Source organism: Bombina bombina, chromosome 1 (genome assembly GCF_027579735.1).
Source record: "Bombina bombina isolate aBomBom1 chromosome 1, aBomBom1.pri, whole genome shotgun sequence".
Taxonomy (NCBI): Eukaryota; Metazoa; Chordata; class Amphibia; order Anura; family Bombinatoridae; genus Bombina; species Bombina bombina.
In genome coordinates, this window is record NC_069499.1 from 1,406,332,286 (window position 1) to 1,406,620,643 (window position 288,358).

The window sequence follows — 288,358 nt, forward strand, 5'->3', positions numbered from 1 at the left end:
GCTGCTTAGGCTTTCAGTGAGACACACACTTCTGATAACTGCCAGAGACTGCAAGCTGGAAACTGAAGTCGCAGAGATCTTTGCTGCTGGCTCTGCCTTCAAGGACATCACCAGCTGCTGTAACAGGAGAGACCTCTGCTCCCAGTTCTGCCCTGGCCATGAGAACATCACCAGCCGTCTTGTGTTCTGGCTGTGAGGGGGACAAATTACAGCTATGGTGCCAGCTGAATTACAGCGGTTAGCTCTACAGTTGGGCGGCCAGCAGGGGGTGACCAAATCAGTACAAATAGTAAATTATGGACAGAGTGCCAAAGTCTGTGACTGTCCTGTAAAATTTGGGACGGATGGTCACCTTATAAAATCATTAAAATGTACTTATACCTTTCAAATTTAAAGAGACAGTAAAGTCAAAATTAAACTTTCACGATTCAGATAGAACATGTGATTTAAAACAACTTTACAATTTACTTCTGTTATGAAATTTGCTTTGTTTTGCTGGTATCCACTGATGAAGAGAATACTTTAGAAGGTCCAGGAGCAGCAATGCACTACTGAAAGCTAGCTAGTGACTGGTGGCTGCACATGTATGCCTCTTGTCATTTGCTCACCCAACCTGTTTAGCTAGCTCACAGTGGTGCTTACTGCCATTGAATCTAGCTAGGTTTACACACTTTACAATCTCTTTATAGGGGCAGTCTAGTCCAAAACAAACTTTTATTATTTAGATAGGGCATGTAATTTTAAACAATTTGCAAATTTACATCTATCGCCAATTTTGCTTTGTTCTCTTGGTATTTTTAGAAACCTAGGAGGTTCATATGCTAATTTCTAAGCCCTTGAAGGCCGCCTCTCATCTCAGGGCATTTTGAGAGTTTTTCACCACTAGAGGATGTTAGTTCATGTGTTTCCTATAGATAACACTGTGCTCATGCACGTGGAGTTCCTAGGAGCCCGCACTGATTGGCTAAAATGCAAGTCTGTCAAAAGTACTGAAATAAGGGGCAGTTTGCAGAAGCTTAGATACAAGATAACCACAGAGGTAAAAAGTGTATTATTATAACTGTGTTGGTTATGCAAAACTAGGGATTATCTATCTTTTAAAAGATGTGTAGACTGTCCCTTTAAGCAGTTATTATCACAAGTTAAAGTGCAATTAAAGATCCCATAAATTGCTTGGTTTATTTTCCACCCCAGTAAGGGCTTGTGTTGGGTCTTAAAAAGTTTACCAATATTTTTTCCCTTTTGTTTATACCTATATTTCTCAATCAGAAACAGATTCAATGTGCCACATTCCCTAGGTCAACAGTGTAATGAGAAGAAATGAGTGTTCCGATTATACGATCTGTATTATCAACATGAGTTCAACATGGGTATATGAGTACTGCAAAAAAAAAATTGTAGTAGACACTGGTATCCAGCTTTTCAAATAATGATAAGGTTGTTATTTGTTTCTTTGTTTTGTGTTTATTTATGTTTTGTTTAACTTTCAGAACCATTGAGAACATTATATTAATCAAAGAAAAAATACTATATATATATATATATATATATATATCAGCAAATTCCATTTTAGACATGGTTGTCAACAGTTCCTGGATTTTGTTTTATGTCCCTGGATTTTTTTGTCCTTGGAAATGTCTCCACAAGATATTTGGAGGGCTGCAGCTGAGCTGGGGCATGTGTGACACAGGTTAATGGAGAGGAGTTCCTGTGAGGCTGTGCGTGCGTGATCACTCAGAGCAGGTCAAGGCAGGGACTCCTTGCTGCACCTTCTCTAAATAATCAATGTTTAAACTGCCACAAATTAGAAGAAAAACACTTACAAACAGCTCCTCAACACTAGGTAAGGAGCTGTGCTAATATGTTGTAAGAGGGAGGGATTACTTGGCTACTACTGTAGATAATTTATTGTTTGCATTTTTCCATTATTTAGTCTGACAGTGCGCTGTATCGTCTAAAGCTTACTGATTTTAATATGAGTTTTAAACATACACCACTTCCTACACACAGTGCAAAAATAGGAAAATTGCTGTCAGACTAAATAATGAAAAAAAAAAAAAAATTCCCCCCAACAGCTCACCCAGTCCGGTGATGTGCATAATCACACAGTAAGATCAGCTGCACTGACAGTGTTTGCTGTGCCTCTTTTCCTGTTTATAGTATTTTGACACACTGCAGCCTAGTTTCTTCCCTGCACCTCTGCCCTCAGAGTGTCTTTAGGAGTCTAGGATAACTAGCTAGGAAGCATTGCTGCTAACTATTAGGACAGTGGATCTAAGGTAGTTTGTGTCACTTCAGTTCTGGGTGTCTTTAAACACTGAGCCCTGCCTAATTTTGATGCAGTGTTGTAACAATAAGCATATGCAAAGAATGTGTTCCATACACTGTTATTGTCAGTGTTATGGGGTAGGTGTTGGTGCTGTAATCTGTATAATAAGCTATGAATAAGTCTAAATTATACTATTACTATTAAATGGGTGTGATTTGATCGCAGAACTGAGTGGGCGGAGCAGTTGAACAGTAGGTCATCAATACTTGGCATCATGCTTGCTTGCTTTGCTACAAAGTGTCCATGGAATTTTTTTTTTTTAAATGTTGGGAATTATGTACATATAGAACTGAAGACGTGCATTGGGCTTGCTTTTTCGCAGATCCCACATGGGATACTTTGTAACTGGCTGTAATGCCCGGTGGAGGCATTCTTGGTCAGGAAAATACACGCCTGTTAGAAGCAATGCTTGAAATGTATGTGAACCTTGGGGAAGTAAAATCTCTACAAGTTCAGACCAATCCCTGCTCCCCCATGGAGATCCTGTATGATTTGAGTTGCGTGTTATTATAGCCATATAAGCAATGTTTCCCTGCCAGGTGACACCCATCTCTTGGTTACAACATTGTGCTATACAATGTGCTGGAGCCCTTTCTGACAGCTAATGGGCTAAAACGGACAGACATCTTAGTATAGGAACGTGTCATTAAAGTGATAGTAAATAAAGTAATAGGAACGTCTACTTTTGCAGTCTCTATGCCAGTATCAGAAATATATTGCTATATTTTTGTGGAAAAGTATAGCACATTTGGTAAATTATTGCTGATTCATTGTAAAAGGGATACTGAACCCCGTTTTTTTCTTTCATGATTCAGATAGAGCAGTGTTTCACACTGTTTTCTCTAAGGGAGCCACAATGCCAAGAGGCAGCAAAAAGGAGAGCAGCATTTACCACACATCCCTGTAGCCTACCTGTTTAGCTAATTTCTTGTCAGAGAAAACATATAATGTAAGCATATAATGCAGATAACATGGGAAAGGATATTTTAGAACTGTTTATTTTGATTTTGAAAAAGTGCACAGCTGGTCCATGGGAGCAAAAAAAACTAATACAAATTAAAACACTATTTTAAATTAAAAGTAAAAAACATGGCTTTAATGTCCCTTTAATAGTGAGAAGGGTGGAAGAGTTCATTCATCTCTTTCACTGTCTTCATGTTGTATTTGTGGCTTGCAATCCTTGTGAGTCAAACAAGATGGGAACTGGTCTGTTTCTCCGTTTCCTCTTTATAATGTTCATGGTAGAGAATATTGACTCACAAGTATTCGTGGTCACACAAAAATTACATCATTTTTTTTTAACCAATGGCTTCAAGGTGGGAAGTCCAATTCAGAAACTACATTCCAGAAGTGGCCCACTCCTACTCCAAGTTTTGCTTTCAGTATGTCTTTTGCCTGCAACTCAACAATTTCACTTTCGAGAGCAGCATAGTTAGGACAGAGTTGTATTAAAACGGGAGTCAGTAAGGACACAGGGACATAAAAGGGGTTGTCAATAAAGCTGAAAATCTTAGCGTAGTCCATAACAACTCTTAACCTGGATTCCAATTCTCCCCTCAGTTCTTCCAACACTTTGACAAATTCACTGAGGCTAAAGTGTTGCTGTAGTGAAGAGTCATTTGTTGTAACAGCTTGCAATCTTGGGAAGTGAACAAAATCTTTGTCAGGTAAATATAGTGTAGTTATTTTGTTCTTTAATTATTTTATTGCATTAAATATGTTACCTGGGAGCTTCTCTCTTCCTTAAAGCACCAAGTTTAGTGTGTTCAGGTGACGTGATATCAATTGGAAGGTCCAAATATATAATCCATTCTGGGTCTTCTAATTCTGGCACATTTTACACTTGCTGTTAAAGTGAAGTTCAATTTTACCTCACTGCTCATCACTCCTTTAAACAGTAACCTCTCAATAGCACAGTCGCTAAGTTAGATTTAAAAAAAAATGTATGAATTACGTGAAAATTGAATATAAATAATACCGATGTTTCTGACTGATACTCCTCCCCCGGTCCACTTCCTTATTTGTCTGCAATGACGTATCTAGCGTAAGAAGAAGCTGAAATAGTCTCTTCAAAGCTCGTGCACAACAAGGGCTTCGATATGCGCATGCGCATTATATATTCATTTGCGCATGCGTTTAAAATTTCAGTCCGTCGCTTATTTCTTTCAGGAGCATTGTTATATTGTATTTGTATCAGATTCCGCAATCCTGGCTAATACGCATGCGCTAAGCGTGAACGAGCATTGCGATTAGGACGACACGCAGTAATACGCATGCGCAATAGTGGGTGATGACGATGGTGAAAAGGGGCAGGACGCCACGGGGGAAGTAAAGTAATTGGTCATGAATGTGGGAAAAACTGTCAATCAAAAACGGATAAATGTCGGGCGGACAATTGCAGCAATACCGACGGTAAATATAGATTAAAAATTCAAACGACAAGCTTAGTTTTATGAAAAATGATGAATGAACATGATAATATTTTCGAAAGTAAATGTGTAAAATGTTAACTAGAGAGGCGAACTTGAACTTCACTTTAAGGAATTCACATATTTTGGGAAGTAAACTCAAAAAGCGCTCATGAATTCTGTCACAAGATAACATTCTCATCTCATTATGCATCGCTATACTCTGTCTCATTGTCCTCAAGCAACTGCCAAAACTGTTGTATGGTTCAGTGCTTTTGAGACAATAAAATTGACCACAAGCACAACCAGTTGCATATCATTTTTTCACTTTGTTGTTTTTGAGTTTTGAAATGAGTGCCTCTTGGTGTATGATGCAATTAAATATTTGGCACCTCTTCTCTTTTCCTCATAAAACCAATACGTTCCATCTCTTTGCCTTGTATGCTGGGAGTCAGTACATACACTTACAAGACCTGACCAACTCAGTTTGCATTCAGAATGTCCTCTCCTCTAGTTTTACCAAGGAGTGCCAGTAGTAGTAGTAGTAACAGCATTGTTTCTCTAAATGAATCTTCTTTTGGGAACATAACCTAAGCACACAGTTGAGCAACATCACTCATGTCTGAGCTTTCGTCCACTGCAATGCTGAAACACAACGCTAAAGACAAATCTGCTATTAACTGGCTACTAAAATCTTCACCAATGTCTTCTCTCATATTATATACAAATAAACCGGGTGAGTCTCAAGGCATATTGTAGTGTAAACATCTTTCAGCTTTATTTGAAAACAATTTTCATTTTCTGGATAAATAGATTCATTCTCTTTAAAAACAGAAGAATTTCATAAGATCAGCTGGAGCAGTACTGTTTTACGCGTTTCGGCTTGGTATCAGCCTTACTCATAGACATATGTCAGCCTTACTCATATGTCTATGAGTAAGGCTGATACCAAGCCGAAACGCGTAAGACAGTACTGCTCCAGCTGATCTTATGAAATTCTTCTGTTTTTAAAGAGAATGAATCTATTTATCCAGAAAATGAAAATTGTTTTCAAATAAAGCTGAAAGATTTTTACACTACAATATGCCTTGAGACTCACCCGGCTTATTTGTATATAATATCGGTGAAGCTTACCGGGTTGGATTCTCGGCATACAGGAGGTCACAACAGCGTCAGGGGCTACAGTTACGTAGCAGGGGATCCCATTGGTTGAACGGCTCGACACAGACCGGAAGTATACAACACGGAGGTTCATCTTAGCTGTGCAACATCGCAACAGACGCCGAAGGCATTAAAAAGTTCCCACGGAGGAGCAAGGCCCTTTGAGAGACAGGGGTAAGCGAGTGATCAGATGGAGAGATCAAAAACAGCCTGGTGAGTTGTAAGTCTTTTCCGTTTTTTGAACCGCTACCACGTATGCTCTACCCGTAAACGTGACTGTTGACAAGGTTTGAAGTCCTGTTATTTCTGACAGTCTACTGATATTTATTCGATGTTGTTACACTATATCCGTCTATATTGATATTTCTACATACAACCTGTACCGGGATCCCCTCCCCATATACCTTGAGCCTCACTTGGAAGAACACCTACATTTGTTTATTGAATGTCTTTTCTCAGTCTCATTATTGTTGAATCAGAGAGCTGCTGTCCTTTAATTTCCTTATAATGGCATTTTTGTTAGTGAACTCTGCATACAATATTTCTACTGTAGCCAAGAAACAGTTTTTCACTATCTCTGCATCAGAAAATGGTTTATTCCCCCTACCTAAAATCTATGCAATCTCAAATGATGCCACAGTTAAACGTTCCAGCCCTGCACCTCTACCCATTGGGGTAGATTTAATAATGGGCGAGCAGACGTGATCGCTGTAGTGAATCATCTCCGCTCTTACCTCGCTAAATGACAGCATACGCTGTCGGCATTTAACATTGCACAAGCATTTCTGGTGAAATGCTTGTGCAATGCCCTCCCCCCCAATCGGCCGCTAGCAGGGGCAATCATCCCGATTGTATCAAATCGTAATGATTTCAGTCCGCCACCTAAAAGTTGGCGGACCAATTAAGGAGCAGCGGTCTTATGACCGCTGCTTCTTAACTTCCGTTTCAGGAGGACCTGAAACGATGGGGCTCCGAAGCAGCATCCACTGCTTTATAAATGGAGCCCATAGTGTCTGGATGTATTTCTGCTGTGTGAGGAATGCCCCTGAAGATGTTCACTCAGTATCTTTTTACTCGTCCCAGTTCAATCTCTACCGGGCGAGCATACATTTTGAGCCCTATTTATATATGTATAAGCAAAGCACGTTATATTTACCTACCTCTTTACTTTCCTCAATGGATTCTATACTGCTTCATTGCCTACTTCTTCACCTGCTGCCCTTCCCGTGCTAAACTCTACTCTAAATAAATAGCACACAGTAGCGATCAGGGCCGGACTGGCCTAGCTGCATATGCTGAGAGATTTCTGTATTGGGGGCGTGTCATTCAATTTCCCTGCAGAGCAGAGCTATTTGCAAGCGCATTCAGGGCTGGGCAGATGCCTCCGCCATGAGACAAATAGTCTCAAGCTGATCAATTGTCAGACTTGCTACAGGAGAGGTACAAACAGCCATATGCCACCTCTCCTGTAGCAAGTCTGGCACATGATCAGCTCAGCTTGAGACTATTTTGCTGTCACACAGTCTTTAGAGGTTACGTTTGCTCCCTGAAGTTGGATAGAGTCCTGTTAGTATGCTACCTATGGTTACAGACCCAGTACTGGGGGAAGTCAGTGAAAGCCCTTATCATGTGTGCGCAAAGCTGCTTAGTGGTGGCAAAACCAAATGCGTGTTTGTGCATCATCAGATCAGGCCAATGAAACTTTAAGGCTTACCCTTTTGGTTGTGCAAATTCACATTTCGTTTTGGCACCACTAAGTTGATGATCAGCTAGCTTGCTTGTCTTATCGTAGTGGGCCAGGCCCACCCACTGGCACAGCTGTCTGACGATCATTTGATGAGGGTAGGGACCGGCACTTACTAGAGCTACCCACCCAAAAGGAAAAAAAACTGTGATGGAGTGGCTCCTGCTGCAGCGGGCCTCTGTAATTTATTTTTTCCTCACTGGCTTCACGTGAGCCGCTAGGGAAGGCTCAGTGAGCCACATAATGATTAACCAGGAGATAGAACATACAATTTTTATCAACTATCTAATTTACTCCTATTATAAATTTTTCTTCGTTCTCTTGGTATCTTTATTTGAAAAAGCATGAATGGAGCCGGCCCATCTTTGGTTCAGCACCTGGTTAGCGCTTGCTGATTGGTGGCTAAATGTAACCATTAAAGGGACACTGAACCCAATTTTTTTCTTTCATTTCTTGCATTTCAAATAAAGATACCAAGAGAATAAAGAAAATTTGATAATAGGAGTAAATTAGAAAGTTGCTTAAAATGTCATGCTCTATCTGAATCACAAAAGTAAAAATGTGGGTTCAGTGTCCCTTTAATCAACAAGTGCTATCCAGGGTTCTGAACCAAAAATGGGCCAGCTTGTAAGCTTTACATTCCTGAAATTATCAGATACCAAGAGAATGAAGAAAAAATAATAATAGTAGTAAATTTGAAAGTTGCTTAAAGGAACACTAAACCCAAAAATTTTCTTTCATGATTCAAGTAGAGAATACAATTTTAAACATCATTCCAATTTACTTCTATTATCTAATTTGCTTCATGTTTTAGATATCTTTTGTTTAAGAAATAGCAATGCACATGGAAGAGCCAATCGCACAAGGCACCTATGTGCAGCTACCAATCAGCAGCTTCTGAGCCTATCTAGATATGCTTCTCAGCAAAGGATATCAAGAGAATGAAGCAAAATAGATAATTGAAGTAAATTAGAAAGTTGTTTAACCCTTTGAGTGCTAAGCACTTTCCCACCTGGGTGCTAAGCACATTTGAGGGTTTTTTAATTTGACATTTTTAATTTTTGTTTGTTTTTTTAACTTTTTTCCTTTTATTTTCAGATCCAAGCTTTATACCATTGGAAAGGTTAGGCGATTACCTTTCCAATGGTGGGTCTTGGGGGTCTGTAGCTGCTTAGATGCCTGAGATACAGGCTTCTAAGCAGCATGCCCCCTTTCCCTATATTGTCCATTGTTTTTTTACATAAAGTTGCGCGGTGACGTCATCACGTCATTACGCGTGACGTCACCACGCAAAACGGGAAGCCCCGGCGATGCCCGTCACTCTACAGGCACGATCGCCGGAGTAGGAGCGAGTGGGAGCCCCCAGATCTTTCTCAAGGTGGGAGAGTGCTAGCGACGGCTCTGAGCCGTCGTTAGCACCTGAGTGAGAAACTCTGCGACGGCTCAGAGAGCGTCGTTAGCACTCAAGGGGTTAACATTGCATGCTCTTTCTAAATCATGAGAGAGAAAAAATTGGGTTTTGTGTACCTTTAACATTGCATGCTCTGAATCATGAAAGAAAAAATGTGTTCAGTATCACTTTAATATAGGCATTGGCCAGTGACTACAAACTGTAGGTCCCTTCAGCTTTGCAGTGAGACGAGAGCGCAACTCTATTGACAGCCGTAGTCAACTGCACAGTGTAACTATTGTTTTTGTTTTAATGTGCTTCATTTAAAGAAGTGTAAAAGGTTTTACATTTGCACTGCATTGCCTTCTGCTATAGCAAATAATTAGCTTGTGCCCTGTTGCAGTAAAAGACGTCCTCATACAGTATCATTGTAATTTTGCTTCTTTGTTCTAAAAAAAAAGCAGGGTGGATAAAAATCAAAGATTTTTAAAAAAAAAAAAAAAAAAAAAAAATCAGATTTTTTTTATTTAAATCGGATTGGGACAAGCTCTGTCTCCAGCTAATTTTTTGGCAAATATTGTCAATATCCAGTATCAGGGTCAAAACTTAAGTGCTGAAGAAGAGGAGTTAGCTATGACATGGGTATCCAGCAATCATCCATCTGTAATGCCAACTATAATAAACTTCAAAGCTAAGGGGGAACCATTCAAGAAATATAAGTTTGCTGAAGATATTTTAAAGAAAGTCACACCAGTGAACTGGTGGAAGTTAAAGGGACACTGTACCCAAAAATTTTCTTTTGTAATTCAGAAAGAGCATGCAATTTTAAGCAACTTTCTAATTTACTCCTATTATCAATTTTTCTTCGTTCTCTTGCTATCATTATTTGAAAAAGAAGGCATCTAAGCTTTTTTTTGGTTTTAGTACTCTGGACAGCACTTTTTTTATTGGTGGATGAATTTATCCACCAATCAGCAAGGACAACCCAGGTTGTTCACCAAAAATGGGCCGGCATCTAAACTTACATTCTTGCATTTCAAATAAAGATCCCAAGAGAAAGAAGAAAATTTGATAATAGGAGTAAATTAGAAAGTTGCTTAAAATTTCATGCTCAATCTGAATCAAGAAAGAAAATGTTTGGGTACAGTGTCCCTTTAAGCACTTGGATTTAGAGACTGTTCAAGTAATGATTTCCCTTTTAACAGCAGTAGCTTCTTCTGCAGGCGTTGAAAGAATATTCTCTTCCTTTGGACTCATTCATTCTAAATTGAGAAATCGTTTGGGACCCGATAAAGCAGGAAAGCTTGTTTTTCTTTTCCAGATTATGAACAAAGAAGAAGCTGAAGATGACGAGTGAGCTACAGAGGACAGTATTTAAGTTTTTCATGTGTAGGCTGGGCTGACAGTCTAAGTTTCTTAAAATAATCTTGTTTAGCCAAATTAGTTAACAAACATGGATGTTTGTTTAAGCAAATAGCATATGCTGTAATGTTATTGTTTCAGTTGAATAAATTATTTAAATTGTTATTATTAATAAGGTAATGATTATTTTTCTCCTTCCTAAGTATAACAGAAAAGTTGTACAAATATGAATTACATTGATTAACCTATTAAACTGGGAATAAAAAACTAATATGAAAAGTTGTTATTCTAAAAATCTTCATCTACTTGCATATTAAAGTTATACCAGCAAGAATTAGTCTTTATGTAGAAAACTATGATTTAAAGGGACAGTCAAGTCCAAAGAAAACTTTCATTTATCAAATAGGGCATGTCATTTTAAACAACTTTCCAATTTACTTTCATCAACAATTTTGCTTTGTTCGTATTCTAGTTGAAAGCAAACCTAGGAAGGCTCATATGATAATTTTTAAGCCCTGGAAGGCCGCCTCTTTTTTATTAGCTTTTCACAGCAGGGGAGAGCTAGTTCATGTCAGCCATATAGATAACCTTGTAATCACGCCCGTGGCTAGTGGCAGACACTGCACTAATTTGCTAAAATGCAAGTCAATAGATAATTACTAAAAGTCATGTGATTAGGGATGGTCAGAAGATGCTTAGATACAAGTTAGTCACAGAAGTAAAAAGTGTATTAATATAACAGTGTTGGTTTTGCAAACAAATGGGTAATAAAGGGATTATCTATCTTTTTAAACAACAAAAATTCTGGTGTTGACTGTCCCTTTAAATCAAGCCTTACTGACTAGTGATTTTAATCGTGAATTAAATCAGTTTGATTTAAATCAAATCCACCCTGAAAAAAAGTCAATATAAATAGAATAAATACGTACATGCAAACAGATTATGTAACCATTGGTGTTTTGGTTCAGAAATCTACTTCATAATTTATGCAGTAGATATCATGAAGGAGCAAGCATCACACTTCAAGCAATGTCTCTAATAGTCGTGCATTTTCCTGACAAAGAACACCTCCACTGGCGTTACAGCCAATCACCAAGTATCCCATGTGGGACTGGGACCTGCAAAAATGCATTGGGCTCACACAAAGAAAAACTGAAACAATGAGCATTTTGTTTGTTTTAAATGAGAAAATAGACAGAGAAAGAAACAGCATCACACAACATTTTTACAGTGAGGATGTGGGCATGCAAGAGTAATCCCTTAATTGGTTTCCTATGAACTGTGCTAACAACTATTGACTTTGATCTGTCACCAAAAAGAGTCAACAAAGAATACCAAGAAAACAAAGCAACTTTGATGATAAAAGTAAATTGAAACGTTGTTTGAAATTGCATGGCCTATTTGAATCCCTGCCTCAATGCTTCTTCAGTGTAATTAAAGTAAATGTAAATTTTGATGAATCTTATTAAAAACATGGGCACTTTCATTCATCAAAATTTAAATTTCACTGCTTTTTTTAAAATACTTACCTTTTCTTTCTGCAAGCCGCTCCAGCGCTTCCTCCAACCATCGCAAGCCTCTGCCGACGTCAGAAATGACGATTCCGGCTTTCCACCAATCACAGCGTTGCTTTAGGCAATGATTCCCCGGGGGGGGGGGAAGCCGTGATTGGAGGATGCCGGAGTCATCATTCCATACGTAAGAAGAGGCTTGCGACGGGCTGGAGAAGCGCTGGAGGTAAGTATTTATGAATAGGATTATTAAAAACTGGACACTCATTCCTCAAACTTTACATTCACTTTAAGTACCACAGCAACCCCTTGTCTACCTGATAAATTACAGTTAATTATTTATAAACTTTTAAATGGCAGGCAATTAATAATAAATTATGATCGCACCTTAATAGGTGCTCTGGTAAATCAGTTTATGCTTCCATAACCATTTTATGGAAATGTTCCAACTGGAGGCCTACAACTTTTATCCCATTATTGACAGAGCATTAGGACTCCGGGCCACATCTCCTATAAGGTGTCAAGCTGAGCATGTGCAGTTTTCAGAGACATCAGTGGAAGTGTGCAGTCACTAGAGGCAGGTGAGGCAGGGCTTCACCTCTCATATTGCAAAAATATTTTTTTTTATTGGTTTTAAAAAAAAAAATAAAAAAAAAAAAATATTGCAATTTTTTTTTTTTACAGCATTTTTTTTTTCACAGCTACAGTACATGTTGTGCGATGGAGAGGCACAAGCAGGTCTGCCCTCCATTACACAACATGCTGCACCTACTGGATGAAAGTGGTTAAGATCATTGCATGGCCCATAAGTGCTTATTTGAGGCAGTCCTCTTTGGGGCTGAACCAATCCAGTGAGAGGCATCAGTCAAGGGAACTTAGGGTTGGGGCTGGATATTAAATCATATAAAACAAAACAAAAACGGAAAAAAACTACTTTAATTTATATTGTTGCTGCCCTGATTAGCGGTCAGCTTTGATTCAATAAAAAAGAGAGTTCTGTACTCCCCCTCCAAGTGCAGTGGAATGTTCCACTGTCACTTCCTTACAGAGCAGGAAGAGATGCAGAGAGAGCAGTGTTTTAGCCACATTTTATTGAAGTTCTGCAACCTTAGATTTTGCTGAAAGGGATTCTGTTAATGAAAATGATAATTTAATGAATGTGGTTTAGTGTTTTTTGTTTTTTTTACTCTTTTACAGCAGTTTAAGGATCGTTTTTGTATTTTGTTTACTCAAACTTTACACCCACTACCTAAGCAGCTTGCCTCTGTACTGCACAATAGTTTATAACCTCACTCTTTCTGAACTCTCTGTAGCTCTGCAACTGTGTGTCTTACTATTATGCTGTTTGTATGGATGAGTTGTTATTTCACAAGAGTAAGCTAGACCAAATGCATGGTAATGTAAAATGAAACCAAGCAGTTTAGAATGAGTTATAGCAAATATTCTCCATGGCTCCTGTAGCTATAGTATTTCTTTTAAACCAGTGATTCCTTAGGTGTATGTTGGACAACCCTAATGTAGACAACAAATAATAATGTATTAATGCTCCCATTCATATGTGCTGTTCTGTTTCAGATATTTAAAATAGATTGTAGACTATTAGCACTTGATAGTCACTTAAAATATTACTTAAGCATTCAGTGGTGCCTCCCCCATTTCAGTGTTCCCTCTCCCCCCTCTGTGTCTCTCTCCCCTCTGTGTCTCTCTCCCCTCTGTGTCTCTCTCCCCTCTGTGTCTCTCTCCCCTCTGTGTCTCTCTCCCCTCTGTCTCTCTCTCCCCTCTGTCTCTCTCTCCCCTCTGTCTCTCTCTCCCCTCTGTCTCTCTCTCCCCTCTGTCTCTCTCTCCCCTCTGTCTCTCTCTCCCCTCTGTCTCTCTCTCCCCTCTGTCTCTCTCTCTCCCCTGTCTCTCTTTCTCCCCCCCCTCTGTCTCTCTCTTTCTCCCCCCCTCTGTCTCTCTCCCTCCCTCTCTCTCCCCCCCTCTGTCTCTCTCTCTCCCCCTCTGTCTCTCTCTCCCCCCCCGTCTCTCTCTCTCCTGCCCTTCTGTCTCTCTCTCTCCCCCCCTCTGTCTTTCTCTCTCTCTCTCTCCCCCCCTCTGTCTCTCCCCCCCCCCCTCTGTCTCTCTCTTCCCCCCTCTGTCTCTCTCTCCCCCCTTCTGTCTCTCTCTCCCCCCTTCTGTCTATCTCTCCCCCTCTGTGTCTCTCCCTCCCCCTCTGTGTGTCTCTCTCTCCCCTCTGTGTCTCTCTCTCTCTCCCCTCTGTGTCTCTCTCTCTCTCCCCTCTGTGTCTCTCTCTCTCTCCCCTCTGTGTCTCTCTCTCTCTCCCCTCTGTGTCTCTCTCTCTCTCCCCTCTGTGTCTCTCTCTCTCTCTCCCCTCTGTGTCTCTCTCTCTCTCCCCTCTGTGTCTCTCTCTCTCTCCCCTCTGTCTCTCTCTCTCCCCTCTGTGTCTCTCTCTCTCTCTCCTCTGTGTCTCTCTCTCTCCCCTCTGTGTCTCTCTCTCTCCCCTCTGTGTGTGTCTCTCTCTATCATCTCTCTCCCACTCCCTCTGTCTCTCCTTATGTGTCGTTCTCCCCCATGGTCTCTTCCTCCCCCTCTGACTCTCTCATCCCTTATGTGTCTCTCTAACCCTCTGTGTGATTGTGTCTCTCTCTCTTTCTTTCTAACCCTCTGTGTCTCTCTCCCTCCCTCTTCCCCCAAGTGCTTTTCTGTGTTTCGGTCTACCTTTTATTTATTTAATTAATGAATTGGTAGTGCCATCTGAGGAGGTGGCTATATTTAAAGGGGTGGGGTCAAACGCCCCACCATCTTTAAATTTCACCAGCTGCCACTGGATCAAGACATTTTTACATTTACTGAATAATGAAGGAATCCATAAGCATAATTTACAGCATTTAAGTAAAAAGTATGTTTTAAACATATTTTAATGGGCCTGGATTTCTAGATCTCATAATCAGAGCAAGCATTTTGTTATCTGGCAAGAGTTTCTGTTACAATCCTTTAGACTAAAATCAGATGTTTACTAAGTTGACCAGTTTTCCAAGACACCATTCAAAGGGACATGAAACCCATATGTTTTCTTTCATGATTTAGAAAGATTTTCTTCATTCTTTTGATATCCTTTGTTGAAAATCCTATCTAAATATGCTCAATAGCTGCTGATAGATGGCTGCACATAGATACCTCATGCGATTGGCTCACCCATGTGCATTGCTATTTCTTCAACAAAGGATATCTAAAGAATGAAGGCGTATCCTAGCCACTGCCTCACCAGCCTCTGACGTCACCGCACATCACGGTGGAGACACCACTGGATCAAGGCTAGAAATGGCACATCACAATTTTCTGGCTTTACAAAAGTAAAAAAAAAAACAAAAAAAAACTAATTAAAAGTAATCTCCAGTGCAGCAATGCACTACTGGGAGACAGCCAACACATTTGGTGAGCCATTAGCCAATGATAAGGGGCAAATGTGTGTAGCCACCAATCACCAGTTAGCTCCCAGTAGTGAAGGATATGTACAAAGTATTCTCAACAAAGGATACCAACAAAACAAAGTAACAGACGTGAATTTAAAAGTAGCCTAAATTGGCACGCTCGGTCTGAATCATTTAAAAAAAAAAAAAAAACTATATTTGATAGTTTTGTTGACTATATTTTAAGTGACAGGCATATTGGTATTACCACACAACTGCAATATCAGGTTAACTTACAACGAATAAACACAATACCCCCTAATATGATGGGGGTATTCCCCTATTTTGCCGTTTTTATGCTTCAGCTAATTAGAGGTATTTTCGAAAGCGTATAATCTGTTTTTAAAATATTTTTTACGAAGCACAACACAGAAAATGCACTGAAAACGTTATATAAGTAAAAAAAAGCTGAGTGGCATTGTGGTTTATAAATGTCTCCCATGAAACTAGTTATCCTATCCACCGAAGTCTTATCATACCATAGAAAGCAGAAGCTGGTCTAGACAGGCTTCCTTCATCTTTCAACTTTTTGTCTATGGTGGTGTTAGTACTTCCGGTAACATGGCGCTACCCATTGAGTTCTGCATGGTTCGATTGATCAGGTTATAGTTAATGTGTTTAATTTTAGTTTAGTGTTTATTTGTGGACGGCAGCAACTCAGATTTTGTTTTGTTTTTTAAATACCGCAACTGCTCTGTCGGGTAAGTCTAAATCGCACTTCTTTTTTGTGCTTAGCTGTCAGTGTGCATCTTAGATTCATTTGTTTCTTCCATTAAATAAAATGCTTCAATATAACCTACTTACTTTAGAAATTAATGAGCATTCAATGCTAGGTGTTTGATAAAAAAGGTTCGAGATGTGTACGGGATAATAAAATATAATACTGTAAGTGGTTACATTTTCATTTAGCCTGTATATAGCTAGGAATACAAACAAACATTGTTTTCCAGGAATTTTCTTTTATGTTTTTAACATTTGAAATTATTACTTAGCAGTTAGGTTGCCATTTACATCAATGCTTTGGAAATAATGCTCCATAATGAATAATCATTGTACAGTTGTAACCACTTTGGACTGGTAACATTTGATATATATACAATGTGTTGAACTTTTAAAATAAATCATCTGTGTAGCAGATTTATTAATTTCTCTTTCTAAATAACCTTATTGGATTCATGATCTTGTAGTAGATTGTTAGCTCTGTTTAGGAGTGACACTTGTCTCACACACATTAAAGAGTTTGCTTTTTTTTTTTTTTTTTACAAACTCTTGGGCATAATGAAACTCCATTTTATTTTAAAAGACCACTGACAGATAACATTGTATAGTCAATGACCACTTAAAGGGACATAACCCCAAATGTTTTTCTTTCATGATTTAGAGAGCATGCAATTTTAAACAACTTAATAATTTACTACCATTATCTAATTTGCTGCGTTCTCTTGCTATACTTTGTTGAGAAGCATATCTAGCTAGGCTTAGGTGTAGCAATGCCCCACTGTGAGCTAGCTGCTAATTGGTGGCTGCACATATATGCCTGTTGTAAATGGCTTGTCCGATGTGTATAGCTAGCAAATTTTATTTGTTTGGTACTTTTTGTTGGAATCATGAACTCGAGTCTAATAAACAAGTATTGGAGACCTTTTGAAACGGGGAAATGAATAAAGGGAAAACTGTAGGTACAAATGTTGAAAAAAAAATTGAAAACATATATTTTTTTTTTTTTTTAAATAATAAGTTTGCACCTTTATTTAAACTTTGCTTTTTGATTATTAGTATTGTGTTCTTGCTTTATTATTTCTTTTTCTATATAGCTGTATTTTTTTTTATTTATTTAAATAAATATGCATTTCAGCAGCAGAAGCCATTATTTAGTAAGGTAAATATGTATTTTTTCCTTCCTTCCTTCCTTCCTTCCTTCCTTCCATTTTTTTTTTTTTCTCTTCTTCTCTTAGTGTAACCTATAAATACGTATTTATAAAGCCCAGCTTGTTGAATTGTGCTTGTGTGGTTCTGATTGCAGGTGGGGCTAGATCACTGACATTCATAGTGAAGTGTTATAGTCCAAACACCTCATCATGAGTGATCCATCTGTCACAAAGAGCAAAGGCCTGATCTTTGCTGAACAGCAGATGCAGAGACATGGCTGGAGTGAAGGTGAGTGGTGAACTAATTGTGGAATAATCTTTTCACTTTATTAGCATATTATACTCAATTATTACTTTATGAGAAGCGGATAAAGACATAGAGATGGTGGATTTGCAACAAGGGAAATGTTCACCCAATGATATTAACTTAACTAACAGTAGTAGTTTTGTCTTTATGAAAGAGAAGCAACTGTTTGTTAACATTCATCAAGGACTTCTAAGATAAGTAATAAATGAGACTGATGCATGAAAGCTACTCGACTTTATTTTCAGGCTGACTTAAATCCACAACTCTCCTCAACATTAGAAAATTAACCTAAACCTTTTTCTTTTAAAACATTAAAGCACCATTAAAAACTGTAGAATGTCATAACCGACAGATGAATACTAAAAATACAATACAAAAACATCTACTCTATGGTGGCACTTTTACACCTTTCTGCTTATACCAGATTTTTTTTTCACTGAGTAGTCTCAAAGCAATCTTAAAGTTACATGGATTATTTTTAACAATAGTTCTATTAACTGATTCAACTAGACACAATACTAATACAAAGGGTTTAAAGCTGTCATCTGTCAGTTTTTTGTTGTTGTTGTTTTTAATACTTTTAGATTTTATAGATAATACACTTGTACACATACAAGTCAATGTTCAGATCTTGGCATAAACAACAGCATGTGCAATTAAACAATTATACTATATTGCATTAACATCCTATAAATTCAAATAAGTGATTGCTTTCTATCTAAGAGGAAACCACAATACATGCAATCACTGGTAAAATAAAAGTGCTACGTAGAGGTTCTATCAACATATTGGACAACCCCTACCCAAAAAAAGAAAAGGTATTGAGGTGTGAAAATGGTACATTTGCAGATGGCACCTACTCACAAAACATTGAACATGGTAGACATAAGATACTTTATTATCTAAGGAAGCACTTAACTGTCTACCGTCATAGATGTCCCATGTAACACTGGGTATTGCAACCCAAAAACAATGGGGGGGGGTTGTAAAAAACAACCAGTAGTTTCGGGGGTTTCTCCAGGTAATGTAATATCGAGCAGAAGTGTCAGATTATACTGGCTAACGTATTTTGTATATACAAATATATCTATGTAACCAAGTATCCCAGATATCTCAATACGTCTCCATCTTATTTTGCGACTTATACAATTGTTTCTCCATTGTGGCCATATAGTCTACTATAGCATACGCCTTGGATATAGGTGGGGGGGGGGTCAGTCCTTTTCCAATCTCGAGCAATGGATAACTTTGTGGCAGCTAGGATATATATCAATCTCCCCGACCTGTCAGGGAACGCGTCATCAATAATGTGGAGTAGAGCACATGCAGGGGACAGAGTCTGTGTAATGTTACATCTGTCAGTTTCTTGTTATCTCTATAAACTTTGAGTCAAGAGTCTGTTCATACAGACTATTAAAACACTATAATCAATATAATTCTAGAGGTGCCAGAATCAATTACATTTGTCTATTAGAATAAATAGTTAAAGGGACACTGAACCCAAATTTTTTTCTTTCGTGATTCAGATTGAGCATGAAATTTTAAGCAACTTTCTAATTTACTCCTATTATCAAATTTTCTTTATTTGAAATGCAAGAATGTAAGTTTAGGTGCCAGCCCATTTTTGGTGAACAACCTCGATTGTCCTTGCTGATTGGTGGATAAATACATCCACCAATAAAAAAGTGCTGTCCAGAGTACTGAGCCAAAAAGCTGCTTAGATGCCTTCTTTTTTAACCCCTTAACGACCGACGACGTATGCCATACGTCCTCAAAAAAAAAAGCACTTAACGACCGAGGACGTATGGCATACGTCGTCGGTTTAACAGAGCACTGGAAGCGATTGGAATCGCTTCCAGCTGCTCTAACAGTATTGCAGGCTTGCCTTGAGGTCTAGGCATCCTGCAATACTGTTCCCGAGTGCCGGGACCGGATTGATCACTCCCCCATGAGTGATCACTTCCGGTTTCGCTCCACGTGGAGCCCGGCAGTGTTTCAGAGCATCGGAAGCGATCGGACACGCTTCCGATGCTCTGATTGTGTGCTAAGTGCCTCGGTGGGTCGAGGCACTTAGTTAGTTATAAAATAAAAGTAATAATAAAAAAATAAAAAAACGTATATTAAAAAAAAAAGCCCTAAATAGCCCTCCCCCTTCACTAGGCATCCAAGATGGCGATGCCCAGTGCATCATGGGGCCTCTGGGGGTGTCCCTAGCCTGCCTCATCATAGGGGCAAGCTAGGGTCACCCAATCTGAGCCTCCCACCCTAAAAAAAAAAATAATAATAAAATACCCCATTTGTCTGATCATGTCAATATTTGTAAATATTGACTATGATCAGTGTGGATCTCCCTCCCTCTCCTCACTTGCCATTTTGTTGGAGAGAGAGAGAGACCTGTATTTAGCAGAGAGAGAGATTTATTTCTTTTATTTGTTAAAAAATATAGAACCAAAGGCTCTTTTCAGAGCCATTAACCCCTAGCTTGCCAGTGATCACTATATATCACTGGCAGTAACATAGGTGCACTTTTTTTTTGCTGCATTTTGCTGTCTGTGCATTTTTTTAGGGGTTAATTTTGTTGTTGTAATTTTTTAAAAACCCAAAGGCTCTTTTCAGAAACATTTAGTTAATTTAATTTTCAGAGCCATTAACCCCTAGCTTGCCAGTGATCACTATATATCACTGGCAGTAGCATAGGTGCACTTTTTTTTTGCTGCATTTTGCTGTCTGTGCATTTTTTTAGGGGTTAATTTTGTTGTTGTAATTTTTTAAAAACCCAAAGGCTCTTTTCAGAAACATTTAGTTAATTTAATTTAATTTTCAGAGCCATTAACCCCTAGCTTGCCAGTGATCGCTATAAATCACTGGCAGTTGCATAGCTGTACTTTTTTGCTGTCTGTGCATTTTTTTTAGGGGTTAATTTTGTTGTTGTAATTTTTTAAAAACCCAAAGGCTCTTTTCAGAAACATTTAGTTAATTTAATTTAATTTTCAGAGCCATTAACCCCTAGCTTGCCAGTGATCGCTATAAATCACTGGCAGTTGCATAGCTGTACTTTTTTGCTGTCTGTGCATTTTTTTAGGGGTTAATTTTGTTGTTGTAATTTTTTAAAAACCCAAAGGCTCTTTTCAGAAACATTTAGTTAATTTAATTTAATTTTCAGAGCCATTAACCCCTAGCTTGCCAGTGATCGCTATAAATCACTGGCAGTAGCATAGCTGTACTTTTTTGCTAGTTAATTTAGTTAATTAATTTAGTTAATTTAATTTAATTTTCAGAGCCATTAACCCCTAGCTTGCCAGTGATCGCTATAAATCACTGGCAGTTGCATAGCTGTACTTTTTTGCTGTCTGTGCATTTTTTTAGGGGTTAACCCCTTAACGACTGAGGACGTGCAGGGTACGTCCTCAGAAAAAAGGCAGTTAATGCCTGAGAACGTACCCTGCACGTCCTCAGTGTGGAAAGCAGCTGGAAGCGATCCTACTCGCTTCCAGCTGCTTTCCGGTTATTGCAGTGATGCCTCGATATGGAGGCATCCTGCAATAACGTTTTTAAGTAATCCGGTGCAGAGAGAGCCACTCTGTGGCCCTCTCTGCACCGGAGATCGGTGGCTACCTGCGTTGGTGGGTGGGAGCCGGACCGGGAGGCGGGTGGCGGCCATCGATGGCCATGTGGATGTGAAGGGGGGCGGGATCGTGGGCGGGGGTGGCTGGGGGCGCGCACGGGCGCGCGCGCGTGCACGGGAGGGTGGGGGCGGGCGCGTGCACGGGGAGGGAGCGGGTGGGAACCGCTACACTACAGAAAATGGGAAATAAAAAATATATCAAAAAGGTCAAACAAAAATGTCAAACAATAAGCAAGGTGGTGGGGGTTAGTCTGTGGGGGGTGGGGGGGTGGGGAAGCTACACTACAGAAAAAAAAACAAAAAAAACAAAAAAAAAGCATTTTTTTATTGTAAACTGGGTACTGGCAGACAGCTGCCAGTACCCAAGATGGCCCCCAATAAGGCAGAGGGGAGGGTTAGAGAGCGGTTTTGGGGGGGATCAGGGAGGTTGGGGGCTAAGGGGGGGATCCTACACAGTAGCATATGTAAATATGCTAAAAAAAAAATTCATTTTTTTTTTAAAAACCCTTTTATTTTAGTACTGGCAGACTTTCTGCCAGTACTTAAGATGGCGGGGACAATTGTGGGGTGGGGGAGGGAAGGGAGCTGTTTGGGAGGGATCAGGGGGTGGGATGTGTCAGATGGGAGGCTGATCTCTACACTAAAGCTAAAATTAACCCTGCAAGCTCACTACAAACTCCCTAATTAACCCTTTCACTGCTAGCCATAATACACGTGTGAGGCGCAACAGGATTTAGTGGCCTTCTAATTACCAGAAAGCAACGCCAAAGTCATATATGTCTGCTATTTCTGAACAAAGGGGATCCCAGACAAGCATTTACAACCATTTGTGCCATAATTGCACAAGCTGTTTGTAAATGATTTCAGTGAGAAACCTAAAATTGTGAAAAATTTTACGTTTTTTTTAATTTGATCGCATTTGGCGGTGAAATGGTGGCATGAAATATACCAAAATGTGCCTAGATCAATACTTGGGGTTGTCTACTACACTACACTAAAGCTAAAATTAACCCTACAAGCTCCCTAAAAGCTCCCTAATTAACCCCTTAACTGCTGGGCATGATACACTTGTGGTGCGCAGTGGCATTTAGCGGCCTTCTAATTACCAAAAAGCAACGCCAAAGCCATATATGTGTGCTATTTCTGAACAAAGGGGATCCCAGAGAAGAATTTACAACCATTTATGCCATAATTGCACAAGCTGTTTGTAAATGATTTCAGTGAGAAACCTAAAGTTTGTGAAAAAATTTGTGAAAAAGTGAACAATTTTTTGTATTTGATCGCATTTGGCGGTGAAATGGTGGTATGAAATATACCAAAATTGGCCTAGATCAATACTTTGGGATGTCTACAAAAAAAAAATATATACATGTCAAGGGATATTCAGGGATTCCTGAAAGATATCAGTGTTCTAATGTAACTAGCGCTAATTTTGGAAAAAAATGGTTTGGAAATAGCAAAGTGCTACTTATATTTATGGCCCTATAACTTGCAAAAAAAGCAAAGAACATGTAAACATTGGGTATTTCTAAACTCAGGACAAAATTTAGAAACTATTTAGCATGGGTGTTTTTTGGTGGTTTTAGATATGTAACAGATTTTGGGGGTCAAAGTTAGAAAAAGTGTGTTTTTTTCCATTTTTCCTCATATTTTATCATTTTTTTTATAGTAAATTATAAGATATGATGAAAATAATGGTATCTTTAGAAAGTCCATTTAATGGCGAGAAAAACGGTATATAATATGTGTGGGTACAGTAAATGAGTAAGAAGAAAATTACAGCTAAACACAAACACCGCAAAAATGTAAAAATAGCCTTGGTCCCAAACGGACAGAAAATGGAAAAGTGCTCTGGTCACTAAGGGGTTAATTTTGTTGTTGTATTTTTTTAAAAACCCAAAGGCTCTTTTCAGAAACATTTAGTTAATTTAATTTAATTTTCAGAGCCATTAACCTCTAGCTTGCCAGTGATCGCTATAAATCACTGGCAGTAGCATAGCTGTACATTTTTGCTAGTTAATTTAGTTACTTAATTTAGTTAATTTAATTTTTTTTAGTAATTGTTTTCTGTGACAGATACAAAAATGTCACAGAAAAGATATAGTGCTGAGGAGGCGTATGCCATCCTTGCGTCAGAGTCAGATGCCTCTATTTCTGACTCAGACCCCAATTTTGACCCTGCCATGTGCTCAGATACATCACTAGATGCAGTCTCAACTGATAGTGATGTATCTGTGGCTGCTAGCCCCCCTGCCAGCCCCCCTGCTAGCCCCCCTGCCAGAAGGAGGCGTGTTGCTGCCATTGCTGCTGAAGAGTGGGTAACGCCTCATCTCCAGAGGCCAGATATCCCACCCTTCATAGCAAATGCTGGCATAAATATAGATGTGGCAGGTTTTAGCCCCCAGCAGTTTCTGGAAGTGTTTCTGGGCGATGATATATTGGGGAACATTGTCGCCCAAACTAATTTATATGCCCATCAGTTCCGTGCTGCAAAGCCTGGAACATATTTAGCAAAGCAGCAATGGGCCCCCATCAATGTGCCAGAATTCAAAAAATTCTGGGCATTGACTATGCTGATGGGCATCATAAAGAAACCCTCCATTCGCTCCTACTGGAGTACTAGCCCCATCTGCTCTACCCCCATTTTCTCCCAGACTATGTCGAGGAAGAGGTATGAAATGATTCTGCATTTCATGCACTTCAGCGACAACAGCCTGTGCCCCCCTAGGGAGCATCCCCAATTTGACAGGCTGTATAAAATCCGCCCCCTGATAACCCACTTTTCTGCCAGGTTTGCAGAGGCTTATACACCTGGAAGGAATATATGCGTTGATGAATCCCTAATGAAGTATAAGGGAAGGCTGGGATTCAAGCAGTATATTCCTTCCAAACGCTCCAGATATGGGGTAAAGGTGTATAAGCTCTGTGACAGCGAGACTGGGTATACTCAGGCCTTCCGGGTGTATGAGGGAAAGGATAGCCACCTTGACCCTCCAGGTTGCCCAGAACATATGGGAACCACTGGCAAGATTGTCTGGGACCTGATATTACCCCTAATGAACAAAGGGTATCACTTGTACTTAGACAATTTTTATACAAGTGTCCTTTTGTTCAAGCTACTGTATTGCTTTGATACAGTAGCTTGCGGTACAATTAAAAAGAACCGCGCAGGTTTCCCAGGACAGCTTGTACGCACCCGGCTACGAAGGGGGGAGACCTCAGCTCTGCGCCAAGAGGAGCTGTTGGCACTGAAGTACAGAGACAAGAAGGATGTATACCTTCTTACCACCATCCACACAGAGAGGACGGTGGCGGTTTCTGTACGTGGCAGAGCTGAGATCATAAGGAAGCCAGTGTGCATCAAGTCTTATAACCGGCATATGGGTGGGGTTGATCTGGCTGATCAGCTGCTGCAGCCCTACCTAATTATGCGGAAGACAAGGGCCTGGTACAAAAAGGTTGCAATTTACCTAATGCAGATTGCAACCCACAACGCTTTTTTGTTGTTCAAAAAAGCAAACCCCAGAGTTAAAAAGACTTTTTTACAGTTTCAGCTCCAGATTATTACGGGGATTTTGTACCATGATGCACCTGCTCCCCGGGCGGTGATGGGAGAGAGCAGAGTTGGGGCTACCCATTTTATTTTTAAAATCCCCCCTACTGCCACAAAGCAGAAACCACAAAAAAAATGCAGAGTCTGTACCAAGAGGGGGAAGAGAAGGGACACCATATATTACTGTCCTGATTGCCCTGGACAGCCTGCACTCTGCATTGGGGACTGCTTCAAGCGGTACCATACAATGGTCAATTTTTAAAAAAATAAATACATTTGCTGTTACATATATATATATATATATATATATATATATATATATTTTTTTTTTTTTTTGGTTATGTTTACAGTTAGATGTTTTTTTGTTTTTTTTTACTTTTACTGTGCCAGATTTTTACATTTCACTACTCTATTTTTTTTCTAAAATTGGGCCTGTTTTTTTTTAACCAAAACCCCTGTCAAACCTATGCATGGGGGACATAGGTGTTCTCAGGGTGCCTTGCAGAAAACAACCTGAAGTATGTTTTTGTAATAACTTACAACAGTCTCTCCTAAATTATAGTCAAAAAGCAATGTGTCTGTAAAAATGAAAATTGAAAAATTACCACCATACACTTTCTCCAATTTTTTGGGCTAAAACGGTTGCTTCAAAGGCATCAAAGCACACCATATACAATACCTTGGGGTGTCAACATTTAAAAAATATACACTTTGAATGCAATAAATAAAAGTGGGGTATGCGATAGGCCCCAAACTAAAGATAGGCCTATCAGAAGAAATACTCTCATTTTTAATAACTAAAATCACAAGTCATAAAATTGTAACATAACCTTCCCAAAATCCTGGCAAACCTATGCATGGGGGGCATAGGTGTACTCAGGGTGCCTTGCAGAAAACAACCTGAAGTAATTCTTTTGCAATAACTTACAACAATCTCTCCTAAATCATAGTCAAAAAGCAATGTGTCTGTAAAAATGAAAATTGAAAAATTACCACCATATACTTTCTCCAATTTTTTGGGCTAAAACGGTTGCTTCAAAGGCATTAAAGCACACCATATACAATACCTTGGGGTGTCAACATTTAAAAAATATACACTTTGAATGCAATAAATAAAAGTGGGGTATGTGATAGGCCCCAAACTAAAGATAGGCCTATCAGAAGAAATACTCTCATTTTTAATAACTAAAATCATGTAACATAACCTTCCCAAAATCCTGGCAAACCTATGCATGGGGGGCATAGGTGTACTCAGGGTGCCTTGCAGAAAACAACCTGAAGTATTCTTTTGCAATAACTTACAACAGTCTCTCCTAAATCATAGTAAAAAAGCAATGTGTCTGTAAAAATGAAAATTGAAAAATTACCACCATATACTTTCTCCAATTTTTTGGGCTAAAACGGTTGCATCAAAGTCATCAAACCACTCCATGTATAATACCTTGGGGGGTCAACTTTTTAAATATAATCACATTTATGGAAAACAAATAAATTGGGGTATGTTAAAAGACCCCCAAAAAAGACAATAGGCAAAGAAAATATGTTAAATGTGAAAAAAAAATCACAAACACATGTCAGACATTTGGCATTGCACCGCCCAAACAAGCCACCAAACCTATGCATAGGTGTTATCACTGAACTCAGGAGATGTTGGTGACCACATATTGGTGTCTTCTTTGGTAGTAACACATAACAGGAGCTGTGAATCCATGTCTAAAGTACAATGTATGTGAAAAATAACACAAAGAAATGAATGCCCAATAGTTTGACAAAGACTAGTGGTTGAATTAGTGTATGGAAAGTGTTAAAACACCTGCATTTGAAATACCCTAGGATGTCTACTTTTCAAAAATATATGGTTTTATGGGGGTAAATTACATTGGCCGGCTTCAGAAATGTCTTAAATAGAACATGGGTGCATGGGATGTGAAAAGGGGAAGTGTAAAAAATGGAATGCGCTTCCTAAAAATAAGGCCTTCTAGCCCCCAGAGAACCCAACACACCTATACATGGGTGGTATCACTGTACTCAGGAGATGTTGTTGAACACATATTGAGGTGTTTTTTGGCAGTAACACATAACAGGAACTGGGAATCCATGCCTAAAGTACAATGTGTGTGAAAAATAACACAAAAAAATGACTACCCAAAAGTTTGACAAAGACTGGTGGTTAAATAAGTTCATGGAAAGTGTGAAAATACCAGCATTTCAAATACCCTAGGGGGTCTACTTCTCAAAAATATATGGTTTGATGGGGGTAAATTCCATTGACCAGCTTCAGAAATGTCCCAAATAGGACATGGGTGCATGATGACCGATGTGAAAATTCCAAGTTGAAAAACTGGAATGCGCTTCCTAAAATTAAGGCCTTTTAGCCCCCAGAGAACCCGACACACCTATACATGGGTGGTATCACTGTACTTAGGAGATGTTGTTGAACACATATTGAGGGGTTTTTTGGTAGTAACACATAACAGGAACTGAGAATCCATGCCTAAAGTACAATGTGTGTGAAAAATAACACAAAATAATGACTACCCAAAAGTTTGACAAAGACTGGTGGTTGAATTAGTGCATGGAAAGTGTTAAAATACAAGCATTTGAAATACCCTAGGGTGTCAACTTTTCAAAAATATATGGTTTGATGGGGGTAAATTCCATTGACCAGCTTCAGAAATGTCCCAAATAGGACATGGGTGCATGATGACCGATGTGAAAATTCCAAGTTGAAAAACTGGAATGCGCTTCCTAAAATTAAGGCCTTTTAGCCCCCAGAGAACCCGACACACCTATACATGGGTGGTATCACTGTACTCAGGAGATGTTGTTAAACACATATTGAGGTTTTTTTTGGTAGTAACACATAACAGGAACTGAGAATCCATGCCTAAAGTACAATGTGTGTGAAAAATAACACAAAATAATGACTACCCAAAAGTTTGACAAAGACTGGTGGTTGAATTAGTGCATGGAAAGTGTTAAAATACAAGCATTTGAAATACCCTAGGGTGTCTACTTTTCAAAAATATATGGTTTGATGGGGGTAAATTCCATTGACCAGCTTCAGAAATGTCCCAAATAGGACATGGGTGCATGATGACCGATGTGAAAATTTCAAGTTGAAAAACTGGAATGCGCTCCCTAAAAATAAGAGCTTTTAGCCCCCCGAGAACCCGACACACCTATACATGGGTGGTATCACTGTACCCAGGAGATGCTGCTGAAGACATATGAGGGTGTTATTTGGCAGTAACCCTTAATATTATCAGTAAATGTATTCTTAAATTGCTATTTTGTCAAAAAATCAAATTATTTTTTTTCCCCCCCAAACTTTGGCATAGATTGGTGGTAAAATGGTTGCATGAAAAAAGTCAAAATACCCCAAGTTTAATACCTTGGGTTGTCTTCTTTTAAAAAATATATACATTTGAAGGGTTATTCAGGGATTCATGACAGATATTGGTGTTACAATGTAACTATCGCCAATTTTGAAAAAACATGGTTTTGAAATAGCAAAGTGCTACTTGTACTTATTGCCCTATAACTTGCAAAAAAAGCAAAGACCATGTAAACATTGGGTATTTATAAACTCAGGACAAAATTTAGAAACTGTTTAGCATTGGTATTTTATGGTGGTTGTAGATGTGTAAGAAATTTTGGGGCTCAAAGTTAGAAAAAGTGCATTTTTTTTCATTTTTTTCCTCATATTTTATATTTTTTTTTATAGTAAATTATAAGATATGATGAAAATAATCATATCTTTAGAAAGTCCATTTAATGGCGAGAAAAACAGTATATAATATGTGTGGGTACAGTAAATGAGTAAGAGGAAAATTACAGTTAAACACAAACATCGCAGAAATGCAAAAATAGCCTTGGTCCCAGATGGTCAACAAATTGAAAAGTGGTCTGGTCACTAAGGGGTTAAATAAAGATAGCAAGAGAACGAAGAAAAATTGATAATAGGAGTAAATAAGAAAGTTGATTAAAATTGCATGCTCTATCTGAATCGTGAAATAAAAAAAAAGGGTTCAGTGTCCCTTTAAGTAGGTTTGTATTGCCTGTAAATTAATATTATAATGTTTTTTTTTTCTGTTTTTTTTAAGGGACATTAAAGTGTGAAAATGACATGTTCCTGTTTGAACATGTACTTTTTACACTAGTGATGCTTTAATGCTATGTGTTTAATCCACTGTACAGGAGTTCATCACATAGTTTTAAAGTCTTATGCTGCTGGTCCAATCAACAGCACTTGTCACACAGTTTGGGTGTGCGGCAATTTGCAATTGGGGCCAACGGTGCTGTGTGTGGCCCCAAGCAGGACTTTACCTATGTGCATGTACCTTTATCACTATAAAGACCCTTTAAATATGCTGTTCTGATTAGTACTAAATGGAGACTTGTGTAGCACAAAGACAATTTACATTAAAGTTTATTCAGAGAGCTGTCAACTCTTTTTGAGGTCTGTTTTTCAGATTACGCTATGGATAAGGAAAGTTACACTATAAAGTTAAAAATTGAATGATATTTTCTTCTGTAATAACCCAGTCCCCTAAAGTTTGCAAAAAGTTAACATTTATCATATCTAACACATAATGTAGTAACTTCATTTTAAAGGCACTAAAGAGTTCATGTTTTTGTAACATCATTTAACTACTTCATTATTTAGATATGAAAGTCTTTCTTTCTTTATTCAGGCAGAGCATACTGTTTTTAAAAAAGGATTCCAATTTACTTCTAGTACCAAGTTTACTTTGTTCTAATTATATCGTTTGTTGAAGAGCACACCTAGGTAAGTACATGCATGTATCTGCACTGTATGGCTTTTAATATAACCGTTTTGAGAAATAGATTGCAGCAGTATTTTTACAATGTATAACATTAAAGGGACATAATACTCATATGCTTAATCACTTGAAACTGATGCAGTATAACTGTAAAAAGCTGACGGGAAAATATCACCTGAGCATCTCTATGTAAAAAAGGAAGATATTTTACCTCACAATCTCCTCAGCTCAGCAGAGTAGGTTCTGTGTAAAAAGTTATACTCAGCTGCAGGTAAAAAAAAATGAAGAAATGAACAGCAGCCAATCAGCATCAGCAGTGCTGAGGTCATGAACTCTTACTGTGATCTCATGAGATTTGACTTAACTCTCATGAGATTTCATAGTAAGCTTCCTTTACCTGATTGGTGAAATAATATGAGAGTGCACGATGCTAGTCCCTTCAGATGTCCCAGGACAAACACACAAAAATGCTGCTTAGAAATCCTTTACAATGGGAGGTGGCTACTGAGGAACTTTTGAGGTAAAATATCTTTCTTTTTTACATAGAGATGTTCAGGTGATATTTTCTAATCAGCTTTTTACAGCTATGCTGCATCACTTTCAAGTGTTTAAACATTTTGGTATTATGGCCCTTTAAGTGTTCTTGTAAAACTGCTGTCATATAGTGCACCAGACACATGCACGCTCCTGAGACTACCTAGCTGCTTTTTAATAAAGAATACCACAAGAATAAAGTCAATTTGATAAGTTTATTAAATTCTAAAAGGTGTTTTTTTTGTTTGTTTTTTAATTGATAATTGTATCTGAATCATGAAAGGAAAAAAATGGTTTCATGCCCCTTTAATTAACTATATTCAGCTTCTAAGTACTGAATAATCTTTTTGTTATTTAAAGCTGCATAAAACAATTTGAACATTTTAACTATTCAGATAAATTATTAAATGTAAGAACATTGTTTTAATTGAGTATAACATTATCTATCTATGTATACATACATTTTTCCTCTGTCAGTATTTAAATGTTGCTCTTTTTTGTTCTAGGAAAAGGTCTTGGGAAAAACGAAAATGGGATTTCACAAGCTATAAAAGTAAAAGTGAAATGTGACACTGCTGGGGTAAGAAAGCCAACAAAAACTACACACACTTTAGATCCTGATTCTCTTTATAATATTGCCAGTTGTATAGCTAACAGACTTCAATATTATTTGAGATTTGACAGCAGAGTGAATATGGCTAGCTACCAACACTGGGTCTTAATATCAAGTTAGATAAATTCTGATTACTCTTAACCTCTGCAGGTGGGACACAATTCTGCAGAGCAGTTTACCTTTCACTGGTGGGATCATGTCTTTAATAAAACTGCGTCTAGCATCAGTATTCAAGCAGATAAGGTGAGTGATGATTAACTGCATTGAGTTTTGACTGTTCAATGGTCAATTTAAATGTTTTTCTTTGATTGAGGCAAAACACTTTGAATGTTTTAATATACCAACTTTAAAAAAAAATGTTATTGGATACAGGTGTTTTCTGTAATTCCTGTCATGGGGTTTCTTTGTGAAATAAAATTACCTGTAACAAAAAAAATTAAGTATATATTTTTGAAGTAATTTTTATGAATAATGAAACAATGTTGCAATATATTTGCATTGTTTATTTTGCCCCCCCCCCCCCTTCATGTAATTTAGCTCTGAAAAGCAAGTTCTACTTCTAAGAACATAAGTACCCTGCTAACTCTACTACATATCTCTTTCACTAAATGGTTTAACTGATAACAGCTGCAAAATAGAGTATAAAAAACAAAAGGAACCCAGCAAACAACAGAGAGCCTAATTCGGCCAGGTGCACGTCGGTCCGGCTAGCGACCGCTAGCCCCAATGTAGAATACAATGAAATAGTTCCACAGCACCTTTCAATATAAAATGTCCTTTATTAGCAACTCATGGACAGAATATTATGCAACGTTTCAGGAACACGGTCCCTTAATCATGCATACAACATAGCACACCTGTATCTTTACTTAAAGGTGTATCCAGCCAATCACTGGCCACCTCTAAAGACACATCCTACTTCACAATTTTTCTGCAGAAGTTGTGTTAACACTGCCATCTAGAGGATATGACTAATTTTAACTAGAACAATTCATACTTAGACATTAAGGGTACTATCAGTAATGTGTCGGTACACAAAAAAAAATAAAAAATATAAAAACATTTGAATTCATACAAATATATACAAAAATTAATTAATACACATATTAAGAGGCTGCCTTTTTTTTAAACAAATCCCAATGATTATTATTTATGTATATATCTAGAGGAAGACTGACAGGTCCAATTCTCTATTTAGTCCATTAGGATACATTGAGTCCAGTTTATGGATCCAATATGCTTCCTTTTGTTTAAGACTACGTTCCCTGTCTCCTACCCCCCTAGGTATATCAACATGATCAATGATCTGCCATCTAATTTGATTAATTTGATGTCCACTTTCCAAAAAATGACATGCCACAGGAGCTTGAAGGTCACCTGTTCTAATATTAGATTTATGCTGATTGAGTCTTTCTCTCATCTTACGGGTTGTTTCCCCTATGTAAATTTTTGAACAAGGACATTTTATCATGTATATTACAAAAGAAGAATTACAAGTGTAATGTGATTTTATTTAAATTTATGTCCACTTCTAGGGTGTACAAATTCACTGCCTTTAATTATAGAATGGCAACTGCCACGGTTTAGACATGGGAAACATCCTGTTTTCTTTTCAGTGATGTATCTAGTTCTACTAATATATTTAGAACCCATGTCAGACTGTACCAAGATGTCACTCAAAATTTTAACTCTCCGATGATTGGATTTTTTTGCAATATGTCTCTGTGCCTATTACATGTTTGAATTATATGCCAATGCTTCCTGATAATTTTGGATATTTTTGTGCTCTGATCATTGAATTGTGAAATAAAAACAAGCCTAATTTTTTTATCTTTCTTTTTATCATCTTTTGTCTTTAATTCTCTTTTAATATTTAGGGTTTCCTTTACCACCAACTCCTCAGGGTACCCTCTTTCCAGGAATTTCTCTCCCATTTCCTTGAGTCTTACATCTCTAAGGGAATTATCACTGACAATTTTATTAACCCTCATTAACTGACTCCTTGGAAGAGAATCTTTTAACTTTTGATTATGGAAACTGTCATCTAAATAGGATTGTTATCTAGGACCTGGTATGTGTTGGGGTCACTCAGTTGGTTATTAATTTCCTGAATATAGTAGTTTTTTTCCAAAAGGAAATAAGGAGAATACTCAATAATGCTATGAATAAAGGTATAATTGACAAAAAGATGTGTGATTATCTATACAATGAACACCCAAGGACACCAGTGTTCTATACAGTGCCCAAAGTACATAAAAATTTGAAAGAACCACCTGGGCGCCCCATAGTGTCTAATGTTGAATCGGTATTTACTAATATAGCTAAATTTTTGGCTAGGGTATTACAACCATATATAGAGAGAATGACATTAGACACGGGGACTTTATACAAAAATTATCAACATTGGAATTTAAAAATACTAAGTATATTCTGTTTAGTTTAGATGTCAAAAGCTTGTACACCTCTATAAAACACGAAAGTGGTATAGGGGCGATCTGTCATCTACTGTCTAATAGTAATGAATATAATGTGGCACAAGTCAATTTTTTGGAAGAATTATTGAGGATCGTACTTTATTACAACTATTTCCTATTTAGAGACACATGGTATATACAAAAGAAGGGGACGGCCATGGGGTCTAACGTTTCCCCATCATGTGCCAACTTATACATGAGTCATTTTGAAGAAAAAAATGTATATAATAACCCTCTGTTTTTACAGTATGGAGCCACATGGTGGCGTTATATTGACGATGTGTTTGGCATATGGTGGGGCAATGAAGACTCATTAAAACAATTTGTCAGCCAGTTCAATTTGGAGGTCAATGGCCTTGAATTCACATTAGTAGCTAGTGAGGAGAAAATGGGATTTTTGGACACTGTCATATATAAGGAAGGTTCAAAGCTAAAAATTGATCTTCATCTCAAAAAGACGGATCGAAACACATTGCTTGGATATGACAGTTTCCATAAACAAAAGTTAAAAGATTCTCTTCCAAGGAGCCAGTTAATGAGGGTTAATAAAATTGTCAGTGATAATTCCCTTAGAGATGTAAGATTTAAGGAAATGGGAGACAAATTCCAGGAAAGAGGGTACCCTGAGGAGTTGGTGGTAAAGGAAACCCTAAATATTAAGAGAATTAACCTCTTAAGGACATATGACGGAATTTTTCCGTCATAAAACAATTGATCAAACTGAAAGCTGTGTCCTTAAAGGGTTAAAGACAAAAGATGATAAAAAGAAAGATAATAACAAGCCTATTTTTTATTTCACAATTCAATGATCAGAGCACAAAAATATCCAAAATTATCAGGAAGCATTAGCATATAATTCAAACATGTAATAAGCACATAGACATATTGCAAAAACATCCAATCATGGCTCATCAGAGAATTAAAAACTTGAGTGACATCTTGGTACAGTCTGACATGGGTTCTAAATATATTAGTAGAACTAGATACATCACTGAAAAGAACACAGGATGTTTCCCATGTCTAAACTGTGGCAGTTGCCATTCTATAATTAAAGGCAGTGAATTTGTACACCCTAGAAGTGGACATAAATTTAAATAAAATCACATTACACTTGTAATTCTACTTTTGTAATATACATGATAAAATGTCCTTGTTCAAAAATTTACATAGGGGAAACGACCCGTAAGATGAGAGAGACTCAATCAGCATAAATCTAATATTAGAACAGGTGACCTTCAAGATCCTGTGGCATGTCATTTTTTGGAAAGTGGACATCAAATTAATCAAATTAGATGGCAGATCATTGATCATGTTGATATAACTGGGGGGGGGGGGGGGGGCAGGGAACGTAGTCTTAAACAAAAGGAAGCATATTGGATCCATAAACTGGACTCAATGTATCCTAATGGACTAAATAGAGAATTGGACCTGTCAGTCTTCCTCTAGATATATACATAAATAATAATCATTGGGATTTGTTTAAAAAAAGGCAGCCTCTTAATATGTGTATTAATGAATTTTTGTATATATTTGTATGAATTCAAATGTTTTTATATTATTAATTTTTTTGTGTACCGACACATTATAGATAGTACCCTTAATGTCTAAGTATGAATTGTTCTAGTTAAAATTAGTCATATCCTCTAGATGGCAGTGTTAACACAACTTCTGCAGAAAAATTGTGAAGTAGGATGTGTCTTTAGAGGTGGCCAGTGATTGGCTGGATACACCTTTAAGTAAAGATACAGGTGTGCTATGTTGTATGCATGATTAAAGGGACAGTTTACTCAAAAAATTTCTCCCCTTTAATTTGTTCCCAATGATCCACTTTACCTGCTGGAGTGTATTAAATTGTTTACAAGTAGCTCCTTTACCCTTATATTGGCATTTGAAATTGTTGATTTAGCATGTGGTATCCCCACCTATTCTGAAAGTTTGTGGCCGCGCGTACCAGCTATAGATAAGCTTTGTAAACACAGCCAGCAGAAGAAATTACACTCCCAGTGCGATATAGCAGAGATAAGGTAATAAAATGTTGATTTTCCATTGTTCTCTCAAAGTACTGGTGATTGTTTTAAGGACAGATATAAGATAAAGAAGCAGGTATATTTGCACAATGTGATACAGTAATGAGATCAGATTATACCTACAAGCTCAACCCATTTTATTAGGTTGTGGCTTCAAAACACAAAATCAGAGCTTTAATATACACAAATAAGCCTTAAAAAGCAAATTTTCATACATTTTTTACTCTGCAGTTGGTAAAAAAAGCAATTGTAAACACATTAAGGGAAAAACTATTTTATAGTATACTGTCCCTTTTAAGGGACTGCGTTCCCGAAAACGTTGCATAATATTTTGTCCATGAGTTGCTAATAAAGGACATTTTATATTGAAAGGTGCTGTGGAACTATTTCATTGTATTCTGCAAAATAAAGTATGTTATACTAACTCTATGACCATGGCTAGCCTTGTCTGCAGATTAAAACCCAGATTGGCTCCTCCAAATAAGGCAAATGGTGGGTGTATTTTGGCTCTTGAAATATATTTGCAGTAAGAACGATGTTAAAGGGACGGTCAACACCAGAATTTTTGTTTTTTTAAAAGATAGATAATCCCTTAATTACCAATTCCCCAGTTTTGCATAACCAACACAGTTATCATTATACATGTTTTACCTCTGTAATTACCTTGTATCTAAGCCTCAGCAGACTGCCCCCTTATTTCAGTTCTGTCTCCATAGTAAATTCACGTGCTTGAGCTCAATGTTATCTATATGAAACACGTGAACTAATGCTCTCTAGTGGTGAAAAACTATCAAAATGCATTTAGATTAGAGGCGGCCTTCAAGGTCTAAGAAATTAGCATATAAACCTCCTAGGTTTAGCTTTCAACTAAGAATACCAAGAGAACAAAGCAAAATTGGTGATAAAAGTAAATTGGAAAGTTGATTAAAATTACATGCCCTATTTGAAACATGAAAGTTTTTTTTTTGGACTTGACTGTCCCTTTAATTTGTTTTAAAAAAAACTATAAGACTTGGCTGATATGTTATTCTTTAGAAACATGACAGAAACGTCTTGTAATTATAAGGTGTTTACTATCTCTTTAAAAAAGCACATGATTGTACTGATGGTATATAAGGTATGTTTGAAAGGTAAAGATGGGATGCATTTTTTTTTTTTTTGGAGAGGTTTTTCAGCATCAATAGAGAGGAGAAAGGAAGGGTCATAATAAAGTGTAGAGTATTCTATGTGGTCAAGGATTTCTATGTGTCCTTTGTCTCTCTCTGTGGCACACACTTTGCTTGGTGTTGATGGATTAGGGTAGGAAGGAGAGCAGTGAGATGGTTGGGCAATACCTTTGCAAACAAAAAAGTGTCATTGTTGATTCAGGACATGGGTATAACTAGCTTTTTTTTTTCTTTCCTTTTTTTTTATCAGAAATATTGGAAAATTGAGATTGCTATAATTGCCATGAGAGAGAGGTCATATTTGTGAAAATTTAATTTTCTTGTATAATACTAGATAATGTGTTGAAGAATAGTGAACAAGACCAACATATCCCTATAAGCAATAGGTAGAACAACAACAAAATATATATATATATATATATATATATATATATATATATATATATATATATATATTTATTTATTTATATTTTTTCTTTCTAGATTTTGTACATTAAAGTATAACCTCACTGTTTTTTAAACACTTTTTGAATTGTTAGGATGGTGTTCAAGTGAAGAAGTTGGCAGAGGATGACTGCATTGTGACCAATAAGAAACCAAGGAAAGGACTTTATAACCCTAACATGTTATACGGGCGCTTTATTAAGGTAAACTCTGTTGTTACAACTCTCCTGCATTGCTGGGCACTGTCAGTGTGATGAATACTACATTTTGCGTACATTATGCATAATCCCACAGAGAATGCCAGCCATGCTTGCCTTTGTCATTGTCCACCAATAAAGCAGCAGTTATTATCAACTAGTGCGCAATCTGTCTTTAAGAAAATGCTCTTCCTAATCCAGCTTCACTTTAACCTTTTGATGCAAATATATTTTAAATATGTTTCAACTGTGCCTTGTAAGCATTTTAGAAACACATATTAGTTTACTGTCCATTTTAAAGGGATGTTTTACTGTAAAATGATTTCCCTTAATGTGTTTCCAATGACTTATTATATCAGCAGCAGTGTATAAAATGTATGATAAATTGCTTATTTGTGTTTATTTTTGTATGTGAAATAGCTGGTTTGATCTTTGAAACCACAACCCATTAGAATGGGTTGAGCTTGCAGGGAAATCAGATTTCCTTATTTCATTACTCTCTGTACACACACATTTCTTTGTATTATCTCTGTCTGTATACCAAAGTCCAATATTTAGGGCCTGATATTCAAAACCTCGCCGCTCAGGTGAGATGATATAAGAAGACTTGTCGATATGGCGAAAATTTAGAAACACAAATATTTTATTTTGAGAAATTTGTTTGTGCTATGTAGTGTTCTTTATGTTAAACAGAGACTCCTACATTACAATACAAGGTCTAAAATAAAAACCCTGAAGATTTGTGTGATTTCTCAGGGGAGGTTATCAATATCATGCACTTGGAGAGAACAATTAAAAATAAAACATTTTTATTACTGATTTCTACTACCTCCCACTGAGAGTGTAATTTCTTCTGGCAATGTTTTTCTATAGCCTATACTTAAAGTGATTATAAAGTTTAATAAATAAGTGCCCGGTATCTAAAAATAATCTTAAAATCAGGGGCACTTTTATTCATTAAACTCAACAAAGATGCTTATTTTTTTAAAATACTTATCTTTGCATTATGGTAAGCATAATGCAGATCCTCCGACTGCTGCTTTCTTTAGCAGATTGATGACTAACCTGGTTTCCTCCAATCGTTGTGTGTCCCCTTTGGCTTCCAGCTTGTGAGGCACGCAATGATTGAAGGAAGCCGGATTGTCATCGATATGCTAATGAAAGCAGGAGCTGCGGGTGGAGGATCAGCGTTATGTTTACCATAATGCAAAGGTAAGTATTTTTAAAAATAAGCGTTGTAAAGTTTAATGAATGAAAGTGCCCCTGTTTCTCTTGTTAAGTGAGTTCAGTCCACGGGTCATCCATTACTTATGGGATATATTCTCCTTCCCAACAGGAAGTTGCAAGAGGATCACCCAAGCAGAGCTGCTATATAGCTCCTCCCCTCACATGTCATATCCAGTCATTCTCTTGCAACCCTCAACAAAGAAGGAGGTCGCGAGAGGAGTCGGAGTTTTTACTTAATTATTCTTCAATCAAAAGTTTGTTATTTTAAATGGCACCGGAGTGTGCTGTTTTTTCTATCTCAGGCAGTATTTGGAAGAAGAAACTGCCTGCGTTTTCTATGATCTTAGCAGGCGTAACTAAGATCCACTGGCTGTTCTCGACATTCTGAGGAGTGGGGTAACTTCAGACAATGGGAATAGCATGCGGGGTCCCCCGCAAATGAGGTATGTGCAGTACAATATTTTCTGGGAATGGAATTGACTAAGAAAACACTGCTGTTACCCGTATGATGTAAGTACAGCCTTAAATGCAGTAGTAGTGACTGGTATCAGGCTGATAAATGTATGCACAGTAGAGTTATTTTCTAGGGACTAGAATTTGACTGAGAAAATACTGTTAATACTGAAATAATGCTTAAGCCTTATCTGCAGTGGAAGCGACTGGTAGCAGGCTTAGTGATAACTTTGCATGACATTAAAAGAAGTTTGTGTTTAAAACGTTTACTGGCATGTTATTCGTTTTGTGAGGTACTTTGGTGATAAATCCTTTTGGGCATGATTTTTTTCCACATGGCTAACATATATTTCTGCATAGAAACCGTTATATCAGGTCTCCCACTGTTGTGAATGACTGGGAGGGGCCTTTTTTAGCGCCTTGTTGCGCAGTTAAAATTCTAGCACAGTCTTCCTGCTTCTTCCTCCTTGATCCAGGACGTCTCTAGAGAGCTCAGGGGTCTTCAAAATTCGTTTTTGAGGGAGGTAATCAGTCACAGCAGACCTGTGACAGTGTGTTTGACTGTGATAAAAGCGTTAAATCTTAATTTGATATCCGTTTTTGGGTACTGAGGGGTTAATCATCCTTTTGCTAATGGGTGCAATCCTCTGCTAATTAATACATTTCAAGAATTGTTGACTATAACTGAATTAGTTCTTTGTTATTCAACTGTGTTTTTTAAAAGCGCTGCAGCGTTTTTTATATTGCTTGTAAACTTATTGAAAGTAATTTCCAAGCTTGCAAGCTTCATTGCTAGTCTGTTTAAACATGTCTGATACAGAGGAATCTGCTTGTTCATTATGTTTAAAAGCCGATGTGGAGCCCAATAGAAATATGTGTACCAATTGTATTGATATTACTTTGAATAAAAGTCAATCTGTACCGATAAAGAAATTATCACCAGACAACGAGGGGGAAGTTATGCCGTCTAACTCTCCTCACGTGTCAGTACCTTCGTCTCCCGCTCGGGAGGTGCGTGAGATTGAGGCGCCAAGTACATCAAGGCCCTTACAAATCACTTTACATGATATGGCTAATGTTATGAAAGAAGTATTATACAATATGCCCGAGTTAAGAGGCAAGCGCGACAGCTCTGGGTTAAGGACAGAGCGCGCCGATGACACGAGAGCCATGTCTGATACTGCGTCACAATTTGCAGAACATGAGGACGGAGAGCTTCATTCTGTGGGTGACGGTTCTGATTCGGGGAGACCGGATTCAGAAATTTTAAATTTAAGCTTGAGGTGGAGGATAGCTGTGCTTTCTCAGATCCAATGGATAAAAAATTAGAGGGTTACCTTAAGAAAATGTTTGTTCAACAAGGTTTTATATTACAGCCTCTTGCATGCATTGCGCCTGTCACTGCTGCAGCGGCATTCTGGTTTGAGTCTCTGGAGGAGGCGATTCGCACAGCACCATTGGATGAGTCTTTGAGCAAGATTAGAACCCTTAAGCTGGCTAATGCGTTTGTTTCGGATGCCGTAGTGCATTTAACCAAACTTACGGCTAAGAATTCCGGATTCGCCATACAGGCGCGCAGAGCGCTATGGCTTAAATCCTGGTCAGCAGATGTAACTTCTAAGTCTAAACTACTGAACATTCCTTTCAAAGGGCAGACCTTATTCGGGCCCGGCTTGAAGGAAATTATTGCTGACATTACTGGAGGTAAGGGCCACACCCTTCCTCAGGACAGGGCCAAATCAAAGGCCAAACAGTCTAATTTTCGTGCCTTTCGTAATTTCAAGGCAGGAGCAGCATCAACTTCCTCCGCTCCAAAACAGGAAGGAACTACTGCTCGTTACAGACAGGGTTGGAAAGGCAACCAGTCATGGAACAAGGGCAAGCAGGCCAGAAAGCCTACTTCCGCCCCTAAGACAGCATGAAGACAGGGCCCCCTTTACGGAGACGGATCTAGTGGGGGGCAGACTTTCTCTCTTCGCCCAGGCTTGGGCAAGAGATGTACAGGATCCCTGGACGTTGGAGATTATATCTCAGGGATACCTTCTGGATTTCAAAACTTCTCCTCCACAAGGGAGGTTTCATCTGTCAAGGTTATCAACAAACCTAGTAAAGAAAGAGGCATTTCTACAATGTGTACAAGACCTCTTAGTGATGGGAGTGATCCACCCAGTTCCGCGAACGGAACAGGGGCAAGGGTTTTATTCAAATCTGTTTGTGGTTCCCAAAAAAGAGGGAACCTTCATACCAATCTTAGACTTAAAAATCTTAAACAAGTTCCTAAGGGTTCCATCGTTCAAGATGGAAACCATTCGGACCATCCTACCCATGATCCAAGAGGGTCAATATATGACCACAGTGGACTTAAAGGATGCCTACCTTCACATACCGATTCACAAAGATCATTATCGGTACCTAAGATTTGCCTTTCTAGACAGGCATTACCAGTTTGTAGCTCTTCCCTTCGGGTTAGCTACGGCCCCGAGAATTTTTACAAAGGTTCTGGGCTCACTTCTGGCGGTACTAAGACCACGAGGCATAGCGGTGGCTCCGTACCTAGACGACATTCTGATACAAGTGTCAAGTTTTCAAAATGCAAAGTCTCATACAGAGATAGTTCTAGCATTTCTGAGGTCGCATGGGTGGAAAGTGAACGTGGAAAAGAGTTCTCTGTTACCACTCACAAGGGTCCCTTTTTCTAGGGACTCTTATAGATTCTGTAGAGATGAAAATTTACCTGACGGAGTCCAGGTTATCAAAGATTCTCAATGCTTGCCGTGTCCTTCATTCCAAGCCCATCAGTAGCTCAGTGCATGGAAGTAATCGGCTTAATGGTCGCGGCAATGGACATAGTGCCATTTGCGCGCCTACATCTCAGACCGCTGCAACTATGCATGCTAAGTCAATGGAACGGGGATTACTCAGATCTGTCCCCTTTGCTAAATCTGGACCAGGAGACCAGAGATTCTCTTCTCTGGTGGTTGTCACGGGTTCATCTGTCCAAAGGAATGACTTTTCGCAGACCAGATTGGACGATTGTAACAACAGATGCCAGCCTACTAGGCTGGGGAGCAGTCTGGAACTCCCTGAAGGCTCAGGGATCGTGGACTCAGGAGGAGAAACTCCTCCCGATAAACATTCTAGAATTAAGAGCAATATTCAATGCTCTTCTAGCTTGGCCTCAGTTAGCAACACTGAGGTTCATCAGATTTCAGTCGGACAACATCACGACTGTGGCTTACATCAATCATCAAGGGGGAACCAGGAGTTCCCTAGCGATGTTGGAAGTCTCGAAGATAATTCGCTGGGCAGAGTCTCACTCTTGCCACCTGTCAGCGATCTACATCCCAGGCGTGGAGAACTGGGAGGCGGATTTTCTAAGTCGCCAGGCGTTTCATCCGGGGGAGTGGGAACTTCACCCGGAGGTATTTGCTCAACTGATTTGTCGTTGGGGCAAACCGGATCTGGATCTCATGGCATCTCGCAAGAACGCCAAGCTTCCTTGTTACGGATCCAGGTCCAGGGACCCGAGAGCCGTGCTGGTAGATGCACTAGCAGCCCCTTGGGTTTTCAACATAGCTTATGTGTTTCCACCTTTTCTGTTGCTACCTCGACTGATTGCCAGGATCAAACAGGAGAGAGCATCGGTGATTCTGATAGCGCCTGCGTGGCCACGCAGGACCTGGTATGCAGACCTAGTGGACATGTCGTCCTGTCCACCATGGTCTCTATCCCTGAGTCAGGACCTTCTAATTCAGGGTCCTTTCAACCATCCAATCCTAATTTCTCTGAGGCTGACTGCTTGGAAATTGAACGCTTGATTCTATCAAAGCGTGGGTTTTCGGATTCGGTTATTGATACATTAATACAGGCTCGGAAACCTGTTACCAGAAAAATTTACCACAAGATATGGCGTAAATATTTATATTGGTGTGAATCCAAGAGTTACTCATGGAGTAAGGTTAGGATTCCTAGGATATTGTCTTTTCTACAAGAGGGTTTAGAAAAGGGCTTATCCGCTAGTTCACTAAAGGGACAGATTTCTGCTCTGTCTATTCTTTTACACAAGCGTCTGGCAGAGAATCCAGACGTCCAGGCTTTTTGTCAGGCTTTCGCTAGGATTAAGCCTGTGTTTAAAGCTGTTGCTCCTCCGTGGAGCTTAAACTTGGTTCTTAAAGTTCTTCAGGGTGTTCCGTTTGAACCCCTTCATTCCATTGATATTAAGCTTTTATCTTGGAAAGTTCTGTTTTTGATGGCTATTTCCTCGGCTCGAAGAGTCTCTGAGTTATCTGCCTTACATTGTGATTCTCCTTATCTGATCTTTCATTCAGACAAGGTAGTCCTGCTTACTAAACCTGGGTTTTTACCTAAGGTTGTTTCTAACAGGAATATCAATCAAGAGATTGTTGTTCCATCATTATGTCCTAATCCTTCTTCAAAGAAGGAATGTCTTTTGCATAATCTAGACGTGGTCCGTGCCCTGAAGTTCTATTTACAGGCAACTAAAGATTTTCGGCAAACTTCTTCTCTGTTTGTCGTTTACTCTGGACAGAGGAGAGGTCAAAAGGCTTCAGCTACCTCTCTCTCTTTTTGGCTTTGTAGCATAATACGTTTAGCTTATGAGACTGCTGGACAGCAGCCTCCTGAAAGAATTACAGCTCATTCCACTAGAGCTGTGGCTTCCACCTGGGCCTTTAAGAATGAGGCCTCTGTTGAACAGATTTGCAAGGCTGCAACTTGGTCTTCACTTCATACTTTTTCCAAATTTGACACTTTTGCTTCTTCGGAGGCTGTTTTTGGGAGAAAGGTTCTACAGGCAGTGGTTCCTTCTGTGTAATGTTCCTGCCTTGTCCCTCCCATCATCCGTGTACTTTAGCTTTGGTATTGGTATCCCATAAGTAATGGATGACCCGTGGACTGAACACACTTAACAAGAGAAAACATAATTTATGCTTACCTGATAAATTTATTTCTCTTGTAGTGTGTTCAGTCCACGGCCCGCCCTGTCTTTTTTTGAGGCAGGTTCTAAATTTTAAATTATAACTCCAGTCACCACTGCACCCTATAGTTTCTCCTTTCTCGTCTTGTTTTGGTCGAATGACTGGATATGACATGTGAGGGGAGGAGCTATATAGCAGCTCTGCTTGGGTGATCCTCTTGCAACTTCCTGTTGGAAGGAGAATATATCCCATAAGTAATGGATGACCCGTGGACTGAACTCACTACAAGAGAAATAAATTTATCAGGTAAGCATAAATTATGTTTTTTTTTAAGATTACTTTTAGTTACCGGGCACTTATTCATTAAACTTTACAATCACTTTAAGTATAGAAATTTTCAGGATAGGAATGGATACTACAGGCAAATGCAGCTATTTCACATCCCCATATAAAGGTAAAGGAGATATTTTGTAAATCATTTAATACACTCCAGCAGGTAAAATGGTTTATTGTTAACACATTAAAGGGGGTAAAATTAAGGTTAACTGTCCCTTTTTAAGAGTGCAATGTAAGATGTGAAATATCTATGCCTTCCTGTCTATGAGAAATCAGTGTGTTTTAACAGTGACTTCGTTTTCCCACATTCGTAGATGACTACTTTTGCACTTTAAAATTACACTGTAGGTTTTGTATGAAGTTTTGCTAGTCCCAAACTCCTTAGAGAGGCCGAAATGCAAATTCTGTAAGCTACAAATGCTGTAAATCAAATAGCTGTTTCAGGCAATTTGCCACATTTAAAAAAATAAATAAAATTGATTACTGATTATGCTTTTTGGCCTCATGGGAGCTTGGCACAAAACAGAATTTTTACACAAAAACTGTGTTTTTAAGCAGTAGAAGTAATCATTAGAACATATATGTTTTTATCCAAGTATGTATTCAGATTGCAGTGTTAAAGTGAAGGTCAATTTTGACAAATTAGTACCAGGTTTTTAATAATCCTATTAAACACAAGGGCACTTTAATTAATCAAAATCAAAAAATTTCAAGCGTTTTCTTAAAAAATTTATCTTTTAATCCTGAGAGCCTCTGCAGCGCGTCCTCTGCCCATTGCAAGTCCTCTTTGTGGATCCAAAATGACGAATCCGGCTTCATCCAATCACAGCATTCCCTCAGGCCATGACCCCCCCTGGGAGAACGCCGTGATTAGAGGAAGCCGGATTCGTCATTTCTGACGTAAGCAGACGCTTCCAACGGCTGATGGAATCGATGGAGCAGCTTTCCGGATTAAAAGGTAAGTTTTTGAAGAAAATGCTTGAAATGTCAATTTTGATGAATTAAAGTGCCCTTGTTTTTAATATTATTAAAAACCGGGCACTGATTCGTCAAAATTGACCTTCACTTTAAAGCTCTTGGCATGCATTTGTAATGCAACATTAAAGGGACACTGAACCCAATTTTGATTCAGATAGAGCATGCAATTTTAAGCAACTTTCTTATTTACTCCTATTATCAATTTTTCTTTGTTCTCTTTCTATCTTTATTTGAAAAAGAAGGCATCTAAGCTAAGGAGCCAGACAATTTTTGGTTCAGGCCACTGGACAGCATTTGTTTAATGGTGGGTGAATTTATCCACCAATCAGCAAGAACAACCAAGGTTGTTCACCAAAAATGGGCCGGCATCTAAATTTACATTCTTTCTTTTCAAATAAAGATACCAAGAGAATGAAGAAAATTTGATAATAGGAGTAAATCAGAAAGTTGCTAAAAATTGCAAGCTCTATCTGAATCACGAAAGAAAAAAGTTGGGTTCAGTGTCCCTTTAAACACATTGCCATAGAGAAATATCTTGTGGTCTATAGATCATTTTTATCTGCATGTCAGCTTGCTTTGAATAGGCATTTAGAAAAATAAATACATTTGTAAAATCTAGCAAAACTTCATAGATATCTTTGCTTTACATGAAGTGGTCGTAACCAAGAATAGTCATTATTAGAGAGTGCTAAACATTGTGATGACCCTAGCATGTGTCACTCTTAAGCTTGTGGTATTATAGTACATGTTGTGGTTGTCGCTTCTGTTTGAAATCTGGTAACTGCTTGCTGTGTCTTTTTTATTTTAAATAACAAAATTAGCTATACACAACGGCATTTCATTTTTTGCATTCCTTATTTTTATGAGTATCTCAACAAAGGGCTACTTCTTATTTAAATTGAAGCAATATTTAAAGTATTCCAATTCCAGAATGCTGAGCCTGCATGCTCTTATGTTTTACAGTCTGCAACTCTCTTATCCGGTGGCGAAAAGCCAGTGGAACAATCCTCCTCTTCAGAAAGCAGTGACTCCAGTGAAGATGAGGATGAAAAGTTGGATTTGTCTTCTGCCACTAAGTAAGTTAGCTTTGTGGTTTTGTTTTTTTCCTGCACTTAAATATCTTAAATTTCAGCAGCCAAGAAAAAAATCAGAGCAAGTAATTTTAATCAAATCCAATTTATTTCTGTTATAACGGGAACAGCAATGCACTACTGGGAGCTAGCTACTGATTGGTGGATGCTCACCTATGCCTCTTGTCAATAGCTTAGCTAGCTCCCAGTAGTGCTTTGCTGCTTTAGCAAAGGATACTGAGAGAATGAAGCCAACTATAACCAATGTAAACGGAAAAGTTAAAAATTGTATGATCTAACGAAATGAGAATATGGGGTTTAATGTTAAAATTTGTAATTTTCAGGTTTGCATTTTATAATAAGTTCATACATTATGATTTATTTTTTATTTTATTTACTGAGATATTTCACACGAGAGTTAAGATTGTAGCTATTCTTCTACTGCCATCTGTTTTATTTATGTCTAGTAAGGTTCAGCGGTATGTTTTCTGTCTTTTACAAGTGTTTGCTCTTCTGTAGGAAATGTAACTCCTTCATGCCGTTAGGACGTTCCATTCCGTCCTCACAGCGATGGGTTTTAACCGTGTTAGGACGGTATGGAATGTCCTACCATATAAGGCTTCCTGCAGTGTAGTCAGTCCCCTATGATCCGATCCCGGCCTTGCGATCAAGTTATTATATTTTTAATTTATAGTGTTTACATCTGAACTTTGTTCCGATGTGAACACTATTTTTCCACCACAAATGAGTTAAATGCTTTCTTTAGAAATACAAAACTGAGGGGACCTGTTTGATAAAGTTTTTTAAGTTCATCATTTACCCCAATTTATATGTTTTTGTTGTTTGGAATTACAGAACAGCATAGCATCAGTGGAGGCTCCTCTATAGGTGAACCCCTAAAAAGAGAGGGGGAAAAAACAACCTTTTTGGCTGAATAAATATAAGTTTTCCAATAGCTCCCTATTGCTGAAATTATATTTATTCAGCTAAAAAGAGGTTCGGTCCAATTTTGTAAAAAAAAAAATGCTGTTTTTACTCCTATCTATTGCACCACACGTGCGATAGATAGAAGTATAGGCTTCAAGCTCTTTGCACTTATTTCTAAGTGCCTGCAGCGCCCCCTCCCAACCCAGCCCCTTACCTTGTTAATCGCACAGTTCTGACTGTGCGAGTGAGAGCCATGTGAGTAAGTGATGACGGCATGCGGGAGGAGCCTTGTCAGCGTGAGCAGTGCACACAAGCCTTTTGAAAAGGCGCAGCAGAGAAATATATAATGGTGGCAGTCTGGGAGAGAGCTTTCACATTAGTAAGTATAACACCGTTTTATATATATATATATATATATATATATATATATATATATATATATATATATATATATATATATATATATATATATATAATATATATATATATATATATAGATATATATAGATATATATATATTTATATATATATATATATAACAGTCACAGGAGATCATGGCTCAAAGGGTGAAGGGGGAGAGCGGAGGAGCAGAGCTACACCTATTGGATTAAAAATGGTTCCCTGTGGCAAGCTGCAAAATGAATGCTTCAAAGCCCTCATCTCACCATGTGCTCGAGTCTCTGCAACATTACTCTTGTTACCCAGTTCAGCTCTACTCTGCTCTCTCCCTTCATTGCTTATTTCGTCTTGAGCAAGTTGTGAAGGGGGAGGTTAGAGTAGAGCTGAACCGGAGAGCAAGATTAATGCTGCAGAGCGAGAAGAGAACGGGTAGGAGCCGGAGGGATGCAATACAGGATAGCAATGAAGCAAGGTGAAAGGTGACCACAAGGTTTGTTTATTGTTAAATGACTCCTGTTCCATCTAGGTTCTGTAGGTGTATAGGTGGGGGCAATAGCATCAATATGATGGGCAAATAACATTATTTTAATATACACTAATGCTGCTTAGTAGCTTTATGCTGTGTGAGTTAGTTCAGGGTGCATATCATCTTGACAGGCAGCATTTAGACAACAGCTACATAACTCACACAGCATAACGCTTCCTATCTGTGTGCTTTGATATGCAGCTCTCTGCAGACTAATACATTCCAGGGGAAGGGGGGTTAGAGCCCTTTCTGGCTGCCTTGTTTAACTATTCCTGATCAGGAACAAAATTGTTTCTGTTTTAGTACATTTAATTTGAGCAGAACTGCAGAAGCAAAACCATTTCCCTATGGAAGCACTTTCTGACTCATGTTTGGCAATGAGTTTCATAATGGGGTTATAAAAAGTGTTTCAGGATATACCTTTTTATAATTTTTGCAGCTTTTTTTTTTTAAATTGGCTCTATGCACTCTGCTTCACAAAGGGAATCAGCCATAATGCATTGTGGCACAAGGCATGTGTGAATGAATTGAGAGCATAAATCTGTAGATTTATAAGGTACATGTAATTGTATGAAATGGGTAGTAAATTCTACATATTTCTCCCTTCCTTTTTTGTTGAAGAATACATGTAGATTGCCCTCCTCATTTTTAGTTTGGCTGGTTACTTAAAAACAGTGCCTTCACTTTTGATTTTTATACCTATACTTGATTAGAGCTGATGTGAAACTACCTGTTTTCCTCTCTCCAGGCTTACAGATGATGATCTGATAAGGGTTTGTGGAGGCCGAACTGCACATAAGTAAGTCTTTTCTTCAGTATATGATTATTTTTTTAGTATTATTATTAAACGGATATTAACCCCTTAAAGTATTTCCCGTGCGGTAAATACGGCTTGGCGCCCATGGGAGCTGGATTTACTGCACTGCTATTGGTTAAGAGGTGAAAACGTCACCTCTTAGCCAAAAATTTTTAGCCGTGCTCTGCTGTAGGAGCTAAGAGCGGCGATCAATTGAATCAAATAAAGGAGCTTTCTACATGAAGTATCTTATACTTCATGAATGAAAGTGCCCTTTATTTGTTTCAATAATAAATCCTAGCGTTTGTAAAATGCTAAGATTTACTTTCACTTTAAGCCATTTGGTTGTATGTACTACGTCAGAGTGCTTTGCCCAGAATACCCTGTTGACATAGTACCTATGCCCAACCTTTTGGCTCGTGCTGCCGCCCCAAAGTCAGCTTTGAGGGCGTAAAATGCAGTCTAAGGCAGAAGGCATCTTCCTTCATATGATAAGGAAGAACTGATCATTCTTCCTTTTACCATAGGAAGGCAGATCGCCGTGTATGGTGTGGGAGGGAAGGAGGAAGGCGGGTGGACAGAACATCATCGTGGGAGGAAGGGGAGAGTTCTCTATGGTACAGAATTTTTTTGGGGGGGAGGGATAATTGCTACCAAATAACTTGAGGGGGAATAGCTACACTACAGAACGAATTTTTATTAAAAGAGAGAAAAATACTTGAAACGGTTTACTGGTAGACAGCTGCCAGTACCTAATATGGCTGCTACAAGTTAGATGGGGGAGGGTTAGAGAGTTGCTTGCAAGGGATCAGGGAGCTTGAAGGGTTAAGGAGGGATCCGTACAATAACAAAGAACAAAAAGCCTTAAAACTGCATACTGGCAAATTGTACCTAAGATGGTGGTGATCAGTGGGGGGGCGAGGGAGGGAAGAGAGCTGTTTGGGAGGGATCAGGTAGGTATCGGGGTGGAAGGGTAATCTCTACCCTACAGCTAAAATCAACCTTACATGCTACCCGATTAACCCCTTCATTGCCAGGAATATTAGAAATGTGGTCCGCAGCTGAAATTAGCAGGCTTCTAAATATCAAAAAAATAATGGCAAAGCCATGCATGCCTGCTATTTCTGAACAAAGGGGATCCCAGAGAAGGTTTTACAACCATTTGTGTTATGACTGCTCAAGCAGTATGTAAATTCAGTAAGAAACCCTTAACCTTTTCACGCTGTTATGCCGTTCTATTCCGTCATAATTACACTGGGCTTTAGTGCCGTTATGACGAAATAGAACGTCATAACCGTTGGCTGTCCTAAAGCCAACTGCGCTTCTGATGATGTGATATACAATCCTACCAGGAGGGGCAAAGTTTCCCAAACCTCAAAATGCCTATAATTACACCCCACACCACACCCACAATTCAGTTTTACAAACTTTGCCTACTATGGAGGTGGTGAAGTAAGTTTGTGCTAAGATTTCTACGTTGATATGCGCTTCTCAGCATTTTGAAGCCCGATTCCTCTCAGATTACAGTGAATGTCAGAGGGATGTGAGTATCACCTATTGAATGCAATGGTCTTCCTCGTGGGAGATCTATTTCATAGTTCTCTGTTATCGGTCGTAGAGATTCATGTCCTACCTCCCTTATTCAGATCAACGATATACTCTCAATCCATTACCTCTACTGATAGCCAAACCAGTACTGAAACAGTTATCTGCTATATGTGGATGGGTGTCATTTGGTAAGTATGTTTTCATTACTTAAGACACTCTCAGCTATGGTTTGGCACTTTATGCATTAATATATATATATGTATTGTACTTATATTTGCCATGAGTCAGGTTTATGTATATTTCCTTTTGCAGACTATCATTTTCATATTTGGGAAAAAACATATTTAGGAAAATATTTTTCTTACCTGGGGTATAGTCTTTTTTTTTTTTTTTTCAATTGACTGCTTTTTCATTTAATTTCGCAGGCAAAATTAGGCTTGCGAGGACTCAAAAAACCAAAGTTTATTGCGTCATTTTTCGCGTTCTGAATTTTTTTGGGCGCGAAGGTACGTCTGATGACGCAAATTCGTCATTTCCGGGGTCTTAGTTGACACAGAGTTCCTTGCACAAGGTTGCGTCTTCAATGACACAAGTGTGTCATTTCCGGATGATCCCTTCTTCAAGGTTTAGAAAATCATATCCTTTGCCAGCAGTTAGATTGGAGTTTTGGGAAAAGATTCTCAAAGTTGATGGGGCTATTTGTACTCTTGCTAAACGTACTACTATTCCTATGGAAGATAGTACTTCTTTTAAAGACCCTTTAGATAGGAAACTTGAATCTTATCTAAGGAAAGCTCTTTTATATTCTGGCTATCTTCTCAGGCCTGCCATTTCTATGGCTGATGTTGCAGCTGCATCAACTTTTTGGTTGGAAAATATGGCGCAACAGGAAATGGATCTTAATTTGTCTAGCATTGTTAGCTTGCTTCAACATGCTAATCATTTTATCTGTGATGCCATTTTTGATATCATCAAAATTGATGTTAAATCTATGTCTTTAGCTATTTTAGCTAGAAGATCTTTTGTGGCTCAAATATTGGAATGCTGACATGGTATCCAAGTCTAGATTACTATCTCTTCCTTTCCAAGGTAATAAGTTATTTCAGTTGGATTTGATTACTTCAACTGTCACTGGGGGGAAGGGAGTTTTTTTGCCTCAGGATAAAAGACTTAAGGGTAAATCTAAAGCTTCTAACCGTTTTCGTTCCTTTCGACAAAATAAGGAACAGAAACTAATCCTTCCCCCAAAGAATCTGGTTCTAATTGGAAACCTTCTTCAAGTTGGAGTAAATACAAACCTTTTAAGAAACCAAAGCCAGCCCCCAAGTCTGCATGAAGGTGCGGCCCTCATTCCAGCTCAGCTGGTAGGGGGCAGATTAAGATTCTTCCAAAACATTTGGGCAGATTCTGTCCAAAATCAATGGATTCAGAGTATTGTCTCTCCAGGGTACCGACTAGGATTCAGAGTAAGACCTCCTGTGAGAAGATTTTTTTTTCTCTCACGCATCCCAGCAAATCAAGTAAAGGCTCAGGCTTTTCTGAAGTGTGTTTCAGACCTGGAGCTTTCAGGGGTAATCATACCAGTTCCGTTTCAGGAACAGGGTCTGGAGTTTTATTCAAATCTATTCATTGTCCCAAAGAAAGCAAATTCATTCAGGCCAGTTCTGGATCTGAAAATTTTGATTCGTTATGTAAGAGTGTCAACTTTCAAAATGGTGACTATAAGGACTATTCTGCCTTTTGTTCAGCAAGGGCATTATATGTCCACGATAGACTTACAGGATGCATATCTTCATATTCCGACTCATCCAGACCACTATCAGTTTCTGAGATTCTCTTTTCTAGACAAGAATTTCCAATTTGTCGCTCTTCCATTTGGCCTAGCGACAGCTCCAAGAATCTTTTCAAAGGTTCTCTGTGCCCTACTCTCTGTAATCGGAGAACGGGGTATTGCGGTGTTTCCTTATTTGGACGATATCTTGGTACTAGCTCAGTCTTTACATTCTGCAGAATCTCACACAAATCAACTAGTGTTGTTTCTTCAAAGACATGCTTGGAGGATCAATTTACCAAAAAGTTCTTTGATTCCTCAGACAAGGGTCACCTTTTTAGGTTTCCACATAGATTCAGTGTCCATGATTCTGTCGCTAACAGACAAGAGACGATTAAAATTGGTTTTGGCTTGTCAGAACCTTCAGTCTCAATCATTCCCTTCAGTAGCATGGAAGTTTTAGGTCTCATGACTGCAGCATTGGACGCGATCCCCATTGCTCGTTTTCATATGAGACCTCTGCAGCTTTGTATGCTGAACCAGTGGTGCAGAGAATATACAAGGATATCACAATTAATATCCTTAAATCCCAATGTTCGACTTTCTCTGACTTGGTGGTTAGATCACCAGCGTATAGTTCAAGGGGCCTCTCTTGTTCGTCAAACATGGACTGTGATCACAACAGATGCAAGTCTTTCAGGTTGGGGAGCTGTCTGGGGATCTCTGACAGCACAAGGGGTTTGGAAATCTCAAGAGGTGAGGTTACCAATCAATATTTTAGAACTCTGTGCTATTTTAAGGTTTGGCCTCTGTTGAATAGAGAACCGTTCATTTGTTTTCAGACAGACAATATCACAACTGTGGAATATGTCAATCTTCAGGGTGGGACTCTCAGTCCCCAAGCTATGAAAGAAGTATCTTGGATACTTGCTTGGGCGGAATCCAGCTCCTGTCTAATTTCTGCGGTTCATATCCCAGGTATAGACAATTGGGAAGCGGATTATCTCAGCCGTCAGACTTTACATCCGGGGGAGTGGTCGCTCCATCCAGATTTGTTTTCTCAGATTGTTCAGATGTGGGGTCTTCCAGAAATAGAACTGGTGGCTTCCCATCTAAACAAGAAATTACCCAGGTACCTGTCCAGGTCCAGGGATCCTCAGACGGAAGTGGTGGATGCGTTAACAGTTCCTTGGTGTTACCAACCTGCTTATATTTTTCCGCCTTTAGTTCTTCGAAGAGTGATCTCCAAAATCATCATGGAACAGTCGTTTGTGTTGCTGGTAGCTCTAGCATGGCCTCACAGGTTTTCGTATGTGGATCTTGTTCGGATGTCCAGTTGCCAACCTTGGTCACTTCCATTAAGGCCAGACCTTTTGTCTTAAGGTCCGTTTTTTCCATCAGGCTCTCAAATCATTAAATTTGAAGGTATGGAAATTGAACGCCTAGTGCTTAGTCATAGAGGTTTCTCTGACTCTGTGATTAATACTATGTTACAGGCTCGTAAATCTGTTTCTAGGAAGATTTATTATCGAGTTTGGAAGACTTATATTTCATGGTGTTCTTCTCATAAATTCTCCTGGCATTCTTTTAGAATTCCTAGAATTTTACAGTTTCTTCAGGATGGTTTGGATAAGGGTTTGTCTGCAAGTTCCTTGAAGGGACAAATCTCTGCTCTTTCTGTTTTATTTCACAGAAAGATTGCTAAGCTTCCTGATATTCACTGTTTTGTACAGGCTTTGGTCCATATCAAGCCTGTCATTAAATCAATTTTTCCTCCTTGGAGTCTTAATTTGGTTTTGAAGGGTTTACAGGCTCCTCTGTTTGAGCCTATGCATTCTTTGGACATTAAACTACTTTCTTGGAAAGTGTTGTTCCTTTTGGCCATCTCTTCTGCTAGAAGAGTTTCCGAATTATCTGCTCTTTCTTGTGAATCTCCTTTTTCTGATTTTTCCATTAGGATAAGGCAGTTTTGCGGACTTCATTTAAATTTCTACCTAAGGTTGTGGATTCTAACAACATTAATAGAGAAATTGTTGTCCCTTCTTTGTGTCCTAATCCTAAGAATTCTTTGGAGATCTTTACATTCTTTGGATGTGGTAAGAGCATTGAAATATTATGTTGAAGCTACTAAAGATTTCAGGAAGACTTCTAGTCTATTTGTTATCTTTTCTGGTTCTAGGAAAGGTCAGAAGGCTTCTGCCATTTCCTTGGCATCTTGGTTAAAGCTTTTGATTCATCAAGCTTATTTGGAGTCGGGCCAGGCCCCGCCTCAGAGAATTATAGCTCATTCTACTAGATCAGTCTCCACTTTGTGGGCTTTTAAGAATGAAGCTCCAGTTGATCAGATTTGCAAAGCAGTAACTTGGTGGTCTTTTGCATACATTTACTAAATTCTACCGTTTTGATGTATTTGCTTCTTCGGAAGCAGTTTTTGGTAGAAAAGTTTTTCAGGCAGCTGTTTCAGTTTGATTCCTCTGCTTATGTTCAAGTTTTTTTTCTTTTCATTATGAGAATAAATTTATATTTTGGGTTGTGGGTTAATTTTTTTCAGCGGAAAATGGCTGTTATTATTTTATCCCTCCCTCTCTAGTGACTCTTCTGTGGAGTTCCACATTTTGGGTATTACTATCCCATACGTCACTAGCTCATGGACTCTTGCCATTTACATAAAAGAAAACATAATTCATGTAACTTACCTGATAAATTAATTTCTTTCATATTGTCAAGAATCCATGAGACCCACCCTTTTTATGGTGGTTATGATTTTTTGTATAAAGCACAATTATTTCCAAATTCCTTTGTTGATGCTTTCTACTCCTTTCTTTATCACCCCACTACTTGGCTATTCGTTAAACTGAATTGTGGGTGTGGTGAGGGGTGTATTTATAGGCATTTTGAGGTTTGGGAAACTTTGCCCCTCCTGGTAGGATTGTATATCCCATACGTCACTAGCTCATGGACTCTTGCCAATATGAAAGAAATGAATTTATCAGGTAAGTTCTTACATAAATTATGTTTTTTCATTCTCTCAAAGTGGTGATTGGTTTATTAAGTGGTGATTGGTGATTTATGGACATATATAAGATAAAGAAGCAGGTATATGTACACAATGTGATAAAGTAATGAGATCTGATTATACGTACAAGTTCAACCCATTTTATTAGGTTGTGGCTTCAAAACACAAGTCATATACACAAATAAGCCTTAAAAAACAAATCTCTTACATTTTATACTCTGCAGCTGGTAAAAAAAAGTTATTGGAAACACATTAAGGGAAAAACTATTTTATAGTATACTGTCCCTTTAAGTATAAGCCACTGCTTAGTGCTTGTTTTATTAATGAATTAATTTAAAAATAACAGTATGTAGTCTGAGTTTGGTTATTTAAGTAATTACAACAAAAAATAATTTTGTTTTCAGAGGAGCTCGCCATGGACTGACAATGAGCGCAAAGCTCTCTCGACTTCAAGAACAGGAAAGAGAGTTCATGGAGAAGTATGGAAAGAAGGAACAAAAGAGCAAAAGTTTAGAATCAAATGATGAACAATCAGCTGTAGCAGAAGACTGTGATACTGGGAAAAAGCATAAAAAGAAGAAAAAACAAAAACATGACTTGGATACTGAAGAAACACTTTTCCAGGAGCCTCCGATATCTAAGAAGAAGAAAAAGAGCAAAAAAGAGAAAGTTGTGGAAGAAGGGGAAGGAATTGTAGTGACTGAATGTGATGAGCAGATGCCAGATCAGGAAGATATGAAAAGCTCAAAGAAGAAAAAGAAAAGAAAGCAAAGGGCACCTTCCCCATCTCCAGAAGAGCAGGTGGATCATTCTGTAGATAGTGCGGAAAACTGTGTAAAGGCTAAGAAGAAGAAACATTGCAAAGCAGAATAACTTATTTCCAAGAAGTTGTGGGAACTTGTGTTTTTTCTATTTATATCTAGTGTAGCAATAACATAGACTCTTAAAGGGAAAATACAGCCAACATTGGAATCCACATGGCTTTATTTTAGTTTTGAATAGAAGCATTTTTGTAATATACATGTAATAGCAAAAATGCTTCTAATAAAAGCTGTAGCTGTATTAAAGCCGTATTTAAGTATAAACTGTGCACCAGCATTTTAAACACAGTACTTGCTCATAGAGCCTAAGGTGCTTGTACCATCTGGTAATGACTCAATTTGTTAATTGCTGACATGATACAAGCCCCACTGGTGCTCTGAGCAGCTGCAGTATTTAAAATGCTGGTGCGCTGAGAATATCTAGCCTCACATGCACGTACAATGAAAAATGTTAGCACTAAAACAGTGATAAGTTTTAATAGAAGCATTTTTGCCAATACATGAATCATGCAAATGTATTTTCTATTCAAATATGTAATCTATGTGCATTTAAATTTTTACCGGAATCTCCCTTTAAATAAATACCATATTAAGGTCCTCAGATTATTATTCAGTGATACTCTGAAAAACTTTTGATGATGTTAATATAATAAATATATATATATATATATATATAGCCTTGTCCTTTACAATTATCATAAATTGTTTTAGTTCTTGCTCTTTTTTATGTGCAACATCCACCTGAGTAAGATAAAGTCAGACAAGTATTATTATACTTTATTATGTGCCAACATGTTCCGCAGCACTGTCCATGGGTACAATTAAAGGGACAGTACACTGTAAAATTATTTTTTCCTTAATGTATTTTCACTGACTTGTTATACTAGCTGCATAAGAGACAAGACAACATTTGACAAATAAGTAAAGGAGACATATTGGGCCCTATTCCTGTGCGAGCTTACAATCTGGGAGGGTGAAAAATAGGAGATGAGGACGGCAAGGGTGAGAATGATGTTTAAAAAAAAAAAAAAAAAGGGCTGATTAGATGGGTGCAATTCATTTGCTACTGAGTTGGGTGGTAGGCTTACCTGAAAGACATTTTTGTCTTTAGGAAGCATTTAATAGAAGGCAGATTAGGTGATAGACTGACAGCAAGAGGAAGTGGGTTGGTGCCACATAGAGTCTTACAATCTAGTATGGGAAGAGTTGATAGAAGATGCAAGGAGCGGGTCATTGTTGGATCTTATGGGGCAGGCTGGAGTATATTTGTTGATAAGTGAGGACAGGTAGTGGGAGCGACAAGTTTTTCAAAATACAAAAAAAAATACATAAAGATATTTTTATACAAATTTACAATTTTATATATGTGTGATTGACTGGAAAACGTACCTCTGTCTTCTTTTTTTGAGCATTATTTTTGCCTACACTTTAGCCATTATCACTGTTTATGCAAATGAAGTAAGTGTGATAGAACAGACATGCTCATTGTCAACACCACCAACTTGCTTAGTTTTTAATCTTTGTTGCAAGCTTTTACATGAAACCCAAATTTATTTATTTTTCATGAGTCAGGACAGGATTTAACGCTGTATTAAGAGTGAATATTGGGGGAAAGGATATTAAGTTGAAACATTTGAGCCATTAATATTACTTCCATATTTACTTATGCCGGATGGCTAGCACGATATTGGCTAAGAGGGGAAAACTAACCTCATTGAGATAATATTGTTTTGCTGTGGGTGACCGGAGGTGCTCAGTTCGGCATAAACGTGCTGCAAATAAAGGAACTTTAAGCATGAAGTTTTTATACTTTATGACAAAGTCCCCTTTATTAGTAGCATTAGTAAATCATAGTGTTTTAAAAACGCTAGGATTTACCATCACTTTAAGAATGTGCCTAAAGAATGTATCCATTTTATATTCAGTTCATGTCAATATGTAAAAAAAAAATCTGCTCACAGTAAATTAGAACATTTTTAATAAAAATACATTGAAAATTAATAATGTTGCAGGCATCCATAGCAAAAATTGATTTATACTACCTAAAGAATAAAGCAACCCCAGATGATGCTGCTGGTGAAAAGTGTGTTAGAATCTTCCTTTTAAATGCCATTACTCACACATTTAGCCATAAATTAGCAAGCGCAGCCAAAAATGGGCCAGCTCCCAAGCTTTGCATTCCTGCTTTTCAAATAAAGACAGCAAAAGAACAAAAAATTGATAATAGATGTAAAGTAGAAAGTTGCTTAAAATTTGCATGCTCTATTTGGAAAATTGAACTGATGATCCAGCCGCCAAGTCAGAGACTGACTTGATTTGAGATTCAGAAAAATCTTTTAAGACAGCTGAGTATGATCCCTGCACCATTGACAAAGCATACAATGCTGTAGGGCTGTCAAAAATAATCGTTTTGACGATGCATCGCGATGCGGTATAAAACGATTCTGCATCGATGCAGTGAGGCGCGAGAATCGATTCACGTGACCCCGCCTCCAGGACAAGTAACAGAAAGTGCGCGGTACAGAGTTTTGACGTCACTGACGTCACGTCACCCAATAAAGCAACATGGGCGCTCCATGGGCGGTCTCTGGAAGTGCCGAAGTTACGCAGTAGGAGAAGGACTGTTGCCTGAGAGATTGATGATGACGATTCCAACTCAGGGCTCCATGTACTAAGCAGTCAATTCATCCGTCATTGTAGACGCGGATAAACTCGCCGTTACTCGCCGCGGGCGAAATGGTGTCCGCTGTCGCTATGTACTAATATTCCCCCAATAAATAGACAAGTCTAGCCCGCCGCGAGCAGTTGCGGATTGTTGATAAATTTGACGCCTCGCTCGCCGCGACTAAGCTGATGTACTTAACTTTCAGTTGAATTGTCTGGCCAATTATTAACACGTGACATGCAAGGTGTCACGAACATCATAGTAGTCGCGGGAATAGAATTTTGCTCCTATAAAAGTTCAACTTATCTAAACAACTTTATTATTGTTCAAAATTTTTTGAAGAGTGATAACAGAGCGTTATTTTTGTAATATTTATTTACAATTTGGATATGGCTTCATCTGGATCTGATAATATATAAAAATAATTATAAAGATTGACAACTATACAATACAAATTTAAATAGATTACTCTTTAATTACAGTCGACAAATTGGGCGCAATTTATGTACATGGAAATGAGAGACAAATTAGACGCCAGTTATGCTGTAAGTACAATGCTGATATTACTGCCTTTTATATATGTCTAGACTGGCGTCTAGATTGACTTTCCTATTGTTTTGTACCTTGCCCGCCACCTAAAAGGTGGCGAGGCAAAAATAACGAGGTGGGAGCGGAAATTGTAGCGAGCGGACAAATAGATTTTTTAGTACATTCGTTTTTGGCGAGTTGGTGGTCAAATGTGTCTAATTACAGTGAAAAATGGAGCGGTAGCGAGGTTTGGCGGATAAGTACGCTCGCAATTTTAAAGATGCGAGTTTTAACATAATTGACGGCTTTGTACATATCAGTTTGCAAATTTTTACGCGAGATTTGTTGCGGGTAGCTCGCTGACTGCTTAGTACATGGAGCCCTCAGAGTATACACGGCAGTATACAGTTACACGGCGGGCTCATTTTTATTTTGTGGGAGACAGAGACAGAGGAGGAAACCTATGGTGAGAAACTAATAACTTTAAAAGCTTATTTATTTACCAAAACGTTGTACATTTTGCCAATGCCATTGCCATGCCATAATTTGAATTGCCTATGCCATTGCCTACTTGCCTAGTAATTACTAATTAGCTTACTGAAAGAGCACAATAAGGGGTACACAACAATAAGGGGTACAATTAAATTATTAATTATCAAATCAATATTATTTACTTAACGCTACTACTACTGACTGACTGAGGCTCAGGCTGCTGCATAATTGCAAATTGCTGTATTATTGAATATTGCCTATATAAAATTTATTATAAATAATAAATAGTATACGATTGTCTATTACTCTCTAATCTATCTATGTTTTTCACATGGATGCCGGTCTGTGGCCCCTCTACAATACTACAATCAATAATCTTGTAGATGTTTTTCACATGGATGCCTTGCCTGGTCTGAAGTGCAAATATTTTAAATAATATATACTTATATTATATATATAATAATAGTATACTATTTATTTAATATAATAAATTTTATATATGCAATTTAATATGCAATGCAAATGCATGTGCTGAGTGGTGAGTGCTCTCTTAAAAGATGCCACATGCCAATCCGAAGAACCCAATCCCTGTTTTATAAGTTATTTAACAAGGCTAAAAGCTGCATTTTTAAACATACTAAACTAAAGGCCATAAAACCCAATTTTTGATTCAAGAAAGTGCATGCAATTTGAAACAACTTTCCCTATCATATCATTTGCTTATCCTTTGTTGAAATGCATCGCCTCCTCCTTGTGCCGTGCACTAATGTGTGTTGCGCATTGCTATTTTATCAACAAATGATATCTGAGAAGTATTAAGCAAATTAAATAATAGAAGTTAGTTATGTTGTTTATTTAAAATTGTATTCTCTATCTGAATCATGAAAGTAAATGTTTGTGTTTCATTGCACCTTTAAGTGTGTAATATATTACAGTAACTTACAGTGTCAGTGACTGATGTCCCCTGCAATGCAATTCGTTTTAAAAATTATGTTGGCAAAATGTATGGCAAGTAGTTGAAGTTACTAGTTACATTTGCGGCTTGACATTTTGACAACTTGAACTTAGTGGGGGTTTTTTAACACTGACAGAGTTCGAAGTTGACAACAACATCATCCGTCACATATGTACATGTCATGCTAAAATGACAGAGGGAGACAAAAAAGATAGATAAAAAATGCACCTAGCATTTTAAAAGCAAGCATCTGGGCACATTTTGGTTTTTATGAACATACTGGAAAGCACGAATTGGACAAGACACACGCGGTTTGTAAAGCCTGTCACACAAAAATTAAATACCTAGGGAATACTACTAACTTGAGAAATCACGTTAGACGTTTTCACTCTGAGATGCTAACCCCTGCCGCTGCCGCCAGTGCCACTGCCAAGGAAATAACATGACTAGCTGAAGCTCATCAGCCAAGAATTGATGCAATGCTGTCAACTTTGCCGCCCAACTCTGAAAAAAGGGAAGAGAATAACCAAAGCTGTGGCAACTTTCATAGCAAAGGACCTACGGCCTTACTCTGTTGTGGAAAACCTTGGGTTTCGCAACCTGTTGAAGACGCTAGAGCCACGTTATAAGATCCCGTCATGCAATCACTTAACAGAAAACGTTATACCTGCACTCTACCACGAAACAAAAGCTCAGGTAATTGCATCAATGAGCCAAGCCAGTCGAGTCGCATTAACGTGTGATTCATGGACTTCAGTCACGACGGAGTCTTATGGTCTTATGTAACAGTAACTGCACATTACGTTAGCAAGGACTGGAAGATCTTGTCGCATGTGCTGCAAACGAAAGCAGTTTATGAGTCTCACACGGGTTCTCATCTGGCGGAGCTACTGTCTCGTGTCGTGGAAGAATGGCAGCTGTCCGATAAATCTGTAGTGCTTGTGACCGACAATGCGTCGAACATGATTGTTGCTGCTCAAGTTGGAAAATTCCCTCATGAAAAATGCTTCGCCCATACACTGAATCTCGCATCCCAGCGGGCGCTGAAAGTGGCCACGCTCTCCAGGCTTTTAGGCAGAGTGCGACGAATATCAACATTTTTTCACCGCAGCACTACAGCAAACCACTGTCTGAAAGAAAAACAGAAATGTCTTGGCCTGAAGAATCATAAGCTGATAACTGATGTGACAACAAGGTGGAACAGCTCATATGACATGGTCGAGAGGTTCCTAGAACAGCAACCTGCAATCTGTGCCACATTGTTGTCTCCAGAAGTCAGAAAAAGTGAGTCAGATTTCTGCACTCTCAGCGAAACAGATGTGTCAAATGCAGAGGATGCTGTGAGTGCATTAAAGCCAATGAAAGATGCAACCACACTGATGTCAGAAGAGCGCAATCCAACTGTTTCTCTCATTGCCCCTCTAAATGCCCAACTGCTCCAGAACATGACAGACACCATGGGAGACACACCCATGATCCATGAGATCAAGAATGCCATCAAAACAGATCTCCTGAAGAGGTACAGCAGTGAGGCAGAGAAGAAGATACTTTATACAGCCTCTGCCCTGGATCCTCGTTTTAAGGGACTGCCTTTTATTCTCACAGAGGAGGAGAGATTGGAGATATACAGAGGAGTGACTGAGGAGGCTGCATCTTTGGAGGTAATTTTAATTGCATCATGTTTCTTGAAAAATGTATAAATTGAAAACAAACATAAAACATACCATCCATAACAAAATAGGCTTAGCTAGCTAGCAGTAGCTTGCTTAGTAGCTAGTTTAATGAGTACAAGGTTTATTATACAAGTCAGTTAGAAAACGCCACATTCAGTCAACTTTCCTCCTCCTCCGTCCACTCCCGAGTCCTAATAGATGTGAGCTGTTACTGTCTCTCTGAGCACACACATAGCATTAGCTGGCTGGCTGCTCAAGGTAATAATGAATGCTATTTTTTCTATTCTTTTGTTCAAACACAGATTGAGTGTACTAGTACAGTTACATCTAGGAGGACAAACGTGGATGAAGTGCCACTGCCTGAGGGGAAAGAAACTCTGGAAGAAGAATCACCCATCGAGGAGGATAACCCTTCTCCTCCCAAAAGAAAGTCAACATCGCTGCTCATGATTTTGCTGGGACAGTCTTTCACTGACACTGAAGGTACAATAGAACCCAAGACCCCCTATGCCAAGGCTGAAGAGGAAATAGAGAAATATTGTAAAGCCCCATCTCTGCCTCTCACTGAAGACCCTTTGAACTGGTGGCATGTACATGAGGTCATATTTCCCCCCCTCTCTCATTTGTCAAAGCGATACTTGTGTATCCCAGGTACAAGCATGTCTGCAGAGCGGGTTTTTTCCACTGCAGGAGATGTGGTAACGGCAAAAAGAAGCACTCTCAAACCAGAGCATGTGGATCAACTAGAGTTCTTACAGAAAAACCTACATATTCCATAATTATGAGTAGTGATTCAGGTTTATATTAATATTTAATGTTTTCTGGCACATCCAGAAGAAAGTGCTGTGTGCCCCACTGCCCAGTGCAGACTACTGTTAAGTTATTTTATATTTGTTACTGTTATATAGCTTATAGTTTTTGAAAAATGAAGCTTAAAACCTTGAGTAAATCTTTGTTGGATCACAAAATATACTAGTACACTACACGACTGACTGTGAGTGAGTGCCAGTTTGAATGTTGTTTGTATGTATTTATCTATGAGTGTGTGTGAGACTGAGTGCCTTAACTGCCTTTGAATGTTCTTGTTTGTATGTGTGTCTGTCTAAGTGTCTATGTGTGAGTGTGACTGTGACTGTGGCTGACTGGCTGTGGTGCCTTTGAATGTTTTTGTTTGTGTGTGTCCCACTGTGTCTCTAGTGTCTGTCTAGTGACTGTCTAACTGTCTATGAGTGTGCAGAGAGTGAGACTGAAGCCAAACCACTATATTAGGGGAAGGAAAAGCCTTGCGTAAATCTTTATTGGATCACAAATATACTGTACCCTACAGACAGTACAGCAGCACACACACACACACACACACAACAGCACAATACAAAAATAAAGCACACACACCTCAGGTGAGTGACGTGCCACCCTTTCTTCACCATGATTTACTCCTTGATGTCTGTGTGCTTTTTTATGTATTGTTTGTGTTTGACTGTGACTGCTGTGTACTGTGTTCAGTGACAGACTCAGTCACTGTTCACTGTGTTCAGTTGTGTGTAGTACTGCTTTAACAGTAACTAATAACTAATTATATTTGTGATCCCATAAAGATAATATAATCAATCATCAAGAAGAAACTGTAGTTATAGTAGTTCAGTTCAATGCTACTTGTTTTAAATGTCTCTCTAGTACTACTGTAAGTCTGTAACTGTGTAAACTAATTGTATATGTCACAATCACATGTGTGTGTTGTGTGCACACTCTGTGCTGTGTGTTGTGTTCCAGATTCACGTGATGTTTGTTTGCCACAAATTGACAGTCATGAAGGCACAGTGGAGTGCACCTGTAATTTTGTACCGTATATAAGGTATTTATGTTTTGTTTTCTGAAGAGGACAATTTTCACACAAATAAGGTATTATGGTGGTAACTTAAGCTTAACCTATTTTGGTTTTAATTTAATGTCTATTATTATATTATTATTACTAAGTAAGTAAAGAAAGACATTAAATTAAAACCAACATAGGTTAGACATTTATTTGTTTACAAAGAGAGAAGCGCTCTACCAGGAACGAACAACAGCTCAGTGGCTTGTTCTATGGCGATTTACCACCCGGAAGCAGCCTCTTTTAGACCAGTGTGCTTTTCACAGAAGAAAACGTTCCTGAAGTATATCAGTCTGATCCCGCCAAGTAAGGTCAGTCCAGCCCCGAAATACCAGGCAATTCTCCTCTGAACAAGGAACATGACAACCCCAGACGATCGTTTCGGCCTCGTCAGTGAGGTGCAGCCACATTCCTCTAAGTACACTGGGCAAGGAGTCCACGTCTGGTTTCCCCCATCACCCATAGGGAGACTTCCCCAGGGTCATAATAATTTGCATACAAAGAGAGAAGCGCTCTACCAGGAACGAACAACAGCTCAGTGGCTTGTTCTATGGCGATTTACCACCCGGAAGCAGCCTCTTTTAGACCAGTGTGCTTTTCACAGAAGAAAACGTTCCTGAAGTATATCAGTCTGATCCCGCCAAGTAAGGTCAGTCCAGCCCCGAAATACCAGGCAATTCTCCTCTGAACAAGGAACATGACAACCCCAGACGATCGTTTCGGCCTCCTATGGGCCTCGTCAGTGAGGTGCAGCCACATTCCTCTAAGCACACTGGGCAAGGAGTCCACGTCTGGTTTCCCCCATCACCCATAGGGAGACTTCCCCAGGGTCATAATAATTTGCATACAAAGAGAGAAGCGCTCTACCAGGAACGAACAACAGCTCAGTGGCTTGTTCTATGGCGATTTACCACCCGGAAGCAGCCTCTTTTAGACCAGTGTGCTTTTCACAGAAGAAAACGTTCCTGAAGTATATCAGTCTGATCCCGCCAAGTAAGGTCAGTCCAGCCCCGAAATACCAGGCAATTCTCCTCTGAACAAGGAACATGACAACCCCAGACGATCGTTTCGGCCTCCTATGGGCCTCGTCAGTGAGGTGCAGCCACATTCCTCTAAGCACACTGGGCAAGGAGTCCACGTCTGGTTTCCCCCATCACCCATAGGGAGACTTCCCCAGGGTCATAATAATTTGCATACAAAGAGAGAAGCGATCTACCAGGAACGAACAACAGCTCAGTGGCTTGTTCTATGGCGATTTACCACCCGGAAGCAGCCTCTTTTAGACCAGTGTGCTTTTCACAGAAGAAAACTTTCCTGAAGTATATCAGTCTGATCCTGCCAAGTAAGGTCAGTCCAGCCCCGAAATACCAGGCAATTCTCCTCTGAACAAGGAACATACAATACCCCCCCCCAACATTACAACCCACCACCCACATACCCCTAATCTAACCCAAACCCCCCTTAAATAAACCTAACACTAAGCCCCTGAAGATCATCCTACCTTGTCTTCACCTCACCAGGTAGCACCGATCCGTCCTGGCTCCAAAATCTTCATCCAACCCAAGCGGGGGTTGGCGATCCATCATCCGGTGGCTGAAGAGGTCCAGAAGAGGCTCCAAAGTCTTCATCCTATCCGGGAAGAAGAGGCGATCCGGACCGGCAACCATCTTGATCCAAGCGGCATCTTCTATCTTCATCCGATGACGACCGGCTCCATCCTGAAGACCTCCACCGCGGACCCATCTTCTTCCGGCGACGTCCAACTGCAGAATGACGGTTCCTTTAAGGGACGTCATCCAAGATGGTGTCCCTCGAATTCCGATTGGCTGATAGGATTCTATCAGCCAATCGGAATTAAGGTAGGAATATTCTGATTGGCTGATGGAATCAGCCAATCAGAATCAAGTTCAATCCGATTGGCTGATCCAATCAGCCAATCAGATTGAGCTTGCATTCTATTGGCTGATCGGAACAGCCAATAGAATGCGAGCTCAATCTGATTGGCTGATTGGATCAGCCAATAGGATTGAACTTGATTCTGATTGGCTGATTCCATCAGCCAATCAGAATATTCCTACCTTAATTCCGATTGGCTGATAGAATCCTATCAGCCAATCGGAATTCGAGGGACGCCATCTTGGATGACGTCCCTTAAAGGAACCGTCATTCTGCAGTTGGACGTCGCCGGAAGAAGATGGGTCCGCGGTGGAGGTCTTCAGGATTAGGGGTTAATCCATTTATTAGAATAGCGGTGAGCTCCGGTCGGCAGAATAGGGGTTAATAATTGAAGTTCGGTGTCGGCGATGTTAGGGAGGGCAGATTAGGGGTTAATACTATTTATTATAGGGTTAGTGAGGTGGATTAGGGGTTAATAACTTTTTTATAGTAGCGCTCAGGTCCGCTCGGCAGATTAGGGGTTAATTATTGTAGGTAGCTGGCTGCGATGTTGTGGGGGGCAGGTTAGGGGTTAATAAATATAATATAGGGTTGGCAGGTGTTAGGGGCAGCAGATTAGGGGTACATAAGGATAATGTAAGTAGCGGCGGTTTACGGAGCGGAAGATTAGGGGTTAAAAATAAAATGCAGGTGTCAGCGATAGCGGGGGCGGCAGATTAGGGGTTAATAAGTGTAAGGTTAGGGTTGTTTAGACTCGGGGTACATGTTAGGGTGTTAAGTGCAGACGTAGAAGTGTTTCCCCATAGCAAACAATGGGGCTGCGTTAGGAGCTGAACGCGGCTTTTTTGCAGGTGTTAGGTTTTTTTTCAGCTCAAACAGCCCCATTGTTTCCTATGGGGGAATCGTGCACGAGCACGTTTTTGAGGCTGGCCGCTTGCGTAAGCAACTCTGGTATTGAGAGTTGAAGCTGCGTTAAAAATGCTCTACGCTCCTTTTTTGGAGCCTAACGCTGACATTATATGGACTCTCAATACCAGAGTTATTTTTATGGTGCGGCCAGAAAAAAAGCCGGCGTTAGATTTTCGGGTCGTTACCGACAAAACTCCAAATCTAGCCGTTAGTTTGTAGGGAAAACCTGAACTCGACTCCTCACCTGAAATTCTCTGCCACATCCAAACTGTTGAGTGAATCAAACGTCTGTTAGATCAGCCAATTTTGACCACAAATTCACTCACTGCGCATGCGCTCCACCGCAGGTAGCAAATCTAGACAACGGAACTGCTTGTTAATCAGACATATATAAGCTGCCCTGTAATTCCCCCATCTTCACTATTTATTTATTTTTGCCTTCGTCTGGGGGTTCAAGGGGCACACACCGCCAATTCTCTGGTATCTACCCCAAGTGACACTCTTGGGAATGAGGTTTACAAGTGCAGCGTATATATGTCTTATTATCAACGCAGTCCCGTGTGGCGATTGGAATGCAGTGATGCGGTGGAGTGCATGCGCAGTGAGTGAATTTGTGGTCAGACAGCTGATTCCACGTCACCAGAAGTGACATGATTGGCTAATCTGATGAATTGGCTGATCTGTCAGAACACTGGCTCAAAATATACAATTACATATTATATTTTTAATAGGACCAACATCATTGTATAATTTGTGGGAAACATATATTCCATTGTACACAATACCCTTAATAATATGTGTATTATATTAGTAATATGTGTCTGAAGAATAGTATCTGGAAATAGAGAAACCCATTAGGGCCAGGGGTATTCCCTGCCCCATGAATAGCAGCAGAGATTTATGTAGCGCTGATTGGAGCATTTAATAAATGTATCATCTAAAAGTTTAGGAAGTCTTATTGATTGTAACAGAGGTGAAACTAGAACTCACAGGGCCCCAGGGCAATGTCTGTGGCAGGGCCCCCCTCAGCACCCTTCCTAACAGCACCCTTCCCAAAGCTTAGCCTATGAGCAATGACCTTTTAAATAAAAAATGTATGCATTAATTAAAAGGATATTAAGATTAAAGTAGAATAAAGGTGTGTAAAATTCACACAAATTGCATGTTTTTGCACAGCACCTAGAGATTTCTCACTGGCTGATTTCCTATAAGAAAACAGTGCAAACATAAAAAACAGCCATTTTTTCAAAAATGAAAAACTATAATACAAAAACAATTCTTTCTTTTACATGAATAAAGAATAATAGATTAATACTAATGTCCCTATAACAGGCAGATATTTTATGTATACAGAAATGCATACAGTAATTATGTTGTTTTACATGAAAAAAGAATAAAGGTAATGTAAACACCTTGAGGTTTTAATATGAATTGTTTAGTTATTCATAGTAAAATACATTTGCAATATATCTTTGTATTAGTTTTTTCCCTTTTTCATGTAATTTAGCTCTGGAAATTATGTTCTTTTTTAATTTTCAGACCTGGAAAAGTACCCTGTTGACTTTAAGGCTAGCTCTGCTACATATCTTTCAATAACTGGCTTTATCAGATAGGAACTGCAAAACAATGCATTTCATGCTAACAAAATGACCATGGCTAGCCTCCAAATAAAGCAAATTGTAAGTAAAGTTTGGCGAAATTAAATTGCAGCAAACAAGATTCTAATTTGCTTTTAAAAAATTAGATTTGGCTGTTATTCTATAAAATATCCTAAACTAAAAAAACCCTATCCTAAAAAAAATGCCCTGATAGGACATAAAAGATTTAGCTATTTAGCCAAAAACTAAAAGCGCCCCAAAAAATAAACCCTAACACTAAACCCCAAAGTTTCTACTCCCCAACTTAAATCCAGCTCCTATGGGGCAGCTGCGGGTCCAAGGCGTTGCACCTCAGGGGCAGTCCTCTTCTTCCATCCGATGCGTCTACTTCTATCTTCAGTCTTCCAACCAATGTCTTCTTCCATCTTCCATCCGGAGTGTTCTTCGTGCTGTGAATAGATAAGAATTGTAAAGGCACCCCTATATAAGGGGGAACATTGCATTCAAGCTTCAGTGTGCTGCAGTCACAGACTGGAAACTTTTTTCTTTATTAACAAGATGTAAACTTTATTAACAAAATGCAAGATTTCACTTTATGTTTCATTCCTATGAGGAATAAACAGTAACTGCAGTAAATAACCACTAGATGTCTTTAATATGATAACCATATAATAGACAGTACAGAAAAGGGTTAATGGCCCTTTCGGCATGGCTTATAATTTATAGAAGAAAATATCCTGTCATGTAGATCACAACTTGCCTGATTCTTATTTCTCCAAAATAAAAAGGAAAAATATATCCCTAAAACCTATATGTTGCCTCTCTTACATGAAAAAAATATGTTATTTTGTGTACATGATTATACTAAAGTACATCTCCTAAAGATTAAATAGAAAAGCTTTCTGTTGCCATGGAAATACCTGTTCTATTTTCTCCAAATCCTTTTCTATGCAGAAAAATAATAGTATAATTATAGATATTAACCCTTCCCTGGTATGTAAAAAACAAATGTATTTAGAGCATGTGAATAAAAATAAAAATATTAAAGTTGATGAAATATAAAGCATGGAAAACATTAAAAACACTTGGAAGTGTAAAACAAAAATGGTCTGACGCGTTTCTTCAGAAACCCTTCCTTGGCATGTTTTTTAAACTCATCTAGTAGCGTGGCAGTTAAACTAATAACACAAATTTATTGAAATTCCCATGCACGATGTTAAAAGCAAATGTTTTTCTTTGTTTTTGTCAGCACATCCCTCTAGGCTTCTTAGCAACAGAATGTCCTGAAACATAAAAGTAATCAGTTGTCCTGGGACAAAATAAAATAGACTGATATACTTCAGGAAAGTTTTCTTCTGTGAAAAGCACACTGGTCTAAAAGAGGCTGCTTCCGGGTGGTAAATCGCCATAGAACAAGCCACTGAGCTGTTGTTCGTTCCTGGTAGATCGCTTCTCTCTTTGTATGCAAATTATTATGACCCTGGGGAAGTCTCCCTATGGGTGATGGGGGAAACCAGACGTGGACTCCTTGCCCAGTGTGCTTAGAGGAATGTGGCTGCACCTCACTGACGAGGCCCATAGGAGGCCGAAACGATCGTCTGGGGTTGTCATGTTCCTTGTTCAGAGGAGAATTGCCTGGTATTTCGGGGCTGGACTGACCTTACTTAGCGGGATCAGACTGATATACTTCAGGAAAGTTTTCTTCTGTGAAAAGCACACTGGTCTAAAAGAGGCTGCTTCCGGGTGGTAAATCGCCATAGAACAAGCCACTGAGCTGTTGTTCGTTCCTGGTAGAGCGCTTCTCTCTTTGTATGCAAATTATTATGACCCTGGGGAAGTCTCCCTATGGGTGATGGGGGAAACCAGACGTGGACTCCTTGCCCAGTGTGCTTAGAGGAATGTGGCTGCACCTCACTGACGAGGCCCATAGGAGGCCGAAACGATCGTCTGGGGTTGTCATGTTCCTTGTTCAGAGGAGAATTGCCTGGTATTTCGGGGCTGGACTGACCTTACTTGGCGGGATCAGACTGATATACTTCAGGAAAGTTTTCTTCTGTGAAAAGCACACTGGTCTAAAAGAGGCTGCTTCCGGGTGGTAAATCGCCATAGAACAAGCCACTGAGCTGTTGTTCGTTCCTGGTAGAGCGCTTCTCTCTTTGTATGCAAATTATTATGACCCTGGGGAAGTCTCCCTATGGGTGATGGGGGAAACCAGACGTGGACTCCTTGCCCAGTGTGCTTAGAGGAATGTGGCTGCACCTCACTGACGAGGCCCATAGGAGGCCGAAACGATCGTCTGGGGTTGTCATGTTCCTTGTTCAGAGGAGAATTGCCTGGTATTTCGGGGCTGGACTGACCTTACTTGGCGGGATCAGACTGATATACTTCAGGAAAGTTTTCTTCTGTGAAAAGCACACTGGTCTAAAAGAGGCTGCTTCCGGGTGGTAAATCGCCATAGAACAAGCCACTGAGCTGTTGTTCGTTCCTGGTAGAGCGCTTCTCTCTTTGTATGCAAATTATTATGACCCTGGGGAAGTCTCCCTATGGGTGATGGGGGAAACCAGACGTGGACTCCTTGCCCAGTGTGCTTAGAGGAACGTGGCTGCACCTCACTGACGAGGCCCATAGGAGGCCGAAACGATCGTCTGGGGTTGTCATGTTCCTTGTTCAGAGGAGAATTGCCTGGTATTTCGGGGCTGGACTGACCTTACTTGGCGGGATCAGACTGATATACTTCAGGAAAGTTTTCTTCTGTGAAAAGCACACTGGTCTAAAAGAGGCTGCTTCCGGGTGGTAAATCGCCATAGAACAAGCCACTGAGCTGTTGTTCGTTCCTGGTAGAGCGCTTCTCTCTTTGTATGCAAATTATTATGACCCTGGGGAAGTCTCCCTATGGGTGATGGGGGAAACCAGACGTGGACTCCTTGCCCAGTGTGCTTAGAGGAATGTGGCTGCACCTCACTGACGAGGCCCATAGGAGGCCGAAACGATCGTCTGGGGTTGTCATGTTCCTTGTTCAGAGGAGAATTGCCTGGTATTTCGGGGCTGGACTGACCTTACTTGGCGGGATCAGACTGATATACTTCAGGAAAGTTTTCTTCTGTGAAAAGCACACTGGTCTAAAAGAGGCTGCTTCCGGGTGGTAAATCGCCATAGAACAAGCCACTGAGCTGTTGTTCTTTCCTGGTAGAGCGCTTCTCTCTTTGTATGCAAATTATTATGACCCTGGGGAAGTCTCCCTATGGGTGATGGGGGAAACCAGACGTGGACTCCTTGCCCAGTGTGCTTAGAGGAATGTGGCTGCACCTCACTGACGAGGCCCATAGGAGGCCGAAACGATCGTCTGGGGTTGTCATGTTCCTTGTTCAGAGGAGAATTGCCTGGTATTTCGGGGCTGGACTGACCTTACTTGGCGGGATTAGACTGATATACTTCAGGAAAGTTTTCTTCTGTGAAAAGCACACTGGTCTAAAAGAGGCTGCTTCCGGGTGGTAAATCGCCATAGAACAAGCCACTGAGCTGTTGTTCGTTCCTGGTAGAGCGCTTCTCTCTTTGTATGCAAATTATTATGACCCTGGGGAAGTCTCCCTATGGGTGATGGGGGAAACCAGACGTGGACTCCTTGCCCAGTGTGCTTAGAGGAATGTGGCTGCACCTCACTGACGAGGCCCATAGGAGGCCGAAACGATCGTCTGGGGTTGTCATGTTCCTTGTTCAGAGGAGAATTGCCTGGTATTTCGGGGCTGGACTGACCTTACTTGGCGGGATCAGACTGATATACTTCAGGAAAGTTTTCTTCTGTGAAAAGCACACTGGTCTAAAAGAGGCTGCTTCCGGGTGGTAAATCGCCATAGAACAAGCCACTGAGCTGTTGTTTGTTCCTGGTAGAGCGCTTCTCTCTTTGTATGCAAATTATTATGACCCTGGGGAAGTCTCCCTATGGGTGATGGGGGAAACCAGACGTGGACTCCTTGCCCAGTGTGCTTAGAGGAATGTGGCTGCACCTCACTGACGAGGCCCATAGGAGGCCGAAACGATCGTCTGGGGTTGTCATGTTCCTTGTTCAGAGGAGAATTGCCGGTATTTCGGGGCTGGACTGACCTTACTTGGCGGGATCAGACTGATATACTTCAGGAAAGTTTTCTTCTGTGAAAAGCACACTGGTCTAAAAGAGGCTGCTTCCGGGTGGTAAATCGCCATAGAACAAGCCACTGAGCTGTTGTTCGTTCCTGGTAGAGCGCTTCTCTCTTTGTATGCAAATTATTATGACCCTGGGGAAGTCTCCCTATGGGTGATGGGGGAAACCAGACGTGGACTCCTTGCCCAGTGTGCTTAGAGGAATGTGGCTGCACCTCACTGACGAGGCCCATAGGAGGCCGAAACGATCGTCTGGGGTTGTCATGTTCCTTGTTCAGAGGAGAATTGCCTGGTATTTCGGGGCTGGACTGACCTTACTTGGCGGGATCAGACTGATATACTTCAGGAAAGTTTTCTTCTGTGAAAAGCACACTGGTCTAAAAGAGGCTGCTTCCGGGTGGTAAATCGCCATAGAACAAGCCACTGAGCTGTTGTTCGTTCCTGGTAGAGCGCTTCTCTCTTTGTATGCAAATTATTATGACCCTGGGGAAGTCTCCCTATGGGTGATGGGGGAAACCAGACGTGGACTCCTTGCCCAGTGTGCTTAGAGGAATGTGGCTGCACCTCACTGACGAGGCCCATAGGAGGCCGAAACGATCGTCTGGGGTTGTCATGTTCCTTGTTCAGAGGAGAATTGCCTGGTATTTCGGGGCTGGACTGACCTTACTTGGCGGGATCAGACTGATATACTTCAGGAAAGTTTTCTTCTGTGAAAAGCACACTGGTCTAAAAGAGGCTGCTTCCGGGTGGTAAATCGCCATAGAACAAGCCACTGAGCTGTTGTTCGTTCCTGGTAGAGCGCTTCTCTCTTTGTATGCAAATTATTATGACCCTGGGGAAGTCTCCCTATGGGTGATGGGGGAAACCAGACGTGGACTCCTTGCCCAGTGTGCTTAGAGGAATGTGGCTGCACCTCACTGACGAGGCCCATAGGAGGCCGAAACGATCGTCTGGGGTTGTCATGTTCCTTGTTCAGAGGAGAATTGCCTGGTATTTCGGGGCTGGACTGACCTTACTTGGCGGGATCAGACTGATATACTTCAGGAAAGTTTTCTTCTGTGAAAAGCACACTGGTCTAAAAGAGGCTGCTTCCGGGTGGTAAATCGCCATAGAACAAGCCACTGAGCTGTTGTTCGTTCCTGGTAGAGCGCTTCTCTCTTTGTATGCAAATTATTATGACCCTGGGGAAGTCTCCCTATGGGTGATGGGGGAAACCAGACGTGGACTCCTTGCCCAGTGTGCTTAGAGGAATGTGGCTGCACCTCACTGACGAGGCCCATAGGAGGCCGAAACGATCGTCTGGGGTTGTCATGTTCCTTGTTCAGAGGAGAATTGCCTGGTATTTCGGGGCTGGACTGACCTTACTTGGCGGGATCAGACTGATATACTTCAGGAAAGTTTTCTTCTGTGAAAAGCACACTGGTCTAAAAGAGGCTGCTTCCGGGTGGTAAATCGCCATAGAACAAGCCACTGAGCTGTTGTTCGTTCCTGGTAGAGCGCTTCTCTCTTTGTATGCAAATTATTATGACCCTGGGGAAGTCTCCCTATGGGTGATGGGGGAAACCAGACGTGGACTCCTTGCCCAGTGTGCTTAGAGGAATGTGGCTGCACCTCACTGACGAGGCCCATAGGAGGCCGAAACGATCGTCTGGGGTTGTCATGTTCCTTGTTCAGAGGAGAATTGCCTGGTATTTCGGGGCTGGACTGACCTTACTTGGCGGGATCAGACTGATATACTTCAGGAAAGTTTTCTTCTGTGAAAAGCACACTGGTCTAAAAGAGGCTGCTTCCGGGTGGTAAATCGCCATAGAACAAGCCACTGAGCTGTTGTTCGTTCCTGGTAGAGCGCTTCTCTCTTTGTATGCAAATTATTATGACCCTGGGGAAGTCTCCCTATGGGTGATGGGGGAAACCAGACGTGGACTCCTTGCCCAGTGTGCTTAGAGGAATGTGGCTGCACCTCACTGACGAGGCCCATAGGAGGCCGAAACGATCGTCTGGGGTTGTCATGTTCCTTGTTCAGAGGAGAATTGCCTGGTATTTCGGGGCTGGACTGACCTTACTTGGCGGGATCAGACTGATATACTTCAGGAAAGTTTTCTTCTGTGAAAAGCACACTGGTCTAAAAGAGGCTGCTTCCGGGTGGTAAATCGCCATAGAACAAGCCACTGAGCTGTTGTTCGTTCCTGGTAGAGCGCTTCTCTCTTTGTATGCAAATTATTATGACCCTGGGGAAGTCTCCCTATGGGTGATGGGGGAAACCAGACGTGGACTCCTTGCCCAGTGTGCTTAGAGGAATGTGGCTGCACCTCACTGACGAGGCCCATAGGAGGCCGAAACGATCGTCTGGGGTTGTCATGTTCCTTGTTCAGAGGAGAATTGCCTGGTATTTCGGGGCTGGACTGACCTTACTTGGCGGGATCAGACTGATATACTTCAGGAAAGTTTTCTTCTGTGAAAAGCACACTGGTCTAAAAGAGGCTGCTTCCGGGTGGTAAATCGCCATAGAACAAGCCACTGAGCTGTTGTTCGTTCCTGGTAGAGCGCTTCTCTCTTTGTATGCAAATTATTATGACCCTGGGGAAGTCTCCCTATGGGTGATGGGGGAAACCAGACGTGGACTCCTTGCCCAGTGTGCTTAGAGGAATGTGGCTGCACCTCACTGACGAGGCCCATAGGAGGCCGAAACGATCGTCTGGGGTTGTCATGTTCCTTGTTCAGAGGAGAATTGCCTGGTATTTCGGGGCTGGACTGACCTTACTTGGCGGGATCAGACTGATATACTTCAGGAAAGTTTTCTTCTGTGAAAAGCACACTGGTCTAAAAGAGGCTGCTTCCGGGTGGTAAATCGCCATAGAACAAGCCACTGAGCTGTTGTTCGTTCCTGGTAGAGCGCTTCTCTCTTTGTATGCAAATTATTATGACCCTGGGGAAGTCTCCCTATGGGTGATGGGGGAAACCAGACGTGGACTCCTTGCCCAGTGTGCTTAGAGGAATGTGGCTGCACCTCACTGACGAGGCCCATAGGAGGCCGAAACGATCGTCTGGGGTTGTCATGTTCCTTGTTCAGAGGAGAATTGCCTGGTATTTCGGGGCTGGACTGACCTTACTTGGCGGGATCAGACTAATATACTTCAGGAAAGTTTTCTTCTGTGAAAAGCACACTGGTCTAAAAGAGGCTGCTTCCGGGTGGTAAATCGCCATAGAACAAGCCACTGAGCTGTTGTTCGTTCCTGGTAGAGCGCTTCTCTCTTTGTATGTAGACATTTATTTGTTGTTCATGTTTCTAATCTTTACAAGTGTATATTGTACTTACTATATATAAAATATACATTTAAATATTTTCTTTTATTGAAGAAGTACACTGCAAGTGCGAGCACTACACTTTTTACACTACGTACTCTGTAACTACAGTTTGATGCCATAATATTGTTTCCAAACCAATACAACAATTGCCATTTAGTATTTACTGTTCTATACACTGTTGTTGTTTGCTGTGTTCAGACTTTTTTTGTCCTTTTTTGAGCTAATAAAATAAAAAAAGTTTATTTCAATATTTTGACTGCTTGAATTTTTTTTTCTGAAAAATTTAAAAAATGGGCAAAAATAGTGCAGTAATCGTGATGCATCGCGATGCATCGTAGAATCGAATCGTATCGAATCTTTACGATGATAATCGGAATCGAATCGTGAGACAGGTGAAGATGCGCAGCTCTACAATGCTGAAGAGGTCTCATGTGAAATCGAGCAAATGGAATTGCATCTGAAGCTGCAATCATAAGACCCAATACATCTATACAAAGAGCAACAGAGGGAAATAAGGGACTGAAGGCTCAGACAGGTTGACAATTTTAGCCTGCTCTGATCTGTTCGAAAGACTCATGGAGACTGAACCTATTTGAAACTCCAGAAAAGAAAACCTTGTCTGAGGCACCAAAGAACTCTGGAAAATTGATCTTCTAACTGTCCTGTTGAAGAAACAGTCTATTGGTGTGAGATTCTGCTAAAAGAAAAGATGGAGCTTGAACTAAGATAGCTGGCCTTAAAGGGATAGTCAATTAAAAAAAAACTTTCATGATTTAAATAGAGAATGTAATTTTAAACAACTTCCCTAATTACTCTTGTCACCAATTTTGCTTTGTTCTCTTGGTATTCTTAGTTGAAAGCTAAACCTAGGAGGTTCATATGCTAATTACTTAGACCTTGAAGATTGCCTCTAATCTGAATGCATTTGACCACTAGAGGCTGTTAGTTCATGTGTTTCATATACATAACATTGAGGTCATGCATGTGAAGTGACCTAGGAGTGAGCACTGATCGGCTAAAATGCAAGTCTGTCAAAAGAACTGAAATAAGGGGGCAGTTTCCAGAGGCTTAGAAACAAGTTAATCACAAAGGTAAAAAGTATATTAATATAACGGTATTAGTTATGCAAAACTGGGGAATGGAATGGGTAATAAAGGGATTATCTTTCCTTTTTAAACAACAACAATTTTGGTGTTGACTGTCCCTTTAACAAATAACCTGCTTGCAGAAAGGTCCTTCTATGAAAGAATTTTAACTTCCTATCTAAAGGGTCCTTAAAAGAAGTACTCTTCCAAAGGAATAGAAGTATGCTTATCCAGAGTAGAAATGGTCCCATCTTTAGGGACAGTCTCCCACAGGTCAATATTGGAGGCAGATAAGGGATATAGCTTCTTAAACCATGCAGAAGGATTAAAATAATTACCTGCTTAGATTATTCCTTAGAAAATATTTCAGAAACCGCATCTGGATAGGAAATACCTCAGTGGTTTTAGCTACAGTTTTAAAGACTGTTTTAAACGGTTAAAAGGATTATTTTCAGAAGTCTTGGTCTTTAACCACTAAAGTAAGCAAAACCATAGATTTGATGAGATCTTTCACACCTGGAGCAAAATCCGTATGAGTGGCCCTCTAACTTTTTCATATGAGTGTAAAGGGTTTATCGCAGATATTTGAGCTAATAAAGGATTGTTGTATAGATATGATGGAATGTTTTTATCGAAGAATGTGTGTTAATCGGTTCAAAGGTGCTACTTGCTTTGAATTGTTTTGGGGTCTGATCCCCTTTATCTTTAAAGAAGTCTTTAAGCTTCAACTGCCGTTGAAATCTACCCATATCTACCATCAAATCAAACAGATCAAAGTGGGGAGTGGGTACAAAGGACAATCCTCTATTAAGGACTCTTATTTCGTCACCCGTAAGAGGGCGTCTACTCAGATTATAAATTATTGTGTCTTTTTCTGACGTGACTGTTTTTTTCGTTTTGCCCCGCCCCCTCCTGAGACTACCGCCTCGGGGCCTACGGCTAAAAGGGGTTTCTGTGCAGATCTTGTGATTACCCCACTGGCGGTGATGTTAGTTGTATTCTGAGTTTCACCTTCTGAGGAGTCCCCCCCACTGCTGTCTACTGTGGTGAGATTACTCCGTCTGTTTTTATTAAAAGGTGTTCTCCTGCGTCCACCCCAAGTAGAGTCCTTCCCAAACAACCAACTATATACTTTTTTCTCTCTATAGTCGTTCTCAACCGTAACAAATTTTTTATTCTTAAATGTTAGTAAGTCCTGTTTGTATTTTTCTACCTGTGTTCTTAATTCTCATGCTGTGTACTTATCTAAGTACCACAAATTGAAGTTTATCCCCAGGGGATTTTTGAGTAAAGAATATCCCCACCCTAGGCAGGAACAACATAGAATTCTGCAGGAGGTGGTGTGGTATTTTAAGCAAATGTTCACATGATCTGATGTTATTAGTTATTGAGGAGGTAACTAGACTCAAAGATAATATTAAAAAAGAAATTGACACTGTTAAAGACACTTTATTAACTGTACTTACATCTGATAGTTCTACAGACTGGATCACAAAATTAAGAACACAGGTAGAAAAATACAAACAGGACTTACTAACATTTAAGAATAAAAAATTTGTTACGGTTGAGAACGACTATAGAGAGAAAAAAGTATATAGTTGGTTGTTTGGGAAGGACTCTACTTGGGGTGGACGCAGGAGAACACCTTTTAATAAAAACAGACGGATTAATCTCACCACAGTAGACAGCAGTGGGGGGGGACTCCTCAGAAGGTAAGTACAAGTACAAGTAGCACCTTTGAACCGATTAACACACATTCTTCGATAAAAACATTCCATCATATCTGTACAACAACCCTTACTGAATTACATAAAGATATGCCTCTGCCAAGAGATAACATTACAAGTGCTGAAAGACGGGCAATAAAGTCTCTGTCTACTGACAGGGACATAGTCATAAGGCCAGCGGATAAGGGTGGTGCCACGGTGATACTCGACTATGTACAGTATAGAGGTGAGGCTTTTAAACAACTCCATGATTCCAATACCTACCGCAAACTACAATCAAATCCAACTAAAACTTTTAAAAGAGAAATTGATGAATTCCTGGGCATGGCATACCAAGCTGGGGTAATTGATGATGATGTATTGGGTTTTCTTTCAGTTGATCATCCAATCTGCCCAATACTATATTTACTGCCCAAGATTCATAAGTCCCTCAAAGATCCCCCTGGCAGACCTATTGTGTCAGCCAGGGGATCATTGATGCAGCCGTTAGCAGAATTCATTGATTTTTACTTACAACCAGTGGTACAAAACACTCAGTCCCACCTCAAATATTCCTCTGAACTTATTAAACTACTGAAGGAGTTTGATAGTCTGGCCCCTACTGACATTTTAGTCACTATGGACGTAGTGAGTTTATACACGGTGATACCTCATGGGCATGGTATCAACATGGTGCGACAGATCCTGACTGACAACCCACTATATACTGGTCCACCTGTGGAATTTCTGCTGCATCTGATGGAGTTCTGCCTGGAGAAAAATTATTTTCAATTTGAAAATGAGTATTTCCTACAAATTATGGGCACTGCGATGGGGTCGAATATGGCCCCATCGTATGCAAACATTTATATGGCAATGTATGAAAAATATAATATCTTCTCCAGACAGAACCCCATTAGAATGTATCGTAGATATATTGACGATGTCTTCTTGATTTGGGGTGGTACACCTGAAAATCTCATTGAGTGGGTTGAAGGATTGAATACCCTTGACTCCACAATCAGATTTAAAATGGAACATAATAACAACCAGATTCACTTTCTTGACCTGGAAATCTTTAAGGTAGAAACATCCAATGGTGATAAACTACACACCACCTTGTTTAAAAAACCCACAGATAAAAACTCTATACTTCATTACCAAAGTTTCCACCCTAGATTTCAGAAAGATGGTGTTAGCTCCTCACAACTCCTGCGGGTCGTCCGGAACAACAAGGATGACTACCGAAAAGAGAGACAACTTGAAGAAATGTCACAAAAATTCCTGGACAGAGGATATCCACCGATGTTAATAGATCAACAAAAGAGTGAAGCAATAAAACTCACCCAGAATGATACTATCCAGAAACGGACAGTCACGGAACAACCCAAACGAATGAACTTTGTAACCACTTACACTCCGGGATCTGGGATGCTCCAGAATGTGATTAAGAAGAATTGGATGATGCTCTCCAAAGACACCAGCCTACCTTTTGTGGATGCTCCGGTACCCCGGGTGGTATACAAGCGAGCAAGTAACCTCAGAGATCTACTAGTACTCAGTGATCCCATACACTATTATGAAAAACAGACATGGCTTACAAGAGGGAAACCAGGATGCTACAAGTGTGGCAATTGTGTCACTTGCAATAATCTTATTGCTTGGACATCCTTTCAACACCCCCATAACAATAAAAGGTACAAAATAAGGCATAGATATTATCCTGTACATCGGAATATGTGGTTTATGCCATTATTTGCCCATGTTCCAAATTTTACATAGGCAAAACGGTGACAGCATTTAAGGAACGTTTGGCTAACCATAAAACAGCTATTCGTCAGGCGATTGAAAAAGGACGATCAGAACAACCGGTTGCACGACACTTTGCAACTGCGGGACATTCTGTCTCCTCGCTACGAGTGATGTTGATTGACCATGTACCTTACAACAGACGTGGTGGTGATAGAGGATTGGCACTACTAAGAATGGAATCCCGTTTGATTTTCACATTGGACACAGTTGCCCCTCGAGGCCTGAATGTTAACATAGACTTTGGCTGTTTGTATAAACACAAATGAGTTGTGAACTACTGGGAGTCATCAAGGACTTAAGTTCTACCTACTCCTCAGGCATGATGCAATGTATACCTATTCTAATATATAGGGGGCTTTAGATTGTTTTTCGCCCTCACCAGCTACCTCCCCACATGTCTTGATACCATGAGTATAGAGGGCTGTGCTATTAGTTATTTATACTTTGGGTCACGGTAGCGCTAGTTGCCTTATAAGCTACATATAAGGTTTGTTTCTATGTTGCATATAAATAGATACCTTTTCTATTATTGTATTTTTATGTAGGGGTATTTGGATCACTTTTTGATCGACTGTTAAATTGTTTCCTGTCAGAGTCTTACCCGTCTGCGCACCCACACCACACCAATGTTTATGCGTTGTCTCGCATGTTTCCTAGGACGGCGGTAACGTGATGACGTCACGTCACGCCTACATTGAGCCCGGCAAAATGTTTTTTAGGTTTGTGTAAGTGGGTGTGCCGCGGATACACACTCTGATTGGTTTATCACTTGGGCTGGGTGGGTATTTAAGGTGTGTTTTTGTTTAAGTCTTCACATTTGGTTTTGTACACCATTGACAAAGGCTCGTGTTTGAGCCGAAACGTTTGGTAAACAATATTGCCAATAAACCGGAGTGTTTTTGAAAAAACCTGTGTGCCTGCTTCATTTGGATCCTGGCTGCAACACGGAGCCCGTCCGTGGGATTCATACCTGCTTTACTATATATATATATATATATATATATATATATATATATATATATATATATATATATCTCAAAAGCAAAGAGTCTGCACTCACTGGATTTATAAGTGAATTTTTTTTCTATTTATTACATGTGAGGTTTCAGGCATTCACCCATTCATCAGACCCATGAAGGTGTCTGATGATGGGGTGAATGCCCCCAAACGTCACCTATAATAAATAAAAAAAAAATTCACTTATAAATCCAGTGAGTGCAGACTCTTTGCTTTTGGTATTATCCACATTCTTGCACCCTGGTATTTGGAACTGATGTTTGTGAGAGTGCACCTTAGCTGCTATTGTATACCTATATATATCCTTACTCTACACTGTGGGGAACCAACATTTTACAATCTCAGTAAATTAGAGAAACAACTTTGATCTGCTTCAAGGCCAACATCTCTCATATCTCTCTGGGATTTGACTTTGCAGCCTCCTTAATTAGGTTATTTACCTTTTTATTTATCTAACTATTGGGTATATGTTTTTTCAAGCCTATTGGGCTATTTTATACATTGCTATTGGAAACAAGTTTCTGTTCTCTTACGATTGACAATTGTATTTGTTGATGATTATTATAGTTCCATTATCAACTTAATTATTAACTATGACATTTTCACTGCATTACATGCATAGGAGTATCACAGCTAAGGTCCATTGAATTGTTACATTTGCACTAACTTTGCGTTTAATTTGCTCCCATTCTTTATGATTTTTCATGATGTTTGCTACTGACCAGTTCTCTTATCCAAGTATCTATCACTAATTAGGTGATTATTTATGTGATCACTACATAGTTACAGGCACAGTATTGCAGAAAATATTTTAGTTTAAACCATTTAATTTGCACCAACTATGTACTTAATGCCATATTCTTGGATCACTACTAGTAGGTCTCGGGATTGGATGCTACATTTCATGTTTATTCACTCAAACTCAATAAGTAGTGATAACATTCGATATATATACGGATCTATTTACATACTATGCATATCCTAGAATTCTAATACAATAAGGCTGTTTTCGCAAAGGGAGGATTTCCTTGCAATGTAACTCTGTTCTTTAACAGACATTATAGCCTCCTATCTGAATTCTTTGCAGATCTAATCCACTATTACTGGTGTTATTTGTTTCTCAAAATCACAGCCGTTTGGCTATTTTTATATTATTTATATGGTTTATCTCTATTGGTATACTACACTAACACCTTAGATATTGACAATCAGTTGTCAGCACATATTAAGTCACCCTATTTTTTTCGTTCGTTTTACAACTTGTGTATTCACATCACCATGGTGATGCTAGGGTAAGATCACATGTGAGATGATACCGGAAGTGTTTGGTTGTTAAATTGCTATGGTTCACAAACGTACAGAGGGGTATGTTCAATTGTTTTTGTCTGTTACTTGATCATTATTTGCATATTTGATTGTACATGTTATATATAGCATTTGTTTGATTCACTTTGCACTGCCTGAGGAAGGGGTTCATGACCACAAAACGTCATAGCAGTGTTTGCTTTGCTTCAAAATTCAGTGAGTGCCGCTTCCCATTTATAACTATCGTGGGATATTTGTGTGGATATTTTACAATTAAGCTGGAGTGGACACCCTGGTTGCTGACTGGAAAGTGAGAGTGCCTGCCTTTCTTCAATTATATATATATATATATATATATATACACACACTGAATAAATCCAGTATTGTCAAGACCAGTAAGTGCTGTTTCCTGATGTCAAAAAAAAAATAAATATATATATATATATATATATATATATACTGTATATATTGGTATAGATATATATAGGACTATGTATTTAAAAATACTTCCGATGTAGACGAATTAGCTTAGTCAGGAAAGGGTTAATGTGTTTTAATAGAAGAGCGTATTTGGAGGTTACCAGACTAGATAGTCTATGCTAAAAGACACGAAAATTATTAATGACTAAACCTGTATTCATAACCACTTTCAGCCCCCAGTTCACACAGATATGTGACATAATAAACATCTCCCTATACTTACTGCTGAGGATAGTCTTAAAGACTTTGCGTCAGCAGGATGTAAATTTGTTGCCAAGAGGGGCTGTACTCTGGGCCATATACTGTCACCGAGTATGCTAATGCCTTTAAGATCACAAACGAGTAGTTGGCTAAGCATCAAAGGACACTATAAGTGTCACTTTAGAAATTGCATAGCCTGTGGTTTTTCTGATATTACTAAGACTTTTCAATCTAAAACCACACAGAGGGTTTATGATTTATCATGTTGTACAAATTGCCGAACCACTTTCGTGGTTTACCTGGTGGAATGCACCAAATGCCAGAAGCAATACATTGGGTGCACCTCCAGGGAAGCACGTAGTAGAAAATGGTTTGGAGTGTTCTGACTTAGTAAGACATTTCATCTATGTACACAGTCAAGATGTGACCAGCTTTAAGTGGCAGGTTATAGAACAGGTTCCTCCCCCTGTGAGAGGAGGCGATAGGACTGACGGGCTTTTTCACCGGGAAGCCTTCTGGATCTTCAAGATGAAGACCAGGAAACCTTATGGCTTCAACATATCGGGTGATATTATTAATTTCTGGTCTAGTAAAAACTAGTTATATGTCACTCCTATCCATTAGGGCTATGATGAGCTTTCCGAATAGGTTACAGATATATTATGATCTCATACTGATATTGTTAATTTATAAAGCTTAGGCTCTACGGAGATAGGTTTCCCATGGTTGTTCCCCTAGTAAGGGTGAGGTTATGTGTACCTAATAAATTAGTGTACACTGAGCTTTCCCCAAATCTGACATATTATATTATACTATGTTTATAAAGTTTTTGAATATTAATTATAATGTATAGTAAATGTCAAGGGGTATTGAAAGTGATGTGCACTTTTATTAGCTATACTTTTCTATAGCAGCTCTATCTACATATTCTGTCCATCATATGGGATTGTTTGCCCTTTCCAAATATGGCCACTGAAGATTTAATAGGAGTTAAGTGAGAATTGATGTGTGTTTCTTTACTTTACATGGCCTCTTTCGAATTAGCAATTAATATGTATAGATATTTAAGCTCAGCCATTTCATTATGGCGTTATGTCTATGATTAAGGTGATGACAGGTGTAAGATACCGTGATTTTAAAATTTGTTTCTATTTCTTTATTGTGTTGGTTATGTGATCATCATTATATTTAATTGGATTTTATAATCTATCTGGTGCCTGGAGGTTTGTTGGTCTTTTGACTGTCAATCTATTTTGAATTTCCTCCGGCTGGAACCTCTGCACTCTGACCAATTGCAGCAGGGTCGGATTGTGACATCATCTGAAGTACCCGTAGACGCTAGCATGTGATGTGGACTGGTGAGCGTTTCACTACATGCCTTAGTTGTTAGTGTCTTTTCTTCGCTACATTCCTAAAGGAAATCTATGGGAGACGGAGAGTTGTTCTTGGGGCTGTTCAAGATGGCGGAGACCCGGACCGACCACGGGAAGAGGAGCGGTAAGCTTGACCAACTGATTGATGAATATAAGTATGGTAAGCAATTCTGGTGAACGATCCGCTAAGCCTGCATTCATACATGCACTGAATACAAGGTTGAACTAATTGCCTTTTTGCTCCCTGAATCTGCATTTGAAGAGTTTTGCATATGGAATGATTTGATATATGTCTGCATATAAGGGTACTGGATAAAGTTTTTTTCCTGACTGACATTCCGCTGCACCTTGAGCCACCTAAGAGGGGTTTGTTGTTTGTTCCTGTTTAGGAACGTGGCCTTATCTGATCCTAGAGATATATCCTGCAAGTTAGAGTCAAACCACTACAACCAACCAGAACTTGGAATTGTGTTGCAAAAATGACAGCTGCCAATGTTCAATACAACTGTTCTCATTTAAAGCACACAGACAGAATCTCCCATTTTTTTAATGTGTGGTCCAACTTAATTTTATTCAAAACATGTATTGTTTGTAACTCTACTCCTGTATAAGACAACTTGCACAACTGCAAATAGAGGCTAGATCACAATAAAGGGCACAAAAATGTTATCTAACTATAGCACTTCAATTTCTCCTCTCATACTACTAGTCTAGTTATTTTTTAATGCTAGAGTAATATAATAGCGCTCGCTAACATCAGCATGTCAGGTAGTTCGGGTGCACTAAATCCCTCACAAATAAAAGACTTCTCTGAGAGCACGCAGTAACATTCATATCAGATAATGCTTGAGCAACAAGCCTATGGAGATAAACAAATCTCAAGTGGAGTTATTATTAAAAAACTTCACACACACACACACACACACACATATATGTATATACACACAAGTGTATCTCAGAGATATTTTGCGGGTTTGGTTCCAGACCACCGCAATAAATCCAATATAGCAATAAAGTGAGTCACGCTATTTTTTTTTGTTTCCCAGTGCATATAAAAGTTAAGTGTGCAATAGCATTATGTCTAAAAAAACCAATGTACAAGGTTGTCACAAATCTTCAATTTGTAAAAAGAGCAATATCTGCGAAGCGCAATAAAGAGATATGCCTTATATATATATACAGGGAGTGCAGAATTATTAGGCAAGTTGTATTTTTGAGGATTAATTTTATTATTGAACAACAACCATGTTCTCAATGAACCCAAAAAACTCATTAATATCAAAGCTGAATAGTTTTGGAAGTAGTTTTTAGTTTGTTTTTAGTTATAGCTATTTTAGGGGGATATCTGTGTGTGCAGGTGACTATTACTGTGCATAATTATTAGGCAACTTAACAAAAAACAAATATATACCCATTTCAATTATTTATTTTTACCAGTGAAACCAATATAACATCTCAACATTCACAAATATACATTTCTGACATTCAAAAACAAAACAAAAACAAATCAGTAACCAATATAGCCACCTTTCTTTGCAAGGACACTCAAAAGCCTGCCATCCATGGATTCTGTCAGTGTTTTGATCTGTTCACCATCAACATTGCGTGCAGCAGCAACCAAAGCCTCCCAGACACTGTTCAGAGAGGTGTACTGTTTTCCATCCTTGTAAATCTCACATTTGATGATGGACCACAGGTTCTCAATGGGGTTCAGATCAGGTGAACAAGGAGGCCATGTCATTAGATTTTCTTCTTTTATACCCTTTCTTGCCAGCCACGCTGTGGAGTACTTGGACGCGTGTGATGGAGCATTGTCCTGCATGAAAATCATGTTTTTCTTGAAGGATGCAGACTTCTTCCTGTACCACTGCTTGAAGAAGGTGTCTTCCAGAAACTGGCAGTAGGACTGGGAGTTGAGCTTGACTCCATCCTCAACCCGTAAAGGCCCCACAAGCTCATCTTTGATGATACCAGCCCAAACCAGTACTCCACCTCCACCTTGCTGGCGTCTGAGTCGGACTGGAGCTCTCTGCCCTTTACCAATCCAGCCACGGGCCCATCCATCTGGCCCATCAAGACTCACTCTCATTTCATCAGTCCATAAAACCTTAGAAAAATCAATCTTGAGATATTTCTTGGCCCAGTCTTGACGTTTCAGCTTGTGTGTCTTGTTCAGTGGTGGTCGTCTTTCAGCCTTTCTTACCTTGGACATGTCTCTGAGTATTGCACACCTTGTGCTTTTGGGCACTCCAGTGATGTTGCAGCTCTGAAATATGGCCAAACTGGTGGCAAGTGGCATCTTGGCAGCTGCACGCTTGACTTTTCTCAGTTCATGGGCAGTTATTTTGCGCCTTGGTTTTTCCACAAGCTTCTTGCGACCCTGTTGACTATTTTGAATGAAACGCTTGATTGTTCGATGATCACGCTTCAGAAGCTTTGCAATTTTAAGAGTGCTGCATCCCTCTGCAAGATATCTCACTATTTTTGACTTTTCTGAGCCTGTCAAGTCCTTCTTTTGACCCATTTTGCCAAAGGAAAGGAAGTTGGCTAATAATTATGCACACCTGATATAGGGTGTTGATGTCATTAGACCACACCCCTTCTCATTACAGAGATGCACATCACCTAATATGCTTAATTGGTAGTAGGCTTTCGAGCCTATACAGCTTGGAGTAAGACAACATGCATAAAGAGGATGATGTGGTCAAAATACTCATTTGCCTAATAATTCTGCACTCCCTGTAATATATATATATATATATATATATATATATACACACACTGTTGACCCCTCCCCAGTCCTTCCCTTTGTCATATACCGAGGGACACTGAAGTCAAAATTAAACTTTCACGATTCAGATAAAGCACGCAGTTATAAGAGACATTTCAATTTGCTTCCATTATAAAACCGTGCTCGGTTTTTTTATATTCTCACTTTCTGAAGCACCAGCTGCTACTGGGCATGTGCAATAGTTCATAGTGTATACGTATATGAGTCTGTGATTGGATGTCAGAAAAAACATCTACTGCTCATTTATAATTTAGAGTAAGTGCTATTGCATTTTTGTTGTGCACTTGCTGATAAAGCAATTTTACTGTATTAAATGGTCTTTTAATTCTGCTACAAAACCTTATTTTCAGTAATAAACCCTTGCTGCATAAATATTACATTTAAATATAACTTGAATCCTTTATTTGCATTGCATTTTAATGTGTCTTACTATGAGCACTAGCAAGTGATAATCATTTACTTCTGGTCTCAAAAAGCGTTACATTTTTACAGAAATCTGGATTGCACTTTAACTCAAAACTTGACTCACCACTTGTAATATGAGCTAGATGAGCATACTATTAGTGCTGCTTGTACTAAACACTAAAAAAGTATAGGGCAAGCTAAAAACGTTTTGGCTGCGTTAAGATGCTTTGAATAAAATATTTAACCAACCTCTGGTAATATCAGATTGTGCCTTACTCTTCAGCTGAGACCAAGCACAAGATAATGCACTGTGAGCCAACTCTAGCCTAGAATTGGCAGAAGGAATATAAATGCTTTGGAGAGATTTGCTTCCATACATCTAGTTCACTGGTTTTCAAATTGTCCTCAGGCCTCCCAACAGGCCAGGTTTTCTGGATTACTTTTGATGAGAGCAGGTAAAATAACCGTTTACTAATCAGCTGATTGTTTCACCTGTGCTCCAGTTTAGATATCCACAAAATGTGGCCTGTTAGAGGCCTGAAGACAGGTTTGAAAACCAGTGATCTAGTTTATCCATCTGACCCAAAAGATAATTATCTCTTGTTCCCTATTTTGTCCGTGGCTATGGGTTTGTCCGTCTAAATCCCAAATGCAGAGCAGGAAGAAGACTATAAAACAGAGTTCTAAAATATATTTTGTAAAAAATAGGTGACTATTCACCAGGCAAATTAATAAGCCAAATTTAGAGCAAGGCGGCGCTGAAAAGCAATGAAAGCCCTTACTAAATCCGGGTCTGGATATTACAGGCACAAATTCATGAATGTTTCTCTGGGTCATAACCCTTCCAACAGACCAAGTACTGTAGGCTACTATATAACTTCATAATTGTTCTTAACCAACAATGAAAGGTGCCGTCAGTCAAGGGTGGAAGAAAAATTATTTCTGGAGGCAGCTTTCAGATACATAAAATACATATTAGGGATTTTATTGATAATGGCAGCTGTATCTTAAGAGTTGATCTGATGAATAAATTATGAGTAGACAGACTAAATATTTGTCTGGTGGATGGAAGTTTCCACCTTGAAACAGGAATAGAACAAAAAACAGCCAAATGTGTTACACTGTTAACTTTTCTCCACATCCACTTGGATCTTAACTCACGTTTTTAGGAGCTACAATTAGCTTTAATGTTGTGCTCCAACCTTCAAAGAGGCCAATTTAACAAAGGTCTTGCGGACCTGATCCGATAAGTGCGCATCAGGTCCGCAAGACCTAGCTGAATGCGGAGAGCAATACGCTCTGCATATTCAGCATTGCACCAGCAACTCACAACGCCACCCCCTGCAGACTCGCGGCCAATGGGCCGCCAGCAGGTGGGTGTCAAAAAACCCGATCGGGTTGATTTCCGGCGGTTCCTGTCCACCTCATCAGAGCAGGCGGACAGGGTTATGGAGCAGCGGTCTTTAGAAAAAAAAGAAACACGGGGCGTCAAAGTCCATTCGGAGCTTGATAGGCCCCTTGAAGTCAACAAAAAAAGTCACCCAGGGTGTGTTAAAAACAGGGATAATAAACCCATTTTTTTTTCTTTAATGATTTAAATAGAGCATGCAATTTTATGCAACTTTCTAATTTATTACTATTAGCAATTTTTCTTCTTTCTCTTGCTATCTTTATTTAAAAAAGCATGAAAGTAAGCTTAAAGTGATGGTAAATTCATACCAACTGCTTAACATATTTTAAAAGCTCTTATCCTTACTAGCATATCAATATGCTTTTTTAATATTAAAAACATCAATTAACTGAATAACTTCAATTTTATTACGGTAACGTTACAGTTTTATATTCAGCCTCTCTCAAAATTTTCTAAGTTACTGCTTTGATTGATATACGTTTTAGCCAATCATCGGCTCACCATGCGCCCCATGTTAAAAAGTACTTGCACGCTCCCGTGCTCGGAACTCTCTAATTGCGATGCAATACACATGCGCAATTCGTACGCTACTTGCACATTTGAAATAGAGAATCCTCAGCTCTAGGACAAAAAAAACTAATCTGAGCTCATAAATGGAAGCAGTATGGATGTATACACTGTGCGAGTAGTATTAGGTTGTTTCCTATGCAGGAACTGAATGCATATCACCAGCACTGCAGACTCTTCCGACATGCAGATAAATAAAAGGGCTTTAGACACAGCTCGCTTTGTATAAAAATGTGTGCTTCCCCACACACACACAAAAAGTAAATTCTGTAACCGACAAATGTTGCAAATCAAATAGCTCATTTAGACAATATGCAGCATCTTCAAAATGAGGTTAAAGAATTTGCTTTTATAGCATTCTCTAGGGAATGGGGGACAAAGCACAATTTTTACACAAAATCTATAGGTGTATAAAGGGAAAAGTAACATCAAAATAAAAACTTTGATAATTCAGAAAGAACATGCAGTTTTAAACGACTCCAATTTATTCTTTTAGTGCCCTTTTTTGAAAAGCACACCTAGGTCTGCTGAGGAGCAGCAATGCCTTGTCATTAGCTTATCCAACGTCTACAGTTAGCTCCCAGTAGTGCGTTGTTGGTCATTCAAGAAAGAATACCAAGAGAAGGAAGCAAATTTGAGAATATGAGTTAACTGCAAAGTTGTTTACAATTGTATGTTCTATTCAAATAATGAAAGAAAATGTTGCTGTTCCATGTCTCTTTAAGATCAATAATGCAAGCAGCTGCCAAAAGCAACCAGCAACCCACCAAGACCTTCTGCCACACCACCCTCCCTAAAGCAGGTGGGCTCAGTATGGCACCCATATAGGCCACACGCAGTAGGATCAACTCCAGTACAAGAAAGCCCAGCAACAACATAAACATTGCACACAACACTGATCTGGTAACCTGTGGGAAAGTCTCCCTATGTATGCCAATGGTAGTTTTTAAGGTAGCTACAATCCTGTCAGATTTCATGTCTTTAAATTGAGTGAATTTCAAATAGAAGAACCAACCCCACCATCGTCTAGTATGGTACAGAATTCAATATCATAATCTCCAAGACCAATCTAAACTGCTCCATGGAAGCTTGAGAGCTGTCGCAAAGAGGTGATTATTTTTCCTATAGGGCAGAAACCAAGGCATTCTGAAAATAAATGTATTTAGCATTAATTTAAATTGACTCCCATCGCTCTATACACAAACACCACAAAGCTAAAGATAAGGTTTCATATTGTGTGTGGAGCACTTTAAATTCCATAGTTAATGAAAAATAGTTTTATTGTTGTAAATCTAGTACATCTAGTGCTGTTTGTCAAATGCAGTCGTGTCCAGTTTTTATACAGCACAACCCCTGAAATAGAACTTTTTCTAAAGAAAAATGAGCACAGTGTTCTTTAAAATTCCTGCAAGTCTCTTGGTGTAGAGTTACAAATGTTACTGCAGGTGAGATGTTAAAAGCAGTAAGAAATGCAAGATACTCATTTACATTGATAGAATTTAAGTGATTTAGGTAGTACAGTCATTCATATTTATCTTTATTTTTAAGACAGTTTCTGCACACATTCTGTTTCAGGATACTGTGGAAGGTTAAGCTGATACTTCTTCTGCAGAGCCATGGGGACAAATCGACCACCCAGATAGTGATAGCGACCATTAAAGTGCAGGGCAGATTTTTTAGGAGCAGTCAGAGAGATGAGCATGTCTGGCTGGATACCATCAGGATTTCCTTTCTCTACATCCCAACCTTAACAAAAAAATAAATAGAAATATATTTTATAACCTATAAATCTTTGCTTATTTGTAAGCCCCTGCCTCTTATCTCCATACATTTTATTAGCTTTTCACAGCCATTCAGTGCTAGTTCAAGTATGCCCTATACATAACATTTTGCTCACTCCGGTGGAGTTATGCAGGAACCAGCACTAATTGTTGGCTAAAATGCATGTCTGTAAAAAGCACTGAGCTAAGGGGAGTAGTCTGCAGAGGCTTAGATACAAAGTAATCACAAAGGTTAAAAAAGTAGAATATAGCAGTGTTGGTTAGGCACAACTGGGGAATAGGTAATAAAATGGATTATCTATCTAAACAATACAAATTTTCAAGTAAACAGTCCCTTTAAGTGTGTTTTTTTTTTTACAAACACTTTATGCCAATTGTTGATTATTTAGCATTTTATTAACTATATGAAAGAACATACTAACACACTAGGTCAGGGCTCGACAAATGTGTTCAAAAGTTAGAAGCCAGCAGTTTTCGGTCATCCTAATGATATATATATTTATAAGCATGTGTTGCTTGCGTCTTTGGTAAAGAAGCTTTGCAGGCGGTATTAGAATTACGGCTTGATCAAAGTTAGATTTGTATTTCACAGCTGTGAGATCTAGAAAGAATCTAAAATTTTAGGCGCAGTTGGTGAGGGGGCACTACACTAGGGATCCATGCCCTCATTTTTAGGTGCCACTGGTTCCCTGGTTTGTCGAGCCCTGCACTAGGTATCTGCAGATTTTATGTAATTGTTGACATCATTTGAAAACATCCATTTTAAACATTTTGAGCCCTTGAGATGCCACTGGCTTATTCTTTATTAGTATAATTTAGAAAAGTAAATGTCATACCAGATGGGATGTCCACACTTGCAATAGGTATAGTGATATGTTTCAAGGTATTTAGGATGTTTCCAAAGGGTTCTCTTACAGCTCCTTTAAAGCTGAATCCAAAAATAGCATCAACGACCAAGTTATAAGCTCCATCAATTAGCTCAGCCTAGCAGTGGACACAGACAAAAAGTTGTAAAACATCCAATTTCCTAGTAGATACATAAAAGCACTTTTCTTCACAATATAAATAAAAATGTCTTGTATGTTAACCTTTTAAAACCGTTATGCCGTTCTATTCCGTCATAATTAGACTGGGCTTTAAAGCCGTTATGACGGAATAGAACGTCATAGCTAACGGCTGTCCTGAAGCCTTCTGGGCTGTTAGGATTTGATTGCGGTCTGGAGGGCGTTCCTAGGGTTGTAGAGACGCCCCCCAGACGTGATCCAATAATTGAAATCTCGTGATCCAATAATTGAAATCTCGTGATCGTGTGGTTTCAATTTGTCTACATCAGAACCGTTGTTCTGATGTAGGCACTTTAGCCCTGACACAAAAGGGTTAAAAAGTAAGTATTTTGTATACATGACAACAACAAAAAAACTAAAATCTGCTTACGTACCTCTTCTGGAAACTCTGAGAGCAACGGTATGTCCATTTTTTGACACTGCACAGTTAAATTTTCAAAGAGTGCTCTATTGGGTCTTTTTGGGTAAAATACGGCTGGTTCATAACCCTTTGAATAGAAAGATAATAATTTGCATGTAAAGTCTATTTAACGGGATAGTAAACCCCCCAAAAATACATAATATAAGTAAATTAGAAAGTTGTTTAAAATCACATGCTCTTTTTTTAAATCATGACAAAATTGTGGGTTTAATATCCCTTTAAATCAATCATTGCACACTTACAAAAGTCTTAAAATATATATTTTTAAACAAAGTAGTACCATGAACTAAAGCATTTATAACAAATCTTCCATCTTGAGAGAAAAAAAGAAAAAGAAAAAGCTCAGTTACCATAATTTCCTATTCAAAAATGAATGAATAGCAGCATTTGATTCATGTGGGTATCTCCACTTAACCTGATATTATCAAATACTTCTACCATAACAAAGAACATTAATTTATTGTAGTCTTGGCACAAGATAAAATGCTATAAAACAGTGGAAATGATGTGAGAGATTGCACTTTCAGACTACAAGCACTGCACTCTCTTCCACCATTTAACATGCGAGGACGGTTAAAGGACCAGTCAACACTGTAGATTTGCATAATCAACAAATGCAAGATAACAAGACAATGCAATAGCACTTAGTCTGAACTTCAAATGAGTAGTAGATTTTTTTTCTGACAATTTTAAAAGTTATGTCTTTTTCCACTCCCCCTGTACCATGTGACAGCCATCAGCCAATCACAAATGCATACACGTACCATGTGACAGCAATCAGCCATTCACAAATGCATACACACTTATTCTTGCACATGCTCAGTAGGAGCTGGTGACTCAAAAAGTTTAAATATAAAAAGACTGTGCACATTTTGTTAATGGAAGTAAATTAGAAAGTTGTTTAAAATTGCATGCTCTATCTGAATAATGAAAGTTTAATTTTGATTGAGTGTCCCTTTAAAACTGTGATTACCTTTTATTAAGAGGTTTAAAATGGTATAACTTACAAATAGCTTCAAGTGTCTAGCACAAACCAGACCATCTCCACCATTGTTTCCTGGACCACACAGCACAAGTACTGTGGGAAAATTGGAAGTGAATGAGTTAACTGGATAGGCCTAAAAAAATTAAACATAAAAACAGTAAACATATGTGTTGTATTCTGTTCCCGCATTTTAGAAATATGCATTAGAACATATGTACTTGTTAATTTCCACCTACCTACTGGAGAAGTATCTATTTAAATACATTGTTCCCTTCTATTTACATAATACATGTCAATGTTGATTTTCTTAGCATCACACTAAAATATTATGTACCTTGGCTATGGCAGTAGCACAGCTCAGCCCTGCTAGTTCCATGAGCTGATCAACACTAAACTTGTATTCGTTAAAGAGCTCTTCATCCACTGCCTGGGCCTCCTCCTGACTGATAAATGTCAAAAGCAGACAAATTTAGTTGATGTGCAAGTTATAAAGGTAAAAGTGTGCATTATCTTTATCTAGTTTGCTACTTAACATTGACAAATATGTAAATGCTAGCTGCTTCCTCTATCAAATTCATATCTGCATACTAGTTTGGTCCCCATTCACAGATATCAACTATATCAAATACAGCCTTCCCTATTACAGCTGAGCCAGCAGAGCCCTCATATTGTGATCATCAAACGCTGGCCAATCACTCCTGACTGAGGGCTACCTTGGGTATAGTCACATCACTGTCCCATGAGCCAAATATTACATTGACAGTATCACCTGTCACAAACAACCCATTTGTTAATGTGTCACCTGATTCATACCCCCTTTTATTACCCTCAACTGAGGCACACCTAGGGTAGCAACCTGGCCAGTGCTGGTAGTATGTAAATGCCAGCAATGCTAGTGCCAGTATTTATGCAGGGCCTCTTATTATGCTATGGACACCCCAATGAACCGCTCTACAGCTCCTGAAACTGGCAAGTCTGGGCAGCAGACTGGTGGTGGGAAAGAACAGAGCGGCAGGTGTCTGATGTACAAGCTATTATTGAAAATAATTTGAGGTTTCTTGCAGGGATGATAAAATATGAAAGTACAGGTCTTTAATGAACATCCTAAAGCATTTACTTAAAGAAAAGGGACAGGTAAAGCTTTAGCTTTCCTGATTCTGATAAATAATGCATTTTAAAATGTACTAGTCTACTTCTATTATTAGTTTTACTTTGTTATCTTGGTATTCTTTGTTAAACAGCATAGCCAGGTATTTTTTTTAAATAAATGGTGGCAACAAAAAGCATATCTACCCTCACCTTAGGGTAAATTCCACATACCCAATGCCCCACGAGTAAAAGCTTGCAATTACTTACCTAAGACGTCCCCTTGTTACGAGTCACCAGAACTTACTTGTTTCAAGGAGGATTTCCCTGTTGTCCATTAGATTAATCTGAGAAAAATATCTCATGATGCCTATCCACTGAATAATAAAAGCCCTATTGCTGCCTGTCATTCATTACTTTACCTGAGACACGCCCCCTGTCATTACTGTTACCTAAGACTGCAAATGTCACATTCTGGTTTGTTCGTCTCCCCTATTTCTGTAACCAAAGGAACACCTCCATTTTCTTGTCACATTACCTAAGGTATTTCAGAGACCCCTCCATGACTAATCCAGAACGAAAATCTCGGCACTGCGCGCTCCCGACGCTTCCAAGTTCACGCAGACAAGTGTCACCAACTTGCGAGCCCTGTACCACCCTCGCGCATAAGCGCGTACCTCCGACCAAGAGGCCCAAACCAAAGAGCGCGCGGAGCCCTTGCATACGAGCAACTAAACGTCAAAACACTTCCGACAAGTAAGGGGCGCAAGCTCAATATCATTTATTCCTATGCGCAAGCGCAGCCTGAGAAGGCTAGTGCTTTTGCGCATGCGCGACAGTTAATTCTAGAAGTCGAATTACAAACAATACTCATAGGAGGAAACTTTACCGTTCTTGTAATGAGCTCTGTGAATATCTTTTGCTTAAATTGTGTATTTCTATAAATGCAAACCGTATATTTAATACGCGTGAAACATATATACGCGAGACAGACTTTTTTTGTCCAAAGTATACAAACTGATAGTTCTTATGACAATTGTGTACAATTGGTTAAATCAAAAGAATACATATTTTATTATATTTTACAATTATTAATATATAGTTTAAAACTTTATTTCCTATTTGAAAGATAAATGTATTCATATATTTACAACTTACAATCATAAATACACATTGAACGTGTGTATGTTAAAAAATAAAGATAACCATAAAATGTGACCAAAATATATATTTTAGTTGTAAACATTTTAGTAACATAATTATTTTATAAAAACATTTTTAAATTAATCAATTTTTATAAAAATATTTTTAAATATAATTTACTGTGTTTTTAATGTAAATATTTTACATTCCATTGTTCTTTGCATTTCTAAATAGATATTTCTATATCTGTATATACTGTTTATGTGTATATATATATATATAAATCCTATTATATAAAAGGCCAAGTGTGTTTGTCCGAAGCTGTCGTGCAAAGTAGAGACAGCAAAAGGACAAACACACCTGGCCTTACCTGACAATTCATGCTGTTTGCAGCGAAAGTGGGCGTGGCCGGACGGGACCGTGGGGACAGAGAGGGGAGAGAAATAGAAAGAGAGGGGGAGAGACAAAAAGAGACAGGAAAGAGCTAAAGAGAGGGGGAGGAGCAGAAGAGAGGGGAAAGTGCAGAAGAGAGGGGGGAGAGAGCAAAATAGAGGGGAGAGAGACAGAGCAAAAGAGAGGGGGGAGAGAGAGAGAGCAAAAGAGAGATGGAGAAAGAGAGCAAAAAAAAAAGGAGAGAGACAGAGCAAAATAGAGGCGGAGAGAGAGAGCTCAAAATAGAAGGGGGAGAGAGAGCTCAAAAGAGAAGGGAGAGAGAGAGCACAAAAGAGAGGGGGGAGAGAGAGCACAAAAGAGAGGGGGAGAGAGAAAGCGCAAAAGAGGGGGAGAGAGAGCGCAAAAGAGAGGGGGAGAGAGCACAAAAGAGATGGGAAGATAGCACAAAAGAGGGGGAGAGAGAGCGCAAAAGAGAGGGGCAGAGAGAGAGTGCAAAAGAGGGGGAAAGAGAGCGCGCAAAAGAGGGACAGAGAGCGCAAAAGAGAGGGGGAGAGAGAGAGCACAAAAGAGAGGGGGAGAGAGAGCGTGCAAAAGAGGGGAGAGAGAACGCAAAAGAGAGGGGGGAGAGAGAGAGCATAAAAGAGAGGGGAAGAGAGAGCACAAAAGAGAGGGAGAGAGAGAGCAAAAGAGAGGGTGGAGAGAAAGCAAAAGAAAGGGGGGGAGGGAGCAAAAGACAGGTGGAGCAAGAGAAAGCACAAAAGAGAGGGGGGGAGAGAGCGCAAAAGAGAGGGGGGAGAGAGCAAAAGAGAGGGGGAGAGAGTGTAAAAGAGGGGGAGAGAGCAGAAAAGAGTGGGGAGAGAGAGAGCAAAAGAGAGGGGGAGAGAGCGCAAAAGAGAGGGGGAGAGAGCGCAAAAGAGAGAGGGAGAGAGCACAAAAGAGAGGGGGAGAGAGAGAGCAAGGGGTGGGACCACTGTATTGCAAAAAATGGCCCGTGTGAACGGGCTTTAGGACTAGTATATATATATATATATATATATATATATATATATATTATAACAAACAAAGTCCAGCACTCACTTACAAGCTCTCAGCTAAGATTAAAAACAAAAATGGAAGGGTTAGTTACCGCATCTGGTCAAAATGGGACAAGCCAAGGTACCATGTGAAGGTCACTTCCAAAACCTGGGCCCCTAAACCAGCCAAACAATGCAAGCTCTCAATCAAACAAACTGGGATAAGGGAAGGGTGCAGAGGCTTATGCAACCACCCTAGACATATACAAAACACGGAAGGGAACTGCACTATCATACTGGACTGGGTAAACATCCCATGACCCTGCAACATGCTCAGCCCTGTGAATGCCATTGAGCACCCAGGGCTGAGCATGTTGCAGGGACATTGGATGTGTACCCAGTCCAGTCTGAGAGTGCAGTCCCCTTCCGTGTTTTGTGTATATATTTATATATATATATATATATATATATATATACACATACATACACTCACTGGCCACTTTATTAGGTACATCTTGCTAGTACCAGGTTGGACCCCCTTTTGCCTTCAGAACTGCCTTAATTCTTCGTGGCATAGATTCAAAAGGTGTTGGAAACATTCCTCAGACATTTTGGTCCATATTGACATGATAGCATCACACAGTTGCTACAGATTTGTCGGCTGAACATCCATGATGCGAATCTCCCGTTCCACCACATCCCAAAGGTTCTCTATTGAATTGAGATCTGGTGACTGTGGAGGCCATTGGAGTACAGTGAACTCATTATCATGTTCAAGAAACCAGTTTGATATGATTTGAGCTTTGTGACATGGTGCATTATCCTGCTGGAAGTAGCCATCAGAAGATGGGAACACTGTAGTCATAAAGAGATGGACATGGTCAGCAACAATACTCAGGTAGGCCGTGGAGTTTAAATGATGCTCAGTTGGTACTAAGGGGCCCAAAGCATGCCAAGAAAATATCCCCCACACCATTACACCACCACCACTGTCCTGAGCCGTACAAGCCAGGATGGATCCATGCTTTCATGTTGTTGATGCCAAATTCTGACCCTACCATCTGAATGTCGCAGCTGAAATCGAGACTCATCAGACCAGACAACGTTTTTCCAATCTTCTATTGTCCAATTTTGGTGAGCCTGTGCGAATTGTAGCCTCAGTTTCCTGTTCTTAGCTGACAGGAGTTGCACCCAGTGTGGTCTTCTCCCGCTTTAGCCCATCTGCTTCAAGATTCAACGTGTTGTGCTTTCAGAGATGGTATTCTGCATACCTTGGTTGTAACAAATGGTTATTTCAGTTACTGTTGCCTTTCTTTCATCTCGAACAAGTCTGCCCATTATCCTCTGATTTCTGACATCAACAAGGCATTGTCGTCCACACAACTGCTGCTTACTGTATATTTTCTCTTATTCTTACCATTCTCTGTAAACCCTAGATATGGTTGTCCGTGAAAATCTCAGTAGATCAGCAGTTTTTGAAATACTCAGACCAGTCCGTCTGGCACCAACAACCATGCCACGTTCAAAGTCACTTAAATCCCCTCTCTTCCCCATTCTGATGCTCGGCTTGAACTTCAGCAAATCGTCTTCACCACATCTAGATTACTAAATGCATTGAGTTGCTGCCATGTGATTGGCTGTTTAGCAATTTGTGTTACCAAGCAATTGAACAGGTGTACCTAATAAAGTGGCCGGAGAGTGTATATATACAATTGTATTCAAAAGTTTAGGCACCTCTGACAATTTCCATGATTTTCATTTATAAATAATTGGGTGTTTGGATCAGCAATTTTATTTTGATCTTTTAAATAACTGAAGGACATAGTAATATTTCAGTAGTGAAATGAGGTTTATTGGAATAACAGAAAATGTGCAATATGTATCAAAACAAAATTAGACAGGTGCATACATTTGGGCACCCTTGTCATTTTGTTGATTTGAATACCTGTAACTACGTAGCACTGATTAATTGGAACACATAATTGGTGTGGTGAGCCCATTAAACCTTGAACTTCATAGACAGATGCATCCAATCATGAGAAAGGGTATTTAAGGTGGCCAATTGCAAGTTGTTCTCTTCTCCTCTGAAGAGTGGCAACATGGGGGCCTCAAAACAACTCTCAAATGACCTGAAAACAAAGATTGTTGAACATTATGGTTTAGGGGAAGGCTACAAAAAGCTATCACAGAGATTTAAGCTGTCAGTGTCCACTGTGAGGAACATAGTGAGGAAATGGAAGACCACAGGCACAGTTCTTGTTAAGGGCAGAAGTGGCAGGCCAAGTAAAATATCGAAAAGGCAAAGGATGGTGAGAACGGTCAAAAACAGCCCACAGACCACCTCCAAAGACCTATAACATCATCTTGCTGCAGATGGTGTCACTGTGCATTGTTCAACAATTCAGCACAATTTGCACAAGGAAAAGCTGTATGGGAGAGTGATGCGGAAGAAGCCTTTTCTGCACACACGCCACAGAGTCGCTTGAGGTATGCAAACACACATTTGGACAAGCCAGCTTCATTTTGGAAGAAGGTGCTGTGGACTGATGAAACAAAGTTTGAGTTATTTGGTCATAACAAGGGGCGTTATGCATGGCGGCAAAAGAACACAGCGTTCCAAGACAAACACTTTCTACCCACAGTAAAATTTGGTGGATGTTCCATCATGCTGTGGGGCTGTGTGGCCAGTGCCGGTACTGGGAATCTTGTTAAAGTTGAGGGTTGCATGGAATCCACTCAATAACAGCAGATACTTGAGAATAATGTTGAGGAATCAGTCACAAAGTTGAAGTTACGCCGGGGCTGGATATTTCAACAAGACAACAACCAAAACACTGCTCAAAATCTACTCTGGCATTTATGCATAGGAACAAGTAAAATGTTCTAAAATGGCCATCCCAGTCCCCAGACCTGAATATACTTGAAAATCTGTGGGGTGATTTGAAGCTGGCTGTCCTTGCTCGGCAACCATCAAACATAACTGAACTGGAGATGTTTTGCAAGGAGGAATGGTCCAAAATACCTTCATCCAGAATCCAGACACTCATTACAGGCTATAGGAAGCGTCTAGAGGCTGTTATTTCTGCTAAAGGAGGCTCTTCTAAATATTGATGCAAACTGGTGCCCAAATTTATGCTACTGTCTAATTTCGTTTTGATGCATATTGCACATTTTCTGTTAATCCAATAAACCTCATTTCACTACTGAAATATTAGTGTGTCCTTCAGTTATTTGATAGATCAAAAAGAAATTGCTGATCCAAACACCCAAATATTTATAAATGAAAATCATGGAAATTGTCAGGGGTGCCTAAACTTTGGCATACGATTGTATGTATATATATATATATATATATATATATATATATATATATATATATATATATACATACAGGTATGATAGATAAATACTTAAAAAAAAAATCATATATAAATATATGTATATATATATATATTTAAAAATAAAAAGAACATTATCTTATATGTGGAGAACATTGGAATGTAAATTATTCATAACTCACTTTTGGTTTAGAGTTGTAGGTCTAATGCGTGTTGATTTAGCGTGTAAGCAATAAGTGTTCGGTTTTTTTTTTTCAGCGAGCTCTATTAAAGTTTCTTAACTTATCTGGTAAAAATACACTCCAACCTACAAATTATTTATTGCAGTAATATAGTTTTTGTCAGCAGTTTGATAGATCCACTTCAAATGTTTAAGCACAGAATAATCTGGAAAATACATTTTTGTTCACATTTGACACTGAGATATAAAGATGTCTATTTTTATTATGAAAACCAGCAAGTGTAAGGGCCCAGTTGAAACATGGTTGTAATTCCAGGGACACTTTGCAGCAGAGCAATCAAGTATGCAGGTTAAGGGAGTATTGACTAGATCCACTGACGGTTTCCTTAGTTACATCCACTCTAATCTGCCCGAAAACATCTAATGTAAATTGTACACAATACACAAAAATATTACATATTGTATTATTTGATATTATTTGTAAACTGCAAGAGACTCAGTTGATACAATATGGAAAAAAATATATATACATGACCAACAAAGACATAGGGCCAGATTACAAGTGGAGCGCAAAATATTGCTTTGATGAAAGCGATAGTTGCGCTCTACTGTGCAATACCAGCGCACGATAATGTGAGTTGGTAATACAAGTTTTCAGCAATGCAAACGCGAACTCTCGTTCGCATTGCTGGGAAGCATTGTGCTCATAAGAGCGCGCTTCAATAGGCTCCAATGGGAGCCTTGTTTTGATACCGTCACAGCATCAGAACTTGCGCAGGGCAGGGGATAAGTATCACAGTGATGGTAAGTAAATATATATATGATTATATACATATATATTTATGTGTTAGTATGTGTATACATATATAAACACATACATAAATATGTATATAAGCATATACATATATATTTACCACCAGGAACACACAGTTCCCATAAACCGCAATGTAAAGGCACTTTTCAGTGCCCTTTTTTTTCTAAAACCCCACTCCCACCAACTTTAGCCCCAGAATACTGCCTAGTGCAGTAATTTTATTAAAAAATAAAGATGCTGCTATCTTTATTTTTTATTAAAATATGCTAGACTGTATTTTGGGGGCATTTGTGGCATATTTATAAAATTAACCAGAGGTCTAACCTCTGGTTAATTTTATAAACACTAATTGCTACCGCGAGCTTGCGTTAATTTAGCGCTCCACTTGTAATCTAGCCCATAATGTTTGTTTCCCACAGTGGTATCCATGTCAAGCTCACACCTCGGGACAAATATTTATGTCAGACAATTATACAATGTGACAAAAGAACAAAAAACTGTCCTAAAATGTTTTGTAAAGTTGGCAAGTACAACTCAACAACAAATAACCCTCCACTTGTAGCTGAAACATCATTACAAATTGTGCGATAAATAGGAAGTTGGAATGACATTGAATGATAGTCATTGTGATTTTTTGTTGCATTACAACAAAGTGACATGTTGCATGATAAAGTGCAGAATGTTTGAAACATAGTTCATTAATATTCTCTAAAAAGGAAGTTGTATAAATGTGAGGGCTGTGCATTCATTTTCATGATGACCACCCAGGTTACTCAACAAGCCCAGATTCTGAACGCTTGAATAATAGGAAGTCTTCTTGTGCTGTGTTGTTCATTTGTCATTTGCAAAGTTTGAAAAATGAATCTGAACTTGCCCTTCTCAAGCCTAGTCTCCCTGGACTTGAATTCACATGAAATTCACATGATGTTGCACATTCTTGATTCAAGCCTGGATTTCCTTGGTTTTTGAGAGGGTTCTGGTCTTGTTACAGGAAGTCTGTCTGGATGATCTGTTAAATTTCTAAAATAATAATGTTCTATTAGAAACTGCAACAAGGTTGGTTGTTGTTTTTAAATTAATATTTCTCGTGAATTGAGATTATTAAGAACCATTCAAATATTTTCAATTTTTTAAACACATGCAAATCCATGTTAGATAGCTTCTCTGACCACTTTGCTCTCCCAGATATGTTACTCTGTCTATCCGGCTTGTGTTTTTTTTTTTTTAAATAAATGAACTTCCAATTACTTGATACTCACAAGTTAAATAAAACATTTGTTTATGTTATAGTGAGCCCACTCATCATCAGCTTTATCTCCAGGTTTTTAGAACTAAACAAATACAAGGAAGAGACCTACTTCTTCTGAACCTGTATGTGCATGTGGAAATATAACCAGGCTGGGTACTCAGGTGGAACTGAAGGGGTTGAGAGTGGAGTGTCATTAGAAAGAGGTAATGAGTGTGAGGTTAGTGAGATTACATGAGGTGAAAAAGTGTGGAAGAGTAGGATAGGTTGCCAACCCTCCCGTATTTGCCAGGTTCTCCTGTTTTTCCATTATTTTTTTCCTGTCTACTGGCTCTCATATTATCGACCTCCTGGTGCTTAATCTTCCATGCTACATGCGGCAGGTCAGGCAGCGTCGCAATGAAGACAAATTAAGTGGCAGCCAGACAACTAAGTATAGTTACTTGCCAGTTGCCAAGAAATCTGCTACTGCTGCTACTAAACCGCCATTGCTGCCTGCCTGAGTTACTGAAGCGGGAGGGATGGGAAGTAGGAGGAAGGGAGGTGCTTCCCACTTCCTAAATAGGCCCCTGACAGGTGGTGCTGTAACATGGAGTGCTGCACTAACTGGTGCTAGATATTTAAAACAGGAAGTGCAAACTTTACATGTCAGACTTAAAGGGACATAAAACAAGTTGGGATAGAGACAAAATAGAATATGTACTTTAATTACTTTACCTGCAAATTTATACTGCAGTGCCTTGCCAGTAACCCTTTCTTTTTAGTTTCTGAATTGTAAAGCTCTAATTTCCCCCACACATTTCCTTCTATTGCTGTATCTATATCTATTGTTGTTTTGGTAGAATGCAAAAGTGCATAGGGATTATCTGTTGGAGCATGCCTAGAATCTGTGAACTCAGTTGAAATACAATGCCTGTGTCTAAACACTGATAAGGGGGGTGGTGTTGGCTGCTCCAGACAGCTTAGCTATGTAATTCATTTTGCTTATTTTTGAAAATTATTTTAAAACACTTGCCAGCAATTTGTAAACATTTTTTTATGCAAACTATTTTTAATTAATTAGCCCTTTTAGGATATTCATAGATCTCAACCTGTTTTATGTCCCTTTAAGCTGGTGACTGACTGACTGACATACAGGCTGCAAAGGACATTGTCATAGCTTCTAAGGCTCAGCTGATAAGGTAAGTGGGAAACATGGTTATCCAGACATAAAGAGAGAAAAAGGTTTACTTCTGACAGTGTGTCTCCTGAGATTTTGTATTTTTTATAATAACCTTCAATCCGATTTCTACTCTGTCTGGCAAGTATGCTGTGTAGGGTACTGGAGATATTTACCTTGTTCTGTTAACTCTATAAAGTGATATACTATTAAATGATTCATCTTTATGGCCTCTAGATGTGCACCGATTGCGGTTTTCATCATCCTAGCATGCAACAAATGTTCTAAGTAGTGTGTCTATGTGGCTGTTAGAGTGTCTGTGTCTTTATGTGTATTAGTGTGTCTGTGGTTGTTCACGTGTCTGTGTGTTTGTTCGCGTATCTGTGTTAGTGTGCAAGTCTTTCTATGAGTTAGTGTCTGTGTGTTAGTGTGTATTAGTGTGTCTGTGTGGTTGTTAGCATGTCTGTGTGGTTGTTTGCATGTCTGTGTTAGTGTCTAAGTCTTTCTGTGTGTTAGTGTATATTATTGTGTCTGTGTGGTTGTTAGCATGTAAGTTTTTCTGTGTGCTAGTATGTATTAGTGTGTCTGTGAGTATGTTAGCATGTCATTAGCACAATATTGGACTAATTTATTCAATAACAGAATGTGTCCTCTTTAGCTTAAATTCTCATGCAGAAACCTGGGAGTCAACCCAGAGTATGTGGTGTACATTTTTCAGAAACTACTGTATAGTTTTGTAGATTTCCTGCATTAAATTTTGTTGATTCCTAATTCTCCCTTATTTTTTTCAACAAAAGTAGGCAACCCTAGGGTAAGAATAAAAGGGGGAAAGTAAAAATGCAAAAACAGCCATTGTAGTAGGTGCAGAAGAATAGAAATATCCTGCCCTATGTTACCTCTAAATAGTGCACATGAGTTTTAGAATAAACCTGATTTGTTTACTGAGATACCAGCCTCCCTTTAATGTATTAGTATAACATACTGGAAATATATGTAATTCGTTCTTCTCTTTACCTGTCTGTCTGTGTCCTCAGCTTCAATGTTTCATAGTCATGATTGCCTGTTGAGTACAAAGAAAAACAACAAATAATTTTGATTTCAGTTCACTCCAAAATGGAAATGACCTTTAACAAACAATCGCCTAGATCACGAGTTTTGTCGGTAAGGCTGTGCGGTGCTAACGCTCCTTTTTTTCTTACCGCTCCCTTAAGACAACGCTGGTATTACGAGTTTTCTGCAAGCCGGCTTTAGCCTCAGAAATGTGAGCGTTGAGCAAAATTTAGCTCCACATCTCACCTCGATACCAGTGTTGCTTACGGTAGCGGTAAGCTGGCTAAACAAGCTCGTGCACGATTTCCCCATAGGAAACAATGGGGCTGAGCTGGCTGAAAAAATATGTCTGCACCTAACACCCTAACATGAACCCGAGTCTAAACACCCCTAATCTTACACTTATTAACCCCTAATCTGCCGCCCCCGACATCGTCGCCACCTGCATTATACTAATAAACACCTAATCTGCTGCCCCCAACATCGCAGACACCTACATTATAGTTATTAACCCCTAATCTGCCCCCCCAACGTCGCCGCAACTATATTAAATTAATTAACCCTAATCTGCCGCCGCCAACATCGCCACAACTATAATAAAGGTATTAACCCCTAAACCTAAGTCTAACCCTAACACCCCCCTAACTTAAATATAATTTAAATACATCTAAATAAAATAACTACAATTAAAAAAATTATTCCTATTTAAAAATAAATACTTACCTATAAAATAAACCATAAGATAGCTACAATATTATTATTTTAACTAGGTACACTAGTTATTAAATAGTTATTAACTATTTAATAACAACCTAGCGAAAATAAGTACAACATTACCTGTAAAATAAATCCTAACCTAAGTTACAATTACACCTAACACTACAAAATAATTAAACTAATTACCTAAACTACCTACAATTAATTACAATTATATTCAATATTCAACTAAATTACGGGGGGGAAAAAACACTAAATTACAGGGGGGAAAAAATTACAAGAAGTTTAAACTAATTACACCTAATCTAAGCACCCTAATAAAATAAAAAAGCCCCCCAAAATAACAAAAATCCCTACCCTATACTAAATTACCAATAGCCCTTAAAAGGGTCTTTTGTGGGGCATTGCCCCAAAGCTCTTTTACCTGTAAAAAAAGAATGCAATACCCCCCCAACATTAAAACCCACCACCCACACACCCATACTCTAAAACCCACCCAATACCCCCTTAAAAAAACCTAACACTACCCCATTGAAGATCACCCTACCTTGAGCCGTCTTCAGCCAGCTGGGCACAAGTGGTCATCCGATCCGTCCAAAAGTGTTCATCCGATAGGGCAGAAGAGGACATTCAGACCGGCAGAAGTCTTCATCCAATCCGGGCAGAAGAGGACATACGGACCGGGAGAAGGCTTCATCCAAGCGCTATTGTCTATCTTCATCCATCCGACGAGGAGCGACTCCATCTTGAAGACATCCGGCGCGGAGCATCCTTCCAGCACGACGACTAATGACGAATGACTTCAATCTGGTTGGCTGATTAAATCAACCAATCAGATTTTTTCTACCTTAATTCCGATTGGCTGGTAGAATCCTATCAGCCAATCTGAATTCGAGGGACGCCATCTTGGATGACGTCATGTAAAGGAACCTCCATTCGTCATTAGTCGTCGTGCTGGAAGGATGCTCCGTGCCGGATGTCTTCAAGATGGAGTCGCTCCTCGTCGGGGGGGGGGCCACTTGGATGAAGCCTTCTCCCGGTCCGGATGTCCTCTTCTGCCCGGATAGGATGAAGACTTCTGCCGGTCTGGATGTCCTCTTCTGCCCCATCGGATGAAGACTTCTGGATGGATCGGATGACCATTTGTGCCCGGCTGAGTGAAAACGGCTCAAGGTAGGGTGATCTTCAATGGGGTAGTGTTAGGTTTTTTAAGTGGGTATTGGGTGGGTTTTAGAGTAGGGGTGTGTGGGTGGTGGGTTTTAATGTTGGGGAGTGGCATTGTATTCTTTTTTTACAGGTAAATGAGCTGATTACTTTGGGGCAATGCCCCCCAAAAGGCCCTTTTAAGGGCTATTTGTAATTTAGTATAGGGTAGGGCATTTTATTATTTTGGGGGGCTTTTTTATTTTATTAGGGGGCTTAGATTAGGTGTAATTAGTTTAAACTTCTTGTAATTTTATTTTTTTTCTGTAATTTAGTGGGGGGGGGGGTTCCGTAATTTAGTTTATTGAATTTAATTGTAATTAATTGTAGGTAGTTTAGGTAATTTATTTAATGATAGTGTAGTGTTAGATGTAATTGTAACTTAGGTTAGGATTTATTTTACAAGTAATTTTTAACTTATTTTAGCTAGGTAGTTATTAAATAGTTAATAACTATTTAATAACTATTGTACCTAGTTAAAATAAATAAAAATCCTAAAATAGCTACAATGTAATTTCTAATTATATTGTAGCTTTCTTAGGGTTTATTTTACAGGTAAGTATTTAGTTTTAAATAGGAATAATTTATTTAATTGTGTGATTACCTTGTATCTAAGACCCTTCTTCCAGGCCCTGATCACATGACTAAGACTGTTTATTATCTATTGACTTGCATTTAGTATTGTCTTGTGCTAAATCTTAAATAACTCCCTGTGCATTAACACAGTGTTATCTATATGACCCACATGAACTTATCAGCCCCCTTTTGTAAAAAGGATTTAAAAAACATGTGATAAAAGGCAGTCCTCAAGGGCTAAGAAATTACCATATGGGCATACCTAGGTTTTGTTTCAAATATGAATACCAAGAGAACAAAGCAAATTTGATGATAAAAGTACATTGGAAAGTTGATTAAAATTACAAGTCCTATCTGAATAATGAAAGTTTAATTTTGACTAGACTGTCCCTTTAACACATGACAAGTCTTTTGGTAGCTTTTCGGTTGAAAATTAATTCACTGTGATAGGTATTAAACTTGGCTCCTAATTCGGTCGGAGAGCAAATCTTCGATAGATTGTAGTTAAGGCCATCGTTATATGCAAGTAATATTGCAATAATACAATGCTCTTACACAATGGAGCTTTTTATTTTTCCGCTTTCACGTCCCTTTAAGTACACTATTTGAACTGTAACTTTATAGTAAACGTCTATGGTATGAATTAATGAAATGTGTCATTTATACATAACCCACATTAGAGTGTACCTAGTTATTTGAAAGGTTGCATACAACTGAAAAATATCTCCATTCATTTTTTAAACAAACAGGCTTATTTAAAGGGACATAAAAGTGGAAAAAGAAAATTATCCAATGTGATAGAACATTTATTTTATTACACTATTGCTTGAATAAAACCATGTGTTAACTCCTGCAAAGTCAGTTTTAGTGCAGCATTGGACTACTGGGACGGACCTAGCTGAACACATCTGGTAAGCCAATGACAAGAGGCATATTTATGTAACCACCAATCACAAGCTAGCACCCGGTAATGCATTACAGCTCCTGAGACTACACTAGGTATGCTTTTCAATAAAGGCTACCAAAAGAATGACATACATTTGATCACAGAAATAAATAGAAAATTGCATGTTCTGTTTAAAATATGAAAATTTAATTTTGACTTTCGTGTCCCTCTAAGAGATGTCTTTTCCTGCAATGATGAAGACATAACGTAAAAAGTTTATTCAGTAATTATGCATTTGGCCAAAAAGAAATCATGGCTGGTTCTCATGTGAGAGGATGACTTACTTTTTTGTGTGCTGTGCAATGTTTCACCATGGATACCGTTCTGGTAGACTGGGTCAGGGTGCAGATAGGTGTTGTTCAAATTGCTAAAAAAAGAAATGTAAAATACATAAGTGTATGACAGTTTTTTATTTTAATCTTTCCGGAACTGCGTTTTCTTAGAAGAAGATACCAACCACACTGCTGTTTCTACTTCCTAATTTTTGTAAGCTCGTGGGAGGAGTCTGGGTGCAGTTGATGAGGTCAGTGGAAGAGCAGTTCAAGGGTCGGATGCACCCTGGTTGTAGTTGGACAGTTCACAGCAAGATATTACTGGCCCGGGTTATAGTGTCCCCAGTTACACTTTATGAATCAACCATAGCGCTCAACTTGTAATATCTGTGTGCCACTTGTAATCTAGCCCATAATATTTACCATTGTGTTATTCAAGCTACAATTTGAGACACCACCTCTCCTAACCGGGCCAAGTTTCCTGTAATTGAGAGTGTTAGAAAATAGAAGCTGACTTGATCAGTGATCTCTACTGCTTCAGATTGGCTGAGGCATTGGCCTCTAGTTATCAAGCCGTCAACCTCAAATACGCTGGAATTCCGCAGCGTATTTGTGGCGAGGCTGATTCGCCTTAGTTATCAAGCTCTACAGCCCGGCAAAAGTAGAATTTAGTGACATAAGCTTCGATCTGCCGGACTCAGTCCGACACAGATCGATTCTTACATCACTCCAGATGTTCCAAACGCAAGTTCGGCACAATCTGACTACTTTTGGTAGTTATCAAACTACTACCAGGTACGCTCGCCACTATTCCGGGCCAGCGTACCTGGTTTTCAATCCGCCGCCCTGGAGGTGGCGGATCCCATAGGAATCAATGGGAGTCTGACCATAGCGAAAGCTCATGTTCGCTGCTGCCCGACATCCCGTTGATTCCTATGGGAAGTCTGTACACCTAACACCCTAACATGTACCCCAAGTCTAAACACACCTAATCTGCCCCCCCCCTACACCGCCACAACTAAATAAATGTATTACCCCCTAAACCGCCGCTCCCGGAGCCCACCGCCACTCTAATAAACTTATTAACCCCTAAACCGCCGCTCCCGGACCCCGCCGCAACTATAATAAATATGTTAACCCCTAAACTGCCGCTCCAGGACCCCGCCGCCACCTACATAATACCTATTAACCCCTATCCTGCGCCCCCTACACCGCCGCCACCTTTAATAAATTTATTAACCCCTATCCTCCCCCCTACACCGCCGCCACTATAATAAAATTATTAACCCCTAAACCTAAGTCTAACCCTAACACACCCCTAACTTAAATATTAATTAAATACATCTAAATAAATATTATTCTTATTAACTAAATTAATCCTATTTAAAACTAAATACTTACCTTTAAAATAAACCCTAATATAGCTACAATCTTACTAACAATTATATTGTAGCTATTTTAGGATTTATTTTTATTTTACAGGAAAATTTAAATTTATTTTAACTAGGTACAAAAGCTATTAAATAGTTATTAACTATTTAATAGCTACCTAGATAAAATAAAGTCAAATTTACCTGTAAAATAAAAACTAACCTAAGTTACAATTACACCTAACACTACACTATCATTAAATAAATTATTCCTATTTAAAAATAAATACTTACCTGTAAAATAAACCCTAAGATAGCTACAATGTAATTAATAATTACATTGTAGCTATTTTAGGATTTATATTTATTTTACAGGTAACTTTGTATGTATTTTAACTAGGTAGAATAGTTATTAAATAATAATAGTATAGAGCTTTCAATTACTCCTGTATGTGGTCATCAAATTTTGTCATGTCTCTTAAAAGTTTTATATCATTGTTTTATTCAAGTGAATTGTACCCATGGACAGCGCTGCCGAATATGTTGGCGCTTCATAAATAAAGTATAATAAAAAAATAAATTATATATTTATTCATATCATAATGATAATGTGCTACTCATAGAGCAAGGTATAGCATAGCACTTGCTTTTTAAATCTGGATGGGGATACTGTATGATTAAATAATTTTCACTTGAATCCTTATGGTTTTCAGTGTTTATTTTAATGGTATATAGCATTAGGTAAGAATGCTATATATGATCTCTGTTCCTTTTTTTCCATAAATAAATGATCTTCTATTTTCTAGAGCAGGGTTCTTCAAACTTTTTTTTCCCAAGACCCAGTGCAATGATGCCACATACCTAGCAACCCTATTTGTATGCTGCAATTTTTGGCAAAGTGACTAAAATAAGCGTTTTTATTTCGGATTACAGTCAAGCTTGTATATATATAAACCGTGGAGTGCATAATTTAACTAAAACAATGATATATTTAATTTTTAATGCTTGCCCCTCCCTCTTCACACTTAGGTCCTTGCACAGATCTATTCCACTCCAAACAATCTTCTATTTAGTGAGCTTCTTGAAACCTAGTATGGGTTGATTCTGTGTACATAGATTTGCAGGGGAGCAATGGAATTAAAGGGACAGCAAAGTCAAAATTTTAAATTTCATGATTCAGAAAGAACATGCATTTTTTAACAGTTTTTCAATTTACTCCCCTTGTCTGATTTGCTTTGTTCTCTTGATATCCATTGTTGAAAAGCATACACAGGCTCAGAACCAATGCACTACTATGAGCTAGCTGCTTGTCACTGTCTCACCCTATCGGCTAGATTTAGAGTTTTGTCGGTAACGACCCGCGTAGCTAACGCTGGCTTTTTTTTCCCCGCACCTTTTAAATACCGCTGGTATTTAGAGTTCATAGAAGGGCTGCGTTAGGCTCCAAAAAGGGAGCGTAGAGCATAATTTACCGCCACTGCAACTCTCAATACCAGCGGTGCTTACGGACGCGGCCAGCTTCACAATTCCCCCATAGAAAAAAATGGGGCAGTTTGAGCTGAAAAAAAAAATAACACCTGCAAAAAAGCAGCGTTCAGCTCCTAACGCAGCCCCAATGTTTCCAATGGGGAAACACTTCCTATGTCTGCACCTAACACCCTAACATGTACCCCGAGTCTAAACACCCCTAACCTTACACTTATTAACCCCTAATCTGCCGCCCCCGCTATCGCTGACACCTGCATATTGTTTTTAACCCCTAATCTTCCGCTCCGTACACCGCCGCAACCTACATTATACCTATGTACCCCTAATCTGCTGCCCCTAACACCGCCGACCCCTATATTATATTTATTAACCCCTAATCTGCCCCCCACAACGTCGCCGCCAGCTACCTACAATAATTAACCCCTAATCTGCCGACCGGACCTCACCGCTACTATAATAAATGTATTAACCCCTAATCCACCTCACTAACCCTATAATAAATAGTATTAACCCCTAATCTGCCTTCCCTAACATCGCTGACACCTAACTTCAAGTATTAACCCCTAATCTGCCGACCGGACCTCACCGCTACTCTAATAAATTTATTAACCCCTAAAGCTAAGTCTAACCCTAACCCTAACACCCCCCTAAGTTAAATATAATTTAAATCTAACGAAATAAATTAACTCTTATTAAATAAATTATTCCTATTTAAAGCTAAATACTTACCTGTAAAATAAACCCTAATATAGCTACAATATAAATTATAATTATATTGTAGCTATTTTAGGACTAATATTTATTTTAAGGCAACTTTGTAATTATTTTAACCAGGTACAATAGCTATTAAATAGTTAATAACTATTTAATAGCTACCTAGTTAAAATAATTACAAAATTACCTGTAAAATAAATCCTAACCTAAGTTACAATTAAACCTAACACTACACTATTAATAAATTAATTAAATAAAATACCTACAAATAAATACAATTAAATACACTAACTAAAGTACAAAAAATAAAAAAAGCTAAGTTACAAAAAATAAAAAAATAAATTACAAACATAATAAAAATATTACAACAATTTTAAGCTAATTACACCTACTCTAAGCCCCCTAATAAAATAACAAAGCCCCCCAAAATAAAAAAATGCCCTACCCTATTCTAAAATGAAAATTGTAAAGCTCTTTTACCTTACCAGCCCTTAAAAGGGCCTTTTGCGGGGCATGCCCCAAAGAATTCTGCTCTTTTGCCTGTAAAAAAAAAACATACAATACCCCCCCCAACATTACAACCCACCACCCACATACCCCTAATCTAACCCAAACCCCCCTTAAATAAACCTAACACTAAGCCCCTGAAGATCTTCCTACCTTATCTTCACCATGCCGGGTATCACCGATCGGTCCAGAAGAGGCTCCGAAATCTTCATCCAAGCCCAAGCAGGGGCTGAAGAGATCCATCATCCGGCTGAAGTCTTCTATCAAGCGGCAAGAAGAAGTCCATAAGAGGCTCCAAAGTCTTGATCCTATCCGGGCAGAAGAGGAGATCCGGACCGGCAACCATCGTCATCCAAGCGACATCTTCTATCTTCATCCAACCGACGACGAGCGGCTCCATCTTCAAGACCTCCGGCACAGATCCATCCTCTTCTTCCAACGTCCTAACACAGAATAACGGTTCCTTTAAGGGACGTCATCCAAGAGGGCGTCCCTCGAATTCCGATTGGCTGATAGGATGCTATCAGCCAATCGGAATTAAGGTAGGAAAAATCAGATTCAAGTTCAATCCGATTGGCTGATCCAATCAGCCAATCAGATTGAGCTCGCATTCTATTGGCTGATCGGAACAGCCAATAGAATGCAAGCTCAATCTGATTGGCTGATTAAATCAGCCAATCAGAATTTTCCTACCTTAATTCCAATTGGCTGATAGAATCCTATCAGCCAATCGGAATTCGAGGGACGCCATCTTGGATGACGTCCCTTAAAGGAACCTTCATTCTGTGTTAGGACGTCGGAAGAAGAGGATGGATCCGCGCCGGAGGTCTTGAAGATGGAGCCGCTCGTCGTTGGATGGATGAAGATAGAAGATGCCGCTTGGATGAAGATGGTTGTCGGTCCGGATCTCCTCTTCTGCCCGGATAGGATGAAGACTTTGGAGCCTCTTCTGGATTTCTTCTTGCCGGATAGGATGAAGATTTCGGAGGATCTTCTGGACCGATTGGTGATACCCGGCGTGGTGAAGATAAGGTAGGAAGATCTTCAGGGGCTTAGTGTTAGGTTTATTTAAGGGGGGTTTGGGTTAGATTAGGGGTATGTGGGTGGTGGGTTGTAATGTTGGGGGGGTATTGTATGTTTTTTTTTACAGACAAAAGAGCAGAATTCTTTGGGGCATGCCCCGCAAAAGGCCCTTTTAAGGGCTGGTAAGTTAAAAGAGCTTTTCTATTTTTATTTTAGAATAGGGTAGGGCATTTTTTTTATTTTTGGGGGCTTTGTTATTTTATTAGGGGGCTTAGAGTAGGTGTAATTAGCTTAAAATTGTTGTAATATTTTTATTATGTTTGTAATTAATTTTTTTATTTTTTGTAACTTAGCTTTTTTTATTTTTTGTACTTTAGTTAGTTTATTTAATTGTATTTATTTGTAGGTATTTCATGTAATTAATTTATTGATAGTGTAGTGTTAGATTTAATTGTAGGTATTTTATTTAATTAATTTATTGATTGTGTAGTGTTAGGTTTAATTGTAACTTAGGTTAGGATTTATTTTACAGGTAATTTTGTAATTATTTTAACTAGGTAGCTATTAAATAGTAAATAACTATTTAATAGCTATTGTACCTGGTTAAAATAAATACAAAGTTGCCTGTAAAATAAATATAAATCCTAAAATAGCTACAATATAATTATAATTTATATTGTAGCTATATTAGGGTTTATTTTACAGGTAAGTATTTAGATTTAAATAGGAATAATTTATTTAATAAGAGTTAATTTATTTCGTTAGATTTAAATTATATTTAACTTAGGGGGGTGTTAGTGTTAGGGTTAGACTTAGCTTTAGGGGTTAATAAATTTATTAGAGTAGCGGTGAGGTCCGGTCGGCAGATTAGGGGTTAATACTTGAAGTTAGGTGTCGGTGATGTTAGGGAGGGCAGATTAGGGGTTAATACTATTTATTATAGGGTTATTGAGGCGGAGTGAGGCGGATTAGGGTTTAATAACTTTATTATAGTAGCGGTGAGGTCCGGTCGGCAGATTAGGGGTTAAAAATTGTAGGTAGGTGGCGGCGATGTTGGCGGCGGCAGATTAGGGGTTAATAAATATAATATAGGGGTCGGCGGTGTTAGGGGCAGCAGATTAGGGGTACATAGGGATAATGTAGGTTGCGGCGGTGTGCGGTCGGCAAATTAGGGGTTAAAAAAATTATTAGAGTGGCGGCGATGTGGGGGGACCTTGGTTTAGGGGTACATAGGTAGTTTATGGGTGTTAGTGTACTTTAGAGCACAGTAGTTAAGAGCTTTATGAACCGGCGTTAGCCCAGAAAGCTCTTAACTCCTGACTTTTTTCTGTGGCTGGAGTTTTGTCGTTAGATTTCTAACGCTCACTTCAGCCAAGACTCTAAATACCGGCGTTAGAAAGATCCCATTGAAAAGATAGGATACGCAAATGGCGTAAGGGGATCTGCGCTATGGAAAAGTCGCGGCTGCAAAGTGAGCGTTAGACCCTTACCTACATGACTCTAAATACCAGCGGTAGCCCAAAACCAGCGTTAGGAGCCTCTAACGCTGGTTTTGACGGCTAACGCCAAACTCTAAATCTAGGCGTTAGTGTTTAGCTAGGCCGCAGTAGAGCAAAGGATACCAATAGAATTAAGCAAATTTGATAATTGAAGTAAATCTGAAAATCGTATGCTCTAGATGAAACCCAAAAGTTTTCTTTCATTATTATGCCCATTTAAGGTCTTTTTCTCAACTCTCTATGTGTATATTTTATAACATTTTTGCTGCAAAGAAGAGGCATGTTATTCCTACAGACACAAAATCACAGTTTTGAGAACTACAAAACCAATAATGGGCTAGATTACATTACAAGTGGCTGGTTATTAGAGCTCCAAAAATTAACCAGAGATTCGATCTTTAGTTAATTTTCTAAAAGTGCCCCAAATTCTCTCAAAATAGAGGCCTTTTTAGTTTTTTTTTTTAAAAAAAGTATCCTTTTTTTATATAAAAAAACAATGGCACTAGGCAGTTTGGGGGCTTTAAAGTTGGTGGGAGTGGGGTGTTTACATTGCAGTCTTTAGGAACTGTGTGTTCCCAGTAAATATATATGTCTATGCTTATAGACATATATATTTATGTGTTAATATATGTATATACAAATATAAACACATAAATATATATGTATATATTCATATACATGTATATTTACAAATTATGCCACCTCTGCTTGACTTACCCCCTTTGTTGTGCGACTTACCTCCTTCGATGTGCTTTAGTTAGAACAAGGCTCCCACTGAGCCTATGAAATGCGCTCTCGTGAGCGCAATGCTTCCCAGCAATGCGAACGCGAGCTCGAGTTCGCGTTGCTGTTAACTTGTAATACCAGCGCACATTGGCGTGCGCTGGTATTACAAAGTGTAGTGCTAATACCACTTTCTTGAAAGCGTTATTTAGTGCTCCACTTGTAATCTAGCCATATATTTGATAATATCTTCTATATAGAAAAAATGCACAAAATAATCTCACAGAAACCTCTGGGAGAGTATGACATTGTGAATGGATTCATTTTCCAAAGAATGTAAACATTACAACCATGAATATACAGCATTTTGCTATATAATTAAAACTAATCTATATTTCAGGATGAATAACATTTAGATTATAATGTATCTTAAATAGAAACTATCTTTAGATAGATGTTCCCCCAAAAAGCATTTTATTTAAAAAAATCCTATTTAAATAAAAAAAAAAAAAACTGATTTAAATAGATTTTTATCAAACCTGCACATAACCCACCCCGCTGAACTCCCACATCCCATTCTAGAATACCTAAAACCCACCATAGTACAGTCTGCCCAGTCTCTGGACCACCCAAACTCTGCCCTGGACTGCCAACTGTGGGAATACCTGACCCTTAGATCACTTAGAGTTCTCCCTGAGCCTCCGGGGCTAGAATCTTAAGTGGAGAATGTTGGTAGGTATTGTTCCTCTTCTTATATGTAATTTCATCAATGACATCACAGGATTATACAATGCTGGTGGCATACTCAAGTAGTGCAGATAGCCAACAAACATACCCAGTGAGGAGTAGGAATGAGCAAGATCACACAAAAAAGAAAGATACATTAATGTACAACTTTTTCACCATCTGTTACTAGGTATTATAATAATAAACAGGTTTTTTTATAGTTTTATGTCAGATTGGCTCCTAGCTAGGACAAAGCTTGAATTTCAGCCATTTCTTCCAGCTTTCACCACTGCAAATATTTTTAAATTTAAGTACTATTCATATCATTACTGTTTTAAAGATTTAAAAATTGATTGTAAGAGCACCTACTGCATTTCCATGTACATCCTAAGTGTAGTCACCCATCTATATCTCGTTTTCTTATAAAGAGCATTTATACAATTTAAAGTCACATGGCTCATGTATGAGTACAGATTTTGCCATAATTATTATTATACTTCACTCGATACTGTATATTTACTTATGGTAAACATTTGATGTGCATGAATATGTGGATATATTTTGTATGTACACATTTCTTGTCTTTTGTAAATAAAGTTTATCAAAAAAAATGAGAAGTAGAATTCTCCAGGATTTTAGGAGCTTTGCTGTCTAAGTAAAATAGGGACAGACTCATATGACTCTGTTGTGCCTTGATAAATCTATCCTCAAATCCTGACCTGTAAAGGTTCCCTGAGCACAGTTTTGGGAAATATTGATCTGAAGAGTAATGTACCTGTTAGCCAGAGGGTAGTTCCTATAAGAGGCCACAGATGAGTCTTGTTCTTCACACTCTTCTGAGTACATGTCCGTTATCACTGTTAGACTGTCTGAATCCTCTTCTTCCCCTGCTAAAATAAAATTGTAAATATCCATAAGCCTTGAGATTCCCACAGCAATTATAAAGCATTTCTTACACACTGGAAACCAATGCTTAGTAGACCTTATACTCTACTTTTATTTCTGCGGTAAAGAAAATAAATGGACAGACCTATGGGTACACAAGGGTGATTTGGGCAAAAAACAAACCTGTATTTATTGGCTTTCTTAGGGCTATATTATGAGTGGAGCACTATCGTTTGTGCACAAGTGATATTGGGTTTTCATGGGCATTTGCACGCAACTTAAATTCCGCTCATATTACAGGTTTAAAGTAAATATGAATGCGTGAGCACAATCGCGATTTACGCTATAATGGTTATCGCAACTTCAGAGCTCTGGTTAACTGTTACACGAGACCAAAAAATGTCACAAAACACATCAAAAATAAATTTAAAAGTACAGTTACACTCATAATAACACTATTTAATCATAGATATTTCAAAAAAAATGCACAAAAAAGTTATAAGGGCTCAAGTGTTAGAAAAAAAGGCATATATATGTATGTATAAATATATATTTATATGTGTGTACATATGTATTTATATGTGTGTATATATGTATTTACAGACATAAATATACAAATAAACTATTCCTGCTACAAAAAAGGTAAACGCTCCGAACTTCCACTGCTGCCTATCCTACACCCATCGGCATTCTTCACGCTGCGTGCCCTGTGCTCCCCAATGAAAGTCCCTCCGGGAACACGTCCGCACCAAACCGGGGCCAAGGAAAAAAAGAAGCGTCACCACGCTCCCATGCAACGACTCCACAGTACAGCAAAGGATCCTTGTACACAATTAATGAAGACTTAAATACGGGAGGGATTCATAAAAACAAAGACTTTATTTCCAAGGTAAAAATCAGGTGTAATAACAGCAAGTCATTTGAAGATTTAAGTCTTCATTAACCATGTGCAAGGATCCTTTGCTGTACTGTATATACACACATGAACACATATTTGCACATAAATATACTGTACATATATATGAGTCTATATATGTGTACATATTGTTAGAATATATTTAGCATGACTGACGCCATTTTATGTAACCACCATTTCAAGATGTGTTTATTATATGTCATTATAATGTAGTTTATTATGCTGTGAAGAAAATATGCTGATGTTAGGAATACTTGTATCTCAAGAATGGCCTTGTAATGTCCTTGGCGATGTGCCCAGATACACCGTTATCTAAAAATGTTAGTTTCTCTGCATAATTTCTTTTTTCTAATATTTTACTGTGCCCTTTTGTTCTAACTTTTGCTGTTAAAAATGGTGTGATTATGATACGTCATTGTTTAACCCCATATACTGTAACCATTTTCTATAAAAGTATGTTGCGCTTTTAATAAACAGAACAGTAATTAGTTTTTTAACTTGCTGCGTGTCTTATTTCTGTTTCTGAGATATCTCGTCGGGTAACCCATTCAGTTCCAGGTGAAGGTGTAGAATACTGCTAAGTGCTAAGTGACACCCCCCCCCCTCTCAAAATAACGCCTAAGAATTCTGGTGTCAGAGCGTGGGATTCGCACTGGGTAAGTAGATAAGTGTTTTTTTACTCTGCTTTTCCCTCTGTGAATCTGAACTCAAAGTCTGGATGGTGTTAGTGATATATAAAGGGTTAAAGTCCTTTTATAAGGGGTTAATCTCCCACGCACAGGTTTGAGTCCTGTGGCGGAAGCATGGGGTTGCGTAGGTTTGAGTCCTGCTAGTAAAGCACGCAAAAATGTAAGCGTACATTTGCGGAGGTTCGAGTCCTAGCGCAAGTTGTAGCGCAATTTTAGCATGAGTTAAAGTCTCACCTTGGTTAAATTTCCTTATATATGCATATACGCCTAGATTTAGAGTTCTGCGGCCAAAGGGGTGCGTTAGCTACACATGCTTTTTTCCCCCCGCACCTTTTAAATACCGCTGATATTTAGAGTTCACAGAAGGGCTGCGTTAGGCTCCAAAAAGGGAGCGTAGAGCATAATTTACCGCCACTGCAACTCTAAATACCAGCGGTGCTTACGGACGCGGCCAGCTTCAAAAACGTGCTCGTGCACGATTCCCCCATAGGAAACAATGGAGCAGTTTGAGCTGAAAAAAAATCTAACACCTGCAAAAAAGCAGCGTTCAGCTCCTAACGCAGCCCCATTGTTTCCTGCACCTAACACCCTAACATGTACCCCGAGTCTAAACACCCCTAACCTTACACTTATTAACCCCTAATCTGCCGCCCCCGCTATCGCTGACCCCTGCATATTATTATCAACCCCTAATCTGCCGCTCCGTACACCGCCGCAACCTACGTTATCCCTATGTACCCCTAATCTGCTGCCCCTAACACCGCCGACCCCTATATTATATTTATTAACCCCTAATCTGCCGTCCCCAATGTCGCCGCCACCTACCTACAATTATTAACCCCTAATCTGCCGACCGGACCTCGCCGCTACTCTAATAAATTTATTAACCCCTAAAGCTAAGTCTAACCCTAACACTAACACCCCCCTAAGTTAAATATAATTTTTATCTTACGAAATAAATTATTTCTTATTAAATAAATTATTCCTATTTAAAGCTAAATACTTACCTGTAAAATAAACCCTAATATAGCTACAATATAAATTATAATTATATTGTAGCTATTTTAGGATTAATATTTATTTTACAGGCAACTTTGTATTTATTTTAACCAGGTACAATAGCTATTAAATAGTTAATAACTATTTAATAGCTACCTAGTTAAAATAATTACAAAATTACCTGTAAAATAAATCCTAACCTAAGTTACAATTAAACCTAACACTACACTATCAATAAATTAATTAATTAAATAAAATACCTACAATTATCTACAATTAAACCTAACACTACACTATCAATAAATTAATTACATACAATTACCTACAAATAAATACAATTAAATAAAGTACAAAAAATAAAAAAATAACTAAGTTACAAAAAATAAAAAAATAAACTCCCCTTAAATAATCCTAACATTAAGCCCCTGAAGATCTTCCTACCTTATCTTCACCACGCCGGGTATCACCGATCCGTCCAGAAGAGGCTCCGAAGTCTTCATCCGATCCGGGGCTGAAGAGGTCCATCATCCGGCTGAAGTCTTGATCCAAGCGGGGGCTGAAGAGATCCATCATCCGGCTGAAGTCTTGATCCAAGCAGGGGCTGAAGAGGTCCATCATCCGGCTGAAGTCTTCTATCAAGCGGCATCTTCAATCTTCTTTCTTCCGGATCCATCTTCATCCCGCCGACACGGAACATCCATCCTGGTCGACGACTTCCCGACGAATGGCGGTTCCTTTAAGGGACGTCATCCAAGATGGCATCCCTCGAATTCCGATTGGTTGATAGGTTTCTATCAGCCAATCGGAATTAAGGTAGGATAATTCTGATTGGCTGATGGAATCAGCCAATCAGATTCAAGTTCAATCTGATTGGCTGATCCAATCAGCCAATCAGATTGAGCTCGTATTCTATTGGCTGTTCCGATCAACCAATAGAATGCAAGCTCAATCTTATTGGCTTAGTGCTTAGTGTTAGGATTATTTAAGGGGGGTTTGGCTTAGATTAGGGGTATGTGGGTGGTGGGTTGTAATGTTGGGGGGGTATTGTATTTTTTTTTACAGGCAAAAGAGCAGAATTCTTTGGCGCTTGCCCCACAAAAGGCCCTTTTAAGGGCTGGTAAGGTAAAAGAGCTTTTCAATTTTTATTTTAGAATAGCGTAGGGCATTTTTTTATTTTGGGGGGCTTTGTTATTTTATTAGGGGGCTTAGAGTAGGTGTAATTAGCTTAAAATTGTTGTAATATTTTTATGTTTGTAAATTATTTTTTTATTTTTTGTAACTTAGTTCTTTTTTTATTTTTTGTACTTTAGTTAGTTTATTTAGTTGTAGTTATTTGTAGGTATTGTATTTAATTAATTTATTGATAGTGTAGTGTTAGGTTTAATTGTAACTTAGGTTAGGATTTATTTTACAGGTAATTTTGTAATTATTTTAACTAGGTAGCTATTAAATAGTTATTAACTATTTAATAGCTATTGTACCTGGTTAAAATAAATACAAAGTTGCCTGTAAAATAAATATTAATCCTAAATGTGCGGTCAGCAGATTAGGGGTTAAATTTTTTTTATTAGAGTGGCAGCGATGTGGGGGGGCCTCGGTTTAGGGGTACATAGGTAGTTTATGGGTGTTAGTGTACTTTAGAGCACAGTAGTTAAGAGCTTTATGAACCGGCGTTAGCCCAGAAAGCTCTTAACTCCTGGCTTTTTTCTGCGGCTGGAGTCTTGTCGTTAGATTTCTAACGCTCACTTCAGCCAAGACTCTAAATACCGGCGTTAGAAAGATCCCATTGAAAAGATAGGATACGCAAATGGCGTAGGGGGATCTGCGGTATGGAAAAGTCGCGGCTGCAAAGTGAGCGTTAGACCTTTTCCTGACTGACTCTAAATACCAGCAGGCGGCCAAAACCAGCGTTAGGAGCCCCTAACGCTGGTTTTGACGGCTAACGCAGAACTCTAAATCTAGGCCATAGTATAGTTTAGCTTTAATGTCACTCGAACTGAATGGTTACTTGTTGACACTTATTGCTTAATTTCTTGTGCTTCACTGCTGTATAATTTCTGCTGTGCTGAGCTGTGCTTAGGAATATTAGATAATTGTGATTATATTATTGCTGCTAGTAGTGTGTTGTTAAAATGGGGTCTGCTCATAGCAAAATTTTGAGTGTTTCTTAGTTAAGAAATCTGACGCTGTAATGAAGTATTTTAAAGTGTTATTGTTGTAACTTGATTTTAAAGTCATATGTATGTTCTTAAAGGGACACTGAACCCAAATTTTTTCTTTCGTGATTCAGATATAGCATGCAATTTTAAGCAACTTTCTAATTTACTCCTATTATCAATTTTTCTTTGTTCTCTTGCTATCTTTATTTGAAAAAGAAGGCATCTATGCTTTTTTTTGTTCAGACTCTGGACAGCATTTTTTTTATTGGTGGACGAACTTATCCACCAATCAGCAAGAACAACCCAGGTTGTTCACCAAAAATGGGCCGGCATCTAAACTTGCATTCTTGCATTTCAAATAAAGATAACAAGAGAATGAAGAAAATTTGATAATAGGAGTAAATTAGAAAGTTGCTTAAAATGTCATGCTCTATCTGAATCATGAAAGAAAAAAATTGGGTTCAGTGTCCCTTTAATTATGTGTGTTATTAATAGCATTTTTTAGTTTTAAGTGATATTTGTTTTATGCAAATAAAGACTGAAGAGAGATAATGAGGCCTAGTTATCAAGCCGTCAACCTCAAATACGCTGGAATTCCGCAGCGTATTTGTGGCGAGGCTGATTCGCCTAAGTTATCAAGCCCTACACACCGGCAAAAGTAGAATTTAGTGACGTAAGCTTCGATCCGCCGGACTCAGTCCGGCACAGATCGATTCTTACGTCACTCCAGATATTCCGCACACAAGTTCGGCACAGTCTGACTACTTTTGCTAGTTATCAAAAAAATAGCAGCTACGCTTGGCACTTTTCCGGCCCAGCGTACCTGGTTTTCAAACCGCTGCCCTGGAGGCTGCGGATCCCATAGGAATCAATGGGAGTCTGACCATAGCGAAAGTTCATGTTCGCTACTGCCCGACATCCCATTGATTCCTATGGGAGCTGTCTACACCTAACACCCTAACATGTACACCGAGTCTAAACACCCCTAATCTGTCCCCCCTACACCGCCGCTACTAAATAAAGTTATTAACCCCTAAACCGCCGTTCCCGGACACCGCCGCAACTATAATAAATGTATTAAACCCTAAACTGCCACTCCCGGACCCCGCCGTCACCTATATTAAACTTATTAACCCCTAATCTGCCCTCCCTACACCGTCGCCACCTATAATAAATTTATTAACCCATTTCCTGCCCCCCCTACACCACCACAACCTATAATAAATTTATTAACCCCTATCCTGCCCCCCCCTACACCGCCGCAACTATAATAAAATTATTAACCCCTAAACCTAAGTCTAACCCTAACACCCCCCTAACTTAAATATTAATTAAATAAATCTAAATATTATAACTCTTATTAACTAAATTATTCCTATTTAAAACTAAATACTTACCTGTAAAATAAACCCTAAGATAGCTACAATGTAATTACATTGTAGCTATTTTAGGATTTATTTTGATTTTACAGGTAACTTTGTATTTATTTTAGCTAGTTAGAATAGTTATTAAATAGTTATTAACTATTTAATAACTACTTAGCTAAAAGAAATACAAAATTACCTGTAAAATAAATCCTAACCTAAGTTACAATTAAACCTAACACTACACTATCATTAAATTAATTAAATAAATTACCTACAAATAACTACAATTAAATACAATTAAATAAACTAACTAAAGTACAAAAAATAAAAAAAACTAAGTTACAAAAAATAAAAAAGAATAAGTTACAAACATTTCAAAAATATTACAACAATTTTAAGCTACTTACATCTAATCTAAGCCCCCTAATAAAATAACAAATCCCCCAAAATAAAAAAAAATGCCCTACCCTATGCTACATTAAAAAGTTAACAGCTCAATTACCTTACCAGCCCTTAAAAGGGCCTTTTGCGGGGCATGCCCCAAAGAAATCAGCTCTTTTGCCTGTAAAATACAAATGCAACCCCCCCAACATTAAAACCCACCACCCACATACCCCTACTCTAACCCAAACCCCCTTAAATAAACCTAACACTACCCCCCTGAAGATCATCCTACCTTTAGCCGTCTTCAGCCAGCCGACCACCGATGGAACTGAAGAGGAGATCCGGAGCGGCAGAAGTCATCATCCAAGGGGCGCTGAAAAAGTCTTCCATCCAATTGAAGTCATCATCCAGGCGGCGTCTTCAATCTTCATCCATCCGGAGCGGAGCCATCTTCAGATGAGCCTACGCGGAGCCATCTTCTTCCACCGACGACTGAACGACGAATGACGGTTCCTTTAAGTGACGTCATCCAAGATGGCATCCCTCGAATTCCGATTGGCTGATAGGATTCTATCAGCCAATTGGAATTAAGGTAGGAAAAATCTGGTGTCGAGGGACGCCATCTTGGATGACATCACTTAAAGGAACCGTCATTCATTGTTCAGTCGTCGGTGGAAGAAGATGGCTCCGCGTAGGCTCGTCTGAAGATGGCTCTGCTCCGCTCCGCTCCGGATGGATGAAGATTGAAGATGCCGTCTGGATGATGACTTCAATCGGATGGAAGACTTCTTCAGCGCCCCTTGGATGATGACTTCTGCCGCTCCGGATCTCCTCTTCAGTTCCATCGGTGGTCGGCTGGCTGAAGACAGCTAAAGGTAGGATGATCTTCAGGGGGGGAGTTTATTTAAGGGGGGTTTGGGTTAGAGTAGGGGTATGTGGGTGGTGGGTTTTAATGCTGGGGGGGTTGTATTTTTATTTCACAGGCAAAAGAGCTGTTTTCTTTGGGGCATGCCCCGCAAAAGGCCCTTTTAAGGGCTGGTATGGTAATTGAGCTGTTAACTTTTTAATGTAGAATAGGGTAGGGTATTTTTGTATTTTGGGGGGATTTGTTATTTTATTAGGGGGTTTAGATTAGATGTAAGTAGCTTAAAATTGTTGTAATATATTTGAAATGTTTGTAACTTATTTTTTTTATTTTTTGTAACTTAGCTTTTTTTTATTTTTTGTACTTTAGTTAGTTTATTTAATTGTATTTAATTGTAGTTATTTGTAGGCAATTTATTTAATTAATTTAATGATAGTGTAGTGTTATGTTTAATTGTAACTTAGGTTAGGATTTTTTTATAGGTAATTTTGTATTTCTTTTAGCTAGGTAGTTATTAAATAGTTAATAACTATTTAATAACTATTCTAACTAGCTAAAATAAATACAAAGTTACCTGTAAAATAAATATAAATCCTAAAATAGCTGCAATGTAATTATTAATTACATTGTAGCTATCTTAGGGTTTATTTTACAGGTATTTAGTTTTAAATAGGAATAATTTATTTAAGTATAGTGTAGTGTTAACTTAGGTTAGTTTTTATTTTACAGGTAAATTTCTCTTTATTTTAACTAGGTAGCTATTAAATAGTTAATAACTATTTAATAGCTATTGTACCTAGTTAAAAATTTGCCTGTAAAATAAAAATAAATCCTAAAATAGCTACAATATAATTATTAGTTATATTGAAGCTATATTATGGTTTATTTTAAAGGTAAGTATTTACAGGGAGTGCAGAATTATTAGGCAAGTTGTATTTTTGAGGATTAATTTTATTATTGAACAACAACCATGTTCTCAATGAACCCAAAAAACTCATTAATATCAAAGCTGAATAGTTTTGGAAGTAGTTTTTAGTTTGTTTTTAGTTATAGCTATTTTAGGGGGATATCTGTGTGTGCAGGTGACTATTACTGTGCATAATTATTAGGCAACTTAACAAAAAACAAATATATACCCATTTCAATTATTTATTTTTACCAGTGAAACCAATATAACATCTCAACATTCACAAATATACATTTCTGACATTCAAAAACAAAACAAAAACAAATCAGTGACCAATAAAGGCACCTTTCTTTGCAAGGACACTCAAAAGCCTGCCATCCATGGATTCTGTCAGTGTTTTGATCTGTTCACCATCAACATTGCGTGCAGCAGCAACCACAGCCTCCCAGACACTGTACAGAGAGGTGTACTGTTTTCCCTCCTTGTAAATCTCACATTTGATGATGGACCACAGGTTCTCAATGGGGTTCAGATCAGGTGAACAAGGAGGCCATGTCATTAGATTTTCTTCTTTTATACCCTTTCTTGCCAGCCACGCTGTGGAGTACTTGGACGCGTGTGATGGAGCATTGTCCTGCATGAAAATCATGTTTTTCTTGAAGGATGCAGACTTCTTCCTGTACCACTGCTTGAAGAAGGTGTCTTCCAGAAACTGGCAGTAGGGCTGGGAGTTGAGCTTGACTCCATCCTCAACCCGAAAAGGCCCCACAAGCTCATCTTTGATGATACCAGCCCAAACCAGTACTCCACCTCCACCTTGCTGGCGTCTGAGTCGGACTGGAGCTCTCTGCCCTTTACCAATCCAGCCACGGGCCCATCCATCTGGCCCATCAAGACTCACTCTCATTTCATCAGTCCATAAAACCTTAGAAAAATCAGTCTTGAGATATTTCTTGGCCCAGTCTTGACTTTTCAGCTTGTGTGTCTTGTTCAGTGGTGGTCGTCTTTCAGCCTTTCTTACCTTGGACATGTCTCTGAATATTGCACACCTTGTGCGTTTGGGCACTCCAGTGATGTTGCAGCTCTGAAATATGGCCAAACTGGTAGCAAGTGGCATCTTGGCAGCTGCACGCTTGACTTTTCTCAGTTCATGGGCAGTTATTTTGCGCCTTGGTTTTTCCACACGCTTCTTGCGAACCTGTTGACTATTTTGAATGAAACGCTTGATTGTTCGATGATTACGCTTCAGAAGCTTTGCAATTTTAAGAGTGCTGCATCCCTCTGCAAGATATCTCACTATTTTTGACTTTTCTGAGCCTGTCAAGTCCTACTTTTGACCCATTTTGCCAAAGGAAAGGAAGTTGCCTAATAATTATGCACACCTGATATAGGGTGTTGATGTCATTAGACCACACCCCTTCTCATTACAGAGATGCACATCACCTAATATGCTTAATTGGTAGTAGGCTTTCGAGCCTATACAGCTTGGAGTAAGACAACATGCATAAAGAGGATGATGTGGTCAAAATACTCATTTGCCTAATAATTCTGCACTCCCTGTAGTTTTAAATAGGAATAATTAATTTAATAAGAGTTAAATTTATTTGTATTTAATTAATATTTAAGTTAGGGGGGTGTTAGGGTTAGGGTTAGACTTAGATTTAGGGGTTAATAATTTTATTATAGTGGCGTCGGTGTAGGGGGGGCAGGATAGGGGTTAATAAATGTATTATAGGTTGCGGCGGTATAGGGGGGGCAGGATAGGGGTTAATAAATTTATTATAGGTGGCGACGGTGTATGGGGGGCTGGATAGGGGTTAATATATAATATAGGTGGCGGCGGGGTCTGGGAGCGGCGGTTTAGGGGTTAATACATTTATTTAGCTGTGGCGGGGTCCGGGATCTGCAGGATAGGGGTTAATAAATTTATTATAGGTGGCGGCGGTATAGGGGGGTCAGGATAGGGGTTACTAGGTATTATGTAGGTGGCGTTGGGCTCCGGGAGCGGCGGTTTAGGGGTTAATACATTTATTATAGTTGCTGCAGTGTCCGGGAGCGGCAGTTTAGGGGTTAATAACTTAATTTAGTTGCTGGGGGCGCCGGTATAGGGGGTAGAACAGTATAGTTAGTGTGAGTGCTTAGTGACAGCTTGTCAATAAAGCTGTCAAAAAGCCGAAGAGCAGCGAGATCGGATGAGTGATAACTATCACAGTCCGCTGCTCATCGCCCCGTACTTGGTGCGCGGCTTTTTGACAGTTTTTTGATAACTTTGGCGAGATTTTTCAGGTCCGCGGCGGCGATGGTAGGCGAGCTTAGGCGGGCGTATTGGGCCTGCGAAGGCAGGTAAGTAGACACATTGATAACTAGGCCTCTTAGTGTGTTTTCCACCTGTTAAAGGCACCTAAAATATATTGTTTTTGCAAGTGAAGTAACTAAGGAAAGTTCAATGATGGGAGTGATTTTAAGTCTGGTAAATACAAAAGAGAGTTTTTCTGGCAAATGATTAAGAGGTTGATTTAAGTATGTTATGTGCGTAATGTAAGATTCATGCAAGGGGGCCTATTTATCAAAGGTCTTGCGGACCTGATCGACAGTGCGGATCAGGTCCGCAAGACCTCGCTGAATGTGGAGAGCAATACGCTCTCCGCATTTAACATTGCACCAGCAGCTCACAAGAGCTGCTGGTGCAATGCCGCCCCCTGCTGACTCGTGGTCAAACGGCCGCCAGCAGGGAGGTGTCAATCAACCCGATCGTACTCGATCGGGTTGATTTCCGGCGATTCCTGTCCGACTCATCAGAGCAGGCGGAAAGGGTTATGGAGTAGCGGTCTTTAGACCGCTGCTTCATAACTGGTGTTTCTGGCGAGTCTGAAGACTCGCCAGAAACACGGCCCTTCATGCTCCATTCGGAGCTTGATAAATGGGCCCCATAAAGTTAAAAAATGAGAAAAGAAAAGACTATACTCTGTATGTTATTAAATGTATCTAAAGTATTTGGGTCGGTTTCTGTTGCAAGTAGAGTAATTCAGTAGAGTTTTAATATAAATTGGTAACATATTACTGTGTAATATTATTTGTGCTGTGATGGCTCTTATTTAAATATGCAGGTTATGATACAGTAAAGAAGTAGAATTTTAATGGTAACTAATAAAGGTTTTCTAATCATGGCTAGGTTATATATGTAATATAAATGTTATACATGGTCAGTCCTTAAAGGGACAGTACACTGTAAAATTGTTTTTATGTTGATGTGTTTGTTATTCCGCTCCACTCATAATATAGCCCTTAGTAAGATCAGCATCATTTGCAAGGATGGAACTGTATCTTTTAAACAGTTTAAAGGGACATTACAGTTTGTTTACTGGTGTAAACAATGTCTATGTACTGTGTAGCCAGACCATGCAAACCACAAAATACATAAGTATACAATCTGGGATCCAGTTTCTCTGGGGGGGGGGAGTAGAACAAACACATTTTTGGAGATATTTAATAGCAAAAGTCAGCAAATTAATATACATTTCAATGTTTTATTGACAAATGTTGGCATGTTGTTGAACCCCCTTTTCATTATACCAGCTTAAATTTGGTGTACTCTTTAATTTCAATTTCAAAATGTTTTTCTTTACATTCTATTGGCTGATTTGAACTTGAAGATTCAAATTAACCAATAGGGTATCCCTATATAAAAGGGGTATGTTGTATTCACTATTCAGTGTTCGGCTGAAGACCGTATAAAGAGGGAGCTCCATGTTGAAGATCTGAAGAGGACCGCCGACATCACCGCCGCCATCGCCGCTGACACCGAAGTTAGAAGATGGACCCGCAATAAAGATGGAGCGCCACCCATCAGTATCGGTGAGTGGGGTTAGTGTTAGTTGTTTTTTTGGGGGGTGGTTTTTTTTTATATATAGATTAGGGTTTTCTTTTTTATTTTGGGCAGTAAAAAAGCTGAATGCTTTTTTTCGGGGCAATGGGTAATTTAGGATTTTTTTTAGTTAGGTTTTTTTTCTTTTGGGGGGTTGTAATGTTAGGGGGTTAGTGTTTTTAAAGCAAAAGAGCTGATCACTTTAGGGCAATGCCCTACAAAAGGCCCCTTTAAGAGCTATTGGAAGTTTATTTTTAGAATAGGTTTGTTTTTTTATTTTGGGGTTGTTGTTTATTTTTTGTAATGGTAGTTTTTTTTATTTTTTGTAAATGGTAGGTTTTTTTATTTTTGTAAATGGTAGTTTTTTTATTTTCTTTTGTGTAATTTTAGTTTAATGGGGTTTTTTTAAGGTAAGATTAGGTTTTTAGTTAATTTTACAGGTAAGCTTTTTTTATTTTAAGGTAGTTGGGATTTTTTTTAGTTAATTTAGGGGTATTTTGATTTGGGTTAAGTTAGGGGGTTTAGATATTAGTTTATAACTTTTAAATGTGGGGGGATGGCGGTTTAGGGGTTAATAGTTTATTTAGGTACTGCAATGTTGGGGAATGGCTGTTTAGGGGTTAATAGTTTATTTAGGTACTGCAGTGTTGGGGAATGGCGGTTTAGGGGTTAATAGTTTATTTAGATACTTTGCGATGTGGGGGCATGGCGGTTTAGGGGTTAATAGTTTATTTATGGGTGTAAGTGTACTTTGTAATTTGTATTTTTAATGTGTTTTGGGACACTTTTTAATTTCGGAAAACAGTTTACCACAGCTCTTAGATATATAACTACTGAGAGAGGATAATACAATTCTTATTACTAGTAATTATTACTAGCGAACTTGTAATATCGATGAACTTGTAATATCAGCGGATTAAAAATTGCGAAGTTGCGATTACGCTAGCGCAAAACCATTTGCGTCCCACATATAATCTAGCCCTTAGTGTTTAGCCATGTTTAAAATAAAAGGCCTGATTGGAAATGCTAGATTAAAAAGGAATCAGAAAGGAGTGAGACATTTTTTTTTTAAATAATAGTATGGATAGCGATTTTGTCCTTAGTGGGGTGTCCCTTTTTGTTGCAATAAGAAACAAGACATGCAAATGGGAGCATTTTTTAATGTATAACTACTGAGAGAGGATAATACAATTCTTATTACTAATAATTATTACCAGAATTGTTATCATCTGTAGTCAGTTGATGGTTGATTCTTACATTCCTCTTGTCCCCTACTGTAGGACCTCCTTTCATTGTCACATATGGTTCCTCAATAGACTGGGGCAGAAGAACTGGCCTTACAAAAGGTGTGTGAGATCTATAGGGCAGAGAATAATGCATACTTGTGTAGTACAAGGCATGTCTATGTAATAAAAGAAGATCAAAATAAGCACACCTTTTTATACCATTGTCACCAACATAAGACACTGATGTTAAGACAACAAATGCTAAGTGTACAACCATTACCTGCCTATTTAGCAGTATGTGGTCACCAGTTATATAACTGCATAAGAGGAAATAATTTTTTATTAATTACTGCTGACGGGATGCAGGGGCACGTTCATTCATTAAACTTTACATTTAAATGTTTTTTGTTTAAAATACTTACCTTTTTCCTTATGACAGCAGACTGGCGATCTTCCTCCAGCAGTTCATGCTGTACTTAGCACAGCAATGGCAAATCCGGCTTCCTCCAATCATTGCGTGCCCCTCAAGGCGTCCAGCTTGTGAGGCCACACAATGATTGGAGGAAGCCGGATTCGTCATTGATATGCTAAGTACAGAATGAGAAGCGTGCGGAGGATCGCCTGTCTGCTTTCATAAGGAAAAAGGTAATTATTTTTAATAAAACGCTTAAATGTAAAGTTTAATGAATGAAAGTGTCCCTGTTTTTATGAGTATTTTTAAAATCCGGGCACTTTCTCATTAAAGGGCCATGATACCCAAATGTTAAAACACTTGAAAGTGATGCAACATAGCTGCAAAAAGCTGACTAGAAAATATCACCTGAACATCTCTATGTGAAAAATAAAGATATTTTACATCAAAATGTTCTAAGTATTCCCACCCCATTGTAATGAACTTTAAGCAGCAAATCAGTATGTCTGTCCCGGGACCGGCAAGGGAGTGAGCCTCGTACACACTCCCTATTCAGTTTAAGGAAGTTTACTATGAAATCTCATGAGCGTTAAGTGAAATCTCATGAGATCACAGTAAAAGAGTTCATGAACTCAGCACTGTTGATGCTGATTGGCTGCAGTTCATCTCTTCATTTTTATTTTTTTTACCTGCAGCTGGGCAGTAACTCAAGTATAACTTTTTACACAGAACTTACTCTGGTGAGCTGAGGAAATTGTGAGGTAAAATGTCTTCCTTTTTTACATAGAGATTCTCAGGTGATTTTTTCCTGTCAGCTTTTTACAGTTATACTGCATCCGTTTCAAGTGATTTAGCATATGAGTATTATGTCCCTTTAAACTTTACATTCCCTTTAAAGGGATAGGAAAGTCAAAATTAAACTTGCATGATTCAGATAGAGCATGCCATTTTAAGACACTTTTAAATTCACTTCTATTGTTAAAAAACGAATATGCACATATCATACACTAGTGGGAGCTACTGCTAATTGGTGCCTCCACACATTTGTCTCTTGTGTTTGGCTCAATAGATATTTTCAGCTTCCTGTCAGTAGTGCAATGCTGTCTCTTCAGCAATGGATAACAAGAGAATGAAGAAAATGTTATAATAGAATTAAATTGGAAAGTTGTTTAAAATTGTATGTTCTATCTGAATCGTAAAATAAAATGTTGGGGGTTTACTATCCCTTTAAATTCAGTTTTAAGTATGTAGATATAACAGTAACTGAATGCATCATAATTGTCTGCCGCATTTCTTATTATACACTAAATATCATTATAAAAAATGGGATATGCTAGCTTAGGTAGTGAAGTGAGGTTGTACAGGGGCTGCAGAGTATTTCCCTCATGGCCTACTGTTTTTTGTCGTCTCATTCCATGTCACACTGCTTACATTTCTTTATAATGTCTTACTCTTATCCACAGGGAAAGTGTATTTTTAAAATTACTTTTCCATCTATTTTTCATTGCTTCTTTCCTGTTCCCTTCACTGCCTCCTCTTTTGTTTCCATTAGTTTTACTTAAAGGGACAGTAAAAACCTTGTAATTACAACATTTGTCTGCAGTCTTCCAATTGATTAACATATCAGCACTGTCTTGTTTGCTGCATCTGTTTTTCAACTCTGGATCTGGACTTGAGTATGGAGGTGACAGGGCTTGCCACTATCATTTTGTGTTAACAAAATCTCTATTGTTTGGTGTCAGCAGAGAAGATAAAATAACAAACTGCAAGTTAGGGAGAGATACATGGGAATGCTGTGCTTGTGAAACTTGCTACGCGCTCTTTTAGTTTTCAGAAATGGTAAATCCACTCTTCAGATTTAAATTGCAGGAAAGTTGTTTTTCTATGCATAATGAAGCATTTTATATCACAATCTAAAAGTGTGCACTGTCTCTTTAAGGCCGGTTTGTCTTGGTGAAACTGACAATAAAAATAGGCTAGTAAAATATTAAGGTGATATATGTAAAATTTGCATTTAAGATGAATTAAAAATATTCTACCTTTACTGAAAGATAATCTTGTAATACTAAAACAGAGATATTGTTTAGGAATCACTGTCAACAGTTAGCTAAAAATGTTTTAATATACAATATAAATATAAATTGCATTTACATTTTGTTTCCACAACTGATTAATACTGCTTTGATGATATATTCTTTTTTAGAGCAATCCTTATGTTAGTCTTCAGGTCTTTGTATGCCTATGTCCCTAAATCCCCAGGATGTTGAACTAAAGATACATACATAGATACCACAGCAGAAAGAAACAACTGGATCCAACCCACCCAAATACAGACTCCCACTACCTTTGTTATAGGGGAGATTTGCAATCTCCTGATCACTACTTACAGGGTGCGCTCTTGTGCAGGGATTTCTGGATTATTCTGGTGCCTGTAAGTCAAACCCGTAGTGTATCTAAGTAAACTTGCATCTTGTAACTTTGCAGGGAAGGATTTCTAGAGCAGAAATATGATTATACATTAACATATGAGAATGGCCAGCTTGTATTACACTGCAAATTAATCTTTCACTCCACTTGACCACAATTTTCCATGCCACACTAGTACCATTTATACTGTAATTCTCTTCAGGCGTGTGTCCAGTTTAAAGGGTAACTAACATATTTGAAGGCTAACCCTGCTAAAGTAGAAATATGAAAGGGTTAAGCCACTGTCCAACATAACTAAAGACATATTTAAACTGAAACCTCTAATGGCCCTTATTACAGAGGTTGGGAACACCATCTTAAAATATGGGATTATGGGATACAGCTAGGGATGAGCGAATGTGATGAAAGTGCAATTCGTTTGATAGAACAAATAGTCCTGTGGACATTTATTTTGGACAATCGAATGTTGATAAGAATGAAAATCTATTAAAATTCAGTAATCGAATGTTACTTTTGTTTTCAAATGTTCAGAATGAAATCAAATATCCACATTCGAAATTTCAAATGTAACATTCAATTTAACAAATACTATTCAGAAGTTCATTAGTTCTTGTGGTAGGGAATTTAGTAAATTGATACATAATAGATACAAATATATCAATATTGCATAATATGAATATTACATTTAAAGAGAGCATTAGAAATACTATAATAAATATATAGATTCTAATTATCAAATTCGAATATGAATATTACATTTAAAGAGAGCATTAGAAATACTATTACAAATATATAGATTATAATTATCAAATTCGAATATGAATATTACATTCAAAGAGAGCATTAGAAATACTATTACAAATATACAGATTCAAATTTTCTTATTCGAATATTACATAATTCGAATCAAATTATTAGAAAAATTTTAATCAATATTACATTTAAAGAAAGAAAAGAAAAGAATGTTAGAATGTTGTGCAAACATTTGAAATTCAAAACAAATGAACAAATGTGTTAAAATTTGTTTCAATTTTCGAATGTTGCAAAACATTCACCCATCCCTAGCTACGAATTTCAAATACTTTGCCTGTTTTGCACATATTCATTGTTATAGGTGCTCAAACTAGCCCAAGAGCAGACTTGGTTTTGTTGCATGGGTTTCAACCAAAATTATTCAAATAACTGTACTCAAGACGGACATGTTATACTTTTAACCCTTAATGGATTATAAAGGTCCCTAAACAACTAATGCCTAATTTAAAACTAGTGTAAGTTATAGTGTCCTAAAAACTAAAAACACCACAGTTTATGGCACTGCCTTTTAAATGCGTGAATTACTCCTGTATCAGATCTGGTTTGGCTTTTAATTAGTGTCAAGTGGTTAGTAGATAGTGATTTAAAGGGATAGGGAAATTAAAATTAAACTGTCATTTTAAGACACTTTTAAATTCACTTGTATTTTCAAATGTGCTTCCTTCTCTTAGTATCCATTGTTGAAAAATGAAAACGCACATATCCTACACTAGTGGGAGCTGCTGCTAATTGGTGCCTGCACACATTTGTCTCTTGTGTTGGGCTAGTTATATGTGTTTAGCTAGCGGCTAGTAGTGAAATGCTGTTACTTCAGCAAAGGATAACAATAGAATGAAACAAATTTGACAATAGAAGTGAATTCGAAAGTTGTTTAAAATTGTATGTTCTATCCAAACCATAAAATATTTTTTTTTTATTTCCTGTCCCTTTAAGAGTTTTCAAATGTAAATACCATCCTATATTATTCTATAAAGTCTGTTAAATAAAGATCTCTCTAAATTTAGGGACTAGGATCTATTATGAAAGTAACAATATAAAATGGTATTTGGGCAGGTTTTACATTGCTCCAGTTTTTATACTGAGCTTAATCTGCACAGCTTTGTAATGGAATCTTTATGCAACTGAAAAAGAAATAAGTGGCTTAGAAAATAACCAGGATATAATTATGCCAGCCAATTTTGTATAAAAGCTTTTTCATACAACAAGAAACTTTACTTTCAAGGAAAGTATTTTTACTGATTTATACATTAGGATGAGAGATTCAATATCTGGGCTATGTCCTTGCTGGTCTCCAATAATTAGGATATAATCAGATTAAGGTCAATATCTGTGACTGGAGCTTCAGGGTTGTGTGGAGAATTCATGGCCAAAAGAAAAAGAATGTTGAGATATGGGCCAGAGAATAACAACAAGGCGCACTGCCCTTGTACATTATACGCTACATGTTGCTGCTGACAAACATACATCATCCAACTGCATATGGCACTTACAAGAGGCGCAGCTGGGGTTATACCACCCCCATGTGAGAGCCGGCTGTTCACAGAAAGCTTGTACTGTAGGGCATCTGTCAGTTTATTTACAATCCGTTCTTGTACATTGTCAGAAACATCCTGTATGAAGACAGAGATATTATCTTAGATTGTAATTTGATGTTGCCTTGTTTGTATAAGAGCATATTCTAACCCAAGACCATTATCATGTTTACAAAACCAACAGAGCCTATGGGTCAATTCAATAGCCATTTCCCAAAACTCAAATCTATGTCTACTCCATATATATTTCTTATTACAGACCAGTGGAGTAACACACAGAAAGCAATGATTTTTAACCCTTTGGCTTTAAGTAACATACACAAAACATTGATTTGAACCCCTTTAAGGGCCATTATAATAAAAAAATGACATGTTTTCATTCAATAGAGCATGTCATTTTAAGACTAGTGACCCTTCACCTCTATGTGCTTAACCCCTGCAAGGGCAGCTAGCGCTGCTGATTAGATCTGCAGCAGTTTCCACTCGGGACCAGCAGTGCTCTGTGGATCCGGAACAGCACTTCTACTATATATTTAACACCATTTGTGGGGTTTAAACACATAAAGGTACATGGTCACTAGTATTAAAACTACATGCTCTAACATATTAGAGAACATATTTTTTTTTTTACTATATTGGCCTTTAAATGTCAATAACACACAAAGCAGTAAGTTAAACTACTCCATACCAGTGACAGAGTTTTAATTATTTAATTTATTTAACACTTCTGTGACAGTAAACTGTAGAGCACTGGTCCTTTTATGTTAATAACACATACAACAGCAATTTTTACCTCAAATGTATCAATAATTAATAGATAAGGGTTTTCTGACGGTACCAGTGCTGATCTCTTCTTTCCTGCTGTAGCTGATGCATTCTGCTAGTAGTTCATTCCTTTACAGTGGTGGCTATTAGCCTTTCAAAGATGGCCACTACTGGAATAAAATAACATTCCCTATGGGGAATGCACATGCACATTTATCACATCTACACTCCTCCCATCCTCAGACCTAATTCATCAATACAGCACATGCAGCCTAATGGCATCAAACAATACTGAAAAATGTTAAAAACAAGGCATCTGTCTATGTAAAAGCATTACAAGAGCACATAACTCTTCACACCAATATGTTTCATGTGGAAATGCACAGAATCACTTAATAAAGAGAAGCACCTTGTAACTACAAGACATTTCTGTTGTGTTGCTATAAAATAATATATCAGTCAAGTCTAAACATTTAAAAAACACCACATTAACATCCTTTTTCCTGCAATTGTTTCTAAATAGCCCAACTCCACCCACTATTTCTCTGAAGATGTTTGGCCGCTGGGATGAAGATGGATCTCCGGACTTCATCAATGGTGAGTACCAATTTTGGGGTTAGCGTTATTTTTTTTATTTTTTTTAAATTTTTTTTTTTTTTTTTAGGCAGAAAAAGAGCTGAAAGCCATTTTAAGGGTAATTCCCATCCAAATGCCCTTTTCAGGGCAATGGGTAGATTATGAGTTTTAAGTTTTTTTATTTTGGGGGGGAGTGGGGTTGTAATGCATAGTTTGCCAACATTTAAAAAAAAATAAAAAATACAGGGACGCTGTGCAGCTATCAATTACCTCCATGAAAATTTTTACCACCCCCTGCTCTAAAGTTCAGCTCACTTTGACAAACCCACATAATTAGCATAATTTAGCTCTGCCTATTTATTATGGTGCAGAATATATATATATTAAAATATGAAACTAAAAGGTAAAGAAGGAGAATGCATGGAATGGAATTAATGAAAGAAATGGGAGCAAAAGGAAAATGTATGCACATATGCCATTAGCCCTGTCACGGAGACAGACTTTTAGCTATATAATATTATAGAGAAGTTCCCTCTGCCTCACACACCCAGCCTCTCCCATTACCATATATACAAAAATGTAATATTATAGAGAGGATCCCTCTGCATCACTCACATAGCCCCCTATATATATATATATATATATATATATATATATATATAAAATATTATAGAGAGGATCCCTCTGCCTCAATCACAGAGCCCCTCCCTAGTAACTTATAAATCAATATATATTTAATATTATAGAGAGGTTCCTTCTGCCTTACACACAAAGCCCTCTCACCAGTAACATATATAGATATATATTATTGAGAGGTTCCCTCTGCCTCACACACTGTAACATATCTCAGCCTAATGTCACTATCCCTTTAAGAAATCCTTCTCTGACTGCTGCATTTGGGCAGTATTCACATTCAGCTTGTCTGCCTGCCTGATTAATCATTCATGCACCTGATTACCTCAGCCTCTTTTTAAGCCTTCTCAGGTCTAATGTGCCTTGCATTAACATTGAAGTTGTGATCCTGAACAACAGAGGTCTGTGACTGTTTCCTGTATGAATTTACCAACTATTTCAACCTACAGCATTTTCTATTCCAATGCCTAAAATCATCAAATCGCAAGTATCCAAATAATTCCATTTTCTGTTTCCTGGACACTGCTACTTAACAAACTCAGAACTTTATTATAAATCAAGCATACTATTGGTTATCATCACTCTCTAATTACAACAGCATCTTACTCAGAACTTTATAACTATTTCTCTGCTACAAGTTGTCATTGCTGAAATATCCTGCTGCAAATATGTTAACATATTCTGAACTCTGCATCTATGTGTTCAATTAAAAGCTTTCATGTGATTCTCCAAAATAAATGCACAAACAGTAATTAATGCCTAAACTTGCAGCTGTGCTTTAACTCTGACATACAGCTTTATATAATATTATGTACTGTGAACCTGCAACAAACCTTAGTTTGCATCTAAGTGTCAATCTTTTACCAGATTACTCTGAAGCCTGAACATTCCACATTGCTATATTTTTCTCTCGTTGAATCCTGCAGTTACTTCTATTAACTAACTATAAGTCACAGTGAACTCAGAATATATTGTGTACAAATGTTGCACTCTCCATTTATTCTACAATAACTTCTAGCAACTATGAATCACAGAATATCATCTATCCACGTCCAGGATACTCTTCCCCGGGTCAGGGGTCGGTGTCTTCAAATCCCTACCACTGCCCCGAGGGTCTGTGTCCTGAGCGCATGTACACCGGATCATGAAACACACACGGACCCTCACCAGTACCTTATATACGGATATATAATACTACAAAGAGTTTAATCTGCCTCTAACATACACAGTTCTCTTTTTTATTTTTTTATTTCTATTTTCATTTTTATTCTACCAGTATATATAGGTAATTAGTTGTCTTCTAGAATTTTTAATTAAATAAAACCCCTATGTTTGGCATATTATGAACTTTAAATATTTATTATTACTATTATTATTATTATTATTTAAAGCCATTTGGGGAAATGAGAGATATTTAGATTTTTATAAATATTAAGTAGTTCGTAATGAAATATGCTAGTCTGACTATCTGTTTCTGACCATTTATCATAGATTGATGTTAAAAATACCCATGTTAATTCTCAATGAAATGAGGGCTTGTCATGATCGAATTATTAAATATTTAAATAGTAAAGTTTTTACATTTTTTAAAAAGATTTAAATCTATTCCATATGTTAAAATATTTTAATACAATTTTTTAAAAGTATTGTGAATTTTATATATGAATCGTCTTTGATTTGAGTATGAATTTTATTAGTGAGCATATTGTCCTTAAATTGTTTTTAGTTTACTCACACGAACATTAAAATTTCAATGTCACCAATAATTCCAATTAAGGAAGGTTATGTATTGTGATGATTATACATATTGACGTTTAGTATCAATGTAATATCTGTAGTTGTCTTTTAAGTTAGATTAATTTGCTTGGCCGAATTACCATGAACTGATGTGATTGGAGCGCTCTCCAACCAATAAGAACAGACTGGCATCTACGTAAGGAACTTGGTGCTCATCATGGGACACATTTCCTCTTGAGAAAGACCACACGGTGGTGGTAGAAACGCGTTGAGGCTAGATTTGGTATATCCAAGGACCAATAGAAGAACTTCTCCGCATTCACCTTTGAGCATCAGCGATCAGGATATACACTTCCAGCTGCAGTCACATGTAGGACGTGAGGACGTAAGCTGTGAACGTTTAGAATTGAGTTACGCTGGTGGAGGTTTGCTGACATTAAATAGACGTCTTTTGTTTTTTTACTTGCTGCATGGGTTGTTTTAACTATTTGATGTGCATTAAAGATCGTCTACATTGTAAGTGCAACATAGTAGTGTTGTGTGTCTATTTATAATACACTACACTTGATTCCGGTTGCGCTTTATTTCTCTACAGATACTGTTGGATTCTACCCTACTCTGGGTGGCTCGAAGGACACCTCCGGTGAAACAGCTGCAACCTGTCTCTTGGAAAGTTAACCATACTACATTAATTATTTTGGTCTGTGGTGAGGTTTTTTTGTACTGATTATTCATAAAAATTGGTCACGTCTCTGGCCAATTTAATATCAGCATTGTATGAGTTTTTCTCCACTAAGGTAACAAGCGCTGTTTAATTTTTTGAAATATGCAAATATAATACTATAAACAGGTCTTCTCTGCCTCACACATACAACTCCATCCCCAGTACAATATATAGATAAATAATAATGATAAAATAATATTATAGATAGGTTCCTTTGCCTCTCTAATACACACACAAACCCTCCACAGTACATTATATACAGATATTTATTATAGAGAGGTTCCCTCTTCCTCTCTCACACACACAGCCCCCTCCCCAGTACCTTTTTTATAGATATATAATACTGTATACAGGTTCCCTATGCCTCACACATAATATTATCGAGAGGTTCCCTCTGGTTTACAGACACACAGCCCCTCCCCTGTACCTTATATACAGATATATTATAGAGAAGTTCCCTGTATCACACACACAGCCTCCTCCCAAGTACTTTATATAGAGAAATATATAGATATATTATAGAAACATTCCCTCTTACTTATTCATCTTATACTCACAGCCCCCTCCCTAGTACCTTATACATAGATTTATAATACTGTATAGAGCTTCCCACTGCCTCACACATACACAGACCCTCCTCCCCAGTGCATTATATACAGAGATGTAATATTACGTCACTGACCAGGCTGTCAGGGAGGATCCGTCATCCACCACGTGTGAGAATGCTTGGTGCTCCGTGTATGAGCGGCAACAGGGGGTCACGTGACGGTGATGCCTCGTGCTGATGTCACTGCCTGACCGCGCAATCGTGATTCTAAAGGACTCGGAGGAGAATCCCCAGGACAGTCCAGGACATTTAAATGGCTCGGACTGGGTCCCAAATTCCGTGACTGTCCTGGCAAAAACGGGACACTTGACAACTATGGTAATGTTAGGGGGTATTTTTTTAATTTTTAAGGCAAAAGAGCTGTTAACTTTGGGGCAATGCCCTGCAAAAGGTAGTTTATTTTTAGATTAGGGGGGTTATATTTTTGAGGGGTTATTAGAATAGAAATAATTTTTATTATTTTAGATAATTTTGTTTGTTATTTTTTGTAATTTTACATTTTATTATTTTTGCAATGTTAGGTTTATTTATTTTTGGTAATTTTAGTTTTTTGGTTTTTTTTTGGTAATTATTTTTTGGTAATGTTAGGTTTTTTATTTTTGGTAATGTAGTTTTTTTTATTTTTGGTAATTTTTTTAATTTTAAGTAATGTTAGTTTTTTTTTTTTAGTTTAAGTTGTTTTTTTTCACAGGTAAGTTTTTATTTATTTTAAAGTAGTTTGTATATTGTAACTTTAATTTAAAGTTAGGGGGTGTTAGGTTTAGGGTTTCATAGTTTAACTTAGGAAGTCGCAATTTGGGGGGACATTGGTTTAGGGGTTAATAGGTTATTTAATAGTTGCGATGTGGGGGACGGCGGTTCAGGGGTTAATAGGTTTATTTAGTAGTTGCGATGTGGGGGGTGGCGGATTAGGGGTTAATAGTGTAGTTTATGGGTGTTAGTGTACATTGTAACATATTTTTGAAGTGTTTGTAAAACATTTTTGTTATAGGCCATATCGCTTGTGGGAAAGCCATACTGCGCGACTTGTAATATCAAGTAGGTGACCATTCCTCACGCAAACACAATATCGCACAAAGAAAAGCCATGCCGCACAACTTGAAATCTGGGCCATAATTACAAACATCCCTCAAGTGGCATAAATATACAATATATATTTTTCCAAACTTTGTTTTATCAAGTTTTAGTGTTTTCTTTTTTTTTTTTTTCAATTTTTGGAAATTATTTAATTTTTTATTTTTTTAAACATGTCTTTTTAAAATTCCTTTAACAATAATTGTTTTCTAATGACTGGCTATACCAACCGCAGAGTATAAAGTGTATGGGAAATGTAACCTTTATGGTTTTTTTGTATATGAAATAATTTATATGAACTAGCTGAAGTTGTTGAAAACCACAAACCATTGAAATGGACTGAGCTTATCTTATCTCTTTTTTTGTACGCCCACATTACAAAATAAAGGTAATGGGGTTATTTGCAAACAATTTAATACACTCCAGGAGATAAAATGGATAATTGGGAGCAAATTAAAGGGGATAAATGTTTACAGCATACAGTCCCTTAAAAGAATTTGAATTTCCAGGCTTTTGTACATTTCAATGAGAAGTTTAAAACTATCATTATCAAAAATGTTGTCATTTAATTTCCACAGGTTTCAGGAATTAAAGGGACATTGTAGTGGAAAAATTGAATGTTCTAATTCGTTAGAGCATGAGATTTTTTTCACTACTGCCCTGGGACTATTGATGTACTTAACCCCCTTTCCAAGGGTTAAACAGATAAAGTATACATATATATTATTAATAATAAACATACTGTAAAATATTCTGAATAATTCATAGAATATATCTACTGTATATATCTTACTGCTAGTGAATCAATGTGTTAATCACAGTGACTGAACCACTGATTAAATGTCCTGTGCCCTAACCTAAAGTTTGTAAGGACCAGGAATAAGATACACTACTGCGCTCTTTCCTCATAAAAAAACCCTCACGCTTCAACATGCAAACATCATTATCTCAGCACATAAAACATTTTGATAACAACAAGAGAATGTACACCGTGGCTAAGGATACAGATTTTGCCATCTAAGAAATGTGTACATATGTTACTGGAAACCTAATTAATGTTACTGTGTTACTGGGAACTAAAGGATTATTATTTGTTGCTTATTTCTGTCAACAAAGGAGTTACATTGTATTTTTTTGTGTTTGACACATATACATATAGATATTTACATAAACTCTTGATAGATAGATAGATAGATAGATAGAAAGAATCATACTGTGAATTATATTATACATTTTGTATTATAAATTTTGTTTTGTGGTGACCCTAAAGTCTGCAGTATCATGTGAAATTGTAAAATCTCACCTTTGCTCTTGAGAGAAGGGACAGAGCCTGCTTATAATACAGAATGGCTTTTTCAGGGTCTCCAAGGCAGAATCTAGCAGCTCCAAGGCCCTCACATGCTTGCCACTGTCCATGGATATCAGCTATGAGGAAGAAGACATTAGTCTGGTAATCATCTACACCATTTAGAAAACACAGTCTATAAAAAAACACTAAAGAAATTTAAACTTCAGCACTAGCCACATTAATAAATACAGGACAAATCCATTTGGATTCCTGTATGCAAAAATACAGGTAAACCGTGTAAGGGGTTAGTAGGTCAATTTAAAACAGAAGAGAAAATGTAGAACCCTGCAGAACTCTAGACTACCCTATCTGGCACACAGGTAATTCAACCATAAAATCATTAAAAAAAACCAAGAGAGCTAAAGAAAGAGACAGTTTCAAAGATTACAGTTCAAATTTACAAAAAGACAGCCCAATCAAGTTCTCTATTCATACCACCAGAACACATTGTGCCCAACTCATAGATCCAAGACACTTCTCTTTGCCTGAGTAATTTCTCACTATTTCCACCTCTCCTAGGATAGTTAATTTGTAACAAAATCTGGAACCTCAATTGGCTTACATTATGCCCTCCTGTTACAAAAAGGTGTAAAATAGGTGCTTCCAAATCCATCTGTCTGTTATTTTTATGTTGATTAAAACGTTCCTGTAATTTACATTTGGTTTCACCCATATTCCCTAACACACATGAACATTTTATTAAATAAACAGCAAAATCTGTATTTCAAGTATTGAATCCTCCATAGGTGGGTAATTGATGAACCATGTATAAGAGACTATTGCAGTTGGAGCAATTGAGACAAGGGGAACATCCTACATTTTTCTTTCCTATGTTACTTTGGCATAAAGATTTACTTGGGCCAATATCAGCTCTGAGTAATTTATCTCTTAAGTTCCATCCTCTTCTATAGGCCGACATTAGAAGATGTTGAATCTCTTCCACCTCAGGGTAAGATATTCTTAACACATGCCAATGTTTACCTAGAATCCTTTGTATGTGTTTTACTCCATAAAGAATATTGACTCACAAATACCATCCTAAAATAATATCCTAGGTGATTTATTATGGTCATGCTGCTCAAGGGAGCGGGTTAAGGTGTTGGGAGTTGTTGTGCAAAGGTGTCACATTCTGGAGCTAGAGGTATGTGGTGTCTTTCCTTGTAGGCAACATTAAACTGGTACAAGGTACTGAGATTAATAGTAAAGGTTTTTTTGAACAGAATTATTAGCAGTACAGGTTAATGCAGACTGGAGGTAAGGCAAAGTCTCTGTGCAGACAAGTATACAAGATTGGTAACATAGTTCAGACAGTCTCAAAGCGGGCAGGCAGTAGACAAAGGCACAATATAGACAGATGACTTAGTATTGGTAAATTCTGAACTGGTAGTCAGGATACATTAGAGATTCAGGAATGCATCAATGAGGAAATATTAATGCAGACAGGACTTGTAAATACTTGAATACCACAGTTTCAAAGACAAGTGTTACCAGAGCAACCAAGGTTAACACTTGCAGTTCTGTAGACAGGATACAAGATGAAGGCAGGAAATAAAGACACTTGGCAATCAGGATACTTGAGTATGCTACAACAAGAAGTGCTGAACATCACAGCTTCCAGGACATGTGTTACTAGAGCAACCAAGGTTAACACTTGCAGTGCTGTAGACAGGATAAAAGATGCAGGCAGGGATTGTAGACACTTGTCAATCAGGATTCTTGAATATGTTGCAACAAGAAGTGCTGAACACCACAGCTTCCATGACAAATGTTAATAAATCAGCCAATGTTAACACTTGCAGTGCTTTAGAAAGGATACAAGATGCAGGCAGGAAACAAGCACAAGTACCTAGTTCTGTCCTTGGAGAATTTTAGGAAAACAGCCAGGGTCAGATGCACAGAAATCAGTCCAAAACAAAGCACAGTGCCAAGGGAATAATCCAGAAGAGAAGTCTTAAATGATGCAGCAGTCAGGCACCAGGAAATCCAACAGATAAGCAGACAAGGAATCTGGAACAGTGGCTCAGACAGAGAAAAACTCTTAATGTCAGGGCACAGGACTAACAGCAAACCTTCCTTAACCCCTTGAGTGCTAACGACGGCTCAGAGCCGTGGTAGAGTTTCCCACTCTGGTGCTAACAACAGCTCAAAGCTTCGCTAGCACTCTCCCACCTTGAGGGAGATCTGGGGGCTCCCACCCGCTCCTACCCTGGCGATCGGGCCTGCATAGTGACAGGCATCGCCGGGGCTTCACGTTATGCGCGGTGACGTCACGCGCAATGACGTGATGACGTCACCGCGCAACTCTATACTTAACAATGTATCTCAGGCATCTAAGCAGCTACAACTGCCTAACCTTTCCAACAGTGTAAGTCTTGGGGATCTGGAAAAAAATATATATATTTTTTTTCAAATAATAAAAATTTAAAAAAGCTTAGCACACCAGGTGGGAACCTGCTTAGCACTCAAAGGGTTACATAGCAACTGATAATTTCATGATTACCTACAGCTGGCATGCAGGTGGGGCCAGAGAGCCAAAGCGGCAGGTAATAGAATCGCAGAAACCTCAGCCTGTGAACAAGCCATCTGGTGGAGAAGAGGTAAGACAGCAGGCTGGGAAACAGCAGCAGCAAACAGAGAACCAGGTCCCAAGTCCAGGGACAGCCATGACAATAACCTCTATCTTTACATTGTAGAAAAGACTTTCTAGGGATTTTTAAAACATTCTCTATACCGACTGTATCACTTCATAAGGATACCTCCTCGCAATAAAGTGGTCACCCATCTCTAGTCGTCTATCCTTTATCAAATTATCATCAAAAACTATTTGTCTCACGCATAAGCTGGCTCTTTGGTAAAGACTTAATCAAGGCCTGTAGGTGAGCGCTATTAGATTGAAATAAATAATTACAATACATTTTCTTTGTATACAGATCTGCAATTAAAGTTTACTCTCCTTTGTAAATTCTAGTATACACATAATTGATACTCTCTTTGCTGTATTACAATTTTAGCATTATATGTTGTGTAGCCAAATTCAAATCCTTCACAAATCTCTCCAGGGTCCTAAACAAATCCCCTGTGTCTCTGATATATAAACTAGACATAACTTGTGGTCTCAATATTCTATCAAGATAGATAGCTATTTTGAAAGTATAGAGCCAACTCTGGCCACAATAGGGCGACCAGGTGGGGTTTCCATATTTTTATGAATCTTTAGCAGGGTGTATAATACATTTTAGCCAATCAAACCTGGCTCACCTGAACTCCACGTGCATGATCACAGTGTTATCTATATGACGCACATGAACTAACACCCTCTAGTGGTGAAAAACTGTCAAAATGCGAGAAGAGGTGGCCTTCAAGGTCTTAGAAATTAGCATATGAATCTCCTTGGTTTAGCTTTCAACTAAGAATACCAAGGGAACAAAGCAAAATTAGTGATAAAAGTAAATTTGAATTTTTTTTTTTTAAATTACATTCTCTATCTGAATCATGAAAGTTTATTTTGGACTAGACTGTCCCTTTAACTGTAAACCTATTTTTATCAATTTGTTTAAACAGTTTATTCATATAATTTTCCACCAATTGTATGTAAGTTTGAACTCCATGATTAATTTGCTGTGGAATTAATACACATTTATAAACCTAGTGATTTCAACTTTAACATAGCACCACTATTCATGTTATTCACACACCCAATGCCTATGCCATCCCTTGTGCCTGCAGAGAAACTTTTTAAATTCATAAGTTGAAAAAACAAACAAGTCTTTGCGCAATCCAAAGGAAGAAACTCTCTTCTGGGGACAAAAGGAAAGTCCGATCTCTAATACCCAGTGGTGTATTGCTGTTTGGTGTTGCATCGAGTTGTCACCCACCTCTGTTTGTTGCCATGTGGACGTTTCCAGTTTGCTCTGCCTCCGGGTTTTTTTGCCCCCTCGGCGTCTGTGCCCACCTCAATGTCGGATTCCCCTGACATTGATTCCGATTTAGATTCATGTGAGCTTAGTTCCTTGATCACTTGCTCTCCGAGCCCCACAGAGTCACTACCCAGAAGTGTTCCTGTCATTCCTTCTGGTGGGTATGTATACACCATTCCAGATGTGTAATCACTTTCATCCTGGTTGAATTTGGACTTCTTACAATCTTGTATATCCTTTTTAAACTCTGCAATCTGAGCATCAATCTTATCAATAAACGTGTGTAATTCTTCTGTTGACATTCCTCTTTTTGCAGACACTCCACTGTCAGGACGATAATGTTAAAGGAACACTTAATATGTATTTTCTCAAATTTCTTGTAATAGTCAGTGCTATCCTTCATTAGTATGGGGCACACAATTATGCAGAGACCTGTTGGTATACATCTCACTCTATGATATTCTGCTAGAGTGACTGCATGCAATTCATAAGCTGTGTTTTTCTTCTTCCTCAGCCATTCATAATTCTTACCAGCTGTCTGACAGGGTGTAGGCTTAAAGGGACAGTCTACTTTTTATTGTTTAAAAAGATAGCTAATCCCTTTATTACCCATTCCCCAGTTTTGCACAACCAACATGGCTATACTAATATACTTTTTCTTCTTAAATGGAAAGAGTCCACAGCTGCATTCATTACTTTTGGGAAATAAGAACCTGGCCACCAGGAGGAGGCAAAGACAACCCAGCCAAAGGCTTAAATACTCCTCCCACTCCCCTCATCCCGCAGTAATTTTTTGCCTTTTGTCCCAGGAGGTTGGCAGAGACGTGTCAGAATTTTTAAATTTTAGTTTTTTGTCTCTTATGGAGGGTAGTACTCTTCGGCATGGGACAGGAGTTTTAAGTAGTCCTGTCAGTCTCTCAGTAAGGGCTTGGATGAAAGTTAGAGTCCGGAGATGCAGGGAGAGTCTTTCTGCGAAACCATCCCGACTCATATTAGCAGCTCCTCAAGCAATCGGCGTTGTCGAACTTCGCTCCGCTGCCTGTTTCCTTCTCTCTAGTCCTTGCAGGTGTACGCGTAAGCTGTTTATAGTGTATCTAGATGCAGATCTTACTCTTTGACGTGCACTGTCTGTCTGAGTTATAAGAGACCTTTGGGTCTTCTTCCATTGTCTCCAGGTGAGTGGATCTCCTTTTAGGGATCTGTGTTTCATGGGACTTTGTTTAGCTTGTGTCCTCTGCTTGTGCGGAGGTGAAAGGGAGACTAGTCCTGCTAGTAGGATTTTTTTTATCCCTTGGTTGTCCTGAGGCTCTGAGAAGTATCTTCATACGACTTCTATCCTTGCTCCTTGAAGCATTGGACTTTAGCTAGGGGTGGTTCCTTCCTTTGGTCGGGGCTTTCGAGTTCTTCTCGCTATCCGAATTTTCTGTATATGCATCCATACCCTTGTGTCTGGCTTTTTGGCCAGTTGGGGTGTTTAGTTCTAGGGTAAGGTTTGCCTGAACTATTAGGTGCTCTGACCTGTTTTTCTCCCTGAGACTTCCGGTTGCTGAAGCTTCACTTGGCTTTTTTCCTGACCCAGTCTTGGGTGGTTTTGGAATCTTGGATCTCAGGGCTCGTTGGAGTGTTCCACGGTAGTGGGAACTTAGGCTATGTCCTTGCTCCATCTACCTAACCTGGTCATGGTTGGTATTTTTTACTCTTTGCCACAGAGTAGCCCATGTCATCTGGTGGTTAGCCGTGTGGCTTGAGCCTCAAGGGTTGTTGGTTTTTACCCAGCTGCTGGCGTTGGATGTCCAATTTCTGGTGCACCGTAGGGTTGCATTCCCCTGGTCAGCTTGCCAGTGTTCCCGTAGATTCCCTGCTCTGCAGGCGAATGGGTTGGCTGTGCCTCTGCTTTGCAAGCTACTTGTAGGGGGGTCCTTTTCTAGGACATCTGTGTTGGGAATTTCTCTTTCCATTAGCCGGTGACTTCGGACCTTGAGGACAGTTGTTGCCCTTCCGGCATCATCCCTTTTCTTTAGGGGTTATTCTCCTCCCTATGGAGATAGAGTCCTTCCTTGGGGCTTCTCCTAGATGGGAGGCAGAAAGGTGGGATTGTTCCCCCTGGGGTCTTGCTGGCTCCTTGTTGGGCCGTTATTTGATAGATCCTTAGGTCTATGGCCTTGTTGTCTGGTTTCAGAGTCGGGTTGTACTTGTTCTCTGTGGGGATGGCTGTGCTATCCTTACGCTTGTTTCTGTACCTGTTTCGGGATTCTTTTGTTCCCCTGTCTTGGATCCCTGAGGCTGGGTTGGTCCAGCTGGGTGTGGGTCTGCAGGTCAGAATGGCTGAGTGGTCTAAGGCACTGCATTCGGGTCGCAGTCAACTCTGAATGTGTGAGCTTTGTGGAGTCTATCCTGTTAGCTTAATCTGCTAGGGTATAGATTTTCCTTTCAACTTGTTCCATTGATTAGAAGAGGGTTTACTGTTCCTTCGGGTTCTGAGGGTATACTCTCCTTCTTGGGGGGCCTCGATTGATGTTTTGTGTTACCCATTTTAGGGACCTGTGTGTAGGTCCGGTGACTTAGGTTGCCTGGAGCGTGCCTTCACCTGGGTGTATTACACACTTTTTCATGGTCGAATACTTTGGAATTCTATGGTCAGACACTGGGAGGACTTTGCCTCTTCAGTTGCATTCCGTGCTTGCAGGATGTTGGAGAGACATCTGTTCTGTCTCTGTGCCTGGTCTTATCCCGGGTTTCGCTTGGTATAGGTGTGGCCTCCTTTCCCTGTTTGGGCCCCTTTGGGTCTCTGTGAGCTGGGCTCACTCGTGGATGTGTTCTTTTTTGTATTAGGGGACCTTTCGGTTTCCTTGGTTCTCCTTTGCCTTGTTCCCTTGGGAGTTTTGGCTGATGTCTCCTTCATTTGTGGAGATGAGCGGTGGGGGACCGTTTGTTGGGCGACTGTGTCTCCTGGAGGACTGTTGGCTCAGTCGAGTCCCTTTGAGTCATGTAGTTTGGATTCTGGACTAACTGCGAGTCAGTGTCATTGGTGCTTTTCCTCTTAAAATTTTTCTCAGCCACGAACGAAGCAGGTTTTTTATTGGGTAGATGTTCAGGCCTGGTGCCCTCAGTATGGGCTCCATATTGTACCCTCCCTTTTTGGCATTCAGTGTTCTCTATGGCTTGGGTATTGTTTTCCCAAAAGTAATGAATGCAGCTGTGGACTCTTTCCATTTAACAAGAAAAACATAAATTATGCTTACCTGATAATTCTTCTGATGGAAAGAGTCCACAGCTCCCCACCCATAATTTTATGTGGGGCATCCTTATATTCTTCTGGCACCTTTCACCCTGATATTTCTTCTACTTTTTCTTGTTCCTCGGCAGAATGACTGGGGGATGAGGGGAGTGGGAGGAGTATTTAAGCCTTTGGCTGGGTTGTCTTTGCCTCCTCCTGGTGGCCAGTTTCTTATTTCCCAAAAGTAATGAATGCAGCTGTGGACTCTTTCCATCAGAAGAAAAGGAAATTATCAGGTAAGCATAAATTATGTTTTTACCTCTATGATTACATTGTATCTAAAGCTCTACAGACAGCCCCCTTATCTCAGGACAATTTGCAGACCTGCATTTTAGCCAATTAGTGCTAGATCCTGCATAACTCCACCAGAGTGAGAACCATGTTATCTATATTGCACATGAAATAGCAGTGTCTTGCTTTGAAAAGCTAATAAAAATGCATGAGATAAGAGGCAGTCTGTGGTGGCATAGAAACAGGCAGAAATTTAGAGTTTTAAGTTATAAAGTATATTATTATAACAATGATGGTTATGCAAAGCTGGAGAATTGGTAGTAAAGGCATTATCTATCTTTTTAAACAATAAATTTTTTTGAGTAGACTGTCACTTTAAGAAAGTCTCTAGAGCCTTGTATGAGTGTTATAATAGGTGCAGCTTCAGTCTATGTATAATCAAAAGTATTTGGCACTTTAGAATCTTGTGACTCCTCCATCTTATCCAGTGCGAGGAAAGGTGCAAAGTAAACTTTTACAATACAAAGATATCCTGCACTTGGGTGTCTTCCAATGTAGGTGTGCAAGCTACCGGGGTACAGCACAGTCCCAAATACAATCCATGCAAAAGATTTTGGAACAAGCTAAATATTTCCTAGTAGAGGTGGAAATGGGGAGAAATTACTCAGGCAAAGAGAAGAGTCTTGGATCTATGAATTTGCACAATGTTTCCTGGTGGTATGAATAATGAGAACTAGATTGGGATGTGTTTATGCAAATTTTAACTGTAATTTTTGTCTGTCCCCAACAGGGGGTGTTGTATATAAGGATGTATAGACTAAACTAGATTGGTTAGGACAACATTGTCGGGTTGCGCTCATATTATGAGTTGAAAGTAAACTATTTTCACACACTAACCTGACGAGCACAAAAAGCCGAAGTTAGAATATTGTGTACCTGTTCACGCATTCCCCTATAGAAGTCAATGGAGAAAAAAAAAGTGGGAAAAAAATCCCACTCTTGCGCAAACCCAATTGCATATTCTCATGTGCGCTAACTCGACATGAAAATATTAATATTTCCCATTCCAATATTCTTCACATAGCAGAATATGTTCTATTTATTCATAGATACACATTTCTACATATATCTGATGGTATTTTGGTGCTATATATATATATACACACACACACACATATACACACACACACGCATCTATATATACAGTATTTATATATATATATATGATTATGATTATATATAGGTATAGATATATACAGATATATATAGGAATATATATTTAAAAATACTTAGAATATATTCTGCTATGTGCAGAACATTGGACCCGTAGGTTCAGATGCTAATATTTACTAACGCTGTACAGGCATTTGCTAATGCTGCAGAGACAGAGAAGACTAACAAAAGATGCATATGTTGGACTTGAATGACACCTCAAATCAAAACAATACTATAGGAGTTTTACGTCCCGTGATGTTGTGTGTTCTTTGTACCTGAATCTGTGAAGGCTTGTAAGGAGTGAAGATAACTTTCTCCTGCTCCTTCATGGTCCGCAAGTTGGCTCAGAGCATAAGCCAGGTTTCCAAAGCATTGTCCCTGTGCTCTACGGTTCCCCAAAATGCCTGAAAAACACAAAAATAATGTTTGCATTGTATTGTCTAGTCTCTACTATCTATCGCTTGATACTATTTATTGCTAAGGTGTATAGACTATATACTGTGCTGTACAAAGCATATTTTAATTCCACTGTCTGCTCACTATTAATAGTACCCACTTAAAAAAAACAGAATGTATTTGGTGACTTTCAGAGGCATTAGAAATCATCCAGTCAGAGATTTCCTCTCGTTCTCACTAGATTACTTTATATCGGTTACTACATGCAGCCCTCTGAACTAGTACTTGTGTCCCCCAGAAAAAAAACAACTAAAAAATGTGTGCCATAGTCTTTGTGCCTCAACGAAAAAGTTAAACTAAAAATGTTTGATTTAGCGACTTCTTGGCATGGAAAGTGTAAAAGTGACATTTATAATAAATTAGCGACTATGAAAGCGTGTTTATTTTGCCAGGTCATGTATTATAAATGTCACTTTTACGGATAAGATCTCAGCTTATTATATGGAAAGTGTAAAAGTGACATTTAGAATACAAGACCTGGCAAAATAAACAGGCTTTCATCGTCGCCAATTATAAATGTCACTTTTACACTTCACATGTAATAAGATGAGATCTCATCACCCGTGCATGCGCGCATGTCCTGGCTGCAGCAAAACCCAACAGAACAATTTCCTTATCAGAATTTGCTACCTCCTTTGTGCACATGCTGCTGATTACATCAGCACATTCCACACATTCCTTTTTAACATATGTGGAGTGCGATTACGTAATCCTGAGCATGTGCACTGAGAGGTAGAAAATTCTGACAAGGGAGCAAAATCTGACAGAACACCTGCACTAAAGCGAGCACACGGGGCTCTGTGAAGAAGAATCGGTATTAGTGCGGCTCTCCAGCATGCTAAAGCTAAATATTTTACAAAAAAGAAAAAAAGAAGGCGCTCCAATGGCATAACAACTCAGGGTAAAATCCCACAGGTGATAAAACCCCCTTTTGTGCAGAATACTCACAGAGTAGCAGCACTTATCGCAAAGTGCAAAATAGTGCAGTCTGGGTCCTTAAGAACTATGCAGCTAGCTCACACCGGTCACTGTCAGCAGTCAATCTATCACCAAATCCCACATCAAACACCATATACCATACAGGATTAGTGACAGGCTGGATAAACAGATGAAGCTTGGCTTGGATATAAAATGTATTTAAAATGTGGTTAAAACCAAATAAAAATGTTTAATTATGATTTTATTGGTTTGTGTATATATCTTTGTATCTGGTCACTGTTCACTAGCTGCTTGAGGAAGCAAGGAGTACTTGCGAAACGCGTCCAGCTTTTATTTGGTTTTAACCACATTTTAAATAAATTTTATATCCAAGTCAAGCTTCATCTGTTTATCCAGCCTGTCACTAATCCTGTATGGTATATGGTGTTTGCTGTGGGATTTGGTGAAAGATTGACTGCTGACAGTGACCGGTGTGAGCTAGCTGGGTAGCTCTTAAGGACCCAGACTGCACTATTTTGCACTTTGCGATTAGTGCTTCTACTCTGTGAGTATTCTGCACAAAAGGGGGTTTTATCACCTGTGGGATTTTACCCTGAGTTATTATGCCATTGGAGCGCCTTCTTTTTTTCTTTTTTTTCTAACATCCAGATATCTGGCATTCTCTGAAGAGCTGACTGTGGCATTTGATCATCCTGGATTTTTCACCTGCCTGACAGTGGCGCCTCTGTGATACTTGGTATCATTATTCTTATAGTGGGACTGAGTATTCTTTATTTGTTTTTTTCTTACACTAAATATTTTACACTACAGGTGAACTTTTCTTTCATATAGGTGGCAAGAGTCCATGAGCTAGTTACTAATAGGATATTCATTCCTACCAGGTGGGAGCAAAGTTTCCCAAACCTCAAATGCCTATAAATAGACCTCCCACCTCACTCATACCTCAGTTTTAAAAACTTTGCCTCCTTAGGAGGTGGTGAAGCATTATGTGCTTGATTTCTTCAGTGAAAGGCGCTTCTAAGCATATTAAAGCCCAGTTTCTCTTTAATTGCAGTGTTTGTCTTGAGGGATGTGAAGGGAGTATTGCCTGATGATACCATGTTTTCACCTATGGGAACATTTTTGATAAGGCTCTCTGTAAATCGGTCGCAGGGATTCATTTGCTGCCTCCCTTCATAGATCGACAATATAATATTGTACCATTACCTCTGCTAATATGTTTCAGTACTGGTTTGTTTATTGTTAAAGGTATAAATGCTATCACTGTTAATAATTTCCAGTCTAAATGCAGAGGGCATTTCTGCAGCAATGAAAGATTTTATTGCTACAACCATAGAGAAGGCTATGGCCTCTATTTATGAAATGTCTTGCGGACCTGATCCGACAGTGCGGATCAGGTCCGCAAGACATCGCTGAATGCGGAGAGCAATACGCTCTCCGTATTTAACATTGCACTAACAGCTCACAAGAGCTGCTGATGCAACGCCGCCCCCTGCAGACTCGCGGCCAATGGGCCGCCAGCAGGGAGCTGTCAATCAACCCGATCGTACTCGATCGGGTTGAATTGTGGCGATTCCTGTCCGCCTGCTCAGAGCAGGCGGACAGGGTTATGGAGCAGCGGTCTTTGTGACCGCTGCTTCATAACTGCTGTTTCTGGCGAGTCTTCAGACTCCATTCAGAGCTTGATAGATAGGCCCCTATGTCTGCTATTCCGCCTTCAAATAAATGTTAAAGGTTTTTTTTGCATTATGTTCTTAAATCTAGTGAATTTTGTACTGACCAAAAGCAACTTATCTTCTACTGATGGGGGTTCCTCTGATTCGGAGGAACTTACATCAGAGACAGAGATTGACAAATCTTCTTTTTTGTTTAAAATTAAATATATTTGTCCTCTTTTTAAGGAAGTATTATTTACTTTAGGGATTAAGGAGCCTAAAACTCCTGATGATAGACCTAGTAATCGTTTAAATTCTGTATTTAAGACTACTATATTATTACTAAAGTATTTCCTATTCCAGACGCTATCTCTAATCTCATTGCTAAAGAATGGTCTAAGCCTGGTGCTTCTTTTAATCCTTCTTCTAGGTTTAAAAATTGTATCCTTTACCTATTGCTAATTTGAAACTTTGGGAAATAGTCCCTAAAGTTGATGGGGCTATTTTCACTCTTGACAAAGGTACTACCATTCCTATAGAAGACAGCACTTATTTTTTTTTTTTATATTTAATTGTCTTTATTGAATTTTATGTATAATACAGTACATTAGTTCGCTCGTACAATTATTAAGCAGTTCACACAGAGAATTGCAGTGCCTATACATTACTCCTAGCTTTATAAATCAACCAAGACAGCACTTATTTTTAAACCCTTGAGATAGAAAACTTGAATCTTAAAGGGACAGTCAAGTCCAAAAAAAACTTTCATGTTTCAAATAAGGCATGACATTTTAAACATCTTTCCTTTTTACTTTTATCACCAATTTTGCTTTGTTCTCTTGGTATTCTTAGTTGAAAGCTAAACCTAGGAAGGCTCATATGATAATTTCTAAGCCCTTGAAGCCCACCTCTAATCACATGTTTTTGTATTTGCTTTTCACAACAGGGGAGAGCTAGTTCCTGTAAGCCATATAGATAACATTGTGAGCACGCCTGTGAATTGTGGCAGACACTGCACTAATTGGCTAAAATGCAAGTCAATAGATAATAAATAAAATGTCATGTGATCAGGGGGCTGTCAGAAGGTTCTTAGATACAAGGTAATCACAGAGGTAAAAAGTATATTAATATAACAGTGTTGGTTATGCAAAACTGGGGAATGGGTAATAAAAGGATTATCTATCTTTTAAAACAACAAAAATTCTGGTGTTAACTGTCCCTTTAACTTAGAAGGGCATATTTGCATATTGGCTATGTTCTTAGATCAGTTATATCTATCGCTGATGTTTCTGCTGCCTCTATATTTTGTTTGGACAGCTTAGCTCAGCAGATGTCTTTAGACCCAGAATTATTTAACATTATTCTCTTACTTTAACATGCATATCATTTTATTTGTGATGCTATATTTTGATGTTGTGAAACTTAACATCAAATCTTTGACTTTAGCTATTATTACTAGAAGAGCTTTATGGCTTAAATCTTGGAATGCTGACATGGGTTCTAAACAAGACTGCTATTTCTTTTCAAGGTAAAGAATCTTTTTAGTTCTCAATTGGATTCTATTATTTCCGCTATCACTGTGGGGAAGGGAGTTTTTCTGCCCCAAGACAAGAATCTAAGGGTAAATTTAAAGCTCCCAATCATTTTCTTTCCTTTTGTCAGATTAGAGAACAGACAACCACTCCTTCCCCTAAGGCCTTTGGCTTTAATTGTAGACCATCTCCGAATAGGAATAAATCCAAGCCTTATAAGAAACCAAATCCTGCCCCTAAACCTCCATGAATGTGCCGACCTCAAGCCAGTTCATTTGGTAGGGGGCAGACTAAAGCTATTTCAAAGAGTTTGGACAGACTATCCAAATCAGTGAATTCAGAATATAATTTCTCAGGGGCATCAAATAGGATTCAGAATAAGACCTCCCTTGGGAAGATTCTTTCTTACCCATGTACCAAAAATCCCAGTAAAAGCTCAAGCCTTTCTGAAATGTGTTTCAGATCTAGAACTTTCAGGGGTAATTGTCCCAGTTCCACAGCAGGAACAAGGATTGTTTTTTTATTCAAATCTATTCATTGTACCAAAGAAGGAAAATTCTTTCAGACCAATTTTAGATCTGAAAACTTTAAATACTTTTGTAAGAGTCCCAACTTTCAAGATGGTGACTATAAGGACTATTCTGCCTTTTATTCAGCAAGGTCACTTCATGTCTACAATAGACTTACAGGACGCTTACCTTTGCATTCTGATTCATCCAGATCACTATCAATTTCTGAGATTCTATTTTCTAAACAAGCATTACCAACCAAGACTATTCTCAAGAGTTCTAGGTACTCTTCTATCTGTAATCAGAGAGCAGGGTATTGTGGTGTTTCTTTATTTTGACAATATCTTGGTACTAGCTCAATCTTTTCATTTAGCAGAATCTCACACAAAACAACTTCTGTTGTTTCTTCAAAGACATGGTTGGAGGATCAATTTACCAAATAGTTTCTTGATTCCTCAGACAAAGGTCACCTTTTTAGGTTTCCAGATAGGGATAGAGTCATGAATACTGAATCTAACAGAAAAGAGACTTTTGAGATTGGTTTCAGCTTGTCTAAACCTTCAGTCTCTATCATTCCCTTCAGTGGCTATGTGCATGGAAGTTTTAGGTCTCATGATTGCAGCATCGGATGTGATCCCTTTTGCTCATTTTCATATGAGACCTCTACATCTTTGCATGTTGCACCAATGGTGCAGGGAATATACTCAGATATCACAACTGATATACTTAAATCCCAACACTCAACTCTCTCTGAGTTGGTGTTTAAACCATCACCTTATTGTTCAAGGGGCCTCCTTTGTTCATCCTACATGGACTGTAATCACAACAGACACAAGTCTCACAGGTTGGTGAGCTGTTTGGGGGTCTCTGACAGCACAAGGAGTTTGGAATCCTTGAGAGGTGAGGTTACCAATCAATATCTTAGAACTCTGTGCTATTTTCAGAGCTCTTCAGGCTTTGCCTCTACTAAAGAGAGAATTGTATATTCGGTTTCAAACAGACAATGTCACAACAGTGGCATATGTAAATCATCAAGGGGGACTTGCAGTCCCCTAGCAATGAAATAAGTATCTCTAATACTTTCTTGGGCAGAATCCAACTCTTGTCTAATCACTGCAATTTATATAACAGGTGTAGACAATTGGGAGGCGGATTATCTCAGCCGTTAGCCTCTACATCCAGGGGAGTGGTCTCTTCATCCAGATGTGTTCTATCAGATTGTGCAGATGTGGGGTCTTCCAGACATAGATCTGATGGCCTCTCATCGAAACAAGAATTTTCCCAGATACCTCTCCAGGTCCAGGGATTCTCAGGTGGAATTGATGGATGCTCTAGCAGTTCCATGGTTTTACCAACCTGCTTAAAATTTTCCACCTCTGGTTCTTCTTCCAAGAGTGATCTCAAAGAGCATAATGAAACAATCTTATGTGTTTCTTATAGCACCAGCATGACATCACAGGTTCTAGTATGGGGACCTTGTCCGAATGTAAGGATTCCGCTTCATGTTTTACCTATGCCTTTCCCATTCACCTTATGTATGGATTCCACTCCATGTTTTACCTATGCCTTTCCCATTCACCTGACTTCAGCCTTACCTGTACTTAAGGCATCAGCTGACTGCAGACAGGTGCTTAATTATTAAGTTTCTAGACTAGCTCTGAAGTCTGTCTGTTTTCCACTTGCTGTGTGTTTTTTCTGAAAAGAAACCAGTCTGCTTTTCTTCCAATTTCTGAACCAGCTACTACCTTGGGATTACTTATTTTTACTGCCGGTTCATATGCTCATTTTGCCTACATAAACTTTTACAGAGGCGAGTTTTTCTTTTAAGTGTGCACGCTACAACAGAGACTTATTTCATACTGCAGTGTGTTTGCTGCCTTCTCCCTCTGAGTTGCTATCTCATTTGAGCCACTGAAGCGTTTCTCACACAGCGGACTTCAATCTCTCTTCCACTGCAACACAGTGCAACTCATCTACAAACAACCTCCCACGGACTAAGTACAAGGACATCTCAGAATTAATTCTGCTTCTATTTCACACCATCCGGTGACTGGGGGTAAGCACTGTAGTTACTTTAAGCTGTGCTGTACAAATAAACCTTGAACTTTGCTTTTCCCTGCTGCTCTACTGACCGCAAGACTATCAGCACATGTGTATACCATTCTGTGACAAACTAACTGTGTCTAAAACTGAGAGTTACACTTCACACTGAACTGTTATATCTTACTCCAGCACTAATAGCAACACTACCTGCTTACTGGAACTCTGCTTTTCTTTATCAAGATTTATCATACTGGGAGCTAGCTGAACACTAAAGTTTGCTACTAAGAAATTGTTTTATTTTTTACATTTCTTCTGATCCAGCCTTTGTTTATGTTTATACTATTGCTGTGACATTCAACAGCATATGTGATTTACATCATTCGTTGCCAGACAAGTTTCTGATCTGCAATTCAATTACTTGAGAATAACAACTTCACTTAAAGCAGCTTGGTCTATGCTGTTCAATAGTCCATTTGCCAAAAGTGATACAAATCATTTATTTTGCATACTCTGCAGTTGTGATCCATCCTCACTCTCTACTAAATCATTACAGAATAATTAAGCCTAAAAAATATGGATCCAGCAGATTTGCCCCAATTCGTTTACAACCTGTCTAAAAGAGTAGATGAACTCAGTCAAGGCCTTAGAGATCTAAAGATTGAAAATGAGACTTTAACTAAGGTTATAAGAGAGACAACTCCTCCCAAAGCAAAAGCTGCTGAATCTATTGTGGAACCACAGATTGCAGCACCTGATTTGTTCAATGGTGATAGGAGTCTCTATCGCCAATATAGGAATGCCTGCCTCCTCACTTTCAACCTTAAGCCACTCACATATCCTAATGATAAGATTAAAGTGCTCACAATGATTACCTATCTACGGGGTGAACCCCGAATCTGGGCAGACACGCTCTTTGAAACCAACGATCCTATTCTATCATCCCTACAGTCTTTTCTAGCAGTCATGGATGAACTTTATTCAGACTCAAATTTACAATTGACTGCAGAAAGCAAGATGCGGAAACTAAAGCAAGGCAACCATCCTGTTGAAGTTTATATAACGGAGTTTAAACAACATGCCATTGATTCTCAATGGAACGTGATTGCCTTAAGAAACCAATTTCGCCTAGGACTCTCGGAAGCAGTTAAAGATGAGCTAGCCCGAACTGATCTCCCTGACTCCTTAGACGGCCTCATGAAGCTCTCAATGCAAATAGATAGAAGGCTTCGCGAAAGGAAGTCAGAGCGTCAAATTGGGGATTCTTCTTACAAGAGATCATTCCATCCTCCTCCAACTGCTTCTTCGTCAAGTGTGCCTGAACCTATGGATATAGGCTTTAGGAGGGGTCCATTGACCTCTGAAGAAAGGTTTAGAAGAAAATCAAAAGGACTTTGTATGTATTGTGGAAGTCCAAACCATCCTATCCGCGAATGCCCCTCCCTACGTAAAAATAAAAATAATAAGTCTCTCTTACATTTGACTTCAATGATTGAACATGATAAACCAATTCACTGTACTTTAACCCTCTCTTTACAGTGGGACAGTAATCGCATGACGAAAGAAGCTATAATTGACACAGGAGCCCAAGGGAATTACATAGATAAAGCTATTGTTGAAAAATATAAAATACCTCTCATCACTAAATTGTCTCCTGTCTCTATACGGGTTGTAGATGGGTCTGAACTTTCTTCTGGTCCTATTACTCAGCATACAATTCCCATTTTGGTATCCACCCTAGGTTCACATCAGGAATACATCACCTTTGATGTTATTACCTCTCCTCTATTCCCCATTGTACTAGGGTTACAATGGCTCTGTTTACACGAACCTGTGATCAATTGGTGTTCTTTGGAAGTAAAATTTGATTCACCATATTGCCAGCAAACCTGTCTAAATCATTCTGTTCTCTTCCATCTGACAGAAACTCCACACATACCTAAAGTATATGAGAAGTTTGCAGACGTATTCAGTAAGAAGGAAGCTGATACTCTACCTCCTCATCGGTCGTATGACTGTCCGATCGACCTCAAACCTGGTACCACTCCTCCCTACGGTCATCTCTACCCTCTTTGCCAACCCGAGCTTGATCATTTAAAGACGTATTTAGATGAAAACTTAAAAAAAGGTTTTATACGTCCTTCAGTTTCTCCAGCAGCAGCCGGGTTCTTCTTCGTAAGAAACAAAGATAACTCCCTTCGACCAATCATCGACTTCAGGGAGCTCAATAAAATTACGATAAAAAACAGGTATCCCCTACCACTCATCCCCGAACTCATTGAACGCCTCCAACATGCCAAAATATTCACCAAATTAGATCTAAGAGGGGCTTATAACCTTGTCCGCATAAGAGAAGGGGATGAGTGGTTGACCGCCTTTAGGACAAGATACGGCCTGTTTGAGTACCTGGTAATGCCGTTCGGGTTAACTAACGCCCCGGCCACAATCCAGTATTTTATTAACGATATATTTCACGATCTTCTTGATACTTGTGTGGTCGTATACCTGGACGACATTCTAGTGTACTCAAACACGCTTGAAGAACATGTTAAACATGTTAGTTGGATACTTTCCAGGCTCCAAGTTCATAGGCTATATGCAAAACTAGAAAAGTGTGTATTCCACACCAAGGAAATAGATTTTTTGGGGTACTCCATTGGCCCAAAAGGTATCCAAATGCAGGCTAACAAAGTCGATTCAGTAAAAAACTGGCCACAACCAAAAAATAGGAAGGAACTACAATGTTTCCTCGGGTTTAGCAACTATTATAGAAAGTTTATTAAAAATTTCTCTCAAATTGTGTAATGATTGTAATGTACTACTTACTTAAAAGGATTTACTGGGAGATATCTTAGTTGATATCGTAATATTTAAGTAAAGATTACTCAGGATCACCTTATATTCAAAATAGTGGGTGTGTGTCACAGTGTCAACATAATGCGTGATTTCCTCAGTTAACACAATGAGTTAATATATGCCAAGGTATGAAACAGTAAGATTAACTTTATAATAACGTTACTAAATTCAAATATGGCAAATAAGGTGTTAACTTTTACCAGGAGGGAGCGCTCACTAAGGTACCGGAGTAGTCGGTAGCAGGACAGGCAGGCTGTATCTCACCCAATGCACAGTACATCGGGAGATGCCGGTAGCGAGATGAGCTGTTCAGTAAACTCTGCACGTCCGTAGCTGATGACGTCAGAGAAGAGCACTCGATCTCTCAATAGGAAGGAGAGAGAATGCTGCAAGTTTAGAGATGGAAACTGGATCCTCCAAAAGACTGGAAACAGGTAACAGGAAATGTTGGGTATAATATCCACAGAGCTAGCAAGGATAAGATTCTGTAGCTGAATGGCTACAACACTCAATTCGCCAGCAAAGGAAAATGGTAGGAGGGTCCTTAAATAGTAAAAGGAAGTAAAATCCTTAAAGGGATAGTATGCAACCCGGACAATCCTCACATAGGCCCCCCAAAAAAGGAACCACAGCGAGGTTCAAGGCCGTGGTCTATCCGGAAACCTCCTATGGAATATGGAAACCAGCCGAGGTGCAGACACATTAGAGGCCGGTTCCCAGGAATCTTCGTCATGTCCGTAACCCTTCCAATGTATCAAATAAAACAACCGTCCCTGACGGTAACGGGAATCAAGGATGGTCTGAACTTCATAGTCAACATCAGGAACACCAACACCAGGAGCAGGAAGAGATGTAGAGCCAGACGCAGGTGAGGTGCAAGGCTTGACCAAGGAGACATGGAATGTAGGGTGAATACGGATGGTAGATGGGAGGTCGAGAGTAACAGTAACAGGATTAACCAAACGAAGGATAGGGTAGGGTCCAATGAATAATGGACCTAACTTTCGACTAGGATAAGGGAGCTTCAAATTCTTAGTTGAAAGCCAGACGAGTTGACCCACGGAGTACTCAGGAGCCTTTCTATGGCGAAGATTGTAGTGATGCCGTTGTGAAGATTGGGCTTGTTGGATATTTTCCCGTACAGATGTGAAGATCTGGGACATATCATTCACTAGATCATTGACTCGTGGACAAGGTGTTTCAATTCGGGGGAAGAGATCAAAGCGAGGGTGGTAGCCATAGTTGATGAAAAAGGGACTGTAACCAGTTGAAGAACTTTTGCTATTATTGTAAGCAATCTCAGCCAGAGGTAAGTAGGATGCCCATGTGTCTTGCTGATGGGAACAGTAGCATCTCAAATACTGTTCGAGGCACTGATTGACACGCTCCGTTTGCCCGTTAGTTTGGGGCTGATAGGAGGTGCTGAGACGTTGTTCTATATGTAATGCCTTACAGAGGTTTCTCCAAAACCTGGAGGTGAACTGTGTTCCCCTATCACTTATCAAAACCTTGGGGATGCCATGTAAACGAATAATTTCCTTAACAAAGATTTCACTCGTCTTTTCCGCCGATGGTAAAGCAGTAAGTGGGATGAAATGTGCCATTTTCGAAAATAAGTCAGTTACAACCAATATGGTAGTGTAAGACAACGATAAGGGGAGTTCAACTATAAAGTCCAATGAAACCGTCTCCCAAGGTGCATGTGGAACCGGTATTGGATGTAGTAACCCTGTGGGAAGTTGTCTAGAATGTTTTGTTGCGGCACAGATGTTACACTGTGAGATATAAAGATTCACATCTTTCGTCATAGTAGGCCACCAGAAGGATCTTTGTAGGAGATCTTGAGATTTCATAAGACCCGAATGTCCAGCTAAGGGTGAATTATGAACCATATTTAGTATAGATGGTCTGAGAGAGGGGGGCACATAGAACCTTTCCTGGTATCTGTATAGGTGGTCCAGGTCTAGCTGCAAATCATTCAGTGGTTTGGTGTTATCATTCTGTTGTGCCTCTTTCAGATAAGGAATTAAATCCGTTAGCATGCCAACAATGCAATGTTTAGGAATCACAGTAGATGGAATCTGGGTAGGAGAGAGTCTTTGATCCTTTCTGGATAAGGCATCAGCTTTACCATTTTTTGTACCAGGTCGATAGGTGATAATGTAGCGGAATCTGGAAAAGTAGAGGCTCCAACGTAATTGCCTAGAAGAAAGGGTCCTGTTTGACTGTAAGTACTGGAGGTTTTTATGGTCGGTATAGATTACTATGGAATGATGTGCACCCTCAAGCAGATGACGCCAATGATCGAAGGAGGCCTTGATGGCCAAGAGCTCCTTCTCTCCTACCGGATAATTAAGTTCCGCAGGTAGCATAAGTCTTGAGAAGAATGCCACAGGATTCAAAGGTTCCTTAAAGGATTTTCTCTGTGACAAGATGGCCCCAATCGCATATTCGGATGCGTCAACTTCGAGAATAAATTGTTTGTCTAAATCTGGGAACTGTAAGATAGGAGCTGATGAGAATTTATGTTTTAGTAAATCGAACACTGCCTGAGTCTGATTAGTCCACTTGAAGTGAGAGTTGAGTTTTGTCAGATCTGTTAGTGGTTTGGTGGTCTTAGCAAAACCTGGAATAAACTTCCTATAGAAATTAGAAAAGCCCAGGAAACGCTGGACTTCCTTCTTTGAGGTTGGAATGGGCCATGTTTGGATAGCCTGCACCTTATCTTCTTGCATACTAATACCAGATGGAGTGATATGGTAGCCTAGAAAGGCTATATCATCTGTGTCAAAGATACATTTTTCAAGTTTGGCGTAAAGCCGGTGTTCTCTTAATCTGGATAAGACATTCCTTACATGTAATCTGTGTTGGTTAAGGTCTGCAGAGTAGATCAGGATGTCATCCAAATATACAACCACGTAAACATCTAGTATGTCTCTGAAAATGTAATTGATTAAACATTGAAATGTAGCTGGAGCATTGCACAATCCGAATGGCATTACAGTATATTCGAACAGGCCATATCTGGTCCTGAATGCTGTAAGCCATTCGTCTCCAGCTCTCATTCTGATGAGATTATAGGCACCTCGGAGATCCAATTTTGTGTAAACCGAGGCACCCCTCAATCTCTCTATCAGCTCGGGTATGAGTGGGAGTGGGTACCTATTTTTTCTAGTACGTCTGTTCAGCTCTCTATAATCAATAATAGGTCTTAAAGACCCGTCCTTATTAGTGACAAAAAACATGCCAGCCCCAGCAGGGGATGTGCTAGGTCTTATGAACCCCTTCCTGAGGTTCTCATCAATATAAATCTTAAGATGTTCTAGCTCGGGCTTAGATAATGGGTAGATATGCCCGAAAGGAATGGAAACCCCAGGAAGGAGATCAATCGGGCAGTCGTATGCCCTATGGGGCGGCAAGGTTTCAGCATCTTTTTTATCAAAAACGTCACTAAAATCGAGATAATGTGTGGGAATTGATGACTCTGTGATGTTTAATACTGCAGGTGTACTATATGTTGTTTCAGGAGGATTGTTTGTAGGAAAAGTGAGACCAAGAGTATTCCAATCAATCAAAGGTTTATGTTGGCGTAACCAATGAATCCCAAGTATGACATTAAACATAGGGGAATGTATGACATCTAAAATTAGATCCCCAGAGATGTAAGTCTTAGTAGAGAGATGTAGTGGTAGTGTCTGATGGGTGACAGGACCTGTGGACAAAGACCTACCATCAATGACTTTTACAGAGACAGGGTTCTGCTTACACAACAATGGAATTTTATTACATTTTGCAAATGTCATATCAACAAAATTCCCACAGGAACCCGTGTCAACAATAGCCTCAGTCGTGATCCTGTTGTTGTCCCACTGCAAAACAATGGGTATGGTTATAAACCTGGACGACAGTTTACCACTCACAGAACTTAAATGGAAGTTAAATAACTTACATGATTTTTGTTTAGAGAGGACTGGACAGTCCTTAACCTCATGATTCGTGGCTGCACAATACATGCACAAATTTTGAGCTTTTCTCCTCAATTTTTCCTGAGGTGGTAGCGGCCCTTTCACAAACCCTATTTCCATGGGTTGTGCATAATCCTTCGTAGCATAACTCGGGGAAGGTATATATCTTTTAGAGGTGCTCGCTTTTTCTGAGCGCCTTTCCCTGAGGCGACGATCAATACTTATAGCTAGGGAAAAAAGTTCCTCAAGGGTTTCTGGAATTCCAATGCGAGAAAGCTCGTCCTTAATCTCTTCTGAGAGACCAATTCGAAACTGATTTTTTAGGGATACTTCATTCTATAGAGAGTCAGTGGCAAAGATTTTGAACTGAGTTATATACACTTCTACAGGATTCTTTGATTGTTTAAGGGATCTCAGAGCGTTCTCTGCAGACACCTGTTTAAATGGGTCATCATAAAGGATGGACATTTCAGCAAAAAACCCATCTAATGATCCCAAAATAGAATCCTGTCTCTCATAATATGAATCTGCCCAGGCTCTCGGTTCACCCCTGAGGTACGAGATCACAGTCAGTACTCTAACCCTCTCTGAGGGATAAGTTCTGGGTTTGAGCTCAAATAACAATAAGCAGGAGTTTTTGAATTCTCTAAATTGAGAGCGAGTCCCAGTGAACTTTTCAGGGGGTGAAACCGAAGGTTCTGGGTGTGTCTCTGTTTGACTAGGTTTTACTGAGAGAACCTCTCTAAGACAGGCTTTAAGTGCCTGGTTCTCAACTTGTAATTCTTGGAAGGAGTTACTGATGTAATCCATTCTATCAGATAAAGCCTGAATACGGTTTGCCATAGTATCCTGATCCATGTCAGCTTTAAGTAGTACGTTAATTTCCTTAGGTGCAGGAATCAATAAGGAATTATATATAAAATTCCTCACTTTCTTTTGGCTGGCGAATTATGTAATGATTGTAATGTACTACTTACTTAAAAGGATTTACTGGGAGATATCTTAGTTGATATCGTAATATTTAAGTAAAGATTACTCAGGATCACCTTATATTCAAAATAGTGGGTGTGTGTCACAGTGTCAACATAAAGCGTGATTTCCTCAGTTAACACAATGAGTTAATATATGCCAAGGTATGAAACAGTAAGATTAACTTTATAATAACGTTACTAAATTCAAATATGGCAAATAAGGTGTTACCTTTTACCAGGAGGGAGCGCTCACTAAGGTACCGGAGTAGTCGGTAGCAGGACAGGCAGGCTGTATCTCACCCAATGCACAGTACATCGGGAGATGCCGGTAGCGAGATGAGCTGTTCAGTAAACTCTGCACGTCCGTAGCTGATGACGTCAGAGAAGAGCACTCGATCTCTCAATAGGAAGGAGAGAGAATGCTGCAAGTTGGAAACTGGATCCTCCAAAAGACTGGAAACAGGTAACAGGAAATGTTGGGTATAATATCCACAGAGCTAGCAAGGATAAGATTCTGTAGCTGAATAGCTACAACACTCAATTCGCCAGCAAAGGAAAATGGTAGGAGGGTCCTTAAATAGTAAAAGGAAGTAAAATCCTTAAAGGGATAGTATGCAACCCGGACAATCCTCACAAATTGCTAAACCTCTCACTGTACTCACCAGTTCCAGTACACCTTTCACCTGGAACTCCAAAGCAACTGAAGCTTTCAACTCATTAAAAAACTCCTTCTGCTCAGCTCCAATACTTCAATTTCCTGACCCTTCTCTCCAATTCATTTTGGAGGTGGATTCCTCCGATTATGCCCTTGGAGCTGTCCTCTCGCAAAGACGCAGTATATCCCAACCACTACATCCAGTAGCTTTCTATTCCAAAATTCTTTCTGCACCTGAGATGAACTATGCTGTTGGAGAAAAGGAACTCCTGGCAATAAAACGTGCCTTTGAACATTGGAGGCATCTCCTGGAGGGCACCGTCTTACCAATAATCATCTACACGGATCACCGTAATCTCGAGTTCCTACAGAGGAATAAAACTCTCTCTAGTCGACAGGTATACTTCAGCAGGTTTAACTATCAAATCATCTACAGGCCTGGCTCTAAAAATGGAAAGGCGGACGCACTTTCTAGGAAAGACCCTAGACCTCCAAACACTCAGGAATCTACTTCTATCATTCCCCCAGATAGATTTTTGGGTCTACTGTCCACTTTCAAGACGCAACTTCAAACAGCTTTACGGTCAGATCCTCAGCTACCTCAACTCCGACTATCTTGTAGAAACAACCTCTACTATCATGGGACTCTCTTGTATGTCCCCGAGATTCTTAGACCTGCTCTAATTAAACAACATCATGATCCACCTCTCCTTGGACATCCAGGTATTATGAAAACAAAGGAACTTCTCAGCAGATCCTACTGGTGGCCAAATTTGGAAACATCTGTAAAAAACTATATCTCAAACTGCTCCATCTGCATTACTTCCAAAAAGGAAAGGGCCAAGCCATATGGACATCTTCTTCCAATTCAAATACCTGATAGACCTTGGTTACATCTCGGCATGGACTTCATAGTTGAATTACCTGTGAGTTCAGGTTTCAACACCATTCTTGTTGTCACAGACATCCTGACCAAAATGGCTCATTTTATCCCTTTTAACAAACTTCCCACTTCCAGTGAGACAGCACAACTCTTCTTAAATTCGATTGTCAGATACCACGGAATTCCTTCAATCATAACAACTGATAGGGGTACTCAGTTTACCTCGAAGTTCTGGAAAAGTCTTTCTGCTCAACTGAAAATTGATCATCGCCTAAGTACTGCCTTCCATCCACAAACAAATGGCCAAACAGAGAAATTAAATCAATGGCTAGAGCAGTATCTACGCTGTTATTGCTCTTATCAGCAAAATGAATGGTCACAATACCTATATCTGGCCGAATTTGCCTACAATAACTCGGTTAATTCCTCCACCAAAGTTTCACCCTTCTTTGCAAATTATGCTTTTCATCCACATTTTTCCCTGGAACAAACGGATAACCCAATATCTCCTTCTGTAGATGATCTACTACAGAAGCTCGCTGAAAACTTCCACTTCCTAAAAACAAATATCCAACAGGCTCAGACCTCACAGAAGAAATACTACGACTTACGCAGACGACCATCACCATCTTATGCCATAGGCGATAAAGTTTGGCTTTCGACAAAAAATATCAAAATCCCTGTTCCCAGTAAAAAACTAGCAGGATTATATATCGGACCGTTCACTATCACTCACGTTGTTAACCCAAATGCAGTTACTCTGGACCTTCCCAGTTCTATACCCATCCATCCTACTTTTCATGTGTCCCTTCTTAAACCAGCTTCAGATGATCCTTCAGTGAAAACTATTTTACCACCTGTACCTGTACCCCTAGATCCGGACACTTATGAAATTCAAGACCTCCTGGATTCCAGACGGCATAAAGGTGTCTTACAATATCTGGTCAGATGGAAAGGCTACTCACCTGATGATGACACCTGGGAGCCTTATACCAATATAGATGCACCTAGACTCATCTCCCGTTTCCACAGACGATATCCTCTTAGACCTAAACATCAAGCCGAGGATCGGCTTGCTTGAAGGGGGGCGTATGTAAGGATTCCGCTTCATGTTTTACCTATGCCTTTCCCATTCACCTTATGTATGGATTCCACTCCATGTTTTACCTATGCCTTTCCCATTCACCTGACTTCAGCCTTACCTGTACTTAAGGCATCAGCTGACTGCAGACAGGTGCTTAATTATTAAGTTTCTAGACTAGCTCTGAAGTCTGTCTGTTTTCCACTTGCTGTGTGTTTTTTCTGAAAACAAACCAGTCTGCTTTTCTTCCAATTTCTGAACCAGCTACTACCTTGGGATTACTTATTTTTACTGCCGGTTCATATGCTCATTTTGCCTACATAAACTTTTACAGAGGCGAGTTTTTCTTTTAAGCGTGCACGCTACAACAGAGACTTATTTCATACTGCAGTGTGTTTGCTGCCTTCTCCCTCTGAGTTGCTATCTCATTTGAGCCACTGAAGCGTTTCTCACACAGCGGACTTCAATCTCTCTTCCACTGCAACACAGTGCAACTCATCTACAAACAACCTCCCACGGACTAAGTACAAGGACATCTCAGAATTAATTCTGCTTCTATTTCACACCATCCGGTGACTGGGGGTAAGCACTGTAGTTACTTTAAGCTGTGCTGTACAAATAAACCTTGAACTTTGCTTTTCCCTGCTGCTCTACTGACCGCAAGACTATCAGCACATGTGTATACCATTCTGTGACAAACTAACTGTGTCTAAAACTGAGAGTTACACTTCACACTGAACTGTTATATCTTACTCCAGCACTAATAGCAACACTACCTGCTTTCTGGAACTCTGCTTTTCTTTATCAAGATTTATCATACTGGGAGCTAGCTGAACACTAAAGTTTGCTACTAAGAAATTGTTTTATTTTTTACATTTCTTCTGATCCAGCCTTTGTTTATGTTTATACTATTGCTGTGACATTCAACAGCATATGTGATTTACATCATTCGTTGCCAGACAAGTTTCTGATCTGCAATTCAATTACTTGAGAATAACAACTTCACTTAAAGCAGCTTGGTCTATGCTGTTCAAAAGTCCATTTGCCAAAAGTGATACAAATCATTTATTTTGCATACTCTGCAGTTGTGATCCATCCTCACTCTCTACTAAATCATTACACCGAATATCCAGTTGCCAACCTTGGTCACTTCCTCTAAGACCAGACTTTCTGTCTCAAGGCCCATTTTTCCATCCGGATCTCAAATCTCTAAATTTGAAGGCATGGAAATTGAACGCTTGGTCCTTAGTCATAGAGGTTTCTCTGACTCTGTGATTAACACTATGATACAGGCTCATAAGCCTTTTTCAAGGAAAATATATCACAAGGTTTGGAAAACCTATATTTCATGGTAATCCACCCATGATTATTCTTGGCATTCTTTTAGAATTCCTAGGATTCTACAGTTTTTTCAGGATGGCTTGGATAAAGGTTTGTCTGCCAATACTTTGAAAGGACAAATCTCTGCTCTTTCTGTTTTATTTCACAGAAAGATTGCTAATCTTCCTGGTGTTCACTGTTTTGTACAGACTTTGACTCGTATCAAACATGTTATTAAATCTATCTCTCCTTCTTGGAGTCTAAATTTGGTATTAAAGACTTTGCAGGCTCCTCCTTTTGAGCATATGCATTCTTTGGACATTAAACTACTTTCTTGGAAAGTGTTATTTCTCTTGGCTATATCTTTTGCTAGAAGAGTTTCTGAATTGTCTGCTCTCTCTTGCGAGTCTCCTTATCTAATTTTCCATCGAGATAAAGCTGTTTTGCAGACTTTGTTTAAATTTTTGCCTAAAGTTGTGAATTCTAACAACATTAATAGGGAAATTATTGTTCGTTCCTTGTGTCCTAATCCTAAGAATACTCTTGAAAGGTCTTTACATTCTTTGGATGTTGTAAGAGCTTTGAAATATTATGTTAATACTACTAAAGATTTCAGAAAGACTTCTAGTCTATTTGTTATATTTTCTGGTTCCAGAAAAGGTCAAAAAGACTCTGCCATTTCTTTGGTATCTTTTTTGAAACTTCTGATTCACAAAGCTTATTTGGAGGAGGGGCAGTCTCCACCTCAGAGAATAACAGCACATTCTACAAGATCAGTTACCACATCTTGAGCTTTCAAGAATGAAGCTTCAGTTGATCAAATCTGCAAAGCAGCCACTTGGTCTTCTTTGCTTACATTTACTAAATTTTACCATTTTTTTTGGTTTTGCTTTTTCGGAAACAGCTTTTGGTAGAAAGGTTCTTCAGGCAGCTGTCTCAGTTTGATTCTAGTGCCTATGATTTAAGTTTTTTGAATTTTTAAGAAAACTGAATTATTTTTTTAGATTTAATTTCTCAGCAGAAATAGCTGTTTTTATGTTATCCCTCCCTCTATATTTACTCATTGGATTCCACATCTTGGGTATTATATCCCAACAGTTACTAGCTCGTGGACTCTCGCCACCTATATGAAAGAAAACATAATTTAGGTAGAACTTACCTGATAAATTCATTTATTTCATGGTGGCGAGAGTCCACGAGACTCACCCATTTTTTTGGGGGGGTTATGATTTTTTGTATAACGCACATTATTTACCTCTTTTTTACGCTTTTACTCCTTATACACCTCACTAACTTGGCTATCCGTTAAACTGAGGTATGATTGAGGTGGGAGGTGTATTTATAGGCATTTGAGGTCTTGGGAAACTTTGCCCCCTCCTGGTAGGAATGTATATAGATATGTATACGAGATCTATATGCGATTATCTCTTTGAAAATCCCTCTGAGATATTGTTTAATGTGCATAAGATTGTAATGTGAAATCTTTTCATTATCTCTATAGTTTAACATCTCTATACATATAAATGCATGTTTCTCTATGTATGTGTATCTATGTCAATGTAAAATCCCTGCGTCAGCTTTTTTTTCTAACAAACGAGATCTCCTATCTTTGAGCCATTATAACCTTTGTGTGTAATATTTTTTTTAAATCATTTTATTAGACAGTGTTAATATGAGTGTAACTGTACTTTATAATGTATTTTTGAAGTGTTTTGTGAAACTTTTATGTTACGGAAAACTGTTAACTACAGCTCTTCGAGCGTGCATGCAATCGCGATTTCTCAAGACTTGTAATACCTGCGCAATGGAAATTGATTGCGAAAAGACCATATAGCGCGCAACTTGTAATCTTGTCCAGAGAATGTAAATGTTCCAACAAATGGTCGGTATTTGTTTAGTTTAAAACTAAACAAATACCGAATAGCATGAACAACGAATATTCGAAAAATAAAGGTTTTTGAATATTCGTAACAAAAGATTTGGCAGAACCAAAATGATTGCCCGTGCACACTTCTAGCAATCACATTGTTTATCTTTTATTTGGCTCATGTTGAGCCATTATTTGAAATCTGGCGCCCTCTGCTGTATGTATTATTCCTTTTATATTTTAGCTACAAACAAATAATTAAACCCAAATTTGTTTTTTCAGGATTCAGATAGAGCATGCAATTTTAAGCAACTTTCTAATTTACTCCTACTATAAATTTTTCTTTGTTCTCTTGTTCTCTTTATTTAAAAATCAGGAATTTAAAGCTCAGAAGCCAGCCCATTTTAAATTCAGCACCCTGGATAGTGCTTGCTTATTGGTGGCTACATTTAGCAAACCAATATGCAAGCCTAACCTAGGTTCTCAACCAAAAATGGTCCGGGTCTTAAGCTTTACATTCCTGCTTTTTAAATAAAGATAGCAAGAGAACAAAGAAAAATTGATGTTAGGAGAAAATTAGAAAGTTGCTTAAAATTGCATGCTCTGGGGTCAATTTATCAAGCTCCGTAACCTGCTCCATAACTTGTCCGCCTGCTCTGAGGCGGCGGACAGAAATCAACCCGATCGAATACGATTGGGTTGATTGACACCCCCTGCTAGCAGCCGATTGACCGCAAATCTGCAGGGGGCGGCATTGCACCAGCAGTTCACAAGAACTGCTGGTGCAATGATAAATGCTGACAGCGTATGCTGTTGGCATTTATCGATGTGCAGCGGTCATGATACGCTACATCGTATCATGTCTGCTCGCACTATAATAAATATACCCCAATGTTTGAATCATTAAAGAAAAAAATTGGGTTTAGTGTCCCTTTAAATGTTACAAAAATGCCTCATATCACAAGCTTTGGTTTATAAATATACTCTTCAATATCAGTCAATCACAGAGTTATGTTTCCAGACTCCATATTCCATCTCCAAAATCACCCATAGTGTAATGTGTACTATTGAACCTTTTAAATTTGCTCACCCTATGAATGTGTACACAAAGCACATCAACCAAAACAATCACCATTCCAAACAAACTATTAGATATTTAGTTAAAGGGACCCTCAAGTCAAAATGAAACTTTCATGTATTAATAGGTTTTCATGTCATATTTTTATGTTTACATTTTTCTTTAACTTCTACATCTTACCCAGCAGCAGTAAGTTATTTTACACTGAAGAGATGCCAGTTATAGAGACATAAACTATCAGGTAGATTACAAGTTGTGCGTTTGTGTTTTAACGCTGAAAAAACAGTCATTTCAGCGTTAAAACAGCGACGCAGCCATTACAAGTCTCGTCGGTATAGCTGTACCGCAAGCCTTTTAGCCCGTAACGCAACGTCAGTCCTGCATTTAAAAAAAATATATATTTTTTCATGGGATTCCCATAGCGCTGGTATTACAAGTTTTGCGGTAAGGCTAAAAAGCTTGCGTGGTACCCTATAACGACACGATCCGTACCGCCATCTGAGAGCAGTAGTTATAAATTTTACACAACACAACTGTTACATAAAACTCATAACTAAAGTGTCACAAAGTACACTAATACACATACACTACATATTAACCCCTAAACCAAGGCCCTCCCGCATCATAAACACTATTTTAAAGTTATTAACCCCTAATCTGCCGCTCCCGACATAGCCACCACTATTAAAATTTATTAACCCCTATTACCCCGCACCACAACATCGCCCACACTATAATAAATATATTAACCCCTATTCTGCCGCTCCCCGACATCGTTGCCACTAAATAAAGTTTTTAACTCCTAAACCTCTGGCCTCCCACATCACTACCACTAAATAAAGCTATTAACCCCTAAACCGCCAACCCCCCACATCGCAACAACCTAAATTAAACTATTAACCCCTAAACCTAACCCTAACCCTAAACCTAACACCCCCTAACTTTAACATAATTAAAATAGAGCTAAATTAAAGTTACAATTATTAACTAAATAATACCTATTTAAAACTAAATACATACTTACCTGTAAAATAAAACCTAAGCTAGCTACAATATAACTAATAGTTATATTGTAGCTAGCTTAGGTTTTATTTTTATTTCACAGGTAAGTTTGTATTTATTTTAACTAGGTAGACTAGTTAGTAAATAGTTATTAACTATTTACTAACTACCTAGTTAATAAAAATTATTCCTATTCTAATACCCTGTTTAAAAAATAAAAAAAAACACCCCAAAATAAAAAAAACCCCTAATCTATAATAAACTATCAAGGGCCCTTAAAAGGGCCTTATGTAGGGCATTGCCCTAAAGAAATCAGCTCTTCCTACAAAAGAAAAACAAACACCCCCTACTAGTATATAAACCCCCACTCCCCAAACCCACAAAATAAAAATAAAGTAAAACCTAATCTACCCATTGCCCTGAAAAGGGCATTTGTATGGGCATTTCCCTTAAAAGGGCATTCAGCTCTTTTTCCTACCCTTTAAAGGGCATTCAGCTCTTTTAAGAAATGCTCAACCCCTAATCTAAAAAAAACACACCCCCAAAACGAAAAAAAAAAATTACACAAAATAACAAATGAATTATCCAAAATAATAAAAGTTATTCCTATATTAATACCCATTTTAAAAAACTCCATCCCAAAATAAAAGAAACCTAATCTATAATAAACTAACAATAGCCCTTAAAAGGGCCTTTTGTAGGGCATTGCCCTAAAGAAATCAGCTCTTTTTCTAAACAAAAATACAAAGACCCACTAACATTACAAACCCCCACCCCCCAAACCCACAAAATAAAAAAAACTATCTAAAAAAACTTAATCTACCCATTGCCCTGAAAAGGGTATTTGCATGGGCATTGCCCTGAAAAGGGCATTCAGCTCTTTTTCCTGCCCTTAAAATGGCATTCAGCTCTTTTAAGAACTGCCCAAACCCTAATCTAAAAAAAAAAAAAACACACACCCTAAACAACCTTTAAAAACCTAACACTAACCCCTCTTTAGGTACTCACAGTTGCTGAAGTCCCACTTGAACTTTCTTCATCCCAACGGCCCCATCTTCATCCCTGTGGAGGTGGAGGTCCAAGCGAAGGTCCAAGGCGAATCAGCCAATAGAATGAGAGCTGCTTAAAGAAACATTAAACCCAAATGTGTTCTTTCATCATTCAGATAGAGAATACAATTCCAATTTACTTCAATTATTTAATTAGCTTCATTCTCCAGATATCAATAGCAATGCACATGGGTGAGCCACTTACACAAGGCATCTATGTGCATCCACCAATCAGCAGCTACTGAGCCTACCTAGATATGCTTTTAAACAAAGGATATCAAGTGAATGAAGCAAATTAGATAATAGAAGTAGATTGGAAAGTTGTTTTAAATTGGATGCTCTATCTAAACCATAAAAGAAAAAATGTGGATTTCATGTCCCTTTAAATCCTATTGGCTGATTTGAACAGCCAATAGGATTTTAGCAGCCCTAATTCCTATTGGCTGATTTAAATTTTTCAGCCAGTAGGAATGCAATGATAACCCCAGTATAAAAGGGGTACCTTGCATTTCAATCCTCAGTGTGTGGCGGACGATCGCATGAAGAGGACCTCCACATCGGATCGATGGACTTCCACCTGGACCTCCACCTTGGACCTTCACCTCCGCGCATCGACCGCTCCACCTCCGCAGGGATGAAGAAGATGCCGGTCCCGTGATGGATGAAGATGGAGCCGCCTGGATGAAGATGGAGCCGCCGGGATGAAGATCGTTCAAGCCGGACTTCAGCAACTGTGAATACCTAAAGAGGGGTTAGTGTTAGGTTTTTTTAAGGTTGTTTGGGGTGGGGGGGGGGGTTAGATTAGGGTTTGGGCAGTTCTTAAAAGAACTGAATGCCCTTTTAAGGGCAAGAAAAATAGCTAAATGCCCTTTTAAGGGCAATGCCCATACAAATGTCCTTTTCAGGGCAATGGGTAGATTAGGTTTTTTTAGATAGTTTTTTTTTTATTTTGTGGGTTTGGGTGGGGTGGGGGTTTGTAATGTTAGTGGGTCTTTGTATTTTTGTTTAGAAAAAGATCTGATTTCTTTAGGGCAATGCCCTACAAAAGGCCCTTTTAAGGGCTATTGGTAGTTTATTATAGATTGGGTTTCTTTTATTTTGGGGTGGGGTTTTTTAAAATGGGTATTAGAATATTATTTTGGATAATTCATTTGTTATTTTGTGTAATGGTTTTTTTTCGTTTTGGGGTGTTTTTTTTTTTTTTTAGAATAGCCATTTTTTATTTTTAATGGGCAGCAAAAGAGCTGAATGCCCATACAAATGCCCTTTTCAGGTTTTACTTTATTTTTATTTTGTGGGTTTGGGGGGTAGGGTTTGTATACTGTTAGGGGGTGTTTGTTTTTCTTTTGTAGAAAAAAAGCTTTAGGGCAATGCCCTACAAAAGGCCCTTTTAAGGGCCCTTGATAGTTTATTACAGATTAGGGTTTTTTAGGGTTTTACAATACGAATAATTTCTATTGTTTTGGATAATTTCGTTTGTTAGTTTTTGTAATGGTAGGTTTTTTATTTTTTGTAACTTTAGTGTTTTTTTATTTTGTAATGTTAGGTTTTAGTGTAAGACAGCTTAGGTTTTATTTCACAGGTAAGTTTGTATTTATTAGTTATATTGTAGCTAGCTTAGGTTTTATTTCACAGGTACAGTGGGGCAAAAAAGTATTTAGTCAGCCACCAATTGTGCAAGTTCTCCCACTTAAGAAGATGAGAGAGGACTGTAATTTTCATTATAGGTATACCTCAACTATGAGAGACAAAATGTGGAAACAAATCCAGACAATCACATTGTCTGATTTGGAAAGAATTTATTTGCAAATTATGGTGGAGAATAAGTATTTGGTCAATATCAAAAGTTCATCTCAATACTTTGTTATATATCCTTTGTTGGCAATGACAGAGGTCAAACGTTTTCTGTAAGTCTTCACAAGGTTGTCACACACTGTTGCTGGTATGTTGGCCCATTCCTGCATGCAGATCTCCTCTAGAGCTGTAATGTTTTGGGGCTGTCGCTGGGCAACACGGACTTTCAACTCCCTCCAAAGGTTTTCTATGGGGTTGAGATCTGGAGGCTGGCTAGGCCACTCCAGGACCTTGAAATGCTTCTTACGAAGCCACTCCTTTGTTGCCCGGGTGGTGTGTTTGGGATCATTGTCATGCTGAAAGACCCAGCCACGTTTCATCTTCAATGCCCTTGCTGATGGAAGGAGGTTTGCACTCAAAATCTTACGATACATGGCCCCATTCATTCTTTCATGTACACGGATCAGTCGTCCTGTTCCCTTTGCAGAGAAACATCCCCAAGGCATGATGTTGCCACCCCATGCTTCAAAGTAGGTATGGTGTTCTTTGGTTGCAACTCAGCATTCTCTCTCCTCCAGACACGACGAGTTGTGTTTCTACCAAACAGTTCTACTTTGGTTTCATCTGACCATATGACATTCTCCCAATCCGCTTCTGGATCATCCAAATGCTCTCTAGCATACTTCAGATGGGCCCGGACATGTACTTGCTTAAGCAGGGGGACACATCTGGCACTGCAGGATCTGAGTACCTGGCGGCGTAGTGTGTTACTGATGGTAGCCTTTGTTACGTTGGTCCCAGCTCTCTGCAGGTCATTCACTAGGTCCCCCCGTGTGGTTCTGGGATGTTTGCTCACCGTTCTTGTGATCATTTTGACCCCACGGGGTGAGATCTTGCGTGGAGCCCCAGATCGAGGGAGATTATCAGTGGTCTTGTATGTCCTCCATTTTCTAATTATTGCTCCCACAGTTGATTTCTTCACACCAAGCTGCTTGCCTATTGCAGATTCAGTCTTCCCAGCCTGGTGCAGGTCTACAATTTTGTTTCTGGTGTCCTTCGACAGCTCTTTGGTCTTCACCATAGTGGAGTTTGGAGTGTGACTGTTTGAGGTTGAGGACAGGTGTATTTTATACTGATAACAAGTTCAAACAGGTGCCATTAATTCAGGTAATGAGTGGAGGACAGAGGAGCCTCTTAAAGAAGAAGATACAGGTCTGTGAGAGCCAGAAATCTTGCTTGTTTGTAGGTGACCAAATACTTATTTTCCACCATAATATGCAAATAAATTCTTTCCAAATCAGACAATGTGATTGTCTGGATTTGTTTCCACATTTTGTCTCTCATAGTTGAGGTATACCTATGATGAAAATTACAGGCCTCTCTCATCTTCTTAAGTGGGAGAACTTGCACAATTGGTGGCTGACTAAATACTTTTTTGTCCCACTGCAAGTATGTATTTAGTTTTAAATAGGTATTATTTAGTTAATAATTGTAACTTTAATTTATCTCTATTTTAATTATATTAAAGTTAGAGGGTGTTAGGTTTAGGGTTACGGTTAGGGGTTAATAGTTTAATTTAGGTTGTTGTGATGGGCTGGCGGTTTAGGGGTTAATAGGTTTATTTAGTATAGTGATGTGGGAGGCCAGAGGTTTAGGGGGTTAATAACTTTATTTGGTTTTGGCGATGTCGGGGAGCGGCGGAATAGGGCTTAATATCTTTATTATAGTGTGGGCGATGTTGGGGTGCGGGGGAATAGGGGTTAATAACTTTAGTATAGTGGCGGCGATGTCGGTGAGGGGCAGATTAGGGATGTTTAGATGTGGGGTTTATGTTAGGGTGTTAGGTTTAAACTTAACATTTTTTTCCCCATAGACATCAATGGGGCTGCGTTATAGAGCTTTTCATTCCGCGATCGCAGGTGTTTTTTTCCAACATGCTATCCCCATTGATGTCTATGGGGAAAGCGTGCACGAGCACGTCAAAGCAGCGCTTTTATTTTGTGCGGTATGGAGCTCAACGCAACCTTATCGCACGCACAAGCCGGCTTTTCTAAAACTTGTAATGGCAGCGCTATGGAGGGTGAAATAAAGCAACTTTTGTTGCGTTCGTTTAATACCCTCTATAGCGCAAAACTTGTAATCTAGGTGTTTGTATATTATATATATATATATATATATATATACACAGACTAACTTTTGAGCCCTTTCAAGTTAAATACCTTGAAAGATTAAATATTTTTATTCAATTTTAATATTTTTTTAAGGGGTTTTATTGTGTTTTGACAGGCACTGACACCATGGTGATACACCCATCTGTGGTGAACCGTTGATTGATGGTCTCAAACTTCTATCATTGAGCTAGACGAGTGGAGGAGGAGGAGCTCAGTAAAGGGCTCCACTTAAGGTAAAGCATTGAGCAGAAGATACAGTAACTGACCCCAAAGTAGTAAACTCCAACCAGCAACCAGAGTGTACTACTGAGCACTGGCTCATTCACATCAGAATTGGTCTAAAAGCGTCTCTCTGAAGGATTCATGTGCAAGCTTGTATTGTGTTTAAACTGTTATTTGAAGCTCAATGCTAAAGCATGTTTTATATACTAAGTGCCTGGCGTTGCTATAGCTTCTCTTTGAATCACAGCCAAGTAACACTGGAACGTGTACTTATACACAAAGTACCCAGCGTTCTGCTATTACTATTTATACATTGGCCTTATAGGACTTATATACTGGCTGACCGGTTTTTATGTTTCTACTTGTATTGGTTTGAGTGATACATTCTGTGTGATATAATTAACCAGCAGAGTTGTGGAAGTTATTCATTCTTTAGCAGTGCAGCATTGGTCATACTCTGAGCTCTTACTAATTTCATGAGCTCTTTTTCATAATCATATTTTTATATTTACATTTTTACTGTAACTTTTATATCCTACCCAGCAGCCGCAAGTTATTTTACACTGAAGAGATGCCAGTTATAGAGACAAACCACACAGTGTATATTAGCAACATTTCACATCTGCAAATGTTTCTGTGCATGTGATTGGCTGCAGATAGGGTTGTATGCCATGTGCGCATCTATTTGCCTCAAAGCATGTTCCTTGTGCTGCTAAAGATTTTGCCATTGTGAAAGTGGCAAATGCCAGTGCGGTGGATCATGTTCAAGTTAAAAGCTTTCATTCTGGGCCTGATCATTTTTAAACATTTAAAGAGAATGTTTGTAATTTTAAATATATGCAGGAAAATGTGTTGAAACTGAATGCAATGATATTTAAAGGGGCAGTAAAGTCATAATAAGACATTCATGATTTAGACAGAGCATACAATTTAAACAAATTTCCAATGTACTTCTTTTATATAATTTTCTTTCTTCTCTTGTTAACCTTTGCTGAAAGGTTTATCTAGGAAAGCTCAGGAGCAGCAAAGAACCCAGTTTCTAGCTGCTGATTGGTGGCTGCATATACATACCAATTGTCATTGGCTCACTCATGTGTTCAGTTAGAAACCAGTAGTGCACTGCTGCTCCTTCAACAAATTTGATAATAAAAGTAAACTGGAAAGTTGTTAAAATTGTGTTCTACCTAAATCATGAAATGCATTTTTTGGGTTTCATATCCCTTTAATTATATTGGAACTAGAAATTGTTCTTCTCAATGTATATCCTTAACAGATATACAAGCTTAAAAGGTTAATGAGTTTCTTAACACATCTTACATTGCTTTAGTGAGATTTATAGAACAGGTTATGCTTTCTCACAATGTGCAATGTGTGTATGTATTAATATGGATCGATGCTAACACAAGAGACAAAAGAAGAAGGTGCTCAGCAGATAGTCAGAATCCCAAAAATATTTTAGATCTTCCTCAAGGACTGCTCTATTGCCTAGGTACTCGCCCAACTGTCTAACTTCACTACGTAGGGACAGCGATTTGTTAAAGGAACAGTAAAGCCAATATTTAACTTTCATGGTTTAGATAAAGCTTGCTATTTTGAAAACTTTCCAGTTTTCTTCTAATATCAAAATTGCTTTGTTCTCTTGGTATCCATAGGACCTCATGATCATGCACATGTCTGTAGCATTATATGGCAGCAGTGTTTGCAACAATGTTAGTAGCAATGTTATCCATTGTTGCAAACCACTGCTGGCATAGAGTGCACGCTCCTGAGCTCCTATAAGCCTACCTAGGTTTACTTTTCAATAAAGGATACCAAGAGAATGAAGCAAATTTGATCTCCTTCTGCTTGCAGCTTGCCTGAAGATAATGCTTATTTCGTGTTCTTTTGTAAATGACTTGTCTATGTTTCAATTACTTTTTCATTTTAAAAGAGTTTTAATTAATAATATTAAACTTATTTCTACTACCTTATTAGCCATTGGACTCTTCTCAATTTTGGATTTGGTACCATAGTTGGTTTTAGGCCATTTCTCTGTTTTGGATTTTTTACCAGGCGTAGTTTTGGATCATAAAATTTGAGGGTGCAAACATCCCCAATTCTTCATTATTTGCCTCTCTTTGTTTATCTAGAGAATTGGACACAAACTAACTTGCAAATTCAAGATAGTTGGAACCTTTGGCATTCAGGGGTGGGTGCTACTGTAATTATCCAACTCGCTAGAACCACCCCTGATTGTAACATAGCATTGTAAGCTAGAAGTTTGGCCTATTTTTCTCAGACATTCACCTGCTACTGTTACTAATATTTATACATAATTTGTATTTTGTCATTATAATAGTTGCACAGGCTACATGGTTCAGACCAGAGGTCACCTAATAATTCAGAAGTGTCAAATGATGCAAAGTCATATACAGGTGGCCCTTGTTTTACAACGGTTCAATTTACACTGTTTCAGAATAACAACCTTTTTTTCCAGTCATGTGACTGCTATTGAAAAGCATTGAGATGCAGTGCATTTATTAAAATAGCCAGTAGGTGGAGGTGTCCGCTTGTGTTGCAGCAAAGTCAAGCAAGCCGAAATTAATCAGTTTAACCAGACCTGAGCTATCAAGCAGATTTCAAAGGAACAAGATCTTCCTGTCTATAAATCAGTCCAGATTGGAATGCATAGAATGAACTGTTTGCAGAAAAATGCAAGTGAAGTCTGTGTTGTGTGATTATTTTATTAGGTTTATAATGCTGTTTAGCAAATGTTTTTGTTCATTTAACTTAGTTTAATTATATATTCTGTGTTGTGTGATATTTTATTAGGTTTATAATGCTGTTTAGCATTTAAAGTCTTCATTTCAAAGCTTAAAAAATAATGTACTAGGTGTTACTTATGACAATTTTGAGAGGGGCCTGGAACCTATCTCCCTCACTTCCCATTGACTTACATTATAAACTGGGTTTCAATTTACAACAGTTTCCATTTACAACCATCCCTTCTGGAACCTAACCCCGGCGTAAACTGAGGGCTACCTGTATTGCCAATCATTGCTCAAACACTAAGACAGTGATGGTAAACCTTATTAAGAGTGAGTACCTAAACTGGTGATACTCATGATATTCATAATTGGTTTAATGACTGGTTATCAAATTAAGACTGATTTGTATTAAATTTTGTTATTGTACAAATAATATACCATAAGACACCATGAAAAATACAACTCATTTACTGTTAGCTTACTGTGTAGGGAGGCTGCCTTCTTGTGAAACTCCAAGGCTGTTTCAAACTGCTCCAGGGTATTGTATGCTGCTCCTAGGTTTTGCAACACGACAGCTTCCTTGCGCCTGTCTCCTGAATCATCTTGGCAGAACTGGAGAGCCTTCTGGAAGCACTCGGCAGCCATTGAGAAGACCTTCAGCTGTGCATAGCTCAGACCGATGTCATTGTACACCTTACCTGGAGAGCATAAAATACAACTGAGCAAACCCAAATATCTGGAAAATTAGTTGTAATTCAGAGAATCAACATGGCAAGCAAACAAGCTTACTATGCAATGAGAGGTGCCTCCAGTTACTATATTATTCTATTAAGTGAATTTGATATCATGTCCACTATCATTTTTGAATAGGCTATCAATAGATTCCCTCTCCCTCTCAACATTCCGTGTTTACTTCCTTAAGCATGTGCGCTTATAACCCACTTGTCCTATACAACAGCAAATATACATGTGGTAACTCTCGTGCAGGGCCCTTTACTATTTATAATAACTGTCTTTGTGTTCTTTACTCTGCAAGGGGTTCAAGGGGATAGCAGTGGAGTTAGGAAAGGTTAGTGTAGGTTGTATGCATCCCTGAATAGTACAGTCTTTAGGGAGCGCTTGAAGCTTTCAAAACTAGGGAAGAGTCTTGTGGAGTGAGGCAGAGAGTTCCACAAGATGGGAACCAGTCTGGAGAAGTCTTGTAAATGGGAATGTTAGGAGGTAACAAGAGAGGAGGAGAGGAGGAGAGTAGGAGAGCGTGGGCAGAGCGAAGGGGTCGGGAGGGAGAGTATCTGGAGACAAGGTCTGAGATGTAGGGGGAGCAGTGCAGTTGAGGGCTTTGTATGTCAGAGTGAGAATTTTGTGTTTAAGCCTGGAGGCAAGAGGAAGCAAGTGAAGGGATTGGCAGAGAAGTGCAGCAGATGAAGAGCGACGTGTAAAGGAAGATGAGCCTGGCAGAGGCATTCATTATGGATTGTAAAGGACCTAGGCGGCAGCTAGGGAGACCAGAGAGGATAGAGTTGTAGTAATCGAGGCTGGAAAGGATAAGAGAGTGGATTAGAATCTTAGTCGTGTCTTGTGAAAATTTTTTTCTAATTTTAGAGATGTTTTTAAGGTGGAAGTGGCAGGCTTTAGCCAAGGACTGAATGTGAGGAGTGAAAGAAAGATCTGAGTCAAGTGTGACCCCAAGACATCAAGCATGTGAGGTAGGGGTAATGATGGAGTTATCGACAGTTATAGATAAGTTGGGGGTGGAGATTTTTGAAGAAGGGGGAAAATCAGTTTTGGAGAGATTTAGCTTAAGGTAGTGAGAGGACATACAAGATGAGATATGAGAAAGACAGTTAGTGACACGGGTTTGCAAGGAAGAAAATAGGTCTGGTGCAGAGAGATAGATTTGGGTGTCGTCGGCATACAAATGGTATTGAAACCCATGGGACTTTATTAAGCAACCTAAAGATGATGTGTAGATTGAGAAGAGAAGGGGACCAAGGACAGAGCCTTGCTGTACTTCAACAGAAAGTGGTAACAGGGCAGAAGATGCCCCAGAGAAGGCTACACTAAAGGTACGGTTAGGAAGAGAACCACGAGAGAGCTGTGTCACTAATACCGAAGGATTGGAGGGTTTGGAGCAAAAGAGGGTAGTTGACAGTATCAAAGGCTGCAGACAGATCAAGAAGGATAAGTCGAGAGAAGTGGCCTTTGGATTTTGCTGTAAATAGGTCATTGGTAACCTTAACAATTGCTGTCTCAGTGGAGTGGTGGTGGCGAAATTCAGATTGCAGTGGGTCAAGGAGGGAGTTTAGTGTAAGGAAATGGGATAGATGTACATATACTAGCTTCGAGGCAAGAGGGAGTAGGGAAATAGGGTGGTAGTTTAATGGGGAGGTGTCACGGTTCTCACTGTTCCATGCAGACAGCCAGGCATGGTCGCCCCTTCGGGGGCAAGCGAGGGACTTGAACCTGGGACCTCTCTTGTCCTAGGCTTGTTCTCTTGCCTCTAAGCCACGGCTGCTTCTCTCTATTTGTGTGTGTATGTAAGCCTTTCATTACCTTTCCTTATCCTGCCTGCAGCACTGGGGCTGGACTCTGGATATTGCTTTGCCTGGATCACCTGTGCTCATTTGCAACCTGTCAGTCAGACTTACCTGGGACTTCCTACCAATTAGCAGCTCATTATCTGGCTTTATAACCCTGCCTTTTCCTGTGCTCAGTCAGTTCTTTGTTTCATGTTTCCTGTTTCTAGTTTAGGTGTCTTTGTTCCTGAATCCCCAAGACTGACCCTGGCTTGTGACCCTGGCTCTGTTCATCGTTTACCTGCACCTCTGGCTTCCTTTGATCTCTGCAATACCTTGACTACTCTCTTGGATTTACCCTTGTTTGTACAGCATACTCGAATCCTTGGTTTTTGCACACAGCCCCCGTGCATTTATTCACAGCCCAGGTGGTTTTCATACCTGATCACTTTGGGCTGTGATACCTGTAAGAGTGAGCACATATCTCTGCTACAGACTCCAATCCAGGTAAGACCTTTACAGGAGGTTGGGTCGAGAGAAGGTTTTTTGAGGATAGGTGTGACCAGTGCATGTTTAAGAGATGAGGGAAATATAGCAGTGCTGAGGGAGAGGTTGAAGATGTGTGTGAGTATAGGGGTAAGGGTTGAAGAGAGGGCGGGGAGTAGCTGTGAGGGGATGGGGTCGAGGGGACAGGTAGTGAGGTGAGAGGATAGTATAAGGGCAGAAACTTCATCCTCTGTAACAGGGGCAAAATAGATACATTTATGGCTATATGGGTTTTGGATAATAGTGAGGTTTTGAGGAGCTTTGAGACCAGAAGCATGTTGAGAGCTGATTTTATTTTTGATGGAGTCTATTTTGTTATTGAAGTAGCTGGCAAAATCTTGAGCTGAGAGAGAAGATGTAGTAGGAGGTGGGGGTGGGCGGAGAAGAGTATTGAACGTGGAGAACAGACGTTTTGGGTTTGAAGAAAGAGTAGAGATAAGAGTGGCGAAGTAATGTTGCTTATATAGATTAAGGGCAGAATAGTAAGAGTTAAAAATGAACTTGTATTGAAGAAAGTCAGCTGAACTCCGAGATTTTCTCCAGTGTCGCTCAGCAGTATGGGAATATATGCGTAGGTACCGTGTCAGAGACATATGCTAGGGCTGAGGATGAGTGTATGATTTCCGAGCTATGGTAGGTGGGGCCAGATTGTCAAGGACCGATGTAAGGGCGGAGTTATAGTGGCCGATAGATTAATCAGGGCAGGAAAAGGAGGGGATGGAAGAGAGAAGAGGTTTGAGAGAGCTAGCCAGCTGTTTCTGATCTAATGACTTGATGTTTCTGTGAAGTTTGGTGTGAGGGGTAAAAGGAGGGAGGGATGTGATGTTACAAGTGAGGAGATGATGGTCCGAAAGAGGAAAAGGGGAGTTTGTGAAGTTTGAGATAGTGCATAGATAGCTGAAAATCAGATCAAGGGAGTGACCATCTTTGTGATGCCCTGCCCTCATTCTTGTCGACTTTAAACTCCCTGTTGACAACCCCACTGCCTCCTCTACAAGACAACTTCTGCAACTCACTTCCTCTTTCGGCCTGTCTCAACCATTGAGACAGGCCGAAAGAGGAAGTGAGTTGCAGAAGTTGTCTTGCATAGGAGGCAGTGGGGTTGTCAACAGGGAGGTTGAAGTCACCAAGAATGAGGGCAGGGGTGTCTGAGGAAAGGAAATAAGGTAGCTTGTGACAGTGGAGCGGTGGAAGCTGTGTCTGAAGGAGAGAGCCAGGTTTCTGTGAGAGCCAGAAGATTGAGAGAGAGTGGGAGATAAAGAGGTCATGGATAGAAGTGAGCTTATTGCAAACAGAGCGAGAGTTCCAGAGTGCACAAGTGAAGGGGGTGGAGGCTTTAGATGTAAGAGGAATGAGATTAAAGTCACCAGAGTTTTTTTTTTTAAGTCTATTAAAAGGCACACATGGGTGTGCAAGGCTAGTAAGTTGTGGGGGACCAGGATTAGGAGAGATGTCACCAGCAGCTAGTATGAGCAAGAGGGAGAGTGACATGAGATGCAGATTTGCAGTAATGTTTTTGGGATGAGGTGCAAGGGGGAGAGAGAGTCTTTAGGAATGTGTGTAGTTCATGAATACAAAAGTAAGGTGAGGTTAAGAGGGATGGGCTAATGAACAGTGCAGGTGGTGAGGGGGAAGGAGTAATTGAGTAAAGTAGTTTGTTATAGAGACAAAAGGTGGCAAAATAAATATAAAGATATTGAGCATGTTTACAAAATAGTCAAACAGTGGATAAAACACAGAATTACAACAGAACTTGCCTTGTCCCTTGTCAAATCCTTGTTCAATTCTTGTATAATTGTTTTGCCCAATTCTTAGTGCCTCACTTATAGATATTCATTTAAGAGATGTGAACAGATGATGTTACAATACTGCAATGCTCACCCCAGCAATGCTTTCCCCATAGCAGTGTTACATTTTATAGGCCAGAGCATTCAGCTGATTGCAATAAATTAGATAATGACATGATCAAAGACAGTCAAAAGGCCAAATAGGAAAATTTGATTCAGGGTGAGATAAGTTGAGAAAACAGACAATATAATTTGGATGAGGCTGGGGTTATACCATTAGTGAAATTATACATTTAGGAAGTATCCCAAGTATTGACAAGGTTTGAACATCACATAGATAAAGACATGTTTATATGTTGAATAAATACTTGATAATTAAACTCCTGTTTGCAATGTTACTAAGGTCCCAATGTTTTGCAAAAAAGTAGTGCTATTTATTTACACATCTTATACTGTACAAAATAGTTGTGGTGTATGTTCGAGCTACAAATCCCAGGATGCAAAACACAAAGCTCATACTAGAATTGTAGCAGTGAATAAGAATTGGGAAAATCTAAACACTGAGAAATGGAGATTTCATAAGAAATAGAAGGATAATTGAAAAATAACAAGACAAAAACAGCAATCAAATTACTATGTCTTATATGCCGCCAGTGATTTGGTAGAATCTTTAAAAAGGCTCATTATCTTAAATATCTGCAGGACTCAAATCAATGTAACCAGAGCTAGACAGGACCAAAAATAGGCCCAGGCATTTTAAGGCAGAGCAGCCCACTCCTCTTCGCCATTTTGTTATTTACCATATCCCAAAACTGTATAAATGTACTAGATGTATTTTAAGATTGTCACCCTTTTGTCACTGTATTTTGTAAATTTGGTTGACATTTAATAGTAAAAAAGAGAAATTTAATAAAAAATAAAAAAAATGAAGTTCATATTTAAATAAATATTAAACCTATTATTGCTCATCAGACTGTAGTCACAGACACTCAAAATAACAGGCACCCAAACACTTGTTATCACATGTAAGCTGCACTATAAGACAGAAATCCACAGGCACCCACAATAGTTTGCAGGTGAGACACACATGATGTAGGTAGTGCCCAGACACCAATAGAACCCTATAGGAATTCCACTACGGACTGAATGGCCAGAAGGGGTCCTAGATGTATAGGCCTGGTCTCAATTGATATCTTTGAGACCTATATAGATGCTACACAAAGGGCAGGACAAAGGTAAATAAAAAAAATACATCTTACAGATAGACACCAGATGATAACACAAAAGGGGCAATATGAGGATAGACAACAGGCAGACACTAAGGGCCTGATAATAAAAGATCGCCAGGTCTGCAAGAAATGCTAATTTCAGTCACACCAGTCTTGCAAAGCGCCCGCCAGGTAGGGTTGCCACCCGCCCCGGTTTCACCGGGACAGTCCCGGTCTGAGGCTCTGTGTCCCGTGTCCCGGAACTAGCCTCAAATGCCCCGGGCTAAGCGCTCCCCTGGCAGCAGTGACTTGAGCACAGACTTAGCAAAAAATAAGCTGGCCAGAGGAGCGCTTAGCCCGGGTAGGTGGAGGAGGAGAAATATAGCAAACAGGCTACCAACCAGTAGATTGGCACTAAAGTGACCGTTACGCCCCTAAAATATATATATTTTGTATATGGGTCTGCAATGTTACTATGGTAACCACTCGTTCCCCATCAACCTGACGTCTGAGGAGTATGACCTGGAAATAGTTTGTGAAATACTGAAAGCTAGGGCAAGATGGCGCAGCACACTGAGACATGTGAGTGATAGTGTTATCGTTACATGGTCGTTTCAGATTTTGTGGTCTATCTGTCAGCGCGTGGCTTTGAGGGAAATGTGACCGTGCTACTTGTCCCAATTATATATATATATTCCATAGAGTTCAACCCACTTCATCATCCTAGGGGCTGTAACCTAAATTCGCTCATATTGGTTTGCTGTAGACATAGACATGGGCATTCCATGGATGGGCTGATGTATTCTCTCATAATATTTTGCTGTAGACATATACAGCAATTGCAACAGCATTTATCCCTGGGCAGCGGTTAGGGGGGACAACATAATGGGAAGGTGATAACAATTCTGTCATCGGCATAGTCTTGGCGGCCCCCAATTGTTTGCTGTATAGGAGCAAATCTTTTATCAAATAGATACAGATTCATTGTTACCAAATACTTATTACTGCCATGTATATGTATTTACCTTCAGTGTTGTCAACATGTATAAGTAGGGAAACAATAGGCTCCTGTGGGGGAAAACTATGGAAATGACAGAACTTTTATACCCTGATATTTTGGCCCCTATTGCACACGTTAATTTTATTATTACGAGGGTAAAACGAAGATTATACATCTTAGTTGATAATTACAGCAGAAACATTAAACAATAATCAGCAACAATGAAAAAAGCAATCATTTTAAAATATATATTGTGTAAATATGTCTCAAAACAATATTAATTGCAAAGGACAATAGATATAAGAAATATTGCCAGTACAATACTCTGAAACAATATATATTTCAATAATTGTAAAATAAAGTGTGTTTTTATATATATATATATATATATATATATATATATATATATATATATATATAAACAATGTAAATTTCAGTAACTTTACAATGAAATATAGTGTAAATTTCTATCACTTTAAATATATACACTTTAATTTAAAAATGATGGAAATGTACATTGTTGCAGAGTATAGCTCTGGGGATATATCCTTTATTTAAAAAGAGATACTACTTATTAGTGTGTTACTATATTTATTCCTTTACCCTTCCCTGCTGTGTGTCGTATATTATATATATATATATATATATATATATATATATATATATATGAATTTCATAATGAATTGCAGACTGCAAGGTAACGGTTTCACTGATGGGCCACACACAAAACTAGCCTTAGAGGGAACACTGGTGGTTGTTTAGAACATTAGAAGCTCCCAACCAAGTTTCCCCATTATAATACAGGTTACTCCCATGAAAAGTCTATGGGGCCGATTTGTCAATGTCTGGCGGACATCGCTGAATGCCGACAGCATACGCTGTCAGCATTTAACATTGCACAAGCAGTTCTGGTGAACTGCTTGTGCAATGCGGCCCCCTGTAGATTCGCGGCCAATCGGCCACTAGCAGGGAGTGTCAATCAACTTGATTGTATTCAATCGGGCGGATTGATGTCCGCAGCCTCAGAGGAGGCGTATGAGTTAAGGAGCAGCGGTCTTAAGACCACTGCTTCTTAACTCCTGTTTCCGGTGAGCCTGAAGGCTCGCACGGAAACAGCAGCATTGGGGCCTATTTGGGCAATGGTAAATCAGGCCCTATATATTCACTGTGTTGAAGGGAAAGAAAGGTCAAAATAAAATGTATATGGGTGCGTTTCAATTAGAAAAAAACTGCCATTAGCAAAAATGCTTCTTATAAAAGTTATTACTGTTTTTCTGTGGCATACGCACATATCCTGTGAAGGCCTGTGCACCTGTATTCAAACATCACACCTTCCCAGAGCAGTAGCTTCTATGACATAAATTACATCCTCCCAAAGGCTGCTTCAGCAGAAGCAAAATCCTCAAACTTGTAAAATTTGGAAAAAGTATGTAAGGAGGACCAGGTAGCCGCCTTACAAATCTGATCCATAGAGGCCTCATTTTTGAAGGCCCAAGAGGAAACCACTGCTCTCGTAGAATGAGCTGTAATCCTCAGATGAGGCTTATGTCCCGCTGACTCTATGCTAAACGGATGACACTCCTCAGCCAAAAGGATAAGGAAGTCGAAGAGGCCATCTGACCCCTACGCTTCCTGGAAAGGAGAACAAACAGCGAAAGAAATTCATCTAAATTCCATTGTGGCCTGAAGATAGAACTTCAAGGCACAAACCACATCCAATATTACGTTATAAACATTCCTTCGACGAAGAAGGATTAGGACATAAGAAAAGGAACCAAAATCTCTTGATTGATGTTGTGAAATGACACAACCTTAGGAAGAAAACCTAACTTGGTTCGTAGAACAGCCTTATCAGCATGGAAAGCCAGATAAGGAGGGAGACATTGCAAGGCAGTAATCACAGATACTCTGTGCGCAGAAGCAATAGCCAGTAGAAAAGGAACCTTCCAAGACAACAGTTTATTGTCTACTTCATGCATAGGCTCCAACGAAGCACGTTGCAAAAACTTTAAGAACAAGCAGAGCCTTAAAAAAGGACTGCTCATCTGGAGGCTCAGCGAACCTCTTGTGCAGTAACACAGACAGGGCCAAAAATTGTCCCCTCAGGGGACTTGCAGAAAAGCCCTTCTCCAGTTCATCCTGGAGAACAGAATAAGTAGGTCCTCCACAACTTAAAATCCTCTCTTGGCTAGGACTTAAGCAGTCATTCTCCACACAGTCAGCCTCAGGGAATATAGACATTGATGAACAAAGAGACCTTGATCAGCAGAACCCTGCGACAAGGTAACTTCCACGGAGAAAATGATGACATCCCCACTGGATCCGTGAACCATATCCTTTGCGACCAAGACGGAGCAATCAGAATCACTGATGCCTGCTTGATTTGAGCCACTACACTAGGAAGTAGTGGTAACGTCCGGAAAGATAAATTAGATTGGACCTCCAAGGCACTGCTAATGCATCTGTTAGCTCCGCCTGAGGATCCCTGTACCTCGACCTATATCTGGATAGCTTGGTATTGAGACTTCCTAAGATCCTCTTCTTGTAAATCTCTGCAAACACCCGGGATGGAGAGACCATTCCCCCGGATGAAAGGATTGTCTGCTGAGGAAAACCGCTTTCCAGTTGTCCACACCCGGAATGTGGATCGCTGACAGAGAACAAATGTTGGTCTTAGCCCACTCCAAAATCCGAGATACTTCCCTCATAGCTAGAGAGCTTCTCGTTCCTCCCTGATGGTAGATGTAAGCCACCAAGGTTATATTGTCTGATTGGAATCTGATAAACTGGGACAAACCAAGCAGAGGCCAAGCCTTCAGAGCATTGTATATTGCCCGAAGATCCAAAATGAAATCGAGAGGGAGTCCAAAGGCCCTTCTGCCTCCCTGGAACCCCAAATAGCTCCCCATCCTGACAGACTCACAACCATAGTCACAATCACCCAGGATGGTCTTAAGACAGACGTCCCTCAGGACAAGAGATAGGGACCATAATACCAAGAGAGCGGTTCTCTCAATCGGATGTCCAGAGAAATCTGTTGAGACAGATCCAATGATTGTCGTTCCACTGCTTCAGCATGTGCAGTTGCAACAGTCTGACGTGAAACCTGGCAAAGGAATGATGTCCATGCTGGACACCATGAGACCGATCACCTCCATACACCAAGCCACATGATGGCCTTAAGGAGGTCTTAAAGAGCATGTTGAAGCTAGCTTGCAACATCTCTGGTCCATTAGAATATTCCCATTCTAATATAGTACCTATGAATTCTATCCTGGTACTTGATACAAGAGAATTCTCTCTATTTATCTTCTATCCATGGGACCGAAGAAGACAGGAGAGATTCTGAATGGACCACTCTTCGAAAAATATCTTGGAGCCGTAGTTAGACCAAACGGAAGTGCAATAAACTGGAAGTGCTGGTCCAGGGACGCAAACCTTAGGAACTGGAAGTGGTCCTTGAGGATAGGTACGTGAAGGGAGCATCCTTCAGATCTATCATGGTCATGAACTGTCCTTCTCGAACGAGGGGAAGAATGGACCTATTGTCTCCATCTTAAACGAGGGGACATTTAAAAACTTGTTTAAGTACTTTAGGTCCAGAATCGGACGGAAAGTTCCCTCCTTTTTCGGGACCACGAAAAGGTTTAAATAGTATCCCAAACCTCTCACTTCGATAGGCATTGGGACAATAACTCCTAAGAGGACAGATCCCGTACGCACACCAGAAAGGCTTCCCTCCTGTCTGGTCAGGAAGACAGGAGAGAGAGGAGGAATCTGCCCTTGAGTGGCTGAGACTTGAAACCTATCTTGTAACCCTGAGCTATGACCTCCAGGACCCATGGATCCTGCACATCCCTGAACCAAGCGACTAAAAAGAGTGACAGACTGCCGCCTACACGATCCAGAAGGGGACCGCCCATTCATGCCGACTTAGACTCGGCGGGCTTCTTGCTCCGCTTAAATTTATTCCATGACTGAGCCGGCTTCCAAGAGCTCTTGTTTTGCTCTGGCTTAGCTGAGGACTGCTGAAATGGGCTTTATCAGAACAAAAAGAAAGGAAAGTCCCTTAGACTAGTTCATATTCTCTTGCGGTAGGAGGACACCCTTGCCCCCTGTGACCGTGGAGATAATTGAGTCCAGCCCTGGACCAAACAAAATCATTCCCTGAAAAGGGAGGGAAAGAAGTCTAGACTTAGAAGTCATATGTGCAGACCATAACGTCAGCCAGAGCCCGATGGGCCTGAACAGAAAAAGCTGAAGATGTAGCATTCAGATGAATAATCTGCATATTAGCATTACAGATAAAAGAATTAGCTACCTCAAGGCCTTAATTCTTTCCTGAAGAACGTCGAGGGGACCCTCCCACTCGATCAAATCCTGTAAGGAGTTGCTCCAATAGGTAACTGCTCCAGCAACTGTGGCAACAGCCGCCGCTGGTTGAAAAACAAATATCCTGTATGTTGAAACATCTTTCTTAACAGAGTTTCCATCTTTTATCCAAGGGCTCTGTATTGCCTAATAAAATGTATACCTTAATACATATGCTAAAAGCAATAATTGACCTCTTTGCTATTCTTAAAAGGTATAATAGTTTATTCTTAAACAATAATGTATAATAACAACATGTTAATATAAAAATAAAATAAAATACTACATCACCAGATCATGCATCATATATGTTCCACTTTGGCTGGGGAATCCCGTCACTGCAGCCCGAACAATATAGGAGATTTGGGAGTTTGAGCTTAATATCTAAGCGGCACCTTTGCCCATGAACAGAGAATTGGAAAAGAGGAAGTCCCAGCTATCCTTTATACTGTTGCTGAGATACTACTGTGTATATAGTTCCTCTTTTCATAGCTGTGTACATGTCATTATTTGTGCTGAGATTATTCAGATAAATGTTCTTGGCATCTTAATAGTATATGTGTTTGTGATTTCCTGTTAGGCAGACTTAATTCTTGTCAGCAGTCAGCAATAATAATTATATAAGCATGGGGCATTATAACAACTAGTTAAGGTCTTCAGCTAACATATAGATCAGTTAAAACATTGGTTCATCCAACAATCCACTCATATACGGCTGCCATATCACATTTGTATCACAGGCTCCTAAAACGAAGAGCTATCCTCAAGCGGGATAGTAGTATATTTAGCAAGGGGTGAAGATAGTGCCATCCCTTTTAGGGACCGAACCTCACAACTCCATAGAGAGTCCAAGACCAGGAACAATTTGTTAAAGGGAGAAGAGGGGAAAAAGTAATCCAATCCTGTCCCATTCATTCTTTATAATGTTCACTATCTAACAGGAGCAGGGAAGGATAAGGTACCACCCTGTCCTCAAACTCTATCCAATTTAGGAATCAAAGGATCATCAGGCAATATAGCCCCTGGAACCTCTGAATTTGCTAAAAACTTCCTTTAGAAGAAAGCGCAAATTCCTAAAACTAGTCTGGTTTCTCCGCAGCCGGAGGTTTAGAGGCAGCAGACTCCAACTCTGCTCTGAAGTCTCAGAAAGAACTTCATCCTCGGATAACCGTATCAGTTAAATCCAATAAATTATCTGATGTACTCTGGGAAGGAGTGCAATATGTAACCTTTCGCTTGAGCTTGGCAGGGCGAGGTAAAGCATTAAAGGCTGCAGAGACCGCTGTCTGAACTGCGCATTAACGTCTGGTGAAAAAAAGGCCCCCTCCAGATGGAGGATCAGCAATGCTACGGGAAACTGCATGTGTAGAGAGATAAGAATGTAGGGTACGCACCTCACTGGACGACAACTCCTCAGAGGTGGACTGCTCCGTGGTATGATATTATCACATTATCAAGGCATATGGAACATAATTGAGAGGGCGGATCTAAGGTCTCCTCACAATATAAACGGGAATGGAATAGGAATAGAGGGAGTACTCTCTAAAGTAAAGAATCCTCCATCGCTAGTGAAATAAGCGGAGAACTATAGAAAATTAAACAATCTTATTTTATTCACAAAAACTGCTCCCTTATACCCCAGTGGCTGAGGCATTCCCCATCTCCTATGACTCAGACAGTACAGAGATTTATGACTCCTCTCTGATAAACACCCGGTCAGGAAAGAGGGAATGAAAACTGTGCAATGCAGGACCGTCTCTGCTATGAGAAAAAGCGCAATAAAACTTGTAAGCTGCACAGCTCTCAGAGTAAAAGTGAAACCTGTATATTCCATAACAGCCTATGAGCCCATAACATCTCACACATAAAAGCAGCATAAAATCAAATAAAAATATAAGATTATTCCCCACTGTTCAATAATCCCCCTCAGGAGATATTAACCCTTGATTCTATACAGATAAAAGGAGTCACACTGTGACCCTGTCTTCATGCGTTATCATACATGTATAAAAAATGAAACAATCTTACCAGAATCTATGCCATAGAACAGTAACAGTAACCTTCAAGTGTGACAGATAGTAGCATCGCTTCTGACATGGACTTGAGTGAAGAAAGCAGGCAGCGAAACTCATAAACGCTGATTGCCTATGGAGCTGTTAATATGAGTCGGGATGGTTTCGCAGAAAGACTCTCCCTGCATCTCCAGACTCTAACTTTCATCCATGCTCTCACTGAGAGGCTGACAGGACTACTTAAAACTCCAGTCCCATCTCGAAGAGTACTACCCTCCATAAGAGACTACTCCGAAATCTTCCGATACTTCTCTGCCAACCTCCTGTGATGAAAGGCAAAGAATGACTGGGGTTATGAGGAAGAGGGGGAGGTAAGCCTTTGGCTGGGTTGTCTTTGCCTCCTCCTTGTGGCCAGGTTCAGTATTTCCCACAAGTAAGGAATGCAGCTGTGGACTCTTCCCATATTAAGAAGGAAAAAAAGAGCTGACAATTCTGATACTCTCCTAGCAGAAAAAAATAAAACAAAACAAAACCTTCCAAGAAAGAAATTTTATGTCCATTGAATGCATTAGTTTAAAATGTGTAACTTGTAAAATTCTAAGAACAAAATTCAAATTTCATGGAGGAAAAATTTGTTAGATCACATTCACAGGGCGAATTCTAGCTTAAAAGGATACTAAACCCAAATGTTTTCTTTCATGATTCAGATAGAGCATGCAATTTTAAGCAACTTTCTAATTTACTAATATTTTCAAATTTTCTTCATTCTCTCGCTATCTTTATGTGAAAAAGCAGGAATCTAAGCTCAGGAGCCGGCCCATTTTTAGTTCAGAACCCTGGGTAGCACTTGCTAATTGATGGCTACATTTAGCTAAATAAAACTGATAATAGGAATAAATTAAAAAGTGGCTTAAAATTGCATGCTTTATCTGAATGACGAAAGAAAAAAATTGGGTTTACTATCCTATTAAGCCTGGAAAAAAATCTGAATATCAGGTAGTTTTGCAATCTTTTTGTGATACAACACATACAAAGCTAAAATCTGGCTTTTTTTAGAGAGCTGGTAGATAAACCTTTAGCCAAACCATCTGGTCAGGAGTTTTTAAGTTTAAATAATTTTGTAATTATAAAAATGTGAACATTAACATCACAGATAAAAGCATTTGTAGCCCTTAGAAAATTCAAACGGCTTTGAAAATCTTCACCTAAAGAATCTTCTGAAATCTGATCAGAAAGATAAGAGGTCAGTGTAACACAAGCTATACTGATAGCTGGATAAAACATATAACCCACTTGAAAAAGATTCTATCCCTAGGGTCTTTATCAAAACGCATTACTATCCCTTTAAGGAATAGAACAGCTTTAAAAGTGGAGAATGCACCATTCACCTAGAATTAGTTCCCCAAAGCTCTATACTAGAGGCCAGAAAGGAAACATCTTTTTAAAATGCCAAGGATGGATAAAAGGAAATCGAGGCTCAGACTACTTTTTGAGAAATATCTCAGTAATCGCCTCTGAAACAGGAGCAAATCCTCTGGAGTTTTAACAGAAGGATTAAAAATTAAATTAAATTGTTTGAAAGATTTTTTATCTCGGAAGGCTATGAGACCTGTACTTATAAAGTACATAAAACCTCCTTATTAGAGAGCGAATATGTTCCAGCGTTAACATAACAGAGGATTCTTTATTAGCAACTGACTCCTGATCATCAGAAACTATATCACCTACAGAAGTCATTGTTTATTTTATCTGATCTGATCTATAGAGATTCAAAATGAGAAAATAAACTAAGAAAAGGTTATGTCACAGAGGGTTTTGCGCTTAGATAGAAGATGCAGGGTTGCCAACCAGACAGAAACAGTTGAGCACACAAATTCTTTGAATCCTGGGCAAAGTCAGAAGGCCTCATCTGTGCAGTACAAACAGAGAGAGGACATATTCTTTTGTAGGCAAGAACAGAATTTGAGTGTTTAGAATACATATGGAGATCCATTGCAAGACATGCAAATATACACTTAAAGGACCACTCAATGCAGTAGAATTGTATAATTAACAAGTAAGCAATGACACTTAGGGGTAGATTTACCATTGTGTGGACGGACATGATCCGCTGTAGCGATCATGTCCACTGTACATCGATAAATGCCGACAGCATATCATTGCACAAGCACTTCTAGTGAACTGCTTGTGCAATGCTGTCCCCTGCAGATTCACGACCAATTGGCCACTAGCAGGGGGTGTCATCAACCCAATCGTATTCGTTCGGGCTGATTGCTGTCTGCCGCCTCAGAGGTGGCGTACAACTTAAGGAGCAGCAGTATTAAGACCGCTGCTTCTTAACTCCTGTTTCGGCGGAAAAAGAGACATTGGGGCCAATACGGACCTTGTTAAATCAGCCCGTTACTCTGAATTTCAAATAAGCAGTAGATTTTTATCTGACAAATTTTATTTCCCCCCCATTTTCCGGCCCCCTGAATCATGTGACCAACATCAGGAAATCACTGACTAGTATACGTATACCTTGTGCACAGGTAGGATCTTGTTCCCCAGAAGTGTGTATATAACATAATTGTGCAAAATTTGATAAGGGAAGTAAATTGGAAAGTGTCTTAAACATGCATGCTCTTTCTGATTCTAAAAGGTCTAATAGTAAATACATGGGACAGTTCTAGAATGCTCCCTGAAATAAAGTAAATGACAGACAAAATAATAGCACTGATAGAAATAGTATATAGATTATAGGAGACACAATATTATATGCAAACAGGGACTCTCAACAGGAAAGTCTGAGAACTAAGGAAATACAATCAGATGAAAAATAGAGATTCTCTTAGCATAATACACACAAAAGAAAATCTATAAAATTTATCTTGGCAACAAAGACCACTTAGTGTTCGATTTATCATTCATATTCTCCTATATTTTCTCCTAAAAGTTCTCATGAGAAATAATTCCCATATTTATCATTCAAAAATGCCCCTAAAATTAGGCAAATTCGACTGTAAAATTCTCCTAATCTGCTCTCACTCCTTGGAGAAGATGTTCTCCAAAATAAGGGTTAAATTAGATCATTTTAGTTGTATTTCATATAGTTCTCATTAATTCTCCTAGTTACAAAAATCAATTCTATTCTCCTGTGGATGACTGAAAGTTCTCTTGCAAGTTCCTGCATTAAAGTTCTCCATAACTACTGTGGAGAACAGCATTAGAAATGTATTCTCTACCAGTTGTAGAAGCAGTTACAAAAGAAAAAAAAAAAGGTCTCTACAAGGTGCAAAAATAATCTATAACAAAGCGCAATAATAATGGTTATTGGAGTGCAATAATTATTTATGTTAGCGTGATAAATAAATAAATATATAATGGAGAGCCAAAATAATATATAACAGAGCACAAAAATGATATATATTGGGGCATAAAAGAAGCTCTAAAAACAGAATTTATGTTTACCTGATAAATTTCTTTCTCCTACGGTGTATCCGGTCCACGGCTTCATCCTTACTTGTGGGATATTCTCTTCCCCTACAGGAAGTGGCAAAGAGAACACACAGCAGAGCTGTCCATATAGCTCCCCTTAGGCTCCGCCCCCCCAGTCATTCGACCGACGGTTAGGAGAAAAAGGAGAACCATAGGGTGCAGTGGTGACTGTAGTTTGGAAAAATAAATTTAAACCTGACCAAATGCCAGGGTGGGCCGTGGACCGGATACACCGTAGGAGAAAGAAATTTATCAGGTAAACATAAATTCTGTTTTCTCCTACATTGGTGTATCCGGTCCACGGCTTCATCCTTACTTGTGGGAACCAATACCAAAGCTTTAGGACACGGATGAAGGGAGGGAACAAGTCAGGTAATCTAAACGGAAGGCACCACTGCTTGTAAAACCTTTCTCCCAAAAATAGCCTCCGAAGAAGCAAAGGTATCGAATTTGTAAAATTTGGTGAATGTATGCAGTGAAGACCAAGTCGCTGCCTTACAAATCTGTTCAACAGAAGCCTCACTCTTGAAAGTCCATGTGGAAGCCACAGCTCTGGTGGAATGAGCTGTAATTCGTTCAGGAGGCTGCTGTCCAGCAGTCTCATAAGCCAATCTGATGATGCATTTCAGCCAGAAGGAAAGAGAGGTAGCAGTCGCTTTCTGACCTCTCCTCTTACCAGAATAGACAACAAACAAGGATGATGTTTGTCTGAAATCTTTAGTTGCTTGTAAATAGAATTTTAAAGCACGAACCACATCAAGATTGTGAAACAGTCGTTCCTTCCTAGAAACTGGATTAGGACACAGAGAAGGAACAATAATTTCCTCGTTAATATTCTTATTAGAAACAACCTTTGGAAGGAAACCAGGTTTGGTACGCAAAACAACCTTATCTGCATGGAACACCAGATAAGGTGAATTACACTGCAAAGCAGACAATTCAGACACTCTTCTAGCAGAAGAAATAGCAACCAAAAACAAAACTTTCCAAGATAGTAACTTAATATCTATGGAATGTAGAGGTTCAAACGGAACCCCCTGAAGAACTGAAAGAACTAAATTTAGGCTCCATGGAGGAGCCACAGGTCTGTAGACAGGCTTGATTCTGACTAAAGCCTGTACAGACGCCTGAACATCTGGCACGGCTGCCAGACGCTTGTGTAACAAAACAGACAGGGCAGATATCTGTCCTTTTAAAGAACTAGCTGATAGACCTTTCTCCAATCCTTCTTGGAGAAAAGATAGTATCCTTGGAATCCTAATCTTACTCCATGAGTAATCCTTGGATTCACACCAGCAAAGATATTTCCGCCATATCTTATGGTAAATCTTTCTGGTGACAGGCTTTCTAGCCTGGATCAGAGTATCTATAACTGATTCCGAAAACCCACGCTTCGCTAGAATCAAGCGTTCAATCTCCAAGCAGTCAGTTGCAGAGAAACTAGGTTTGGATGTTCGAATGGACCTTGAATTAGAAGGTCCTGTCTCAAAGGTAGCTTCCATGGTGGAACCGTTGACATATTCACCAGGTCTGCATACCAAGTCCTCCGTGGCCACGCAGGAGCTATCAGAATTAAACGACCAAGGCGCCACTAAGGCATCTACTAATGTCGCTTTGGGATCCCTGGACCTGGACCCGTAACGTGGAACTTTGGAGTTCTGACGTGACGCCATCAGATCCAGATCTGGAATGCCCCATAGTTGAGTTAACTGGGCGAAAACCTCCGGGTGAAGTTCCCACTCCCCCGGATGGAAAGTCTGACGACTCAGATAATCCGCTTCCCAGTTGTCCACTCCTGGGATGTGAATTGCTGATAGATGGCAGGAGTGATCCTCCGCCCATTTGATGATCTTGGATACCTCCCTCATCGCCAGGGAACTCTTTGTTCCCCCCTGATGATTGATGTAAGCTACAGTCGTCATGTTGTCCGACTGAAATCTGATGAATTTGGCCTCCGCTAGATGAGGCCATGCCTGGAGCGCATTGAATATCGCTCTCAATTCCAAAATGTTTATCGGGAGAAGAGATTCTTCCCGAGACCATAGACCCTGAGCTTTCAGGGACTCCCAGACCGCATCCCAGCCTAAGAGGCTGGCGTCGGTCGTGACAATGATCCACTCCGGTCTGCGGAAACTCATTCCCTGAGACAGGTGATCCTGAGACAACCACCAGAGGAGTGAGTCTCTGGTTTTCTGGCCCATTTGTATCTGGGGAGACAAATCTGCATAATCCCCATTCCACTGTTTGAGCATGCACAGTTGCAATGGTCTTAAATGAATTCGAGCAAAGGGAACCACGTCCATTGCCGCAACCATTAGTCCTATTGCCTCCATGCACTGAGCTATGGAGGGTTGTGGAATGGAGTGAAGAACTCGACAGGTGTTCAAAAGTTTTAACTTCCTGACCTCCGTCAGAAAGATTTTCATTTCTACCGAGTCTATTATTGTTCCCAGGAAGGGAACCCTTGTGAACGGGGACAGAGAACTCTTTTCTATGTTCACCTTCCACCCGTGAGACCTTAGAAAGGCTAGAACAATGTCCGTATGAGCCTTTGTCTTGTGAAAAGACGACGCTTGTATTAAAATGTTGCCTAGATAAGGTGCTACTGCAATGCCCCTTGGCCTTAGTACCGCTAGAAGGGACCCTATCACCTTTGTGAAAATTCTGGGAGCAGTGGCCAATCCGAAGGGAAGAGCCACGAACTGGTAATGCTTGTCCAGAAAGGCGAACCTTAGGAACTGATGGTGATCTTTGTGGATAGGAATATGCAGGTACGCATCCTTTAAGTCCACGGTAGTCATATATTGACCCTCCTGGATCATTGGTAAAATTGTCCGAATGGTTTCCATTTTGAATGATGGAACTCTGAGGAAATTGTTTAGGATCTTCAAATCCAGATTTGGTCTGAAAGTTCCTTCCTTTTTGGGAACTACAAACAGGTTTGAGTAAAAACCCCGCCCTTGTTCTAGTATTGGAACTGGGTGTATCACTCCCATTTTTAAAAGGTCTTCTACGCAATGTAAGAATGCCTGTCTCTTTATCTGGTCTAAAGATAAGCGAGACATGTGGAACCTTCCCTTTGGAGGAAAGTCTTTGAATTCTAGAAGGTACCCCTGAGAGACAATTTCTAGTGCCCAGGGGTCCGGAACATCTCTTGCCCAAGCCTGAGAAAATCTGCCCCCTACTAGATCCGGTCCCGGATCGGGGGCTAATCTTTCATGCTGTCTTGGTAGCAGCAGCAGGCTTCTTGGCCTGTTTACCTTTGTTCCAGCCTTGCAATGGTTTCCATGCTGGTTTGGGCTGGGATGCGTTACCCTCTTGCTTAGTGGCTGAAGAGGTAGCAGCTGGTCCGTTCCTGAAATTGCGAAAGGAACGAAAATTAGACTTATTTTTAGCATTGAAGGGTCTATCTTGTGGGAGGGCATGGCCCTTTCCCCCAGTGATATCCGAAATAATTTCTTTCAACTCTGGCCCGAATAGGGTCTTTCCCTTGAAAGGAATATTAAGCAATTTTGTTTTGGACGACACATCCGCCGACCAAGATTTTAGCCAAAGCGCTCTGTGCGCCACGATTGCAAAACTTGAATTTTTCTAACTGAAAGCGGCATCTGTAATGAAGGCATTAGCCAACTTCAGAGCGTGAATTCTGTCCATGACTTCATCATAAGAAGTCTCCTTCTGGAGCGAATTTTCTAATTCCTCAAACCAAAAAGACGCTTAAGTGGTTACAGGAATAATGCAAGAAATTGGTTGAAGAAGAAAACCTTGTTGAATAAAAAATTTCTTAAGCAAACCTAATTTTTTATCCATAGGATCTTTGAAAGCGCAACTATTTTCTATTGGTATAGTCGTGCGTTTAGCTAGTGTTGAAACTGCCCCCTCTACCTTAGGGACCGTCTGCCACGCGTCCTTTCTGGGATCAACAATGGGGAACATTTTCTTAAATATAGGGGGGAACAAAAGGTACACCTGGTCTCTCCCACTCCTTAGTCACTATATCCGCCACCCTCTTGGGTATCGGAAACGCATCAGTGTGTACTGGGACCTCTAGGAATTTGTCCATTTTACACAATTTTTCTGGGACCACCAAAGGTGTAGCTAAGACCTCCTTAAGTAGGGCGCGGAGGTGTTCTAGCTTAAATTTAAATGCTATGGTATCAGGCTATGCCTGCTGAGAAACTTTTCCTGTGTCAGAAATTTCTCCCTCAGACAGGCCCTCCCTCACCGCCAAGTCAGATTGATGTGAGGGCACTACAGATAAATTATCCTCTGCGTCAGCTTGCTCATTTTCTGTGTTTAAAACTGAGCAATCACGCTTCCTAGGAAAAGCTGGCAGTTTAGATAAAAATGCTGAAAGAGAATTATCCATTACTGTCGCTAACTGTTGCATAGTAATCATAATTGGTGCGCTAGATGTACTGGGCAACGCTGGCGCGGGCATAGCTGGTATTGACACAGAAGGAGAGGATAGCGAGCTATCTTCACTACCTTCAGCTAAAGAATCATCTTGGGCTATATTTTTAAGTGTGATTGTATGGTCCTTAAAGGGACACTGTAAGTAAATATTTTCTATGCCTGTTACTAACTAACTACCCCAAATACGCTTTTATCAATAGCATTTCATTAACATATCTCTACCGTATATCAGAAATCTTGTCTGCAAATTTAATTGTTTTCCAAACCCACTCCGTGGGTATCCTTTGCTCTGTACCAATCCGTTTACAATACCTAGGTTTCAAAATGGCGCTTTAAACACAAAGTTATTGGTTTAAGTATTTTGAACACTCAGTGCTGAAAATAGTGGGCAGGATAACGTGACATCATCGGCGAATAAAATATATAACTTTTAGAACGTTATGAAACTTCATTTTGGATAAAATATAGGTCAGTAGGTTTTAATTAATGCTTATTAACTTTAATATGTTAGTTGTTTAGCTTAAAAATTATAACAGAAAGTAATCCTTTAAGCTGCTTGGATGCTATGGCACACTTCACACATAAATTTAATGGGGGAACCACCTTGGACTTTGAGCATACAGAACATAGGCTATCTGAAGGATGTTTGACAGACATTAACAGAACTTCAATGCAATAAAAATTATTTTTTACAAAAACGTTACTGTCTCTTTAAATAATAAAAGTGCACACTTTATTACTGAAACATCAAAAAACCATCAAATAAACATCGGATTTTAATGAAATTTTCACCACAGTGTCTTAATGCTTTGAAAAGATTGCACACGAGTTTTCAGACCAATTAACCCCTCAATGCCCAAACCGGAGCTAATAACAGTTATTAACCGGTTAACACAGTACAGTCCCCTGCCACAGCTTCCACTGTGGCCTTTACCTTCCTTAGGGATAATTTTGGTAGCAAATAAGCCTCTCTGGAGTCCGTTTCTGAGCCTCTGGACTCCCCACGTGAAGCTGCATGAACTTCCTAGTCAAGAAACACTGCGCAATTGAGGCGCGAAAATGAGGCCTCCTTCCTCTTCATTCCAGAGTGGAGGGGCCTTTCTGACTAGAATAGGTGTCTAACTAAGTGCCAGGCGCAAATTAAACCCCAAAAGTGTTTTAAAGTTTGAAAAACACCTTATTTATAGCCAAAAATATGCTAAAAAGCAATCGATTAAGCCCACAATTAGTGTCAACCAGCATAGAGCCCTTAATATAAGCCATCAATTTATACTGAGTCTAAGAAAAATGGCTTACCTATCCCAGAGGGAAATTCTGACAGTCTTCTAGCATTACATGGTCTTGTTAGAAAAATGACTGATCATACCTGAAGCAGTTAAGCCTGCAAACTGTTCCCCCCAACTGATGTTCTCTGGTTTCAACAGTCCTGCATGGGAACAGCCATGGATTTTAGTTACTGATGCTAAAATCATATTCCTCTTAGCAGAAATCTTCATCACTTTCTGCTGCAGAGTAAATAGTACAAGCCGGCACTATTTTAAAATAACAAACTCTTGATAGAAGAAACAAAAAACTACAACTAACACCACATACTCTTTACCACCCCCGTGGAGGTGCTACTAGGTAGAGCGGCAAAGAGAATGACTGGGGTGGCGGAGCCTAAGGGGAGCTATATGGACAGCTCTGCTGTGTGTTCTCTTTGCCACTTCCTGTAGGGGAAGAGAATATCCCACAAGTAAGGATGAAGCCGTGGACCGGATACACCAATGTAGGAGAAATTGAAGCACGAAAAAGAATGAAAATGTAGATCTGTTTTCTTACATGACAGTTTGTTGAAGAGGGGCGTTAACAAAGCTACTAGGAAGGTTGTATAAATATTTCTATTGGCTTATATATGACTGACATGGAGAATAGTTGCTTATTTTCAGTAATAAATAAGCAAAAGATACTAATCCGACTAGAGAAATTTATTATTAGTTCTCCTCAGCTCTCCTATGGAGGAAAAACAACTTTTTATATGATAAATATGGGCGCACATGTGCGCCTCTCCAAAGGAGAGTTGAGGAGAACTGATAGGAGATCAGAAAGGAGAATTCCCCAAATGATTGATAAATCGAGCCCTTAGAAGCGAAGCTGAACATAGTGGCAAGCATTTTTTTAGTGTGGTGGGAAAAAACCTTAACAACCATGCTGCAACAACAAAGATGTCTGTTTAAAAGTTTATGGAAGAAAGCAGCACGCTAACCTTACTCGTGAACACGTCTCAGTAGCATGGAAGGGAATTTTTACTGTGAAATATAACCAGAAGCCTGTTACAATATTTCTGGAGCGTGCAAAGGTACGCCAGAGATAACACTGACAAACATTGCAGAGTGTTAGATAATCGTTGGGCCGATAAAAATAAAATAACATTTATTAAAACACATATATAGGAAGCTTGATGCCCCGTGTTTCTGGCTGCTCCAGAACCTCTCCCCCTGCTCTGAGGCGGCGGACAGACATCACCAGAAATCAACCAGATCGAATACGATCGGGTTGATTGACACCTCCTGCTAGTGGTCGATTGGCTGGGAATCTGCAGTGGGCGGCATTGCACCAGCAGTTCACAAGAACTTCTGGTGCAATGATAAATGCTGAGAGCGTATGCTGTCGGCATTTATCGATGTGCAGCGGACATGATCCGCAATATCGGTTCATGTCCGCTCGCACAATGATAAGTCGGCCCCTATGTATCCCAGGAGTGCACTAACTGGCAGAAAGTTGTGCATATTAATAGTGCAGTTTTAAACTTAGCCAACAGAGGAAAATTAAATACATTTGAATAAGTCAAATATAAAGGGCTAGATTACAAGTGAGGCGCAAATGATTGCGCTAACGTTATCATTTGCACCCCTTTTCCTTTGCGTTTGTATTACAAGTTGAGCAAAATTGCGTTTTACGCTGCAATCATGACCGCGATCTCAGAGCTGGGGTTAACTTTTTTCCTAAAACAAAAAAGTTGCATGAAACACTTTAAAAATAGATTACAGGGTACAGTTACACTCATATTAACACTGTCTAATAAAATAATAAAAAAATATTGCACCCAATATAAGGGTTTAAAAATATGAGATCTCGGGTGTTAGAAAAAAAAAAAGCCACAAAAGGACTTTAACATTGAGAAACATACATATACATTGCTAAATATGTATTTGTATGTATATATATTTATGTCTATATATGTGTACATATATATATTAATGTATTTATATGTGCATATACTGTATGTATTTACAGTCGTATATACACATATAAACACATATAGACATATATATAAGTGCTTTAAAACTCTTTGCCATTAAGTAGATAAAAACATGATAAAACATATTTATGCAATATTTATTTTTAATAAAAAGTTTAACTATGTATTTAATGTAAATATTTTACATTTGCTATTGCGAATATGCTATGTTGTTTTCGCGATAGGTGTTTTTTTTTCAATAATTTTCTAAACTCCATTGACTTCTATGGGGAATCAAAATGTGCTATGTTTTTTGCGCGAGAGTCGGTGTTAGGTTACCGCTTGCGCAAACTATTTTTTTTAACTTGTAATACAAGCACAAAGTTTTCATGATCACGAAAATACATTTTACCGTGCCCCTTGTAATGTAGCCCAAAATGTCTAATTATCCTGGGAGCGTGCTAACTGACAGAAAAGTGCGTAAAGGAATAGCACAGTTTAAATTAAAGGGACAGTCAAGTCAAAATTAAACTATCATGATTCAGATAGGGCATAACATTTTGAACAACTTTCCAATTTACTTTTATCATCAAATTTGCTTTATGTTCTTGGTATTCTTTGTTGAAAACTAAACCTAGGTAGGCTCACAAACGGATTTCTAATACTTTGAAGACCGCCTCCTATCTCAGTTCATTTTGACAGTTTTTCACAGTTAGACAGTGCTTAAATGCATGTCTGTCAAAAGCAATTTTGTTTTTTTAAATACATAAGTGATTTTTTTATTTTTTATTTTGGAAGTTAACTTTTTCAGTGTTTAATGCTAAACTATAAATGATTTGTCATTTAAAACATCTGCAATGTGTTTTCTTGCATTACAGTACAATCAGTTGTGCAATAGATGCTTACTGTATTTTCTTTTTAATGAAAAGTGAACATTGGCAAGAAGTATGTTGTAATTAGGAGGAAAAAGACAATAAAGATAAAATGCAGACAATAGACTGCAAGCTCTGCATTGCAGAGCCTAATAAGTACATTTCATGTGTTGTCTAGGATATGTAAAAGAACACAACATGGAACATGGAACATCATACTTGTGATGCTTCAATAAACTGCTGTGAAAATTGCAATATAAGGGACACATATGAAAAATACATATGTCAGGGCTGTTTTCAGGGGTGTTTAAAGAAATGGTTTTGTATAAGAACCCTCACATATGTATTTTTCATATGTGTTCCTTCTTAAAGCGGCAATATGGTCAGCCTATGCATGTCTCTTAAAGGGACATAAAACAAAAACATTTTTTTATAATTCACATACAGCACACATTTTTAAACAACTTTCCAATTTATTTCTATTATTTCATTTGTTTAGTTCTCTTGGTGTCCTTTGCTAAAAAGCATACCTAAGTAGGCTCAGGAGCGGGGAGCTAGCTGCTGATTTTTGTCTGCACATATATGCTTCTTGATATTGGTTAGCTCATGTGTTTAGCTGCCTTGCAGTAGTGCATTGCTGCTCCTTCAAAAAAGCATACCAAGAGAATGAAGAAAAATTGATTACAGAAGTAAATTGTTAAGTTGTTTTAAAATGTATGCTCTATCTGTATCAGGAAAGAAATGTTTTGTGTTTCATTTCCCTTTAAGTACTATTTAGTAGCAGTGTTTGCAAAACATATTAACATTGGGGTAGATTACGAGTTTTGCGCTAAACATGGTGCGAAACTAATGCCCAAAAGTTGATTTCACTCTCAATAGTGCTGCCATTACGAGTTACTGAAAAGCCTCCTTGTGCGTGCGATATGGTGGCGTTAAGCTCCATACCGCACAAAAGCCAAGGACTGCTTTGATGTGCTTGTGCACGCTTTCCCCCATAGACATCAATGGGGAGAGAGTGTTAGAAAAAAACTAACACCTGAAGTGCGGAATGAAAAATCTTCGTGACGCAGCCCCATTGATGTCTACCCTAACATAAACCTCAAGTCTAAACACCCCTAATTCGCCTCCCCCGACATTGCGACACCTAAATAAAAGTTATTGACCCCGAATCTGTCGTCCCGACATCGCTGACACTAATAAAAGTTATTAACCCCTATTCTGCGCTCCCCGACATTGCCACCACTATAATAAAGTTATTAACCCCTAATCCGCCGCTCCCCAGCATCGCCACCTCTATAATAAAGTTATTAACCCCTATTCCACCACTCCCCGACATCTCCAACACTATAATAAAGTTATTAACCCCTAAACCTCCGGCCTCCCACATCGCTGCCACTAAATAAACCTATTAACCCCTATACCTCCCGCCCCCCACATCGCTGCTACTAAATAAAACTATTAACCCCTAAACCGCCAGCCCCCCTACATCGCAAAACACTAAATTAAACTATTAACCCCTAAACTAACACCCCCCTAACTTTAAATTAAAATTACAATATACAGTGGGGAAAAAAGGTACTTAGTCAGCCACCAATTGTGCAAGTTCTCCCACTTAAGAAGATGAGAGAGGCCTGTAATTTTCATCATAGGTATACCTCAACTATGAGAGACAAAATGTGGAAACAAATCCATACAATCACATTGTCTGATTTGGAAAGAATTTATTTGCAAATTATGGTGGAAAATAATTATTTGGCCACCTACAAACAAGCAAGATTTCTGGCTCTCACAGACCTGTATCTTCTTCTTTAAGAGGCTCCTCTGTCCTCCACTCATTACCTGTATTAATGGCATCTGTTTGAACTTTTTATCAGTATAAAGGACACCTGTCCACAACCTCAAACAGTCACACTCCAACTCCACTATGGTGAAGACCAAAGAGCTGTCGAAGGACACCAGAAACAAAATTGTAGACCTGCACCAGGCTGGGAAGACTAAATCTGCAATAGGCAAGCAGCTTGTTGTGAAGAAATCAACTGTGAGAGCAATAATTAGAAAATGGAAGACATACAAGACCACTGATAATCTCCCTCGATCTGGGGCTCCACGCAAGATCTCACTCCGTGGGGTCAAAATGATCACAAGAACGGTGAGCAAACATCCCAAAACCACACGGGGGGACCTAGTGAATGACCTGCAGAGAGCTGGGACCAATGTAACAAAGGCTACCATCAGTAACACACTTCGCCACCAGGGACTCAGATCCTGCAGTGCCAGACGTGTCCCCCTGCTTAAGCCAGTACATGTCCGGGCCTGTCTGAAGTATGCTAGAGAGCATTTGGATGATGCAGAAGTGGATTGGGAGAATGTCATATGGTCAGATGAATCCAAAGTAGAACTGCTTGGTAGAAAAACAACTTGTCGTGTTTGGAGGAGAGAGAACACCATACCTACTGTGAAGCATGGGGGTGGCAACATCATAATTTGGGGCTGTTTCTCTGCAAAGGGAACAGGACGACTGATCCATGTACATGAAAGAATGAATGGGGCCATGTATCATGAGATTTTAAGTGCAAACCTCCTTCAATCAGCAAGGGCATTGAAGATAAAACGTGGCTGGGTCTTTCAGCATGACAATGATCCCAAACACACCACCCGGGCAATGAAAGAGTGGCTTCGTAAGAAGCATTTCAAGGTCCTGGAGTGGCCTAGCCAGTCTCCAGATCTCAACCCCATAGAAAACCTTTGGAGGGAGTTGAAAGTCTGTGTTGCCCAGCGACAGCCCTAAAACATCACTGCTCTAGAGGAGATCTGCATGCAGGAATGGGCCAACATACCAGCAACAGTGTGTGACAACCTTGTGAAGACTTACAGAAAATGTTTGACCTCTGTCATTGCCAACAAAGGATATATAACAAAGTATTGAGATGAACTTTTGATATTGACCAAATACTTATTTTCCACCATAATTTGCAAATAAATTCTTTCCAAATCAGACAATGTGATTGTCTTGATTTGTTTCCACATTTTGTCTCTCATAGTTGAGGTATACCTATGATGAAAATTACAGGCCTCTCTCATCTTCTTAAGTGGGAGAACTTGCACAATTGGTGGCTGACTAAATACTTTTTTCCCCACTGTAACCATCTTAAAGTGAAGGTAAAGTTAACTCGATCTCAAGATCTAATAACACTTGTTCCCCTAAATGAATATGAGTTTCATTCATCGTTTTTTAAAACTGTAATTATAAACTCAGTTTTTGCCGTTTACACTCACATTTTTTGTTCGGCAAATTCAACCCGTATATATATATATTTTTTTTTCATCTCTGGTCCCGTTTTCTTTGCAGCCTATTGAAATTCTGGACATTAGGCGGCCGTCAATCTATGTCATCCGCCTCCCGGATGACCTGCACATGCGTTCTGAATTATTTCACAAGTACAAGTAGCACGGCAATTTTTGGCATTTAATATTGTTAGCCATATATGCACTTATTAGGACACTGAGCTGCAGGTATATCCCTGAGTGATTTATTGGAGCCCTTTTGTGACCTGGACAATTGAACCCAGAGGATACCGGTGGAATCAGTGAGCTGGACAGCTGACAAGTGTCCAGGAGGTCTTTGTGGCACTTCTCAAGTGCCCTATATCCTGTGAGTACATTTCAATTTTTGCGCTTTTGCAAGTGATCACACTGATACACACTATTGTGGCACTTTTGTGTTTTTTTGTCTCACACAGCACAATATTGAAGCAGTACTGATACAATTCAGCTAGCTGGACGGCTGCTAACAGTTCAGAAGGCATTTGTGGCACTTCTCAATTGCTGGAAATTTTGTAAGTAGTTTTTATTTAGGGGCATGGCCTACTGAATTTAAAACGATACACACCATTTGGCGCCTCTTCTCTTTTCTCTTTTTGAACAGTACCTGTGATTGCCAACACCTATCTGGAATGAGTCTGCTGCCTGGAGATTTTAAAATACCTCTGAGAGTGTGGACTATCTAACGCTTTGCTGATAGAGAGATAGTCAATTTATTGTAGTAAATTTCATTACAATATTATCTTTTGAGTCTAACAATTTATATTTATATATGTAGGTTGTTATTTTGCTTGTTACATCATACATTGCATGGTTATTATCAAAACTATTAGTGACAAGTTTTACATTCATTACTATATTGTAGCACATAGCACATTAACACTGGCAATCTAATAACAGCCAGCACATGAGGGCGCCTCTAATTTCACTTTAACAGTTCTGAATTATTTGTTGGTCTCGCAATACAAGAGCGCTCCCGTTTCGCGCATGACTATTTCTATGCTTATTGAATTGCCAAGTAGCCATTACTGCATGCGCATTACTGAGACTGATCGCCACTATGGGCATGCGCAGTTCGACGGATCATTATGAATGCGCTTTGGACACACATATAGAGCGTCACTAACTCAAAGATAAGGAAGTAGCTGTTAGGAAGAGTTAGGATCGTAAGGGTAGGCAAATATAAAGACTTTTTATTATATAAATATAAAACGCATTGGGGGAAAAAAGTTAGCGATTGACTTAGTAAAACTATGACTCATTTATTAGTGTATTCATATAATTAAAACTTTACCTTCACTTTAAAATAAATAAAAACTTACCTGTGAAATAAAAAAACTAAATTTAAACTATAAATTAACCTAACATAACTAGTCTAATAAAATTTAAAAAAACTACCAATTAAAAAATCTAAATTACAAATTTTAAAAAACCTATCACTACGAAAAAAATTAAAATCTAAAATTACAAAAAATAATAAACATTAAATTACGAAAAATAAAAAACAGTAAGCTTACAAAAAATAAACAAAATTATCAAAAATAGAAACAATTACACCTAATCTAATAGCCCTATAAAAATAAAAAAGCCCCCCCAAATAAAAACACCCCTAGCCTACAATAAACTACCAATAGCCCTTAAAGTTAAACAACTCTTTTACCTGTAAAAAAAATACGAACTCTCCCCAACAGTAAAACCCACCACCCAACTAACCCCCCAAAATAAAAACCTAACTCTAAAAAAAAATAAGCTACCCATTGCCCCTAAGGGGCATTTGTATGGGCATTGCCCTTAAAATGGCATTCAGCTCTTTTTCACTGCCCTTAAAAGGGCATTCAGCTCTTTTTCATTGCCCTTAAAATGGCATTCAGCTCTTTTAAAAAAGCCCAAAGCCCTAATCTAAAAATAAAACCCACCCAAAGAAAACGAAAAAAAAAACCTAACCTAAAGTCCGGACATCCATCTTCATCCAGGCGGCGAGAAGTCTTCATCCAGGCGGCAATATCTTTATCCATCCCGTGGGCGTCTATCTTCATCCCGGCGGCGCGGGGCGGAGCCATCCTGAAAGCTGAAGACATCCTGCATGGAGCGTCCTTTTCATACGGTCACCACTGTACACTGAAGTTGAATGCAAGGTAGCTATTTTGAAATGGCGTACCTTGCATTCCTATTGGCTGATTTGATTCTTCAAATTCAAATCAGCCAATAGGATAAGAGCTACTGAAATCCTATTAGCTGTTCAAATCAGCCAATAGGATGAGAGCTACTGAAATCCTATTGGCTGTTCAAATCAGCCAAAAGGATTTCAGTAGCTCTCATCCTATTGGCTGTTTTGAACAGCCAATAGGATTTCAGAAGCTCTCATCCTATTGGCTGATTTGAATTTGAAGAATCAAATCAGCCAATAGGAATGCAAGGTACGCCATTTTGAAACGGCTACCTTGCATTTAACTTCAGTGTACGGCAATGACCATATGAAGATGGCTCTGCTCCGTGCCGTCGGGATGAAGATAGAAGATGCCCCCGGGATGGATGAAGATATCACCGCCTGGATGAAGACTTCTCGCCGCCTGGATGGAGTTGGATGTCCAGACTTCAGGAACCATGAGTAGATATTCTAGGGTTAGAGTTAGGTTGTTTTTTTTCTTTTTTTTGGGTGTTTTTTTTTTTAGATTAGGGCTTTGGGCTTTTTTTAAAAGAGCTGAATGTCCTTTTAAGGGCAATGAAAAAGTGCTGAATGCCCTTTTAAGGACAATGCCCATACAAATGCCCCTTTAGGGTCAATAAATAGCTTAGGTTTATTTTAGACTTAGGTTTTTTATTTTGGGGGGTTGGCTGGGTGGTGGGTTTTACTTTTGGGGGGACTTTGTATTTTTTTACAGGTAAAAGAGCTGTTTAAATTAGGGCAATGCCCTACAAAAGGCCCTTTAAAGGGCTATTGGTAGTTTATTGTAGGCTAGAGGGTGTTTTTATTTTGAGGGGGCTTTTTTATTTTTAGAGGGCTATTAGATAAGGTGAAATTGTTTTTATTTTTGATAATTTCGTTTATTATTTTTTGTAAGCTTTAGTGTTTTTTTATTTTTCGGAATTTAGTGTTTATTATTTTTTGTAATTTTGGAAACAAATTTTTTCGTAGTGTTAGGTTTTTTGAAATTTGTAATTTAGATTTTTTAATTGGTAGTATTTTTAATTTTATTAGAATAGTAATGTTAGGTTAATTTATAGTTAAATGTTAGGTTTATTTTTATTTCCCAAGTAAGTTTTTATTTATTTTAAGATAGTTATATTGTAATTTAAAGTTAGGGGGTGTTAGGTTTAGGGGTTAATAGTTTAATTTAGTGTTTTGCGATGTGGGGGGCCTGCGGTTTAGGGGTTAATAAGTTTATAATAGTGGCGGCGATGTGGGAGGCCAGAGGTTTAGGGGTTAATAACTTTATTTAATAGTCGCGATGTGGGTGGGTGGAAGATTAGGGGTTAATAAATTTAATATAGGGGTTAATAAGTAGTTTATGGGTGTTAGTGTACTTTGTAACACTTTAGTTATGAGTTTTGTGAAACATAACTACTGCTCTCAGATGGCAGTATGGATCGTGTCGGTATAGGCTGTAACGCAAGCTTTTTAGCCTCAACGCACAACCTGTAATACCGGCACTATGAAAATCCTACACAAAAACGTCATTTTTTTTTAGTACGGAATGGACGTTGCGTTACAGGCTAAAATGCTTGCGGTATAGCTATACCGAACGACTCGTAATATGCGTTACTTGTCATTTTGTTCATGGTTAAAAGCCGTAACGCAAAACTCGTAATCTACCTGATTGTTAGGAACATTGTTGCAATCACTGCTGCCATTTAGTACGAATTTAATATTTTATTTTTTTTAGGTCTCTTGAGACATAATATTTAGATTTGTCTCTGTTTAACTAATGTGTGTAGTGTGATGATATAGAAATAAGGAAATCATCAATATACACATACAGTATTTTATTTATTTTTTTAACATAATCTCACTGAGAACTTTTATCTCATCGAGGTCCTAAGTGATAATTTTTAAACATTTTAAGATAAATTTGCTACACCTGAATAAGATTTGATGGTTGTGAAAACTTTGCTCCTCAGCTATCAAACAATTTTAGTCAACTTATAAAATATATTACCTATTACCACTGACTTCATTTACTGCAGGAGCACTTTATACATATTATACTTTTCCAATAATTAAACTATTAATAGAAAAAAAACTTTAATTAAAAATGTATATCTATTCTAAACAATTCACTTAAAGGGACAGTCTACCCCAGAATTTTTATTGTTTAAAAAGATAGTTAATCCCTTTATTACTCATACCCCCGTTTTGCATAACCAGCACTGTTATATTAATATATGTTTTACATCTTTGATTAGCTTGTATCTAAGCCTCTGCAGACTGCCCCCTTATCTCAGTGCTTTTGACAGACATGCAGTTTAGCCAATCAGTGCAGACTCCTAAATAACTCCACGGGAGTGAGCACAATGTTATCAATATGACACACATGAACTAGTACTGTCTAACTGTGAAAAACTTTCAAAATGCTCTGAGCTAGGAGGCGGTTTTCAACGGTTTAGAAATCAGTTTGAGCCTACCTAGGTTTAGCTTTTCAAAAATACCACCAAGGGAACAAAGCAAATTTAATGATAAAAGTTAATTGGAAAGTTGTTTACAATTGCATGCCCTATCTGAATCATGAAAGTTTAATTTTGACTAGACTGTCCCTTTAAGCATTCTTTCAATACCAACTATATGTAAGGGACCTAAAAGTGGTACTTTTAAGGGACATAAACATTGCGGGCGACATAACATATACGGCGCAGGTGTCAGTGCAACTGCTGAAACCCGCGTCGCCCGTAATTTCCCTTCGCACATCGGGGAATCACATATACGGTGCCGGCAGTTCATAAAGTGCCGTAAGTCGGATAAACTAGTGATGTCCAGAAATATGCGTAAATACACATTTCTGGAGTCGCCAGTGACTTACGGCATGTTAGAAACTAACGGTGCCTAAGAAAATAAAAAAAATGTTTAATATCCCGTAAAAGTCTAACCCGCCTCTCAAAAAGAAACCCGACGCGTAAAAACGCATATATCCACAATCCCCCCACATCGCAACTAATAATAAAAGTATTAACCCCTAAACAGACAACCCCCCACAACGCAATATGTCTAATTAAACTATTAACCCCTAATTCGCCATTCACCTACAACGCAATCTACATAATAAAAGTATGAACCCCTAATCCGCCATTCACCCACATCGCAATTAACCTAATTAAACTATTAACCCCTAATCCGCTATTAACACACATCGTAATTAACCTAATAAATGTATTAACCCCTAAACCGCCATTAACCCACATCACAATTAAACTAATAAATCTATTAACCACTAAACCGCCATTAACCCACATCACAATTAACCAAATTAATCTATCAACCCCTAAACCGCTAAACCCCCACAACGCTAAACCCCTAATCCACTATTAACACACATCGCAATTAACCTAATAAATTTATTAACCCCTAAGCCGCCATTAACCCACAATTAACCTAATAAATCTATTAACCACTAAACCGCCATAGAGGATCCTCTATTTACGATCACCGCCGTACACTGAATAGTGAATGCAAGTTACGCATTTTAATATGGCGTCACTTGCATTCCTATTGGCTGATTTGAGGACCTTCTCCGCCAGACTTCAGGAACGGTGAGTACATATTTGGGTCTTAGAGTTAGGATTTTTTAAATTTTTTAGATTAGGGATTTTGGGCACTTGTAAAAGAGCTGAATGCCCTTTTAAGGGCAGTTCCCATACAAATGCCCCTTTAGGGGCAATGTGTAGTTTAGGATTTTTTAGTGTTTTTTTAGTGTTTTTTATTTTGGGGGGTTTGGTGTGTGGGGAGTTTTACTGTTAAAGGGGGGGCTTAGTATTTTCTTTTAATGCAAAAGAGCCGTTTAACTTAGGGCATGGTAATTTAGTATTAGATAAGGGGGTGTTTTTATTTTGGGGGGCTTTTTTATTTCCATAGGGATTAGGTTTAATTTTTGATCAGTTGGTTAATTATTTTCTGTAATGTTAGACTTTTTTATTTTTTGCAATTTTAGATTATTTTAATTTAATCTTAGGTTGTTGTTTGTTTTTTTGAAGTACTGTTAGGATTTTCTATTTTAATTGTAATTTAGTATTTTATTATTTTATGTAATTTGGGGTTAATTTAGGGGGTGTTAGGTTAATTGCGTTGTGGGGGTTTAGGGGTTAATAGATTAATTAGGTTAATTGCAATGTGGGTTAATGGCGGTTTAGGGGTTAATAGATTTATTAGGTTAATTGCGATGTGGGTGAATGGCAGATTAGGGGTTAATACATTTATTAGGTGAAATATACGCGCCACATTGTCTTTTTATTATGTATGTACTATGTAATTCTACTATATTTATTGGTCCTTTAAATTTTAAGTTTAATGTAGGCTTGAGATAATAAAGGAAGAGGCCATATTAGTGATAGCGTGAAAGGCACTGCTGGATGCTTGTTGCTATGAGGAAGAGTGAGACTGGGCATCTGTGCCTCTATCTACAATAGGACACTGAGCCGTTGGAAGTTTGCTCATATTCTTTCATCATTTTCCATCTTGCCTCTCCTCTATCTGGCTTACACATTAGTATCTCCCCTCATACAATCTTTTCTTTCCCTCTTACTGTTCTATCCTTCCTTGCCAGTAGAGTTTTCTTTTCTTTCTCTTGTACTGTTCTATCTGTTCCTGCCAGAAGAGTTTTCTTTTTTTTCTCTTGTACTGTTCTATCTTTCCTTGCCAGTAGAGTTTTCTTTTCTTTCTCTCTTACTGTTCTATCTGTTCCTGCCAGGAGAGTTTTGGAAACTAGACTAGGACAGCAAACTGAGGATATCTGACCTTGATTCGAGTCTTCCTCAATGGTATACAGGTGATATAATGCCCACATGAAAATATAGTATACAGCTGTACACGTTTCAGATAGGGTTAAAAGGAATAGTTTAGGGGTTAGTAAAATCTAGAAGTAGCAAATGCAACTGGCACATAAACCATCTCATTTGTTTTTGTATTGCTGTATTAAGCTTAAATAACATAGTTATATTTTTATAAAGGAAATAGACATACCTAACAGATCCTTTTTAGAAAGGTGTTCACACAGCAGACGAGTCTCATTGAGAATTTGAAGTATGTGACCTGAATTAAAGTTTTGGCTTTGCAACATGTAATTAGCTGCATCATTAAAAGCCCGAGCTGCCATATCCAACCACTGGACTTCCATATATAGTTCCCCAGCCTCCTGAAAGCACCGAGCTGCCCGTTCACTGTCCTTCATGCCCAAGTAACAGTGTGCCATCTTCATGTGTGTGTCTGCCACATTCCCAGGCTGAGATGGCTTGTAGAGAGTAGCAGCTTTCCTAAAATGTTCTATGGCTTTGGGAAAGTCCCACATCCCTTCATAGGCCATGCCTAGATTGAAATGAAGATCTCCTATGTGTTTTCCTTGTTCTTCATTGTCTTTCGGCTGTGACTTTAACAAGAATTCTAATCCTTTCTCAGGCTTTCCTGTTTCCACATATGCAGCTCCAAGATTAAAAGCGCAGGCTCTTTGTACTGTCTTTATTTTGGTACCCAGTGAAAGCAGAAAAGCCTTCTTGAAGGAGGCCAATGCATTTTGAAAGTCACCAGATACAAGAGCCTTGTGTCCCACTTTGGTAAGTTTTTCAATCTCAGTCTGTAATTGATCAGAATTGCCCTCTTGGCTGTTAGTCTCGCCACAAGTATCTACTGCATCTTTCATTTTTTTTTTCTTTTTCTTGACTGTACGAGTATCAGGAGGTCCTGTGTCCTCAGTCTTTGGATCCTCATTTGACAAATCTTCTGAAGCCATCTCCAAATTCCCAGTCTTAAAAGCTGTAAAATAAAATCACAACATAGTAGAGAGAATTAAATTGGAACCAGAACACAGCATCATAGCATAAAACAATTCCTTTAATAGTTTATCTGGCCAGTGAACAGAAACAAAAAAGAATCATTTTGTCTGTAGGAAAAAAAATTGAGAGAGGGAAACACAAAGACAGAAAATGGGTAGAGACATAGGGGTCTATTTAACAAAGGTCTGTCGGACCTGATCGGACAGTGCGGATCAGGTCCGACAGACCTCGCTGAATGCGGAGAGCAATACGCTCTCCGTATTCAGCATTGCACCAGCAGCTCTTGTGAGCTGCTGGTGCAACGCCGCCCCCTGCAGATTCGCGGCCAGCAGGGGGGTGTCAATTAACTAGATCGGGTTGAATTGCGGAGATGTCTGTCCGCTCCTCAGAGCAGGTGGACAGGTTATGGAGCAGCGGTCTTTAGACCGCTACTTCATAACTGTTGTTTCTGGCGAGCCTGCAGTCTCGCCAGAAACACAGGCCCTCAAGCTCCATCCGGAGCTTGATAAATGGGCCCCATGGGGGTAAATTTAACATGTGCCGGGCGGACATGATATGCTGTCGGCATTTAAGATTGCACAAGCATTTCTAATGAAATGCTTGTGCAATGCGGCCCCCTGCTCACCGTTGGCCAATCGGTCATATCAGTCATCCCTATCGTATAAGATTAGGATGATTTCAGTCCACCACCTGAAAGGTGGTGGAGAAGTTAAGGAGCAGTGGTCTTACGCCAGTTGCTTAACTTCTGTTTCTGGCGAGCCCAAAACGATGGGCTTAGAAAGCAGCGTCAGCTGCTTGTTAAATCTACCCCTTCAAGTAAAGGGAGATGAAACACATTTTTTTTTCTTTTTTGATTTAGATAGAGCATGCAATCTTAAAAACAAACTTTCTAACTTACTTCTATTATCAAATCTTCTTAAAGTGAAGGTAAAGTTGCCTAGGTGTCGATCTAGAATAACTTTCTTTGTCCCAAATCAATATGAGTTTAATTCATATTTAAGTGTAAATAAAGTTATAGCCGTAATTAATACATTTTTGAAGGTCCGCAAATTCAACTCGTTATAAAAAAATTCTGTGTTGATCACGTTTTCCGAGGATCCAATTAAAAATCTGGCCGTTAGGCAGCTGCACTATAACGTCATCAACGTCTTGTTTATCTGCACATGCGCTATTCTTTTTTACTTGATCGTGGAATCCATGCACGCTCCCTTTCGCGCATGCGTATTAGTTTCTTATAGGAATACCCCTAATAAGCCATTGTCTAACGGACGGCTCTTATACTGACAAGCACATTAGAGAGTGAAATTGCTGATTTGCGCATGCGCATTTTAACAGAGAATCGTGAATGTGCTTTTGAGATACTTATAGAGCGGGTGGGACCGCTCTATATGTCACAGCACAGAACACCAGGAAAGGAAAGGTTGGGAAGAGTTATCATTGAAATGATAGGGAAATATATATATATATATACAGGGAGTGCAGAATTATTAGGCAAGTTGTATTTTTGAGGATTAATTTTATTATTGAACAACAACCATGTTCTCAATGAACCCAAAAAACTAATTAATATCAAAGCTGAATAGTTTTGGAAGTAGTTTTTAGTTATAGCTATTTTAGGGGGATATCTGTGTGTGCAGGTGACTATTACTGTGCATAATTATTAGGCAACTTAACAAAAAACAAATATATACCCATTTCAATTATTTATTTTTACCAGTGAAACCAATATAACATCTCAACATTCACAAATATACATTTCTGACATTCAAAAACAAAACAAAAACAAATCAGTGACCAATATAGCCACCTTTCTTTGCAAGGACACTCAAAAGCCTGCCATCCATGGATTCTGTCAGTGTTTTGATCTGTTCACCATCAACATTGCGTGCAGCAGCAACCACAGCCTCCCAGACACTGTTCAGAGAGGTGTACTGTTTTCCCTCCTTGTAAATCTCACATTTGATGATGGACCACAGGTTCTCAATGGGGTTCAGATCAGGTGAACAAGGAGGCCATGTCATTAGATTTTCTTCTTTTATACCCTTTCTTGCCAGCCACGCTGTGGAGTACTTGGATGCGTGTGATGGAGCATTGTCCTGCATGAAAATCATGTTTTTCTTGAAGGATGCAGACTTCTTCCTGTACCACTGCTTGAAGAAGGTGTCTTCCAGAAACTGGCAGTAGGACTGGGAGTTGAGCTTGACTCCATCCTCAACCCGAAAAGGCCCCACAAGCTCATCTTTGATGATACCAGCCCAAACCAGTACTCCACCTCCACCTTGCTGGCATCTGAGTCGGACTGGAGCTCTCTGCCCTTTACCAATCCAGCCACGGGCCCATCCATCTGGCCCATCAAGACTCACTCTCATTTCATCAGTCCATAAAACCTTAGAAAAATCAGTCTTGAGATATTTCTTGGCCCAGTCTTGACGTTTCAGCTTGTGTGTCTTGTTCAGTGGTGGTCGTCTTTCAGCCTTTCTTACCTTGGCCATGTCTCTGAGTATTGCACACCTTGTGCTTTTGGGCACTCCAGTGATGTTGCAGCTCTGAAATATGGCCAAACTGGTGGCAAGTGGCATCTTGGCAGCTGCACGCTTGACTTTTCTCAGTTCATGGGCAGTTATTTTGCGCCTTGGTTTTTCCACACGCTTCTTGCGACCCTGTTGACTATTTTGAATGAAACGCTTGATTGTTCGATGATCACACTTCAGAAGCTTTGCAATTTTAAGAGTGCTGCATCCCTCTGCAAGATATCTCACTATTTTTGACTTTTCTGAGCCTGTCAAGTCCTTCTTTTGACCCATTTTGCCAAAGGAAAGGAAGTTGCCTAATAATTATGCACACCTGATATAGGGTGTTGATGTCATTAGACCACACCCCTTCTCATTACAGAGATGCACATCACCTAATATGCTTAATTGGTAGTAGGCTTTCGAGCCTATACAGCTTGGAGTAAGACAACATGCATAAAGAGGATGATGTGATCAAAATACTCATTTGCCTAATAATTCTGCACTCCCTGTATATATATATATATATATATATATATATATATATATATATATATATATAAATATATATATAACAGCAATTTAAAATATGGGGAGGCGAAAAGTGAGTTTAAAATCTTCCACTAAATCCAAAATGTAGAGAAAATAACTCATTGTGTAAACCATTTACAAATCTAAACAAGTCAGAAGACTTGCTTATACCCCAGAAACTCTCTGATTACACTGTTTCCAATGCAGCAAAGGACTCTGGCGGAAGATATGCAAATGAGGTTCACAATGACTCACTTTTTTACTTCTAGCCTGCTTTTTAAGACAGACTTCCCTTTACGCCATAGCATCGCTGCATTACACAGCTTCTAAGCTTAGCTAGGGTTAGTACAGTGATTCAGACCAATCCCAGGACAGCTGTTTCCTGGTTATTGCCACTCATCAGCTGGGAGTAGGTTGAATCACTGCTTGGTAAAATTGTTTTCTGGGGGAAATACAATAGCAATTTAAAATATGGGGAGGCGAAAAGTGAGTTTAAAATCCTCCTGGCGTAAAGGGAAGTCTATCTTAAAAAGCAGGCTAGAAGTAAAAAAGTGAGTCATTGTGAACCTCATTTGCATATCTTCCCCGCAGTCCTTTGCTGCATTGGAAACAGTGTAATCAGAGAGTTTCTGGGGTATAAGCAAGTTTTCTGACTTGTTTAGATTTGTAAATGGTTTACACAATGAGTTATTTTCTCTACATTTTGGATTTAGTGGAGGATTTTAAACTCACTTACTTACTAATGCATTGATGTGTTCACAATGACCAAACTTTACCTTCACTTTAATTTTCTTGGTATCCTTTTTTGAAGGAACAGAAATGCACTACTAGGAGCTAGCTGAACACATTTGGTGAGTCAATGACAAGAGGATTATATGTGCAGCCAACAATCAGCAGCTTGCTCGTGTCAGGACAATTGTCAGGGAAAATTCACCTTTGTGATATTGCATATTAAATAACAAGTGTCTTTGCTATATCATATAGGGATAAAATTGATCATGTGTATTTACTTATATATAATTATGTACAAATATATATTATTAATCAGTATTAATATGTAGCTATTAACTAGTGTTGCTTGACAGTATATCATTGTTTACGGTGAAGTTTTTGTACAAAATAATTCATATTTAGTTATTGTGATATTCAAGGTCCCCAACATAGCTGCATGATTCCTATAATTACATTATTGTTATAAATATACACAAATATTCCCATGTTATTCATACATGGTTCCAGTAAGTCTCTTAATCTATAAACATTAGTTGGGTTCAACCTTGGTTTACGGTCAAATAGAGATACTGACTTGTTTTTCAGAATATATTTACAAAATACATATTTGTCTATTATAGCTTAGTGACGAGTGCCATCTTCCGAGGGAATATTCTGACTGCTAAATCTTAGCTCATTAACAAAAATGTTAATTAATCTGTAATTAGTGTTAGCCAATCATTTATGTGAACCTAACCTTATAAGTTGGGGTGGAGTTAAAAGTTTTCCATAAAATACACACTCACCCACAAAAGGGTGCACAATGGGACACAAGCAGATGACACAAGAGGGGCACACAGGTCATGCACAATGACTACACCCTGTACAGAGGAGATGGGAGGCTAAGATGACCAGAAAGATAAGTCAGGATAATGGCGATAGAAGGTCCAGGGTTAACCTAAAAGGGACTTTCTACATTGAACCCTAGTGAAGGATCCAATCAGCCAATAGAATGCGAGCTCAGCCAATAGGATTTTTCCTACCTTAATTCCGATTGGCTGATAGAATCCTATCAGCCAATCGGAATTGAAGGGACACCATCTTGGATGACGTCATTTAAAGGAACCTTCATTCTTCAGTTGGACTTCGTTTGAAGAGGATGCTCCGTGTCGGCTGGATTGAAGATGGACCCGCTCCGCTCCGGATGGATGAAGATAGAAGATGCCGCTTCTGCCGCTCTGGAGGACCTCTTCTGGCCGGAACGGATGAAGACTTCGGCCCCTCTGGAGGACCTCTTCTGGCCGGATCGGATGAAGACTTCTGCCCCTCTGGAGGTCCACTTGTGCCCGGCTGGGTGAAGACGTCTCAAGGTAGGGTGATCTTCAAGGGGTTAGTGTTAGGTTTTTTTTAGGGGGCATTGGGTGGGTTTTAGAGTAGGGTTGGGTGTGTGGGTGGTGGGTTTTAATGTTGGGGGGGGTATTGTATTTTTTTTACAGGTAAAAGAGCTGATTACTTTGGGGCAATGCCTTGCAAAAGGCCCTTTTAAGGGCTATTTGTAATTTAGTATAGGGTAGGGAATTTTTTTATTTTGGGGGGCTTTTTTATTTTATTAGGGGGATTAGATTAGGTGTAATTAGTTTAAAAAAAATTATTTTTTTATTTTCTGTCATTTAGTGTTTGTTGTTTTTTGTACTTTAGTTTATTTAATTTAATTGTAATTAATTGTAGTTAGTTTATGTAATTAATTTAATGATAGTGTAGTGTTAGGTGTAATTGTAACTTAGGTTAGGATTTATTTTACAGGTACTTTTGTATTTATTTTAGCTAGGTAGCTATTAAATAGTTAATAACTATTTAATAAATATTCTACCTAGTTAAAATAAATACAAACTTGCCTGTAAAATAAAAATAAACCCTAAGATAGCTACAGGGCCGCCATCAGGGGGTGACAGGGGTGACTCCTGTCAGGGGCCCAATGGACCAGGGGGGCCCCATGAGGCAAGAACAACTAAAAAAAAAATTTTTTTTTTTTTTTTTAAATTTTGGCAGCCACCAGTGGGAACTACAGCAGAGTGCTAATTGAGCATGGGAAATGTTATTACAAGGAGTAAAGTATTAGCATTTGAGAGGATTTCTGAGTGTGCACTAAACCACTATGCACAGTGTGAGACAGAGGCTCCTAACGCTGGTTTTGGGCTACCGCTGGTATTTGGAGTCAGTCATTAAAGGGTCTAACGCTCACTTTCCAGCCGCGACTTTTCCATACCGCAGATCCCCCTACGCCATTTGCGTATCCTATCTTTTCAATGGGATCTTTCTAACGCTGGTATTTAGAGTCTTGGCTGAAGTGAGCGTTAGAAATCTAACGACAAGACTCCAGCCGCAGAAAAAAAACAGGAGTTAAGAGCTTTTTGGGCTAACGCTGGTTCATAAAGCTCTTAACTACTGTGCTCTACAGTACACTAACACCCATAAACTACCTATGTACCCCTAAACCGAGGTCCCTCCACATCGCCGCCACTATAATAATTTTTTTTAACCCCTAATCTGCCGACCGCACACCGCCGCCACCTACGTTATACTTATGTACCCCTAATCTGCTGCCCCTAACACCGCTGACCCCTATATTATATTTATTAACCCCTAATCTGCCGCCCCCAACGTCGCCACCACCTACCTACAATTATTAACCCCTAATCTGCCGACCGCACAGCGCCGCCACCTACGTTATACTTATGTACCCCTAATCTGCTGCCCCTAACACCGCCGACCCCTATATTATATTTATTAACCCCTAATCTGCCCCCACAACGTCGCCTCCACCTACCTACAATAATTAACCCCTAATCTGACGACCGCACCTCACCGCTACTATAATAAAGTTATTAACCCCTAATCCGCCTCACTCCCGCCTCAATAACCCTATAATAAATATTATTAACCCCTAATCTGCCCTCCCTAACATCGCCGACACCTAACTTCAATTATTAACCCCTAATCTGCCAACCGGACCTCACCACTACTTTAATAAATGTATTAACCCCTAAAGCTAAGTCTAACCCTAACACTAACACCCCCCTAAATTAAATATAATTTAAATGTAACGAAAAAAATTAACTCTTATTATAATAAATTATTCCTATTTAAAGATAAATACTTACCTGTAAAATAAACCCTAATATAGCTACAATATAACGAATAATTATATTGTAGCTATTTTAGGATTTATATTTATTTTACAGGCAACTTTGTAATTATTTTAACCAGGTACAATAGCTATTAAATAGTTAATAACTATTTAATAGCTACCTAGTTAAAATAATTACAAAATTACCTGTAAAATAAATCCTAACCTAAGTTACAATTAAACCTAACACTACACTATCAATAAATTACTTAAATAAAATACCTACAATTATCTACAATTAAACCTAACACTACACTATCAATAAATTAATTAAATACAATACCTACAAATAAATACAATTAAATAAACTAACTAAAGTACAAAAAATAAAAAAGAACTAAGTTACAAAAATAAAAAAATATTTACAGTATAACTTATAACTGACAAGAAAATATCACTTAAATATCTCTATGTAAAAAAGGAAGATATTTTACCTCAAGTTTTCTTCATCTCATAATAGTAAGTGCTCTGTGAACAGTTAAACTGTCCAGCTGCAGGTTGAAAACCAAAACCAAAAAACAAACAATAGTCAATCAGCATGAGCAGTGCTGAGTTCATGCTTTGGTTTTTCTGTGACCTCAAGAGACTTTACTGAAATCTCGCAATATTTAATAGTAAACTTACCTAAACTGAGTAGGGAAATAACATGATTGTGCCTACACATGCCAGATGCACGCTCTCTTGCAAGTCCTGTGACTAGCATCCTGATTGGCTACTTAAAGTCACTTTACATTGGGATGTGGCTACTGAGAAATTTTTTAAGTAAAATATCTTTCTTTTTTACATAGAGATGTTCAGGTGATATTTTCTAGTCAGCTTTCTACAGTTATGCTGCATCACTTTCAAGTGCTTCAACATTTGGGTATCATGTCCCTTTAAAGGGACAGTAAACCTTAAAAATAATGTTATATAATTCTGCACATAGTGCAGAATTATATAACATTATATTAGCGCAAACATTATAAAAATTTACAGACCCGCTCTCTGTGATCTTCTGAGCGGGTCTGTTTTTTTCAAACAGCGCATCGTGCCAGCTGTATAGTCACAGCCCGGCCCGACTGCGCCATAGCACTAAGTGCAGCTCGCTCCTGTTCTGTCAGACAGCAGGAGCGAGCTGCACTTAGTGCTATGGCACGGTCAGGCCGGGCTGTGACTATACAGCTGGCCCGATGCGCTGTTTGAAAAAAACAGACCAGCTCAGAAGATCACAGAGAGCGGGTTTGTAAAACAGCAGTTTTTTTAAAAAATTCAAAGGGGAAATTTTGTTTTATAATGTTTGCGCTAATGTAATGTTATATAATTCTGCACTATGTGCAGAATTATATAACATTATTTTTAAGGTTTACTGTCCCTTTAATGGTGTATGCTTCCAGCTTCCACATGGGAGAGAGCAACTGTGCACACTTGCAAATATCTTTAAATCACCACATCTTAAAAATTGAAAACATAAACAACTTTGAATTCAAGTGCTGTCTCTTCTGAGACCATGATATCAAGGTAAGACTTGCATCTATCATCATTTTTATCAGCAAATTAGTGTGTTTTTAATGACCCTTTAAACACATCATTCCCATGCCCCTTTAAAACACAAGGTTTTGAAAGGTCTCTCTCCTTAAGGTAAGTGCAGGGCTCCAGATTAGCCAGTAACATCTTAAGGGTTAAGGATGCAGGGAGGACGAGTGTTTGTGGGCTGTGTGTTAGGTGTGCAACATTGTTGCAGTCCTAAGGGAGGGATCTTTACTTACAGTTAAAAAGGGGCTTCTGGGAGTTCCAGGCCCTCTTTTCTGTTCCTGGTCATTGCAGATCTTCTCCCACCCTCCCAACCCCGTTATAGCGGCAATTTAGATTACTTAGACAGCACTTAGTTCCCCTGGCCCCGGACTGGGTTAGTGGACACTATAGTCTGTTGGTCAGTCCAGGGCTTTTAGTTTTTGTTAGCTCCCCTTGGAATTTGCTTGGTGTTTGCCTGGCAAGTCCGGGGGTCCAATATGGTCTGAGCGGTGTAACACTCTAAAGGCGGGAGGTAGTGTCCCAGGCGTCGGATAAAAAGCGGGGAGGAGTGACGGCCATTGCAGGGGGAGTGACGTACTCAGGCGCAGGCCTGGGGAAAGCTTCTACTGGGTTGCGGTGGGCCGAACAGCTCGAGTTCATCCTTCTATCGGTGCTGCGTTGTAGCCGGGTTCCGCTTTGTATCAGCTGCCTGGGCCTGCTTCCCGCTTCGTATGAGTTAGTTAGTTAGATAATGTCGCTTAATGTTTGGTTAAGTTAAAAGGTTTGGACATTTACATGTATCCATGTAAATAAGTTATCATTAAAACTTTTGGAAAGCCTTCATATTTTTTGATAAATAAACATACAGGGAGTGCCTCTTGATTAATAAATGATCTAAACGGTCTTGAACTCCCAACTGTTGTGGTGTCTTTATTTATTCATTTAAGTAGATTGTATTAAGTGGGATTTTTACATACGCACAACATTGCTCCTTTTATCCCTTAGGTCTGAAGCAATATTTATTAATTCTACACAATATACAAATAATATATTTACTCGTGATTTTTGTGCTCTAAATTTTGGTCTCTGTTATTCTATTTGCAGTCATGGTGCCTGTCACAGAAGAATGTCCCTGTAGTACAGTCTTCTGATCCTCCAAAAGAACATTCCAAGCCCCAAAAAACAAGAAACTCTCTACTAGATATATCTGTGTACATAGGCTGTAGTATCATCAAATGCCCCAGAAAACTGGAACAGTAAACACCAGGCTCTCCACTCCCTCATCCACAAAGAGTAGTATTGGTATATTTAACCTTTGGACAAGTGTGTAGTAAAACCTCATGATCCAGGATAGAGTACCAGCCCTGAGGGTAGTGCACCTCTGTTCATGTGCAGAATTTTCCAGGGAGGACTAGGGATATAAAATGCTTTAGACAAAATAATTCTAATGGCACGTGCAGCAGGACAGATTTGCTTGTACACATATGTGCTGCACATTATTTTAAAAATGGTGGCTCATTGGTATCAATTATTTTTTTTATTTTTGTTTTCCTTTAAAGTTTTATTGCAAGATCAATTCTGTACAAAGATAGTGATGCGCAGATCACTCAAAACGTAACATCCATAAAAAGAAAAAGCATAATAACCGCATCAAGGTTTACATAAATTCTCATAAAACAACAAGATCTCATATTTTCCTGATATAAACATTAAAAGGATAGTGAAGTCCAAAAAAAACTTTTGAGGATTTAAATAGGGCATGTCATTTTAAACAACTTTTCAATTTACTTTTATCACCAATTTTGCTTGGTATTCTTAGTTGAAAGCTAAACCTAGGAGGTTCATATGCTAATTTCTTAGACCTTGAAGACTGTTTCTAATCTGAAAGCATTTTGACCACTAGAGGGCATTAGTTCATGTGTTTCATATAGAAAACATTGAGCTCATGCACGTGACGTGACCTAGGATTGAGCACTGATTGGCTAAAATGCAAGTCTGTCAAAAGAACTGAAATAAGGGAGGAGTCAGCAGAAGCTTAGATACAAGGTAATTACAGAGGTAAAACGTGTATTATTATAACTGAGTTGGTTATGCAAAACTGGGGAATGGGTAATAAAGGGATTATCTTTCTTTTTAAATAACAAAAATTCTGGTGTTGACTGACAACATTTTTTTTGTTTGTTTTTTTATTTTTTTATTTTGTTATAGATAAACAGATCAAAAACTTATAGGTAACGGATTTTACAGCTAAATCTAGCTGTAGAAAAACAAGTAAAAAAAAAACAACTTTATTCTTATGCTTAAATATAAAGAGAAAAATACTAGGACGGTTATTTGGCTTATTTTGCCCTTCCTCCTCCAAACACTCATGATGCCTCTGCTCCAATTACCTGCCCCGTTCCCACATATCACATTTAGATTTGACTATTCCCAAATGTTTGTTTGGTTTTATTTTATTTTTAAACAAATACAGAAAAAGTATACAAGTCTACAACTTTACCTGTAATTCCAATGAAAAATGACAGTTTGGAGCTAAATGTCATTAATGAGTCTCTCTCTATGAAATGGAAGACACTGGGAGATTTTGACCAGGTTTCATTACTCTATAAATTTCAATAAAAATCCAAATAACCTTCCAATTAACTTAAAGGGACACTGAACCCAAATTTTTTCTTTCGTGATTCAGATAGAGCATGAAATTTTAAGCAACGTTCAAATTTACTCCTATTATCAAATTTTCTTTATTCTCTTGGTATCTTTATTTGAAATGCAAGAATGTAAGATTAGATGCCGGCCCATTTTTGGTGAACAACCTAGGTTGTCCTTGCTGATTGGTGGATAAATTCATCCACCAATCAAAAACTGCTATCCAGAGTTCTCAACCAAGAAAAAGGCTTAGATGCCTTCTTTTTCAAATAAAGATAGCAAGAGAACGAAGAAAATTTGATAATAGGAGTAAATTAGAAAGTTGCTTAAAATTGCATGCTCTATCTGAATCATGAAAGAAAAAATTTGTGTTCAGTGTCCCTTTAACACAAAGTATATTCCAAAATTTTAAATCTTGCAATCCCTTCACTTTTAAATAAGAATCCCTCAAATACTAAAGGGATCAATTTATCTGCTGATATACAAAAAAAAAGGTATATATTTAATTATGAAACACTGTTGATTGACTTTACTTCAGAAACTATCTCCTTGCTTCCCAAAAAATCTATTGAATTGCTAGAGTAAATTATACTTCTTCCAAAAATCTTATATATACTTCAGACAGACCCATACCCCTCCCCAAATTCTACATCCCCAAACTAAAATCAGTTATAAATACGTATCTGGAATACAAGTCTCCCAATGCTTGCTAGTGCAACTCTTTACTTCTTTCCTAAACACAGGGATTTGTGAGTTCCCAGCCTCCAACTGTACAGAGATACAGTACTATTTTTCAGAATATAATTTTGCATTAGTGTTTATATGAAGCACAATAACAATTAGTACAGATTTCCCGGTGGGCTGCAGCAGCTGGGACTGGAAAGTTACAATTTAAAGTGGTGATTAATGGATGCAATTGGGCTTTAGAGTGCATATAACAACAATCTGGAACAAATTATTGGAAGATTATCCCAGTAATCCCATTTGAGAAACATAGGGTGTGCATATTATACTGAGTCAACAGAAAATAGGGCAAATCTCCAAATTTTCCAGGGCTGCTTTTTATTCCCAGTCCAGCCCTGGTACAGAACACAGTGTAACTGTCTGCAGCTTGGGAGTAGCTGTTGATATAGACTAGGCCAAACAAAGGATTAGCCAATTATTTTAGAAATGTATAATAATATACGGTCTGCCACCATTTCCTACATTCCTACTATCCCATCTCCTTTAACCCTATCTCTTATGAACCTGGAATTCCTACAGGACAATATTATACACCAAAAATATTCATAACTTACTACTAATTTATTTACTCACAAACTCTCTAAATTACTTCCCAAATCTGAAATAGAACAACTAGGAGGTGGCTTCTACAGGCCATATTTTGAGATACCATCAATACAATCATTATATATTTAAACACAAAGAGAGATCTAAACTTACAAGAAAAAAATCATACCACCTGTACAGTTCGCTTATACCTAATAAAGGAATATGAAATCCAAATGTTTTCTTTCATGATTCACAAAATGGGCCAGCTCCTAAGCTTACATTCCTGCTTTTTCAAATAAAGATACCAAGAGAACAAATTGCTCAGAAATTGGTTCATTTTATAATATTTTGTGGATATGTCCCAAACTATAGCCATTTTCAGAAGCTATAAGACATGTGAATAAGCTATTTAAGTGTCCCTTACAATTAGACCCAATAACATTTCTGTTGAATATTCCCCCAAAACTGTTCCACACTAGATTCTATGGAGTAGAATTATCAATGTGTACTCTGTCGGCATTTATCATTGCACAAGCATTTCTAGTGAAATGCTTGTGCAATGCTGCCCCCTGCACATTCGCGGCCAATTGGCTGCTAGCAGGGGGTATCAATCAACCCGATCGTATCTGATCAGGCTGATTGCTGTCCGCCGCCTCAGAGGTGGCGGACGAGTTAAGAAGGAGTGGTCTTATGACCGCAGCTTCTTAAATTACATTTTTGGCGACCCAGAAAGTACGGGGTAGATAGCAGCATCCGCTGCTTGGTAAATCTACCCCTATGGAGTCGACTTATCAAGCGATGGCGGACAGGCGCGGACATATGCGCCCCTGTCCCCCGCAGCTCGCCTTTGGCGGGCTGAATTAGGCTGCCGGAATTCAGCATTGTACAAGAAGGCTATTTTGCGCACTTGTGCAACGCCGCCCCCTGCCCGCGCACAGCCAATCACACGCGGGCAGTAGCTGTTAATCTCCCCAGTCGGACGGGACGGGGGAGATTGAAATTCTCCACCTCAGAGGTGTAGAAGAGGTTAGGGAAGCAGCGGTCTGATGACCGCTGCTTGATAAATATGGACTGTAGGTTGTCTTGAGAGAACCTGCAGTCGTAGGGGGGTGAAGGCAGAAAAAGCCTTTAATAAATTGACCCCTATAAGTTGTTAAGTATTAGCAGTTAATACCTCAAATGTGAATAAAGGTAGAAATTTCAGCACTGCAAGCTTATAACCAAATAACCAAGTCCAATTAAATATTTTCCTTGAAAGATATGATTACTTGACCTCTAACACACTAGACTTCTACAGTAGTATGCTTTAGGTCAAAAGGATAATTAATATCTTATGGTTGAAAAAATTTGCATTCAAATCAGGATACGTATTTAAAAAAGGATGCTCAAAAGCTAGATTTATTTTATTAACCAAGAACTTCACATAGGCCTAGTTTCCATTGATGTGGTAAATTGTGATAAAAACATTCAAAGAAGAGATTAGTCCATGACTAACATGTAGATGTATTTTTTAAAGTTTCATTAGTTGTTTAAAAAGTGACAAAATAAGTGTAAAGTTTTAGTGTCTATAAAACACTGGGAGCTGCCATGTTGTAACTTGTGTTACCTTCTCTGCTGTGGCCAATTAGGGACAGTTATACATAGGTCATTAGAGTGTGCAGCCAATGGTTGTGCTGGATTTAACAATGTTCTGCACTTCCATTTCTAGCAGGAACTGAAAAGCTCACAATTTCAGAATGGAATTACAGGCAAAGAGGACAAAATAAATAATGAAAGTATATTGCAGAGTTGTTTTATTATATACAATTTATCATTTTATATTACCATCTCAAAGTGTTTAATGTCCCTTTAAAGTCTTTGGAGATTTTATATCTTACCACCAAACTTTCCAAACTTTACCATCTCAATGGAAACGAGGCCTTACTTTGCCTACAATTGCATTGTTTCCATTGCTGTTGCAAACTGTAAAGACTGGTGGTAACTTAAAACCTCTCCATAGACTTTATTGGAGATTTTTGTTGTTACCCCCTGTTTACACTTTTCAACAGCAATGGAAACCAGGTCAATGTAATTGTTTGTGAAGTCATTATATTATTTTCTGTTTTCTCTTTATGTTCTTTCTCTGTATTTTCCTTTTTGTTGCTTGAATATGTTGGATATACCACAGGCTTACTTCCTGTCTACTTCCTGTCTACCTGTATACTCAAGGAGAAATGTAGTACAGTATATTTAATCAGCTGGGACTTACAATAGCATATGGAGATAAGCATGCTTTACTCTTTGTTCCCTTCTTTTCTTGTTGTAAAATGTCAAAATAAAATAAGTTGAAAAAGATTTTTTTTAAAAGTGTAATTTTTTAATACAATCTAAATGTCAATGCACGCGTACCGAGTATTGTCTCTGTAAAACTGTATACAATCTACATGTCAATGCACATGTACCAAGTATTATATCTGTACAACTGTATACAATCTACATGTCAATGAGCACGTACCAAGTATTATATCTGTACAACTGTATACAATCTACATGTCAATGCACATGTACCAAGTATTATATCTGTACAACTGTATACAATCTACATGTCAATGCACATGTACCAACTATTATATCTGTACAACTGTATACAATCTACATGTCAATGCGCACGTACCAAGTATTATATCTGTACAACTGTATACAATCTACATGTCAATGCTCACGTACCAAGTTTTGTATTTGTACAACTGTATACAATCTACATGTCAATGCAGACGTACCAAGTATTGTATATTTACAACTGTATACAATCTACATGTCAATGCACACGTATCAAGTATTATATCTGTACAACTGTAGACAATCTACATGTCAATACGCAAGGAACCAAGTATTGTATCTGTACAACTGTATACAATCGACATATCAATGCGCACGTACGAAGTATTATATCTGTATAACTGTATACAATCGAAAAGTCATTGCACACGTACCAAGTAATGTATCTGTATAACTATATACAATCTACATGTCAATGCACATGTACCAAGTATTGTATCTTTACAACTGTATACAATCTAATGCGCACGTAGCAAGTATTGTATCTGTTCAACTGCATACAATTGACATGTCAATGCACACATACCAAGTATTGTATCTGTACAACTGTATACAATCGACATGTCAATGCACACGTACCAAGTATTGTATCTGTACAACTGTATACAATTGACATGTCAATGCACACGTACCAAGTATTGTATCTGTACAATTGTATACAATCTACATGTCAATGCACACGTACCAAGTATTGTATCTGTACAACTATATACAATCTTTATGTCAATGCACATGTACCAAGTATTGTATCTGTACAACTGTATACAATCTACATGTCAATGCACACGTACCAAGTATTGTATCTGTACAACTGTATACAATCTACATGTCAATGCACACGTACCAAGTATTGTATCTGTACAACTGTATACAATCTACATGTCAATGCACACGTACCAAGTATTGTATCTGTACAACTGTATACAATCTACATGTCAATGCACACGTACCAAGTATTGTATCTGTACAACTGTATAAAATCTACATGTCAATGCCTATGTACCAAGCATTGTATCTGTGCAACTGTATACAAGCAACATGTCAATGCCTATGTACCAAGTATTGTATCTGTACAACTGTATACAATCTACATGTCAATGCGCACGTACCAAGTATTGTATATTTACAACTGTATACAATCTACATGTCAATGTACACGTACCAATTATTGTTTCTGTACAACTGTAAACAATCTACATGTCATTGCGCACATACCAATTATTGTCTCTGTACAACTGTGTACAATCTACATGTCAATGCGCACGTACCAAGTATTATATCTGTACAACTGTATACAATCTACATGTCAATGCTCACGTACCAAGTTTTGTATTTGTACAACTGTATACAATCTACATGTCAATGCAGACGTACCAAGTATTGTATATTTACAACTGTATACAATCTACTTGTCAATGCGCACGTACCAATTATTGTCTCTGTACAACTATATACAATCTACATGTCTATGCAGACATACCAAGTATTGTATATTTACAACTGTATATAATCTACATGTCAATGTACACGTAGCAAGTATTGTATCTATGCAACTGTATACAATGTACATGTCAATGCACACGTACCAAGTATTGTATCTGCACAACTGTATACAATCTACATGTCAATGCGCACGTACCAATTATTGTCTCTGTACAACTGTATACAATCTACATGTCTATGCAGACATACCAAGTATTGTATATTTACAACTGTATATAATCTACATGTCAATGCGCACGTACCAATTATTGTCTCTATACAACTGTATACAATCTACATGTCAATGCACACGTACCAAGTATTATATCTGTACAACTGTATACAATCTACATGTCAATGCACACGACATGTACCAAGTATTGTATCTGCGCAACTGTATACAATCTACATGTCAATGCACACGACATGTACCAAGTATTGTATCTGCACAACTGTATACAATCTACATGTCAATGCACACGACACGTACCAAGTATTGCATCTGTACAACTGTATACAATCTACATGTCAATGCCCATGAACCAAGTATTGTATCTGTGCAACTGTATACAATCTACATGTCAATGCACACGACATGTACCAAGTATTATATCTGCACAACTGTATACAATCTACATGTCAATGCACACGACATGTACCAAGTATTTTATCTGCACAACTGTATACAATCTACATGTCAATGCACACGACACGTACCAAGTATTGCATCTGTACAACTGTATACAATCTACATGTCAATGCCCATGAACCAAGTATTGTATCTGTGCAACTGTATACAATCTACATGTCAATGCCCATGAACCAAGTATTGTATCTGTACAACTGTATACAATCTACATGTCAATGCCCATGAACCAAGTATTGTATCTGTGCAACTGTATACAATCTACATGTCAATGCCCATGAACCAAGTATTGTATCTGTGCAACTGTATACAATCTACATGTCAATGCCCATGAACCAAGTATTGTATCTGTACAACTGTATACAATCTACATGTCAATGCCCATGAACCAAGTATTGCATCTGTACAACTGTATACAATCTACATGTCAATGCCCATGAACCAAGTATTGCATCTGTACAACTGTATACAATCTACATGTCAATGCCCATGAACCAAGTATTGTATCTGTGCAACTGTATACAATCTACATGTCAATGCCCATGAACCAAGTATTGTATCTGTGCAACTGTATACAATCTACATGTCAATGCCCATGAACCAAGTATTGTATCTGTACAACTGTATACAATCTACATGTCAATGCCCATGTACCAAGTACTGTATCTGTACAACTGTATACAATCTACATGTCAATGCCTATGTACCAAGTATAGTATCTGTACAACTGTATACAATCTACATGTCAATGCACACATACAAAGTATTGTATATTTACAACTGTATACAATCTACATGTCAATGCACATGTACCAAGTATTGTATCTATACAACTGTATACAATGTACCTATCAATCAATATTGTATCTGTATAACTATATACAATCTACATGTCAATGCAAACGTACAAAGTATTGTATCTTTACAACTGTATAAAAACTACATGTCAATGCATACGTACCAAGTATTGGATATGTATAACTGTATACAATCTACATGTCAATGCACACGTACCAAGTATTGCATCTGTACAACTGTATACAAACTATATATCAATGCACACATACCAATTATTGTATCTGTACAACTGTATACAATCTAAATGTCAATGCACACATACCAAGTATTGTATCTGTACAACTGTATACAAACTATATGTCAATGAACACATACCAAGTATTGAATCTGTACAACTGTATAAAAACCACATGTCAATGCATACGTACCAAGTATTGGATATGTATAACTGTATACAATCTACATGTCAATGCACACGTACCAAGTATTGTATCTGTACAACTGTATACAAACTATATGTCAATGCACACATAACAATTATTGTATCTGTACAACAACTGTATACAATCTACATGTCAATGCACACATACCAAGTATTGTATCTGTACAACTGTATACAATCTACATGTCAATGCACACGTACCAAGTATTGTATCTGTACAACTGTATACAAACTATGTGTCAATGAACACATACCAAGTATTGTATCTGTACAACAACTGTATACAATCTAAATGTCAATGTACATGTACCAAGTATTGTATATATATAGAAATGTATACAATCTACATGTCAATGCACACGTATAGTAGTTAGATAATGATTGATTTCTTGAGTATTTGGATTCATGGCCACACATCAGTTGCATTTCAGTGTTTTCTGTGAAGCTTTGGCCAAGCTACAATGAGATCATTATCTCTGTAACTAACTGTTAAAACTGTATCTCACCCAGCAGTCCACTCTTCTTACCATATCAAAAAGAGAATAAAGTAGTCTTTTATTTCTTTCTTTTTAGTGATAGGTGACATTTATAAGTCAAGGGCAATTACCTAGCAGTGCCAGCAAGGAGACATCACTTTAGTGTATGTAAATTTCTCAGGAATGAAGTCAACATAGAGGAGAGGAATACAAACACAAAAATAAGAGCATCTCTCTTATATGAAATATAATGTATATAGGAAAATAAAGACTTTGTGTTAAAGTTATATATATGATGTAGATAATGCAAGACATACCGCTGGCTCTTTAGCTCCCTGGCATTAAGTTCCACTCTCTGTCTGTCTCTGTTACTTGGACGACATCCCTTAAATGGCTTAGAGGTGTTTTCTTTCCAAGCCTGGCTCTTCTTGCTTTGTCAGTGTCTCCTATGGCAACGGAAAGCAACAATACAACAGCAGTGTTTTCCACCCCCAGATACTCATTCACTTAGTACAAATGAGAAATGTCCAACTATTTTAAATTAAGAGCCAAGTTGTTGTATTTTCTTTAACCCCTTAAGGACCACAGCACTTTTCAATTTTCTGACCGTTTGGGACCAGGGCTAATTTTACATTTCTGCTGTGTTTGTGTTTAGCTGTAATTTTCCGCTTACTCATTTACTGCACCCACACATTATATATACTGTTTTTCTCACCATTAAATGGACTTTCTAAAGATACCATCTATCTTATAATTTACTATATATTTTTTTATTTATAAAATATGATAAAAAAAATGGAAAAAAACACACTTTTTCTAACTTTGACCCCCATAATCTGTTACAACCACTAAAAAACACCCATGCCAAATAGTTTCTAAATTTTGTCCTGAGTTTAGAAATACCCAATGTTTACACGTTCTTTGCTTTTTTTGCAAGTTATAAGGCAATAAGTACAAGTAGCACTTTGCAATTTCCAGCCATTTTTTTTTTTTCAAAATTAGCTATAGTTACATTGGGACACTGATATCTGTCAGGAATCCCTGAATAACCCTTTACATGTATATATTTTTTTTTTATTAGACAACCCAAAGTATTGATCTAGGCCTATTTTGGTATATTTTATGCCACCATTTCACCGCCAAATGCGATCAAATAAAAGAAATCGTGGCACAAATGGTTGTAAATGCTTCTCTGGGATCCCCTTTGTTCAGAAATAACAGACATTTATGGCTTTGGCATTACTTTTTGGTAATTAGAAGGCCACTAAATGCTGCTGCGCACCACACTTGTAGTATGCCCAGCAGTGAAGGAGTTAATTAGGTAGCTTGTAGAGAGCTTGTAGGGTTAATTTTAGCTTTAGTGTAGTGTAGTAGACAACCCAAAGTATTGATCTAGGCACATTATGATATATTTTATGCCACCATTTCACCGCCAAATGCGATAAAAAAAAAATTGTTCACTTTTTCAGTAACTTTAGGTTTCTCACTGAAACTATTTACAAACAGCTTGTGCAATTATAACACAAATGGTTGTAAATGCTTCTCTGTGATCCCCTTTGTTTAGAAAAAGCAGACATATATGGCTTTGGCATTGCTTTTTGGTAATTAGAAGGCCGCTAAATGCCACTGCGCACCACACTTGTATTAAGTCCAGCACTCACTTACGATCTCTCAGCTAAGATTAAAAGCAAAAATGGAAGGGTTAGTTACTGCATTTGGCCAAATGGGACAAGCCCAGGTACCACGTCAAGGTCCCTTCCAAAAGCTGGGACCCTAAAACAGCCGCACCATGCAAGCTCTCAATCCAACAAACTGGGAACAAGTGAAGGGTGCACAGACTTATGTAATCACCCTAGACATATACAAAAGAAAGGGGACTGCACTCTAAGAGGCCTATTTATCAAGCCGTCAACCGCAAATACGCTGGAATTCCGCAGCGTAATTGTGGCGAGCCCGATTCACCTCATTTATCAAAGCCTACAGACAGGCAAAAGTTGAAATTTGTGACGTAACATACGATCCGCCGGTCTCAGTCTGACACAGATCAATGCTTGCATCATTACAGATGTCCCGAATACAAATTTGGCACTATCTGACAACTTTTGCTAGTTAACAAATATCTAACAGGTACGCTCGTCACTATTCCGGCCCAGCGTACCTGCTTTTCAATCCGCCACCCTGGAGGCCGCGGATGCCATAGAAATCAATGGGAGTCTGAAAGCAGCTAGAGCTCATGTTTGCTGCTGCCCGATATCCCATTGATTTCTATGGTAGAATAAAAGTTATGTTTACACCTATCACCCTAACATAAGCCCCGAGTCTAAACACCCCTAATCTGCCGCCCCGACATCGCCGCCACCTACATAATGTTATTAACCCCTATCCTGCAGCTCCCGGACACCACCGCAACATCAATAAATATATTAACCCCTATCCCGCCGCTCCCCGACACCGCCGCAACTAACTAAATAAATGAATTAACCCCTATCCCACCGCTCCCGGACCCCACAGCCACCTACATAATGTTATTAACCCATATCCTGCCGCTCCTGGACCCCGCCGCAACTAAAAAATGTATTAACCCCTAAACCCCTGGCCTCCCACATCACTACTGCTTACTAAACCTATTAACCCCTAAACCGCCAGCCCCCCACATCGCCATAAGCTAAATTAAGCTATTAACCCCTAAACCTAACAACCAGCTAACTTTACATTAAATATTAACTCATCCCTATCTTATAATAAATTTAAACTTACCTTTAGAATTAAAATAAACTATATTAAACTATTAATTAACCTACCCTAAATATTATACTAAAATTACATTAAACTATATTAAACTATTAATTAACCTACCCTAACTATTAAACTAAAATTACATTAAACTAACAATTAAATTAACTATATTACATATTTAAAAACCTAACCCTACTCAAGTTATTTAAATCTACTATAAAAAATTACTAAGTTACAAAGAAATAACAAACTACTACATCCCACCCCCATTCCCTTAACCACCCTAATTACTAAAAATATATCATTAGTTCAATTCATGTTTTGATCACTATGATTTATTGACTATCATTTCGAGGAATTAAAATGGATGTTATGTTTACACCTTCTGTAAAAACATTATTATTTAGATATATATACCCATGTGCAGGGATAGGCAAGGTGTCCTTCACTAAAATTCTTTACCTTAGAAAATGTCCGCCACAGCCTTGGCTCGTGCCTATCCCTGCACATGGGTCAATTTCTATTGGATGTGAGAAACCTTGATTTACATCTTAAAAGTGAATATCACTATATGTACGCTTCATACACAACTATGTGATGTGGTTTAGAGAACATGAATATGTCATAAACATGATGATATTACCTTTTCTGGGCCATTTCCACACAGGCCTTATTATATTTTTCAAAAATATTAGTGTACTAAAACACCCCTCACATGGACGTGGATGACAATTATATGGTAAATAACAGAGGACAAGATTTAGGATGAAATATAACAATATTTTTTTTTTTTTAGGCTTCTTAGATGAGGGGGCTGAGGTGCCTGGAGTGGCTCTCCTGCCTCTCCTGGGTTGTGTGGATTCAGAGGATTCTGCAGGAGTGCAGGTTGATGTTTGCCTCCTCTGGAGGGCAATGTATTCGTCGCCCAGGGCAGAAGTCAGAGGATCTAAAGGCTCTTCACCAGCAGGGATTCTAAGCGCAGGTTCACCTCTAGCTGCTGTTGCATCTGGAACAATGCTGGCTGGTGCCTCAGCAGGAACAATGCTGGCTGGTGCCTCAGCAGGAACAATGCTGGCTGGTGCCTCAGCAGGAACAATGCTGGCTGGTGCCTCAGCAGGAACAATGCTGGCTGGTGCCTCAGGAGGAACAATGCTGGCTGGTGCCTCAGGAGGAACTACCACAGCTATATGCTCCTCTTCATATGCTGGAGCTCTTCCAAGGGAAGCGGATGGTGGAGCTCTCTGGGTGGACTGGTAGTCCCATTGACGACTGGTGTGCGACCACTCAGCCTGACCAGTTTGTATGTCCTGGTAGTAAAAGTCCTGACTGGCCTGATATTGGGAGGGGGGGTAAAGACATCTACCCTATGGGGATGCCTTGGCTGCCCCTCATAACCAAGAGAATAGTCCTCCCTGTTGAGGGATTCTCTGGCCTGGTGGTTGTGGTGGAGCCATCCTCTGGCCTGCTGGTTGTGTTGGAGCCATCCTCTGGCCTGCTGGTTGTGCTGGAGCCATCCTCTGGCCTGGTGGTTGCGGTGGATGCATGGCCGTTTGCACCCTGGTGACAGGAGGTTCTGTGGAGGAGTCAAATGATGAGAGGTATTAGTACAATCATATATATATCCATGTGGATACAATGTACATTGATACATGCTAGGGCCTATACTCATTCTCATGTCAAACTCTATAACATGCATGTGCACATTGTGATTTGTGATATGAGGGATTTTAATATGCAAAGTATACATGTATGTGTTTCATACAATAGTTATGTGTACATGTCAGTGATGGAGAAAATGTGTTCTTTAAGTGACACTATGGTCACACAATTTCCTTTAGCCTGATGTAGGCACATAACGTGCTTTCTTGAGCTAAAAGTATTGTGATGGCTATAGTGTCCATTTACTGAAAACTCTACATGTGGCTTGTGGCCTGTGTTACTCCGAGACATGTTAGTATGTCACTATTCCACCTCATATCATGAATTTCAATGTGTTAAGTAGCATTAAATGGACATTAAACCAATTTTTATTCTTTCATGATTCAGCTAGACTAGAGCATGCAATTTTAAACAACTTTGTAATTTACTTCCATTACCTAATTTGCTTCATTCTCTTGATATTCTTAGCTGAAGAGCATATCTAGATAGGCTTAGAAGCTGCTGATTGGTGGCTGCACATCAATACCTCATGTGATTGGCTCACCCATGTGCATTGATATTTAATAAACAAAGAATAACAAAATAATGAAGCAAATTACATAATAGAAGTAAATTGGGATGTTGTTTAAAACTGTATTCTCTATCTGAAGAATGACATAAAAAGCTTTGGTTTAATGTCCCTTTAATGTGAAATATAATTGTAGATGTTTTTGTTAGTAGGCCAAATACCATGCTCCTCATTGTGTACATGAATGTGTGACATTAAAGGATGTTATATCTCAAATACATATAATACTGGTGTGTGGGATGTTACTCACCAGCATGCTGTGCTGATGTTGCAGTCCCTGAGTCACGAGCCCCTGGAAGTCCACGGACTGCTGTGACGCTCAGAGACCTGCGAATGAGCTCCTGCCACTCATTATATTCCGCCTCCTGGTGAGGACCACCGCCTGTTCCCCTCTGCTGCATGGCTTCTTGGCCCATTTTCTCCTTGACCCGCCTCTTGCAGTCATTCCACCTTTTCTTGAGCCCATCCAAACTCCTCCTCTGCTGGGCCACGCCGTTGACTGCCTCCTCGACCCTCAGCCATGCATCTTTACGCCTTCGGGCAACTCCTTTGCCCTTCTCTTGGCCAAAGAGGGCGGTGTAGTTCTCCAGGACGGCCTGGACTAGCGCGAGGTTTTCTGCAAAAGAGAAGTTGGGGCACCTCATGCGCTCCTCGTCCTGGGCCGCCTGGCTCCCTCCCTGGGATGTCCCTGGTGTGGGTTCCTCCCTATCCTCTCCCTCCTCCCCCTCTATCCCCATGTGCACCCTCTGCCCCTCTTCTAAGTGTGCCTGGTCTCGGGGCAGCCCCACTCCCATCATCCCTTCTGGCTCTCCCTCTCCCCACTCCACTTACTCCCTGACGGGGACCCTGCTGCTCCTCCTGTCCATAATCCTCTCCCTGCAACTCCCCTTCCCTCCTCCCCCCCCCCGCCCTAGCTCTCCCTGTCATCCTCAAACTACACACACTCACACTCACTCCCACTTCAATCACACACAATCACAACCAAACACTCAGCCTATCACACTGTAAAATATACATAAAATGTGTGAGGTGTTAGAAAAAAAAAGTGTTGTGTATTTTGTATATGTGTGTATGCAAAATGTGTGCAATATGTAAAAAAAGTGTAAGTAAATGTACAGGCTTACCAATCCAACAATCCGACCTAACTAACTTAATGAAATGCTCCTCTCTCACTACTCTTACCACTAATCTCTCTACTCACTGTAGTGTGCTGTAGCTCCAAGAACCAACCAAACACACTAAAGAAAATGGCCGCTGAGCATGGGTTTATGTATGAATTTTGAATGGCGTAATTATGTGTCGCATCTTTTAGAATTGGCCGTTGTTTTTTACAATTCGTAGCCTAATTTGCATAAAACTACACTTTATTGAGACTTTACGTGAACAAAATACTGGCGTAAGTACTTGCGACGACTAAAATGTGTATTTGCGCACATTTTAGTTGATCGCAGGTTTTTCCTACTTACGCCAGTTTAGCATCTGACGGCGTAGTATATTGGATAGGTCAAGTTGCGAGGTGAAATTACGGGCGGTGCGGGTTCCCTTGCTTGCGCTGAAAACTACGCCGTATATCGGATTGCGCCCAATGTATTTTTTATGTGTTTTGTGCAACTTTTTATTTTTGTGGTAATGAGTCTAGCCTAAATTGCGATTGCGCTCACAAGATTGCGTTCACTTTCAACATGTAATACGAGCAATAAGCCCAATGAGCACAAACCCTCGTGATATACCCCTTGTCGGGTTGCGTTTGAATTAGAAGTTAAAAGTAAAACGTTTGAGTAGAAACGCTAAACCGATGAGTGCAAAAAGCAGAACTTTGAATATTGCACACCCTACTCATGTGCAGACCCAATTGCGCTTTCTCAAGTGCCATAACACAACATTAAAATATTAATATTTCACATTCCATTGTTCTTCACATAGAAGAATATGTTCTATTTATTCATAAATACATATTTATACATATATCTGATGGTATTTTGGTATACCTACAGTATATATCTATATGATTATATATAGGTATAGATATATACAGATATATACAGTCATGGCCAAAAATATTGTCTCCCCTGCATTTCTGTCAGATAACGCACCACTTCGCCCAGAAAATTGTTGCAATTACAAATGTTTAGGCATTATCATGTTTATTTCTTTTGTTTGTATTAGTATGACACAAAAAAAGTGGAGAAAAAAAAGCCAAATCTGACACATTCAACGCAAAACTCCAAAAATGGACTGGACAAAATTATTGGCACCTTCTTAAAATTGCAAGAAATAATTGCATTCCAAGTTTGTAATGCCCCTGTAATTTGTAATTAAAGTCACCTATATCAATTAACAGGTGTTGACAATATAGAAATCACACTGGCAACCAGTTAAAATGGTGAAAATTTGACTCAAACTTTCTGTTGTGTGTCTCTGTGCCACACTGAGCATGCAGAAGAGAAAGAGCAGTAAAGAATTGTCTGAGGATTTGAGAACAAAACTTAGGTAAAAGCATGGACAATCTCAAAGTTACTAGTCCATCTCAAGAGATCTTAATGTTCCTGTGTCCACTGTGCTCAACATTGTCAAGAAGTTTACAGCCCATGACACTGTAGCTAATCTTCCTGGATGTGGACGAAAGAGAAAAATTGATCAAAGATTGCAACAAAAGATTGTTCGAAAGGTGGGTAAATAACCTCAATCAATTTACAGACAAAATCAAGCTGACCTTCAGGCACAGGGTAAAATGTGTCAGCTCGGAATACACGTCACCATCTGAATGAAAAGGGACGCTATGGTAGGAGACACAGGAGGACACAGAAACAGAAGAAACATAAAAAAAGCTAGATTGGAGTTTGCCAAAACTTACTTGAAGAAGCCAAAATCTTTTTGGGAGAATGCGCTGTGGACAGACTAAACAAAATTACAGCTTTTGAGTAAAGCCCATCATTCTAATGTTTTAACAGAAAAAGAAATGAGGCTTTTAAAGAAAAGAACACAGTCCCTACAGTCAAACATGGTGGAGGCTCACTGATATTTTGAGGTTGCTTTGATGCTTCAGGCATTGGATGTCTTGACTGTGTGCATGGCATTATGAAATCTGAAGACTACCAAAGAATTCTGTAGTGCAATATAGGGCCCAGTGTCAGAAAGTTAGGTCTCCGTCAGAGTTTATGGGTCTTACAGCAGGACAATGACCTAAAGCACACGTCAAAAAGTACCCAGAAATGGTTTAAGACAAAGCACTGGAGAGAAATGGACTGGCCAGCAATGATTCCAAATCTCAATCCCATAGAGCACCTGTGGTGAGATCTCAAAACAGCAGTTGGGAAAAGGAACCCTTCCAATCTGAGCGACCTGGAGCAGTTGGCAAAAGAAGAGTGGTCCAAAATCCCAGTAGAGAGGTGTAAGAAACTCATTGATGGTTACAGGAAGCGATTTCAGTTATTTTTTCTAAGGGGAGTGCTACCAAATATTAAATTGAGGGTGCCAATAATTTTCCCAGTCCATTTTTGGAGTTTTGCGTGAAATGTGTCAGATTTGGCTTTTTTTTCTCTCCACTTTGTGTCATACCAATACAAACAAAATAAATAAACATGAGAGTGCCTAAACATTTGTAATTGCAACACTTTTCTGGGCGAAGTGATGCATTATCTGACAGAAATGCAGGGGTGCCAATATTGTTGGTCATGACTGTATAGGAGTATCTATCTGTTTATAAATATTTAGAACATATTCCCCTATGTGAAGAACATTGAAATGTAAAATATTTACATTAAATACATAGTTAAACACTTTAGTAAATATGAATATTGGATAAATATAATTTTACACGTTTTCATCAACTTGACTGTAAAGGTTGAAAAAAGAAGTCCATGGAGATCAAATCTTAATATACTTACAATAAAAGCTCCAGTTATGCTTAAATGAATCCCCTTAAAAAGGTGACCCATTTAACACAAGCAATCATTTCCCTGAGTTCTGTTTCTAGACAGAAATGTATCTAAACCCTTTTTAAAAGTATCTAAAGGTATTGTCATTTACTACCTCCTTAGGTAATGAGTTCTACAATGTGATTGCTCTTACAGTGTAAAAACATTTACGTTGCTGGAGATGAAATCTCCTTTCTTCCAATTCTTTCTTAAATTATGACCTTTTCCTTTTATTGGAAAAAAACAGAACTTCTGCCATCTCTGAATATGGACCTTGAATATATTTATATAAAGTAATCATGCCACCTCTCAAGTGCTTTTTTATAGAGAAAACATCCAGTTTGGCTAACCTCTCCTCATAGCTTAAAAATTCTCCATCCCCGTATTAGCTTTGTGACCCTTCTCTAAGTTGCAATGTCTTTTTTGTTAGATCGTTCCCCAGAACTGCACTCCATACTCAAGGTGAGGTCTTACCAGGGATTTATATAGTGACATAATTATGCTTTCCTCCCGTGCATCAATTCCTCTTTTAATACATACTAGTATCTTATTAGCCTTAGAAGCCACTGCTCTGCATTGTGCACCCATCTTTAGCTTGTTATCTATTACTCCTCCCAAATACCTTTCCTCCACTGTTTTGCTAAATCTAGTCCCATTTAAATAATAGGTTGACTGCTTAATTTTTCTTCCGAAAATAAGAACATTGCATTTTCCAGTATTAAATCTCATTTTCCATTTACCTGCCCATTCTTCTAATTTTTGTAGATCCCCTTGTAAAACAACTTTATCCTGCACTGACCTAATGACCTTACTTACAAAACTTTGTATTATCTGCAAAAATAGAGATGTTGCTTGTTTAATCCTTGCTCCTTCCTCCAAGTCATTAATAAAACTATTAAAAAGAACAAGATCTGAGTATGATCCATTTACTACTACTCGTTGCTCTCTAACTGTTATCCAGTATTTATCCATGAGCTAATCTTATTAGATTAGTTTAACATGATCTATTTCTTATAATATTATGCTGATTTGAACTCATAATCTTGTTTGCACAAATATATTCATCAATATAATCCCTTATAATCCCTTCAAGTATCTTCCCCACTATTGATGTCAGACTAACTGGTCTATAGCTTCCTGGATCAGCCCTGCTTCCCTTTTTAAAAAGTGGCACAACATCAGCTTTACATCAGTCTTGGGGTACTATGCCTGAGGATCTTGAAAAATTAAGAGTAGAGGTTTGGCTATAACAATGCTAAATTCCTGTTAAACACTTTTGTGTCTTCCATCTGGGCCTGGAGTTTTATTTACCTTAAAGAGACTGTATACACCAATTTCCATATAACTGCATGTAATAGAAACTACTATAAAGAATAATATGCACAGATACTGATCTAAAAATCCAGTATAAAACCGTTTAAAAACTTACTTAGAAGCTTACAGTTTAGCTCTGTTAAATAGGTAGCTGGAACACCCATTGCAAGTGGGAAAAAGCAGACACTCCTCCTCCCCCTTCCTCTGCATATGAAAAGATTCTTTATACAAACAGGAGGAAGCTGGAGTCGGTATACGTCGGTATTCTCCTAAAACTTTGGGGCTTGGTTAGGAGTCTGAAAATCAGAGCAATGTAATTTAAAAATAAGCAAATTTATACATTTAAAAAGAAACAACTGTATGGGCTATATAAATAGATCATCTACAAAACATTTATGCAAAGAAAAATCTAGTGTATAATGTCCCTTTAATATTATCCAGGTTTTTTTCCTGATATCCTCTAGAGATAAGTCAGTTAATGATATGGGCCTGTATGTTCTAGTTTGTTTCAAATTATCTCTCATTGGTTCCTCTCTTGTGTATATTGAAGAAAATAACTGGTTTAGTACCTCAGCCTTCTCCCTGTCACTGTTAATCATGCTACTCTTCACGCATTTTAATGTACCTATATTGTGATATTATGATTTTTTGACATTTATGCAAAGAAAAAATGAGTGTATAATGGCCCTTTAAACAAACGTTTAGGGTTTGACTTAGAGTCCTTTGCAATTAATCTTTGATTTTCAGTTTTGGTTACTTTGATTGCTTTTTTGTATGCTTTGTTACATTCCTTATATATTTGGTATGTTTAGTCTTTACTATTTTCTTTGAATTATTTAAATGCCCTACGTTTTTCCTAATTTTTCTTAACACATTTGTATTTAGCCACATTCTTATATAAATATGTGTGTATATATATGTCTGTAAATACATATAACTGTGTATATACATATAAATACATATGTACACACATATATACATACATTTATACATACATATACATCGTAAGACATGTGTATGTATGTATGTATATGTGTATATATCTCTCTAAAGCTTTTTGCAGTCCTTTTTTTCTAACACCTGAGATTTCATATCTTTGAGCCCTTATAACTTTTTTATGCAATTTAAAAAAAAATATATATATCATTAGATGGTGTTATTATGAATGTTACTGTACTTTTAAATGCATTTTTTATTCAAGCATAACAGTTAACCAAAGCTCTGAAGTCGTGCTATCCTGAGGCGTGTTAAATTCAAATACGCTCATTTACTTTCAATTTGTAATACGCACACTACTTTCAAAGCGCGCAATCATCCGCAATAAAATCCGATATTGCTTGCGCTCAACTGTTAGCGCAACACTCGTAATCTGGCCCTTAGTGGGAGAAACAACTATTCCCTCTTAGGTGTAAACACTCGCACCTTATAGGGAACAGTGATTTCTCACACTAAATGAGGAACACTTATTTTTGGACCATCTCGCTCTTAGTAAGCAGTACTCATTGTGGGCCACCTTGTAGTCTCATCTAGACTGCAATATTTCCAGCAGAGAATATAAGTGAACATTTATGTAATATTATTGTAAAGGCCAGCAGCTAGTTTGGTCATTCAGTTTGCTGTGGTATGTTGGAATGCCTGTCAGCTTATTAGCTGCATTACTCTGTGTTTGCTGCGCATTTAATTTTAGTGCTGCTGTTGCTCTACACTAACAAATAATCAAGTATGTTCAAGTTACATAGAAAGGAAACAAAAAAGCGCAACCTCGATTCAAGCGATTTTAATGATGGATTCACAGCTACAACACAAGGTAAGAATTGCACTTACCAAATGACAATTAAAAACATGCACATAAAAAGTAAAGATGGTCTCCACAGGAACAACAGGGTACACCGGCTTAATTCGCCATGTCCCACCAGGTGAATTCCGGATCCCAGTACTCCTCCAGACCTGTGATGACTATTTAGAGTCCATATATGTATATCAATAATACATTAAAGTATTGCAAACCAAAGAGGTGTTTGCAATACTTTAATGTATTATTGATATACATATATGGACTCTAAATAGTCATCACAGGTCTGGAGGAGTACTGGGATCTGGAATTCACCTGGTGGGACGTGGCAAATTAAACCGGTGTACCCTGTTGTTCCTGTGGAGACCATCTTTACTTTTTATGTGCATGTTTTTAATTGTCATTTGGTAAGTGCAATTCTTACCTTGTGTTGTAGCTGTGAATCCATCATTAAAATCGCTTGAATCGAGATTGCGCTTTTTTGTTTCCTTTCTATGTTGCATGTATTCGTTGGCTGAGGAGAGAAGAGCCCAGCTTCTGAAAGGCAGCACCTCTGATTCCGTAGGTCGACACTGAGTGACGTCATCACCCGGCTCGCTAGTGCGGCAGTTTGGAGCGTGGAGCATAACGGCTGGTCTGGTTTTCTGTTACAGTAATCTCCTGTTCCTTTGAAAGGCGGGTAACATCTTTGCCCATTTACACCTTTCCGACAGCGAGGGGATATTATGGTGAGACCCTCTTATCTATATTTGAACTTTTGACTTGGGAAAAAACATTTTTGTATTGAGACTCTCACCGGGACTGCAATATTAACCTGGGGCAAGAGTCCCTTTGGAGCGTTTTTTATGTGTTTTGACCTATAGTGTTAAGACTACTTGTTAAACATCTTATTCATATTGTTTTTATCTGGCAATAGTTGTGCTCATTTCTGTAAGTCGCATGTTTGAGGGTTGTGTAGCGCAGAGAGTTTTTTAGTATTGGTTTATGTTCAAGTTAGTAATACATCCTCAACATTTATGAGGTGTCCTAATTTTGGGTATGGGAAATTTGGTAATTTTATAAAAAATAACTTTGTAATTGTAATATGAGCTCTAAATATTGGCATGGAGTTTGCTTGAGCAATGTCACCGCACAATAGCACTAATATTTTTGCACTACACTTGTAATCTAGCTCTATGTAAGCCCAGCACTCAGAACCATTAGATTACAAATTTAACAAAATCTCATTCCCTTCCAATTACAAAATAATATAAACCAAAATTAACATTTCAAAATACAACCTAAAATTCAATATAATGCCAGATCAAAATAGCATTTTGACTTACATTGAAAATAATGACAAAAAAACATTACTGAAAAATGCAGTTGGTGCATGTGTGCATTTAAGTTTCTTTGACAAAGACCAAAAACAAAGATAGACCGGGGAGCGCTCCTTTGATAAAACGTAGCTTTTATTTCCATAAATGTAAAATTAAAAATAAAATCAGTCAGTCAATCTTATCCAAAAACAAAAATAGACCGGGGAGTGCTCCTCTGATAAAACTTAGCTTTTTTTTTTTCAATAAATGTAAAATATAAAGTACAATCAGTCGATCGTATGGCATTTTAAAATTCTGCACTCTCTGGGGCCGTGGCGTCACAGGTCAACTGATGCATTTCGGTCACTGGCTGATTCAGCTATGAGTATGGCCATTGGCTGAATCGTGTCAGCTGACCCATGACACCACTGGCACCAGAGAGTGCAGACTTTTAAAATGCCATACGATCGACTGATTGTATTTTTTTTGTTTTGTTATAAAAATTTTTATTGAGAATTGTATAAATTACAACAAGTTGACTGTGTTTAAGCACAAAAAACCCATAGTAATAGAAATATATGGACCATTATGAACGCTACAACATATTAGATACATTCACAGACAAGGCATACAGGGTAGGAGGCAAATTAGTAGTTGAGAGATTAGTGGTCCTAAATTGAATGCATTGATCTATAAAAATACTTTGTAGAAGAAAAGAAAAAAAATAAAGACTAGCGGCTAGATCACAAATTTTGTCGGTAAGGCTGTGCGGTGCTAACTCTCCTTTTTTCCTTACCGCTCACTTAAGACAACGCTGGTATTACGGGTTTTCTGCAAGCCGGCGTTAGCCTCAGAAAAGTGAGTGGAGAGCAAAATTTAGCTCCACATCGATACCAGCGTCAGCGGTGAGCTGGCTAAACGTGCTCGTGCGCAATTTCCCCATAGAAAACAATGGGGCTGAGCTGGGTGAAAAAAAGTCTAACACCTGCAAAAAAACCAGCGTTCAGCTCCTAACGCAGCCCCATTGTTTCCTATGGGAAAATAAAAGTTATGTCTGCACCTAACACCCTAACATCTTACACTTATTAACCCCTAATCTGCCGCCCCCGCTATCGCTGACACTTACATTATATTATTAACCCCTAATCTGCCGCTCAGGACACCGCCACCACCTACATTATACTAATGAATCCCTAATCTGCTGCCCCTAACATCGCCGAACCCTACATTATATTTATAAACCCCTAATCTGCCGCCCCCAACATCACCGCAACCTAACTACACTTATTATCCCCTAATCTGCCGACAGGACATCGCCGCCACTTTAATAAATGTATTAACCCCTAAACTGCAACACTCCCGCCTCGCAAACACTAGTTAAATTTTATTAACCCCTAATCTGCCGTCCCTAACATCGCCGACACCTATCTACATTTATTAATCCCTAATCTGCCGACCCCAACGTTGCCGCTACTATAATAAATTTATTAACCCCTAAACCTAAGTCTAACCCTAAATCTAACCCCCCCTAACTTAAATATAATTTAAATTAAACAAAATAAATGTAATACAATTAAATAAATTATTCCTATTTAAAACTAAATACTTACCGATAAAATAAACCCTAATATAGCTGCAATGTAACATATTTTAGGATTTATATTTATTTTAACTTTGTATTTATTTTAACTAGGTACAATAGTTATTAAATAGTTATTAACTATTTAATAACTACCTAGCTAAAATAAATACAAAATTACCTGTAAAATAAATCCTACCCCAAGTTACAATTACACCTAACACTACTCTATAAATAAATAAACTAAATTAAATTAAACTAATTACAATTAAATGAAATAAACTAAATTACGAAAAAAACACACTAAATTACAGAAAATAAAAAAGAATTACAAGAATTTTAAACTAATTACACCTACTCTAATCCCCCTAATAAAATAAAAAATCCCCCCAAAATAATAAAAATCCCTACCCTATACTAAATTACAAGTAGCCCTCAAAAGGGCCTTTTGCGGGGCATTGCCCAAAAGTAATCAGCTCTTTTACCTGTAAAAAAAAAAATACAATATCCCCCCCCAACATTACAACCCACCACTCACACACCCACATACCCCTACTCTAAAACCCACCCAATCCCCCCTTAAAAAAAACCTAACACTAACCCCCTGAAGATCACCCTACCTTGAGCCGTCTTCACCGAGCCGGGCACAAGTGGACCTCCAGACCGGCAGAAGTCTTCATCCGATCAGGGCAGAAGTGGACATCCAGACCAGCAGAAGGCTTCATCCAGGCGGCATCTTGTATCTGGAATCTGTGATGGTATAAAACAAACACACAGAAGGGCGCCTCCTAGTGTAATAAAGTACAGATGGTGTACAAATATGTGATAACGGATGTTCAGGTACTCACAAGTGTGGCAGCACTCACTCGTGCTTAGTAGTGCATACTGGAATCTCACAGTGTCCAAGCTCACTGTTCTTTTCCCACAGGTCTCAGTCTAGGATGTAGTCTCCAACCGCAGACAAACATGGACAGGCTCTCAGTCAAGTGATAAGTTTTAAAATCACTTTTATTAAAACAATGGTCTTTAAAAGCACAGTGTATACATATATCACTGTGTATTAAAATGCAACTAGTTTCTGAGCTAGCTTGCTGTTTCCTCAGGCATCTAACAACCTGACTGAGAGCTCAAGAATATATACTACATTTAACCAATAGAAACACATTAGGGTGGTTACACCCCTAAACACAGCTGTTCATCTTAATTAGATATCTATTTAACCCTTATGTTTGTCAGGCATAGTTATCCTCTTCAATGGAAGTCCTAACGAAGAATGAAGGTTCCTTTAAATTACATCATCCAAGATGGTGTCCCTTGAATTCCAATTGGCTGATAGGATTCTATCAGCCAATCGGAATTAAGGTAGGAAAAATCTGATTGGTTGATTTAATCAGCCAATCGGATTGAAGTTCAATCCGATTGGCTGATTGGATCAGCCAATAGAATTGACCTTGCATTCTATTGGCTGATCCAATCTTCAATCCGATTGGCTGATAGCATCAGCCAATCTGATTTTTCCTACCTTAATTCCGATTGGCTGATAGAATCCTATCAGCCAATTGGAATTCGAGGGACGCCATCTTGGATGACGTCATTTAAAGGAACCTTCATTCCTCGTTAGGACTTCGATTGAAGAGGATGGCTCCACGTCGGCTGAATAGAAGATGGCTCCGCTCCACTCCGGAAGGATGAAGATACAAGATGCCGCCTGGATGAAGCCTTCTGCCGGTCTGGAGGTCCACTTGTGCCCGACTGGGTGAAGATGGCTCAAGGTAGGGTGATCTTCAGGGGGTTAGTGTTAGGTTTTTTTAAGGGGGGATTGGGTGGGTTTTAGAGTAGGGGTATGTGGGTGGCGGGTTGTAATGTTGGGGGGTATTGTATTTTTTTTTTACAGGTAAAAGAGCTGATTACTTTGGGGCAATGCCCCGCTAAAGGCCCTTTTAAGGGCTATTTGTAATTTAGGATAGGGTAGGGAATTTTATTATTTTGGGGGTGCTTTTTTATTTTATTAAGGGGGTTAGATTAGGTGTAATTAGTTTAAAATTCTTGTAATTCTTTTTTATTTTTTTCGTAATTAGTTTAATTTAATTTAGTTAATTTATTTATTTATAGAGTAGTGTTAGGTGTAATTGTAACTTAGGTTAGGATTTATTTTACAGGTAATTTTGTATTTATTTTAACTAGGTAGTTATCAAATATTTATAACTATTTAATAACTATTGTACCTAGTTAAAATAAATACAAAGTTGACTGTAAAATAAATATAAATCCTAAAATAGCTATAATGTAACTATTAGTTATATTGTAGCTATATTAGGGTTTATTTTATCGGTAAGTATTTAGTTTTAAATAGGAATAATTTATTTAATTGTAGTAAATTTCTTTCGTTTAATTAAAATTATATTTAAGTTGGGGGGGGGTAGACTTAGGGTTAGACTTAGGTTTAGGGGTTAATAAATTTATTATAGTAGCGGTGACGTTGGGGTCGGCAGATTAGGGGTTAATAAATGTAGGTAGGTGTCGGCAATGTTAGGGACGGCAGATTAGGGGTTAATAAAATTTAACTAGTGTTTGCGAGGCGGGAGTGCAGTGGTTTAGGGGTTAATACATTTATTAAAGTGGCGGCGATGTCCGGTCGGCAGATTAGGGTTAATAAGTGTAGTTAGGTTGCGGCGACGTTGGGGGCGGCAGATTAGGGGTTAATAAGTATAATGTAGGTGGCGGCGATGTCCGGTCGGCAGATTAGGGGTTTGCGATGTGGGGGGGGGCCTCGGTTTAGGGGTTAATAGGTAGTTTATGGGTGTTAGTGTACTTTGTAGCACTTTAGTTAAGAGCTTTATGTTCCGGCGTTAGCCCATAAAACTCTTAACTACTGACTTTTAAATGCGGTAGGAGTCTTGCCATGAGAGGGTCTACCGCTCACTTCTTCCAAGACTCATAATACCGGCGTTAGGCAAATCCCATAGAAAAGATAGGATACGCAATTGACGTAAGGGGATTTGCGGTAGCCAAAAGTCGCAGAAGAAATGTGAGCGGTACACCTGTACCTGCCAGACTTGTAATACCAGCAGGCGTTAAAAAGCAGCGTTGGGACCGCTCAACGCTGCTTTTTAAGGCTAACGCCAAACTCGTAATCTAGGCTTAGATATTTTGAACCAGATGAAAAATATGAAGTATATGCATGAGGGTGATTGTGCTAAACTAGCTAGATTGAAGTCTCAGGAGTGTAACATACATGGAGAAAGTGGATGAGATACAGTGATACAGAGGAGGGGAGTGGAAGTATAGTCAGTACCAAAAGGTCCTCCCTGTGGACCGGATCAAACAAGCCAAAAGGTAAAAAGTTCCATGTTAATATCCTGTGGTGTTCTTAATGCATGAGGCAAAAGTCAGTTATTTTAAAAAAATGCACTTCTCCCATTTCTTCAAATTAAAAGTTTATTTACTAAAGAAAGTTGATGCCAATTGTATAATGCAAGAAGAATAGAAACATTTTAGTGTGAAAAGTTTCTTTGACAGTCATATGCACAAACATCTTTACATATGGGTACCCAGAAGAGTAAATATTTTTACAAACTATCTAGGAGTGTTCTACTCGTTAATATTCAACTCTATAATATTGCTAGCAGTCAACATGTAAGTAAACGCTTGGAATTAAAGTGATTGTAAACGTAATCATTCTCGGAGTAATCAGTGTAACTATGACCAAAATCTAAGCCCACTTTCATTCATGATTACTTAGTTTCACCTAGATTACGAGCTTTGCGTTAGAGGCTGTGCGGTGCTAACAAGCAGTATTCCCTCACCACTCACTTACCTGCAGCGCTGGTATTACGAGTTTTCAGAAACCCGTCGTTAAAAGACTAGAAGTGAGCGTTGAGCAAAAGTTTGCTCATTACCGCACTCCAATACCAGCGCTGCTTAAGTCAGCGGTGAGCTGGTGTAACGTGCTCATGCACGATTTCCCCATAGGAATCAGCGGGGAGAGCCGGCTGAAAAAAAATCTAACACCTGCAAAAAAGCAGCGTAAAGCTCCGTAACACAGCCCCATTGATTCCTATGGGGAAATAAAATGTATGTCTACACCTAACACCCTAACATGAACCCCGAGTCTAAACACCCCTAATCTTACACTTATTAACCCCTAATCTGCTGCCCCCGACATCGCCGACACCTACATTATAATTATTAACCCCTAATCTGCCGCTCTGGACACCGCCGCCACCTACATTATACTTATGAACCCCTAATCTGCTGCCCCAACATCGCAGACACCTACATTATATTTATTAACCCCTAATCTATCTATCTCTATCTATTGGGTTCTTGTAAAGCGCGGCTATTAACACGTAAGGGTCTCAAGGCGCTGAGGGTTGCAGTTCAGTCGAAGAGCCAGGTCTTGTGGTCCTTTCTGAACATAGTTAGGGCGGTAGCTTGTCTGAGGTGCAGCGGGAGGGTGTTCCAAGTCTTGGCTGCCAGGTGAGAGAAGGATCTGCCTCCCGCTGTGGTTTTCCTGATGCGGGGGATGACTGCGAGAGCTTGGTCGGCCGATCGAAGTTGTCTGGGAGGGGTGTAGAAGGTAACGCAGTGGTTCAAGTATTCGGGACCGATGTTGTGGAGGGCTATGAATGCATGGGTGAGAAGCTTGAAGGTTATTCTTTTGTTGATGGGGAGCCAGTGCAGGTCCCGCAGGTGTTTGGTGATGTGGCATTGACGAGGGATGTCAAGGATTAGTCTGGCCGAGGCGTTCTGGATGCGCTGTAGTCTCTTTTGGAGCTTGATGGTGGTGCCGGCGTAGAGTGCGTTACCATAGTACAGTCGGCTGCTGACAAGGGCGTGAGTGACAGTCTTCCTGGTCTCGGTTGGGATCCATCTGAAGATCTTTCGCAGCAGGTGAAGTGTGTGGAAACATGCAGAAGAGAAAGCTTTGATTTGCCGGTCCATGGAGAGCGATGAGTCCAGGATGACGCCTAGATTTCGTGCATGGTCGGTGGGGGTTAGAGGGTGTCCGAGGGCTGTGGGCCACCAGGAGTTATTCCAAGCTGATGTGGTGGGACCGAGGAGGACTTCGGTCTTGTCTGCGTTCAGCTTTAGGCAGTTGTAGCTCATCCAGGTGGCGACTGCTGTCAGCCCTTCATGGACATTTCTCTTGGCGATGGTGGGGTCACTGGTGAGTGAGATGATTACACTAACACCCATAAACTACCTATGTACCCCTAAACCGAGGTCCCCCCACACCGCCGCCACTCTATTAAATTTTTTTAACCCCTAATCTGCCGCTCCGTACACTGCCGCCACCTACATTATCCATATGTACCCCTAATCTGCTGCCCCTAATACCGCCGACACCTACATAATATTTATTAACCCCTAATCTGCCGCCCCCAACGTCGCCGCCACCTACCTACACTTATTAACCCCTAATCTGCCGACCGAACCGCACCGCTACTATAATAAATGTATTAACCCCTAATCCGCCTCACTCCCGCCTCAATAACCCTATAATAAATAGTATTAACCCCTAATCTGCCCTCCCTAACATCGCCGACACCTAACTTCAAACATTAACCCCTAATCTGCCGACCGGAGCTCACCGCTATTCTAAAAAAAATTTTAACCCCTAAAGCTAAGTCTAACCCTAACACTAACACCCCCCTAAATTAAATATAATTTTTATCTAACGAAATAAATTAACTCTTATTATATAAATTAATCCTATTTAAAGCTAAATACTTACCTGTAAAATAAATCCTAATATAGCTACAATATAAATTATAATTATATTGTAGCTATTTTAGGATTAATATTTATTTTACAGGCAACTTTGTAATTATTTTAACCAAGTACAATAGCTAAAATAGTTAAAATAATTACAAAATTACCTGTAAAATAAATCCTAACCTAAGTTACAATTAAACCTAACACTACACTATCAATAAATTAATTAAATAAAATACCTACAAATAACTACAACTAAATAAACTAACTAAAGTACAAAAAATAAAAAAGAACTACGTTACAAAAAAAAAAGTTCAAAGCTCTTTTACCTTACCAGCCCTGAAAAGGGCCATTTGCGGGGCATGCCCCAAATAATTCAGCTCTTTTGCCTGTAAAAAAAACCCATACAATACCCCCCCCCAACATTACAACCCACCACCCACATACCCCTAATCTAACCCAAACCCCCCTTAAATAAACCTAACACTAAGCCCATGAAGATCTTCCTACCTTATCTTCACCATGCCAGGTTCACTGATCGCTCCAGGCTCCGAAATCTTCATCCAAGCCCAAGTGGGGGCTGGCGATCCATAATCCGGCTGAAATCTTCTATCAAGCGGCGGCTGAAGAGGTCCAGAAGAGGCTCCAAAGTCTTCATCCTATCCGGGAAGAAGAGGAGATCCGGACCGGCAACCATCTTGATCCAAGCGGCATCTTCTATCTTCATCCGATTAGGAACGGCTCCATCTTGAAGACCTCCAGCGCGGATCAATCCGCCTACATTATAATTATTAACCCCTAATCTGCTGCTCTGGACACCGCCGCCACCTACATTATACTTATGAACCCCTAATCTGCTGCCCCAACATCGCAGACACCTACATTATATTTATTAACCCCTAATCTATCTATCTCTATCTATTGGGTTCTTGTAAAGCGCGGCTATTAACACGTAAGGGTCTCAAGGCGCTGAGGGTTGCAGTTCAGTCGAAGAGCCAGGTCTTGTGGTCCTTTCTGAACATAGTTAGGGCGGTAGCTTGTCTGAGGTGCAGCGGGAGGGTGTTCCAAGTCTTGGCTGCCAGGTGAGAGAAGGATCTGCCTCCCGCTGTGGTTTTCCTGATGCGGGGGATGACTGCGAGGGCTTGGTCGGCCGATCGAAGTTGTCTGGGAGGGGTGTAGAAGGTAACGCGGTGGTTCAAGTATTCGGGACCGATGTTGTGGAGGGCTATGAATGCATGGGTGAGAAGCTTGAAGGTTATTCTTTTGTTGATGGGGAGCCAGTGCAGGTCCCGCAGGTGTTTGGTGATGTGGCATTGACGAGGGATGTCAAGGATTAGTCTGGCCGAGGCGTTCTGGATGCGCTGTAGTCTCTTTTGGAGCTTGATGGTGGTGCCGGCGTAGAGTGCGTTACCATAGTCCAGTCAGCTGCTGACAAGGGCGTGAGTGACAGTCTTCCTGGTCTCGGTTGGGATCCATTTGAAGATCTTTCGCAGCAGGTGAAGTGTGTGGAAACATGCAGAAGAGAAAGCGTTGATTTGCCGGTCCATGGAGAGCGATGAGTCCAGGATGACGCCTAGATTTCGTGCATGGTTGGTGGGGGTTAGAGGGTGTCCGAGGGCTGTGGGCCACCAGGAGTTATTCCAAGCTGATGTGGTGGGACCGAGGAGGAGGACTTCGGTCTTGTCTGCGTTCAGCTTTAGGCAGTTGTAGCTCATCCAGGTGGCGACTGCTGTCAGCCCTTCATGGACATTTCTCTTGGCGATGGTGGGGTCACTGGTGAGTGAGATGATTACACTAACACCCATAAACTACCTATGTACCCCTAAACCAAGGTCCCCCCACACCGCTGCCACTCTATTAAATTTTTTTAACCCCTAATCTGCCGCTCCGTACACCGCCGCCACCTACATTATCCCTATGTACCCCTAATCTGCTGCCCCTAATACCGCCGACACCTACATAATATTTATTAACCCCTAATCTGCCGCCCCCAACGTCGCCGCCACCTACCTACACTTATTAACCCCTAATCTGCCGACCGAACCGCACCGCTACTATAATAAATGTATTAACCCCTAATCCGCCTCACTCCCGCCTCAATAACCCTATAATAAATAGTATTAACCCCTAATCTGCCCTCCCTAACATCGCCGACACCTAACTTCAAACATTAACCCCTAATCTGCCGACCGGAGCTCACCGCTATTCTAAAAAAAAATTTAACCCCTAAAGCTAAGTCTAACCCTAACACTAACACCCCCCTAAATTAAATATAATTTTTATCTAACAAAATAAATTAACTCTTATTATATAAATTAATCCTATTTAAAGCTAAATACTTACCTGTAAAATAAATCCTAATATAGCTACAATATAAATTATAATTATATTGTAGCTATTTTAGGATTAATATTTATTTTACAGGCAACTTTGTAATTATTTTAACCAGGTACAATAGCTAAAATAGTTAAAATAATTACAAAATTACCTGTAAAATAAATCCTAACCTAAGTTACAATTAAACCTAACACTACACTATCAATAAATTAATTAAATACAATACCTACAAATAAATACAATTAAATAAACTAACTAAAGTACAAAAAATAAAAAAGAACTAAGTTACAAAAAATAAAAAAATATTTACAAACATTAGAAAAATATTACAACAATTTTAAACTAATTACACCTACTCTAAGCCCCCTAATAAAATAACAAAGACCCCCAAAATAAAAAAATGCCCTACCCTATTCTAAATTAAAAAAGTTCAAAGCTCTTTTACCTTACCAGCCCTGAAAAGGGCCATTTGCGGGGCATGCCCCAAATAATTCAGCTCTTTTGCCTGTAAAAAAAAACATACAATACCCCCCCCCCAACATTACAACTCACCACCCACATACCCCTAATCTAACCCAAACCCCCCTTAAATAAACCTAACACTAAGCCCATGAAGATCTTCCTACCTTATCTTCACCATGCCAGGTTCACCGATCGCTCCAGGCTCCGAAATCTTCATCCAAGCCCAAGCGGGGGCTGGCAATCCATAATCCGGCTGAAATCTTCTATCAAGCGGCGGCTGAAGAGGTCCAGAAGAGGCTCCAAAGTCTTCATCCTATCCGGGAAGAAGAGGAGATCCGGACCGGCAACCATCTTGATCCAAGCGGCATCTTCTATCTTCATCCGATTAGGAACGGCTCCATCTTGAAGACCTCCAGCGCGGATCAATCTTCTTCAAGTTCAATCCGATTGGCTGATCCAATCAGCCAATCAGATTGAGCTTGCATTCTATTGGCTGATCGGAACAGCCAATAGAATGCGAGCTCAATCTGATTGGCTGATCGGATCAGCCAATCGGATTGAACTTGATTCTGATTGGCTGATATAATTTTCCTACCTTAATTCCGATTGGCTGATAGAATCCTATCAGCAAATCGGAATTCGACGGACGCCATCTTGGATGACGTCATTTAAAGGAACCGTCATTCGGCGAGTAGGCGTCGGTAGAAGAGGTTGGATCCGCGTCGGCTGGAAGATGATGGCTCCGGAAGAAAGAAGATTGAAGATGCCGTTGATAGAAGACTTCAGCCGGATCATGGACCTCTTCAGCTCCCGCTTGGATGAAGACTTCAGCCGGATCATGGACATCTTCAGCCCCCCGCTTGGGCTTGGATCAAGACATCGGAGCCAGGACGGATCGGTGTGATACCCGGCCAGGTGAAGATAAGATAGGAAGATCTTCAGGGGCTTAGTGTTAGGTTTATTTAAGGGGGGTTTGGGTTAGATTAGTGGTATGTGGGTGGTGGGTTGTAATGTTGAGGAGGGTAATTGTATGTGTTTTTTTTACAGGAAAAAGAGCTGAATTCTTTGGGGCATGCCCCGCAAAGGGCCCTTTTCAGGGCTGGTAAGGTAAAAGAGCTTTGAACTTTTTTAATTTAGAATAGGGTAGGGCATTTTTTTATTTTGGGGGTCTTTGTTATTTTATTAGGGGCTTAGAGTAGGTGTAATTAGTTTAAAATTGTTGTAATATTTTTCTAATGTTTGTAAATATTTTTTTATTTTTTGTAACTTAGCTTTTTTTATTTTTTGTACTTTAGTTAGTTTATTTCATTGTATTTATTTGTAGGTATTGTATTTAATTAATTTATTGATAGTGTAGTGTTAGGTTTAATTGTAGGTAATTGTAGGTATTTTATTTAATTAATTTATTGATAGTGTAGTGTTAGGTTTAATTGTAGGTAATTGTAGGTATTTTATTTAATTTATTTATTGATAGTGTAGTGTTTGGTTTAATTGTAGGTAATTGTAGGTATTTTATTTAATTTATTTATTGATAGTGTAGTGTTAGGTTTAATTGTAGGTAATTGTAGGTATTTTATTTAATTTATTTATTGATAGTGTAGTGTTAGGTTTAATTGTAACTTAGGTTAGGATTTATTTTACAGGTAATTTTGTAATTATTTTAACTAGGTAGCTATTAAATAGTTATTAACTATTTAATAGCTATTGTACCTGGTTAAAATAAATACAAAGTTGCCTGTAAAATAAATATTAATCCTAAAATAGCTACAATATAATTATAATTTATATTCTAGCTATATTAGGGTTTATTTTACAGGTAAGTATTTAGCTTTAAATAGGAATAATTTATTTAATAAGAGTTAATTTATTTCGTTAGATTTAAATTATATTTAATTTAGGGGGGTGTTAGTGTTAGGGTTAGACTTAGCTTTAGGGGTTAATACATTTATTATAGTAGCGGTGAGCTCCGATCAGCAGATTAGGGGTTAATTATTGTAGGTAGGTGGAGGCGACATTGTGGGGGGCAGATTAGGGGTTAATAAATATAATATAGGGGTTGGCGGTGTTAGGGGCAGCAGATTAGGGGTACATAACTATAATGTATGTTGCGGCAGTGTACGGAGCGGCAGATTAGGGGTTAATAATAATATGCAGGTGTCAGCGATAGCGGGGGCGGCAGATTAGGGGTTAATAAATATAACATAGTGGTCGGCGATGTTAGGGGTACATAGGGATAACCTAGCTGGCGGCGGTGTACAGAGCGGCAGATTAGGGGTTAATAATAATATGCAGGGGTCAGCGATAGCGGGGGCGGCAGATTAGGGGTTAATAAGTGTAAGGTTAGGGGTGTTTAGACTCGGTGTTCATGTTAGAGTGTTAGGTGCAGACGTAGGAAGTGTTTCCCCATAGAAAACAATGGGACTGCGTTAGGAGCTGAATGCTGCTTTTTTGCAGGTGTTAGGTTTTTCTTCAGCTAAAACTGCCCCATTGTTTTCTATGGGGGAATTGTGCACAAGCACTTTTTTGAAGCTGGCCGCGTCCGTAAGCACCGCTGGTATCGAGAGTTGCAGTGGAGTTAAATATGAAGGGTAGAAGGAAGCAGCACTCTTAATCCACTGTCCATAAAATCCAAGAAAGTTTATTTCAAATAATTTAAAACACAAGTAGACAAGCACAGCACAGTGCAGGCTTCACAAGTGGAGGGGGAGCAAATCCTTACATGTTTCGTACTATCCTATGATTAAGTGCTGCATAGCACGAAACATGTAAGGATTTGCTCCCCCTCCACTTGTGAAGCCTGTACTGTGCTGTGCTTGTCTACTTGTGTTTTAAATTATTTGAAATAAACTTTCTTGGATTTTATGGACAGTGGATTAAGAGTGCTGCTTCCTTCTACCCTTCACTATTGGATTTGGCTCGATTCTCATTCTAGCTGGCACCACGCCAACAGTGCTTTCTTCTGTGCCGACATTCTGGGGCTGTAATTGGACACCAGCGTACACACCCTCCCCAGGCTGTAGTGACGTCATTCCCCTACTCACTGGAGTTAAATATGCTCTACGCTCCCTTTTTGGAGCCTAACGCAGCCCTTCTGTGAACTCTAAATACCAGCGGTATTTAAAAGGTGCGGGGGAAAAAAAGCACGCGTAGCTAACGCACCCCTTTGGCCGCAGAACTCTAAATCTAGCCGTCTGTGTGCTGTATTAATTTGTTTTGTAATTTTCCCTATCCTATAGATAAAGAGTTGCATACTATGTATGAATAAATGGATTATATCAACCCCTAATTGGAGTTAAAAAATCAAAATGCTTTGTATCTACAGTATAAATAGAAGCTGGATTGAAAAGTGGTCGTACATTATATCAATAGATAAAGAATTTGCATACTATGTATGAATATAATTTTTGCACTGTCCCTAAGCTAGATTGAAAAGCAGTGCTCCGTTATATCAATAGATAAAAAATTTGCATACTAAGTATGAATACAATAATTGCACTATCCCTAATATAAAACTGGAAAAATATATACCTTGGTGCATTCAATTAAAACACATATATAAACTAAAACTGGATGCAATATATCAACTGTAATAACACAATTTATTTGAATGACATATAGTCTAAAAACATATATAAAAAATAATGAATCAGGTTCTGTGGTGACAGGTCACTGTAGATATTAAAATATTAAAAAGTCTTTGAAAAAATTCCTTTAAAACTGTGCGTTTGAATTTAATAAACCTTGTATGTATATTCCACCATTGGGAAAAAAACTTTGGCATCTTTCCAAATCCCAATTAAAAGGTAATTAAGTTTGCAGGGAGCAAGCTTTCATTCCTGCTTGTTATAACTGTTATAAGACTTTTTTTCTCCTTTTTAGCCCAGTTCTTTAAGTATCGTGATTGAACGTTATAGTTCTTTAAAACCGTGAATAGTCTTAATAGCAAACCGTGTTAGTCTAACCACACTGCCGGGCTGATATACTCTTAAGTGCTTACCTGTTCTCAGATCGACACTTACTCTGGTAGCACTAGTGTCTCTACAGCTTGCAGCTAGTTGGTGACATCACACGCTACGTCCGGGGCTTTGAATGAAGTAGATCCGTCCAATATCCCTACTCTTTAACTCTGCGCAGAGTGTTTAGCTTGTGAAAGTAGTCCCACTTTGTATCCTATGTAATCCTCCGTTCCCGTTGGTTTTGCAAACTTGGGAATTCTTTTATTCTGTCTTGTACCTTACCATCAACGCGTTTCGCCACTCGTGATGGCTTTATCAAAGACTTTTTAATATTTTAATATCTACAGTGACCGGTCACCACAGAACCTGATTCATTATTTTTTATATATGTTTTTAGACTATATTTCGTTCAAATAAATTGTGTTATTACAGTTGATATATTGCATCCATTTTTAGTTTATATATGTGTTTTAATTGAATGCACCAAGGTATATATTTTTCCAGTTTTATATTAGGGATAGTGCAATAATTGTATTCATACTTGGTATGCAAATTCTTTATCTATTGATATAACGGAGCACTGTTTTTCAATCTAGCTTAGGGACAGTGCAAAAATTATATTCATACATAGTATGCAAATTCTTTATCTATTGATATAACGTACGACCACTTTTCAATCCCGCTTCTATTTATACTGTAGATACGAAGCATTTTGATTTTTTAACTCCAATTAGGGGTTGATATAATCCATTTATTCATACATAGTATGCGACTCTTTATCTATAGGATATAATCCAATATTATTTAGTACTCTCAGAAAGGTTTAATATATATTCATACATAGTATGCCATTCTATTTCTAATTATCCACGTGCTGTACAGCGCATTTACACGTCTTTTATCATTGAACCTTTTTCTACACTGCATTTTGGGAACAGAGTAGTGTTTATGCAGGGGTAAGACTTGTGCACCAAAATCTTCTCACTTTTTTTGGTAATTTTCCCTATCGCCTTGCACCCAGACCTGTCTAGGGTTAACTGCCTGTGACTCTGGGGACAGTGCAGCTTCCTGAGAGTGCTATTGTGCACCCAAGGCTGTGCATGTTGTAGGGTCATGGGATGTATACCCAGTCCGATCTGAGAGTGCAGTCCCCTTCCGTGTTTTGTATATATATATGTATATATATATATATATATATATATCCACAGACTGACAGCAGATTATTAGGCTCAGTTTATCCAGATTCCTTGCACACATCAGGGTTGTGCTGCCAGGCTCCTCCCTCCCGGCCTCTCATTTCTCCGCATTTAGCCAGGATAGCGGGGAATCTCTGAAAGCTGCTGGCCAGTGCTGTCTGGGTTGTTCCACTTCCTGCAGCAGTCCCAGTGCTTGCAGCGTCAGTCTAGTACCAGTGATCAGTGCACAGCTCCACATCTAGCCTAGCTGTGCACCGATCACGGATAATGTAACTGGGAACTTCGTCACCTTTCCAGTCCTATGCCGGTATATATCCGACATTGGACCGCAAGCAGTAAAACTCGGATATCCATACCTCCCAACATTTTATTATCGGATATACTTTAAAGCAAGTACCAAAATAAGAAAAAAATGTTCAAATTAACCCCTTCCAGTCCTATTAATTTGTAATAAGTGCGCCAGCCTTAGGGATACAGATGGGAAAGTGATGTGTCACATTAATATATATATATATATTAATATTTCAAAATTCAAAAGAGGGACAGCCCCCCCCCCCATACACACACACGGCAGAAATTTGAAATGTGGTGGGCAGGAGCAGGGACGGGGCTTAAAAAAATCATAAGACCAAAGTAATATAAATAAAATTCTAAGTAGTCATATATTTTAATACTCTTAGGCAGCAAATCAATCACAAGCTCAAACCACTGGTATAGCTATGTAAGCTCTGTATTTTTTATCTTAATTGGACATTTAATAATAGATTCTTTAAAACTACTCTCTGCATTCCCCATTAATATTCTAGATTCTGGCCTTTAAAGTCAGCAAAAATGCACAGTTACAAACTACATAGCATACACTTACACATACAGATACACACACACACTACATAGCATACACTTACACTTGCAGATACACACACACTACATAGCATACACTTACACATGCAAATACACACACAAACACTAAATATCATACACTTATATAGGCAGATACACACACTACTACATAGCATACACTTACACATGCAGATACACACACACATTACATTGCTTACACTTATACATGCAGAAATACACACACACACTACATAGTATACACTTACACATGCAGATACACACACACACACACTACATAGCATACACCTACACATGCAGACACACACACACACACACACATACACTACATAGCATACACTTATACATGCAGATACACACACACACTTATACATACAGATACACACACACTACATTGCTTTCACTTATACATGCAGATACACAAACACACTACATGGCAAACATTTATACATGCAGATACACACACACTTATAGATACAGATAGACACACACACTACATCATATATGGGTATATCTGTAATTCATTGTATGGGGTCCTGGGGTTGGCAAGCACATTAGCTGGCAGTTTGAGGCTGCCACTGTTCGTCATCACTACCAGAGGTTAGAGGTCACCATTACCTGAGGTCAGAGGGTATACAGCCTTCTTACTCCTGCTTAACCCACACACACCATTCCTTTTCCACAGGGAATCTAACAGGTATATAACTCTGCAAGAGAAAAAACAGCTGCTTCTGAGTATGGGCCCAATTGAATTGAAAACAAAATTGATTTATTTTTAATGCATGGGGCAATGCGGGACAGACCCCGAAAATCGGTACAGTTGGGGGGTATGGATATATCCCAACATAGGACCAGAAAGGGTTAATAATCCTTCTGAATCTGTATAGCAAGACACCACAAAGCACACTAGTTTACATAGATCCCAGAGACAGAACTTTTTTTCACTTTCTGCGATGAGATTTTTTTAGTGAAAATTTTTCTGCAGGTCATTTTTAAATAAAATAAAATTGTAAATTTGTCAGTTACACTAAAGCACCAGATCAATTGCAATGTGTTGGTTAACTGGAGAATAAAGCAATATTTAAAGTTGTATAATCTAGTGCAGTAGTGGAAAATTGCATTGCAAATTAACTGCAGACAAAAAAAGTAATTGTAAAATGTCTCTTGAATAAATCTGTTTCCTTTTCTCTTAGTCTAACATAGACATGTAGTAATAAAAAGATGCATTGCTTATATGAACAGCTTACATTCAGAGAAAAACTGCTTTGCAGACTGTTAAAAGCTAGGAAACGAGCTTGCAAAAATCGACAACAATCAATGCACTGCTGCTTTGCAGTACTACTGCATATTTGATTGTTGTCTTCAAATAGCACTTCGATCTGGATGCACTGTGTTAAGGAAAACTTATACAATGTAGCCAGAGAACAGCTCTGTTTAAAAAGAACAGCCTAAAGTGGAGCAGCACTGAAAAGTTAAAGTGCTAACAGTTCCTGTTCTTTCTGCAGACATGCTGCATTTTCTGCGATGACATCTCAGATCACTCTATGTTCTGCCTTGGGGACATAGATGTTACACAGCCTGAAAATAGACAGATATTACCTCAGGATTTTTAACCTGCTAACTGCTGTGTTGGGGCTGCTGGAATGGAAAATGAAATATGTAGATACACCAAGGATTTATACTATATATCTCATGGCACCCCCTTACCTAACACCAGTGGCGTAGCGTGGGTTGTCAGCGTCCAGGGCAAGTATTGCGCCCCCTAACCCATTAGCACACTTTTAATTGAAGAGATCCAGACTTTTTGTAGCAGCTAGCACCAAAATTTCACGTATACATATTTTTTAACACTGCTATTAAGCATAATAAATTGATACTGTTCCCTTTTATTTTCCATTCAAGAAGGATTAAATAATGTATATGTTATATGTATGTATTTAAAAACATATGCTATGTATTCATTTTTTTCAATTCTTAAATTACAGGCATTCAAAGAGTGCTGTAATTACAAAGTTGAAAAGCTCATTTTGCTACTGGCAAGCTGTAGTTAAAGAGGGCTAGGATATACAGTATATATATATATAAAATATAAAATTCACTAGCTTACAAAATGAAACCCCTTTGTAATAGATGTGTCAGTACTGCATGCAGGTAGCCACTTGCTCTGTAAGAGGCTATGTAGTGGTAGTGTGTTACTTAAAGGGCCACTAAACCCAAAATCTTTCTTTCATGATTCAGATAGAGAATAGAAATTTAAACAACATTACAATTTACTTCCATAATTTATTTTGCTTCATTTTTAAATATCCTTATTTGAAGAAAAAGCAATGCACATGGTGAGCCAATCACACAATGCTTCTATGTGCAGCAACCAATAAGGAGCTAGTGAGCATATCTAGATATGCTTTTCATCAAAGAATATCAAGAGAATAAAACAAATTAGATAATATAAGTAAACTAGAAAGATGTTTAAAATTGCATTCTCTTTCTAAATCATAAAAGAAAAAATGTGGGTGGCATGTCCCTTTAATGTGCCACTATAGAAGTTGGAACAAAAAGCAAACTTCTTTTTAAGGGATTAAACGTTTTAAGGGATATGAAGAACCATTTATTTTTATTCAGATTGTGATTCTAAACAACTTTCTAATGTTCTTTTATTACCAATGTGTATCTGTTCTCTTTGTATCTTTTGTTGAAAAGCAGACATAAAGAGCACTATATGGCAGCAGTTTGCAAGAATGTTATCCCTTTGCAAAAGCACTAGATGGCAGTACTAGTTCCTGTCATGTAGTGCTCCAAATGCCTACCTAGGTATTTCCATTTTGCAGCGCTCTTTCTATTTCTTTAAGAATAATTTGCACTTAGTTGTTCTTTTATCATGGATGGCACTGGCACGTGTTTTTTTGATGCAGCTTTATCTACACAGACGATGAATCCAAAATTAAAAGGGCCTAAACATTACAGCAACCTTAAAAACATAAAATGGACGAGATGTTAGCGTAGAAAACTACATATCCCGGCATGCCTCCGCAATGGATGACGTAATCACTCGGCGCTCAGACAGTGACAGTTAGTCCGGAAACCAGTCGCGGCGGGACTTTCAAATTGTGTTTCAGTCACAGTGTAAACAGAGGTGAAAAGAGACTGAAAGTTCGGGGATAGTGTAATACATCAATCGAATCGTAAGCAGGAGAGCATGGGGACTAAAGAAGGCCCGGGGCCGACGAGCTCAGGATGTGAGTGTGAGATATACGGAATTACTTTGTACTGAGCTGGGCTTGCTCTTGTGAGAATGGTTTTATCTCCGCACCCAAAGCTTGCTCATTACCTGCTGAGAATTTTCACGACTGGCTGCTGGCCTCTCTCGTTGCATGCTGGTCTGCTGAGTACTTCATAACCCACTGCTAGGCTCACTCACTGCAGCAATGCTTGTTTACTTGTAGAACACCCCCAGCCTACAGTCTGCTGTGCTCCCTCACTGCATGCAATGCTTGTTTACTTGTAGAACACCCCTAGCACACAGTCTGCTGGGCTCCCTCACTGCATGCAATGCTTGTTTACTTGTAGAACACCCCCAGCACACAGTCTGCTGGGCTCCCTCACTGCATGCAATGCTTGTTTACTTGTAGAACACCCCCAGCACACAGTCTGCTGGGCTCCCTCACTGCATGCAATGCTTGTTTACTTGTAGAACACCCCCAGCACACAGTCTGCTGGGCTCCCTCACTGCATGCAATGCTTGTTTACTTGTAGCCCCCAGCACACAGTCTGCTGTGCTCCCTCACTGCATGCTATGCTTATTTACTTGTAGAACACCATCAGCACACAGTTTGCTGGGCCCCCTCACTGCATGCTATGCTTGTTTACTTGTAGAACACCATCAGCACACAGTCTGCTGTGCTCCCTCACTGCATGCAATGCTTGTTTACTTGTAGAACACCCCCAGCCTACAGTCTGCTGTGCTCCCTCACTGCATGCAATGCTTGTTTACTTGTAGAACGCCCACAGTCTGCTGTGCTCCCTCGCTGCATGCAATGCTTGTTTACTTGTAGAACGCCCACAGTCTGCTGTGCTCCCTCGCTGCATGCAATGCTTGTTTACTTGTAGAACACCCACAGTCTGCTGTGCTCCCTCGCTGCATGCAATGCTTGTTTACTTGTAGAACACCCACAGCCCACAGTCTGCTGGGCTCCCTCGCTGCATGCAATGCTTGTTTACTTGTAGAACACCCACAGCCCACAGTCTGCTGGGCTCCCTCACTGCATGCAATGCTTGTTTACTTGTAGAACACCCTCAGCACACAGTCTGCTGGGCTCCCTCACTGCATGCTATGCTTGTTTACTTGTAGAACACCCTCAGCACACAGTCTGCTGGGCTCCCTCACTGCATGCTATGCTTGTTTACTTGTAGGACACCCTCAGCACACAGTCTGCTGGGCTCCCTCACTGCATGCTATGCTTGTTTACTTGTAGGACACCCTCAGCACACAGTCTGCTGGGCTCCCTCACTGCATGCTATGCTTGTTTACTTGTAGAACACCCTCAGCACACAGTCTGCTGGGCTCCCTCACTGCATGCTATGCTTGTTTACTTGTAGAACACCCTCAGCACACAGTCTGCTGGGCTCCCTCACTGCATGCTATGCTTGTTTACTTGTAGAACACCCTCAGCACACAGTCTGCTGAGCTCACTGCATGTTATGCTTGCTTACTTGTAGAACACCCTCAGCACACTCCCCTCATGCACTCTCTACTTGCTGGTAGTCTTGCTCACTGCATGCAGTGCATTTCCCGTTGCTCACCTGGCCCACTTTTGATAGCAGTGGTGTATTTAGGTTTTGTACTACCAAGTCAGTCTCCTCTCCTGTATATTTTATATCCTGTTGATATAATTGCACACTTGAACAATTTAATTCCTTCCAGTCAGACCCAACAGTGATTACTCCTTACTGTTATCCACATATTACAGTAATTAACCCCTTCTGCCAGTGTAGAGTGGTGACTAATCTCTTTTTCAAGTCATGTGTAGATCAACAATTATCCCTGTTTTCCTGCTACACATAGATAAGTAGGTGCCCCCTTTTTGTTGTAACTATATCATTCTCTCATCTATTAAAATGATGGTTAACCTCTTGCTACTGTCAAACATACACGCGGGTGGTTAACTTCTGTCACCACTGACTACTGTATCTTCTTTTCTTCAAGTAACATATACACCAAAAGGCTTTATTGTCCCGCTTTAATATAAGAGGCCATAATATTAATCAGACCTAATCTTTGTATTTAATTGTGCATATGTAAGATTGGAGGGACAACAAAATGCTTATCCACTTCATTTAATTGAAGGGAGAAAACACAAAATGCGTAAGACTGACTCATCTGTACTATAGAGAGAGTGACATGTCCCTCAAAATTTCCTGCCACTAAAGTTTGCAAGTAAATAGTCTGTTTAGTCTGCTTTCTACAGTAGCACACATTTTTAAGTGGTAAGATGTGCTGAAAGGGGAAGTAAACACATTGAGATTGTAATATAAAATGTTACTTTTGCCCCCTTTTGGTGTAATTTTAAAGGGACAGTTTACCCATTAAATTTGTCCCCTTTAATTTGTTCTCAATGATCCATTTTACCTGCTAGAGTGTATTTAATTGCTTGCAAGTAGCTCGTTTACCCGTATTTTGGCATTTGAAGTAACCAATTTAGCCTGTGATATCCCCACCTATACTAAAAGTTTCTGGACTTATGTCCAGGCTATTGACAGGCAATGTAAACTCTGCCAGCAGAAGAAATTACATTCCTGGTGGGGCGTAGAATATATAATTTAACATTGCTCTCTCCAAGTATTGGGCTTTGGTTTACAAACAGATATAAGATAATGAACAAGTGTGTGTGCACAAATTGATAACAGAATGAGATATAATTTTACCTGCAGGCTCAACCCATTTTAATAAGCTGTGGTTTCAAAGCACAAAACCAGCAATTTCATATACACAAATAAACCTGAAAATTCAATTTTCTGTACTCTGCAGCTGGAATAACAGGTCACTGGAAAATAATTTTACAGCATACTTTCCTTTTAAGTCTGAGGATTGTGAGTTTTACAATTGTGCGGATTGAAAGTGTCCCTAATCCCTAATGCAGTGTCCCTATTCTTACCACATATTTGTCCATAATGGGCCTCAGTAGAGGGTATTGCATAATGAACTGCAAAGCAACGCAGTTTTTGTTAACATAATGATCATGGCTAGCTGTGTCAGCGCCAGTTACGTCTAAATAAGGGAAGTAGTGCGTGGAGTTTGGCTATTGTAATTTTTTTTTTATCCAAGGTGTTAATTTTTAAATGTTTACACTTAGTCTATATGCTGTTCTACAGCAAGACAACAAAATGTTTAGTGTCCCTTTAGTGCGTGAGCTAAATGGACATGAAACCCAGAATTCTTCTTTCATGATTCAGATAGTGCATGCAGCTACAACTTTCTAATTTTCTTCATTCTGTAGATATCTTCTGTTGAAAAACAGTGAGGTAAGCAGGAGCATGGACATGTCTAGAGCACTATATGGCAGCATTTTTGAAAGGATGCTATCCATTTGCAAGCGTACTAGACAGCAGCACTATTTCTTTCCTTGTAGTGCTCCAGGCACCTACCTAGGTATCTCGAATGAAGCAAATTTGATAATAGAAGTAAATTGGAAACTTATAAAATGGTATGCTCTGACTCCTAAAATAAAACTGGTTTCCTATCCATTTAAAGGGACATAATCCATTTATAAAGCCCATCTGGGAGTGTTTTTGTAACGATGTATAGTTGTGCTTATTTTTTAAATAACATTGTGCTGATTTTCAGACTCCTAACCAAGCCCCAAGTATCAGATGTAGAGTGAAGTCTACAGATTCCAGCTTCTCCTCTTTGTGTAATCGGTCTCTTCATATGCATTAGAGCAGTTTTTGGCACTTTGTCTATTTAAACTCTTCAGATACACACTGAGCTGAACATGTCTGGTAATTGGCAGCTACACACACATGCTGCCCATCTTTTCTTGATTTTATGCACTTGCGGAAGCCATAACAGTCAAATGTTGGGTGAGGTTAAAGCATACACTCTACACTTTTCTGCAACATTTTTATTTAAAAAAAGCAGACACACAAAAACAATTTGCTTTTCTTAGACAGTGTACCTGAGCTTAGACCCTGTATAAACCTAGAAATATGTTGTTACTATAATCTACTAATATGACTAGCCATCAATATTAAATGCAATGCTTCTGACATTTTGGCACATTTTTAGATATTTCATAAATGTCCAAAAACAAATGGCAAATTTACTGTATATACAGGGTTTATTCAGTGGACACGTATGGCTTATTGTGTGGTACTGGAAAATTGTAGCTCTCCTGTCTTTATTACAGCAATGTGTTTGTTTCTATTTCAGATGAGCGTTTAACCGCTGATGAGATGGATGAACAGCGGAGACAAAATATTGCTTATCAGTATTTGTGTCACTTGGAGGAAGCTAAGCGGTGAGAAAATGTTATTAACATGATAAAATCTTATAATGTGCTAGAGCTTTTTATTCTTGCACTATTGCTTGAAAAAAAACTTGCCCAAAATACTGGAGAATTTTATCATTTTTGCTATCACTCCATTTAAACAGAAATAGAGCCTTGTTTTTCTTTTTTTATTCACCTGTCAAAACTATAAAACAAAATTTAGTAGACAACCCAAGGTATTGATCTAGGCCCATTTTGGTTTATTTTGTGCCACCATTTCACTTTCCAAATGTGATCATATAAAAAAATCATTAACTTTTTCATAAACTTTGTGTTTCACACTGAAATTATTTAAATGCCAATCGTGCAATCATGAAACAAATGATTGTAAAAGCTTAATTGGGTTCTCCTTTGTTCAGAATTAGCAGACATATATGGCTTTGCCATTGCTTTTTGGTAATTAGAATGCCGCTAATTGCAGCTGCGCACCACATTTCTATTATTCCGGTGGTTAAGGGGTCAATCAGGTAAGCTTTAGTTTAGAGATTACCCTGACACCCCTGATCCCTCCCAAACAACACTCTTCCCTCCCTCACCCCCCACTGGTCACCACCATCTTAGGTACTGGCAGACAGTTGTCCAGTATGCATTTTTTTTATTTTGAGATATATTAATTTATTTTTTGCTGCAGTGTAGTGATCCTCTTTAATCCTCCCACCTCCATGATCCCCCCCCAAATAGCTCTCTAGCCCTCCCACTACTTGCGTCCATCTTTAGTAATGGCAGCTGCCTGCCAGTACTCATAAATGCTTGTTATTTAAAAAACAAAATCTGTAGTGTAACCATATAAAGACAGATGCCATGAGCTCAGGAACTCCAGCTGCTGGAACTTCCTGCAGCTCTGATGTATGTGTGTGTATATGGTACGATAGGCAAATCTCCGCATGATGTGTGTATATATATGTCCTATTAGGTTAAGGGGTTTAGCACAAGTCTACTCTGCATGGCAATGCACTACTGATCCTGGGATAAACAGAAACTCTGAGCCAATGAAGGTTGGCATATGTGAGTAGCTGCTAATCACTGTACATGTTCAGCTTAAAGGGATAGTCTACTTAAAAATGTTTATTGTTTAAAAAGATAGATCATTTCTTTATTACCCATTCCCCAGAGATAAGAGGTGGCCTTCAAGGGCTTAGAAATTTGCATATGTGCCTACCTAGGTTTATAATAGATTGGAAGCAGAGGAATTTATAGACTTTCTAAACCGGAATTAGGTTGAAGTTCACCTATGAGTTTGGGGTAAATACAGTAAACCATATTGATGTCACACTGACAGAGACATTAGATCGCAAGGTAGACATGGAGGTTTATAGGAAACCAATATCGGGCAACACCCTACTGCATGCCCATAGCTGACACCCCAAAATGTTCTTTAAGTGTTAAAAGGACAGTTTATAAGGCTAAGGAGAAACTGTACAAGTGATTTAATAGCTATAAAAAACATGCAGGGGACCTCAAAGAGAGATTTCAGGACAGGGGATACAGAAGTAATGATATAGGGAGAATTGAGTCAAGTGTATCTAGCGAGAAAAAGGACTTGATTTTTGAGACCTATGGAACTAAAGAAAGTTAATTTTGAAGGAGTCTCGTTCATAACCCAGTACAGTAATCAGTATCATCAGGTATGTAATATTGTTCGAATGCACTTTCAGTTGTTGAAGGCAGATAATGTGCTTGTGAATGTGGTATCCAAGAGATGCAGATATGCTTCCAGGAGAGGAAAGTCAATAGGGAATATAATAGCTCCCTCCCAACTGAGACTTATAGCAGAGGATAATTCCTCTTGCTTGAGATTTAAAGGGGTTTACAAATGCAGTTATCAGCCAGGTACAGCGTGTGAATATCTAGAAATGGGAGAAGGTTTTGCAAGCACAGCAACATGAGAAACCTTTAAGCAGTATTCCTGTTTAAATTGTAGGTCAACTTATGTGATATACCTCCTGACATGCGTTGATTGTGGGGTACAATACGTAGGCCTCATGAGCAGAGAGGTCAGAAACAGAATTTGTGAACATCTATCCAGTATAAAACAAGGAAAATGAACTACCCCTTTAGCGCAACACTTCAAGATCCAACATAACATGGAAGCAAGGTCCCTTAGATGGACAATAATAAGTGGTAACATGTAAGAAAGGAGGAGGAGATAGGGATAAGTTATTGGGCAAGAGGGAGGTGTTTTGGATATACTGATTAAAAACAAGGGTCCCGGAAAGGATTAAAGGGATACTAAACCCACATTTTTTCTTTCATGATTCGTATAGAGCATGCCATTTTAAGCAACTTTCTAATTCACTCCTATTATCAATTTGTCTTCATTCTCTTGGTATCTTTATTTGAAACAGCAGGGATGAGAGCTTTGGAGCAGGCCCATTTTGGGTTCAGCACCTGGGTTGTGCTTGTTGATTGGAAGGCTAAATATAGCCACCAATCAACAAGCCCTATTCAGGGTGCTGAATCAAAAATGGGCCGGCTACAAAGATTTCATTCCTGCTTTTTCAAATAAAGATACCAAGAGAACAAAGAAAATTTGATTATAGAAGTGAATTAGAAAGTTACTTAAAATGGCATGCTCTATACCAGTGATTTTTAACCTTTTTTTTTGCCGTGGCACACTTTTTTTACATTAAAAAATCCTGTGGCACACCACCATCCCAAAAGTTTAAAACAATTACACATTGTAGCCTAATACAGCATATATATATATATATATATATATATATATATATATATATATATATATATATATATATATACACATACACAAACACACACATACTGTATGTATTGTGCTGTTATGCCATGCCTCCTACAAACTACTCCTGCACTGGGAGTAAAAAACAAGCAAAGTTTAAAAAATATGTCACACTGTTGTCAGTCTGGTTGAAAAACACTGCTCTATACGAATCATGAAATAAAAAATTTGGGTTTAGTGTCCCTTTAAACTCCGAATATGATGTGATCAACTTTTGGCAGTAAGAAGTTAGGAACCTAATTTATAAAAGTGTATTCATTAATATTTGCCTTAATACTTTCCTATTAATAATAAACACCTGTATTGAGTATTGGAGAGAAAAGGTGGGTCATATGTGAAAATGTGAATTGGGATATATAATAAATATATCCCCATCAAAATCACGGCACTCTTTTTTATGGATATGTATTGTGCTTAATACATAGAGTAACGAGAGTGCTTGGTTCTGGGATTGTGTCTCTTTCACTCTCTCACCATCGCCGTTTGTTGTATATGATACACCAAGTTGTGGATGCAATAAAAAAATTGACAAATAAAAGTGAATTTTAATACCGCTGGGAGTGCTCCTCTGATTGGATCTTGGTAAAGGCCTACCTAGGTTTAGCTTTCCACAAGATACCAATGGAAAGTTGTTTTGAGCAATAGCTCAGTAATAAAATGTTCTTGCCCTCTGTGGCCACAGTTGTGCTTTTCAGTTCCTTCCTATCAACTATTATAGGAACATGAAACCCACAAGTTTTTTTCATGATTCCGACGGAGCTTGCATTTTTAAACAACTTTCCAGTTTACTTTTATCGCGTTTGCTTCCTTCTCTTGGTATCTTTTGAAGGAGCAGCAATGCACTACTGGGAGCTAGCAGAAGATCGAGGTATATGTGTGCAGCCAGCAATCAGCAGCTAGCTCCCTGTAGTGCATTGCTGCTCCCAAGCCTACCTAGGTATGCTTTCAACAAAAGACACCAAGAGAATAAGGGAAATTAGATAATAGAAGTAAATTGGAAAGTTGTTCAAAATTGCATGCACTGTCTGAACCTTGAAAGGTACAGTTTATTTTTTTTACTTTGCTATCCCCTTAAAGGGACATTATCTGCTAGATTTTAAATGTTTTGTAGATGCTCCATTTACTGTATATAGCCCATACTATATATATATATATATATATATATATATATATATATATATATATATATATATATATATATATATATAGATATAGATAGTTTTGTTTATTTTTAAATAACATTGCTCTGATTTTCAGACTCCTAGCCAAGCCCCCAAAGTTCTAGGAGAATACCGACGTATACCTACTCCAACTTGCTTCTGTTTGTGTAAAGGGACTTCTCATATGCAAACGAAGGGGGGGGGGGGGGTGTCTGCTTTTATATCAGTATCTGTGCATATTATTCTTTATAGTAGTGTCTATTACAAGCAGTTATATGGAAATTGGTGTATACTGTCCCTTTGAGTAAATCTAAACCAGGGCTGTATTTTGTAGCACTTCTAGAAGAACTGCATTCAGCTCCACATACAACAAAGATATAGCTGCTTTCTGTACATGAAGTGAAGTATTTGGCTGTGAGCAATTTACCTTCTGCTTAGAAGAACCAGTCGCTAGTTAGCAATGAGCAATGCCTCCATGCTCTAGGTTTTAAGAACCTAAATATACTTACCTGAATACTTCTTGCTGTCACATTTAGTGAACTGTGTTAAATGTTTTCTGTTGCTACAATTTCTTCCTGTAATCTAGCTGGATGGAGTCCTGTTTAAACGAGGAACTCCCGCCCCCTACTGAGTTAGAAGAGAGTCTACGTAATGGTGTCACCCTTGCCAAACTAGGAAACTTTTTCTCTCCAGATATTGTACCCCTGAAAAAAATCTATGACTATGATCAAATGCGCTACAAGGTAAGGAGAGAGTCATAATTTCTGGATTACTAAATGGATCTTGTATTGCTAACCGTGTAAGACCCAAGCAATCTGTGTTTACTTTCCAGGCATCGGGCCTTCATTTCAGACATACTGACAATATCAACTATTGGCGTCAGGCCATGTGCCTCATTGGGCTCCCTACGGTAAGATGGAGATGACTTTATTCCGTGTTTATAATTCATAATCGCGCAGATCCTTTTAGTATTGATTTAAAAGAATCACAGTGTGTTTTCTACAGTTATTGTTTCAGCTTTACCTATATCAGCCAATCATTGTTCATGAGTACTTTTATTTTCCTGCAGTTGTTCCAGCCAGAGACGACTGATATATATGACAAGAAAAATATGCCTCGGGTTGTTTATTGTATTCATGCTCTGAGGTGAGTGTTGGGTTTTACTTTGTTACTGTACATGATGTTATCATCTGATTCCTGCGTTAAAGAAACATGAAACCTGACAATTCTCTTTCATGATTCAGATAGAAAATGTCATTTTAAACAACTTTCTAACTTCTTACTTTCTAACTTCTTACTTTCTAACTTCTTACTTTCTAACTTCTTACTTTCTAACTTCTTACTTTCTAACTTCTTACTTTCTAACTTCTATTATCAAATTGTCTTCGCTGTTTTGGTATCTTTTATTGAAAATCAGACGTAAGCTCAGGAGCTTGCACGTGTCTGGGGTGCTATATTGCAGCAGTTTTGCAAGAATGTTTATCCATTTGCAAGATCACTTGAGGGCAGCACTATTTCCTGCCATGCAGTGCTCCAGAGACCTACCTAGGTATCTCTTGAACAAAGAATACAATGGGAACAAATCAAATTGTATACTAGAAGTAAACTGGAAACTTTCTTTTAAAATTGTATGCTCTGAATCACTAGAGATTTTTTTGTTTCAACAAGTGGTCCCCCCCCTGTTAAACCCATGCTACCCTGCAATTGTTTTATTTGAATCTCTTTAACAAGAGTTTGTTTAAAGTACAAATATCTCCCTCTTGTTCCAGTTTGTATTTGTTCAAGCTTGGTTTGGCTCCTCAAATCCAGGATTTATATGGAAAAGTGAATTTTACTGGTAAGGTTTTATATATTTACTGTTTATTGATTTGGCTTTCTGTAGCATATTGATATACAGTTAGTAGTTAGTCCTGCCTTGTACTAGGAATACGCCTGCAAATAAGTAAAGGTGTTCAGCGAATTAGAAAATGAATGAATATGCGTATGATGGTAATGTTAAAGGACCATAATTATAAAAAAATGACATTCTATTAACCCTGCCCTACTGTGTAATCCAGTCAGTAGTGCTAGTTGCACAAATGAAAAGGGTAATCAGCCTGAGTGATACTTCTACTGTGTGTGACCCTTTTGCAGGGGCTAAACATAGAGTAGTGCATGGTCGATAGTCTTAAATGAAAAGCTCTAACAAATTAGAGCATGTATTGTATAGAAGTGAATGCCAGTCTATACATCAGTTAAATAGATTAGTGTGTTTTGATGGTATAGTTTGCAAATTTTTAAATTGTTTTTGCAGAGGAGGAGATCAACAACATGAAATGCGAACTGGATAAGTATGGATTGCAGATGCCAGCATTCAGCAAGATTGGGGGCATTCTGGCCAATGAGCTTTCAGTAGATGAAGCAGCAGGTATGGAAATGATGGTATTGTAGATGCTCCTGTTGTGTTCTTATCGATAGTTAAATCTATGCTGTTATTTAATGGCTGCTGGAGACAAAGTTCTGCACTTAGACAAGAGTTTGATGTATACTGGGTGCCCTGACAACCCTGTAAGCACTGTACTGGAAAGAAGTGGTGGTTCTGTGAGGTCTGAGCCTCAAATACTGCTCAACTCTGTATGTGACAGGGCAGATGCTTGTGCTTGATAAAGGCAGTCAATGGGTTAAATAGCTGTGTGAAAATTAAATCACTGCTGCATAAACCACCCAGCAGAGGTTTAACACCTTCATTGCCATTGTGGAAAGGGACATGATACTCCTGTGTTTTGTTCCCCCCAAGTTGTTTCAAAATGTGTTTGTTTTTCTGTGCCAAAGAAACAAATTATTTATGTAGGAGTTGTACCTCTCTACCAGTAAGATATAGGCCTAGGACTCTGTTGTCTAGCTAGTTTGATATAAAAGATTTAACTCAACACTTTTCTTTTCAAGCAAAAATATTTCTAACGTTTGCTTTGCTGCTCTTACATATACATTGTAGAACCATGTGAGTAATAAGTCCGTTTAATGAGATTAAAGGAAGTCATGTACTGCTGCTATTGTGTTCTGTAACAAATAAAGGATTTATATCACTGCAATGAAAGTGTTTATTGTATGAAGCCACATGCACAAAAAGGGATCTGAAGTCTATATGCTTTTTTTTTTGGTTGTCTAGATTTTTAGCAGATTAGCCAAGCTCTGATCTAGACACTCTTATAAGTAAGAACATTTTAGATTTTTGTGTTGATCTGTGCTCATTACATTACATTGTTTAAATTGTAGTGAACATTTGTTGTGCTGTCTTGTCTACAACAGATGCTCATTATCTCCGTTCCTTTTATGGGCTTCACTTCAGAACCTTTATTTTAGCTAATATTTTATATTATATTCTAGTGATGGGCAAATTTTGTATCATTAAAAGGAAAAAAAGAGAAAAGTTGCACATGCCTCCACCGCTACACTGTGCTATTGTTTGCCTGGAGCAAACCTTTTTAAAACACTGTGATATGAGAGAGTAGGAACATTTTGTAGATGGAGCACATCTGCTTTGGTGGGGTGGGGGCAATTTTGAATATATTCTGGATATAAAAATTGGACATTGCTTCCCTCTCTTGAGGAAGATATGCATTTGCTTTGGAAGGCTTATAAGTGCCGCCTGTGTCCACTGAGCCAGCACTTGCTCATAACTGTTCTATACACATAATTTCACTCTAACATCTTTTCTTTCATGAAACTTGAATAGGGGTCTTTTAATGTTCCCTAAAATATTTATTATCATTAAAAATACTTTCTTCTCCATGTCTTCCAGTGCATGCGGCAGTCATTGCTATCAACGAAGCAGTGGAGAGAGGAGTTGTGAGGGACACAATGGCCGCCCTGCGGAACCCTAATGCTATGCTGGTGAACCTGAAGGAGAACCTTGCAGCTGTGTACCAGGAGCTGTTATTCCAAGCAAAATCCACAAAAGTCGCAAATACTCAAAATAAGGTCAACAGAAAGTAATCATTTCTAGCAGTTTGAGCTTCTGTCCCTCTAGTAAAATGTAGAGGTTGTATTTTATATTTCTTGCATCTAAAAGACAATTATTATTTTTTTTTCAAGATTGTAATTTCCTTTCCCTATGTTATAGAGATGCTGAATTGTAAGCTATAGCTGACAGATATATAGTTTAGTGCTTTTAATGTGTGTGTAATGTATATACATTTATTTTTTTTAATATATACTTGCATTCATTTCTTTAGGGCTTCAAGAATAATACAGACTCTCAAGACATTTATGACTCCTGCCTAACCCAAGCAGAAATACAGGGGAACATCAATAAAGTAAATGGTAATCTACATATAAGTAATTGTACAGTAAATAAAATGAGGTGGCTGTATATAAATACTGATAATTGATTTGCTTCTAAATTTACACTCAAAACAAATGAAATATGTCAAGTTCGATAGCAGAGGTTATCTTTGTTATAGTCCTTGTGTATAAATCTCAGCATAGCTTTATTTCCGATTGTGTCAATGTTTCACATTGTCAACCCTATTATATGCTTCCAGTACACGCCTCTTTGGAATATGTGGATGATGCTCTTGAGAAGAAGGATTCGCAGGCTCTGTACTCTGCTCTTCAGGATTCAGCCATCAAGCTGCGCAGACTGCATCGAGAGAATGCTGATTGGTACCTAGAGCAGCTAACCATAGACAGAGAGCAGAAGGCCCTGGTAACGTCACTTTTACCGGCATTCATTTTCATAGATTTATTTGAATATCTGTATCTTTATATATATTTTTTTTTACACGTGTATGTGTGTATATGTATATGTGTGTATATATATATATATATATATATATATATGTGTGTATGTGTATATATATATATATATATATATATATATATATATATATATCTCTATCAAAGATATAAACACAATATTTCTCAGTTAAGTGAGCTAGTGGTTCATTATGTACTCTCTCCCCCCCCCCCCATTCCTATTGGGATCAGAAGAATATAGTATATGCAAGATAAACAATCACCTGGTGCATATCTTAATATAGTTCACATGCTTTACTTTGAGACTTTTAGAAATCTCTTAAAGGGATACTAAACCCACATTTTCTTGATTCAGATAGATCATGCAATTTAAAGCAACTTTCTAATTTACTCCTATTATCAACTTTTCTTCGTTCTCTTGCTAGCTTTTACATTTAGCCACCAATCGGCAAGCGCTACCCAGGTACTGAACCAAAAAAGGCCAGGCTCCTAAGCTGAGTCCTGCTTTTCAAATAAAGATAGCAAGAGAACGAAAAAAATGATAATAGGGGTAAATTAGAAAGTTGCTTTAAATTGTAGGTTCTATCTGAATCATGAAAGAAAAATTTTGGGTTCAGTGTTCCTTTAACATTTAGGGCTAACAGTTGATTGTAGTAAAGACCATTTTTAGCAATCAACTAGTGTAACTATTTAAACCACAAGTACTCTATACATAGTTAAAGGAAAATTATAGCAGACAGATTACATGCTATAATTGTTGGAGCATGTCATTTTAACACTAGCGACCCTTCTGTACTAAGTGAAAATGGGTTAAACGAATAGTACTGCTCTGGAGTCGCAAAGCACTACTGAATGAATCCAAGCTGAAACTGTTGATTACCCAATAGAGCACTATAACTGTATTGAAGAAATTTAACAAATTAGAGCATTTGATTTTAGAACTACTATCCCTGCAAGCCTACTTGTTTAAACACAGTTAAAGGGATAGAAATCCTAATTTTTTCATGATTGAGAGAGCATGCAATTTTAAGCAACTTTGTAATTTACTCACATCATTTTTTCTTCATTCTCTTGGTATCTTTATTTGAAAAGGCAGGAATGTAAATTTAGGAGCCGGCACATTTTTTGGTTCAGCACCCTGGGTAGTGCTTGCTGATTGTTGGCCACATTTAGCTACCCAGGTGCTGAAACAAAAATGGGCTGGTTCCTAAGCTTTACATTCCTGCCTTTTCAAATAAAGCTATAAAGTCCAGCAATATCCAGCACCAACACCAATGGTGCAGGCCCCAAGGAGTTACTACCAAACTCCAATAAATGAATAGCAAATGTACAAATTGGAAGCTCACCAAAATGCCAAAGTTGATTCTTTTATTAGAAAAGCAAAGTCAAACAGCCACCACGACGTTTCGGGGTAATACGCCCCTTAATCACGTGTACACGTGATTAAGTGGCGTATTACCCCGAAACGTCATGGTGGCTGTTTGACTTTGCTTTTCTAATAAAAGAATCAACTTTGGCATTTTGGTGAGCTTCCAATTTGTACATTTGCTTTTCAAATAAAGCTACCAAGAGAGAGAAGAAAAATATATAATATGAGTAAATTACAAAGTTGCTTAAAATTGCATGCTCTATCTCAATTATGAAAGAAAAAGAAATTGTGTTTCATATCTCTAAGTACTGCTGGGGAGCTGCAGAGAGCAAATTAAAGCATGTGATTTTTTTACATTTCAATTAGTGGAAATGTCAGATGTAAATCCTTAATCCAATGAGAGATTAGCAGCCCTATGCTACCCATGCTGTCATCCAATCAGAGCTTAATAGCCCATTGTGTTTTTGTTTAATCGTCTGTGCTTAGACATCCGTATTGAAAATGAATTTGTCATGTAACAAATGTCTGACAGGAGCAGTCAAAGCATGTGCTAGAGCACAACTAACCAAATCATCCTTAGATTATTGTTTCTGACAGTACTTTATAAAATGTTTTTATTATATGCTTTTTATTATTATAATTTTAAACTAACCTCCACCACCCTACCGAGCGGCTGAAAAAATGGCATTTTATTTTATTTTTCATTTTTGCCCCCCCCCCCCCCAAAAAAAAATTGTGGCCGTTGCCCCTCCTGCCCCTATAAGAGGTACCTCATGAAAGAAAACTTCAGGATGCGTCCTATAGTCTCTAGCTGTATAACCTTGCTGAATGTGAAATATGCACACAAAAAAAGTTGTGTTTCTTTCTCTTGTTAAGTGTATCCAGTCCACGGATCATCCATTACTTATGGAATATATTCTCCTTCCCAACAGGAAGCTGCAAGAGTCCACCCACAGCAAAGCTGCTATATAGCTCCTCCCCTAACTGCCATATTCAGTCATTCTCTTGCAAGCCTCAACATAGATAGGAGGTCGTGAGAGTCTGTGATGATTTATACTTAGTTTATTCTTCAATCAAAAGTTTGTTATTTTTAAATGGCACCGGAGTGTGCTGTTTATCTCAGGCAGTATTTGGAAGAAGAATCTGCCTGCGTTTTTCTATGATCTTAGCAGACGTAACTGAGATCCATTTGCTGTTCTCACACATTCTGAGGAGTGAGGTACTTCAGAGGGGGAATGGCGTGCAGGTTTTCCTGCAGATAAGGTATGTGCAGTAAAATATTTTTCTAGGAATGGAATTGACTAAGAAAATACTGCTGATACAGAAGTAATGTAAGTAAAGCCTTAAATGCAGCGATAGCGACTGGTATCAGGCTTATTAATAGAGATACATACTCTTATAAAAATGTGTTTTAAAACGTTTGCTGGCATGTTTAATCGTTTTTTAACGTACATTGGTGATAACACTGTAATGTTGGTATAGCCTTAAATGCAGTAAAAGCGACTGGTATCAGGCTTATTAATAGAGATACATACTCTTGTAAAAATGTGTTTTAAAACGTTTGTTGGCATGTTTAATCGTTTTTTTTTAACATATGTTTGGTGATAAAACTTATTGGGGCCTAAATTTTTTCCACATGGCTGGCTTAAATTTTGCATAGAAACAGTTAACTGAAGCTTCCCACTGTTGTAATATGAGTGGGAGGGGCCTAATTTAGCGCTTTTTTGCGCAGTTAAAATTACAAAATGAATTAAACAGATTCCCTCAGCAGTCCCATGAATACTACAGGACATTTCTAAAGGGCTAAAAAGACTTCCAAAATCGTTTTTAGGGAAGGTAATCCACAGCTCTGCTGTGGCAGTTTTGTTGTGTCTGTTTTTAAAAAACGTCTATGTCGTTTTTTTTATCTGTTTTTTGCATTAAGGGGTTAATCATCCATTTGCAAGTGGGTGCAATGCTCTGTTACCTTATTACATGTACTGTAAAAATTTCGTTTGTTTTACTGCCTTTTTTCACTGTTTTTCAAATTTTGACAAAATTTGTTTCTCTTAAAGGCACAGTAACGTTTTATATATTTGCTTGTTAACTTGATTTAAAGTGTTTTCCAAGCTTACTAGTCTCATTATTAGTCTGTTCTAACATGTCTAACATAGAGGAAG

The 288,358-nt window shown here is 38.9% G+C and overlaps 4 protein-coding genes across 4 annotated transcripts in view; 2 read left to right on the plus strand and 2 right to left on the minus strand.

Annotated features, from left to right (window-relative positions):
* The first annotated feature begins 15,938 nt into the window (after positions 1-15,938).
* LOC128652255 (G patch domain-containing protein 4) lies at positions 15,939-57,855 on the plus strand. Its single transcript, XM_053705193.1, has 8 exons — positions 15,939-16,073; positions 17,396-17,529; positions 30,553-30,626; positions 30,810-30,902; positions 36,866-36,973; positions 45,862-45,974; positions 48,569-48,619; positions 55,356-57,855. The coding sequence occupies exons 2-8, from the start codon at positions 17,451-17,453 to the stop codon at positions 55,822-55,824; spliced, it is 987 nt and encodes a 328-aa protein (XP_053561168.1). The 5' UTR covers positions 15,939-16,073; positions 17,396-17,450; the 3' UTR covers positions 55,825-57,855.
* Positions 57,856-91,216: 33,361 nt separating this feature from the next.
* Positions 91,217-96,054, minus strand: NAXE (NAD(P)HX epimerase). Its single transcript, XM_053705197.1, has 6 exons — positions 95,830-96,054; positions 94,540-94,648; positions 94,228-94,338; positions 93,174-93,287; positions 92,572-92,719; positions 91,217-91,700 (listed from the first exon to the last, which is right to left on the minus strand). The coding sequence occupies exons 1-6, from the start codon at positions 96,012-96,014 to the stop codon at positions 91,498-91,500; spliced, it is 870 nt and encodes a 289-aa protein (XP_053561172.1). The 5' UTR covers positions 96,015-96,054; the 3' UTR covers positions 91,217-91,497.
* A 6,294-nt stretch (positions 96,055-102,348) lies between these two features.
* TTC24 (tetratricopeptide repeat domain 24) lies at positions 102,349-239,645 on the minus strand. Its single transcript, XM_053719920.1, has 12 exons — positions 239,562-239,645; positions 219,649-220,434; positions 184,217-184,432; positions 153,218-153,346; positions 144,258-144,379; positions 136,797-136,916; positions 134,454-134,560; positions 131,643-131,785; positions 118,168-118,282; positions 109,355-109,437; positions 105,593-105,638; positions 102,349-103,193 (listed from the first exon to the last, which is right to left on the minus strand). Exons 2-12 carry the CDS (start codon positions 220,409-220,411, stop codon positions 103,091-103,093), a joined length of 1,947 nt encoding a protein of 648 aa, XP_053575895.1. The 5' UTR covers positions 220,412-220,434; positions 239,562-239,645; the 3' UTR covers positions 102,349-103,090.
* A 32,086-nt stretch (positions 239,646-271,731) lies between these two features.
* The window catches only part of IQGAP3 (IQ motif containing GTPase activating protein 3), a 297,924-nt gene continuing 281,297 nt past the window's right edge, over positions 271,732-288,358 (plus strand). The window contains exons 1-10 of the mRNA XM_053705201.1: positions 271,732-271,870; positions 276,061-276,148; positions 280,680-280,836; positions 280,926-281,003; positions 281,163-281,239; positions 281,863-281,930; positions 282,387-282,500; positions 283,875-284,053; positions 284,308-284,395; positions 284,617-284,780. Coding sequence (XP_053561176.1) covers positions 271,831-271,870; positions 276,061-276,148; positions 280,680-280,836; positions 280,926-281,003; positions 281,163-281,239; positions 281,863-281,930; positions 282,387-282,500; positions 283,875-284,053; positions 284,308-284,395; positions 284,617-284,780 — 1,053 coding nt within the window. The 5' untranslated portion in view covers positions 271,732-271,830. The remainder of the gene's footprint in view (positions 271,871-276,060; positions 276,149-280,679; positions 280,837-280,925; positions 281,004-281,162; positions 281,240-281,862; positions 281,931-282,386; positions 282,501-283,874; positions 284,054-284,307; positions 284,396-284,616; positions 284,781-288,358) is intronic.

What these genes read in the sequence shown, in the direction of transcription:
- LOC128652255 (XM_053705193.1), top strand. Translation starts at nt 17,451, where the DNA reads ATGAGTGATCCATCTGTCACAAAGAGCAAAGGCCTGATCTTTGCTGAA. An exon ending in TCAGTATTCAAGCAGATAAG is followed by an intron (nt 30,903 to 36,865) that starts GTGAGTGATGAT and finishes TTGAATTGTTAG; the next exon opens with GATGGTGTTCAAGTGAAGAA. An exon ending in GATTTGTCTTCTGCCACTAA is followed by an intron (nt 45,975 to 48,568) that starts GTAAGTTAGCTT and finishes TCCTCTCTCCAG; the next exon opens with GCTTACAGATGATGATCTGA.
- NAXE (XM_053705197.1), bottom strand. Translation starts at nt 96,014, where the DNA reads ATGCAAGGGCTCCGCGCGCTCTTTGGTTTGGGCCTCTTGGTCGGAGGT. An exon ending in GGGTCTCTGAAATACCTTAG is followed by an intron (nt 94,649 to 95,829) that starts GTAATGTGACAA and finishes GACATTTATCAG; the next exon opens with TCAGGAGGAGGCCCAGGCAG. An exon ending in AAGTGTGGACATCCCATCTG is followed by an intron (nt 91,701 to 92,571) that starts GTATGACATTTA and finishes TTTTTTGTTAAG; the next exon opens with GTTGGGATGTAGAGAAAGGA.
- TTC24 (XM_053719920.1), bottom strand. Translation starts at nt 220,411, where the DNA reads ATGGCTTCAGAAGATTTGTCAAATGAGGATCCAAAGACTGAGGACACA. An exon ending in TACAGATGATAACAATTCTG is followed by an intron (nt 118,283 to 131,642) that starts GTAATAATTATT and finishes ATTTTATTTTAG; the next exon opens with CAGGGGAAGAAGAGGATTCA. An exon ending in ATTGCACAGCACACAAAAAA is followed by an intron (nt 105,639 to 109,354) that starts GTAAGTCATCCT and finishes TGTACTCAACAG; the next exon opens with GCAATCATGACTATGAAACA.